The 257,294-nt window shown below is 35.9% G+C and overlaps 2 protein-coding genes across 3 annotated transcripts; one reads left to right on the top strand and one right to left on the bottom strand.

Annotated features, from left to right (window-relative positions):
- Positions 1 to 13,785: 13,785 nt before the first annotated feature.
- On the top strand, positions 13,786 to 121,787 carry ADGRL4 (adhesion G protein-coupled receptor L4). Of its 2 annotated transcripts, XM_082686668.1 has the most exons (16): positions 13,786 to 13,990; positions 15,418 to 15,567; positions 69,338 to 69,490; positions 76,145 to 76,294; positions 76,992 to 77,062; positions 77,869 to 78,048; positions 78,155 to 78,338; positions 79,422 to 79,538; positions 84,588 to 84,793; positions 87,146 to 87,319; positions 88,555 to 88,758; positions 90,835 to 91,055; positions 91,179 to 91,245; positions 118,050 to 118,141; positions 119,467 to 119,635; positions 120,380 to 121,787. In XM_082686668.1, exons 1-16 carry the CDS (start codon positions 13,969 to 13,971, stop codon positions 120,440 to 120,442), a joined length of 2,223 nt encoding a protein of 740 aa, XP_082542794.1. In that variant the 5' UTR covers positions 13,786 to 13,968; the 3' UTR covers positions 120,443 to 121,787. The 2 variants fall into 2 exon arrangements, with proteins under 2 accessions (XP_082542794.1, XP_082542793.1); XM_082686667.1 differs by lacking the exon at positions 118,050 to 118,141 and having other exon boundaries at positions 13,867 to 13,990.
- LOC309842461 (uncharacterized protein) lies at positions 80,507 to 179,158 on the bottom strand. Its single transcript, XM_082686685.1, has 4 exons — positions 178,907 to 179,158; positions 162,892 to 163,037; positions 89,391 to 89,564; positions 80,507 to 83,053 (listed from the first exon to the last, which is right to left on the bottom strand). The coding sequence occupies exons 2-4, from the start codon at positions 162,918 to 162,920 to the stop codon at positions 82,837 to 82,839; spliced, it is 420 nt and encodes a 139-aa protein (XP_082542811.1). The 5' UTR covers positions 162,921 to 163,037; positions 178,907 to 179,158; the 3' UTR covers positions 80,507 to 82,836.
- Positions 179,159 to 257,294: the final 78,136 nt, after the last annotated feature.

Raw genomic sequence — 257,294 nt, 5'->3', positions numbered from 1 at the left:
CCTGTTGCTCTGACAGGAAGAAGCAAAATGCAATACTCAATTATTAGGACATAAGTTAAAAATGATGACTAAGTCAGTATATGGTACACTTTTAAGTTACATATTTATGTATACAGAGTTATGTGGGTGTTTACATGTGTGTGTCTACACGCTGAGTTTGCAACGCTAAACAAATCTCTTAAGGGCTGCTGGCAAATCAATTTCACAACATTGATATGACAGGTGAAACTGTGGGCTATCAGATGGGACCCAGACCCCGCCACTCACCAGCAGATGACACACGACACATTCTATTCTTGCTAAACCTCAGATCTTTATTTCTAAAAAGGTAATAAGCATTTAGTTCATGGAGCCATCTCAAAATGTGCATGAATTTATATCCACTAGAGGCTTTCTGTACAGTGGCTGGCACCTAAAAACAGTTACCACATATTACTTATTATTGTTAATACTATTGTGTATGCAGTTTTGTATCTTTCTGATCTTTACTTGGAATTATACCATTTTAAAATACTGTTTGCAATATCCCTGGTGTTATTTCAGTATTAAAGGCTATTTTTAAAAATAAATACACTGGTCTGCTTTTTTTTTTTTTTTTTTTTTTTTTTTTTAGCATCATGTCACCCACCATGGCATTTAAAATATCTGAAATCTTGGGGCGCCTGGGTGGCTCAGTGGATTAAAGCCTCTGCCTTTGGCTCAGGTCATGATCCCAGGGTCCTGGGATCAAGCCCTGCTTCTGGCTCCTTGCTTGGCAGGGAGTCTGCTTACCTTCTCTCTCTGCCTGCCTCTCTGCCTGCTTGTGATCTGTCTGTCAAATAAATAAGTAAAATCTTTAACAAAAAATAAATGAAATAAAATAAAATAAAATATATGAAATCTGTATCATTGTTTTATTCAGATGAAAATCACTGACTCTATGATTTGACTGATGTGAAAGACAAATCAACTACTAATCTCTAAGCCTAGATAGCTCTGTGCCAGTGAATCTAAACAGGCAAATGGGTTGTGATTTTGCAACTCTTTTTCAAGAACTATTCTTACTCTACCTCAAAGACATTATAGATAAATGAAATATAAACATGACAGTATTGATATTGTTATATAGTTAAGTCTGCCTCAAAATTTCCATTTATTCATGATAAAGTTTATAAAAGGACAAACCAAGAAATTGTTCACTGTATCAAAAACAAAATATATACCTTGCCATCAATAAAAAGTTTGTAGAGCCAAGAAAAAGAAAAAAAAAAAGCCCTCTAAAATCTTATTTTAAATGGTTTTCTTAAAGTTATCAACTAAGGATTATATTATTTGAAGATGAAAGATTTAGAATAAAGTCTTTGGACTTATTTTATAGCCTGTCTCTGCATCATTGTCTTGACTTTATAGAGTCAAAATGGACTTCTTCAGCAACAGGGAACAACCTACACAAAAATATATTCATGAGTTAACATTGACAATATAGACGCTTTGTAAAAACAGTGCTTTTTCAAAAGAGATCAAATATCATTTTGCTTTAGATATTTCAAAATAATTATTTTTTATACCGAAAACACTTTATTATGTTAATGAATATTTGAATAAAAAATATAAATTTACAATTCTACTCCATGACTTACAAAACAGTTATAATTTATTGCATTTGAAATGTATCATATATTTGCTCTCATTTTATTTTATGTTTTATGTTTTTTTAAGAAGAAAGTTACTTATATCAGCACTTGAAATTAACCAAAAAAATACCAAAATACCCATTTTGCTCTGCTATTGCTATCACTAGTTTTATACTACTGTATAACATTGGCCAGTCGCAGCATGGTTTCTTTAATTATTTCCTTCCTGTCAAGTTTTTAAATTGTTTCCAGTATTTGAATGCTACAAAGTGGCTGTAATACCTTCTGCATAAAACTTATCAAAATCTAAGGGTGTTTCTTTCTGGGTTTTTTTGTTTTTTGGGTTTTTTTGTTTTTTTGTTTTTTGTTTTTTTTTGTAAATACATGAAGAATGGGAACTGCTTAGTCAAAAAGTAAGAATACTTTGAAGGCTGTTGATAAACACAAGAAATTGCTCTCCAAATCAATTTAAGTTCTTGTTTTTGTTTTGTTTGTTTGTCTAACTAATTAACAATCGCAGGGAATTTGCAGTACTAGGCCACCTTTGTTCAAAGCATTCTAGGCATTGTTGTTATAACAATATTCCCTTAATAAACTTTCATAATGGGCACCAATGAGTAAACCTAGGCTAGGACTCAAAATTACTTATCTACAGCCTGCACAGACTGGGTTTGTCCTTGAGGGAACTTGCTGCCTACTGTGGGGCACTCTACGTAAAAAAGCAACACAGAGGCAGATGCTGCAAGAATCAAAGTAGAGAAATAAAGTCAAGGAGATGTAGAGATTGAAGAAGTTAAATTCCATTAACAATCAGAAAGCACAGGAAATGGTGGTCCTCATTACAAGTGTGCACTCAGAATGTGGAAAGACCTTTAGATTATTCTTACTTTGTTCCTTATTAGGCCTACATATTGAGTCTCTATTTTTAATAACTGTAAAGTGTACCTCAAATTCGTCTTCATATTCTCCCCCAAATTTATTTTTTGATCAATCTTACAAATTCAACACATTCTTAAGATAATATGAATTGTAAAATAAAAGGTCATGCACAATCAATGTTGATGTATAGCAAAAGACAATGTGCCTGATAAAAACTGCAGAGACTTCTTGTAAAGATCTAAATGTTACCTTTTTTTTTTTTTTTACTTTCGTATGAAAAACCACCAATGCCAGCAAGCTAACATTATCATAATTGCATTTGAGAGGAAAACCAGAACTGACAATTTTACTAATAAATCTATTAGTTCTAAGTATTTCACTTAAGACGTCAACTACTTAGAAATCAAAAGTCTTTATCGATAAGCCACATTTGCTTCACTCAAAGCTGAGGATTGTGTTACAAAAACACTGTGTGATAGCTATAAATTAATAAAAATTCCTATTATCACTTACAACATGCTGGGATTTTTTTTTTCATGTTACTCTGATAAATACCATCTTATTTTTTAATGACCGTCTTCATAATCTATAAATGCCACCATGTCGACGCTCTAGAAATGTTTTCAGCGATCCTTTGATTGAACAAAATCCTTATGGATTTCTTTGAAATCTTGAAGGTTTGTCATTATTTTTAATAGACTAAGTGAAACACTCAAAGTATAAGTCACAGACAGTTAAATCACTTGGATCTGGACTTGCCACACTGATGTACTTTCATGTAGCATTCATATTTTAATCAAGGAGGATCTCTTTCATTTAATTTACAACTTGAGGATCTATTACAATAAATCCAACATGCTCAAAGAATTAGGATTAAGAGAGATATAAGAGTGAAGTTAATATCCCATCATAAATTTTGAGAAAACACTTAATTTGCCCTAACTTTGTTTTAATTTCTGGACTCAATAAGTTAGTGAAGAAAACTAATATGAAAATAAAGATTCTAATTTTGAGTATTTTTGTTGTACTAGGTATGAAAAAAGTTATACTTTCAAATTTGCTTTGTGTCTATAGAGATAAGTATATATACACACACATATATCCTATAGACATGTATGCATATCTATGTATATATCTATACATATCTATTACATATCTATGTATATATACACGTGTTTGTGTGTGTGTGTGTGTGTGTGTGTGTGTGTGTTCATATGTGTATTTAATTCCCTAACCTGTAGTTCAGGGCCCCCTGGCTTACCCTAGTGTTACTTCCTGCCAGTGCCTCTGACTTCCTGTGCTGACATTCTCCGATCATTACTAGCTGGGAGTCAAAAGCAAATTAGGGAGAGGCCCAGTATTATGTTGGTACAAAGAAAACACTTGCAGACTCTCCTGGCAGCCATGCCTTTGTCCTGATATCCCAAAACTGTCCTCATCCCCAGCTCTCTCAAATCCAACATTGATAGTTCTGAAAACATTGTCAGTTGGCATTAGGTTTATGTATGCTTGCTTAAGAGTAAATCCCAAAACAACAATGGTTCAAATAAGAGAGGAGGTTACGTTTCTCACATTAAAGGCTAGGAGCCGCCAATTTGGCCAGTTCTGGGAGGTGGTCTTGGCTCTGCAGTCCTCAGGGATAACTGGTTTATGGCTCCACCATTGCCAGGCTGCAGCTCTTTCTCCCAGCCCAAGATAACTGCTAGTGTTCCGATTTTGACCACTGGTTCTTAAGCAACAATGTAGAAGAAGTGAGGAGTAAAATATAAGTCTATTTAAAGACTTATTTTTTACAATAAAAATAAGTTTCTACAAAAAAAAATCCAAAGCTGTGCTTATACCTCAATAGTCAGAAATCACAAACCTATCCCCGTGAAATAAATAATACATTATGGGGCGCCTGGGTGGCTCAGTGGATTAAGCCGCTGCCTTTAGCTCAGGTCATGATCTCAGGGTCCTGGGATCGAGCCCCACATCGGGCTCTCTGCTCAGCAGGGAGCCTGCTTCCCCCTCTGTCTCTGCCTGCCTCTCTGCCTACTTGTGATCTCTCTCTCTCTGTCAAATAAAATAAATAAAATCTTTAAAAAAATATATAGCCATAAATAATACATTATATGTTAGTTTTACAAAATAATATAAAAAAACAAGCAACTATGGAAAAGTGATGCTTTCCTTTAGTTACGTGTACATAAATACCCGGTTATACAAAACTCAAAAATTTGGAGGAAAAAAAAAGACAATTTAGTATAATTTTTAAAAAAATAGTTAGAACTTAGTCCCAACAGTACCCATAGCAAGATAGCTTAGAAAATGCAAATGTTTATTCTGGTAGGCCAAGTTCACAGCTTCAAGCACGGGGCACCATTAGTAGGAAGGATAGAAGAAAATTACCTGTTAGGGAGGCAACCAGCAATCCCGTCACACCCTCATGACAGTCCACATTCTTGTACCACTACTGACATTTATTTCTTGGGCTTAAATGTTGGATTTATCCCTGCTTAACCAAAAAAACTGAGAGTCTCTGATGTTACCCAGTTTGTACCTAATTTCAGATTATTTGGCTTCCAGGAGTCTGTTACCCCCTTTTTAGGTATTTTCTTAGGTTTATCTATTTAGGGTTATTTATAAGAGGGGAGAACAGAGGGCCAAGTCCCCTTCCCTGGAATCCAAACCCCCAGTGTGTCCTGCAAAGCACCTATCTAGCTAAATCCACAAGCTCATGCTCATCAATAAACAGGAAGGTGTACATCCTCTCCAGGAGAAGGCTTCTGGCCTAGGTCTCTCTGCTGTACATGAAGTACAGACGTACCTTCCCGGGGGTAGGGCCCTGCTTTCCTTTTTGGTGGGATGAGTAGGACAACAATCCTTTCAGTTGTGGAGAAAGAAATTATCGGTTAATTTGGTTGATCTGAAGTCTGAATTTTGATATCAGCTGTTGACAAGAGTTGTCTAGGAAAGTACCTAGGCACCTTGTGGTCCTGTGGGAAGCTAGGTGAGATACTGATGAAGAAAGCAGAGGAGCATCTTCAAGTCCAAGCTAGCTCATTATCCAGGAAACCCAGAATTAACCTGTAGGATGATTTAGGGGTATTTCTGTTTGTCATGCTACAATTTTGAACCTCAGTGTCACAGCGAATAAGACCTATAGTAGGCACTCAACAATTTGTTGGTCAGAGAATCAATGAATGAATAGAGGTTATCTAATGTTACATGTGAAAGCATCATTGAGAAATACATTAATATCTAAATTCTTTGTTATTTTCATTAAATGGGGGGAAAAAGTCACCTTTATGTAGATATTCTAACCTGTCAGTATGTGTTTTCTCTTGAAAGGTCTAAACTTTCTATGATGTAACCAAGGGAAATGCAGAGCTCTACTGGAATAATGCTAAGAGCCTTTATCTTAGGAATAGCCCATCAGAATGGAAGCTTGTTAACTCACTATATTTCTTTCAATTCGATTCCAAACATCTAATTGGAATAGTTTCTTTTAATCATGAAAGAAAAAAAAATATTCTCTATAAAACAATGTCCCTGAGGATTAGAGAGGTAAATAGGCCATTGCAACTGGTTTGAAGGCTCATGGAAGAGAGGAAAGCTTGGCAGGGCCACTGCTGAGTTTCCTGTCCTGGTGTAGAGATCAGGCCAAGTAGACGAAGCAATTCTTTGGCTTTCAAAGATAAAGCAGTCTGACATCCCTTGGGCATATGAATCCACTGGAAGCCAATAAGGGTGGAACTGTAATAAATATGAACCGGAACTCAGTTTCCAGATATAACAGGGCACTTCCAAAATATATGGCACTCTATTGTTCCAATATCTTAGTCCATTATCAGACCCATCGTACAGCCGATTGCTTTTACTGGGTAAAATTTGGAGATGATTCAGAGCTAGAGTGATTTGATATTTTAGTAATAGATTACTGGGTAGAGAGAATATACATTAAAAGTTGTATCTGGACAAGTTATTTTATCATAGTTTGAACCTCTTCAGTGCTATGTAGCACTCAACATGAACCAGGAAACTAGGTTTTAAGGATTCTGGTAAGAGATTATTTTGACCTGATATCTCTCAGTACATATTTTTACAGTGAAAGTATCACACTTTAAATTCAAGGAGAACTCTTTGTTAAGGTCGGACATTTTATGATGACAGAGGTATAAAATTAATCCATTTTGTTGACAGCCTTACAAGTCCTCTAGGAAAAAATAAAACAAAAAGAAAAAGCCATTCTACTGACAAGGATAGTAGGGAAATGGAATAAAATTAGTATATTTAGAGGACAACCTCTAAGACCATAATCATATGGTTCCTCTCTAATGCTATAGTAATGGACCACCGGACACTGTAAACAAGACATTTCACTTAACTATTGTACACATCAACCTTAACAATTTTAGCACTGAATGTATAAACAATGCATATTAATTTCAGCCTTCACAAACCAAAAGAGGCAGTCAAGAGAGGATTCACAATTTTAAAGTGATATGCATTATATAAAGTTTTCAAAAGTACTCTCTTACAGGTACAAATAAAACTTTTTTTATCCCCACAAATATGAGGGTAATGAAGGATATATTAAGAAGATTCATTGCTAATAATAGAATACTGATATTATTAAAGGTAAAATGAAGAATAATTATAAAAAGGAAACCTGGTCAATAGTAGAAAATAATAGAGAATAAAAAACTACTTAGGAAGGTGTTCAATATGTAGCTTTTTTTTTTTTTTAGAGAGAAAGTACCTACATAAAGGAAAATGGTAGCTGCTTACATCAGAACTTTATTTATATCTTCTGATCTAATTAGACAAAATGAGAAAACGCTTTAAAATAAAATCTCAACCTCAAGATAAAAGGGTCGATTACATTGATAATAATTTAACCACAACTTTTATCTTTCACAGCTAAGCAATTTCACACCTAAACAATATTATTATAATTATAGTTTAGAATACTTTTCATTGTAAATATATGTATTTATATTAAGAAAGTCACTTATAAATACCTGAATATCTCCTAATTGAAAAAAAAAAAAACTTCATTTGTCCAGTGTTCTGGGCTCATTAATTATATTTGTTACAAAAATAAAATAATATGAGAATTTTCTCCACATCATTATTCTTTGTGCCTTACTAAACTTTTTTTACATTTCACAAACAAGATTCACTTTCAAAAGATATTATTTTTAATACCTTTTCCCTCTCCAAAAATTAATTCAGAGAAAGAAAGGTTTTTAGCATCACCACCAAAACTGATCATTGTTTTAGATTTTCATCATTTTCTTGTAAGTCATTGAATAAAACAAATGTATCTATATAATGTGATATGACAAAGAAATCTATTTTAAAATATCAATTCAAAAATGTCATTATTAATAGTTAAAGTAGTACTAGTACTTGGTAAAATTAAATTTATAAAATTAACAACCACTTAAGAATTTTGGGGGGACCCTAGCTTGCTCAGTCAGCACAGTTTGGGACTCTTGATCTCAGGGTTGAGTTTGAGTCCCACATTGGATGTAGAAATTACTTAAAAAGATAAAAATATTTAAAATATAAAAAAATTTTGACTCTTAATCTCACAAAACAAACTGAGGGTTGCTGGGGGGAGGGGGCTTGGGAGAAGGGGGTGGGATTATGGACATTGGGGAGGGTATGTGCTTGGGTGAGTGCTGTGAAGTGTGTAAACCTGGTGATTCACAGACCTGTACCCCTGGGGATAAAAATATATGTTTATAAAAAATAAAAAACTAATAAAAAAAATTTTTTTGGAAGAGAAAGTAATGCAATTAGCTTGTGAATTAATTTTAGACACATGAGAACTAAACTCTGTATTTTAGGCCTTGTTTCACAATGTTAATTAATGAGTTATGTATCCATGATACCTTTTTTTCATCATGACTTTTAGGGGAATATATGGTTGTCTTTAACTTTGTCTAATTATTTCTGTTTAACTAACAGTATATTAGCCATTGGCTGAAGATAGTACTGTTTTTATTCATTTATGGCTATAGATAGAAATATGTGAAAACTCATGACATGATAAGCACCTTTAATAAAAAAAATTTTTTAAATGAGATAAATTCAAATGATAAGCTAATGAATTTTACTTAGAGTTTGAAATAGCTCTCTCTTTTTTAAACCCATCCTTTCTCATAGAAGGCTATTAATAAAACAGATTATAATAAGAAAGTTAAATCTTGTCTGAGATTAAAGATGTGTGACAAAGTAGAAAGTAAAGAGTAAGAATAAAAAGATAATTCTCAAAGTGGTGGGAAGTTAATAATGATGTTCCCTGGAGATGTGAACAAGAGACTTGTATCTTCAATAGGCATATTAATAATAATGGATGATCGTGAGTAACAAGCAGCTAAAATATGCTGACAGCACATAATTACAATATTTAATTTTCCTTAAAAAAATCGAGCAGTTGTGGAGAATTGTAAAAAGGTATAATAAACTAGTGATCGAAGAACACAAAGTAAATGAAATGTAATGGGAAGCACGATGTATTACAAACCTAAAGAAAAAATTTAAAGTACTTGCACATCTTGATGGATTCTGTAACTTTCTAGGATATCATTTTGGACAATCCAATGAAGAAGAGCAATCAACTATGAACAAATCAATGTTACAAAATGTTAAAAGCATAGCTAAAAAGTGTAGCAATATTAAATAGAAGATAATTTTAGCATGGTTTCTATTTTTAAAGTGCCACCTTTTAAGAAAAATAGTGTCAGTTTAATATTTTTGTAACATGGAAAAAGTACAAAGAAAAATACATTAATAAAATATTTAGAAGTCAGTTACAGTGAAAACGATTAGTATAATACACATGTTTTCCTTCTTTTTTTTTTTTAATTAATGCCTTGCCTAAAAATATCAGCTCCTAAGTGTTGGTGATAACCCATAAATTTATAAATCTTTAAGAACAGGAATCATAGGAGAGAAAGAATCATAAAAAAGCAGGGATATTTGCAAATGTGAAAAAGAATAAAGGAAGGATTTAGTGAGTTGTCTGAAGGTCACAAAACAATTGAAAGACCAGGCTGGGGAGGAACTCACGTCTCCTCCCTTCCAGTCAACATCAAAAATTACCAGACGCTTTTTGCACCTCTTCCACTTAAAAAATTAGTAGCATAAAGCCAGTCAAGTGCTGCTATTCAGAGCTTTGGAAACTCAATTTAAATCTTTCTTTTAAATAGTAACAAGTTTTATAATGATGGGGTTAAGTTATTAAAATACCTAAGTGGACTTATATTAAAACATTAAAATTAATATTTCATATAAAGTGTTGACAGAAATTAAATAGACTCAGTATGAATTAGAGAGACACAGGTTTCCAGATACCGGACTTTGAAAACTGTACCATCTCTCTACCGATTATTTAAGATCATCAGTTTAACAGTAGACAAAATGCCATACTTCCCTCCTGTTTGAGAACCATTAATTACTCTACATATAACTAAGGGTTTTCTGGCCTTTCTTTAAATATAAATTCAAGATATTTAGATTATATTGCAAAATGTGAAATGTACCTGGAAACCTAAAAGATTTTCAAGATAAACAATTTCTAGCTAATCTCCCAAAATAAAGATTTTCATTTGTGATGAATTTTACTGTGCATTGTTCTAGACATTTAAGAATTTATTCTTTTAATGAGCAAATATTTCTATTACATACTTATCATTCTCACATCACCTTGTGAGGTGTCATGGAAGGAACATTAAAAAGAAGCTAAACTATGTTTCTTACTTTCAAGTTTTAAGATGCCAGGTTAAGAACTCTTAACTGAGAAGTCAGCCTGGTGAAAATCAATCATTACCCATTCCTGGAAGCTCCCTTACAATGGGGGGGCTGATGTCCCATTTTGGTAAAGCTTTTCTTGGTTCAACATTGTATGTTTGCCATTGGATTACTCTTCCCATCCTTACACATAACTAGATTTTCCCTTTTTTATCTTTTTATAGTCCTTTTGCCAAGTATATGTTGTTAATGCTGGGAATAACTAAAAACTAACCTGTGGTGGAAAAATCTGTTCCGTAAATTGTAATCCTATTGAGAATCCTATGGGAACAGAGATAATATGAAAGAATGAGGAACTACCTAAATTAACAAATTAGCAACAAAGTCTCCTTAAGTTGAGAAAGATCAAATGACATTTAATGACAATATCTAGAGTATCATCACAGAGCTGGTCAAGCACTTTGCATCCAATCACACTGTTAACCCATAAGGGAGGGATTAGAAAATGTCACAGAGACCTCATGAGACAGGTCTAGAAGCAGCACACGTTCTTCCAGTCTCTGTGGGCATCATAAATACATCTTTGGAGAAGGTTTTTATTTCAATTGTGCATTAATTGCTATATTTTGAAGTGGTAAGTAGTAAAAAGTTCTGACATGTATATGAATGATCTTAGCAACGGTGATCCAGTGTGACATACATTGTCATTTCCATGTTATAAAGGGGGAGCTGTTCCCCAAAGAGGTTAAAGAAGCTACTGATGATAAAAGTAAGAGCTAAACCCAGGTCTTCATAGTGAATACTTTTCTATGCAAACTTTAATCTGACCAAGAACCTTTCAAGGAAATCCTGTTAAATTTGGCACTTCATGGACAAACCCAAGCTAGAACTAATCATGAACTTGCAGAATGAGGGTTCATACTAATAATGTTTTTTTTTAAGATTTTATTTATTTATTTATAGACAGAGATCACAAGTAGGCAGAGAGGCAGGCAGAGAGAGAGGGGGAAGCAGGCTCCCCGCTGAGCAGAGAGCCTGATATGGGGCTGGATCCCAGGGTCCTGGGATCATGACCTGAGCCGAAGGCAGAGACTTTAACCCACTGAGCCACCCAGGGGCTCCCAAACTAATAATGTATTAAAACTAATTGGGTAGGCAGTGTAAGATGACTTAACTTCCATTATGTTATACTTAGGCCAAAATCAAACTCTAAGTTTATAATTTTATCGATCATCTTCACTTGGATACCACTGAGACATGTCTAACTTTTAAAAAATATAACGATTACTTAAGGTCTGTATTTCCTCGAGATTATTTCTTTAAAATATGCTTTTCTCTCACAATTAAAATATTTGCTTGGATTGAAAATTATAAATGCTTCATTTTCAGTAATGTAAAGACAATGGGTCTAAAATTATTCAATTGTCTTCCTTAAGAAAATAGACTACTTCAAATAAATGGCTAAGTAATTTTTATTTTTACAAAGGACAGTCTTAAACTGGATCATTAAGCGTTTCATGTTCACCCTTATTCTCTCCTATATTTTCTTGTTAGAAATATATGAATAAAATTTTCCTTTTATAAAAATACACAGACAAAAGGAAAGTTTGGAAAATATTTTTTAAATTGAATTTTAACTCACTTTTTTTAATTTCAAAATGATACATAAAGAATGATATTATATGTGTACGTACATGTACATATTATATGTATGTGTATATGTGTGTGTGTATACACACATATTTTTAATTGCCCATCTTCTATTATCTTAAGCATAAAGAACAAGCATGTGTGGCTGATATGTGGTATAACCTATTTTAAGGCAAAGATTTTAAAAGCAGATACTGTGTTTCAATTTATAATTTGTTTTGGAAAATAATGTTTTTTCATTATTTTTACAGTGATGCTGTTTGAACGCTGAGTATGTTCAATGATTCCATATGATGAATATATGCCATGACTTTGGGAAAACTAGCTTCATAAATGGAATCAGGTAATTGGAACACCTCAAATTTTTAAGACTGATTTCAGTACTTTTTTCTCTTCAAAGCACCCCTTATCCTATTGTTCCTATTTTGTGAATGGTTCCAACCTTCCTCTACTCATACAACTTGAAAACCTTTACACTCTCTATTTCAAACATGTCTCTCAACCTGAGCAAGTCAATCAGACATCAATTTGTCTTTAATCCTTTTTGGACTCTGTCTTTTTTTTTTTTTTTTCATCCAAATACCCCTACCTTTATTCAAACATTTGTAGTCTATTTCCTGAACTATTCTGGCTTCCCTGTCTTTGATGTCTCCTTAATATCCTTCATTCCAACTGCTGCCAGAGTTTTTTCACTGAATCACTGTCTAGTTCCAAAAAAAAAAAAGTAATCTTTAAAAGAAAACCAATTAACAACAATAATATCCCAAAGTTATTTTTCATGGCACTTAGGACATTTAAATCACCTTACAGACTCCCTGGACAGCAATACCTGAACAACTGGTGAGTGCTTCTATTTGCAACACTCCTCTGAGCAGGGCACTTCTAAGAGCAATGACTGAGGAGCCAAACAGACTGAGTTTGAATCACTCCAGTCACGTTGACTAGCTGTGTGACTCTGGGCAAGTCACATACTGCATCTGTTCTTCATTTCTTTCTTGGATTGTGGTACCACTCTCAGGAGCTTTTTCTGGGAATTAAGTTAAGCTAACAGGGGTCTAGGAAAATGCAGTGGAGAGCCAAGGAGCTATGTCTATACCAGAGACTGTTACCATTGTGACTTGCGTGCCTGTACCAGATTTGGTTACCGCCCCACTGAGGGCCATGACTTGTTCATCTTTGTGAGTGCGCTCTCCATACAAAAAGATTCTCCATAGATGTTTGTCAAATTATACAAAATGTACATGAAACATAAAAAAAGGTGTGCCCCACTGTTTAAAGGGAAAATCACTTGTCTGGACCGCACAAACATCAGTCATTCCTTTTCTTTAAATCAGTTTTTTTGAGGTTGAATCAACTTTATTTACTCACCATAAAATGCAACAATTTGATGAGTTCTGACAAAGGCACGTACTTTCAAAACTTGGGCTTTTTGGTTTGCTCGTTTTTCACTCAGTCATTTGAAGCACGATGTGAACCTGTAGACAAGATAGAGTGTACCCTTATTCTGCGCTCTGAAACCCTGAGTCCCCACAAGGTGCAGGCCCCCGTACTGCCAAAGGCCATCGCAATGTTTGCAGGTGGGGCTCAGCCTACCTGTGGGCCCTTGGTTCTTTTTGGAAAGGTATTAGTAAATAAAAGAATTCCGTCCCCTGTAATTTAGGCTCTAGGAAGTACCCCTAAGCCTTCGCAATTCTGGATACTCTCTCCAGTGGGACAGTCCGTGGGTCTCTGCCTTGTTTTGGCTACGCAGCCCAAAGTTTGAGGGCAGAGCTGCTGCCTGGGGGCAAAGTGAGACCTCAGAGGGTCAGCCGGAGAGCTGGGGTGGTCCAGAGGCAGGGGGTGAGGTCAAGGCGGCTTGGAGGAACCGGCCAGGGGTTGGAGGTGGGGAGGCGGACGTGACAGGCACAGTGAGGTCCTGACCCGCACGCTGACACAAAAGAGGCCGGAAAGTGTCCGGAGGAAGCGGCGCGTCACGGGGGCCGGAGCCGGGACCCTGGCGCGGCCGCCCAGCTGCGTCCCCGGTACTCGGCCCGCACTGCCAGCCGCACTCCCGCCACCGCCTGCTCCGCGGCCGCCGCCAATGAGACTCCTCCCGCTCCTAGGTGAGTGCTCGGCCCGGGCCGGGGTGCGGAGGGCAGCGGGCCCGCAGGGAGTGGGGCTGCTCCGAGGTGCAACTCGCGCGCCCAGTGCCTGGGGCCGGGTTTCTGAGCATTGACGCGGGACTTCTCAGGATGTTTTTCTCCTTGGCCTTTCAACTCTGGAATCCGATATTCACGGCCCAGGGACTAAGTCACCTTTTTATTCCTGGATACAAAACCCCCCAAATCCCCACAGGCTCAGACTGTGACCTTTCTTTTTTCTCTTTTTTCTTTCTTTCTTTTTTTTTTTTTTTTTTTTTTTCCTGATCTCCCCCCAAGAAATTCGGGAAAGCCAAACCAATCACACCTGGGGGAGGTTTCCTGGCATTTTTGAGGGGACTGCCAGCCCAGACTTTGGGTTCGTTTAAAATACCATTTGGAGGCTGCTGTGCAGAAAGATAAATCACCTCTCTGAAACTGAATTAATTCGGTTGGGATGGTTTACAGGGGACTATGCGAAGCTGGGATTTAGAATGGAAAGTTTAACAATCTCTGGTTACCCGATAAGGACAGTGTATCTCAGATGAGTGTTTTTGCGAACACTTAACTTGCATGATTCCTGGCTGTCCATCCTCAGGCAGGCGTGTCTTGAGAAGACAGGAGCCAACGATATAAAAAAAAAAAAAGGATCGGCGCAGGCTTTTCCTTATCTTTTCCTAACAGCCCCCGGAATACCATTTTCAACTTTGTTTTCAGTAACTCTGAAATAAAGTCTTGTTCTCTTTTGCGTCTCATTTTGTTGGGTGCGTTTGTATGGTGTTGGTTTCCGAAAGATCCATCTTTGACCAATATCCTGAGTTTATCTTAAATTCCCCTAATGGAAAAAAAAAAAAAAAGTATAAACTTTATGATGGGCAAGGGAGAATTTAAAAAGAACATTGGAATACAGAAAAAACAATAAGTACATTTGTCCTACTGGATGTTATGATCTGTTGCTCTTCATCTTAAAATTACACAGATGTGAATTTGCAAAGACCCAAACAATCAATTCATCTTGATTTCTTTACAGAATCATTCCCAGAGGAGGGAAATTGCTTTACAATCATACAGTTTCCTTTCAAAAGAGCTCACCTCGGAAGTGAAGATACCAGTGATCTAGGAACAGTGTTTTCTTTATAGAGCTGCGCTGTTTACTACATTATAGCTTTGTTGAGATTTACTTGATAAACAGAGATTGAAGAAAGTGCTAATCTTTTTGCCTACTTGCTCTTGTGCTGTTGTTTAGGTAAATACTCCCTTGGGAAATTCTTATAATCCATTTATCTAGATGGAAAGAAAGAAGGGTTTTTGTGTTTATTGTAGTCTAACTCAACAATGTGAAGGGGGGACTTTTCTTTTTCATTTTTTCTTTCTTTCTTTTTTTTAAAAACATATTTCTGTGTTTTCCTTAGTGGGTTTTTCCACTTTGCTGAATTCTTCCTACGCTCAAAATTGCACCAAGACACCTTGCCTTCCAAATGCAAAATGTGAAATACGTAATGGAGTTGAAGCCTGTTACTGTAACATGGGATTTTCGGGAAACGGTGTCACAATTTGTGAAGGTAAACAATCTTTATTGTTTTCCTCTTTTGGATTTTTTTGAAGGATGAAATTCCAATGTGATTGGTTCTTCCTTGTCCAGAAATTAAGTGTTTTACATTCAACTGTTTGATTTCATGCTATTGATTAAAAAAAAAAAAAAACTTAATTAACTCAATAATAAGTTTGAACTTCCCACTTGAAAATTTATACTTGATTATTGATTTTTGAGGAGTCTGTGTATATCTTATTTTTGTGTAACCCTTAAAGATTATCCTTGAAGTTAAGCTAGAAAACTAAGTTGCAGAGTGCAGAGTCAATGTTTTTGTGGGCAGGAGAACAGAAAGGTCATGAAGTCCCGGCTATACTGTTAAGTGTTGCCTTCAGGTACCTTTCTTAGTACCTGACTTCCTAAATTTGAGGACAATATTAAGAGATTCAAGGGTTTTGCCTGTATACCCTGCATGATAACCCAAAGAGAGAGAGAGAGAAAGGGAATTTTGAAAATATATTCTTTCCTGAAAAAGTAGATCACATTTGTAGAACTTGAGGCTACAATCCAGAGCAAGAACAGTGGAAAAGGTCCTGGCAGGGTTCAGTTCGGCCCACTGATTTAATAAACAGAACCCTATCTAATAATCCCATTTCAGTGGTTTCTTATCTGTGGTTTCTACCAACACTCTTCCTCTTCCCTCAAGCTTCACTTTGCCCTTATTCTCTCTTTTGTTTTTAGTAGAATTTAGTTTTAACCGAGTCAATGGAAAAACATTCTGTGTAGCAGAGAGAGAAAGAGAGGAGGAAAAACAGAAAGAAAGAGAAAAAACAGTTCCAAGTCATATAAATTAGTTTAAAATATAATTAAATGGCAAGTTCAAATTAGAACTGTGTGATTTTATACTCCTAAATGTATTTAAGATAACACGGACTTTTTCTAATTAGGACAGAATATTGTACATTGTTAATATTGCATGTGTTTGCTTATAGCATAAACAAGTTGTATCTCGTGATTCAATTTGATAGGCTCTTAAAAAAGATTAAATATGCAGTACATAGTAAGACCAGACCTCATCATAATTAGTTTAATGTTTAAAAAATGTAGAGCACAGCTACAGTTGCTTAATGGTGCATTAGATCAGGCGTTTCTGCTTGTACACACAGCCGGGATTTGTAATATACTATTCTACAAGCGCTACAAAATTCTTTCTATAAATAATCTTAGATTTTTATTGTGTATTTAATTGAATGGCATTATGGGAAGTTGATAGTCAAGTGACCTTCAAAATATTGCATCAAACATATTAGTGTGCTTTTCTGCTAATCATTACAAATTGTATCATAACACTTCGAAATGGTGTTGCCTTTTAGTTATTTAGATACTTTTCAACTGTCATGATTACCATCATTAACATTCATAATTTTTCACAATTTGGACCTTCAGCAGCTAACCAGATTATAATCATCTTTTTAATGATTTTTTTTTTTAAACGCATCTCCCATTATCCAGTACACTTGTTTTTTTTCCCTGTTGCCTAAGTCAATAGTTAGCTGAAGGGCAGAAAATACTTTCTGTTGGAAAAAAAAACCAACAACTTCAAGATCTTTTGGGCTGTGATTTCTTCTCACACAGAACACAATTTGTAATGGCCTTTTTTTTTTTTTCAAGTTCTTTTTAACCTAAACCTCTTACTTTAAACATATTATAAATTCACTTGTTTCAATATTCACTATATGAGGTATATAATGTTCCCTTAAAACTGTTCAAACAATGGTTTCCACCTTTTTTTCATCTTTTATTAATTCACTGATAGACTTTTAACATTTTTCTCTGTAAGTATATTTAATATGCTTTTTAGAATTAAAACATGTATTCTCAGCTGCTGACGACTCTGGGTTATATATTGGGTTTGAAGAGTCTTGGCTTTCTTAATCTCTAAAGAGATTTCCCACATTTCCTACCTTTCTCTAAAATTGGTATTAGATCAATAATAACCAACCAGAGTTCTGTTACAGAGGGTGCACACTTCTTGAGGAATAAAAGTTGGTTTCTTTTTGATCTCATTACTGTCATCTTCCCCATTTCCATCAAATTTGGTTCTCCCCAGAGACCTGTCAAATAAACACTATGGTCATAACCAGACCTCACTAAATGTACTCTGTTCCAAGAACTAGTTTTGAACAAGTCATTTAGAATTTGGATAACCTGAGCCCATAGAAACAAGTTTTAATAGTAGTGATTTTATTTCACTTAATTATCTATTTATTAAACAACTATTTATTATTTTCATCATCATCATCACATCAGGATAGCTAATATTTACTGTGCCTTGAGTCTGAGATATTAATTAACACAACTCCTTCACCTATTATTATTATTCTCACTTTATTTATAAAGAAATAGGGTCTTAGAAAGGCCAAGTGAATCACAAATGATGCAACAAATAAGTGGTAGAGCTAAGATTTGAGCCAAAATCTGTTTTCAGGGACTGTACTCTTACTCGTTGTGCTTGAACTAAGGTCTCTGCCTAGCAGATACTGCTATGCCCTTGGATTAGGTAATAAACAAGAAATCAGCCTTGCTTTCAGGATATCTAGGCACAGTTACAGAACTTTACTAACAGCTTGATGCAGTGCCATAAAATGTATAAATACAGGTAAATTTGAGATGTTTAACCAACTGCTGGGAACCTTTCCAACTGGAGGTGATATTTAGGCTGAGAGTTGAAGAATAAATAGGATTGGTTAAGACTGACAAAGTGACAAAGTCAGGCAAAATGAATCACCTGTAACAAAGGTCTAGAAGTTGAACATGGGTGGCATGTCTGAAGGAGCCCCAAGTATTTCATGCTGGATATGTATCAGAGGGTATATCAGCTGAGGGGTCCGAGGAAATTGAGTTAGGATGTCAGGATATGGATGGTATTCTCGTAACAAAGGAGAGCTGTTGGCAAGTATTATGTAGCTGAGTTACATGACAAACTATGTATCTTAGAAAGAGGACACCATTAGGTAGAATAGGAATAAACTAACAAGGGTCAACCTAACCTATTAAAAACAATGGTACTTTGTATAACTCATTATAGTTTATGTCATTTCTACCCAAGATAGCTTAATTTACTTAATAAGCTTTTGAAATAAAAAGTATGGATGCTGTCCTTTTTTTTTTTAATTAATTAATTTATTTGACAGACAGAGATCACAAGCAGGCAGAGAGGGAGGGGGAAGCAGGCTCCCTGCGGAGCAGAGAGCCCATCACAAGGCTCCATCCCAGGACCCTGAGATCATGACCTGAGCCAAAGCAGAGGCTTTAACTCATTGAGCCACCCAGGTGTCCCCGGATGTGTTTATTTACAAACACCATTTTGACTGGTTATAACTAATTCTGTTGAACTCCACGTTATAGCTTGTTGCATGTGAGAGAAGTAGGACAATGAAAGCTTAAGTGAGTTCCCCAGTGTCCCAAGACTAAGGTGACAAAGCTAGGACTCAAACCCTAGGGTTCTCAACCTTCTCTAGAATACCAAAAATGTCATTATATTACTAACCATCTGGCATAATTAGTGTACTACAGGTTTTAAAACCAAATTGGTAAAACAATATCATTTTAACAAGAAGGTATTCATTATTTTCAACAACTTTACTAAGGTATTGACAGCAATTTATTTATATACTCACCTCTACGCTGACAATGTGGATATTTTAAGACAAGACAGAGAAGTGTTTGTGTAGACATTTGGGGGTACAGTTAAAAGCTTCTGAAATTGTTGATGAGATTTTCCTAAAATTTGGGTCATTTTAGTCTTTTAAACATATATTAATGTGGCTATCCCTTAGGCTTCTAATAAGGTTGGTTACTTTCTGGGGCACAGTTATAAATCTAGATAGCAAGACATCCCATCACCCCTGGGTAATTAGGAAAGTTTTAAAAAGGGGAGGGAGGTTAGAAGAGTTGAAAGAATCCTTCTGTACGTTTGAAACATAATATTGCTTGAGTTAAAACTGAACTAGGAGAGGGGAGAAGCAAGATAAGGGGAAGGATCCAGGACATTGTGGGTGTGGAAGAGATAGACTATCATACAAGCTCATTAAGTGGTACTGTGTTTTGGGAAGTTTCATGAAGTCAGCATGGGCAGGAGAAAAAAAGTTGCCCCAGGTGAGGCTAGGAAAGGTCAGGAAGGCAGTAATTGACAGCTTGCATGCATGTATAAAAATCTTTCATAGTTTGGGACATGCCTAATATGAACAACATCACAAGCACTTTATAAGAAATAATGAAGTCTCAGTGCCTGCAACTCAGGGAGACATACTCTACACTTAAAAAAAAAACAAAAATGGCTTTTCATCATTCTGAAATAACCATATGTATGCCTGTAAAATTGGACTGGAAGGATATCATAATGAACTAGAGAACATTGTGACACTGGTAAATGCAGAGAGAACAATGTCACAATAGCTATCTAAGAGTTACAAAGAAGAAATTGTCTGTGGGTTCAGAATATGGGAGAAATGCTAATTAAAATAATCCACTAGCATGGAAAGCTAGCATGACTCTGCCCAGGCTACAAGATAAGCACTGATGACATGTGATTTTTTTTTTTTCCATAACAGTTTGTTTTTAGTAATAGAGAGGATGTTCATCAAGATGGGCACACCAAAAGTCATCAGGACAGACGCAAAGCATACAAAATGTGTGTGTGTGTGTACATGTGTATCATCAGTTAACACAGATATACTATTTAAACTACAAGAAATAACTGCAGTTTTAAATATTTAACAAAATAACAGTGTGGTAATTTCCATAATAAAGATAGGATCAGCAAAATTTAAATGGTATAAGTCCTTTTTTCCTTCTCCTTTTAAAAATAAAATAATAGCTTAAGGGAGTTTTATTTTTCTCTTCCTATATGTTGAAGGAATTTATCATCTTATGGAATGGATATTTTTTAGAAAATTTCACCTAATTATTATGGTAGAGGTTTTGTTTTGTTTTGTTTTGTTTTGTTTTTCTCTATTGTTTAGCTCCTCTTGTCAACAAACGAAAGAGGTCATACTTCTAGTATGAGGAAAAGGATTTCTGGAATTGGCAAAGATACTTTATTTATTTGGAGGAAGTTCATGGAAATCGTGCATCCGGGAATGTAAGCCTTGGGTTAATTCAGACTATTTCTTTGGTTACATTTTCCATTCAGTACAAGAAATCCCAAGGAAATATGTATCTCACTTTAAACAAATCTGGCACATGACTATCTAGAAAAACATCAGAGTTCATACTTTTTCAAGTTTGTATCAGTATTTATTTACCTAAGATTATTTGGAGGACGTAGAAGTGCATTTGTTTTACAAGAAAAAATCTGCTTCCTCAAGAATTTTTATTAACGTATCACATATGAAGGAAGATGAAACTGTAATGTTGTCTACCTTTCTTCCATCGAGCACCTGCCGTTGCTCAAATATTATTTAAATATCGCTTAAAAATCAGGAGCCACTTCCTTCTGAGGATTGCAGTAAGAAAGAGGGAGGGAAGGAAATGAAAGAAGGCACAAATAAAACAAAGTGCTGGTCCCATTTGCTACCTGGGTCATGTGAGTTTTGCTAATCAGCTGCAAGGGTTTTGCTTTTGTTTCGTTTTGTTTTGTTTTAAGGTTTTATTTATTCAGGGACACTTGGGTGGCTCAGTCGGTTGACTGGGTGGCTCCAGTCCCACCACAGACGCCTTGCTTAGCAGGGAGCCTGTTTCTCCCTCTGCCTGCCTCTCCTCCCCCTGCTTATGCTCTCTCTCACTCCCTGTCAAATAGATGAATAAAGCATTTTTAAAAAAATTTATTTATTCACATAGAGAAAGAGAAAGAGAGAGAGAAAGCATGCGTGCAAGCAGGGGTAGAGGAAGAGAGAGAATCTCAAGAAGACTCCCTGCTCAGTGTGCAGAGCCACATGCTAGGGGCTTGATGTCACAATCCTGAGGTGAGGACCAGAGCCCAAACCGAGAGTGTGATGTTCAACCTGCTGAGCCACCCAGCCACGGAGCACCCTGATCAGCTGCAGGGTTTTATATGTAAAGACTTACTGATCTGACTTGATGATGTCATTTCTGCAGACTGTTTCAGAAATCGTTTTGTTTTTTTTTTTTAAATCCTCCAATTTCATGTTTCTCACACAGGATAGTTATAAGAATTAATGAGATAAAGAAAGTAAGAAATAGCTTGAGATCTTAAAAGAGGCTTTAATAGGAACATATGATTTTGGGTTTTCCCAAGTCATCTATGATGGAATATCATGAAAAGTTTTTTTTCAAATAAGATCTCATTTATTCATTTTTTTTCTTTAAAGATTTTATTTATTTACCTGACAGGCAGAGATCACAAGTAGGCAGAGAGGCAGGCAGAGAGGGTGGGGCTGGAAGCAGGCTCCCCGCTGAGCAGAAAGCCTGATGTGGAGCTCGATCTCAGGACCCTGAGATCTTGACCTGAGCCAAGGCAGTGGTGTTAACCCACTGAGCCACCTAGGTGCTCCAAGCCTCATCTATTGTTATTCATTTTTTAAATCAGTAATATCTAGGTTAATTGGATATTTAATTGGATAATTGGATATTTAGAAACAGAGAAGTAATATCAGCATAGATAATTAAAAATAAACACATCGCTTCTGAGTTCGAATTTCAATAATCAAAAAGCGTTGCTCAAAATTCTGTGTTAAGTTAATTCTAAATAAGACTTACCATCTGTTTTGACATTATTAGAGTGCTGTTATTTTTTTTTTCTAAGTGAAGACTACCATTTTTGATTTTGACTTCAGGCTAAAACATCAGTTCATAAAGTGTATATATGTCTGTGTATGTGTGTGTGTGTGTATACGTTTGTTGTGTGTGTATATATATATATATGCCATGTATATAGCATATAATGTGTGCTGACAATAAGGCATCAATAAAAATTGGATATTGTTTTTCTAGAGCTAGTTTCCATTTGTATGCAAAGTGAACATGGCAACTGTACCATCTTAAACTTTCTCTTCAGCCATTTCTTTAGGAGCTGCTAGGAAATTAAAATTAAATGGAAATTGTGCTCTAAATGTGGAATTTTTCATACATTTTAATCCCCTGTTGCTTTTCAAGAAAAATACTGGTAGAAATAAGAACAAAAGATAGTAGAGATAGCACCTTCAATACCATAAATTCAGTTACTGAGTCCCAATTTTTCTACTGTGTTTATTCTAGCTCTGATCCTTCATCAATATTTTAAGATTGCAAACTTTATGTTGCAAAATTGAGGATATTTCCTTTGTTCTGGGATAGCCCCAGTTTGATAGGACATCAGCATACTTTATACTCCTGCTTATTTCAGAAACAAATTATCTAGTCTCCTGATTATCCACCTTGCCATTATTTCTCTTCTTCCTTGTTTAGTCTTCTTTCATACTTAAATAAATAACTTTCATCTTTACAGTTTATTCACAAAACAGAATAATAATATCAATGTTGTCTTTAGTGCCTCTGTGAGCTACACACTATTCTAAGCACTTTACATGAATTTATAAATTTAATCCTCATAACAACTCTCTGAAATAAGAGCTAATATTATCCTCAATTTATAGATTAAATAATTTTCCAGTGAAAACACATTCAAATTATTGTTTTATATAATTCCCAAACAACTCTGTGAAGTAAGTCTGCAAATAAGGAAATTGAGCCTAACTGAGACAAAAATGAATGATTTTGGTTGTAGCCCCCCCCCCCACCTCGAAACTACTTTTTTTCCCCACTACCTTATCAAAGCAATTGATTAAAAAGAAAAATCTATGAAGTACGTATGTTTAAAATAACTTAAATGCAGGGAAGTTAAAACAATTTTTTAAAAAAAGGTTTTATTTATTTATGTGAAAGAGAGAACATGAGAGGGGAGAAGGTCTGAGGGAGAAGCAGACTCCCTACTGAGCAGGGAGCCTGATGTGGGACTTGATCCTGGGACCCTGGGATCATGACCTGAGCTGAAGGCAGTCACTTAACCCACTGAGCCACCCAGGTGCCTGTTAAAATAATTTCCAAGTTTCCCTATCTTAATGAAACTCATCAGATATAACAGATACAACAGTTGAAACTCATCAGATAGAATAGATATAATAATTGAACTCTGTTCATCCACCTCCATAAAGCCCAGCATACTGACAGTCAAAGGGAGTTGGGCATGAGAACTCTGTAAATTAAGAGTGAATGTCTCAAAGCCGAAGCCAGTGCTATAAAACTAGGCAGTCCAGTGTTCACAAGAAGGCTGTCTGTGAGAAAAGGGTGCTTTTCCTTGTGGTGATATCCTATTTTCTTCCCAGAAAGGGAGAGGCAATCTACGTGACTGGTGACTGATTTAGACATTATTTCCCAAAGGTTGTGCTGATTGGGCTCTTTATTCCCCATTGGTGTTTGATCCCAAATAAAGCCAAGAAAAATACTCCAGAGGAAACTGGCATCTGCCTGGAAGGAATGGGTGAGAGTAAAAACTGATGTCAGCTTTCTGCCTACTCCTCATCTATGCTACCTGAAAGAACGCTTGGCAATTGTTCTCTTCCCTCCTTGCCCCTCCCCATACAGGGAATTCTGAGCTCTCCTGCACTAAAGAGGGAGTAATGGCTGGCAGGCAGAACCTCAGCCAAGCTACCTGTAATAATCAACATTGTTCTCTAATTAAAAACATAAGGGTCATGCAAGGATAAGCAGTCATTGGAGAAAAGCCAATAATACAAACACAAAGATGAATAAATAGAACAATTGGCCTGGAAAAATGATACTTTTAGGAAGAAAAAACAAAGAGGTTGAAGGGAAAAGTCTGGTTTATATCTTCAAAGCGATTCTGGAAAAGTTTGCATTCAAACAAAACTGCTAAAATAGGCTTCTATGTACAAAAGAATTATCATACCACAAAACGCTTTCTTCTTCGATGTATTTTAAAACCTCTTTGCTGCTCAATTTCTCATATACCCGTTTCCTCCTCTTGTTCCTCATTTTATAGCAAAAGGCACCAAGACAATAAGCTGGTAAGGTTGTCAGTAATACAAACCAATGTTACAAATCACTAAAATCTCCGTTCCTGGGTTTCCTCTCCCACCACATAGAACAGGGAAGCTTCAAATATCAAAATTATTAACAAATCAGGACTCCTTGGTCAAGATATTCTCCTTCGTCAAGATATTCTGAGCTGATGGGCTCAGCATTCTCACCCTTTTTATAACACAATTTCACCCTTTTGTCATCTTTTCCTTTATCTGTGCCAAGAACTCTCCCAAATTCTTTCCATGCTTTATCTCAAAAGTGAAACAAGGTAACTAATGAGTTTTCCAATCCTAATTGTATGATTTATCTGTGGTTTTCACATCATAATGTCATTAATACAGAGCCCATAACAGTCTCCCCGTGTTGTCTGTTTTCCCAAGTGATTTCCTGAATTCACTGGCTAATACTTTTGATGGTTCCTGCCAGGCACACCAAATGTATTTTTCTCCTCCAATAAAATAAAGTTATCATTTGATCAATATTATTCCCAAATTGAGTGGATAATGTATAGTTGAAGGGCTGAAAAATAATATCCAATGAATTGCAGGACTAAAAAGCTCAGATAAAAAATATAAGAACAGGTCCAGACACAGAGAACCTGATAGCCATTTAATATAAGTCTTACTGAAGAAAGAATCAGACAAGATTTAGCAGAGGAAATAATAAAAGATCTGACAGTTTCCCAGAACTTAAGAAAGACATGAATCTTCAATTAAAAGAGCCCTCTAATTCCCTCTAATTCCCTCCTATCTTCTATATATTTGTGCCTTCACTTCCCAGTTTATGCTCCAGGAACACCCACTGATTGATTCCCTTCTATAAGAGAGGAGTATAGTTTACCTCAGAACCTGTCACTTTGATTTATACATTCAAGTTGTTTATTACCTTTATGCCCTTAAATAATAATGGAATATTCTGACGGAGTTACTATCAGTCTGCTCTGTTCCTGAAGCCTAGGGTGAAAACCTACTCAAATCACAGGGTCAGAATGAGAGAAAGGACTTTTGGGTAGCTGTTGCCATCAGGAGAGTGAATGACTACGGGAAACATTGTTGTCAGTCCTTTGAGACTCATTTCTCTTTTTATTTTTTTAAAAAATTTTATTTATTTATTTGACAGAGAAAGAGCCTAAGTAGGCAGAGAGAGAGAGAGAGAGAGAGAGAGAGAGAGAGAGAGAAGCAGGTTCCCCACTGAGGAGAGATCCTGATGCGGGGTTCAGTCCCAGAACCCTGAGATCATGACCTGAGCCAAAGGCAGCAGCTTAACCCACTGAGCCACCCAGGCACCCTGAGACTCATTTCTACATTCATCTACTTTCATTTAACCTCTGCTTCCTTTAATTCCTTTTCTGAGACTGAGGAAGGGAGGGGGAGTATATTTTAGAAATCCCGTGATATTAATCATCATCTTAAAAATAATCTCCACAGGCGCCTAGATGGCTCAGTGGGTTAAAGCCTCTGTTTTTAGCTCAGGTCATGGTCCCGGGGTCCTGGGATCGAGCCCCACATCAGGCTCTCTGCTCAGCAGGGAGCCTGCTTCCCCACCCCCGCTGCCTGCCTCTCTGCCTACTTGTGACCTCTGTCAAATAAATAAATAAAATCTAAAATAATAATAATAATTTTCAAACCATAATATTATTTTTCCAGTTCCCTTTATTAGATCCATCCCTTATATCTTTATATTCCAGGAGTTAAGACCCAGCCCTATAAATTGGAGCCTTCCTAGTATGCCATGCCCTAGTAACTAGAGCCTCTGATATAAATTCTAATATTGTTGTGCCAAGGTCTCCAAACTTGTATAAATATCCTAGTCCTGTCAGCTGGGATTCTCACAATGAGTCACAAAGTGCATCTGAGACTGTTTCTCTGTGAAATGAGATCCTCAGTGAACTCCCCTGTGTTTCAGGGCTGAGAAGTAAGCCATTAAATATAACCAGCAAGATCACTACTGTATCAGAGTCATTTGAACCATTAAAAACAAACAAGGAGGCTCTAAAATCTTGATTTTTACATTAGCTTTCCTATTGGAGAGGTTTAGTTACCGTTAGATGCTGTTGAGTGTCACCCCTTTGAATAAGATGGTGTACACATCCATTTTATGGGGAAGAGGGTTGTAACCCATGTGCTTTTATGATCACCATTTAACTAACATCTAGAACAAAATGCTACAAATGAAACTTGTCCTTGTGCTGCAATTCCATCCAATGGATGACTGCATATTTATGAATATGTGATGAGTCAGGGATGGTGAGAATAGAAGTGGCGAAGAGGGCCAGTCTTGTCTGTTGGAAACCTGGAGCCAAATATCTTCCTTCTAAGGGTTACCTGTATTTACAGGCATCAAAATGGCTTTGGGTCTGGCTCAGTAAATGGGACAGGATAATCAATAATGCATGCACTCAGGGGAGAAGTTGGACACTTTCCATCTTGGAAATATAAGCTGGGACTCATTGTGTATGAAAGACACAGTCTGTGTTGCTCACTTTGCAGGGTTTTCTCATCTCTATTAAGAATAACTGCTTATTTTTTCATGTTCTCTTTATAATTTCTTTTTATTTTTGTGTTAATATATAATGTTGGGGTAAGTTTGAATGGCATCAACCTGCTTTTCATTAGTCCCTGGGGGAATCCCAATAGTGTTGGCTGCTTGGAGATAGTGACTAGTCCTTATTTTGATTATATCCTTGGAAATTACCAAAATTCCTTGGATCCAATCTATAAAATATTATGGATTGTTTTTCAGTGGCTATTCTGATAGGTTGGTGTGCTATTTTTATTGTTCCTTGCCTGTGCTAAATGTATTAAAACATCACAGATGATATTTCTACTTACCCAAACCAGCACTCAGTTTCAGCTGAATTTTAGACATTGTAACAGGCCATTATAGCAAAATTACCTTAGATGTGATGCCATCACAAATATTTTGCTTTAAATGATGAGACTCCATTATAGCCAGATGGAAAATTTTCATGGATGATCAGTGAGCATCATAAGCTTCTTATACTTTTTCCATGCTATCTTTGTTTTCTTACTTCATGTTGAGTGATCATCTATCACTCAAAGACTGAATATCATTAACTTATTACTGCTCTTTTAAGTATTTTCATGAATTAGGAAGTAGCATGTGTTGAGGCAGGGTCAGTTGCAATATTGGCACTAATCTTTTGTGATGGTCCCTCAGTTTTAGGCACCCCTGGTCTACATCTTTAGAGTCCAAGGAGTTATGTTGACTATGGTATTTCCTCTTGAATCTTGGGTATCAAAAATGCTTTTTCACAAAAATTTTAGGAAGTGTGAAATTATTGGCACTTAAACAATGATGTATTTACTTTTAATCATATTAGTACTTTGATCATTTTCTTTAATTGCAAAGAGTTATTATAATCTATGTGTTATTAAAAACACTTATCTCAAATTTATTAGTCCTTCTAATGAAGTGACCTTTTTAAATACAACTTTATTACCTGAAATTGTATTTATTTTTTAGTTAAATATTTAAGAGGAAGTTTTACCTTTACTGCATAGTGTACAAAGTGAAGAACTATTGTTCATTTTGTTTTTTATCAAGCTCTAAACTTGGTTAAAATAGAATAAATGATCACATGAAATGGGAAGAAATAAAATATTCTTACTTTCTATAGCTTTAAATCATTTCATTAGAATTTTGATACTTCTAAAATATAAAGATTATGAAGAAAATATTTTAACAACAAAAAAATTATTTTAACCCTTCCCAAGAGTTACTCACTTTCTTGCTCTTCTTTTCATTCCATTTAGCACTGCTGAAATCAACTAAAAAGATTACATGTTTAGGAGGCGGTGAGGAAAATGATTTGAACAACTTCTAAATGTATTATCTCAGATAATTTTCTATTTCCTGTGTGCATGAGATGCAATTTCATATCCTGTGTTTTTCAACCATCAAACATCATCTTGGTCTCAAGGATCTGAATTTACAATAGATTTGTATAATTTGTTAGTCAGCTATAGAAGAGGACACCACTGTGGATTGTATATAGCATTTATGTAAATGTCTCAGACATTTGCAATGTTAAAAAACAGAGAACACAGCATATTTATCTGGCATGAAAATTGTTATTTTCTGAGTATGAAGATATTAGGGCAAGGTCATTGAAGTATTTCAGTTGCTTTAACTATTTTGGCCCATCGTTATTGAATATAGATGAAAGGTACTAACACTTAAATTACTGCAGTCTCATGTGTGGTTGTAAAGAAGGTGAGAATGAGGATATTAGAAGAAAAAAAGATTCAGCTTAAGAAACTGGAATATAGAGAAAGAATTTCAACACGCAAATGTAACAGATGATGGTATTTTTACATTCCAGTCAAAGAGTTTTCATTAAAAATGTGATTATTTTGAGTCATTGGTCGTTGATCATTGGTCATTGGTCAGACAAGCTCAATTCCTACAAAGTCCTTTTATGTGGATTAACTGCAATGTGCTCCTGTTTTCTATATCAATATGATTTTCCCCACAATTTTATGTTTAGATAATTTATTTCTATTACCAAGAAGTCCGGGTAGTATACAGTTTCAGAGATTCTCTTTATAATTGTTTAAGAGTTCCCAAATAAATTGCTGGAAGGTAGAAAGTCAGAACTGTTCAAACCTAGTACTTACTTTAAGGAGGAAATTAACACTTTGGTCTTTTATTTGCCATGGAAAGAGATAATGACATTCTCTAGGAAGATTAGAATCTAACCAAACATTGTAGGCTATATATAGCATACAAAGCCTTGTGCCATTTGTGAAAATGCTATCAGGGAGAAAACCCAATGACTGAGTTTCTGTACTGTATTTTTTAGGTACACAGATTTAATTTAGAGATTATGGTTTGAAAATAAAATTTACTGTATGAGTGTTTTTGGCTGATAAGAAATTGATTTTGTGACCTTGCTACACATTAATTGAAATATCTGGCCATGTGTCTTGACTAGATTTAAAAAACCATACATATGTGGAACCATATTATTCCTTCACATTGAACTGGCAAGTTAATCACTTTGTTAGCTGTATAAGGAAGAAACTACTTTTTTCCTAGTGTGGTGGTGTCTGAATAATCTCTCCGTATTGCATAACAAGTGAGTTTTACGTAATTGATATTATATTTAGTTGGTTTACTATATTGAAGGTGGAGCGCTTTGAGTTATGTAAGAGTGACATATTTATAAATTAAATACAGTAATTTATATTTCCTAATATTTTAAAAGCTATATTTATAAAATCAAAAATAAGAAAGCATGTGCATATAAGCCCATTAAAACATAATAAAGGTTGTTATAAATATTATTCACAAACATTAGTAGTTTTTAAGAGATTGAAATAGAATGAAGGTAGTTATGTTGTCAGTGTCTTTTATGTCTTAAATTTCAGTTTACTTAACACATATTGACTCAGGGTGTGCTCACACAGGAAAAATGGATTGCAGACAGGAGTTAAAACAAACTGTGCAATATGGAAAATCTTCCCCAAAGAATAGACAAACATATTACCTGCATGAGATTCTTTAAACTGAACTAAGCTTATCTCTGAGTTCTCTTAGATAAGCTTATCACTTATCTACATAGAATTGTCCAGCCAAGGGGACATCTCTACTTTATTTCTCTTTGATGGGTATAACATAAGAACCAAAATTTGGGTCATGTTTATTCAGTACCTTCACGCTGTTGGCCCTCTGCTAAATGATTTTTAACTTACTATTAACTTACTATTAAAAATGTAATGAAGCTGTGTTTAACATTTAGAACTTGAGCAAAGAAATGTGATGATCTTTGTGAATTTGGGGGAATCAAAGTTAACTTATACAGACAACAGAATCAATTTTGATGAGATTAAACAGAGGAGGAGGTGGTTCTAACACTTGTTTGATAGTTTTATATTTATGGCAATATTTTGATATTTTGAAATTAAAAAATTGTGTATCCCTTGTGTCAGAAAGATTCTTATGCCACATTTCCTGGTGCCATATGGAGGGTAAGTTCTGAAGATAATTCCTGGACCTGTATAAACACAGAAACCTATTGAGAATACTAAAAAAAGCTACAACAAATCTCTGCTGTATATGCAACGCAGGAAGGCAAGCAGATGCTTGATTATAGCGTTATGTTTGTTCAACTAATGTCATGTTTATTGCTGCAGTTTCATAATGGAATACCATGTGGAGAAGAATGGTTTTTTAAATGTGCTTTGGACTTTGAGTTTCAGTTTATTAGTAGACAAATATGTCAGAAAATTTTCAGGAGAGGCATTAATTGTTGTTTTAGAGTCAATGATCTCTTTAAACTTCTCCTTTCAAAAAAATCAGATGGTTGCTTTAAGAATAAATAAATGTAGAGTTAATCTGACTTTAAGCAAGAGTTTAGACTATAACCCATGGTACAATTTCATTATTATGATAAGAAAACTTCAGTCTTGCTAATTATTGGTGATACAGTTAATAAAATATAACAATAATTCATAAACTGTGATCCAAGGACTTACTACTAAAGCCTTAATATTTGTAGATCGATTCCTCTATTAATAGAAAAGAAATTATCATTATAACAAGACTTAAAATTGAGTGGAAGTATGATACATTTAGAGGGTAGAATTTAAAATAAAATTTTGACATATGGTAAGTATTCAAAACTAGGATATCAAGTACAGATAGTAAATATAGAAGAGAAAAGGAATGGCTGTAATTTATTTTGAAGTTGGTTTCAGACGATAAAACATTGTAATGGAGACCTACTTTCAAAAAATGGGCCTCAATTTTTTAGATTCAGACACTATTGATGATTTCAACCAAGATTGCTCAAAAGAAGAATTACAGTTTATTATGGGCAGCAGGGCCATGAAGGAAGGGGAGCCCTCTGAGGAAGCCATCTGTTGTCTTAAATCCTGGTTCTGTCATTTACACACTTTCAGATTTGGACCAGTTTCTACATCTTTGCCACATAAACAGTTTTACCAACGTCAAAATTGTTTTGGAAAATTCTAGAAGGTGATACAAATACAGCACTTAATTATGACCCTGGCCATATAAAGATATCTCCATAAGAGATACCTGTGATTAATACAAAGCTGTCAGTCACTTTCTGCCAAATAGTTTTTGGTAGGTTCGTTGTCTTTCTACTTTCCCAAACCATTCAGGAAACCAAATTAAGATCACCTAGGCAGCTAGGTTCTGTGCTGACATTACACGCGTAATAACAAAACGCTCTTCTCAGACTCCGTGAACAACACATATGTGCACTTCAATACGTCTGGAATAAGGGTATATTACTCCTTACTTGTTAACAGTTTATCAATCCTTATATCTTAGGCTTGCTTTGTCTGAAGAAAAACATTAAACACACACACACACACACACACACACACACACTCCAATAAAAGAAATTATTTTTAAATGGTTAGCTTTGGAACCGTGGTACCTAATAACCAAACTAAAGTATAAAAGAAACATTTAAAAAGTATAAATTCTCAGTAAAGTTTATTTTGTTTACTATGACTATTTATCACCGTTGATTAACAAATATCTTAATACCCATCACATTGTTTACTGCTTGAAAACAGTTGGGTTTACAAAGAAACATGAGAAGCCTATTATCAAATTCTATAAGTCAAAAGATCTAAAGCTATTTCAAAGTATATGAGATAAATAGACACAGAAAAATAGATGATAAATATTTCTATATGTGTAGATGCTTTTAAATATTATTATGTGATTTTTAAAAAGACCTGCAGGATACTTTGTTATAACCTTACTAGAATAGAGAGTATATATATAATATTTATAATGTGTGTGTACATATATAATAACATATATAATTGGATCACCAAATATGTAATAAGATCATTAAATATAATTACAAGATTTATTTTTCATTAAATAAGATCATTCTGAGAAAAATACAAGAGAAAGTAATATTGCAGAGTAGAAGGATTGAATGTTTTGCACAACTGTGTTTCAAAGATAGGAATTTGGTGTCTTATCTTCCAATATAATCTTCAAGTAGATTCTTAAATTTTCAGAGGGAAATCACGAATTCATAGAGGAACCTCACAGGACAGCGCTTACTAGGACTTTCAGTGCCTGGGAGAAGTGATGTGTGTTTCCTGACAGGAACTGGTTGAAAGGAATGATTGGAATTACTCTATCATGATTCTGCTCTTCCATGGTTGTCCAAGCATTCATCAGTGTAATATAGCTATCCTGAATACGGATAGATTTGAATGGAAATATGTCAAGACGTCTTTATTCAGTTCAACAATATTTCTGAAATACAGCTTAACTTACGTCAACCCAAGATGACCAAATATTTGTTCATTGGACTTGAACCATCTGTAATTTCTTGAAAAAAGTTTCCAATAAATGAAAAGTAAGGAGATTAAATACAAATTCAGTTGATTAAGAATGAAAGATATCCTTTTGAAACTATATCTAAACTAATATATATATTTTTTATGTTGAAACAGACTTCTTAGCACTTGACCAATGATGAAAATTCCCATTAGGCCCTCCTAAGTCTTCATTTACTCATCTAATTTTCTTTAAACCTTCATTTCAAAATTAGTGTTCAGGAGCTGATGATCAATATAACTTTAAAAAAAATGTCATGAAATAGAGTGCTTAAATCCTTGATACAATAACATTTGTTTTCCATTTTATAATTTGGCAAGAAAATACTAGGTAATATCATACATTTCTTCACTTTTAATTGTTATTTTTAATTCTATTCATTTTGTAACTTTAAATTTGTCAACATTCCTGAATTACAGACATCAAAAAAAAAATGGTTGCCATTTAAAAAGTTATTTTAAATGATATGATAAATAATACCTAACAATAAATTTAAATCTAAAATTCTATTGGATAATTAGTATACTTTTTTTAACAATAGAGCAGTAAGATTTAATCAAATTGGGTGTTCTTTTGTATAGATCACTATTTGTTAATTTCTGCGTTCATTCACTCAAAATATACAGTTGAGCACTTCTGATTTATTAGACACCTTTTAGTGTTAACTATAAAACAGTGAGCAAGCATACGTGGCCTTTATGAATTCCAGAAGGATAAGAAAACTTTAAAAACAAAATTATACAAATGATTGCTTAATCATTTGACCTGAGTGATCATGGAAACTCCATAAGGAGACAATGTCTAACTAAATGAGGGTTGAGCTAGGAATTAGCTTGATGTAGAATATGCTTGAGGATGGGAATGAGAGTAAGAATGATTATTGCATGCACCTGTGAAAGCTGTAATAAATAAATAATAAAAAGATGCAAATGTCAAGAATAAAAATAAGTTACAAGTTAGTAAAGTGCTGGAATTATAGAAGATGTATCTAAAAAGTTGGTCAGTATCCATATGGAGTAGGGTCCTGATGTCATCCACAGAAAAAGTTGGATTCTAATTTTAGATAGCTGCATTTCTGAAGATCACATTAATTTTGACAAAAGAAATGAATTGGAAGCAGGCAAAGTGTGGATGCAGGCTCATAAGGTAGGGCTATTGTATTGTTGGGGAGACAGAATATTGGCTTAGTTGAGAGAGTATGGACTCTGAAAAACAATCTGAGGGTTTTGAAGGGGCGGGGGGTGGGAGGTCGGGGTACCAGGTGGTGGGTTTTATAGACGACACGGATTGCATGGAGCACTGGGTGTGGTGCAAAAATAATGAATACTGTTATGCTGAAAATAAATAAAAAATAAATTAAAAATAAAAGATTAATGAAATTGAAAGAAAGCAGGAATAATATATGCATTATAGAGATCTACAGGTCTTAATAATGAATTGGATGTTCTCAGTGAAGGAAATCTCTTAAATTTGTAGTATGAACCGATGGGCAGATGTCGATGAGTTTGGTGATAAAAGGAAATTATACAGAGAAGTGATTAGTTCTGTTTTGGACATGGTATGGCTAACATACTATTCATATATCTAAGTGCAGACAATAGTACATATTGGTCTAAAACTTAGAAAAGTCTTAAATAGAAAATTTTTTGAGTCTTTAGCAGAATGTTGATGTTAATGGAAGCTATGGGAACAAATATATTACATATAAAGACAACATAAGAGAAATCATAGAATTAAAGAGAATCTAAGCATAAACCCTAAGAGATTCAAATTTTTAATCAGTTGGGAAATAAAAACTGGCACAGAGTATTTAGAAAAATGGTCTTAAAGGTAGAGAGAGCTTGTATGTTACCCTTAAAGCTAAAGGAATGGGTATTTCAGGAGAGAGGGAGTTCACAATTTTAAATGCTACTGAGAGGCCCAGTCAAAGTTGAAAAATACCCAGTAAGTCTTTTAATATAGAGATCAGTGAAGACATTAGCAAGAACCACTTTGGTGGAATTTTGGTGAGTGAATCCTATCTAGAATGGGGTGAGCAGTGCCTGAGAAGTAAAGACATTCTTTTAGATAGTTTGGCTATGAAGGTAAACAGAAAGGCCAGTATGGAGATTGACCAAATATAAAGGCTATTGGAAAGAATTGAGTAGAAGATGAAAAAGTAGAAAAAGTAGAAGATGAAAGAAAAGACTAGAAGAAAGAGTAGCTTCAATTAAGACGATAATGGTTGAAGGGGCACCTTGGTGGCTCAGTCATTAAGCATCTGCCTTTGCCTCCGGTCATGGTCCCAGGGTCCTGGGGTTGAGCCCCCCATCAGGCTCCCTGCTCAGCGGGAAGCGTGCTTCTCCCTCTCCCTCTCCCCCTGCTTGGGTTCCCTCTCTCACTGTCTCTCTCTCTTTCTGTCAAATAAATAAATAAAATCGTAAAAAAAAAAAAAAAAAAAAAAAAAAGACAAAAATGGCTGGAATCTCAAGCTCAGGGAAGGGACACCCGGGCTAAGTGCAGGGTACAGAGCTGGAGAAGATTCTGCCTTCTTTGTAGGCACAGACAAAGATTTGACATCTAGAGCATCCTAACATACTATTTTGAATTCTTCAGTGGTTGGGACAAAAGAGTGAAAAAATATGTGGTTTGTCTAGGAAAGTGATAGGAGTCTTGCAATATTGAAAAGGACAGCAACAGAGAAATTATCCGTATAAAATAACTAAGCAGTATTTGCCAGTGCCTAGGGTACCAGGCCAGATGATGGTTCCAGGGAGGCCTATGCTCTCCCAGAGATAATTATCATCATTTCTGTCTTAATCAGTCCAAGCTGCTATAACAAATATCAGAGTGGATGGATTATAAACAACAAACATTTGGTCACACAGTTCCAAAGGAACAAGGTCAAGGTGCCCTCAAACTATGTGTCTGATGGGAACACTTCTCTTTGTACCTTCCCAGGGCAGAGAGGGAATAATCTGGGCCCCTTGTCCTCTTAAAAGGGCACTAATCCCATTCATTAGGGCTCCACCCTCACAATGTAATTACCTTTCTAAAGGCCCACCTTCACACTGGGGACTAGAGCTTTAACATATGCATTTTGTGGGGACACAAATATTCAATCCATAGTAATATCCCTAATCAGCACTTCTTACATGTTGCCTTAGAATTGTCTCAGAATAGTGTATTATGCAATAACTACCAAATAACTAGAACTGGCAGGGAATGAATCCCATTTAGATAGATGAGGGTGAATTTTTTTTTTTTTTTGGATCCTGCATTTATGCTATAAATTGGCATTTTGCAGACTGCACATCCAATATATGTACATTTATTAATTATATTCAAACTACTCTACATTATGAAAGACTCCAAAATGGAATTATAAAAAGGAAACGTTATAAATAAATGAAGAAATGCTAATATTTTTCCTGTATATCAATGGATCATTTTGTACACATTTTTGGGTGCATTTCCCCCATGGTAATTTGGAAACAGCTGGTACTGATGAGCTCCCCTTTGACAAGTATACCATGGCATCCTGTCACATATATACTGTGTGGCTGTCTCAAATTATGCATGCAAAATATAATTATTGTGCTTTCCATTTAGATATTGAGATGTGCAGCTTCTTTTAACTAATGTTCTTGATGGCGAAAAAAATTCATCTGAAATTGAAAATTTACTATTAAAAATAGCACTAACAGCTCCTTCCAAAATACCATTTCTAAATGATACCATTGTGCCATAATTTATCTAATTTTGTTCCATGACACATGTATTGAGATTAAAGTTCCTTCAAAGCATCTTATTGCTACAGAACACCTCCCTTATGGTCAAATTCATTTTTAGACTCTTCATCCACTCTCTTTGCCAAGATACATTTTTTTCCACTCTTGATAATCTTTTGAGGTGTTAACTTAGATTGTTTGCAGTCATTTTGAATAGGACACCAGCTGCTTTTAGTTATGATGAGTCAACAACTTGGAAAATATTTGAATTTGAGTAGAAACATAGTTTGCATTTGGATCTCAAATTTATTTTATTAGTTACAAATATTATTTTCTCTCTCATCTTTTGAAATTTTGAGTGAGAGGAAAAACTAACGCATACTGCTTTTTAAAAAATTAACATTTTTGTTTTAGATTTCTTTGCCAAAAACCAAAGTCATTTAGTCATTATTCTGCTGTATAAAAACTTAAATGTGAATCATATTTTTCATATATTACTTAAGCTTTGCCATTCATATCTTCCACAACATAAGAGGATGTTCTTATATGTAATTTTAATCTTTTGTCTTCACTTAGAGGAAATGGAAAATGAGATTATTATATAATAGCTATCAACAAATCTGAAATTACCATCGCAGGAAACATATTGTGTTAGTTGTGCAAAACAACTAAAAAGTGAAAATTAAGATACCATTGTTAAATTTATCAAATAAGGAATAAACTGTACTATTTTATTAATATTTGTTTATAAATATTATTTTAGAGTAAAATTTTTGTTTTTATGTGTGATATATACACATAATAAAAATTCCAAACTATTTGAAAAGTGTGAAGGAGAAAGCAAAACATTACTCAAATCTCTATACCCCGGCTTTTGTGTATTTAATGAACATTATTCTGTGGATATTTTACAGGCACTAGTAAAAGAATATTCTAGGTAAGGGAAATCATTGATAGATAGAGGTGATAGATTATTATAGCAGTAAGATTATTATTTTATTGAAAGGTACCCACTCTCATTTTACTGAAAGCTAAGAGAAGAAAAAGAAACTGAAATCTAACTGAAAGAATTGCTGATTGCAGATGTCTATTTTTAGCCACAAGAGCAATAAACTTTAAGGGAACTGTAAATGTAGGAAAAAATATATATAAATAGAATCAGAGTGCTGAGATAATTTTTTAACCATTCATTTTAATTTCAGGCAATTCTGATTTGCTTGTTGCTATAAAAGATGAATCAGCCATCATAGTAACACTTCCTTCTCACTTCCCTTCCCTTTTTAACTGTTTGTTTGTTTGTTGTTTGTTTTGTGGGGTTTTTTGTTTGTTTGTTTGTTTGGGGTTTTTTTGCTTATTCTATTTTTACTTTGTCAAAGCTCATACTATTGATATCCTGTTCCACCATAATTCCCATGGAAGTTTAGTCTTGATTTTATGTTTAAAAGATTTTAGTGCTTCCCTTGAGTAATTTTCACTATTGATTCCCTATTTCTGGGGATTTAAAAATATCTCTAATTAGCTGAGTTTTATATCGAAGATGCTTTTTCAAGAAAGATTTCTGGCCACAGAATTTCCACTGTTCCTCTACATTTGAAAATGTCTAACAACTCCTTTTATACTTGCAAATTTTGTGTGAACGTACTATTTTTAACTCAAAATGTCTTTTCATTAGAACTTTGTACACCACTTCTGACTGCTGACTGCTATTATGCCAAAGATTCAGGCTAGCCTAGCTTTTACCTCACATAGATGGCATGCCTTTCCTGCCTAGTTGGCTACATTCAAAACTTATTCAGATGGTCCTAGCAGACATTTTCCTTTTCTGTTTCTTTCCTTTCAGTAGTATCCTTAATTTTTAGCTTCTATAAATAACTACACAAGCCAAAGATAATTAGTATCTCTAGGTCCTCTCAAAATACAAGAACTTAAATATTTCTTTTTTTTTTTAAGTTTTTATTTATTTATTTGACAGAGATCATAAGTAGGCAGAGAGGCAGGCAGAGAGAGAGAGGAGGAAGCAAGCTCCCCACCGAGCAGAAAGCCCGATGCAGGGCTCTATCCTAGGACCCTGAGATCATGACCTAAGCCAAAGGCAGAGGCTTAACCCACTGAGCCACCCAGGCGCCCCTAAGAACTTAAATATTTCAACACCAATCACCCACCTCTTGTCTGAATTATTTTTATAGCCCAGTATATTAATTTTGTTCCTCGTATTAGTCATTATTTTGTAGTAAAGGTAGTAATACTAGAAACAACAGGAGCTATGACATGCTTACTTTGTGCCAGGAACTGTTTTAGGGTCTTGGCTTACACTAACTCCTATAATCCTCATAACACCCGTCTTTCAGATGTGAAGACTGATATATTGCCAGGCATCAGCCTGCTAATGACTGAATGGGATTTAAAACAGGGGCAGTCCATAAAACATGGTCTAAAACCACTAGTATATTGTCTATTCGAGTGTACTATATACATAGCAATATTGTCTTAGATTTTTCTGGTTATTTATCCATCTCTCTTTCACCATTCTTTCCTGTCTGCTATTCCTGACTTCTGGGGTCAATATTCTTTGCCCTGAGGTTCACTGTTAGTGGTAAGTTTTACAGTGTATATTTATCTGCAGATTTTTTTTCTTGTTCTCTAATTTATGTAACATTCTGAGTTAGCAGATCATTTTCCCTAAGATCTTTGAAGGTATATGATATATTACTTTATAGCTGTCACTGTTTAAAAAGTCTGTTGTCATCCATCTTTGTAGGTTATCTATCTTTTCTGTATAGCTGTGGATGAGTTAGCTTAGGCTGCCGGAACAAAATACCGTAGACTGGGTGACTTTAACAGAGGAATTTATTTTCTCATAGTTTTGGAGGCTAGAAGTCTGAGTATCAGCCTGGATAAGCTCTGGTGAAAACTGTCTTCCTGACTTAGAGACAGTCACCTTCTTGCTTTATCCTTACATGACAGAAAGGAGAGAGAGAAAGAGAGAGACAACAAGCTCTATGACATCTCTTTTAAGAGGGCATTGATTCCATCAGACCAGAAGGCCACCCTCATGACCTCATCTAACCCTAATAACTCCCAAGAGCCCCATCTCCACATATCACCCGTTAGAGTTAGGACTTCAACATAGAATTTTATGGGATGCAAATATTTAGTCCATAACACCGTAGATAATCTATTTAGATCATCTCTGTAATTTCACTGTGATGTGTCTAGGCTTAATTTTTCTTTCTTTCATTTTTGTTGCTTAGAATTATATTCCCCAAATTGAAATATTCTTGTGTTCAATTCTGTAAAGTTTTTATCTACTAGCTCTTAAAAGGATGACTCTCCCTCATTAATGCTCTTTAGAATTCCAGAGGAATTAATTAATTAGTTAAACTATCTATGGAACATAAAGAAAAAATAGTAAAATGTTCTAGAATCATATTAAGCACATTTAGGAAGATAAAAAATGATTATTTACAAATTTAAGTAATTTCAGTTTGTATTTAAGTTTTGTTCTGTATTAGTTATTATTTAAACTTAATCCATACCACAAGAAATAGATATTTTCATGATTCTTAGAAGCCACTTTTATAAAACCAAGGAAAACCAGGGTATCATATAGACTTATTTGTTTCTGTAAGACCATATTCCTCATCATTCCAGGGGTTTTTGAGAATTACAATTACATAATAAGATTCATATATTTAAAAAGAGTATAAGATCATCAGTGCTACTCCAAATACTATTACAGAAAACAACTAACATTAACCAAGCACCTACTCAATGCAGTAACTTTTAATTCACTCATATTATCCTATCAATCCTACAAGTAGGTGTTCTTGTTGTTATCATTTTTCGTTAAAAAAGTAGTTACAATTTAACTCTTTATACCTGAATCAGCAGAGGGATAAATTCACACAAAATAATTGGAGACATCATGAAGGGAATGAGAATAATACAAGCATGGCTCCATTATAACAAATATGTCTCTATTAGTCACTTCATATTAATTAATCTCTTTTATTTTCAACATCTGTTTTTTTTATACCATCCTCTTTGAAGTTTGCACGATAACGTGACCACTTTTGGAGAAAGGGCTTGTTGAGGGGATGGAAGTGAAAATTAGAAGGCTGTGGTAGAGAGTCTGGTGACTTCCTCAAGAATTGTGAGCTGTCAGGAAGGTTAACTCAATTTTGGGAAATGACTATTCAACCTGAGACAAAAGAAGTAGTTAGGGCTCCGGTAATAGGCGATACTTTTCAGGCTGCTGCTCACAAGATGGAGATTAACCTGCTATTCTCAGGCTTACACAGTGATGGTGCAAGAAGAAATCGGTTTATACACTAACAATAGAAATTTAGGTTACATTTAGGGAGAGATTTTTCGGGTGAAAGGTGTTAAGTACTGGAATGAGTACAGGAGAAGTTGTCATATCTACTTTTACAAATAGTATAGCTTTTTATTTCTCTAGGATGATTTAAACATGAGAGATGAACTCAGTGACCTTTCTGGTTCATGCCTCGCTTTGTAATTCTGTGAAGAAATAAAATATTTCTTCAGAACTGCTCATAAATTTCATTAGGCTGCAGTTAGTATTCTCAATGGTAAACTAGTTACCAAAGATTTGTTCTAAGTTTTCTGACCTTCCTCTATAAATAAAGTTTTAACTCCTCAGTGGCTGTAAAATTTTCTGTTTTAAGAATATTAAGTAAAACTCAATTTTAATTGTAGAAGTCAGCACTGTTTTTCAATGAAACACTCAAATGGACTTGATTTATAGGTCTCTACTGAAAACAATGTTATATTGTAAGAGGCAGTGTTTGGTTTTTTCCTTTTTTCTTTTTTCTTTTTTTCTTTTTTTAGCTAAATATTTATTGTGTCTATTCTTAGCAGGAAAAGTATTAAGTGCTAGAGAGAAACAAAGATTGTCCTTACTCTTCAGAAGAAAGGGCATACAGTAAATAAAAAGGGTTGGAACGCAGGATGAATAACCACAAAGAGAAGAAGCAGCACATCTGAGAAGGGAATGCCTTCCCACTGGTGCATGTGCAGATGAGAAAGCAGGAAGACTGCCGGAAAAGGATGAAATCTGAGTTGTGTCCTAAAATATCAGTCTTCTTTATTAAAGCGAGTTTAAGAAAGAATAATATTTCAGAAGCCATATGTTTAATGGTTCTGAAAAGGATTGCACGAGTTGTTTGAAAATCTTTAGGGCACTTCATAAAAATAAAAAATTAAAAAAAAAAAAAAAGAAAATCTTTAGGGCACTTCATAGATCCGAAATACTGGCCACAAGCTTGGGATAAGAAGGGAGATTAACAGCCAAGGGCTGGTTTGTGAAGTAACTTCAGTACCAGGCATTGGGAGGCGGACTTAAAGAGCAAACTGTAGGATCTGAAGTGAATTTTGAAAACAAGGCTTTTTAAGTTGTGAAAGGAAATGACATGTTTTGGGTCTATATCTGTCATGACTCTGAGCAATGTTTATTATTTTCGAGGGTCAGGTTAACCATTTACAAATTATCAGGAAAGTTTGTTTTTCCTTTCTTGGAAGGCTAGCCCCATTGGAGAGGTAATTATGGAAGGCCTAGAGAAGGTTGTGATGTTTTCTTGATTTAAGTGAGGCACATTTGGGATTTGTTTTCATTAAATATAACTCATAACTAATCCTAAATATTGCTGCAGCTGGTGGTAAATGGTATTAACAGTCTAATAATATTCAAATGTAGAACATTACATTATTCACCAATCTAATATATATGCTATGCTATACTAAACTATACTACGAAGAAAAAAAGATAGGATCTTTGGCATTAGATAAACTTGTATTTTAGTCCTGACTACAAATTTTCCAGTTTGGTAAACATTGAAAAATCAACCTCTTTGACTTTAATTTTCTGACTGGTGAAATAGAACTAATAAAATCCAACCCATAGGAATTTTTGTTAGGATCAATTGAAACAACACATGTAAAGCACTTACAGATTTCAGCACTTGGAAAGTACTTGATAAATGTTAGTCTGGTCTTGTGCATATTTGTAAAACAGTAAGGTTTCTCAGGGAATCCTTCTCAAAGACAAATACATATCATGTATCCTGAAGAGTAAGGTTATGAGAAAAAATGATAATAAAAATAGAAATATCAGGCAACAATGGCCTAAGGAATTACATAAGAGGGAATTGAAACATTGATTATTCAGGCAATTTTCTACTTAGAAGTTGTAGGTTTTCATCTTTTATATTCTTACGGGCAAAGAAGCTGCCTTTTTCACTTTTAGAGTTTCAGTGTAGGCAGTACATTTTTAATGCAAAAATAGTTGTATGGATAAAAAGATCAGTTATGCCAACAGATGGTCTATCTAGATCCTTTGTCGAGAGCAAGAAAATTCACCAAGAGTCCCCAAGTTCCAGAAATCTGGGAGCTGACAATAGGCACAGAGATTAGAATCAGGAATGTGTACTCTTAAACTGGAGGAAAATTGGAATGCCGATGATCTGACACATGACTTAGGGTCCAAGAGCCAAGTAGAAGTCTTTTTATTTTAGATGCCAAAGAAGCTTAACCCCAGACCTTTTTCTACATCCCTAAGGTAAATGAAGAGGTAGAGCAGAAAGTGGGATGGTTGTGGAAATATACATGATTGCAAAATTTGGTGAGGAGAATACTATTAATTTGAGTATTAATTTTAAATTTTTAATTATTTGCTGAATTCTTGTTTATTTAATAAATTTCTTTTCTGGCCTGGTGCCCTAAATTTCTTTGCTAATATTTTCTACCACAAAGACAGAATAATGGGTTAGTCTTTGTGAATTAATCCAGGTAAAGTTCACACCTGCATAAATACTGTATTCATTAGCATAAATGGTCTATAGCTAGGTTCTAGGAGTGCCAGATGAAAAATAGCACTTATTCTCGAAACTACTCACCAATATACACACATACTAGTACGACTATTATTACTACTGCTTCTACACACACATATTTGCACATGGATCTGTTTCTGAGCTCTGTGTTCCATTTCACCGGTCCATTTATCTATCCTTGTATCAGCACATTGGTCATAAGTACTGTAACTTGATATTGTCTTTACTGATAGACTCCTACACCTTATTTTCTTCTCCTTGAGAGTATCTTAGCAGTATTTAGCTGTTTGCATTTTTAATCAGCTTTATTATGGTGTAATTTACATACAACAATATTCATCCATTTTAAATGTATCGGAGGAGTTCCAATAAATTTATAAAGCCATGTAATCAGTGCCACAATCAACACATAGAACATATCCATCACTCCAGGTAATCCACATAATCAATCTTGTCCCTAACCCCAAGCCAGGTCTGAGGCAACCCCCAATCAAATTTCTGTTTTCATAGCCTAGATTTGTCTTAAATAGAGGCAATCATTAAATATAGACTTTTTGGATATGGCTTCTTTTTCTCAGCATAATAATTTTGAGATTCATCCTTGTTGTGAAATATATCAATAGTTTATTCCTTTTTTTCTGAGCAATATTCATAATTAACTAATTTTTTTACTATTGATGGCTATTTGGGTTGTTTATAGTTTGGGGCTAATATGAACATTCAAATGTAAGTCTTAGTGTGGATAACTTCTCCTGAGTAAATATCTAGAAATAGAATTGCTAGTTTATTTGGTAAGTGTATGTTTAACTATATAAGAAACTGACAAAATGTTTCACAAAATGGTTGAACCACTTTACTTTCCCATAGATAATGTATGAAAGATCTAATTGCGCTACAACCTCATCATCATTTGGAATGGGCCATCGTTTTAATTTCAGTTTTACTATTAGATGTTTAATGGTATCTCATTGTGGCTTTAATTTGCATTTGTCAAGTTACTGATGAAGTTGAGCATCTTTTCATATGGCTGCTTTTCATTTCCCGTTTTTGATGTAGTATCTGTTCAAATCTTTTGCCCAATATTATTGAGTCGTTTTCTTACTAGTGAATTTTTAGTGGGTTTTTTTTTTTAAATACATTATGGATCTGTCTTTCATGAGATATATACTTTGCAAAAATTTTCTCCTGGTCTCTGACTTTAAATTTTTAAATTTTGATAAAGTTTACTTTATCAATTGATCTCATGGAATCTGCTTTTTGTGCTATATCTAAAAAAATATTTTTATAACACAAGTCACAGATTCATCCTATGTTTGGTTTTACATTGTGGTTTATGATCCATTTGAGTTAATATTTATACATGGAGTGAAGTATGGATTAAGTATTTTTTTAACAAATGAATATCCAAATATTTTATAACCATTGGCTAAAAAAGACTATTCTTTCCAAATAGATGGTTGTTTCATCCGCCAATAAAGACAACTGCTTCCTTTCCAACATAATGTCTTTTATTTATTTGCCCTGCCTCATTTCACTAGTTAAAATCTCTAGCACAATGACAACAGATAACCTCATTTTGTTATTCATCATAAGGAAAAGCTTTCATCTTTGCCATTCAATATGATTTTAGATGATTTTTTTTGATAAGTATTCTTTATGGGGTTGAGAAAGTTTCCTTCTGTTTCCAATCTGAAGAAAGTTGTTTTATCAGAAATAGATGTTGCATTTTGTCAATTCTTTTTCTACACTGTTAGAGATAATCAGATTTGCTTTCTTTTTTAGTTGACAGTTATTATATTGATTGATTTATATTGATTGATTTTCAGAAGTTAAACATGCTCACACTCCTGAGATAAAACCGAGTTGGTCATGATATACTATACTCTGTATGTATAGTTGCAATTAAATTTGCCACAGTCGTGTTTAGAACTTTTACATCTGTTCACAAGGGATATTGGTCTTAGTTATCTTATAATGTTTTTGTCTGATTTTGATATCAGGATAATAGTGGCCTAATAGAATGAATTGGAAAGGATTTTCTTCTCTTGGATTTTCTGGGAAAGTTTATATAGAATTGGTTTGGAAGCCTTCACCATTGAAACCATTTGGGCCTGGAGGTTTTGTTTGTTTGTTTGTTTGTTTTCTGGAATGGGTTTTAATTAAAAATTTGGCTTCTTCAGTAGTTATAGAGCTGTTCAGATAATTTATTTCTTCTTCAGAGAACATTGATAGTTTGTGCTTTACAAGAATTTTTTCATTTCATCTAACTCAAGGATTGGCAAACTTTTTTATAAAGATCCAGAAGGTAAATATTTTAAGCTGTGCAAGGCAAAATCAGGTTCTTATATACATATTTATGTAATCATTTAGCATGTAACCATTTTAGATTATATAAACCATCCTCAGTTCTTGGGCCATAAAAACAAAACTAAATTAAATTAAAACAAAAACAGACATGCAGGGTATTTTTCACATCAGACATTAAAGATTTTATCTCTGGTTTTTTTCAATATTCCATGTCTATATGTAATTTTTTTTTAACATGTGGAAGAAACTGCTGAAACTTAACCCCATTAAAACATTCTACCTAAAGTCTTATTTTCCATCTGACATGTGGGAGCAGAAACTGCTGCTGTGTGAGCAAGGGATACTGTGTTTTTACCCTCTCAGTTGGTCCTTTCTTCACATGAAGCACTAGTCAATACTTAGCTAAATCCTCAAGGTGAACCTTTGCAGTCATCTATGACTTGGTCTCTCTGTAGCTTTCCTTCCTCCCTCCCTTCCTCCCTCTCTTCCTACCTTTCTTCTTTCTCTCACTCGTTCTTTTTCCCTGTCCTGTGAACCCTAGCTACCCGGGTCTTCTGGGGCTATTAGCTCCATCTGCTCTACTCAGAGAATTCATTAGGCTCCATCTGGGTCATAGGCAAGAAATTCTCTCAAGGCAGTAAGCTTACCTAATTTTTTTTTTTTAACTCATCTCACAGGGATTACTGTCTTTTTATATTTGCTGTCCAATGTCTTGAAAACCGTTGCTTCAAGAAATTTTGTAAAACATGCTTTATAAAAGTTCAATATTTCTCAATAGTGATTAACCCTCTTTGAAGACAATTTGCACAGTTTTTTTGGTTATTTGTAGATATCTGTGTCTTCTTGGTATTTTAACTGATATTTTAATTCTATTGCTTATTTCTTATTATTAAAATGCTTATTGATTTCATTGCTGTATGAAAGGAATGCAATTGATTTTTTTTATTGTTGACTTCGTATCTAATGAGCTTGCTGCATTTATTTATATTTCTGATAATCTATCAAATCCTCTACAATTTTATTTTTCTTTTATTTCTTTTGATTGCCTCACTGGACTTCTAGTACAATAACAAGTAGAGATAGTAAAAGTAGACATTCTTATCTCATTTCTAATCTCAAAGAAAAAAAAATTCTTTTATCATTAAATATTGTGTTTATTGTATTTGCTCTTTTATTTCTAACTTACAAAGATTTTCATCAAGGATAGATGCTAAATTTTATAAAGTCCTTATTCTTTACCTATTTAGATGATGCCATTTTTTTCTTTATACTTCTAGCATAGTAAATTTCATTGATTTTCAGTCGTTAAACAATCTTTATATTGTTGAAATAAATCAAAGTTAACCATCATGTATTACCCATTTTTGTATTTTGTTAGATTAGATTTGCTGATATTTGTTTAGGTATCTTGCATCATTGTTTATGAATGAAGTGGAGTTATAATTTTTCCTTTTCATAGTGTCCTTGTAAGGTTTTTAGATTTTTTGATATTTCTGGCTTCTTATAATTAGACAGAATTCCACCTTTTCTGTTCTTTGAACAAATTTTTGAAATGACATTATTTCTCAGTATCATCCAGATGGTACACCATACAAGTCCTGGTGTTTTGTTTATGTGGAAATATTTAATTACAGATTCAATTTCTTTAATGGTTAATTTTATATTTTTCTTCCATGCTTATTTTTATTTACAACAAGAGAGGTACCACATACACTGGAGAAAAAAATGGTCTTTTCAGCAAATGGTGACAAAATAATTAGAAATCCATCTAGAAAAAATGAAAAAACATGTCTTTAATCTACAGCACATATGACAATTTCTGTTGAATTGTGCATCTTTATATGAAATTAGAATCAGAACAGTTTGTAGAAGATTAGGAGGAGGTTAGGAAATGATTTTTTATACAAGAAAGAATAGTAGTAACTCTTAAAGTAAATATAAATGAAACTAGATTAAAACTTTTTTCATCAAATGATGTCATTAATAAAAAGCCAAACCATATAGTGGGAGAACATAAAAGCAACACATGTAATTGATCAATAACATTTATACAGCATAGATCAAAAAAAATTTCCACAAAATAATAATAAGGCAAAAAGTCCAATTGAAAATGAGCAACAGATTGAGTAAGAAGTTCATGAAAGAAGAAATCCAAATGCCCTGAAAACATAAGGAAAAGTACTCACACTTATTAATAATCTCAGAGATTGAAAGTAAACAATAGTGAATCAATACTGCATACATACCAGGATAGGTAAAATTTTAAAAGGTTGTCAGTAACAAATGTTAATGAAATTTGGGGACAGTGGGATACAGCTAGTATGAATATAGGTTGATAAATATTTCCTATACGAAAAACCACTGACCTGTGCATCTTTATTTTGTTCACTTTTCTATATGTGTGTATAATAAAATAATTTTGGTACCAAAAAAAGTTTTAAAACCTTATATTTCTATAAACGTATTCTTTTTGCACTCAAACAGCACGTTGCTCTGACTCATTATCTACATCTAGGCTTCTCTCACTATCCATCTGGGTGACATAAGGCATATCAGATTTTTTATTTGTAAAATAAGAATGTGATATTAGTGTAGGATTATCTTCTTCCTGCTCTGAAACCTGAATTTATTTGCTCATTGTTTTGTTATTTTAACTATAGGTTTTCACCATCATTGTTTCTGTGTTATGATCGTCATATCATTAATTTATCACGAGATATTTATTCTAAGCAATAATTAACATTTCCTCCAACAGAGTTACAACTCAAAAACCATTTCAGTTCTACTTCTCAGAATTATATCCGGAAACAAATGATGGTCAAGACTGAGGATTGTTTGAAAATTACATAAATTTCCAATTTCAATTTTGTGCTAGAAAAAAGTTAATTAATTTTTTGCTCTGTAATTGTAATAGGATCTGCAAAACAAATGTTATCACCTGCCTCCTGTAGTCTATTTGCTAGTTTGTTAGTGTTTCTTCACAATATGAACCTAGGTGCTAGGCAGAATAATGGCACCCAACGATACCAATGACCTAATTCTCAGAACCCCTGAATATATCATGTTACATGACAAGAAGAAACCAAGTTTGACGGTGGAGTTAAGGTTGCTCATCATGTGACTTTAAAATAGGGCAGTGATCCTAAATTGTCTGGACGGGCCCATAGTAATCTCTCAAGTGTTTTAAAATGTGGAAGAAGTGAAGAAATATGACAAACACGCATCTAGCCATTTCCGGCTTTGACAGTGGAAGTGGTGCATGAGCCAGGGAATACTGGCCACCTCTAGAAGCCAGAAAGGCAAGAAGATGGATTCTCCTCTAGAGCTTTGTGGAGAAAACTCAGTCCCACTGACACATTTACCCCACATTTAGCCACATTTTAGTCCACTGAATCCATTTCAGCCTCTAATCTCTAAAATTGTAAGTTAATAAATTTGTGCTATTTATAACCACCAAGTTTGTGGTATTTGTTATAGCAGCAAAGGAAATTAATACAGTAATACTATTTCCCTGGTACAAAAGTGAAAGCATCATGGATGTATTTCCATTATCATTATTTTTTAATTCCTAAAATTTTGAAGTCATATTTTGAAAAGAGACACCATAACAAAATTTTGAAGCCAAATGGCATAATTGAGTTGCCAATAAATACCTGAAAAAGATAAAGAAAATAGATCACGATATTAAAATTCACCTGTTTCCACCAGAAGACATAACATAGGGTTGTGATTTCCCCCAAATTTTATAAGTAATCATTAAACAATAAATTAAAATCAGAGTAGTTACCCCACAAGTAGAAATCAAGTAGAAGATTTTTTTAAGGAAAGATGAACTGACATATAAAAAAGGTACGTGTGTGTGTGTGTATATATTTGAGAGAATACTATGAAAGGTAAAATCACAGGAAGAGGAGGTCTGTGGTTTTGCATGCTAGCAAGAGGTGCTTGAAAGAGAGGTGTGAGTGTGTGTGCATGTTTGTGTGTGTGTTCAGTATACTGATCAAGCAAAGATAAGAGAGTATATTTTTCTTTAAAAATTATTGCCAATACATTCTCAATAATTCAGTAATGAAATCGAATTAAAACTCATGAATACAAAGATTTTGTCAGTTGCCCTAACCTTAATTGGTTTGTTAAAATTGGTAAAAACTCTTCTTAGAGTTATTGAAAAGGAAAATTATAAAATGTGAACATACGTGAAAAACGAACATGAAACAAAAACCCTTTAGCAGTAATGGATATTTTAGCACAGTTTAAGATCGGAGAAGGATAGCAACCAGGTCAATTTATTATAAAGATTTTAGGTGGCAAAATTCATTGAAAAATGTGTTTATGTGTTTAAGTTAACATTGTATGAATAGACTTCCTTCTTATTTTTTTTTTTTTTTTACTTCCTTCTTATTTCTGTTGACACTGAACTGTTTTCATGTATGCTACATCCCACAGCACTTAGGAGAAATTGATATGTGTTACATTTTATTCAAATTGTATATGTATTGTGCTTGCTCATAAAATATCCCTTATTTGAAGCTTTACGTATAAGCCATATAAATATCCTTTAAAACCATATATGTTTATGAGAAGGATTTTTAAGTAATATTTTTCATTATAAGCAGAACAGATGCTCAGAATCCTTCATTTCCTTATAATGGAGGTAATCTCTTTATCTACAGCTTATGTAAAATGCTTATGTGAATATGAAAAGGAGTTACTGGATATTTACTCTGTTACACAGAGTGGGAAAAAAAAAACAAACTCATTTTAAAAAGATATAAATCGGATGATAAAAGGAGTTCTTGGTTTAACTCTTAAAGTCTGAACCAGAACTAAGAATGTGTTTTTCAAAATGCTTTGAAACTAGCTCAAAGGAAAAAAAAAAAAAGAAGAAGAAGAAGAAACAGAAGACTAAATCTGGAGTAAAGTGGAGAAAACTTGATATTTGAGAGAAAATGCAAACGCTAACAACCTAAGGGTGCCACCTGTCTAGCTTCCTTTAAAACCACAGAAATATGTGCTTTGCAGCGGAATTCAGTGATGTTCAGAGCTGCGAGCCTCACAGCTGGTGGGAGCGGGGTCCACTGGCAAGCTTATTTCTCAACCAGACTTCCCACCCTTTTGGTGCAGAATGGGCAAGACGGCAACAGCAGATGGAGTATCACTGTGGTACAAAAAACATTTGAGGGGAAACATGTGCAGATGTATTTTGGCCATGAAACCACGTGAAAGGTCTTACAATTTGAGAAATTAATTAGAAAACAGAACTGTTTTGTAGAATTTCAGAAAGTTTTTGCAGTAAGCAATTACATTTGTAAAACCAAATAGCCAATGCCTTTCTCCTCGTCTTTCAAATAATACATTTTATTTCCAACATGTTCCCTTTCTAATTTAACAAACTCCTATCAGTGTACTGGTGGTGAATGGATACAGTCCCTAAATAATAAAACTTTGCTATGGGAATGAAACTTTTTTTAGTGCAAATTCCTCATGTTTTGGATTTTATTCTTTCTAACATATCTGTAATTTCCCTTTGTTCTAAATATGCTAGGCTAGAAAACTTACAAGTCAACAAGATTTATAGTAAATATATTAATTCTATTTGTAGGACTAGGTGGTAATTAATAAGTTTTTATTCACTGTCTTAATGAAGACTTGACCATAAATATTAAACCTAAAATTCATACTGATAGAGAAATCAGACTTTTTCATCACGATGATTCAGTATGGTGATAAGTGCATGCTTTACATAACAGAGGTAGGATTCTATAATCTAAGCAGTGGGCTAAAAATAATTCTTTACTTTCCTACATATATATTCAAAAGTTATCATGCTTTATTATTCATATTCATATAACACTTCCAGTATGCCTAGTACTACCTGAAGCTATTTAATGTATTTTTTTTTTGTTTGTGTCTTTATTTTTTAAAACTATATTAGGTTCACAGCAAATTGAGAGGAAGGTATAGAAATGTCCCTACACCCCTAAACCCACACGTAGCTAGCCTCCCCCACTATCAACAATACCCCCACTAGAGTGGTACCTTTGTTACAATTGCTGGACCTATGTGGACACATTATCACCCAAAGTCCACAGTTTACATTAGGGTTCACTCTTGGTGTCCATTCTCCAGATTAGGAAAAATGTGTAATGAACTATATCTACCATTAGAGGACCAGCCAGACCATTTCATTTTTACTCCCTTAGAAGTCCTCTTTGTTCTGCCTATGGCTCTCGCTCTCCCCTCTTTTTTTTTTTTTTTTTTTTTTTTAATTTATTTGACAGAGATCATAAGTAGGCAGAGAGGCAGGCAGAGAGAGAGGGGGAAGCAGGCTCCCTGCTGAGCAGAGAGACCGATGTGGGGCTTGATCCCCGGACCCTGGGATCATGAACCGAGCCGAAGGCAGAGGCTTTAACCCACTGGGCCACCCAGGCGCCCCTCTCTCCCCTCTTTAATGGATTTTTAATTTCCACAATAATCCTACAGTGGACATCCTTTATTCCATTTTGCTGGTGGGAGAATTAAAATTTGGATGTGTCATGTAAAATTCAGACCTTGTTCTACATGACTATTCAGTCTGTGTTTTTCCCAATTTCATTATGGCTCTTTTCAACCAGGATTTCCAAATAACACCTTTTTTTCCCCCCTGTGTTGCCATCACTGTCAAACTGAAATAAACTTTCCTTTCTCATTGGAGATTTATTGTTCTTTTCGCTCTGTATTCATTGGAGGTAATGTAAGTCCTGCCTAATATTTTACAGTGTCAGCTTAACGATCAGATTTAAAACCCAGCTCTGATACTCAGATGCTCTGTTTTGCTGTGTGCTGCCTCATGTTTCTGTTTTCATCCGTAAAATGGGGGCAATATTATTTCAAAGATTTGTTTTAATATTTAAGTGACACAGTACTGCAACTGCCTAGCAAATAATAAATGCTCAATCAGTGTTAGCAATTACTTTCTTATCTTAAGAGAGAGATGTAAATGGGTCCAGCAGTTTTAATACTTATGACCTCTTGTTCTCTGAAGTAGGTTATTTAAAAGAGGATTCTAGTTACACTTGCTCTCGGTTGATTATTTTATTGTTTGCTACATAATTGTTGGGATGTGAGACTAGGAAATAATTTTTCCCCTTAAATTAACATATTATTGTTTGGGTATCTCTGGGAGTGCTATAAAAACTGAAATGTTGGTGTGTTGTTCTATATTATTTATATTTGTGTGTTAGCATGCAGGGTTTTCCTGCTATAAACAAGCAAGTACAAGGAGTAAGGACTCCAAAGGAAATATTCCTTTTCTAGTGCAGCTAAAAGTAAGTCATCAGTTGATTTTTCACTTAAATTTTACTCTTAGAACAAAGTATTATACAGATTATGGTTTTTTGAGTTATATTTAAGAGTGATTATTATAAAGATTTTTAAAAATACAACAGTTTTGGGGCGCCTGGGTGGCTCAGTGGGTTAAGCCGCTGCCTTCGGCTCAGGTCATGATCTCAGGGTCCTGGGATCGAGTCCCACATCGGGCTCTCTGCTCGGCAGGGAGCCTGCTTCCTCCTCTCTCTCTCTGCCTGCCTCTCTGCCTGCTTGTGATCTCTGTCTGTCAAATAAGTAAATAAAATCTTAAAAAAAAAAAAAACAGTTTTAGCTTTTACGTTAAAAAAAAAAAAAAAAGGATCTCCCGAAATATATACTTGGATTTTATGAGAACTCTGGACTAAGTAATCATAAGCTTCAATTATATTTTTATATTATGACTTAGGCGAATTTCTATTTTTAAAGATTTAAATAGCTAGGAATAAAATAGCTTCACAGTTTCACTTATTTAAGTCCATTTGCATTCACTAACTCACTTATTGCTGAAAACATTTCTACAGAAATTTAGAAAATATAATATTAATATCACCACTTTGTAGGTGAGAAAACAGAGACGCAGAACAGTGTGACTTGTCTAAAATGATATAATTGGTTATAAATATATCCAGGACTGGGGCTTATCTTCCCGACTTAAAGTCTTTGTGAAATTTCTTAACATACCAATAAGCAGAATTCTGTTCTGATTACATGTCCTTCTGCTCCCAAAATATCTAGTATGAATCGTTTAGCCAGAACCAAGATGTTCCCATTTTCAGTAAGTCTGCTCAACAAAGTCATTAGGCATAACTAACTGCTATCACAGCCATCTGTAAATGGGTTTTGAAAGAAACAACTTTGATACTGTAGCAGAAAACATCACAGAGGCAGAAAACAGTATTTTATTGGATGAGTTTAACAATATCTCAACTAATAAATTGGCTGTCATCCCTGCCCACTGTAGAGATAAGGGGGATGAGGACATGGAGATGCCCTTTTTGGCTGCCAATTTGCAATTACCCCATGACAGAACACAGTTTTACTATGATTGATGAAACATTTTAGAAAAAAAGGGGGGGGCTTAAATGGAAGAATATTATTAGGTTTTAAAATGACAGTGCTAACAATAGTGCTGGGAAAAAATAAACATGAAAACATTTTAAGTAGATAGCAAGAACGCAACCTAATCAAAACTGCCCAGAATGTCCTTGCTGTTTTCACTTACTTTTGCATCATATATGGAGATATAAACAACTTAATTCTAAGGTTATTGCTGCAACATTTTCTGCTTTGTACTTTGATCAGAAATAGTGTCTGAAAAAAAAAAATGAGATACCTCTAAGACTTCAGTGGCTTGTCATAAAGGGATGTTATTAAACATGAAAAAAATCCAGTAAATGCATACTCTGAGCTAGAAAAAGCACTAGAGTGATAAGGGAATGTACATTATACAGAAATATCAGGATCACTCTGATCTTGAACATTCATTTTCACGTTGGACAAAGTTTTTGAATCAGTCTGCCTTGCTCTTAAGTATTCGTATCTCAAGTTATATAATCAGTTTTACCATCCCATATTGGGTCAGATCACTGGTCCAGAAAATAAGGCATCAGGTCTTTTCCCAGAGTCTGTACTATTAGCTAAATCATCTTCACACTGCTCAGTGTACCTAACCAGTGGTATAAGGCTACAAAACTGATGGAGGAAAGCAATTTCTACCTGACCCTTAAGGCAATTATTTTAGGGTTGGAAGCGTGGTATTTGATTACACCTCGTATCATTTTCAATTTAAAGAGCTATAAATTACTCACACCTTTTTTTTTGAATGGCAACAAGTTTTAAATCAATGGATTCTCCTGAGAATTGAAGAAATGCCCATATGTTTATTATATGCCCCATAAAACAGTGTTTCTTTACATGCTTTAATTATTTCTTAGGGCCATGATTTTATTATGTATAAATTTATTTTTATTTTTATTTTTTTTTACTCAGAAATGCTATAAAATAGTCAAGTGACTGATGATTTGAGACCAGCCAGACATAAATGATGAAATAATAGTTCTGTGACATGCTTTATGACAAAAGCAGACTTACCTTCAAAATATAAACAAACATCATATTTAATCCTGCTAGTATGAAAAACAGGAATACAAGATTTATTTTTCACAGTCCCAAAGTAGATCTCAAATATCCAAATCTAATCAGAGGTTTCTGTCTCACTAAAGACACTTCAAAAGGCAGAGAAAGATCATCTTGGTAGCACTCTGGAAGTGAACATACCCCTAAGTAGACAGTCAGAGGAGTTTGGGATCAGGGAGGAAGAACATGCAGGGGCACAAAGGAGCAAAGTGGGATCAGGGCAAAGGAAATATGGAGTATGAATTGCCTACTGAACAGCATAGTCTCTGTTGCAGTTTGCTCATATGATTTTTGCCCCTTACAAAGCGTATACCAAGTCATAAGCATACCAAGCATACCAAACAAAGCACATACCAACGTGAGAAAAAGGGTATGACATACTCAGATCTGGGTGTAAATGAGAAGACTCAGTGTTATAATGTCCTTATTGGACAAGCGTTTATTGTGCCTCTACTATGGAGCAGATATATACAATGTCTGAAAATACAAATATCAATAATTTACGGTGTTCTTCCTTGATACTCTCACAGTTTAAAATCGAGGACCTATTTGTAGAGAGTTCATCTACTTATAATAATAAAATATGGGAAACTTGTTTTAATAATAATAAAATAGGAAAACAAGTGTTTATGTATACCACGGTTTTGCATATCAAGTTTACTTAAGAAAAGGTAAGCATCTGTGGCCATTTTTTCTCAAGCAGATTGGCACCACAGTTTGTATCAATTAAAATTTGTTATTTGATTAGCTTTATGTAGTACTGTATTTTGTACATTTTGAGATGTGTGTCAGATTTGAAAGTGTATGTCACCAATAAGATGGGAAAATCATTGACATTATATTTCTGAATTTTTTCTCTCAACAAATAAAAACTATGTATGTTACATTTATACAGACACATATATATACCTATATGTACATATATATTTATTAGTCATAAAATAAAACACATATGTAACATTTCACTCTAATTTAGAAGGCTATATGATATGATTTATGGCAAATATCTAAAGAAAAAGATGTCATCCTGACATTGTCAAGATAAAGTTAATGCTTGGATGGAGAAGACAGGGAGAGAAAGGAATCAAAGGTGTCTTCAACATGTGTCTGCACAAGGACTCGTGAAATAATGGTGTGGATAAAAAGAGCTTGAGGGAGGCAAATGGTTGTCATCTTTAAAGAGGAAGGTAATAAATTAAAAGTTTCTATAGTTAATTTAGGGAATTGTTGAAAGAGATAAGTAGGACTATCTAGTAGCTATTGAATTAAAATTCAGAGAGAGATTAAGGATGTAGACCAAAAAAAAAAAAAAAAAAAGGCATGTAGGAGTGTCCCCAGGGGTAACAGTTGAATACAGAGTGAATGTAATCTCTAAGAAGGACAAAGGGCTGCTAACTGAGGCATATTAGGGATGTATTAAATGTTGATTGCAGATAGCCTGAAATCCTGCCCATACTTCACTCTCTGGGCCCTGTACTATAACTGAAGGATTTGAAAAATGAGCGTTAGGCTTTTGCCCCACCAAAAATTAAAATATAACATAGATTTGAACATTAAACAAATGCTATTTTTTCATATTAGTCAGTCTGATATCAAGATGCACTACTGACTGATAGAGATATAAGTTGTGTTTGTTCCCATTTCTTTCTCAGAAATTAAGACAGTCCTATCTCTTGGAATAGATAATAAAATGTGCAAGACTTAGGTGAAATTGATACCACCAATGTAGGCAGCGGGAAGAATATCACTCAGACATGGGACAAGCAAAATCCTAGTTTAACTAAAAAAAAAAAAAAAAAAAATTTAGACAAAACTAATAGTTTTGCTTTTCAATACCATCTGTCACACCTAAATGTAGTAAATACAGAGGAAAAAGTTATAATCCCAAGTTATGGACGGTAGCATATCATCATTACACTATGTACAGTTGGGTGACAGAGGAAATCCCAAATAATATTAGAACAAAATGTCAAAGATGATTAGAGTCAACTTCATGATACAGTAAAGAGAGTACTATGTAGTTGTATGGATAAATGTTTAAACTTTTAGTAAGAGTAGATTGGATATAGGGTTTTTTTTTTTCCAAAACATTTTATTACATTGATCAAGTGTCATTAAGTTTATGGCATCTTAAAATCAAGGAAACAAGAATGCATTGATTGTCAGGCTGCCAGTGTTGTAGGTATATACTTTGATAGTAAATGTGTCATCCCCATCTTCTTGGTTCATTGATTTATTTTCGATTTGCTTTAAACTTTAAGTACATTAATTATTAACAAAATATAGCTGAATTTCATCTGTAATCAAATCTAATAAAATGAGTCTTATAATGGGAAATATAGGTTTCTTTCATTTGGTTTAACAGTTGAATTTGATAAATATTTTTATTCCAGCAAAATTATTTTGTATTAGATATTTTATTTTGTTTATAGTTTCATTTTCTTCCTCTTTATTTTAACTTTGAAATTTACTATTCACCCCTCTTTTCTTTGCTTTTTTGAAAATTCAGGTGTGAATTTTTCAGTCCATTTCCTACGTAGGGGCTAAGGGCAGGACGCCCCAAGATGGGGTCTCTTTAGTGTGAAGATTCTTTTCAGTTAAAAAGCAGTCAAAACCAAGTAGATTCAGGAAAAGCTCTTTATCTCCCCCTTAACTTCTCAAAAAGAATTTAATAAAGGACCTGTTCCAGGAAGAGAGATGTCACCAAAGATAACTATTTTTTACTACAAACTAGGTGTGGTAGACAGGGAAGAATCTAGCAAGGCTTGTTTGATCAAAGTCGTCTATGACCCACTCATTCTGAGTGGCTCAACAAATGTTTATCCAGCATTTGCTCTTGTTGTGATGAGCACTGCGTAGTACAGGAAAGCGATGAACCACTTAATTCTACATCTGAAACCAATTTTACCATATATGCTAACTAACTAGGATTTAAATAAAAACTTGAAATCTAAAAACAAACAACAAAAAATGTACTCTTTTTCATCATCCTGCGAATTGCATTCCTTCCCTTTGAAGTCCCAGACCCTAGCCTCCTTCTCCTTATTTCAGAGTGACATAAATACTTCCTTTTGCCTGACTGTTGTTGATATTTCCATGTCTGGGTGGATTCCCCTACTATTAAATTTTATTTTCTCCTGTTCATCTGCCTCATGTCTGATTCTTAATCCAGCTAGAAGGACCTTGAATGGGGTAGGAAATCCTTGCTCCCTGACACCTATTCCTGGTACTCAGAATCAAATCCATGTTTTTATACTTCACTAAAATTAGGTAACAACACTTCCTTTCTGCAATGTGTTTTGCTTGTGCACTGTACCCTATTTCTCACCTTGACCAACGTGATACCAGCTCTATGAACTCAACTATGTCCCTGCTATTAGCTTTTCCTTTGAGTAAATGTAAGAATCCAAATTATCTCTTGTTTTGAACATTCCTAATCCTACAATCATTCATTTGAATTTGTATTCTGTAGGGTTGATCATATCCACCATTATTACACCTCAGTCTAATCTTCCTCTGTGTTAAGGCCTATTTACTGAATTACTTTATTATTTAATTAAAACATTATCTTGAATGTTTACTTCACACAGAGTACATGGGTGGGTCACCTACTCTCTGAATTTGTGCTTTTCTACAACTGTTTCTCACTATTGAGTGAAGGATTTCTTTAGCTGGCTAGAGAACTATAGGATCAGTTATTTTATCCCAGTGACTTGCACATGCTATCCTACTGCATCTCAGGTATGTTAGTGAGAATCTGATACTATTTTAATCATTTTCCTTTGTTAACTGGCAACTTTTTTTGTCTGAGAGCTTGTAAGGTTTTTCTACCATTGATTTGATTTTCCCCTTGAATATGTATTACTTTAATGATTAGAAACAAAAATCAATAAAACTAGTTTCTCAAAACCTATTTTATAACTATAACTGAAATACCAAAAAGACTCTAAGAGTGTTATTCATCTTTACTATTATAGTTAATAGATACAATGGAATGAAAAAAAAATTAGAATCATTGATTCATAATTTGAAATAAGTGTATGAGGATTTTGATCTTGCCCTCTGCAGCCAATGAGCAAGAGAAGTGGCTTCCAGTGTCTAGAGAAATTAGATGGCTTGTTTTCTTTTTTTCCTACTCTATTTATATTTAGTTTTGCTTGTTTGCTCTAAAATGTATGTTTTAATAGTTCTGACAAAGAGAGAACCAAAAATGATGATAGCATAAAATAAGAACATTTTCTCAAGTGTTACATTTCCTTCAGAAAATAAGTAAATGCAAAAACAGCCTGAGACCATTCTACACCTTGGGTGTGGAGCTGAGGGATATATATATATAAAATATATTAATAATATATATAATAATATATACTTATATATTATGTATATATATATCCATCCTTGGAAAAACCTGATCCATAATCAAAGGCAAATACTTGAAATATCAAGTATTTTCAAAAAACTTTTCAAAAAACTTGAAATAATATTTATAGTTTTGAATAGTTTAAGAAAATTTTTTTCATTGAAGAAATTCTTTAAAATAATGAATACCCAGTGGACTTGATTCTTGTGTAATCCAAATTTCCTTGCCATGATAATTCTAACACTTTGCATTTGATATATCTGATTTTTCTTTACTAAATTGGACTTATTAAATCAATGGTCATAGAAAACATGAGTTTATACTATGTATTTTATAATCAACAATGGAAAAGTGAGAAGGATTTCTTCAATACCGGATTTACTTATTTTTTATCTAATAATTTTTTATTTGTTATCTAATATTACTTACATTTATCTAATATTATCTTCTTAATAATTCTGCAAATGTGATTCTGTGTATGTGGAAGGGTGGGTTATGTGTGTATCATATTCTGGCCTTCACTTAAGGTGCAAGAGAAATTCTCAGAGGGGAAGAAAAATATAACTCTGTCTTTCTTTTCCTTGTCTTAGATAGAGGATGTAATGACATCATTTCAGTGTGGAAGCAATAACTCCAGTTCTTTTCTTGGATGGCTGAACCCATTCTAATTCCACTGTTGTTCTTTCATCTTTCCCTTCTCTTGACCTTTTCTCCCCCTTACCTGTATGTTTACCTTAATATTCCCAAGAAGAGTACAAACCGCAGAAAGTCCATAATTGAGGAGGCTAATAATGATGATTTTTCTAAGTTCATTAGAGTGTTGGGTATGAGAAGAGAATTGTCAGTGCTGCTGGAAATAAATGAGCCCAGCAGGCTGCCTTGGGGAGAAAAATAGAAGGAAAAAAGTAAAGCTTTGGCATTGCTCCCACCTTTGACATAGAGGATCTGTTTCACAAGGAGTCACATAATAGTTATAGTCATTTTAGTGTTCAAATTTACGGAGCAATACTGGCAGTCGTGTCCGGAGGGAGAATGTGTGTAGAAGCAATGTTGCTGTTAAGGTTCTGTGGCTTTCAAGTTGTTATAATCCATTTGAGCCCTGCCAATAATATCTCAAGTGCTTGCAAAAAGAAGATAATATTTTCTCTTTTTAATTATTTTTCCCTAAGTGAGGTCATTAGATTAACAAAAATGGAACACAAATTGTGTTCAGCTTCTGGAATGCCAGTGTCTTAATAAACCATAAAAAAAACTTATAAAATTCTACTTTATCATACACAAAGTCATATAATTGTATGGTTTGTTGCCAAAAACATGTTATTACTTGGGTAGTCTATATTACTCTTGGATTTAGAGAATTAGATGCCCATTAATGGTGCCTTGTTTAGAAGACTACTTTATGACTAAGTACACCTCAGTCTACAATGCAGAGATACAAGGTAGAGCCAGCTAGTCTTAGGATAAAAGCTGTGTACAATAGATTTTTCCCTCTACACTGCATGATTTAGCTCATTTGAGGTTTGCTTTGTCATAAGTAAACTAGGGATAATACCAATCATTGTGTTATTGTAATAATAAATAAAATGAACTGACTAGCAGAATGCCTGAGAAATGTTTTCTCTCTTCTTTCAGATTATTAGGTATAAACTGCACTGATCTCGGTTTTTTGTATAAGCCCACAATAACAAAATGAGTAGCTAGCCACCAACCACAGGAACACGTTGCCCAAAAATAGGTTGAGAGAGGATTCTAGCATTTACACCTGTTTATTATTTACACTTCTGTGTGGCTTTCTGGTAGCTGGACTGAACCTTGTTGGAACTGCCAAGGTTTTTCTTGCCAACACTGGGAACGAAAATAAGCTAAGGGGCTTTCTTGGTCCCTGTTCTCTGTTCTCACATCCTAACCTCTGGATTGTATTACTCAGTTGGTCAGAAGAGCCAAACCCAAGTAAAAACATACAAAGAACAGCTACAACAACAAAAGGAAAACAAGAGTGCAATAATGCCACAGCCATGTTCATTAAAACTACCGAGATGAAAGCAGAAGGTGTCAGGAGACAGGGTCCACCTAGAGATAGGTGTAAAGAAAGACAGCAGGCTTGCTACTTGCACTAGAGCTGAATAAACGCCAGGCTTTTGATTCTGACACCTCCTCTGGAAGAGGAGGGAGCCTTGAGTGTTACCTCGTGATTAAATAATTTATGACTACATGATCGACTGCCCAATTGTTAATACTATCTTAATGTGCTAAAGGCACCTCAGTCTTTCCTTGGTCAAAGCAAACTCCTTCATTAGCCCCAAAGGAAGCTCCTCTTCTGCTTCTCCCTGTCCTGGTAATTGGATCAGTTTATCAGCCAGACTTCTTCCAGTGGGAATCTGGGAGTCATCCCTGCCTTCTCCCTCTCCAGCTAATTTATATCTAATTAATCTCTAGTCCCCACTGATATTTTTAAAATTATCCTATTATCAAAAATCCAAACACACAAAAGCAAATAATATTAATAATAAAAGATCCACATATAGCCATTATCCAACTGATACAATTTTCAATTCATGCCTAATCAAGTTTAACCTAACCACTTTTTTTTTTTTTTCTCTCCCCACATCATTGATTTTTAACCTCTAAATATTTTCAAAATATAGCTTACCCCACTTTCTCCTTGATTCTGCTTTGGTTGGTTCTTCATGTCTTGTAGTGTTCTGCCCTGTCTACTGGGATCTTAGCTAATTTTCATTATCTTTCCAAACCTGTTTTGAAATTCAAATCTAATCAGATTTCTCCACTACATAAATCTGATGATGACCATTATTTTACTCAGTGAATATAGTCCCAAATTCTTGGCAAGTGTTTTCTGAGTTTAGGCCATGCCTACCCACACAGTCTTGTCCTTCACCTTCTACGCTTCTACCCAGTGTTCAACAACATAGCTCTGTTGTAAATTATGCAGCTAGCGCAGGCCTCCAAGCCTGGGATAAGCTCTTTCCTTTGAAAGGATTACTGGAAGCCCCTTTAGTTTGTCTAAATTCTTATACTTCAGTGCTTGGCTCCAGCATCCCCTCCTCTTCTAAACCTTCCCTGTAAATAACCTTCACCCTTCTATCTTGAAAACTTGCCCAGGAAACCATTCTCCTCTCTGAGTTACCACTGCACTGCTAAATAGCCCTTGTGTTTGTTACACACCCTGCCTCCTAAGAATGGAGGCCTTTGTCCATCTTCTCCAGTAGTTATGGATCCTGTTGTGTTACCGGATGAGAATGCTTTTGTTCTCGACTGCTCAACTCAGTGTGTTCGACATGAACCATGAAAAAAATTTTTGCTGAAGGAATGTTAATATTTCTCTTTAACAGTTTTTGATAAATGTTAAAAATTTTTTATCTCCAACTTAATGGTGTAACAGTGAATTTCTCAAGTGATATTCTAATCGAAATATTTAGTTTATAATCCCACAAGGAGGCTTAAACTTAGAGTTACAGAGAGTGGGTAAGGGAACTGGTCAATTGATTTGAACAATGGAAATTAGAGCACAAAAGAAGCAGGCTTCTGTTTTCCTGTATTATATCCATCCAAAGAAACTTTCTCCTTGAAAATTAATTATTATGAAGTTGGACACTGGAAACGTTAAGGCTATTTAAATACTTCAAATTTATATATTACTTCATGAAGATAATTTCTTGCCTATCTCCACTATCTTGGGGGAAATGAGGAGGTTACTTTTAGATAAGTGCTATTTTACAAAAACAAGATTTGACTCAGACCATTAGGGAATTAGTCCTTATTGTATATCCAGTCCAGAAGATTGGGAGAGAGATAACAAAATACTTTTATTTCCCAATTCTTGATAAGAAAGCTAAGAGGTCAAGTGCTCAAAACCACACAGTAGAGAAAGACACAAAAATCATTGTTAATCTCTTTTTTCTGGCTATTAATAATGTTGCCCAATAGTTTTAAAAATGTGTTGGAGTCCAATACTTATTGACATGTTAATTTATTTTTAGAAACATAATCAGTTGATATAAAGGGTCTCATTTTCTTGGACTCTGACCAATGCTTCAGACCTAGTGAGTCCTTTTTCTCAGTATTTTTGCATATCATTTTTCAGCTATAGACCACAAGGGATACAATCTTCCTCGTTCTCTTTATTACCAATAACTGATCTGAGAGCACAATTTCTTCTAAAGTTAATATAAACTTTTCCCAGTATGCTGTAAAAGGAGTCAAATTTTGAGATAAAAATTGAAACTTTTATTTTAATAAGAACTCAATTATATGCTACTGTGTTAACTTGCTTTAGAAAGTGAACTCTGACAGCAGGGCACATATCCTGACTTTTTGATTAATTTTTACTTATTTCCCAATATAGACCATATTCACATTTGGGAACTAGGAGACTCCATAAGTATTTGAGTAACTAAATGATTGAATCAAACCCAGCGTTATGAAATATTTTTCTTTTACTTTATTTAGATGATTGTGTTCAATCTGTGAGCTGCTCTCAGTTAATTTGAATAAACTAGCTTTGTATATGCATACATAAACATATATGCTTGCTCCAAGTATATATGTATATACTGTCATTAGAGTTATAGACTGTATCTCTGTGTACAGAATAAATTAAAAATTAAATAGACATGTTAATAAAGTATCACCTCTTAAAGAAGTATTACATTTTCAGCACAGTTTATATAAAGCCATTCAAAATTTATCTTACTTGGGTGCCTGGGTGGCTCAGTTGGTTAAGCGTCTGCCTTCAGTTCAGGTCATGATCCTGGGGGTCTAGGGATTGAACCCCCATGTCAGTCTCCCTGCTCAGGCGGGAATCTGCCTCTCCTTCTCATCCTCCCCTTACTCCAGCTTGTTTGCTCTCTCTCTTTCTCTCTCTCTCTCTAGAACAAATAAACTCTTAAAAAATAATAAAATAAATTACTGAAATTTTAAAAATTGAGCTGTGAGAAAAGTAATCGTAAGACCATACATTATAGATTCCTTATAAATAATAAGGAATTTATAATAAATAAATATCTTTATTATGATACCTGTGTAAAGATAAGTGATTTAAACCTGTTCCCAAAATTCAGAAGCTCCCTTCCACATAGAGAAGAGATAACATTACACACTAAGGCCAGGTTGCTGTTAAGAATTTTAAGTAGGAACCAGATTTCTAGCAATTTAAATAGCAATAGTAGTATTTTGTAAATAAGGAGATTAGCAGCCTGTATATAGTGTTTACTACATGCTAGGCACCACTCTAAAAATTGTCTGAATGTCAATTTTGTTAATCCTCTTGACAATTATCTGAGGTAGTCACAACATACTTTCCATTTTACAGTAATCTTTCTATCACAGTAACTAGCACATAATAAACACTCAGTAAATGGTAGCTATTACCACAATGAACTCTCTTATAATGTAGTATTTAGGAAAAATGAGATCACTTTGACATTCAGAATGCTCCAGGCTTGAATCAAACTTTGCCACTTATTAGTTGTGTACCTTTGGGCAAGGTAATCCAACTTTTTGTATTTCAGTTTTATTGTAAAATAGGAATCACATCTGCATCATTAGGTTTATATGAGGACTAAAAACAAGTGTCAGATAATGTATCCAAAGTGCTTAGTACAATTCCTGGTTCATTGGGAGTCTTCAGTGAATGTTAGTAATCATGTCCAACAACCATGTCTTAAAATGTGCTCTCATGGATGCCACATGGTGTCCTAGACTACCCTGCAGTCAGGTGGGAGGTGAAAGATATCAATTATGTTAGTTCCTTATCCTTCCATAACATTTTTTAATAGTTCCATAATGCCTAAAATTATGTCCGAATAAAACTATATAAAAATGTAATGCACGAAAACCTCATCCTTCCAGACTCCATGAAATCTCTTCTGTCCTCTTTCCCCACCCGAGTAAAAGGAATGAGGCCATCATTTACTCTGGCAGAGTCTTCTTTCACCACATATGCACTTCTCTGGTCTCTGCTTACTCGTCCCCGCTTGTCAAGGTCTCCAGATTCTGAAGAGCAGAGACAGAACTATAGTTCCTCTTTCATCCTCCATCAGAGGCACAATATCAAAATATCAACACAAATCAAAAGCACACAAAATAAATGATTGGCCAAGGGAAGAGTAACAGCTATTAATGCAATGGATATGTCTAATTTAAATGATGTTTATTAATTAAAGAAATTACAGTAACTTCAAAAATATAATGTTATCTTCCCTTTTGAGTTCCAATTAATTTATGTATGTTTGCTATTAATCAACTAGATTTTATTATATTTGGTAAAATTTTTTGGTATTCACATATATCTGGTTTCATTATTCAAATGCAACTATATTTGTGGAACAATAAATATGGCAGAGAGCTCTGACTGTTCAAAATCTCTTCTTTCTTCTTCCTGGCCTATAACCACCAGCCTCCCTTGTAGTTAAATGTGTCCATTTGAATGAATTCTGGTGAATAGAAGGTGGACCAAAGTGATGGATGACTCTTTTATGCTCCATTCTACCCTAACTCCCTACCTGGATCAATACAGAGAGCCTGGAGACCCAATGGGTGGTGGAGCCATTAGATGGCAAGAGCCTGGGTCCCTGAACCATGTGTCAGGATGCCTGGAACACTAATCTTGGTCTCTGACTATAGCAGTAAATAATCTTTTTTGGTACTGAGCTCTAACATGTTTAAATACATTTAAAGCACTTAGCTTGAAAATCTTACCTGACCTGTCCATAGTCATTTTTGAAAAAAGAGAGGAATTCACCCCTAGTTTCTACCATATGTTAATGTCTACACATATATCCTTAGTGTTTGCAAATGAGTAAGTGGAAATAAAACTTAAGTTAAAAATAGAATTTTTCATGTGTCTGAAGCCATTTGTATGTCTTCATTGCTATCAGACACATGAAAAAATGTTCATCATCACTAGCCCTCAAGGAGATTCAAATTAAAACCACATTGAGATATCACCTTACACCAGTTACAATGGCCAAAATTAACAAAACAGGAAACAACATGTGTTGGAGAGGATGTAGAGAAAGGGGAACCCTCTTCCACTGTTGGTGGGAATGCAAGTTGGTGCAGCCTCTTTAGAGAACAGTGTGGAGATTCCTCAAGAAATTAAAAATAGAACTTCTCTATGACCCTGCAATTGCACTCCTGGGTATTTACCCCAAAGATACAGATGTCATGAAAAGAAGGGCCATCTGTACCCCAATGTTAATAGCAGCAATGGCCACGGTCGCCAAACTATGGAAAGAACCAAGATGCCCTTCAATGGACAAATGGATAAAGAAGATGTGGTCCATATACACTATGGGGTATTATGCCTCCATCAGAAAGGATGAATACCCAACATTTGTAGAAACATGGACGGGACTGGAAGAGATTATGCTGAGTGAAATAAGTCAAGCAGAGCGAGTCAATTATCATATGGTTTCACTTATTTGTGGAGCATAACAAATATCATGGAGGACAAGGGGTGTTAGAGAGGAGAAGGGGGTTGGGGTAAATTGGAAGGGGAGGTGAATCACAAGAGACTATGGACTCTGAAAAACAATCTGAGGGGTTTGAAGTGGTGGGGGGGTAGGAGGTTGGGGTACCAGGTGGTGGATATTATAGAGTGCATGGATTGCATGGAGCACTGGGTGTGGTGAAAAAATAATGAATACTGTTTTTCTGAAAATAAATAAATTAATTTAATTAAAAATAAAATAAAATAAAAAGATGAAAAAAAAATAGAATTTTTCTAAATTCTATGTCTGGGTGCCTGGGTGGTTCAGTTAGTTAAGCTCAGATCATGATCTCAGAATCATGGGATCAAGACCCATTGGCAGGGAGTCTCCTTGTCCCTCTCCTTCTGCCCCTCCCCCCATGAGGGCTCTCTCTGTCTCTCTCAAATTAAAAAAAAAAAAATAGAATGCAAATAAAGTCTCCATTTTCCTTCTGAAATCACTACTTCAATATCTTTCCATTTCCCAAAATAGACCCATAATTCATTTGATAAGATCTTATTATACATTTTGGCATTTTAAAATAATTCTCACAGAAGCAGCAGGAGGCAACAGTTAAGAGAACAGGCTTTGGAACTAAACTACCTGGCTCTGTAACTAGCTGTGTGATATTGGCAAGTTACTTTTTTCTCTCTATTCCTTCTTTTCTTCAGCAGTTAGAGGGGGTAACAATGGTACCTTCTTCCTAGAGCTTATGTAAGGATCCGATGAATTCATATTTATAAAACATTCAGGAAAATCTCCAACTCTTCGTTACCACTGTATGTCTGCAATAGCCTGTGTACAAATAAATATCATACCGTTTGTTCTTAAAGAGAAATTAAACTTGGTTTGTTAAAAACGGGGGATGAAAATTAAAGATATTTTTTGAACTTGATTTTAGAGAGATTCCCCTATGGTTTCTCTCTGTGCTCCCCAATTTGGCTTTCCTCTATCTTCAGAAATGTTTCAGTTACCCTATGCTTGCATCTTTGTTCAACATTCTATCTTCCTTTTCCTGATCTTTCTTCTCTCCAACCAATGCTTCTCTATCCTGCATTGGCCAGTATGGGTCCATTAGTTTCTGAGGGCTGCCTTGACAACTAGCACAAACTTGGAGGCTCAAAACAACACAAATGTTGTTCCAGAACCTCCCTGGTTCTGGAAGATAGAAGTCTGAAATCAAGGTGTTGGAAGGGTCATGTTCCCTCCAAAGGGTCTAGGGAAGAATCCTTTCTTGTCTCTTTCTCGCTCCTAGTGGTTGCCAGCTCTTCTGTTCATGGCGTCCCTTGGCTGGCAGCTGCATCACTTTCAGCACCTCCTCTGTTTTCACGTAGGCTTCCCCTCTGTGTCTTCATGTCAAATTTCCCATACCATATCCACAAGGATACCAGCCACTGGATTAGGGCCCGACTAATTCAGTGTAACGTCATCTTAACTTGATTACATCTGCAAAGGTCCCATTTCTAAGGGACCTCTACTCACAAGACACAGGATTAGGACTTGAACATACCTTTTTGCAAGATGTAATTCAACCCACAAGATTTAATGTCACCTAAAAATATTCTCTCTCTCCTCCAGTCTATTATGATCCCATCTGAAAAGCCCTTGTTTTCTGTTTTATTTACTTGACAGGTAGTATAAATTTCTTTCTGAATTTTTAAAGGGCTTGTGAACCTATATATTTTTTGTTAAATTGTATTACAAGACTAGAAGGTAAGGACCCTGGACCATGATATAAGTTTTTTTTGTATGCTCTTCTATAGGACAATAAAACACACAGAGTATTCAATGAATAAATTCATTAATAAGTGAAGAGGTGTCTACCTAGTGTTGCAAAATTCTTCTAGGGAATAAATAATAAAAATAATGGTACATGATTAGAGCATGTCAATTTGTAATCTCTGATGTTTTAACTTATGGTATGCTTTTGACTAATTCTAGAGAGTATTGTAAATTTACAAAGAAGTATGATGTATTACATTATTATTATTAAATTACACATGAAATTTGGAATATGTTGATATAGGTTCAATAATAATGCTCAGTATTTTCAGAAGTAAGAGATTCTGTTTTGCTTTGCAACTACAAAGGAAGTGTTTAACTGTTTAACAATCGCAGTTCCCAAATACTGGTAGAAAATGTTAGAAATTAAATCTCAATTATATAAAAATAATGTCTTAAATTGATATGTCCACAGATGATAACGAGTGTGGAAATTTGACCCAGCCCTGTGGTGAAAATGCCAACTGCACTAACACAGAGGGAAGTTACTACTGTATGTGCGTCTCTGGTTTCAGATCCAGCAGTAACAAGGACAGGTTCATCACTAATGATGGAACCATCTGCAAAGGTAAGTTTGACCACCTAACTTAAATTTGTACCGATCTCTTACCGCTTATTACCTCCAGAGATGAAATATTATCTGAGCCAAATTCTACCCATCCTTGAGTGTACCCTAGTTGTGCAATACTTTTAGTAACTTCCTCAATTCCTTTCATTCTCTAATGCTGTATAATCAGTTACTATGGAATATTTATCTAAGGATATAAGGAAAATACTTGGGAGGAGAAAATCAAGCAGTTTGAAAGTATGTGATCTAGCATGGTGACAAACAACAGAATAAATATTTACACTTTAATAGGTTGACTCAAAAAAATTACTATTTGCATGGCAAGATATTGATGCTTTTATAGACATGCACTCTGAGATGGGCTCTACATTTTCTTGGAAAATATTCAGAAAGGCATTAGTTATAAAAGAATTATTCCAGTGCTTTTAGAATTATTTATTAAGGTCTGCATTAAATGTAACTACTAATGTTCAGAAAAACTAATGTTTGTAGTTTCTAAATAGGGTCCTATTTAGAAAATCATGTCAGGTTTACTAAAATGTCCTCTGGGATGATAATAATTTCATCCCTAAATTCCTATGTGAAATATCACTCTGAATCCGAAGAGAGTGTCTAGAAGTTTTTAAATATCCTTCTATTGTAATTTGGTCATGCATTTGATATACCAGATCCTATAGATTATAGTCTGAGAAATTAAGATTGTTTAGGAAATTCAAAGAGTTGAACAATTTTCAGAGGCAAATTCCCCGAAACCAAAGATTTAAACTTTGAAAGCAAGTTAAAAATCATCTTCATCATGGTTTATACAAAACTGTCCAATTTACCAACAACTAGCTTAATTAATTATGGCGGATAGTGATCTGCAGAATTAATACATGAACTGAGGCCCTGAGAGTGAAGTCATTGGCCAGGAGAAGAGACTAGACTAGAACTCAAGACTAGAACTCTGCATGAAACGTGGACAAAGGTGATGTGCTGCTTCTACTTTACATGGTTAGATAAAAGAGAGATATCCAAGTTAATTTAGATCACACTGAAGCCTTTGATTAGTTCCCTACTGAGATTCTCATCAGTAAGTGAAGGAGAAGCCTAACAATGTTATTATTAACACATGATAAGTTAGGAGACAGTGTTCAAAGAAACTTTATCGAAGAAATGTCTGTATCAAAGAAATTATCTTGTCTCATGTACCTATGGTTTCATAAAATTTACTCTGCTATATAAACAGAAAAAGAATGTATTCTCATTTGATAGCCAAGGGATGTGCACGCTACTCCAGATTCACATGTTTAGGATAAAGAGAGGTTTAGAACCACAGTCTTGTATCTGGAAAGCCACGGGAGGCAAAAATGGGTGGCCGTCTAAATCTTAGGCATTGATCTGATTCATACAAATGCAGTGGATCACGTTTTTGCATGAGAATAAAGGATTTAAAATATGAGAAAATAGGACAATTTTTGTTGGATAATAATTCTTTCAGTATTTTATTTATTTATTTGATAGAGAGAGAAAGAGAGAGAGAGCATGAGCTGAGGGAGAGGGGCAGAGGGAGAGGGAGAAGCAGACTTCTGTCTGAGTAAGGAGCCCAACATGGGGCTAGATTCCAGGACCCTGAGATCATGACCTGAGCCAAAAGCAGACCTTTAACTGACCGAGCCACCCAGGCACCTTGTGTTGGAGGATAAATTTTATCTTTAGTGTTTTCAGCAAAAAGTTTTACAGTATATAGCTTTACAGTATATTCAGGAAGTAATCTATGAAGCTCTGTCCAGAAAATTTGTAATATCTCACTATTTGTTCTTCTCAAGCCCCTACTCTTGTTGCTAGTCTTCTTGGAATGTTACGTGTATGTGTGTGTGTGTGTTATGCATTTTACCTTTATTAGTTAAGTTCTAATTAGAGAGCTCTCTAAGCTTTACTAGAAATGCTCCAGTTAATGAAGAAACAGAACTTGTAACATCTTAATCATTGAAATTTAATACAATTTTAACGATGCTCTCCACTTCCTCTTGTTTCTGGAAGACATCTGTCTTTTCATCTGAGCATGTTTACTTTTAATATGCCCCAATTCACAAAAGGCTATATTTCTCTGTCTGATTGTGTTCCCTACAAGTAGAGAATTCCTGTATTAGAAAAAAAAAAATCGAATCCCAGACACAGAAAATACACACACCCACAGAGATGATCGAATGCCAACGTTTAATGGAAGTATAACATATTTGTAATTGCAGACTCTGTCTCCCAATACTCCTTTATTATTGAGATATTGTGGAATGGGCTTAAGTTTTGTCTAATTCCCTTTTTAGCTTTTTTAAGTAATCAGTAAACACAAGAACTATATTAAAACCCAGCATCCGATATTGAGTCCTTCAGCTTCTACCTGTTTTCTTTGATGGATTATTCACTGGAAAACTCATTTGCTGAAAAATGGCTATTTCTCACCAATTTTATTGTCCTTAAGGATTAAGCTTTTTTGAGAAGCAGAACAGCCATAGTTTTTTTTTTTTTTTTAACCTCTCTTGTCCTATAGTAATTTTCATTATGCATTATGATAATCTTCAGGGACTTTGAGCAGAGAACTATAATTCTGTTTCCATTTACATTAGTAAATCACCTTGTACTGTATCACGTCTGATTTGAAAGTCTAGCTTATCCTTAAATTTGACATGTCTGGTAATTATATTCATTAAGAACCTCTATAAAAAGACAATGTTTTAAGAACCCCCATTCAGGGCAAGAAATGACCCAAGCAAAATTCTTTACTTTAGTCAATATTCAAATACTGTTGTTCATAGAGAAGGTAATTTTGTTGCAGAAGGTTTTGAGGAAATTTAGCATCCTGAACATTTGCTTTCCCTTGGAATTACAGTAAAACAGAATTTCAGATTCCCTCTTTCCCAAGAGACATGGTTCCAGATTGACATTTCGCAAATGAGAAAACCGACATATCCAATAAAACAGTGAATTCTTCCAAGGCCAGATGAGTACAACCCAAGAACTCCTTCCCATTTACCATGTGCCGAAGAGCAGTGTTTACTGCTTATAATTTTCTATGTCTTATTGACTTGGCTACACTGATCATTTCAGATTTTTTTTTTCTGGCTTTGAATAATATTAACGTCCAATTTTGTCTTTGCAAATTACTCTCAGTAATTGCACAAGTTATCTTTTTTCACAGTCTGTGAGTTAAACATTAGACCATTCAGTTATTGATGAAAATGATAAGAATCAAAACAATCATAGGATCATGTTCTGAAAGAAGATTATGATGAACTACTGCTGGGCCAGCACATTGTAGACATGAAAAACCAGCATAACCTTACTAATGAAAAAGGAGCAAGTGAATATTTTGATGTGCAAAACAAGTAAATGACTGTTATGATGTGCTTACGTTTGGCAAAATCAAGTTATTAATATTAAGCTGAGTGTTAGGTTGGTGGTAGAAAAAGTGGACCAGTTATTAAATAGGTATGTCAATTCCAGCCGCACTGAAATAATTACAGAAGAGCAATTTAACTTTTATTAAAATGTGGTAGGGGTTCTTTTCCTCTTTTACCTCTCCGGGGAGTACTAAGACGTGGCAATCTAATGAGACACTCATTATCAATCTGTTTTCTCCAAACTTACATATTCACAGGGCTCCTGCTATTAAGAAAACACACAATATGAATAGAATAACTGTACCTATTACATCTTGGGCACAACTTCAAAACACCTTCACATCCATTTCCTCTTTGTTATAAAATAGCATTCTTTTGAGATAAAAGGTATTTGTATAGTATTACCTAAAGTCACAAGGCTAATGAGTATTATAACTAGAATTTGAATTAAAATCTTCTACGGGTCTTTTACATGTAAGAAGAAGGATACACAGTGTTTTTATTAGATCCCAGCTAATGAGGCCCTGCAAGAGATTGCTGGAGAAGTGGGTATAGATCTTGCTGCAAAACAGCGGTCATGTTCATTTTGGTAAGCTGGTCGCATCTCATTTGGACATGGCATACTCTTTCAATATTTTATGATTCTCTCTATATTACTAGGTAGCAAGGGGCATAGAGTGATATGCTAACCAAAGTAGAGGCACATAGCCATTGTGGTAGTTAGACACTCCCTTACTAGGTTAGATTCAGTGAACCCTACTACAAGGCACAGAGTGAGAACATCAAATTCAGCAAACCTTACTTCCACATTTGAGTAAAAAGTTATAAAATCAAAAAGTATAAGCCTGAAAAGTCCAAACAATTTGGAAAACATGACTTTGGTGGGATGATTAAGATTTGAAAAGCATTACTTTGGTAGGTTAATTAATATTCTCATATAACATTTGGAGTCAGAATATACAAATTTACATAATCCTCATTTTGAATGCTGGTCTCCCAGGAGACTACCTCCTTATTTTCTTTTTACAGATTACCATTTTGTCACTTGGTGAATTCAGATGTTGAAATACCCTGCTTGGTCCAACACTGACATTCTGGGATAGTAACTGGCTAAGTGACTGGTGGTAGGAAGGCTTGAACTAGAGCAGAAACCCAACAAGCACCACGGGTGTGGAGGACACACAGAGAAGAACTGAAACACAGTTGGTTACGAGCACCAAGACTATATACCCTGTGTCCAAAACACAAGAGAGAGAGAGGATGGGCATTAAGTTTGCCCAGATTTGTATGTTCCTGGGGCTCCTGGGTGGCTTAGCTGTTAAGTGTCTGCCTTTGGCTCAGGTCATGATCCTAGGGTCCTGGGATTGAAACCCACGCTGAGCAGGGAGCCTGCTTCTCCCTCTCCCACTCCTCCTGCTTGCGCTCTCTATCTCTCTGTCAAATAAATAAATAAAAATCTTTTAAAAAGAAAGCTATTTATGTTGCTTAGAGATGGGTTTGGGACAATGTCTGCACCTTCAAATAATTTTAAAATTGAGAGAAATCAACACTCATTTCCTGTTAGCAAATAAGGCATCTAAAAATAGGAAACATGGGCATTCAGAAAATACAAGCTTCATATCCATGAAATAAAATATTCCGTTGATATCATAAACGGAACATTTTATTTCTATTAACATCTTCATTGGGGTGTTATCCCCATTTGGATACAGTATACCACTGGGTATAGTACATGCTATATACTACTTTATTTTCCGTGTGTGTGTGTGTGTGTGTGTGTGTGTGTGTGGAGTGGCAGTCTCTAAACACACATATACAGAAAAGAGAGGAAGAGGATGGATCTCTGAAGAGTACAGATTATGAATATATAGGCTTGGCAGAAGAACAAAGACTTTTCTACCCTTTTTTTCAGCCTATGAATTGTCTTCTTAAATCTAGTACCATTCCCTTTCTAGCTAATGGACATGTCTTCAAGAACTACCAAGAGACTTACTGTCAGCTTCAGGTTTTGGTGGTTTGAATTTTAATGTTACTCTGTGCCTTCATTGCATTTTTGAAGGGAAAAATCAGGATCAACTACTTCTAAGATAACTAGCTAAATGACCTTTTAAGTTGGACTTTGATTACTCCCCCTTTTTTATGGCAAACTGTATTGTGGCACTCTATTGGTTTTTTAAAAAATCAAATTTTATATTTATAATTACAGGTTTAATCATTAATCTGACAGAGTATCTCTAAGATGTCAGAGCCAGGCTGGGAACACAAAAATCTTTGCATTAGCGTAAGGTAATGATCTGGACTCTTCAGTTACTTGGAATCATTCCCTATTGGAACTCTGCCTACTGGCAGAGTATTTATACTATATTTTTAACTTTAAGACATATTTCACTGCAGTATGTAAAATTTTAAATTAAGAATATAAAGTATGTGAGCTTAAAACCCAACATTTTTACTGTGACTTTGATATATGGCTATTGAAAATCTAAGACTTAATTCTGTACAATTTGTTACTTTATCTCTGATGACTGTGTATTCAGAATCATAGTAAAATATAACCTGGACAAAAAGTACTAAGTTGTGGTAAAATTTTAAGGGAGTTGAATCATACATTTTGCTAATTTTTAGGATAACTTACATGCAAAAATGAAGCTTTGGGAAAAAATGAGCTACTTTTTTTTATCATGCAGATTAAACTGAATTTTTACAATCCATTTAGTTTAGTAGTAGAAAACAAAGAATTGTAGATGTATTTTTAAAATTGAGTCTTTAGGGGCACCTGGGTGCTCAGTCGGTTAAGTGTTTGCCTTCAGTTCAGGTCCTGATCTCAGGGTCATGGGATTGAGCCCCGGATTGGGCTTCCTGCTCAATGGGGAGCCTGCTTCTTCCTCTTACTCTCCCTCTGTGTTCTCTCTCTCTCAAATAAATAAAATCTTTTTAAAAAATTGGGTCTTTATTAAATTAAGATAAAATGTTAAATTGTCAATGATGGAAATTATTTTAATGACTTTGTGGATGAATAATTATACTCAGAAAATAATTCAAGAGTTTGGTCCATGAATGACATTTTTAAATTCACTTTCAAAATGGTTTGGCCAAATCGGGGTTTAAAATAACTATATGCAGCTGAGTTTGCTCTGTCATTTTCCAAATCATGGGATTTTCTTTACTTTCTTATAAAATTTAATATGAAATCACTAACCATATATAACTGTATCAGCAAGGTAGCAATTGTGTAAGTACTAAATAAAAAATTTAATTTTCCAAATATTTCCAGATATAGATGAGTGCAGTGAATCAGCTGCCTGTGGAGATCATGCAGTGTGTGAAAACGTGGTTGGTGGGTATAATTGCTCCTGCAAGGAAGGTTATCAGACATCCACAGGGAAATCACAGTTCACGCCTAATGATGGCACGCACTGCCAAGGTAAGTTACATGATTACATTTTATGTAATATTGAAGAGCTATATAAAATATAATGCTGCACAATAGTAAAGTGTACAAAGAACTACATCTTCTAAAAACTGCCAGTATTCTTTTATTATCTATAAAATGAAATAAAAAAAAAGTTGTCGTTTCATTTAATGGAAGAGGTAGACCGAATGTTTTATGCGGTTAACACAGGTAGTTAACATGTAGGGTAACTACAGTCTTCCATTTCCCATAAAATATTGTACATCTTAATGAATAAAAATAATAACAAATGAAAATAAATATGGACAAATAAATGAATAAAAATAAACATTGTATATTTTATTATGAATCATTTTTTAAAATAATGAGAAGCTAATAAATATTAATGAGTAAAACAGAAAATAAAACTCAAGTGTTAAGAATGTGTTTTAAATATTTAAATAAAGGAGTAAAATTATTAGAATCAATATAATCATCTTAGGAAAAAATATTTCATTTATTTATTTGAGAGAGAGTGAGCGCGAGCATGAGTTGGGTGACAGGTAGGAGGAGAACCAGGGAATCCGAGGTGGGGGCTAGATCCATACTGGAGTCATGACCTGAGCAGAAAGGCAGATGCTTAACTGGCTGAGTCACCCAGGTGCCCCAGGAAAAAAAATTTTTAAAAACTTACTAGGTTTTTTATATGATCCATTTTCTTTTTTTACAGAAAATGTGAGTGCGAACTGCCATCTAGATAATGCCTGTATTGCTGCAAATATTGATAGAATGGTAACAAAAGTAAGTAAACTAGTTAGATTAAGAATTTATTGTATTTTGACATTTTAGTTTCCATTAAAATCCTTCCTACATCACATTTTAAATAGAAGAGCAACCAGCTGATCTTCACGTAGAGTCAAAACTATTTACATGTACAGATTTAGGTAGTTTGAGTCACAGAAAGGACCAATTTGAAAATCCCCAAAGTCCTGAGGAAGACCTTGAGATACTTCGTGCATATTATTTTTTCACTCTTTAGTATACTGGAAATTTTGCTTTCAACATATAAAGAAAGTTGATGAACAAAATAGTAAAAACACCCTTTGACCCCAGGCCGGTTCCCACATTCTAAGAAAACATAACAAATGCCAGGAAATTTTGTACTTCAAAGGAAATATTTCAAAGAGTAAATAAAGTAGGACATTCACAAAATTGTGTGATTGAAAGTGTGATTCTCAACACGACAAGCAGTCAGCTAAGAGCAAATTTCCAATCTATCACATTATAAAGAATTTTTCTCTGGTTGATTGAAATCTAAATCAAAATACATTATCATATATTATAACTTTTAAAAGCTCATTTTTAAAAGTTATTAATTCAAACATGCTGTTTCTTTTCTAAAGTAATTTCTCTGCTTTTTATTTGCTAACCTTTTGCAAAAAATTTCAAGTTTCAGTGCTGCATGGTTTAGGTGTAGTCTGATAACTTATTAACATAGAGCACAAGAAAACCAAACTTAGAATAAATTTAACATACAATCTTTATTCTTAAAAAGATCCAATAGAGCTCTAAATCGGTTTCTTTTTTCTGGACTCATTTTTGTACAGTTTAGACACATACAGAAACCTGTGGCTTTACTACAAGAAATCTACAGAAATTCTGTGAAAGATCTTTCACCAATGGATATAATTACATATATAGAAATATTAGCTAAATCATCCCCATTACTGGGTGACATGAATAGCACGAATTCAGCCAAGGACACCCTTTCTAATTCAACTCTTACTGTAAGTATGCTGAGCTTTAACTCAATATAACTGAGCTTTGAATTTCTCCTTACATCTGTGATTCATGGATTCCAACATTTTTAAAAGACATACTTTTTTTTAACAGGAATTTATAAAAACTGTGAATAATTTTGTTCAAAAGGACACATTTATAGTTTGGGACAAGTTATCTATGAATCTCAGAAGAACTCATCTCACAAAATTGATGCATGCTGCTGAACAGGCTACCTTGAGGATATCTCAGAACTTCCAAAAGACCACTCAGTTCAATACTAATTCAAGTGATATAGGTGAGAAGCCAAGGTCAATTTCAAAACACTGGGTTTGCCTAACAGGCCATCCTCAAAAGGGAAACAAAGTATTTAAAATACTGTTAATTAAATTGTTACCTGTTTCATCAATGCAGAAATGAATGGCAATGCACATTATAAGAATAATGTGAATGAAGTGTGAGTAAAAAGGAGTACAAGTAAAATGAAGCAGTATGAGTAAAAACATATTCATACATAAGCAAGGTCTTCTCCCTACCATCTTCACCTTGTCTGATTGCTGAGCTGTCTAGCATTCAAATGCTTAGGGTACATTACTCTCTTGTCATTTTAAGTTAGTCATCTCATGACTTGTTTGGATCTACCTTGGCCAAAGATATTTCTAGATAGATTTTCTGATATGAAGCAATCAACTTAGCAAACTAGAATGTTTCCTGCTTCATACAATCTCATATTTAGAACATTCATAATCTTGAATCAAACTGAAGATGCCTATAAAGTTGCTCTGGGAAACAAAGAACATTTTCTGATAATCATTGCATACATCTATATGATATTGTGTGGGTAACATCTGACTATGCAGCAGTAAGTATGCAAGAATTCACCACTTGCTCAAAATTAAAATAGCAAGCATTATGACTAATATATAGGATCCCTGCATTTCTGAGATGCTCTTGAATAAAAAAGGTGAGCTACCCCAGATAAGGAAATTATCATCCAAGAATTTAATTCAATCATTCCCCATATGGTCAATTTTATTATAGATACCATCCTCTAAGACATGGTGGTCGCTTGTCTTTGATTTAGTAATTATAATTTATAGCTCCCTTGTGTACATATGTATTTTGTCTTTTACTTAATCCAACAAAGATTAAATTAAACCATGAGTGATAAAGTGAAATAAAAAAAGTTAAAACCTGAATCAGATTTTTAAGATACAACGTCTAAGCATGTTCAGAATATGCTCATTCTACTTGCCAAAAAAGGTGAAATACAATAATGATGGATAAAACACAACAATGATGAATAAAATTGTCCTCATTAAACAAATAGACTGATTAAAGTAACTTCAGAGAATTTATGATTTTCATGGTTTTATTTCAGCTCTCAAGACTTTCTTTTTTGATTCATATCACATCAAACATACTCATCCCTATATGAATGTGGATGGAAATTATATAAAGGTGTTTCCAAAGAGGAAAGCTGCATATGATTCCAATGGTAAGACTCCAATAGTCTTATATTCAATATGTCAGTAATTTGCAATAAATACTTATCATGCCTTTGATTGTATCTGATGTACATATAACGTGTGGTTTCCTAGAGAACACATTTGATGTTTATAGACAGGATTTCTGTCTTTGTGCTCGAGATTTTCAGTCTGATATCAATACATGGTGAGAATTTTAGCTGACGATACCTATAGCCTTCTTGTCTTGTACCCAGTTTCTGAAGTTGTCTGATACTGTTGAGATTCTACTGGAATATATAAAGCAGTTGTGATTTTATTCCATCTTTTATAGAAATTATAGGTGCTATAATTTGCATAGGATTCTTTTACTATTCTTTCTTCAGATTACTCATTGGGAGGCTGAATTTATAATTGTGTGAGGAAGACAAACAATGTTCCCGAAGACAGAAAGTCAGTGTTTGGGCCTCAATTTCTTTTCCACTTGCCATTTCATATCCTTTTACTGTAAACTTCTCATCTAAAGGCAGGATTTCTTGGGAAATGGAATGCTAATACTAGCAGGCAACTTGATGATTATCTACCCTAATTTCCTCACGTTATGGATAGTGGAACGAAGGCACAATGAAGTTAATGGATTTTTCTCCATGCACATCAACAAATAAGACAGAGCCAGTACTAGAAGTGAGGAAGTTAACAAAGAAATCAACCTGACCAGCTTTTCCTTGTCACCTAATCAAGGACAAGGAAGCAGCTATTTAGCCATTTATGTGGTCTTTTAATGCAATGCACTTAGGAAAAAAAAATCTCTGCCAACAGAATTGTTATCATTCTCAAATAGGTCAAAATATACTACCTAAGTGAAACATGAATTATAATAGATTTTCAAAGAATATGTGGGCTGTCATAAATGTAAGTGAAAAGTATATATAATAACAGTATGATCTTTAGTATAGAAATCATTTCATAAATGCTATATTGTATTTATTTTTTTAATATTCTGCACATCATTCTCAGAAGAACATCCTTTAAAAAAAATTTTGCACAACATTAATGTGGGATTTTTTCCCTAACCAATTGATATTATCCCCTTCATTCTTTCTTGTCATTTTTTTACAATAATAAGAAACAGATGGCCACTAAACAAAGAAAAAAATAACTAAGCCATACTACCATTGAATCCAAGGCTTTTACCCTATTACATCGTATTCTGATTAATCATGCATACATATAACTATTTAGGAGCAAATCCAAAGACTGTGTTAAACTTTTGAAATTTCTAAGACAATTTGAGTAGTGTTTAGAAGTTGAGAATAAAACCACTGAAAATACTCATTATACTGACAGATGATGGACTTAATTTCTCAAAGAGATCCTGTCTGAACGTATGATAGCCTTGTTATATTTGAAGATCACGCGTGCAAACTCTGACACTTGAAAGTCACCATAATGTCAGCTGTTAAGAAAACATAGAAAATTTGATTTCCTTAAGGTTGTGTCTTTTTTATTCTTTTAAAGATTTTATTTATTTATTTATTTGTCAGACAGAGATCACAAGTGGGGAGAGAGGCAGGCAGAGAGAGAGAGAGAGAGAAGAGGAAGCAGGGTCTCTGCTAAGTAGAGAGCCCTGTGCGAGGCTCGATGCGAGGCTCAATGCAGGGCTCGATGAGGTGCTTGATGCGGGGCTCGATCCCAGGACCTTGAGATCATGACCTAAGCCGAAGGCAGAGGCTATAACAACCCACTGAGCCACCCAGGTCCCCTCTTAAGGTTGTATCTTAAAAATAAGGGCAAGTCTAACAAACTGATAAAATCTGCTTTATGGTGTCTATATGTGATTATTCATTTACAAAAAAAAATCATTAATAAAACATAGGCTTCAAGTTAAAAATGTGTATAGTGTCATTATTAGGAAAATAAGGGAGGTCCATGGAAGAACAGGTGGATTTTTCATCTTTTTTTTATAGACTGAATTTTATTTCCTGTCATTAGCAAATAAATCCCTCATTTATTGAATGAAGATACATATCTGATAAGAGAGTTAAAAGCTAAATCAGGCCAAGAATTAGTGAGAAGCCATGGGAATTAGAAGAGGTTCAAATGATGAGAATGGACAAATACTGAAACAATACTCAGAACCGAACCAAGAAGGGATTTTGTAGTATTCTATGCAGGAAGAATCACATTTTACCCAAAGTCAAAAATTTGATGTTAAATATTTTCCTTGAGAAAAGACAGGAATGATTAGTAGACTTAAGAGATCTATCTTATCTTTTGGGGGTTTCGTTTGATTTTGGACCATCTCCTACTGCAACTTCTGAGAAGGCACCGTGATATGAACTGGTTCATACACTGGACTGAGTCAAGTTGACCTTAAAGGTTTTCAGATCCTGCTTGAGACCCTGGCCTGTCCATGGCAAAGACTGGGCTAGTTCTTATCACAGGGAGTCTTCATAATGTCACTAGCCCAACCATGTTACAATCACTTCATTTCTTTCTTCGATATAAGTTTTCTTAAACTGGCAGTTGAGGAAAATGCTCTTATCTAATATACATAGATTTCAGCAATCTCTTAGAGATGTTTCTCATGATATCTTTTTTAAAGACAATAGAAAATATGAACATGATGCATTTAGGCAATTTCTAGGTCACATAACCACAGCAGTATCAAAAAATATTATTTATTAGTGTGATGTGTGTCGTGTGGAAGGACTCGGATTTGTATCACAGTTCTTTGTTTTGGGTTGGTTTTGTTTGTTTGTTTTTTCTCTTTTTCATTAACCTTGTTTCAACCGTTATTCCCAGGCTTCTTCAGCTTAATTAGCTTCAAAGAACAAATTGTGTCTAAGCAAACACTTGAAAAGAGTTGCAGTGTCCAAGGGGCTTGGGCTCAGAAATATGAGAAATCTGGCTTTTCTCAGAGACATGAACAGAATTTTAAAAAAAAACAGTCCTAATACACAGTAGCAGCTCCCAGTAACTTCTTTGACTTTTATCGTCTTCAGAAGTTGACTCAATTAAATTTGCTTCGTTCTTGGAAGCTTCCTCAAAATCCTCTACAAGATCTGGAACTTTACCCTCCTCCTCCTCTCCAGTAGCAAGTGGTTCTCCTCCATCCACAGATTGTGTGGGCAGAGTTTTAACGGATCTTCTTAAGCTGCTCAGGCTGTCTGCACCAAGATGTTTTAACATACCGGGTAGCATTTCTGTCAGCAGCTTTGTCTCAGCCTGGCCTGGGATGGTGAAAGTGTTCGCTGCCAAGAATGCCTGCACTTGAGGCTTGTTAAAGTGGATCACTGTTCCTTAGTGTGTGAACATACGTCTTCAGTATCACAGATACAGCTTATCCCTAACTCCTTTAAGAACTGAGGTTTTTTTATCATCTCCTGGCGCCATTCTATGGACCACCCTCCTCTTTGGGCGAGCAACGTCCACTTGAGCAGTTTGACAAGTTTCTCTTGGTTCGTGGTGGTTTCTTTCACCTTGCTGCAGCGGAAATGAAACCAGGCCCAGAACTAGAGTTGGCGCTCCGGGATTCTGGGCAGACCTGTTGAGATTAGGTGCAGACTCACAGTGATGCAAGATGGCAGCTAGAGGGCACAGTTCTTTGTCTCTTATGATACAATCAACATTTTATTTATGATTTTGAAGAATTTATGCCTTTCACATTATTTTGGTCTCCCAAATTTGAGGGACCAAATATAAAAGAGTTCTTTATAAGTTGTCAGTAATCTAAAGTAAATATATAATGTTTCTAGTTTAAAACATAACAATAGTCCTATTAATATAGCACCTTAACTTTTACAAAAGACTCATGTATTATTTAATTTGGTTTCCACCTTAGCCCATTAAGTAGCTAGAGTGAGTATTACTATTATCATTTTACAAGTGAAGAAGCTGAAGTTCCAAGCAGTTTATCCATAGCCACACAAGTAGGAACAATGATTGAAACCAGAGTTTTTGATTCCAAGAGTAAATTCTGAATGCGAAGTTGTACATTCTGTGTCCGTAATTCTGTACAACAGAAAGAGAAGCTGTGTGACCTAAGTGGTGACAGGAATTTTAAAAATACAATAGATCTAGATTTTGAGTTGTTCACATACTTAATATCAGTAATAAGGAGCTGCTTCAAAAATCAAGACAATTTGAGATCCATTGATATAGGTGTAATATCTAGGCTAAGGGAAAAATAGTCACATGATAATCTGAACTGATCAGATTGCATTTCTAGTACTGGGTTATATGCTGATTTACTGCATTTGAGGAGTGTCAGGGGCACAGATAAATAGCTGTCTGGCAAGGCAGTAAATTTCCTACCTTGAGACTGCATAACTGTATAACTATATGTCATCAATATTAAATAGGAAACATTTCAGTCGGCATGAAGTGGAACTCAGTGGCATCTAAAAACTTGTTTAATTCTCAACTTCCTTAATACTCCAAGTCAGTGATAATTTTCTTCCAATATATTTCTAATTCCCATCTTTTCCTAGCAAAGTAGTAACTCCAATTTTTTTTTTTTTTTTATAAACTGGTATTCCATTTCTTTTTTTTTTTTTTAAGATTTTATTTATTTATTTGACGAAGAGAGGAGATCACAAGTAGGCAGAGAGAGAGAGAGGGAAGCAGGCTCCCCACGGAGCAGAAAGCCTGATGCGGGACTTGATCCCAGGACCCTGAGATCATGACCTGAGCTGATGGCAGTGGCTTAACCCACTGAGCCACCCAGGTGCCCAGTAACTCCAAATTTTAATCTTTTAAGTGAATACATTTCACACCTTGGTTCTTAGTCATGAGTTGGATATACATTTATCTGGGACTGTTTTTCTCCTAAATATAGGTTGTTCAAAGGGGATGCTACTGTCTATGATTAGTTTCAGAGTCATGAAGGTCAGGGAATATGTCTTAGTATGATTTGATTATATAGACATGCACTTATTATGATCCACATTTTAGGTTCTAGGTATTCATATGACTTCCTTAGAGTAAAAAACTTTGTTCAATTTTTATGTTTATTTTGAAAGCCTAAATATACTTTTGTTTTATAAGAATTTCACTAAATACACTTATTTGATTGATAGGCAATGTTGCAGTTGCATTTTTATATTATAAGAGTATCGGTCCCTTGTTTTCATCATCTGACAACTTCGTATTGGAACCTCAAAGTTCTGATAATTCTGAAGAAGAGGAAAGAGTCATTTCTTCAGTAATTTCAGTCTCAATTAGCTCAAACCCACCCACGCTGTATGAACTTGAAAAAATAACATTTACATTAAGTCACATGAAGGTAAGCTGTTTTTCTAGTAACTATTGGTTATGAGTGTGAACCATTCAGAAAAGTGAACTTTTTTTCATTGTGGCACTTTAATTGTATGTGAATTCTTGAGTTTAAAAATTGAAAGAGTAAAGTAGTTTCAACTAATTTTTCTATAAAATATTTTTGCACTTTCCGTGCTCTGTTATCTTTCTGGTAAATATCAAGGAACTCTGCACATTTGATTTTCTGAAGTTAATCTGTATTTCAATTTTATTTTTCATTACATTGTTCACTTTGGAAGTCTCCATACCTTTTAGTAATGAGTTATAAAAATGTATCAGAGCCAAAGAGATAAATTTCATTTGTGTAATGACAGAGTTGTTTGATCACTAATTGCCATTTAAAATAATATTTGCAGGGACTGAAATGCTGATTAAAATATAATCACAGAGAAGTTTACAGTATTTCATAAAGAAATTAGCTGAGACCTTTTTATTCCTTTACTGTTATTCAAAATCTTTTTCAACCTCATATGTAATTAAAACTCCATCATAATAAACATTAGAAAGTACTAAGTATTTGGTTTTTTTATATACCTAAAAATGAATGTGAAAACTAAAGATCGTAGATCATTTACTGCTCTTTTATGGTTGATGGTTTCTTGGATTTTCAACAGAATTTAAGTCCTAGTACACGATGAAAAAGTACCTCTGATGCTCCATATGAAGAGCCTTGAAGCTGGGCAATTGTATTTGCATGTTTATGGGGAAGAAGAGAACTAAAAGAACAGATACACTGACACACGATACAAATGTGTCACTGTAGAGACATCTAATGTAGAGAGAAGCTAAAGGCATAGAAGATCCAAGAAAACAGTAGCTCAAACCTAAACATTGGTAGGCATTATGTTCAGAAGAGGGTGTGAAATGTTTTAAGAAAGGAAACTTAAATATTTTTAGGTGCCAACTGACCTTCTGACACTAGAACTGTTGTTCTTTCACATGCTCTGATGGGTTTTCTACAGTTTTTGCTAGTGGCAGCTGAAGAGATGCCAAGTCATGACGCCAAGTCACTGACTCCAAGTCAGTGATAATTTTCTTCCAATATATTTCTAATTCCTATCTTTGCCTAGCAAAGTAGTAACTCCAAATTTACATCTTTTAAGTGAATACATTTCACACCTTGGTTCTTAGTCATGAGTTGGATATACATATACCTAAGACTGTTTTTCTCCTAAATATAGGTTGCACTTAGAAAAAATATAACCACCTACTTCACCAGTCTCTGATATAATTACGAAACAAGATACAACACACATTTAGATAAAAATTCTTCAGCAAAATTCATGTGAAAACTTGATTATCCTTAATCTTCCTCTCTGTTCAAATCTTTTTCCCATTCAAATTAACAACCACTATGAAATTTTATCATTTTCTTTTGACAACAGACCTACCTAATTCATGGTTTCCCTCTTTCTGAGAATAAATTCTGGATCCCATTGTTTTCCTAAAAAAAATAGAAGCTAACACCTTCAGTTTCCTGAATTTATTTGCAATTTCACCAGTTCGTATATAGTTCTCCATTACCTCAAAGGAATATTAAAAGTAGTTTTCATAATATTATGCTATGATCACTTAATATATGTGGTAAAGAGAAGTTTATCTATAAAACAACCATCCTGCAGTCTACGCAAGCAGACCCTATCTCTGATCTTGTCTTCAACTGCTCATTATCTCATGCCCAAACTATACTGGTTTCCAGGGTTTCTGGAATATTCCTACCCAGCCTCAGAGCTTTTCTATTTTCCATTCCATACAGAACCTTCTGTTCCCAAGTCTTAGGGTTTACTCTATCTCTCTAACTTCGTTGAGATATTTCCTTTAGTAGCATCTCCTAAGAAAGTCCTCCTCTGACCTGTCTCAACTACTTTCTCCTTCCCCTGGTTTATTTTTCTTTTTTAATAATTTCTCATCTCATGGGAATCTAAAATCAGCGGCTCACATACTTTTTCTGTTTTGTTCAGTATTGTATTTTTAGTACTTGGGTCAATGACTAATATCCAGTGTATTCTCTGTAAACATTTATCAAATAAAGATCGTATGGTAATTAGGTGTCTTGCACTATGCTAAATGATCTCATTTGATAATACATAATTCTCACAACTTTGTGGCACAGGAGTTGATAAAGTATTACATTGTTGCAATAACTTCGGTTCTTCCACAGAACACCAGCGCTCATTTATTAGCATTGATTTTGTGTTGTACGTTTTAGGCATGGTTGTAATTATATTGATATGCAAAATGGTATTTCAAATATGAAAAATGTGATACTATATATATAATTCTTTCTCTTTTTTCCATCAGTAAAATGTCTCTTTTTCAGACCACAGATAAATATAGGAGTGAGTGTGCATTTTGGAGCTACTCGCCTGATACCATGAATGGCAACTGGTCTTTGGAGGGCTGCGAGCTCTTGTCCTCAAATGAGACCCACACCTCATGCCGCTGTAACCACCTGACACATTTTGCAATTCTGATGTCTTCGGGTTCTTCCATTGTAAGATGATTTTCCATTATTCTATATTTATAAACCTGCTTGTTTTCTTTTTATGTGTGTTTATATCAGTCAAGAGAATTAATTTTTTATGTTTCTTTGGGTGCAAATATATTTAACTGATAAAAACTCCAAACTATCTTTTTTTTTTGCTTTCTTACCTGTCTTATTTGACATATTTAGACTGGGTTTTAGGTAATTTTTTGCCTGGGACTTATCTAGTCTATGATAGCTGGTGGGTTGTGCATTAAATACCTATCCACTGACTCTTAATTTTTAATGTTGCTTCTAAAAACCACTTATACATTTTAATGTATCATTCTCTCTAAGGGCCATTGCTTTTGTATTGAAAGTTTATTTTTACCAATTACAAATTAGTTAAAAATATTTGAAACCTGGTCAATAAGTATTAGCCTATTTATAACTATTACAATGTTTTGATAATGTAGAACTGTACAAGGTTCTTAAACACAGATCTCTTCTATAGCAAATAGGTCCATGCTATGTATTTCGCATCAGTAATATCTTTCTTTTACACTATAGAGTTTCTTATTTGATATCACTGTATCATAATCTTTGTTAAATTACAAGTTCATTTCCATGTCTACTGAGAATCTATCAAATATATAAAGTGACCAAATAAATCTGCCTAACCATAATGTCAGTCACAAAGATTTTTTTCCTGAATGTTAAGTAAGCAAAGAAGCCTCTGCTCTCTATATAAGATATAAATATTCATCTGGTTAGAATAAAAACAACTTTTCCCATTTCCAAGTCTCTCAACTTGACTCTTGATATTCTATATATTCAGCATTTCTGATACCTTTGTTTAATGTGTTTTAGATGAATTGCTGCATAGAAATAAGACTTGTTATTACCACTGATAAATCTGTTTTAATTAACCATTTTCACATTATAATAATGAATTGCCTTTCTAATATCAGGAAACTGATGACGATAACATTGTTAAACCATATACTAATATATACTATGCCCAGGAAAAAAAGCACTAATTACAGAACTTTTAAAGTGCTACATGATTTATATCAGATTTCTCTGAATATTGAGCATTTTCAAAGGCACAGAATTTTTCTCATCTAAATGCACATTTGTATTTTTACATTTTATGAACATTTTGATTAATGTTTCACCAAAAAAAGAAGTTCATTATATGTTGTAGTTCCTTTGACAAGTTACTGAGTTATTCTCTTAACAACTTTATTATTATTTTCCCTTAGGGTATTAAAGATTATAATATTCTTACAAGGATCACTCAACTAGGAATAATTATTTCACTGATTTGCCTTTCCATATGCATTTTTACCTTCTGGTTCTTCAGTGAAATTCAAAGCACCAGAACAACAATTCACAAAAATCTCTGCTGTAACCTATTCCTTGCTGAACTAGTTTTTCTTGTTGGGATCAATACAAATACTAATAAGGTATGTAGATCTCTCTTACTCTCTATTTTGTTTTCTAAATTTGTACTTTCCTAAATATATATGTCATAGAATCATGAATTATAATTAAGAGCTTAATGGGCAAACATACCATCTACTTTGTTCCTAAGTCTTTTCCAAGTTTGCTAATGCTACCATATCTAAAACCTGTCTGTCACAGTTCCATGAAGCACAATGTCCCTTGTTATGATGAATCATTGGGACAAATGAAAACTTAGCAACAAACTGAAGAAATCGCCTTTTTTGGGTGGTTTTTTTTGTTTGTTTTTTGTTACTGTTGTTGTTGTTGCTGCTGCTTTTATGCGGGCATTAAACAGAGGCAGATGGGGCAAAGAGAATGAGAAAAAGTTTGTTTTAAGACGGGACTGACTGTAAAAGCAGTGGGTTCACAGGCTGTAAATGTAACGAGTTGGCTCCACCGAGTCACTGCACTTTCCTAACTACCTATTTCTACCCCCGTCACTGATGGAGGACCTTACCAAACAATCCCTATATTGTGTTAGTCTGGGTCCTCCTAAAAGCAGACATTCAAATGGGATTCAACACGCAATAAATTAATCGGGCAGAATGGCTGAGAGATCATGGGAAGAGAGGGACTTGGAGAGCCATCTCACCGAGATGCAGGTCTGACCCCGAGTAAAGGAGAGAAGGAAGAAAAGACAAGTGTAAGTGGAAGCTTTGACACAACAGTACGGTTCTCAGGAAAGCTCGGCATGGTTGCAAGGAGTCCTTTGAGAAGACCTTGAGCCAGAGTCACGTGGCGGAGGACTCCTCTGTGTAGCAGCAGCCTGTGGGAAAGATGAACACAGCAGCTAGAGCTCTAGGTCAGTTGTCCTCCATGCAGATAGAGACTGGAGAAGTGTATCCTTGGGGCCACAAGACATTATATTTTCTCCATATTTCCATCCCTGCTAGAAATCTGTCAAACAATGACACTAATGCCTAGTTACCAAAGGCTTTTTCTGATGTAGATGCCACCAAACATCTGTTTAAATAGTATACCCTAGACTATAAACTTCATATATTTTTTTAATTTTGCAAGGGTATGTCTAACACCTGCCAATTTTATATACCACCCATTATCCTCCAATTTCAGTTTCTTCCCTTGGTTTCATCTCCCTGTAACCCTTATCCCAAAACTATTCCTTAGAGTGCTTATTTTCAGATCTATCACTTATCAAGTTCTTCCCATTTTCAAGTCCTATTCAATCTCAGTTCCTCATTAAAGTAGTTCCCCAATTTTGACCACTAACACTCTCTGGTCCCAACATTATATGATACTCCCCAATATATATTAGTATATAATCTCATTATGCTTGGATTGTACTCATTTTTATTAGTGCAGTAGGTGTGTAAGGGCGTATTAAGTTCTCTTTCCAGCTTTATATACTATTACTTCTATTATTACAGAAGTGGGTAACTGTATTTCTTTCTCTGTTATTTCTTATAAGCCTAAGTCCAACTCTATGTGTGAAATAAGTACTAATAAATAATATTTAACTGAACTCCATCTCAAATTTACCTGATGATCTTATAACTTAAAGCGACTCCATAATGGATATTTTTGTAAACTATGTATCATCATTCATCTCTTTTATAAACTTAACGTTTGCCACAATGATCAAGATACTTATTAGAGTTCATTTACCACAGTTTAAGCAATAATTTTCATTCTTTGAGCATGAACAGAATTAAGGAGAGTAAAGGCATCTCCAAAACAGAAATTAACTTAAATCACAACATATTCACTAAGATATCATGGTGTACCTGTGACCAACCCACAACTTCTCCCATGACATAAATGCATAAAAGCAGAACTCTCTGGACAAGAGCAGTCACTTAGCTCTATCGCGCGACTTCTTCGCAACTGATGCTTCACACTGATGAAACTCAGCTGGAAGTGGTACATCTTAAAAAATGGGCACTTGATGAGAGGATATTTTAACATGATCAGGCATTATAGCAAGTGGCATAATTTAAGGAGAAAGTCAGGATCTTGTGTTATGCTAATGGAAAAGCAAACATTGCTTATGGTTTCTTTCTTTCCTCAATTTCTAGCTCTTCTGTTCAATCATCGCCGGGCTGCTGCATTATTTCTTTTTAGCTGCCTTTGCCTGGATGTGCATTGAAGGCATCCACCTCTATCTCATCGTTGTGGGCGTCATCTACAACAAGGGCTTTCTGCACAAGAATTTCTACATCTTTGGCTATCTCAGCCCCGCTGTGGTTGTTGGCTTTTCAGCCTCATTGGGATATAGATATTATGGCACCACCAAAGTGTAAGTGAAGATGATCTCATAACTATTTGAAATACGATTCTGAATATGCTTCATATATCATTGAAAATGTTGCTCTGTGAAGTACATACAAACATATTTATAGATTTGTTATTTACTTTTCAGATGTTGGCTTAGCACAGAAAACAACTTTATTTGGAGTTTTATAGGACCAGCCTGTCTAATCATTCTTGTACGTATATTTAACATCAGTTGGAATTCCAAAAAGGGATGATTAAAATTCACAACAATCGGGCATTACTCTGAGGGAAACCAATGATTTTGAGCCCTTTACAGTATGTCATTTAAATAATATTTTACACATATTTATTAAGACCGAGGGGGGAAATATATTTATATATACATCTTAAATTCAGAGGTATTACAGTTCACCTGCCCCTCCTGGAGGAGGAGATGTTTCTACGTTAACACGCAGGAAAATCATTTCTCACTTATCAGTAGTGTCTGAGCATACTTCAATACTGAGTTTGCCAAGCAGCTGATAATCTGGCATTTCAGATGTTTACATTATTTAATCTTTTATCAATGATCAGTGATCTTTGAAGATTAGACTGTCATCTTTATCGTTTTATCATCATCATGTACCCTGTCATCATGAAAGTGATTTTAAACTAAATTGCGACGTCAGAGACAAGAACCCACTATTTCTCATGAGCAGACAAGTCATATATTGATAGTTCCATTTCAGTGAGGAAGAGGGCCTTTTAATTCTTATTGGAAGTGGTTTCAAACCTACAAATTTGGCAGGTGTTATATGTTCCTTCCTAAATAAAGACATTTTTAGATGTCTCAAGAGCATTTCTAAGTGCTGTTAAGTTTTCAAAGCCATTCTGAATATAATAGTCTGTCAATGAATCTGGGAGGTCTGACAAGGCTCTAGAATGGAATGAATTGTCAACAGAGGAGTTTTGACAATATTTTGGACAACTTTGTCCCAGATGTTTTGACCATAAACTAGCTATCTTTTTTTGAATTGTTTTTTGTTTTTTTGTTTTTTGCTCACTTTTTTCCCTGGTGTTTTTACAGTTGTAAGGAAGCTGCTAAATGGAGAAAGACTTGAAAGGTAAAGCAGAGAATTTTCACCAAGGCTCAGTTTTTTTTTTTTTTTTAAAGATTTTATTTATTCATTTGACAGACAGAGATCACAAGTATGCAGAGAGGCAGGCAGAGAGAGATGGAGAAGCTGGCTCCCCGCCGAGCAGAGAGCCCGATGCGGGGCTCGATCCCAGGATCCTGGGATCATGACCTGAGCTAAAGGCAGAGGCTTTAACCCACTGAGCCACCCAGGCGCCCCCCAAGGCTCAGTTTTTAATGGTATGGGTGAAATAACGTGCATTCAGAGGCTGTATTTCCTAACCATGATAAAAAAATTGCTTATAATTCTCCCAATGAATCCAGTAATATAAAAAGGAACCATTGGCTAGATTTCAGCTAAAAAAAATTCAGAGTTAGTTTATTATAATTCCAAAATTTTCAAATCACATGAGACTATAGATTGAATGAATGTTGTCCTTTCCACATACTTTCATTTGTTGCCCAGATAGGAGTATTTTGTGTAAACACACTTTCTATATATTCTGATTTTGCTGGGTCTATCTCTATAGATGGATCATCTCTTATATTGTTCTGTACAAGTGAAAGTTCTTTGAATCAGTAATTCTTGTAATTAAGATGAAAAGGAGTGGGCTAGACAATATAGTGAGACAAGAAAAATAAGAGTGTGTTTCTCTTAAGTAAGAAATGAAAAGTGTTCCCTGAAATCGTTTTCCACTTTTGCTTATGTAAGGGAAAAGATAACTTTGGATTATCTTATAGTGAAGTCCACAGACTTTAGATGGGCTTATCTAAAAATGAGTCCAGCTAACTTTCCTAGAAGCTTAAATGAATAACATCACACTATCCTTGTCTGGAATTAATGAACCCATTTATCTTCCATAGTTTCAGTATGATAATCATTACATTTAACCTGAGGGCCAGGCTACTTAAGAAATGGATGGAGCACCTCAGTTATACTCTAAAACTGAATAATGTTTATCATTTTTAGTATCTTTAGAAGCAGAAGAGATTCCTTAATTATTGAATTGAAGTGAATTTGTTTATTCTAGTTATTTCTTGTTTTCTATGCTAATAGTGATCAATTATTATTATTGTCACTGTTACTACTATTTGTTATTGTTGTTATTATTCAGCTATATGTTGTTGTGAATGTTATTATTCAGCTGCATGACAGTGTTAAGTGAGATACATCCTGTTGTCCCAGAATAGTATACATCTTTAGTTCAGAAGTGAAGTAAAAGAAATATTGGGCACCAAACATTTGAAAAAGGGCCACTAAGAGTGGGTTTGACACTTCCATGGTTCTGATAAAGAGACAGTAGGACCAGCTGTAGCGCCATAAGAGGGTTGAGGCTGGAGGCCTCTGGCCAGGGATAGTGGTCTAGAATTAGGAGTCCTAGCGGTACCTGGCTAATTCCATCAGTTATACATCTAACTTTGGCTCAGATCATGATCTCAGGGTCCTGGGATCAAGCCCTGTGTCAAGTTCTCTGCTCAGTGGGGAATATGCTTTTCTATCTCCCTCCGTGTTCTTTCTTTTGCTCTCTCTCAAGTAAATAGAAAACAATCTTAAAAAAAAGAAGAAGAAGAAGAAGAAGAGTCCTTGACCTTTGGAGGAGTGCAGTATTCTTTATGAAAAGCTTTACTTTTTGCTGCCAGTGAAAAAAAAAGGCAGGGCCTCCCTTGTCTTTTGGAAGACAAGTTTTGGACAAGTACTCTGAAAGGTTTGTAGAGAATGGGATCAGAAATATAATAAGAGTAAAATTATCATTCCAATCTTAGATCGAATGCCAGTGTGGCTGATTTTTGTGTCTCATTGATATATAGAGCATAGTATAATGAGCCAGTTTTTGTAAGAGTTTGACATATGTCCCCTGACTTTGGGCCAGATCTGAATATAGAGACTAGATCTATTTGAATTTGGAGTTTCCTGCAAACTGCATGCTTACTGGAGTATTTTTGGACAGCAGGGAAGGAAAGGATTAATAGATAGCATAGCAGACAAAAGTCGTAGGGTTGCATAGAAGTCTGCCAGGTCAAAGCAAAATTATACACAACCAAAAGAACAGGTTGAATAAAGATGAAGTGAAATGGTGGTATGACTGTACTTCTCTGAAGAATAGAAGATAGAAAGGAAATTCTGTAAACACCAAGAAAATCACATATACTGTCTAAGTGGAGGCCATGACATAAGCTAAGATTACCAGCAATAGTAAGAACCAAACTAAACTAAAGTGATGTCATGAAGCTCATCTGGCCCTTCTGGCTTCCAACATCAGAAGAGTTAAATTTATTAATGAAGGGACAGCATTTGAGAAACAACTATGCTGCCCCACACTCATCTACATAGATCTACTGAATTGAAAATCATTATCCTGGAGCACCTGGGTGGTTTAGTCAGCTAAACCAACTCTTGATTTCAGCTCAGGTCAGGGGCTCAGGGTTGAGAGACTGAGCATTGATGTTGGGCTCTGCACCCGACGTGGAGCCTACTTAAGATGCTCCCTCTCCCTCTCTGCCTCTCTCTCTCTCTCAAAAAACAAAACAAAACAAAACAAACAAACAAACAAAAACCATTATCCTATGTTTGGATATATATTTTGGTAGGTAAGGATGCCAAGCCATATAAGTAAGTTTGCCAGGTTAATTGGGTGGAATGGGCATGATGGTCAAACAAAGGAAATATCAGAATTATGCCTACTATAGTACCAGTGAGGATAAAGCCAGACAAAACAAATAACAAAAAACAACATATAATAAAATAGAAGTGATATTGATATGATGTGGGAGAGATCAATTTGAGCATGATAATCATTCTACAAGTCTTCACTGAGATAGAGGAATTTGTTTGTAGATGGGGCAAGAAGTAAATTTGGCTTTACAGCAGATTTTTTTTTTAAGATTTTATTTATTTATTTCACAGACAGAAATCACAAGTAGGCAGAGAGGCAGGCAGGGAGAGAGGAGGAAGCAGGCTCCCCGCTGAGCAGAGAGCCCCATACGGGGCTCGATCCCAGGATCCTGAGATCATGACCTGTACTGAAGGCAGAGGCTTTAACTCACTGAGCCACCCAGGTGCCCCAGATGATGGGGCACCTGTTTTGGACAGTTACTGTTTTGGACAGTGTAAATTCTATATGCAAACATGATCTTTCCTTGCCTTTCTTAACCCACTGAGCCACCCACGTGTCCCTTTATAGCAGATGCTTAATGTGAATTTAGGTGTCTACCAAGGAGCCCCCAAAATTTATTAGATTTCCTTTGAAGGTAAACAAAGGACACAGACAAAATGGTCACTATTGTTCATAAGACAGTGCCAGAAATAAGAGAACTATCATCATCTGTCTGTTGTTAAGAATAGTCAAGAATCTGGGGCACCTGAATGCCTCAGTCGGTTGAACATCTGACTCTTGATGTCAGATGTCGGCTTCAGTTCATGATCTCAGGTCCTGGGATCCAGACCTGTGGGCTGGGCTTATGTTCTGTGGGGAGTCTGCTTCTCTCTTTCTCTATCTCCCTCTTCCCCTCCCTCCACTCATGTGTGTGAGCGCTCTCTCAAATAAATAAATAAATAATCTTAGAAAGAAAGAAAGATCGATCATCGGTCAGGAATCATCATTTCATGAATTTATCACATCCTAGTCTAGTTGCCACCAATTATTGAACAAGATTTTCCTCCATAAACTCATTCATTTCTTCTTCACTTTCAGAATCAAACTATGTTATCCTTTACACATATTCTAGTATTAATAACAGGAATTTTTTAAATTTACAATTTATTAAGCAGCTATTACTCACAACTAATACTCAATCTCCTTAAATCATTCCTATTTTTATTATCTATTCCATCTTATAGTTAACAGAAAATGGAATTTGATTCAAAATGTTAAGTGATTGGTTCAAGGCTCTAGGTCTGCAGATAAATACTGATGCTAGAACTTGAAACTGGAGCTACCTTTCCACTTTGCCTTGCCTCTTTTGCAGTTACCTTATTGACCAATCTTTCTGCGGCCATTCTCTCCAATTTCGTTTTAACCTGTCCGTAAAACTGCCTCAAACTCAGCTCAAACAATGGCAACGATCAATTAAAAAAAAAAAAATTATGTTAAACCATGTTATTTTCCTGACTCTAATATAAACATTCTCTTCTCCATGTCTTAGCACATTTAATCTAACCCTTCAAACAATTAAAAAATGGCTACACGTGTGGGTGTGTGTGTGTGTGTGTGCGTGCACACGTGCATAATTATTTCATTTTGAAGTTGGAAAAATTGAGGCATAAAGTGATTACACAGCTTGATTAACAGCTAGTAAGTATCTGAGCTGAAATTCATATTCATGAAGTTGAATCCATAGCCTGCTTTCTTAATTTCATGGCTGACATTCCCCTTCGCCTATAGGTCAAATTCTATAGGCTGGAATGTCTAGTTTTCAATGATGTAGCTGAACCCAGCCTATTTTCAGCCTTTTTTTCTTTTTTTAAACACTGCATAGCCCCACAAAACAGCTCCTCCAAAAATTTCATCTTTCTTAGAAAATTTGCTATTCTTGAATATTTTCTTGGTCCTTGGTCCTTGTGCACAGTTCTGCCCGAAATCTTATCATTGATTAATATAGTACTTGATGAAAACTTTTCCAGCTTTGTAACTAATCCCTTTTTCCAATGTACTTCCATAGACTTTTTATTCAAACCCTCCGTAGTGCTTTCAACGACCTGTTTTGTTGCACATGGTAATTTTCTGTATGCATTATGCTACCCATCCCCTACATCTAAACATCCAAACAGAACTATGAGTTTCTTCATTTACTGACCATATCTTGCTCAGTAATCAGTGTCATTGTGGTGCACAAACTTCCTGGCCTCCACTGAGTAAATTGCATTTATTCTTTACAGAGCAACATTCACATTGCATTGTCTATGAACTCTAGACTATAAAACTGACTCCTTTTGGTTACCCCAGATTAAAGAAGTATTTAATAAGTCTTTAATAATTATCTCTGTGTTTTAATTAATGTTAATAAAGACCATTGTAATAAATGCGGCAGGAAGAAACACCATGAGATCCTTTTGAAGCAATGTGACTGCTCTGTGTCCTGGGTTTCTAATACATAAAATGAAGATACCAGTGGGAGCCCTACACAACAAGGCTATGGTAAAAGCAAAGCAAAATGTTTTAGGAAAAACATCCATTCTTTAAACTTAAAATGGGAAAATGCACAATCGTTTGGAGGACAATTTTTGGCTCTCTGATCTATGCTTTTTGTATTAAAAAATAACGACTAATTTTAAAACCATAGTTTGCACAGCAAAAAATTGTATGCAAGGGCATGTATGTTTGGCCAATATAGTGTGTTTGTGTGTTTGTGTGTGTGTGTGTGTGTGCATGCGCGCGTGCGCGTGTGTGTGTCTGTGTGTTTAAGCATAGATCCTAATTTTTTAAATATTGGTGAAGATACCGATAACATTTGTTTAACCATAACAAGATATGATCGCAATATGAGTGTTTGTTACTTCTTGGCATTTGTTAAAAGTCTCTACCTCACTCTGCTAGAGAAAGTTTAACCAAAATTAAACAAAGTGTAAAATATCTTAAGAAAAACAATAAAAATGTAGTAGAAGAAAAAGACGGGATAAAGACAAAATGTAAGTGAACGTTCAAATGGTGGTTTTGTTATGCTTAGGCTTCAGTGAAAGATAGGACTGGCTTCATGACTTTCTCTAAACAAATCTGGGAGGACTTGCAGTCCAGAGTAGATGTCTCTTACAGAACAATGGCAATACCTTTCATTCATACATGGAATCCTTGCATTTCTTCCACATAGGAGGATCTAGGTCCTGCAAATGGTATTTGCTTATTTTTATGAATGGAACCCTAGAGCCTGTCTGGTTTGAGATTATAATGTAAAATGTCTTTAAGACAATATGTAAATGAGCAAGAACTGAATGAGATCAGCACTGGCGGCTTTTTCTACCCTTAGGTATGTTGTTTCTAAGGAATATTCACGCTTTTAATCTACTCTGATAAGTGTTAGTGATTTAGGTGTTTGAGCAACAACACTCCCTGCATTGATCAAATGAAAATATTTCCTCAGGTGTTGACTCATTAATATTAAGGAGCTCTGAGAATTCTGAAGTATGAGCCAATGACCCTGTGGATTCTATCTACGAATCACTACACTTAGAACGTTAAGATTGTAACTACACATAAAAAGCCCTAGCCATGCTTTTGAAAGATTGAGCTCCACAAAAAAAGAGGCTTCTAAATCTTTGTAAAGCAAGCTGCAAACTGAAGATAATTTCTATAATTCATTTCTTTCTTCAGTATTTTTCATCTTTAATGCTGAATTCTTTCAACTAAAACTGCACAAGTGATTAGATTCAAGTACACAAATATAAAAAAAGAGTTGGTTAAAATAACTTAACTTTTAAGTCCAAATTGAAGTTTCCCATAGACAAGTTGGTATTGAAGAATAGAATTTGCTTGATTGAGGCAAATACTAATTATGCTATGTCCAAATAAGGCATTTTCTTTTAGAAATGTGAGCTTTCGTTTGAATTTAAATTGCAACCCTTATAATTGAGTGTTTCTATATTACACCTACCCCTCTTCTTTTTCTGTTTGCCCAGAATTCCACTCAGTTCTTTGTAGTAGCTTCCTCTAATTCTTCTTCCTATGTCTGCAATCTCTTAATTCCCTTACACCAAGAAATGCCTATTAAAACCTCCTCAAAAGTGAATTCCTCACATAACCCTTACACAATAGACAATGTCTATGTATATTTATTATTATGTGACCTCTTCTTATTACATTTTTTAATTTCACAAATTGCCCAGCTGGAAAGAAATGCAAATATCACAAGACTACATAAAGTAACAAGTGGATTTTTTATCCCACACTCATAGTTTTCACGACAAACTACTTGTTTTCTTAATATTTGCTCTGCATCCTTCCACACTTTTCATATGTGTGTGCGTGCACACACACACACACACATTTACATAAATTTAACAAAAGAAATTGATTACAAATTCAAAAAATCTGAATCATTTGTAACCTGAAATAAATATATCATATTCATCCTTCTTCATTATAATATACGATTCTACCATTTTTATCATTGCATATTATCCATATTGTGCTCTAATTTATTTGACCACTTCCCTATTGCTGAACATCTAATTGGTTTCTAATATTTCCGTATTATAAATAATACTGCATGCCCAGAGAGTTCTTGTTGCGATGTAGCTACATATAGCCATTATGGAAAATTGTTGAGAAATGCTTCTTGAAAGTAGAAATGCAAGTAGAGACAGATTTTTAAATTTGCAAACTGCCTCGGAAACATTTACTTCAATAAATACTCATACCAACAACATTTAAGAATGTCCCTTTTCTGACATTTTTGCCAACACTAGGTATTATCATCCACTAAAATGTCTAAAGAGCTGAACTGGAATACATAAACCCAGGAGAAGGATTATGATAGGCTAGGGTTCCAAAACAATGGCGCCATTGTCACTTTGGGCCAAATCTCTGTTGGAGGACCCATCGTATGCTCTATAGGGAGCCTAGCAGCATCTCTGGCTTCTACTCACCCCTGCCAATACACCACCACCACCAGCACTGCCTAGACCAGGCAACCAAAGAAGTCTCCAGTACAACCACATATCCCATGTGGGATGATATTCCAGATACTTTCCATTAGAAAACACTTGTCTAGACTTGGACATTAAACAGCTTATATATGAGTGCATTTTGCAGCTTCCTTTAAACAGCAAAAATATAAGAAAAAGAATTAAAATCTTAGTTTGGGCACTGTCCTTTGGATAACCCCATTGAAACTATATTAGAAATGCTAACCATTGTAAATTTTACATGTTGTGGATAACACCATCAACATTTTAATTACATCTTTTAATTTAATGGCACCATATTTGGTAGATGCATCTTTTAGTGACCTCTGCAATTCAAGGCATTTTAAAATTCTGACTGTTTCTTCATATTATATATTAATAAGCATTTCAGTGCCTGTAACATTTTGTTACTTTTTTGTATTATTCCAACCTTCTGGAAACTATAGGTAGCTAGAATTTTAAAAAGAACAAGTTAAAAAAAACTTAACATAAATAATACATTTGTAGTTTCCAGTGTATTCTCATATATGAGAGTTATATTCTTAACTGGAAATACCTTCACAGAAAACCTCCATGGGATTTGTACTAAAAAATTTTTTCATAAAAATTGAATAATTTATAGAAATTAGAGATCCAAAAAATATATATTGAAAAAAATCCCTTGGGTCTCTCAAGCCCAATTAGAAAAAACTGGCCAAAGTGAATTTTATCACTGGTATCTTTTAATAAATATAGCTTTACAGTGAAGGATGTTATGTCATGATATGGTGAAAGTGAGTTGGTAGCACAAGATATCATTAGAATTATTATTCACTTCACATTTGTATAATCTTTTAATCTTTACAAAATCCTCACAAAAAGCTTTGGCAGTACAACAAAATAAAAATACTAGTAGCAGTAAGACATAATGTTTTACTAGATTTTTGGTAGATCTAGTAACTGTAAACTTGACTTACCTATTTATTGATACCTGTGGGGGTTCTGCTACTTATAACTTTTTAAAGAAGTACACCAATTCCTTGAGAAGAACTTGTTACACTAAAGCAAATTATGTACATTCTTATGTAAGCAACAGATAAAACTTTAAGCTTCTACTCACTAAGAATTCGTAAAAATCCTTGAACATGGCTAAAAGCTCAGTACATGTTCTGATTGCTAATACCTCTGATCTTCCTCCAAGAGTAAACAATGTCCTTCCTGAAGCTGGTCTACAGAAAAAGTGAGCCCTTTGAATCAGTCTTTCTTAGCATTTGCAGAGATCTTATTCCACATATGAGAAATATTTAATCTTCCCTTTAAGGATTTATTATATCCCTTGATCGCCTTCAGTATTCTCTGCAAAATACAAATGACTTCTTCTGAGAGAATGGGCTATCTGTGTGGCTCTGACTTGATTTGTTTCTCATAGGAAAATGTTCTCATGTCTAGTTTTAGAGTTTCCCAAGAAAGGAATATTTAAAATTCCTTCTGATGAAAAAAAAAAAAAACAACAAAAAAGCATGGTTCCTGGTAATATCTGATCATAAAGAGAGCCCAGGTTGTTCACTGTTAGGGCATAGCCTTTAGTCATTAGAGTTTATCTCACACTTGTTTGAATAACAGCCACCATTTTGTCTGTATTTTAAATAAGTGAAAACTAAGGCTTAGTAAAGTCTTACTGAAGCAATTTACTCAGGATCACCCGGCTCCTGAGTGGTGGAAGCAAGGTCACGCTTTCCAGAGTCACGTTCGGCAGTTTCACTAGTATATATCCTTTCCTTTTGAATGGAGCATATTTTGTCAGGCCAATGAAGAACATGTCCCCAACTTCCAGATTCCACAAATGGTTTTAGGGTAAATTGTGAAAAAACACAGCAACTACAGACTTTCTAGAAGTTATTTATAAAATTTCAGTTATTTATTTTACTTAGTGAAGTTGTCAAAATAAATTACTTTCCATCTTGTTGAAAATGAGGGAAATCTTGTCCACTATAAATATCTCTCCCCTCATTTTATTTTGTTCTATTTAGATCATGCCAGGAATATCCAACAACTAACCAAAATGCCCTACCTAAAATCATGACTATATCAGACTATAGCTCAGTATGTGGAATACAGAGTCTGGAGGTTTTACTCTTCTATTAATTGATATTCATCAACAAGTAATTCCCAATGCTCTGTTTGACATCTAATTGTTCAAATTCCTGTTTTTCATTTTCTCACATCAAGAAAAAGCTGAAGGGTGAGTTTAATGCTTCACTCATTTTTAATTGTCCTTAATTTCATATTTCTAATTAGAAGATTAATTTTTCTAGAAAAAAAAAAGTCTTTGGGGTTCTTTTAAAAATCTTCATGATTTTATTTTACTAATATTTACCAATATAACTAGTATTAAGTGAAAATAAAAGTACAGGTAGTATGAAAAGAAAAAAAAAACCTCAGAAAAAATAGGAACAATACTTTGAATAGTTCAGAATAGGTCAAAACTTTATCAAGTATTAAAGACAGAGGGGATATAAAAGGAGAGACTTTGCTAACAAAAAGTGTAGCAGGTTGACATGTGTAAACGAACAACTCTAAGACAACACATTAGTATGCTTGAGGCAATATTTTGGAAAAGAAAATCTGAACATCTCTTTACCCCTTATTTATAACTTTCTTGGCTTTATTGCTCTTGGAGTCAAATCTAAAACTTTTAACAAAGCCTACCAGAAAGGTGACCATATTCATTTATCAATCACCAAAATCTGGACCTTTTTAAGAATGAAAGTAGGCAGGGGCGCCTGGGTGGCTCAGTGGGTTCAAGCCTCTGCCTCGGGTCATGGTCTCTGGGTCCTGGGATGAAGCCCTGCATCAGGCTCTCTGCTCAGTGGGGGGCCTGTTTCTTCCACTCTCTCTGCCTGCCTCTCTGCCTGCTTGTGATCTTTGTCAAATAAATAAATAAAATCTTAAAAAAAAAAAAAAAAAGAATGAAAGTAGGCAATAAAAATCACTCAAATTGGTTTCATCTTACTGATGAACCTATAAAACAGCTCTATTCCAAAATCTATTTTCAAAAGTAATTTTTTTTCTACACAACACCGGTAATTTGGATTAGAGCACCCTGTACCTGACAATGCTGCCATTTTGAATCTTTCTGCCGCCACCCCCTGATGATGAAGAAGGTAGCTGTCCTCTGAGTGGAAGGTGATGCTTACATTGTATCTGGATAGGGTCTGGAAAGAGAGGTGGGATGTTGCTGGTCATCTTCCATATTTGAGCCCTGGTGAAGGTCAGAATGGTCACTGCACATGTGACTCACACAGCACCCCAAGAGACATGTCATGGTAGAAGTAGAGCTTACCAGACTTCCCCCGGCTTATCTTACTAAGATCTAAAAACCAAAATCTCAGATAAATGCTAAACTGAAATGAACACTGGGCAATCAACATTAAAAATGCTGTAGGCAGCAAAAAAAGATAAAATGTACACTCTACTTAGGAGGCAGTGCATGTTCTGGCCCCTGCCTGCTGATCAGCCTCATCTCACAGGACCCTCCCACGGGCTTTTGTGTTGTAATCACATTGCTTTACAGCTTCTGAGAGTTTCTATGTACCTTCCCATTGCAGCGCCTCTGCACTAAAACACTCCTTATCACTGCCCTCTGCAAACGCTTCGTCTAGATAATTCCTGTTTGTTTTTCAGTTATCAATTCAAGCAACACTTTCTGAGGAAAGTCCTTCCAGACTCACTGATCTATAATGTCTTTTGTTATTGTTAGATGCCTTCAGAGAAATTCACTTTAAAAAAAAAAACTTTCTTCAATTTGTAATTACACATGTATTGATGTAAGTAACTGATTAATAACTGATTCATATCTGTATCCTCCAGGAGACTATACACTCTTTGAGAGGAAATCTTTATGGATTTTCTCTCACTATATTATCCCTGAAGTTTACCAGGTAATAATTACTCAGGTAATTCTGCCAGGTAAATAAAATAAATGATGCACCAAGCACAGTATTTAGTCAAAAATATTCATTCCTTTCCTCCAAAGAAATTTAAAGAAATCATCACCATCATGGAAATGGGATTGTTTTGAGAAGTCTTCTCAGAAGAGATAATATGTAAAGTGTTCATTATAACACATCACTTTTCCTTCATTTCTTTTCTCCTTAGAAGTGATTGCTGTATGTGTCTGTCTACATCGATCTATCTATTTATGGCATGCTTTCACTCAGAGTTTTAACATTGGCATTTTACATTGAACTGAATAAAATGAGGTCCTGGCCAAATAAAGTGAGAGGTTTTCAAAAGCAATCTGACTGGGAACAAGAACCATTGGTTCTTTCTGTGCCCTGGATTTCTACCATGTGCACAAAGATAATGATGCCAACCCTATATACAGTGCTACTATTTAAAGAAAAAAAAAATGAAATTAAAACAATAAAAGCATCCTTCAAAAGTTAAAAAAGGAAAATTTTTAATAATTGGTGGATAATCTTACGTCTCTTTTAGCTCTACCTTTAAAATCGGCTGTAACTTTTTTAAAATTTTATTTATTTATTTATTTTTGAGAAACAGCTTGCATGCTGAGCAAAGGGAGGGGCAAGGAAGAGGGAGAAGCAGACTCCCCACTGAGCAGGGAGCTCAATGCAGGGCTTCCCTGGGATCCTAAAGGGAGCCCAAGGCAGACACCCAACCAACTGAGCCACTCAGGCGTCCCTGGCAATAACTCTAGATACCTCTTTGAATTTAATTGTGCGAGTTCTGTTTTAAATGCAAAGTAACAGTCAATGGCCTACATGTGTATATATATGTATATACGTATATATGCATATATATAATGTATATTTTTTACAAGCTTCTCTGTCTCTACAGTAAGTATACACAAGGAACATGTTTCCTTGCTTATACCTTAACAAAGCAGATTTCATTGCTGGATTTTCATTGTCACATTAAATGGAACAAGTGTTGTAAATGTTCTTCACGTACACTTTTTCTCATTCACCTTTGTTCCTTTTCAGAATATCTCGCTATGGCTTATGACCATCTATAGTTAAAACCAGCTAAAAACTAAGCTCGTGGAATTCCCTTACACCCATGGAATCACTTTATCCTTCATGTTTATACATTTCTAGTTCTCTTCCCCTTTTAGTTCTATTTTAGAGACAGTAAATTACTCTTTCAAACACTGAAAAAAATTCAGCTATTGAAATATTCCTAATGGAAACATGTTAAAAATATGAAGTGTGAATCACCTTAATGCCTAAGGTGATTATATATTGGGATGGGATTTTTAGCCATAATAAAACAGAGCAATTATTTAGCTATAACTTGAAGGGATGTGGGAAGATATTTTCCTAATGAGGCAGTATTCTGCCTACTTGTGATTAAGACATTTGTTGTGACCTACCTGTGTGTTCAAGACTATGTTCAACAAATATACATTAAAAAAATCCACAGATCTGTAGATTCTGTTAGATGCAAAAATACTGCATATACCCAAGGTACCCACCAATAAAATGCAATTTTCCCTTTATGCAAAATTATTCCTAGAGGATCATTACAATTTGATAATGTATAATACATCCCTCAGTTACAATTGCTATATCTATGGATAATATATTTCTAATAAGATATTGTTCTGTCAAAATCTGCAAGATGTGAGACAAAACAAAAAATACAATTTTTTCTAAAGATTTATTTATTTATTTGACAGACAGAATTCACAAGGTGGCAGAGAGGCAGGCAGAGAGAGAGGATGAAGCAGGCTCCCTGCTGAGCAGAGAGCTCCATGCAGGGCATAATCCCAGGACCCTGGAATCATGACCTGAGCCAAAGGCAGAGGCTTTAACCCACTGAGCCAACCAGGCACCCCCCAAAATACAATTTTTAAATGTCTAATCAAATTAATGACTAAATGCTCTTCTACATAGGCCATTAGGTATAACATCCTTCATCCTTTTATTCATTCAACAAATGTTTATTGGGCATTTTCTATGTATCAGACATTGTTCTAGACCTTGGGGATATGTCGTTGAATAAAATAGAAAAAAGCCCTTACCCTTATGGATCTTGAATTCTTGAACAAGAGTCAGCAATTGCCACAGTCTATTTTTATAAATAATTTTTTACTAAGAAACAGTCACATTCACTTGTTTGTGTATTGTCTAAGGTTTATTTAATGGTATGGCAAGGTTCAGTGGTTGTAATAGAGACCATATGGCCCTCAAAACCTAAGCTATTTACAATCTGTCTCTTTACAGAAAAATGTCCTGACCTCTGTTCTACACTAGAGTGATTTAAGAAAAGATAACTATCCTCTTCCATAAAATATCCTAGAATATCATATTGGATTCATGAAGATTTGTATTTCTTATATTTAAGATATCTGGTAACTTTATCTATGGATTGCCCTTTGAAATACTCCTACTTTCTCTATAAACTTCTTGAAGATATCCAGATTTTTCACCTGGAAATTCCTATTCTACCCTGGAGGCTTTTCAACAAAAAATGAGAAATTGTTTATATGAACAAGAAATGTTTGAGTTATTGTTGAATGATATTACATTATTAATTTATTGTTGAAGTATTTATTTTGCTGACGTTATCTTAAAGGAAAGTCCTGAAAGAAGAAAGAGATCATCTGTTTTCTATTGAGATCTTATTGCCCAAAATAAGGACTGAAAGATCTAAGTTCTGATATAAGGTGCTATTTATAGGTCCAATGAGATTATATCACAAAATCATTCCTATTCAACTGTGAAGTAAATATATTATGTTTACTATTGGGCATGTCAAATATTTAGACAATTTAGAAGAACATATTTCCATATAAACATAATAGCCATTATTGATAATAACTGATGTTTCTTGAGAACTTATATTGAACACTAGTCTAAATACTTTATATTAATTATTTAATACATACAATCCTAGATGATAAACATTAATATTTTATCCGTATTTTACATAGAAGGAAAGCAAAACACTAAGAGTTAAATAAATTGACCAGTCATTAATTATCAGAGCTAAAATTTGAATCCATGAAGTGTGGCTCTGAGTCCATTCACTCTATTTATTTTAAAGAAGCATCTATTGTTTTTCGAAACTGCCAAATTATATAAGGCAATGATCTCTGAATTTTTTGACTAAAGAGCCCATCAGTAAAAAATATGTAACTTAATAAATGTTTACATCTTGAAAAATTATAGACACTGCTGTACTATTACATGAAATATACAACATATATACAATTATTTTATTAAACATTCAGAAAATATAAGTTCAAAATATTAAAAATAGCAATACTTCAATTTAATAATTCTCACTAAAATATTATTAGTTTTTTAAATGAAACATTGATTATGCTTTACGGCAATCCAAAGGTCTGGACCTAAGTTCATCTTAACACTTGGTTTTGATGGTTATCAGAGCTGATACCTCCTCACAAAGAGGCTTTAAATCCATACTTTGGTGAAACTGTGTAATAGATCACATTGAATGCTCTAACACTCATATCTTCTAGAGATCTTCAGTATTGCTTTCTAATTGCGCTTTGCAATAATATTAGTAAGAAGAATGTGTATTTAAATTTATAAATGGAATGCATTTAAATTTGTGCCACATTATTTTTCAAATATTATTTTGGTTAACTTACTTCATCATGAAGAACAAAGCTATTTTCCAATGTACATGACTTTTTAAAACTCTAAGTGGAAAACATTAAAAAGAAACTGCTAAAAATGCATTACTGACTTTAGAGAAATGATGTGTTGAATTGATTATGAATGACTTTAAATATGATTGAAAACTGTGGATCTAAATGCATACTTCAAATAGTCCTCTTAATAATTTGAATTTTTAAATAGCATTTTATCAAATCTGATTAGATCTTCATGTACTTTTTAACTTGGTCGACTTACATGACCTTACAGCGTGGCTAGCAAATAACTTACTCTAGAGGTAGGGAAACGTCAGTTCTGTCATTGTCTCATTTATGTAGCCATTATCAGGTTTAATTTTAACACATGGAAACATTTGGGGTCTTAGTTTTTTACCTAGTTAGCATTACCTTATTAAAACTACATAATGTGACCTGAAAATCCACTTAACAGGCACACATACAGTATGTTGCAGTAAGCCATAAGATAACAAAAGGGTGAGCATCTCTACCTTTAGGAACAAATACTCATCCCACTGAATGGCTTGTTCCTGACATGTGGCTTTGTATGACATTGAAAAAGTGAGAACACCAGTATCATATGTATTTTAAGTAGTAAACCTTTATTTTTCCTTGGAAAAAGGTCAGTGGTAATTCTAATGTGTTCCCCTTGTACCCCAGTAGATGATTTTAAGGCATTCTACTTTACCACTAACACAAACCCATCAACCATATCTGAATTCTAAAGGAAGACAATTCTGTTGTTCACCCACATAGGAAGACTATCACATTCTTAGAACTTTGACCACAGAGAACAGTGAAGATAGCTGTCTCCATTAGGGGATCACTTGCATTACACACCAAATGCTACTGTTTACAAGGCCTTCGCCACTCGGGTCTTGACTAAGTTCAAGGAACACATTGATGCCAAACAGCTAGCCATATTACTATTCATTAATGTTTTACTACTTTTAAAACATTCATAATGTTTTTCTACTTTTAACCATCTTCTACTTTAAACCATTTCTAAAGTGAAGCAACTATTAGCAGATAATATAGTAAATGTCTAAGCAGTTAAGTTCATGGAATTTTCGATGTCAAATTAACTTTTCTTTACTGGCACTTCATCTATCATTTGGTAGTTTTATAATGTGCTTAAGGATGTATCCTGGGGCATCTGGGTGGCTCAGTCAATTAAGCCTCTGCCTTTAGCTCAGGTCATGACCCCAGGGTCCTGGGATCAAGGCCCACGTAGGGCTTCCTGCTCAGTGGGGAGCCTGATTCTTCCTCTCCTTTTCCCACTCGCCCTTCTTGTGCTTTCTCTCACTCTTTCTCTCTGTCAAATAAACAAATATATATATATATTTTTTTTAAAGGGGGACATATCCTCTAGAACCTGTCTACTAGGTATGAATCTTCTCTCTGATACTTCCTAACCATGTCACCTTGGGCACATTATGTAACCTCTCTATGCCTCTGTTGCCATTATTGTGAAATCAGTAATGATGATGATGATAATGATAAGAAGAGGAATTACCCCATAAAGTTGGTGTGAGGATGAAATGAATTAAAAATTAAGAACACTTATCACAATGTCCAACACAAAGAAAATGTTCCATAAGTGTTTTGGTCATTGGCTCCCATCTCAATGTTACAGTAGTTTGTAACTACGTGCAAAATGCTATTTTATCCCAGAACAACCATTCTTCCAGTTCTCTACCCCAGCAGTCAATGCTCGGTGGAAAAGCACTGTTATCTTCTAAAGTATAAACCTGAAAGTATTATACTGAGAATACTGTTAATATTTCAGATGTTCTGAGGATACTGTTGGATGCTGTTGTCTGATCACTTTTAGAAACTGTTTAGGTTATTTATTTATATTTATTATGTTTTCAGATTGTTTCAGCATGTTTCACATTACTCTTTTTTTTTTTTAAGATTTTATTTATTTATCAGAGAGAGAGAGGGAGAGAGAGCGAGCACAGGCAGACAGAATGGCAGGCAGAGGCAGAGGGAGAAGCAGGCTCTCTGCCAAGCAAGGAGCCCAATGTGGGACTCGATCCCAGGATGCTGGGATCATGACCTGAGCCGAAGGCAGCTGCTTAACCAACTGAGCCACCCAGGCTTCCCTCACATTACTCTTAATAATCTTCCTCCTAGCATTAGAGACGGCACTCCTCTCTCTCTCTGCTCTCCTCTCTTCTGCGCCAAGCGTGAATAACCCGAGCTGAGGAGTAGCTCTTAGGTCTGTAGACACTCCCCAGGCTGCTGGACCCTGAGCCTCAGGAATGTGAATGAAATAAGATGAGGCTCATGATGTTTGGAAAAAGATGCTTCCTAGCTGTGTCATGTAGATGTACGTGGGGGCAAACTGACTCTACTCCACGATTCTGACAACAGGTCAACAAATACCATGGTGTCATAATTTTGGAGAGTTTGCACTAAATTTATAGTAATGCAATTTCACATCTAAGCTTTGGAAATTTTAATTCTAGTTATTAGTTTATTAACAAAAGTTTTTTGGATTTTTTTTTTGGGGGGTGGGGGTTTGTTGTTTTTGTTTTTTAAGAGAGGCTGGTTTAATCCATTGCCTTCCAGCATAGCTTCACGATGCACACCAAGGGGTTTCTAAGGGGAAGGAGTCCTGCCTAGCCTGGGTGTATTTGTTACTGGTCTCAAACCTTTGATATGTGCTTTCATGCACTATACACTATTAGGACGTTTTGTCAGTCTCTGCACATACACACATGTCCAGGTTCCACACCAATTGCAGCATCTGAAAATGTACCCCCTCTTCCTTTGAGATCTCTTTTCAAACTGTCATATGTGGAGAGGGTGATGTCCTTGGGGTTTTCTCCTAAGAAGTCAGTGTCCTCAGATTACAAAAAGGCTCAGGTGTGAAAATAATTTGAAAACTATGACGTTTTGGTTACCATACAAAACACAGGATGCCCAAGTAATTTGAATGTCAGATAAACAGCAAATCAGTTTTTAAGTTTGCCCCATATATTGTGTGGGAGATACTTACAGTCAAAAGTTAGTTACTGTCTATCTGAATTTAAATGTAACTGGCAACCTGTATTTTTACTTCTTAATGAAGCAACCATACAAGAAGGGCCTGTAAAGGTGTGCATTATACAGAGGAAAATGTGACAGGTCCTTGAAAGTCCAAACTGTGTTTATGACTTACTGAAGAGCAAGTCCTATACTAGTTATAATTTGTGATTTCTTTAAAAGACACAGAAACAGAATCCACAAATAAGTTTTTAAATGATCAATTACTCACCAAATATCTAGAATGTCAATAATAAATATGAGTTACTAAAAAATTAGTTTTTCTTTTAAACTAGATTTTAAGTTTTTATTTAAAATATAAGAAACACTAATTATAGGGTATTTCATATATATATATATATATATACACAATTTATAGTTTATATTTACATGTCTTTTACTTTGCATTAGTTTTCTGTTGCTATCATAACAAATTATCACAAATTTGGTGGCTTATAACAACAAATCTGTAATTTCACAGTTCTGGCAGTCAGAAGTCTGGGTACAGTGTGGTTTAGCTGTCTCTTCTGCTTCGAATCTCAGTAGGCTAAAATTAAGGCCATTCTGGAGTCTCCAGGGGAGAATTTGTTTCCACACTTATTTAGGTTGTTGGCCAAATTTAGTGCCATGCAATTTATTTCCTTGCTGGCTGTTGGACAGGGGTCAGTCTCAATTTGTAGGGGCCTCCCGTATTTCCTGCCTGACCTGATGACCCCCTTTGTCTTCAGTTCTCTCTGGCCTCCCCTTCTGCCTCTTCCTCTTTAGTACCTCACTGCTGTGGTTCTCTTTCATTTCTAAGGGCTCACATCTCACATTGGGCCCAACAGAATAATCCAAAATAACTTCTTTATCTTCAAGTCCATAACCTTATTCTATCTGCACCATTCCTTTTGCTGTATTCACAGGTTCCACGTTTTACTTGTGCCTGTTTTCTTGGAAGAGGGACTTTTTTTGCTCAGCACATACCCCACTTTTTCTGATACTCTATGGGATTAGCTTGTAAGTAAGACATTTAAGGATGTGATTCCAATTGAGAACAGTAGAAGAAAATCAGAATGAAGACAAAACTCAACTTGATTCCAATGTCAGTAGTAGATATTTTTCTTTAATTAAGAGATGATATCTTTTCACTTTAAAAGCTTCAGCTGAAAACTACTGAGCCATCTCTGCAGGGATCTAGGGATTGAGAATGGGTCACTGTTGGTGGGGGGCAGGGGAGTAATGCCCTCTTGGTAGGCTAGGAGAAATCCACCCTTTGTCCATGGCAGAAGAGGATTAACTAGGCCAGTTAATCTAAAGGTAATGAAACTATTTGAAAGGACATAGTATTTGTGATCATGACGCATTCTTAAATGAACCAGACTCCATTTGATATATGTGAAAAATTAAAGCATGGGTCTAAAAGTGCTGTAAGAGAAATTTTCTCATTCTTTTTGGTGAGATCTGACATCAGCATATAGATGGCTTCATCAATTATTGAGAAAAAGACTAAGAAAAGAAAAATGACTGATTGGGATGATTCATTTTGAAGTCTGAAATTGAAGCCCTTGGGTCGAATGTACCTGTAGGTCTAAATCTTTCAGAATTAGCTCCTGCTCTCTCTCCAGCTTATCTATTTAAATTTCTTGTTTTAAAAAATAAGGCACTTAAAAAATTTTAATGCACTCTGTCAAACATCAGAAAATGTGTGCCAGACTTTGAAGCAACTGCATCTATCAATGAAGGTAAGAAACAGATCTCTGTATAGATAAATATTCCTTAAGATGAACCCAGGGGAAGGATTTTAAATTTAAAATACTAGTTTCTCTCAAGGGTTAAGTTTTCACAACTTGAATGATTTTTTTTTTTCTACACAGCTGTTTTCATTCTCTGGATACTCAAGTGCAACAGTGAATTTCAGAGTTCTCATGTTTGCCACTAACCTTCTTGTCTTGCTTATTCCTAGAAAAGTATTAAGGACTCCTAATCGACAAGCTTAATCTTTTCTTTTTTTTCAAATTGATACAAAAATGATTACAAATGACTTCGTTCATTTGCAAGTCATTAATTAGCCCCTGTGCTTTCATGGCACTAATATTTAGAGATAAATAATAAGGGAACTACAGCTGATAAAATCGGCACACATAGCTAAATATTAATAAGCAAAAGTGTGAATCATTTTAAAGGCACCATTTCCTTAATTAAGGTTCATATTAATGAGGTTTCTTGTATTTGAAAGAAAAGCTCAAGTGTTCAAGTCAGTTATCCCCAAGGTAGTCTTGCCAGTAAACACAATGCTAGTAGTAGCTTTCCAATTATTTAACGTAAAATGCACATATTTCTCTAGCCTCAAAGTCATGACTTCTGGAATAATTGCAAACCATTTATTATCAGAAATACTTTTTAATTCTGTATAATCTTGTTTTGAGCTTCTGTTTTTATCTTATCTTAGACTATTTGTAGTTAGTTCATAAAATATCCCCTCCAGAAAATACTTGTCCATATCATATAAAATGCAGAGTTTCAACTTAATTCCCACCTCTAAGTAAATAAAGTCATGTGCCTTTGGGTGATACTGATTATTCAAGGTTTTTCACTCTATATAAAGAAGGGTTTAAAGTAGCTTATGTATTTATAGATAGAGAGAATACAGGTAGTGTAAAAGCTGCAAATACAAGTGTTTCCGGTTACCCTAAATTTGCTGGATATTATGATGTTGCATTTGGCTCTGAGTTTTATTAAAGAAAAGAACTATTCTGACACTTGTTAAAATGGTAAGGAAGACTTTTTTCAGGACTACTGTGATAGGTGTCAAAACTATTACAATAGGTGAGAGAGATTCAGCTCAACTCTGAATACAATAAAGCCAGCTGGGGATTTACAGACCAGGATCAGTTTGTGTGGTGTGGGGAGGGGAATGAGTGGAAAATTACTAAGAGCGGATGGCAAGGGTTGTGAGAATTCTTGCTAAATTTACTTTAACAGGACTCTTGCTGAGAGGCAGGCCAGTGTGATCAGATATCAAGGGTGGGGGATGAGGAACTTAATTAGATATTGAAAATGACTGGATATCAAGAGTGGTAGGTTTCTCTCTAAGCTGACTTAGCAAGATGCTTGCTAAAACTGAATTCTTCAAGGAAGGGCACTGAAGCCCAAGGTTGAGGCTGACTATAGTTTGGTCAAGGAAAATTTTTTTTCTCCATGTTCCAATGATTCAGGCAAGGAAAGATCATGTTTGCATATAGAATTTGCACTGTCCAAAACAGTAACTGTCCAAAACAGGTGCCCCATCATCTGGGGCACCTGGGTGGCTCAGTGGGTTAAAGCCTCTGCCTTCGACTCAGGTCATGATCCCAGGATCCTGGGATCGAGCCCCGCATCGGGCTCTCTGCTCAGCAGGGAGCCTGCTTCCTCCTCTCTCTCTGCCTACTTGTGTTCTCTGTCTGTCAAATAAATAAATAAAAGTCTTAAAAAAAAAAAAAAAGAATACCATCATCTTCTCTATTGCCATAGAATTGAACTCAGCTCTGATTTTATCATTTGGGTATGTAATAAACATACAGCAGGAGGCAAGTATGTAGATAAGGTGGCATTTAAACAGAGGTGGTGAGGGAATGGCCTTGGGAATATGGAGAGCCCTAGGGCTTGCTGGTGGGCTGGAGGAAGGACAGAGAATCCAATGTGAACATAGTGACGTAACCAAAGGAGAGAGAAGTAGGACTAGAGAGAAGAAGCATAGTGAGAACCAAATCATTTCTGACCCAGAGGTCATCGTGCGATCTTTAGGTTTAACTCTGAGTGCTGTGGGAAGCCATTGGAGGGTTCTGAATAGAGACATTGTCTGACTTACATTTTAAAGGGATCCATCTGACTGCTGTAACGAGTACAGATAGTAGGAGGGCAAAGATGGAAGCAGAGAGACCAATTAGCGGTTTTGTGATAGCTCAGGTGAGGCGCAATGTGGCTTCTCCCGGGATAGGCACTGTGAAGACAGTAAGTGGTAGTCCTCTTCTGAGAATGTTTTAGAGGTGGAGGTGAAGGGTTTCTGATGAATGAGGCTGATCTGCTAGGAGGATGAGATAGCTTTTATTTTTTTTTTTTTTTTGAGGTGGGAAAAATTGAAGCAAAAATAAGTTCTTTAGGGGGAAGAACAGCAGCTGATTTTTTGGATTTTTTGACACGTTCAATTCCTGATGCCTATTAGACTTAGTGAAGCAGTCAGATAGGGTGTAAGGGTAATATTTTGAGCCTTTAGGTCTGATCACCCAAGAAGTGACTGTGCAGAGATAGGTCCAATGACTGATGATATACTGAGTAATCACTTACTTTCTCTGGGTTGCTCTCCTTTGGCTTTACTGGTCATTAGAGGCTGGCTTAGAAATCACATGTGAGGGTGTCATTTCCTGTGTTCTTTTGCTCTTTGCAAACAATCCCTGGGCACTTATTGAATAGTGTTTGACTTGCCGATTGACTGGTCATCTCTTCCATATATATATATATATATATATATATATATATATATATATAGTTATTTTTTCATCCCATTTCCTTAAGTGCCTTAAGGAAAAGGCTCAAGTATGTAAGTTCTTGAATGAAAGAATAAATTAAAATCCTTTGCATTTGAGAGAAAATCCAAGTAATATTCTCATTCCTGTCTATTTCACTCACCTCTTCTCATACTACCTCTCCCTTTGTTGCCCCCACCCTGGCTACTTTTGCTAATTCCTTCAAGATCTGCACTATCCTCAATTCTCTCAAGCCTCGTGGATCCTTTGATCTGCTAATCCATTATAATTTATCGGGTCTTGGTTTAAATACTAAATCCTAAGAGAAGCACCTCCTGGACCCTTCTAACCCACCCTCATTTTGTCTATTCAAATAATCCAAATTTGTGACTTGATAACATTTATCACAGTTTGTAGATTTGTAAGTATTTATGTCAACGTTTACTATATATTTTCTTAATAAGTTTATGAGAACAAAAGATAATGCCTCTTGTGTTCATTAATAGATACCCACTCCTTACTACTATACCAGAGAATTGGACCCTTTATAAAATGTTTAGAATACATATAAGAAGCTTCATATATTTATATTAGTACCAATGAATATGGATAATAAAATCAATATATCTGTGATTTTTTATTACATAGAACCATAACACCTTTTTGATAAAAGTATTTTAATCTGTTTCTCTTATAATGTGGAAAGTATGAGATTATGGAGTAAGTCTCCTACTTGTCCAACAGCACCTGGTTTTTATAAGAATGTAAACATTCTTTCTCCCTATTGTACAGAAAAATGTACTTTCCAGAACTGTATCACCCGTAGGGAATGTTCCATTGCTGCTCTTCGCTATTTTAGCTTATGATGTGGAACAGCATTTCAAATGTTTATGGACTTCTGAGAAGACACAGCAGTATGAACAACTATTTTTCAAACCTGTTTTATTGAAGAGTATAAGAAAATTTAATATTACAGTCAGTCACATGGAAAAATTATGCATCTAGAGAACAATTTTTTTGTTACAGTTATCTCATAATTCTTTGCTGAGATAACAAATTCAATATAAATACTTCATTAAAATTATTTGCAAATGTTCAAACCAATAATTTGACATATATTTTTTATAGTAACCAACTTTAATACTTTTTATTATTTTAAAATATATATATACACCTATTTATAAAATTAAATAAAATTGTTGTTTCCAAATTTATTTAAAGAAGCTGTAGCTATAAAAACCTAGAATATACTATGTATTCTCCTTTCATAAGTAAAAACTCCTTATAAAATTAAATATTAAATTATAATTTCAGTTAGTTACTTGAGCCTAAGATAAGGTGAAACTATCAATTCAATCACTTTTAATATACTTTCTCTCCCCTCTGCAATTGCTGAAGTCTTTCCTTTGTATGGAAGAATTACTGTAATTAGAATTAATTAATCATATCATTCAAGTGATGGACATTTGAAAGCAGGAAGAAGGGAATAGACCCTTATCCCTTTAAGATTTTCTCTCAAGGAATTCTCCATGGAGAAGTGACAACATGAAATTATCTGACCCGTTCTTTCTTTTTTTTTTTTTTTTTTAAAGATTTTATTTATTTATTTGACAGAGAGAAATCACAAGTAGATGGAGAGGCAGGCAGAGAGAGAGAGAGGGAAGCATGCTCTCCGCTGAGCAGAGAGCCCGATGCGGGACTCGATCCCAGGACTCTGAGATCATGACCTGAGCCGAAGGCAGCGGCTTAACCCACTGAGCCACCCAGGCGCCCCTGACCCGTTCTTTCATACTGCTTTTTAAATAGTAATTAGTAAAATTTTTTTAAGGATTTTATTTTATTTATTTGACAGACAGAAATCACAAGTAGGCAGAGAGACAGGCAGAGAGAGAGGAGGAAGCAGGCTCCGCGCCGAGCAGAGAGCCCGATGTGGGGCTTGATCCCAAGACCCTGGGATCATGACCTGAGCCGAAAGCAGAGGCTTTAACCCACTGAGCCACCCAGGTGCACCCAGTAATTAATAAATTTTGAGAAGCTACATAAAACTCCTTAAAATACAGAAGGAAAAAAACAATTTTTTTTTAACTATAAGCTTTTGAAATACTAGTGTAAGAATTAGGTAAAAATTAAATTATTGCACTTTGCTATTATTGCAAAATGGCTTTGGAAAAAATCTATTTGGATTAATAAAATATTCAATAAAAGATCAATCTACAAATTTTTATAATATTTGATATTAATTATTAGTATGCTCAGATTAAATAAATATACATTTAAAATATACTTTTGACTTAATCTTCTGGCACTACAAATATGAGTTTAGGTTTTCCAAAAATATAGGAAAAGAGGAGACTTTTCATAGTGCAGTCACTTTAAAAAAAGTGGAAATTGTATGTACTTTACTTAGCCCATAATAAGAAATATAAATACTAGAATGATAAGTGTTTAATAAAAAGTATATACCGTCAAACAAACATTTATTTCAGTGATTAATATTTTGAAAGTTTCTGAGGTTCAATCTAGGGAAAGGAAATCTGAGCATAAATATTAGGAGACACAGCTAGGTGAACCATACAAAAGAAAGTACACTCAAAACACTTTCTAGGAATAGAAATTGAAGGTGTTTGGTTGGATTTTCTAATTTCTCTGAATATTCTTTTTCCAGTTTAATTTTTTAAAGGTTGACACAATTATCACTAACACTTCTCCTCGAAGCAACATATAATTTAATGAACAAAATTTGATTTTTCAAATGTTCACAAAGTTTTTCAAACCAACATTTAACTTAATAAGTCTATGAATCTGTAATTGGCAGCTGATGATAGTCATCAATCTGTAGACGTGATCGTACATCTGAAGAAGTTTCTGGAACAGGGTGTTTAAAATATCTGGCAAATTGTACTACCATTTGTACTAACAATTTTCAGTGCTATCATAAAGATCAGCCACAGATTTGCTTCCTGAAATCTACCAGAGGGTTTGTACTTAATAATATACATAAAAATCCCACTGTTTTCTAGTTTCTATCTTATTTGAAATCTTTTGTATTTATTTACTTCCTTCATATGTATCTAATTGACTATGAAAACTATCTCTTCTTTGAAATTCATTTATTTCCTCAGGTTAATCTCTTGGCTTTTGGATTTATCATATACAAAGTTTTTCGTCACACTGCAGGGTTGAAACCAGAAGTTAGTTGCTATGAGAACATAAGGTAAAGGTCTCTTTAACTCTATTTCTTAAGTAGTTAAAAGCTTTGGTAACTTAAGGCACAAATAATTCTTGAAAGGACTGTTTTTAAAATTATTTTTATACTTTCTTATGCCATATCTAAAATACTTATTGTTAAATAGCATTTAATATGTTTAATAAGATTATAATCACCACAGATTAAATGGTAAGTAACGCAATCTTTTCCAACATAATCCCCTTTGAAAGAAAAGATGATGGTTGTGATTTAGGGCAAAAATAGACCTTAGTGATTTTCTTTGGAAAACATTCCTCGGAGCTTAGTAACTGTGTTTCTTTCTTGTGACTCCTTGTTTGCATGCTGCCATGATTTTTCCTTCAACCCTCTCTTTAAAACTGATTTATTGAGACCTTGAAAATGGTTTGTTCAGGAAAAACTGAAGTGTACTATAGGGAACATTAGAAACCACTAACGTTTGTGTTGCTTGGAAACACTCCTGTAGTTTCAATAACTTGCACAAGATTTATAGTTCGGATTTAGCAAATGTTTGATCGATTACTTTCTTTTATCCCTCACATTCATAGCTTCATGTAGTGTGATGGTTTTAATAAAGTTGAAAATGACTCATTTTCTGAGGTACACTGCTTAAACATCTTCTGCAGTATGGAATGATTAGATGAAGAATGAGAAAATAATCATTCGTTGCCTCATTTTCAAAGCAGTGTCCTCAGTGAGCAGGACCGAATATTGCTTGACCAAAGTCATAGGCAATAAGTTGAAAATACATGTTTTTTAAAAATTTTTAAGAAAACAGTATTCTGATATGAATTTATTTTGAGGTAACTGTATTGCAACAGTGAAAAAAAAATCTAGTTTTATCTCTTATCCTTTCTTGTCTAAACCTGAAAGGAAAGCAGAAGTTTCCTTTGATGTCGTGTACACATACTGACCCAAGTCCACGTGGTATAATTTCCAAGGTTTCTTAGGGAAAATACCTCCTAACAGATATATGTCTTATCTTCAGGAATTATTGCAACATTTGATTTGAAATCAAAGCACATACACTGCAGTACAACAGATAAAAATATTTTAGGATTAAGGAAATTCCTTGAAAAGTACCATATTTTAATAAATTTGCCTTCATTTTGGATGCACATCCCCACCCCGGGGCAGTAACATACCCAGAAGCCCATCTCCTGAAGCTAGAATAATTTGTCAGTTTCAAAATCCCTTGTGGTCTTTGTAGATTTCTTCATTATACCAACAACTCTTTTCTCACATAATTCGAGTTTAGGAGTGTGTTGAATATATGTGATGTTCTTAACTGAAACATTTCAATTATATTCTAGGTCTTGTGCAAGGGGAGCCCTTGCTCTCCTATTCCTTCTTGGCACCACCTGGATCTTTGGGGTCCTCCATGTTGTGCACGCATCAGTAGTAACAGCTTACCTCTTCACTGTCAGCAATGCCTTCCAAGGGATGTTCATTTTCTTATTCCTGTGTGTCTTATCTAGAAAAGTAAGCAGTTTTATTTTATATTTGTTCATTTGTTTGTTTTTTTAATTTTGGCCAACCCTACAGCATATTCATGTAGCACCAGTTACCAAATTGATAAAAATTCTTATTCTCATGGATTTATGGTGAGTCCTTCTGTAGTCTCAATGCAGTATACTTTAGTATCAAAGTAATCAGATCCCCTCGCTTTTCATATGGAAATAGGCTTTCAAACAAAACTTGTTTTTAGGAATATAAACATAGCATCTATTAATTTGAGCATATTCTGACAGATGATGAGAAAACAATACTTTTGAATCAGCATGGATGGGACTGGAGGAGATTATGCTGAGTGCAATAAATCAAGCAGAGAGTCAATTATCATATGGTTTCACTTACTAGTGGAGCATAAGGAATAACATGGAGGACACTAGGAGAAGGAAAGGAAAAGTGAATTGGGAGAAATCGGAGGGGAAGATGAACCATGAGAGACTGTGGAGTCTGAGAAACAAACTGAGGGTTTTGGAGGGGAGAGGAGTGGGGGATGGGTGAGCCTAGTGGTGGGTATTAAGGAGGGCATGTAGTGCATGGAGCACTGGGTGTGGTGCATGAACAATGAATCTGGGAACACTGAAAAAATTAAATTAAATTTAAAAAAAGAAAATACTTTTGAAAACCAAATATAACAATTAATGTGATTTGAAAATAATTTGATGCGGTTGTTGCAATTAAATTTAACATTTCCTTTTTTTCTTTCTTTTTTTTTAGATCCAAGAAGAATACTATAGATTGTTCAAAAATGTCCCTTGTTGTTTCGGATGCTTAAGATAAAAATAGAGAACTATGGATAATTGCCACACATAAAAAAGCCAGGCTGTGGATGGCCAATGTATAAAAATGACTTGAACCAATTGTCCAGTTATTAATTACTAGATAATCAACTATTTTAAATCAGTTTTTCTGCTTACAGTGTAGGAACTGCAGATAAGATACTGTACTTATGTACCATATACCTAGAGTTTGCTCTTCTCCACGACATAGTTATGTCAAAATAGTATTACAGATATATGAAAAGTAATTGGTTTCTCAGGAGTGATATCACTGCGCCCAAGGAAAGGTTTTCTTTCTAGCACAAGAAATATATGAATGTCCTGAAGGAAACCACTAGCTTGATATTTTTGTGACTCATGTTGCTTTTGAAACTAGTCTCCTATCACCTTGGTAATGAGCTCTGTTACAGAAAGTGGAATATGAGAGAATGAAGGGGCAGAATGTAAAGCAGGAAAAAGGAAATGGCTATTATAACAATGAGTAAACTTGGTTTTTTGTAAACTAAATGAGAACTTATAGGTAAAATAATTCAATGAACACATCTTACCATTGTGTGAATTGTTCTGAACTTAAATTTCTATCAAAACAACTTAGATTTATATTAGTTATATCCATTTTCTTTCCTAATTTTCTAAAGAAGACACAAAAGTTCATAAATGAAATGACAATTATGTTCTGTTTTTTAGGTTAACATTATGAGGTATATGCTGTTTTATACTTATTTCATGGATTATGACTTCATATTCTTAATCAGTTATACATAAATGTTTCAAATTAGAATATTGTTCATGGCTGTAAATGTAAAAATAGTGTATATAAAGCTCAAGATTTCTGGCCTATAATCTTTCAGTTAGTGAAAAATATTGTTATCTCATTAGGCTAGTATATTTGATTTCTTTATTTCTTTTAATTTTAGAAAAGTTATAGCTCACATCACAATATTCCCTTTTAACTTACTATTTTTAAAAGGGCATTGTAAATATGAAAGTATTCAGAAAGTGAATTGCTATTTTTTTTCTGTTCAGAAAAGTACACATTTAAAAATGTTATTTATAACAAAGAAATCACTGAGAACTGTAGAAATGGTCACAGTGGATCTATTTTCTGACAGTTTTCTACTATCTATTAAAGCATATCTGCTTAAATGTATGGCTTCTATCTATCCTCAAATCTTCTCATTAGAATGTAGAAGCAGTTATTTTATTTCAAAAATATGTAATTGTCTGCACGTACCTGTAGAAGTTTGCCAATACACTAAATGTTGTGATTTTAAATTAATTTCTCCAGCTGTTAAAATAAAGTCTGTCAAAACTTGCTCTAACAAATAAAATGTTATCTAAATGAATACAGCTACTGCTCTGCTGAGACGTTTTCTCAAGATGAGCTACCTGACAATATGTCTTACACATCTTTAGAGACTCCATGATAAATTTTCATTATATCTTCTGATCTCTCATACACTAAGCCTATGACCCATTATTATTATTGTCATTATAGAACAGTGTTATAAGAATGTGATATTGAGGGGTGCCTGGGTGGCTCAGTGGGTTAAAGCCTCTGCCTTCGGCTTAGGTCATGGTCACAGGGTCCTGGGATCGAGTTCCACATCAGTCTCTCTGCTCAGCAGGGAGCCTGCTTCCCCCTTTCTCTCTGCCTGCCTCTTTTCCTGCTTGCAATCGCTCTCTGTGTCAAATAAATAAATAAAATCTTTAAAAAAAAGTGTTATTGAAAAACTAATCTGCTTAATCTATATATACAAATGAAGTATGGTAGGCAGAATAACACCTCTCCCTACACTTCCACACCCTACTCTTCAGCATCTGTAACCACTATTGTTAGGTTACATAAAGAGGTTGGTTACATTAGGGGTTGCTAATCAGCTGACCATGACATGTGGAGATTATCCTGGATTATCTGGGCAGATCCAAGGTCATCACAAAGGAATTTACCGATGAAGAGGGGAGGGAGGGAGAAAAGGGAACATATCAGGGTGATACAGCCTGAGACATTTTGACCAGCCTTTTCTGGCTTTGAAGACAGAAGCAGTCCACAAGCCAAGGAATGCTAGCAGCTTCTAGAAGCTGGAAAAGGCCAGGAATTTTTCCTGAGAGCCTCTAAAAGGAAGTCGGCCATGCTGATACTTTTATTTTGGCCCAGGAAGACCTATTTTGAACTTCTAACTTTTGGACTGTCAGATTAATAAATGTATATCATCTAAAGCCACCAAATTTGTTGATAATTTTTCATAAGCTTATTGATAATTTTTTATAATTATAGCTACCATAGAAAATATTATGGAAATATGTAATAACATCTTTAGAGATAAACAACTACTCATCCCATTAGGGCAAACCTTAACTCTGGATATCATTGGCCAGAGCTTATATTCTTTAGCATGCAGTTCACAACCTTCTTGGGAGCCTCCTGGGTATATTCTGAAAATCTCCCCCATGTGTGGAGGACAGGGAGAGGCCAAAGAAAGAGGCAGGCCACTCCAGACAGGGAGGTGGCAGGTTCAAAGCAAGAAAATGTGTCTTATGAGATTTGTCTTGGATGGCCACAAATGAGTAGATCTCCGCACTCACCCACCAAATCTTAAGTCTATATAGAGGCCCTACCTGGATTTAGCCATATGTACCATCCAGATAATCTCAACACCACATTCCTATCTCAAGGCTGTTAATGTTGGGGCACCTTCTGGAAGCAGTGAAGACAAGCAGTACACACATTCCAAGGACTGTGAAGAGGTGAGGAGCCTCCAATTTCTGAGGTTTAGTTTGCGAGTCATCCAGATGTCAAGTCTTCTTGATACCCTCCTCCAGTAATGGATTTCAGATCTTCTCATATCTGCATACCTCCCTCAGTTTTCACCTTTTCCCTGTGAACATGTCTTCCATTCCACTAAACTGTTTCTCTTTCTCAAAACTTACCATGGTTTACCAAACTCCCAATTCCTGGAATTTCCTTCTTGTTACCCTCATTACCCTGACAAACATTTAGCCACCTCTAATGTGTCTTTCTCTATGAAGCCTTCCTGGACTCACACAGGAATTAATCACTTCCATGTCTGTGTCACCATTTTATCTGCACTTAACCTATTTTTAACATTCGTCACTAAGTATTGCAATTATTTAGGCCATTCTCAGGATATTCTTTATACCTAGTTTTATTCATTAATGACAGTTACCTTTTCTCTTTTTTGTTTCTGAATTAATCTTACTGCTTTCTGCTGCCTTCTGATCATGCGACTGATAGGAGAGTCCAGACCTTCTGAACAGCCTGGCTTTTGCTTTAGGTATTCCACACTGGAAACCCATTCAGTGAACTGGATTTCTCAGGGAAAGCCCTCTGTGCTTGTCTCTGTTAGGGAGTTCAGTGGAAGAGATGACCTAGCAATCTCCATCTGGTGAAGTATAGCACACAGAGGAATTAGGCTACCACTGTAGTCTCTGACTGCAACTCAGTTTTTCCAGGAAAGACCTTTGAGGATTTGTAAGGAGCTTAGAAAACCACTAATAAAGTAGTGATTTATTTTCCATGTGGCTGTTATTCCTTATGTACGGCTCACTTCCTTATTTGATCAGGAGACAAATATTAGGATTTTAGGCTCAATCTCCTCCAACCCTAAAACGAATCACAAATTCTGTTATATTAATTTATAAACTCGTTTTTTCTTGATAAATAAATAGGGATGAGAAGAGATTATAGGCTCTCAAGAGATCCAATCAAAGAATTCAATACTTTAAGGTTGGCCTCAAACAATGAGAAGGATGGATACCAAAGAAGTATAAGATAAACTCCCTGTAAAAACTTCCTATTGGGGCGTCTGGGTGGCTCAGTGGGTTAAGCCACTGCCTTCGGCTCAAGTCATGATCTCAGGGTCCTGAGATCGAGTCCTGCATCAGGCTCTCTGCTCAGCAGGGAGCCTGCTTCCCCCCTCTCTCTCTGCCTGCCTCTCTGTCTAGTGATTTCCCTCTTTCAAATAAATAAATAAAATCTTGAAAAAAAATTTTCCTATTAACTGGACATAATAATCCCCTAATTAAAAAAAAAGTGTTGCTTGATTGATTACACTGTGTAAATATATTTACAGGCAGTATGAATATATAAAAATATATTTACACAAAATATAATGATTAGAAAAAGTATTTAAAAATCTATCAGCAAATACTCCACATCTGCATGCTAGGAATAATCAACAACGATACTTACTAATTTGATAACATCATTTCTTCAGTCCCTTTTAATTCAATGCCACTGCCCTAAAACTAGACAATAACTCTGCATTTCTTGATTTTCTACGCACTCAATTTAACTTATCATACCTATCTTCGATGCCTTACACAGTAGGAGTCTTTTCTATATATTAACATCATTCTCTAATTTCTCCAACATAAAATCTTTGAAGAAGACATAAATTATGGATCCAGAAAAAGTACCCATTGTTCAGGTGTTTCCTTTACCTGGAAAGTCTTCTCCCATGCAAATTCTACCCATCATTCAAAACCTCCCTCTACGAAGCTTCTCTGATCAATTTGGTCCTTACTATTTCCCCAACCTACCACAGCTATAGCACAGAGAGAGTATACAAGATAACACAGCACTTAGTAGGAGTCATTGTAAAATTGTCAGGCAGTGTTCAAACTTAAAACTTTTAGGGTTTTGATTACATATATATGAGAAATAAATTAGAAAAGGCATTTAAAGGAGGGAAGAGAAGGTTATTTCCTGAAAGTTGACAGAGATTTCAATTATTACATTACATGATTTCATTTAATCCTCACAGTAACATATGCAATTCTATCCTCATTTATCAGTGTGAAATACACGCAACGTCACACGGCTAGAAAATTGCAAAGTCAGTGTTCAAAGTGAAAGCCCCAGTTCCTTGTGCTCCCCCATGGGAACTCAGGGACTGGCTCACATCTCAGATAGGAAGTTCTACCATTCCATGGCCACAAACTCATATAGTAGGAGGACAGTATTCCTATTTATAATTATGTTCTCTTGGGAACGACATGCTTTTTTAACATGGGATGTTGACAGGTCTTTTCTACATGCATATGCAATATGAAATACATGCATATCACATGATTTAAGGTATAATGTTTGTTTTCTTTTCTCTTTGCTTGGTTGCCATCTCTTGCACATTTATTTCTCTTGTCCTGATTCACATCCTCAGCTAGGCAATTAATTACCTGTTATGTATTCTTCATAGTGTTCTTCCTGTTTATGTTCTCATGTTCAAATCATTAATAGATTACATTATAAACACCTCTCTCCTACCTGTTTTTTTCTCACTTGGAAAGCTGAAAGATATAGCTCACTCGTTCTTTTTAGTGGAGTAGTATTCCATATTGGGGATGGACCATAATTTGCATAGCTGATATGCAATTTAGATTAATGCAGTAATATACACTAGAAGACTTCAGTATCTTTCACTAGGAAAGATACTGTGTGCCATATAGCTCGGTTTTATTGTCAGAAATACCAAATGCTATCTTTTTCCTATGTTCCTATGGTACACATGGGTTCATGCTGAGAAGACAAAACACTATAACTTACCTTTCTTTGATGTAGAGCTTTCTTGTTACTTCTTGAAAGTATCCAGGGAAGCCATACCATGGATTTGAGATCCACAAGTCTTGAGTATTTTAAGTGAAGAGGATTTGAATTATTTACCCGAGACTGAAGGCTGGAGCAAGCATTAAGATCAGTAGGCAAGGGATGCCTGGGTGGCTCAGTCGGTTAAGCCACTGCCTTCAGTTCAGGTCATGACCCCAGGGTCCTGGGATCAAGTCCCGCATTGGGCTCCTTGCTCATTGGGGAGCCTGTTCTCTCTGACTCTGCCTGTCTCTCTGCCTGCTTGAGCTCTCTCTCTCTCTCTGACAAGTATGTAAATAAATAAAATCTTAAAAAAAAAAAAAAAAAAAGATCAGTAGGCAATCTGCAAGTAGAGAACATTTTACTTGGTCTTTCATTCAGATGTTACACATCACAGGCTTGTATGGTAGTTACACTTAACTATAAAATGAGAGGACTCCTTTAGCTGCAATAGATCTCTTCTGACGCCCACAAACCATGATTCTAATTCCGACCCCCCACGTGGAGACATGGTAAATAATAAAATCTATAATGTATATTACATTTTAATGCACTCAAAAATAAGGGAAAAAATAATGGGCCTCTTTCCAAATTGTCCTTAAGAAATGTGGATTCGTTTCCTATTGGGCTGCTATTTGCCATATATCAGAATCTAAGGGCCAGGCTGTTCAACCTGAAAATGATTATTTTCTTTCTTTTCCTTAATGTATCAGAAGTGGATCTAAAAGAACCTCCGTATGCAGGGGGGCTAATTATCCTGGCAGTCAGTTAAGCTTTGGAAGTTTTAGGTGATAAGAACAGAGCCCTAAAAAGGACTCCCCGCTACTGCTGCCTGCTGCGAAGAAAGAAACATGTGCTGCCATCCCTGCAAATATTGTTCAAATTACCCGAAAATTCTTCTGGTTTTCTGTGCATCCTGGCTCCTGGAACGCGGCACTGTTCTCTTGAGGTCATTTACTTTGTCACTTCCGCCTGCTCGGCAATCATGCCAACTACATCTCTCCCTCAATCTTAGGCAGGAGGCTTCTCCGCCAGACCTCATGTGACCTGAGTGGGGAAAGTAATTATTCAAAACAGCCCTGTTGCTTGTTCCTCAAGGGCCATCAAGTTCCTCTGCCAACCACTGAAATGCTCCCTCAATTTGATTCCTTCTCAGATGCTCCTAAAGGAAGGTATCCCTAAACAGCCACCTCTCACATCTTAGGACTTAACCCTCACAGAAGCAGGACAGTGCAGCAGAGACGGGAACCAGACTCCACCGTCTGTCAGCTCAGGTCTCCAGGGCTAGAATTCCACCTCTAGCTCTGGTGAGCCGGGATTGCAGGCAAGCTAGGGCCAGCCCTGGCTTTGAAACAGATAACAGTACCTGCCTTATAATGTTGCTGTGAGTATCACATCACTTAATAAACGGAAGATCATTAACTCTATCGCTCAGCGCACAGCAGGTGACATTGAAGGACTGGCTCTTATTGTTCTAACCTGCGGGAATAACTATTGATTGTGGACCTACTGGGTGCCCACAACAGGTCTAGGTAGGTGGTAACATTCACTGGTAAAACTGAACTGATCAAAATAGACCCAAATTTCTTGTACATAATAAGGATGTCCCTGGTATTGATTTATCAGCAAGTTATTTCTCAAACAGCAAGGAAACAATAAAAATAGAAATCAGTAATGATGAAGTCAAACTGTAGGTTTACCATCTCCTTTTCAACCATCTCCCAGATGACCTTCCAGACTCCCATCCTGCCAGATTCACAACTCCTAACCTCAAATGTCATTGCCACGCATGGTGAAGCTTGGTAGGATGGCAGAGAGAATTTCAAGTGCCTCGCATTGTTGACATGTTCTTGGGGCAGAGGTGAGCTCAGGCCCCACACTGCTCCATACATGGAAAATCTCTGCTCCAGTGGAGCTCATGTCTTACAGTTTGATGAAAACAGCTTTCTTGTGCAAAGGTACATTAATATATTTTTATCTAAATATATATACTACTAGCATTTACAGGAACTTGAAAAATGGGATCTCTTTTTTATAAACAGTGCACAGAAGCAAAGATAATTTAGTATTCTCAGATTTTCATATATCCCTTTCAATGAGAGAGATATTTTTATTGGCATTATTTGGGCACTTCATGTTCTTTGTTCAGGACAATTTTGCAGTCATTTCATTTGCTCCTGCTGAACGTAAAACCATAGAAACCATGCTCCTTAAAACACAGTTTTGATTTCTTTAGAGGCAAAAGCAAATGAGCTATTTTAATACTTGAGAAACAAAATAATATAGAAATCTTCAATAGGAAAGGAAAATATTTTTTAATAAATGTTTGTTATTCGCAGGTAAAATGCATTTGGTTTTACCTATTATTTCTACGATTTCAATGTTCACCATTGTTTCCTAAAAAGAATAAGATGTTTTTGTTATTATATAAGGTGATTTCTAGTTTCTGTATTTAGTAAACCATATTGAAAATTTTTGAGATAAATGAATTAGGAGTTCTATTAGTTAGTAATTTGGGAATTCAGACATTTTGTTTTATCTGTCACGCTCATCTGCATACCTCATTCTGATAAAGAATGCCTTAGAGGTCAGAAAAATAGTTCTTTATTCTTCTATGTGCTAAAGTGTAAGACATGTTTAGCATTGTGTGATTTTTTTTTTTAACCAAGTAGATTTGCATGCAGAGCTTGAATGAGCTGAACACAAAGCCAAACATTTTTCTACTTGTAGAGACAAGTAGAATACGAAGCTCTCTTTTGTTCACCAAATCTCGATTTCCTTGAGACTAGGAGTATGTTTCCTAGCATGCTTCTGTTTTCTTTATAAAATACAAAAAAGAATAAGTGGATTAATATATATAATTTCTGACTTGGGCATGATGTGAATTTTACACACAGAATTGTGTACATCCAAACTTCTTGAAAAATGAATTTAAGGTACTTTACAGAGATGGATAAAATAGAAACTAGATAGTATAAATGCAAAGCACATACTAGAGTCATGTCAAAGGAAAAACAAGGTTACAGTCATAAAATGGAGGTAAAAACTTTAAGTAGGAGTGCTTTATTCATTCATGTTCTGTCCTATTACCCGTTGCCATGTAACAACACCACTCCAAAACGTGCCTTTGAAAAACTGATTTATTCTTATTTCTTACATTTCTGTTGGTTGCTTGAGCTCAGTAAGGTAGCTCCCACCCGGGGTTTCTCATGAAACTACAGTCTGATGCCCACTGGGGGCTGCAGCCATCTGACGGGGCTGCCTGCTAAAATCGTGAAAGGGATCATGGACCAAGCCCCCATTCATGGTCTCTCCAAGTCATTTGGGTTTCACATGACATGGGTTCTGAGGTCCATGAGGGAGCATCCCAAAATAAGCATTCCAAGAGACCCTGGTACACACTGAAAGCCTCCTTACTACCCAACCTCTGAAGTCATACAATCTGCTTCTGCCAAAGTAGTCAATCGCCAAGCCCACCCAGATTTAAGGGGTTGAAGAAATGGATCCCCGTTTTAATGGAGGAGTGACAAGGGCACATTGCACAAGAGTATATGGAAATGGAAAATATCATTGAAGTCATTTGGGGAAAATATAATCTGTCATAAGTTTTATGCTCTTGCTAATATCTGTATATCATAATAATATCCTTATATTAGACAAAGAAATGAATTTCATAGGACCATTTCCTCAAGTGTCCTTGAGTGTAAGCCAATGAAAAATCACACCAAAGAACAATTCAGTAAAAGCAATAAAAACCATAAAAGTTCTAAGTTATATGACCCAGGTAACTATTTTTTGCTCTTATGTCTTAATCCAGGGGTAGATTTAAAAATCTATGTCTATATCAGTATTTCCCATACTATATCCTAGTATTCTGGTTAATTGAAATAGGAACTTCTTTTTTTTTTTAATAGTACCTTCTTGAAAAAATAAAATAATAAAGGCATTCCATAAGAAAAATTTTTGAAAAACCCCACATAGTTACCCATACCAATACTCAATTTCACCACTGACCCCGAATCAGCCCTTTGATTCTTTTAACATAGAAAATGTTTTCAGAACTATTGCTGTCTAAAAAATAAAAATAAAAAACATACACACAAACCAAAATGCTGACGTTAGTCTAACATAGCTTCACCATGCCTTTTTAAACTCCAAATACACCAATTAAGATCTGGGAGACCTCAGAAAGAACAGACCACAGAGTGTGGAAGTGATACACTAGAGTTGTCACAGCCTTCTACTGTCACTCATCCACAATTATCGACTTTGTCACTTGAGCTGTTCAGAAATACTGAGTAGTGCTCTACCTGATAATAAACTTTAAGTACCTACTATATATAAAATAATATGCCTTTGTATTCAATCAATACAGGAATACAATTAGTGTTCTTTTATAAAAACATACAACAACAACATAAGAGGACTCAGGAGCTTCATTAAGAGGTAAACCAAGGGGCGCCTGGGTGGCTGAGTTGGTTAAGCAACTCAGTAGGTTAAGTGACTGCCTTCAGCTCAGGTCATGATGTCTTGGGATTGAGTTGTGCATCAGGCTCCCTGCTGAGCTTCTCCCTATGAGCTTCCCCCTTTCATATTCTCTGTCTCTTATTATCAACCTCCCCCCCCCGTAAATAAATAAATAAACAAACAAACAAATAAATAAATAACGTCTTTAAAATAAATAAATAAAAATTTTTAAAAAGAAGAGACAAACCAAGGGAATATGTTACCACAGAATATAAACAAATGATTGGATGACTAAGTGGCCAGAGTTATACCCCGTAAATGTAGCACAGTGAGAACAGCTTAGTTAAAATTCTCAAGCAAGATGAACTTTTACAAATAAAGTTATCTCAGTATTAAAGTCCAGGTTATAGTATAAAATGTAAGGTTAGTATAAAAATCTATGAATGTCTTTCTTTCACTTACTTGATAACTTTCAAAACAGTTTCAAGTTTAGAACATATTTGCAAATATTTAGTTTTTTAAAAAACTACAATTCTAAAATTTGGGTGAACACATTTATGGTTCATAAAATGGCAGGTAAATTATCTTGTATTACTCTTAATATTATTTTAAGTCTAATCCTCATAAGACTAGTAATAGTGTAATGCTTTCTAAATTAACATGAATGAACTAATGTTGCTTAGTTCTATGTCCTAGGCAGTGGATCCCATTTACAGAATAATATTTCTGATCTGAAATAAGGGAAGACAACTAATGAATACAAGAAAAATTAGAAAGGAAAGTTTATAAATGCAAGCGTTTCAAGAGTTTGATATATTCAGTAAGACCAGACTTAAACTAGGTCATATTTTCTCATTCCAAGACAACCTGAGTCAAAAGGCTAGGACCTAAAACAGATTGTCCACTGAAACTAGATTAGATTTTCTCTAGCCTAGATCTAGTTGAGGAACTTTTTCAAGACAAAATGATTCAAAAATGAAATGTGTGCTACCCTTGAGATTAAAGAACTTTCGGGTCCCCACTTCACTGTGACAGTGTACAAAAGGGAAAAGGAAATAATGAAGTTGTGCTTAATGGAAAATGAATTTATGAATTAGTGAGGAAATGAAAAAAGCTTTAAATGAGAGCAGTTTGCAGGGAATCCTCCCCGAAGCTACACAAAATTGAAAGGCATCTACCGAAACTTAAAACTGCATTCAGTGTTATCTTCTAGTCTGCCCTTTTAATGGATGATTTGTATGCAACACTTCCAAGTGAGATGAGAGTATTACAGACTACTGACTCAGACATAATCACCCTATAGACCCAGCAGGGGCAGCCTGAGATAATAGGGGGAGAATGAAAAATCCTGTGTTCAAAAAGTGTTTTTCTCTGAAACCACCCAAGCAATGCAGTCTCTGAGCACACACACATCATCGTGTGGACTTCACAGTAGCTCCCGCCTCTCATTGTTCAAGGGAAAAGAACCACCCCCCAAAATGAGCCTGCTTTCCCTTAGCATTCTGTCTCTGATAAGTTAAATCTCAAAGTAAGTGGTGATTGCCTTTTGGTGGCACTACAGGGGCCAATAGGCTGGAAATGAAGATACAGCTATTTTGGTTTTAGCTCAATTTGTTTTCAAGAGGTGACATTTCAAAAATATTATAAGCTAATGAAAACCACTGAAGAGAGCTTTATATAGTAACCTAATCACTGAAAAACAGACACACAAAAACATTTTAGAAGTGAAGGATGATAAGCTAACTTTAAGGGATTGTGACCCCAGTTGGAAGAATACATCCATGAAGGAAAGACCATGTGTGGGGCTCCTCTCTTTCCTAGAGTGTTAGCGAGAAACAACAGCCTGTAAAAATGAACGTGTAATAATATAGAAAGACTTCAACAACTAAAATGCCTAACGACAAAAACTGACCATTTTAAACACCTTCCTTATTTAAAAAAGCTGTGTTACAAAATCCTTAAACATATTATAAAAATCTACTTAGGAAAGGAAAAGGTTATAAGTTCTTTAAAAATTTCAAAGTGTGTATTTTTCAGCACTGGTAAATACCATCACTACCATGCATATTTAAATTCTGTTTCATGATATGTAAATTTCATATATATTTTTTATGTGATTTGTAATGAAGAATTAACTTTGCCCAAAGAGAGGTCTGAGCTTTGCCTTCAACTGAAGGCTGATCTCCACGTCTCTGGAATGTCCTGCCTGATAGAAGCTCCTTTGTTGGCTCAGAGACTGGCCACCAGATAGCCCAACAGTGTGATTCATCATGGGAGCTTTGGGGCACACCATATTGGTTCTGAACTCCTGAGGAACTAGAGACCAACAGTCTTAGCTCAGTCTCTGGGAGGGACTCGAGACTAAGGTCAGCTATACAGGAAGTGTAAAGTCAAGCCCCAATAAAAACTCTGGACACCACAAGCTTTGGTGAGCTTCCCTTGCTGGTAATACTCTATATGTATTGTTTCACACAGTAGCCAAGAGGAGGTAATGTTGCCTATAACTCCATGGAGAGAGGACAACCAGGAGTTCCACATTTGAACCCCTCCTGGACTCTGTCTTGATCATCTCTTGCTTTGGCTGATTTTTTTTTTTAAGATTTTGTTTATTTACTTATTTGAGAGAGAGAGCATGTGCAGGAGCAGCAGAGAGGGTCAGGGGGAGAGGGAAACTCACATTCCCCACTGAGCAAGGTTCCCAAGCTGAAAGACAGACGCTCAACCAACGGAGCCACCCGAGCACCTTCATCTGTGTTTTTCTCACTGTAATAAAAACTTGAATTATAAGTATAGTCCCATTCTGAGTCAGTTGTTCCAGCAAATTATCAAACCTGTGAGTGGTCACAGGGACTCCATGAATTTGTAACTATATTGAAAATATTATAGCTGTATTGTATCTATAAACCCTGATTTTCTTGAGAACCCTAATTGATCATTAAGAAAGAGAGAGAGAATTTTTTTATAAGAAATTGGCTCATGAATCTTCATAGTAGCTGGCAAGTCCAAAATTTGCAGGGCAGACTAGCAGTTTGGAAACAGGCAGGAGCTGTTACAGTATTGAGGCAAATTTTTTCCTCTCTGGTAAACCTCAGTGTTTACTCTTAAGGACTTGAACTGATTGGATTAGACTCATCCATATTATAGTGGGTGATTTCCCTTCCTTAAAGTAAATTGATTGCAGATGTCAGTGATATATACAAAATATTCTCATAGCAACATCCACACTAGTGTTTGAGTAAAAAACACTAGCTGACACAGAAGACTAGCAATAAGAGTAGCCAGCTGGTCTGAAGTGAGGGAACTCCAAGGGGCTCCTTGAACTTGCGGTTGGTGTCCTAGAGTAGTCTTGTGGGGACTGTGTCCTCTGTAAATTTGGCTAAATTCCAAAAGTAGACCCATACAAATATAGTCAACTGATTTTTGACAAAGACACAAAGGTAACTCAAAAGAGAAAGAACAGTATTTTCAATAAATGGTACTGGGACACTTGGTATCTGTATCAAAAGAAAAAAACTAGAAGCAGACTTTACATTTTTCACAAAAAAGATCACCAAAAGTAGATCATAGGCTTAAATATAGAATTTTGAACTATAACATTTTTGGAAGAAAATGGTCTCTGTAACCTTAAATTTGGTGATGAGCTATTAGATATAATAAGAAATGCACAACTATGAAAGAAAAAAAATGATAAATTGAACTTTTTAAAAAAATTAAATACTTCTGGGGCGCCTGGGTGGCTCAGTGGGTTAAAGCCTCTGCCTTCGGCCCGGGTCATGATCCTAGGGTCCTGGGATCAAGCCCCACATCAGGCTAACTGCTTAGCCAAGAGCCTGCTTCCTCCTCTCTCTCTGCCTGCGTCTCTGCCTACTTGTGATCTTTGTCAAATTAAAAAACAAAACAAAACAAAACAAAAAACTAAAAACTTCTGCTCTGCAAAGAACTGTTAAAGAAATGAAAAGACAAGCTATACATTGGGAGAAAATATTTGCAAATCACACATCTGACAAAGTTTTTGCCTCCAAAACATACAATGAATGCTAAAACTCAACAATAAAAGCCAAACACAATTTAAAAATGGGCAGAAGATCTGGACACTTCACCAAAGAAGTTATACATATGGCAAATGGGTCTAGGAAAAGATACTCAACATCACTTGGCATTAAATAAATGCCAATTAAAGCAATAATGAGATAGCACTACATGCTGATTTGAATGGCTAACATCCAAAGAGCTGACAATATCCGTCTCTGGCAGGAACGCAGAGCAACAAGAACTCACGTTCATTGCTGGTAGGAACGCAATGTCACTACCCTGGAAGACAGTTTGGCAGTTTCTTATACACTAAACATAGTTTACCATATGATCCAGTGATTGTATGCCTAGATATTTACCCAATTCATTTGAAAATTAATGTCTACATAAACCTGCACATAAATATTATAGAAGCTTTGTTCATAGTTACTAAAAAATGAGAACGACCAACTGTTCTTCAATAGGTGAATGGATAAACAAACTGTGGGCTAGCCATCGGATAGAATGCTGTTTGGTGATTAAAAATAATGTACTATGAAGCTATGCAAAAACATGGATGAACCTTGAATACTCCTTACTAAGTAAAAGAAGACGGACTGAAAAGTCTATATAGTGTATAATTCCATGTAAATGATGTTCTGGAAAAGTCAAAATTTTAAAGAAAATAAACAGATTAGCCATTTCTAGGGAGACATGGCAGGTGGGTCTATGGGGAAGGGAAATGGGGATTTTTTTGGTGCAGTGAAATTGTTATGTATAATGCTATAATGACATTATCGCAGTTGTGAAAATCCATGGAAATTTACAGCACTAAGAGTGAAACTTAATGTATGTATATTTAAAAAAAAAAAAAAACATTTAGAAAGTTGGGGGATTCCATGATGTAATGCAAAATGATGTGACAAGAGACTATAACTCTATTACAAATGTATGATACATCCTCACTGAAATGGGGTAGGAGGAAATGTTGCCAAGTAAAGGAACTTTGGAAGTGATTAGTCTATAAGACTACAGGGGAGAAAAAAGAAATATGCAAAACACTGTATTCTATAAAGTTGTTTTCTGTAGAGTTACAGGTTAACAGTTATTTTTTTAAAAAGATTTTATTTATTTATTTGTCAGAAACAGAGAGAGAGAGCGCACAAGTAGGGGGAGCGGCAGGCAGAGGGAGAAGCAGGCTGCCAGCTGAGCAAGGAGGTGGTTGCGGGGCTCGATCAAAAGACCCTGAGATCATGACCTGAGCTGAAGGCAGACACTTAACTGACTGAGATACCAGGTACCTGTGGGTTAACTATTCTGAAATCATTATATATATATATATGTACCAGAATTGAAAAATTAAATAAAAGTAAGATGGGATGGTGTTACCAAAGTTTCTCAGTTTTGGAGTGAAAAGTCACAGTTAAGCAAGAAAAGGAGGATAGAATGATATATATGGGAATGCATTAGAAGGGTTGGAAACATCAGTGAACTGACTAGCTTAATACAGGTACAGAATTACATACAGAAGTGTATGTGTGTGTGTGTGTGTGTTCATTGTGTATGTATGTATACATGGCTTGATAGACACACATCTATTTCATTGCTTTACCATCTAAGAGGGCTTAAAACAGTGATAGTCCAATAACAACGTACGTATCTTATAGTCAGATCTTGGCTTCAAATTCCATTCTCCAATAAAAAGAACCAAAGTTCCTTGAAGAAATTGCTGTTCCAGGAATGGGGCAGGAAATATACAAAATGAGCCTGGAGTATCTTGTAGTGCCAGAAAGTAGGGAAGTTCTCAAAAAAAAAAAAAAAAATTAATGATGGGAATATATCATCAAAGGGGACAACTTGGCCAATGGAAAGAGCTCCCCTTGACCAAAGCTGAAATACAACTGATCTTTGATGAGAGAGTAAGGGCAACACACTGGAGAAAAGTCAGTCTCTTCAAAAATGGTCCTGGGGGCGCCTGGGTGGCTCAGTGGATTAAGCCGCTGCCTTCGGCTCAGGTCATGATCTCGGTGTCCTGGGATCGAGCCCCGCATCGGGCTCTTTGCTCAGCGGGAGCCTGCTTCTCTCTCTCTCTCTGCCTGACTCTCTGCCTACTTGTGATTTCTCTCTCTGTCAAATAAATAAATAAGATCTTTAAAAAAAAAAAAAAATGGTCCTGGAGGGGTGCTTGGGTGGCTCAGTCAGTTAACCATCTGACTTCACTCAAGTTTTGATCTCAGGGACCTGGGATAAAGCCCTGCATTGAGCTTCTCACTCAGCAGGGAGTCTGCTTGTCCCTCTGCCCCATGCCCCATTCATATTCTATCACTTTTTCTCAAATAAGTAAATAAAATTTTTATTTAAAAAATGGTTCTGAACAACTGTACACCATATGCAAAAAAAAAAAAAAAAAAAGAGTTTTCTCTCTTCACAAAAATTAAACCAAAATGGAACATAGGCCTAAATGTAAAGTGCTAAACTATAAAAACTCCTAGAGGATAAAATAGGAGAAAATCTAGGGGGCCCTGACACTGGCCATGAATTTTTAGACTGAATACCAAAGGCATGGTCCATGAAAGAAACAATTGATAATTGGACTTCATTAAAATTTTAAAATTCTGTTCTGTGAAGGACACTGTCCAGAAAATAAAAAGATAAGCCACAGACTCAGAGAAATTATTTGTAAAAGACATACCTGATAAAGGACAGTTATCCAAAGTATTCAAAGTCACACAACTCAACAATAAAGAAATGAACAACCTGATATAAAAATGGGCAAAAGGCCTAAACAGACACCTCACCAAAAAGATTACGCATATGGCAAACAAGCATATGGGAAAAGCTCAACAGCATATGTCATTAAGGAAATGCAAATTAAAATAGGATATAACTATTAGAATGGCCAAAATCCTGAACATTTACAAACACCGAATACTGGCAAGGACATGCAGCAAAAGCAACTCTCATTCATTGCTGTGAGAATGCAAAATACTAGAACCACTTCATAGTTTGGCAGTTTCTTGCAAAACTAAACATACTCTTATCATACAATCTAGCTATCACACTCCCTGGCATTCGCTCAAAGGAGCTGAAAGCTTCAATCCACCAAAAAGTGGCACACAGCTGTTTATAGTAGCTATATTCATAACTACCAAACAACCAAGATGTCCTTCAGTAGGTGAATGGATAAATAAAGTGTGATGCCATACAAACAATGAAGTATTATTCAGCACTAGAGAGAAGTGAGCTATCAATCTGTGAAAACACACAAAGAAAATTTAAGTGCATATTACTGAGAAAGAAAAGATAATCTGATGAGGCTACATACCATTCGATTCTAACTATAGAACAGTCTGGCAAAAGCAAGTAAAGAGATCAGTGGTTGAGACTGGGATTAGCAAGAGGGAGGGATGAATAAATAGGTCAGTGGAACTATTCTATACAATATTATAATGGTGCGTGCATGTTCTAATATAGTTATCAAAATAATAGAATGTACACCAAAAGTGAACACTAATGTAAAGTATGGACTTTGGGTAATAACCGTATGTCAATTTAGGTTCATTGATTGTAACACATATATCACTCTCGTATGTCATGTTGATGGGGGAGGAGCTGTGCATATGTATGGGAGCTTTCTGAACCTACCATTCAGTTTTGTTATGAACCTGAAATTTCTCTTAAAAAATTAAGTTTATTAAATAAAATACCAAATTATAGCCCAAAGTATAAGATGAATACCCATGCATTCATCTAGATCTTTAAAAAAAAGTTTACATATATGAATGGAGAAGAGTAAACAAATCTTCCATGTAACAGAGTTCAAACAGGTTCATATATTATGACCCCTGAAGGAGTTAAACCTTAACTCCATACATATTAAGAGTACGCTATGGAAAAAGGGACAAAAAGAATAACTTTACAGTGGAGAAACCTGAGGAATAAACCCCAGTCAGGTGATCTATGTTAACACCTGCAACACCTACAATGAGAAGTCATTTTGCTAGTCTGTAATCTCAATACAATAAGAATGGTAATTAATGTTTGTGATCTTCTTCTCCAAAGCCCATAATCCCAGGCTAAGAGAAAAACATAAACACATACCAATTGTAGGACAATCTACAAAATTCCTGAGCAGTAATTCTCAAAACTGTCAAAGTCATCAAAAACATCAAAAATCTGAGAAATTGGGACACCTGGGTGGCTCAGTTGGTTAAGCAGCTGCCTTCAGCTCAGGTCATGATCCCAGCATCCTGGGATCGAGTCCCACATCAGGCTCCTTGCTCAGCGGGGAGCCTGCTTCTCCCTCTGCCTCTGCCTGCCATTCTGTCTGCCTGTGCTCGCTCTCTCCCTCTCTCTCTCTGATAAATAAATAAAATCTTTAAAAAAAAAAAATCTGAGAAATTATCACAGTCAACAGAACCTAAAAAGACAAAAGTAGATGGTATCCTCAATGGAACTCTGGAACAGAAAAAGGACAGTAGAGGAGAAGTAAGGAAATCTGAATAAATTTTGGACTTCACATAGTAATGATGTATCAATATTTATTCACTGAACAGGACAAATACACTGGGTTTGAGGTATTTAGGAACACTGTACTATCTGCACCAAATCTAGAATTTTCATTCTAAAATAGAAAAGATGATTTTTTTTTAACTGAAGGAATGTTTCCTTTAATTTCACCTTGAAATGTAATTCAAATCCAATGCCAGAGTTGAAAAAAAATTGCAGGTGGAAAAGATATGTTTTACATTTTTTATTTATAAACTGTAACTGTACCCACCATCCAATCTCTGTTTGCTTTCAGATACACAGCATTACTTGGTAATGATGAAATTCTGCTCCATCACTCAAATAACATATGGAAACGGTAGATAACCTCAATGTTTGACCTGAAATATAACTGACCACATTAACACCTAGCCAACAGGAGATGTAATTGCCATAGCTGACTAATCTCTTCAAGGTTTTGACCCTGACAACAGGAACCAAATTAAATTCCTTGAGTAGAGCAAGCGTGGCCTGTGGCTCTGGGAGACCTGGAATCAAAAGATGATGGACATTCTCTAGGCTCAAAAGAAGGGTGAAGACCCAAGCTGGTAGAATGAATAATCCAAAGAAGGCAGCAAGGGGGTAGAACAACTTCTGAGGTAACAGGATTGCAAAAGGATAAAGAAAACTATAGTTGCAGCCTTTGGGATTCCTAATACAAAGTAGAGACTTGATATATAGTGTCTATGGTGTCACCTGCCCTCATAATTGGCAGGCTCTGTCCACGATGCTGAGCATGAGCCAACTAGGACAACAGGTTTTCTATTCCTCAGCTCTCGGAGTCTAAGCTTGAGACATGAACAGGATTCTCTTATTCAAACTATGAAGTATAGCAATTTTGAGAATTGTAAGAATGAAAAGGATGCAACTCATAATAAAGCATTAATATTGGAGAATACCCCTTTGGGCATCTAACCCCTTGGAGAGAAAACCCCACACTAAGAAGACCAATGGATAGAGGAAATTGGTCATGCCACTGTCTCTGACTCTCCTACTAATACTTAATGATATCATTCTGACTTCCTCCAGCCTATCTAAATCTGTTTCTCTGACTGATTTGGTTCCTCATTTCTTACCTTTGGATAACTATATTTTGTTACCTCTGCACTGATTTCTGACTCCTCGTCCTATAAAATGGGTCAAGTCTAACCCAATATCCAGTTGTGGTCCCCAACCTTCAGTTTAAGCTAATTCACCCTTCTTGATAGCACCATGTAGAATCGAGGACAACAACCTATTGTATATTACCTCTCAGAGCTTTTATCTCTATAATGTATTCCTTTGATATATGAAATATTCTAATAGTGTGGAGGCCAAGAAAAACAAGGCTGTACCCACCTCTAGTCTAGCCCTGACATAAGTACAGCCATCTTGGCAAAGCAAAAGCTGGCACCTTGCACCCCTTCTCCGCCCACTCCCCTCCCTTCGGTAGTATGTGTGACATTCCTCAGCCACCCCTGGCTGCCCTAAAAGAAAAACAAATAGTTAACTTGCAGAGATCACAATCCTGCAAGACAGGAGTCTCCCTCGGTTTACAAATGTCCTAGTGATTTACAACAAAGAAGCTATCTTCTCAATAGTCCAATTTCAAGAGACAAATAACTCAGTTCCTTAAGCCCTAATGTCGCCCTCTCCACCATAAAACTGAAGGAGGCTGAGGCAGAAGGAAATGTAAATAAAGTTAAATTTCTTCTAAACCTAAATCTCACTAACAAGGACACTTGATGGAAGAAATGTGAAACTTTATCTCTAAACCTCCAAGATAGTGTCACCAATCATTCCCAAGCATATGACCCATTGATATACATCTAAAGGGTCTCACAAGAAGATTTTTATTACTGGTAATGAATAACCTTTTCCCCAGACAATAGCTAGCCCCTCAAGGTCCTGGAAACCTCGCTTCCAAAAGTCCTTAGAGACTTACGCCATCCCTAATCCCCTTTGTCCTCACCCACGGCTGAGTCCATGCCTACTCTGCCTTAAAAACTCTGACTGTAATCTGGTTGAGGGTCCAAGTCCCTACTCCACTGTGTCGGGTATACTTGGGCCCAAACTTAAGCTTGTCAAACCCTCGTGTGATTGCATGGGTGCGTGGCTCCTTGGTGGTCTCTCGGACATGAAAACTCAAGCATAAAAATAGATTCTTGTGAGTCTTCCTAAAATAGTCTTATCTTAAGAATCTTATCTGTATACCACTTGATAGTATACAAAAACATTTCCTGTCTATTAATTTATCTGATTCTTCCACAAAAATCAATGAAATAGTCCATTAATAGCTTCCCAATATTAAAACTAAGTTCTAAAAATGTTACTTGCTCTAGATCCCCTAGCTAGTGGAGGGATTTCAAAGTTCTAAACCAGAAGTACACTACATCAAGTACAACATAATCTGTTAGTTCGGTTTGAGAACCATGAATGATAAGACTGGTGTGAAAACCTAAGAGCACAGATATGTCAAATGAAAACATCTTTGTTTCCTCTGCAATTTTTGAAAGTTATATATTAACCACTAACACTGAAAATTCCCTCAAAATAAGCTTCTTTCTCAGCTGCCCCTCATTACCCACTGTGGCCATGCTCTGGTATTATTGTGGAGATTAGTCATCTATAGGAAACAAGAAATTACAATTAACCTCGAATTACAATCAGCCGGACCATTATCTTATTTTGCTTCCACCATTTGTACATGTATTCAATGCTCTTCATATTTTTTGCAGACTCTTTTGTCACTGCATGTTGAGATTGTTACTGATGCTTCTCCTACTCTTCACTCTATCTTTTCAAACATGGTTTCAACAATCTCCCTTACCGTATTTGGTGTATAACTTTCAAGTAGAATACATTTTAACACCCTTCTATCAATCCTTATCTAAATATAATCTTCTTAGCAAAGCATTCAAGACCCTAATACATTGTCTTGTTATGAAATTCATCTCTACTCCCGTCCATACATGTCAATCAAGTCAGCATCTCATTGTTCTCCCAAGTAGGTGCTGATCACTAATCACCCTATCCTGGGTTTTATTTTACATTTCTCTCCATTAATTATTATCCTTCACTGAATTAAGATCACAAAATTAAGATCTCACTCTTTTAAAAGAATATATTTGATTGTCTCTAATAAAAAAAAATCTATCTATGAATTCCTCTCTGATAATATTATTTTCAGAAGGTATGTTTCTCATCTGGAGTAACTGGGTTTCATATGTCAGGAGGGAAATACATTCTCTGTTCTCTGCCAAAACCCATGCTAGCACTGAAAGTATGAAATATGCTCTTCTTAGCTATTCCTTCAAAATAATCCAACCAAATTTAGTATAGAAAGCAACTGCTTTTTTTTATTAGACTCACTAATTTGAAGGGTCACAAATTCCACCAGGACACAGTGGTGTAGCTTATCTTCCCTAGTCTCTTGTCTGGAGTCTCAGCTGAGAGGGACACAAATGACCAGGACCTGAAGAGCCTGGGGCTGAAGGATACACTTCCAAGAGTTATTTCAGCCACATGGGTGGTGTTTGGGCTGGAGATCGCTCAAAGGCATGGATTAGCTAGGACTATCTATCAGAACATATACATATGGCCAAACCATGTGGCTTGGGTTTCTCATGGTATGGATTCTGGGTTCCAAGAAGGAACATCCCAAGCACAACATTCCAAGAGACCATGGCAGAAGATGCAAGACTTCTAGCCTGGCTCCAGAAGACTGTCCCATGTGTATTGTGCTATTCTATTGCTCACAGTCCAGACTTTGGTGACAGTTGGAAGGAGTTAGACCCCGTCTCTTGCCTGGGAAGTGGTAAGATCACACTGAAGAAAATAGGTAGGATGTAAGATTTGTTGTAGTGATCTTTGTAAAATACAATCTTACAAAGTACCACGAGGCAAAAAAAATCTTGTTAGGATAGCATTCTATGTCAGGATGCATCCTGCTTCCCTCATTGTTCCCAATCTAGACAGTGTAATCCCCACAATTAGGTCATAATTGTAGATATACACCGAATGGCCAACATCACTTCTTTTTTTTTTTTTGAGAATTCTTCCTTCAACACATGTAATCTTATGGTGCTGTTACATGTGGTGCCCAGCATAGCCTGGCCACTGGAGGTGATTGGGTCTTAGGGAGAAAAGACACAACCAACACTAGACTAATCATAAAACCCAGTGCCTCTGTAATTAGTTCTTAGGAACTTTATGTCATGCAGGACCAATCAGTCTTTCCTGAAGACAAAGGTTAGAGAGAATATTTATTTCCTCTAGAGTTATTAAGCTAGAAACAAATAATTGTGCTCTCTGGTAGCCTCCTTAACTAGTCACATGTGAAAAGCTCATCTGGAGTATAAAAAATTCAAACTGATACACAGCAAGAAGAAGAGTCAAGGAATGAAGAGAAAAGCCTGATAACATCAATAGAGTTTTAGATTTTAACGTGCATGAAACTAGATCTACCCTTGATGTCCAGCCTACACAAGCCAGTAAGTTTCCTTTCATGGTCACAGTGACTGAGATGGATTTCCAGGACCTGTGCTGAAAAAGTCCTGATCTGAGTAAGGTCCATGTGGTTCTGCCACTTGAATACTTGAAAGAAAATCTTTAGTAAGAAAGAACATTCAATCAGAAAGGTTTATATGAGAAGAAACATAGAGAACGACAAGCTCTTATCCAGGTATCCCAGGTACAATTAATAAAGCAGCTTCAAGGACCACAACAGAAGTTATGATGTTAATTAGCTCACTTAGAAACTAGCAAGAAACCTTAGCAATGAAGACCAAAAGAAAAGTTCGAGATTTTTGAATCAGTTGAATCTGGATTACTTTTTGCTTACCCATGTCAATAGTAATCTCACCCCATAGCATTTGGCACTAGAATCCAGTCCTCTATTTCATTCAAGGGATTTTATTTCTAGTTTTGAGATTTAAACAAGATTAAGATTTACCTTTCTGAGGTACAGTGGTGAAGAAGGAAAAAATCCTATTTCTTTAGTAAAAAGAATCACTCATTGATGGAGATTCATACTGAAAATAACTTTCTTGCTGACCAATGAACATGATAGTTTCTGGGTAGTACCACTGATCATCATCCTTGTAGAAGTAATTTGGTCAATTTCCTCTTTAACAATTGCTTATCCTGGCGCACACTGTATACAATGGCTCTTTGGGAGCTTACTATGCGTCTAGAACTGGATAGAGCACTCTGCCACATGCGCACTGTAATAAACAGTCCAAATACCCAAAGAGCCCAGTGCAAAGCCAACACTGACAGTGAGAAGCCAACTGGAGACAAAGTATTAGGTAAAAAACACACACCAAATAAAGAGCATGAATAATGAGGTCTAGATAATAACACGGTACTTAGAATGTCCAAAAAGAATGAGAAAAGGGACACTCAACAAGGGACAAAATTCTTGCAGAAGCTCTGTGAAGGTGGTAGGACCGGATTCTTGCAGAAAGGGTGAGTTGTGGCTGCATGAGTAAGGTGCCAACAGCAGGAACTGACTGAGATACATCACTTTGGTGAGATGAGCGTTATGGGCAAGGGTGCAGAGGTGGGAATGTGGACAGTGTGTGGAAGAACTGAAAGGAAATGGATCCTATGGACTCATAGGATCCAAATGGATCCAAGTAGGGCAGTGAGCACATGCTGGAGAATAGTCAGCAATAAACCTGAAGGTTTAAGGAGAGTCATGCTATCAGGGAAACTGAAATCCAGGGGGAGAAATTTTAAACATTTTTATGGCCATGATAGAGAGTTGGGTTCTTGGAGCTGGAAAGTTACGGGAGCTCCCACCCAAGGCTGCTGCTCAGGAAGCAGAGATGGACAGTGCCTTGCACTGAGCGGACAACAAACTGCATTGGGGTGGGTATCCAGGGTGGTAAGAAATGAAGGATCCGCCAGTATGAACCCTGGTGGTTGTTATTAGGTAAGCCAATCTGCTGACTGAATGAAGGACTGCCCAGGGAAGAGTAAGAGTTCAAAAGGGGGAATTTGTAAATAGAAGCAGGTCATGAAACCTTGTAAGTCATAAGGAAGACTGAGACAGTAGACCGTTTCTTTCAATAACTGGATATGTAACATGGTTTGAGAAAAACTCTGTTCTTCCACTGGAAAAGCCTAAGTACCACACTGACATTATGAAAGTTTTACTTAAGGGCATATTTATCAGGCAGTGTTGCTGAATCTTACAGCTAGGTAAAAGAAAAGCAAAGGGAACCACTAGGAATATATCAAAGCAAGCCAGATTTGGGAGCATGAGGGCTACCCACTGTGATAATGGAAACGAGCGCAGGGAAAAGAGGACCGTGTGATGCAGAGAAAGAAAGTAAGAGAGGTCGGGGCTACTGAGTTGATCAGCATCAGATTTGATTCCCTAACTGAATTCATAGATAACAGATATAAATTCTTTGTAGGGGAAATAAGTAGTATTTACACCCAAAACTTGAACAAAGGAGTTAGAGTCTAAAAGGAAAAAAAAAAAAAAGAGGGAAAGTGTCCTTTTTTCTTTTTTTTCATGTGGATAACAGTTTGGTTGAACCACCAGGTTAACTTGGTTAACTATGTCTATTTGACCCTGAGGACAATGCAGTTGGCTTATCAGTGGTCAAAGGAGGACTATCTCGAAAGCCGAGCATTTTCAAAAATAATTAAGTCACCATGGACAATAAAAAAATCATGAAGCCGATCACCTACAGTAATATTTAGTTCTAAATACAGACAACTACAACATTGGCTTATAAATCTGAAACATAGCTTGGGGGCCTCTGCTGTTCTATTTTCAGTTCCGAATTTTCAGATCTGTGCACCTTGTGGCAAAATGACCGACCGTGCAAATTCCCCTGTGACTCGGCGAAGCCATAAAGCTGCTCATTGCAGCTGGTTTTGTGCTCAGCCATGTTAACCAGGCAGCACTGGAGGAAAGAAAGAACAGACAACAATCATTCTCAAATGTTAGTGTGAGTAAGAGTCATAGGGAGCGATGTTACAAAAACAGATTCCTAAGCTCTATCCCTCGAGATTCTGGTTCCATAGGTCTGGGATGGACCCAGGAATCTGCATTTGCAGAATAGCTCCCAGGGTGATTCCGACACCAACAGTCCATGGACACTACTTCATGAAACTCTGATTTGTGAACATAATGAGCTACAGCATGTCCCCATGGCAGGCAGTATATTCCCCATTACGGCAGGGAGCACCTCGTATTAATGTGATTTGTTTATATTTTGTCTCGCTAGAGTGTGAGCTTCTTGAGGGCACATCTTGGTCAATTAATTTTATGTCCTCAGTGCCTGGAACAGTGAGTTTGATGAAAGATAATCTGAAGTTGATGCCACAAGTGCGAACAGAATGTTTCTCAATGACTAAAAGAGATAAAAGAGCATTACCATTTAATTAGAATTTACTGTTTGCTGGGCTATTCCCAGCTAATATTTACTGTCCTCAGCCATAGCTGGGATCCCAGGCTGATTTCTTGGGAAACTGTTTTTTTCTCCTTCAGTCTCAGTCAATTCTACTAACCTGAATCACCATTTTCTTTTATTAACTCAGCTCTCTATCCAGAAAGAATTTGGGGTTTTGTTTTTCTTTTCTGAGAAGTGGACAACTGACCAAATGTGAACTAACCTTGTTACTTAGGTTCCTGGTCATGGTCATGGGATTTATTTGGAAATAGACACAAGCCCAAAGCAGAGTGGCTCAGTCATTCCAAGGACTTTTTTAAAGTAGACCCAGCAAGTTACAGTTTTTCCTTTTTTAATGATCACTCATTCATTAATTCATTCAGCAAAACCATATCCTTTCTCTTTAAGAACTAACAGTCAGCCTCGAGTCTCTTGACGAACTTCTCGCCCCTGACCTCCTTCACCTCAACTCCTCACTCATCACTTCCTCCTCACTCCACTCAGCCACAGTACTGAAGATGCTCCAATCCAACTCCAGCCTCCGGGCCTTTGCACAGGCTCTATTCGCTGCCAGAAACGCTCTCTACCGGTTCACTCCCTCACCTTCTTTGTGTAGGTCTTTGGTAGAATTAACAACAGCCTTCCTCAGCAGCATTCCCAGTCTCCTGTTTCCTTGCTCTACTTCCTTCCCATTTCATAGGATCTATCATCTTCAAACAAAGAAATTTATTTTTATATTATAATTATTGGTTTTTTCCCCCCAAGTCCCTATCTAATGTGAATTGTGCAAAAGCAAGGATCCTTGATGCATTCCAAATATCTAGAATATTGTTTGGCATGTAGTAAGCATGTAATAGTTCATTTAATTCATCTAACCAATAGTTGAATGTTTCTATGTGTCAGGTGGTTAAGCAAACAGATCATTATTCTCTTCTGGGTGGGGGGATGGGTGAAATAAGTGATGGAAATTAAGGAGGGCACTTGTTGCGATGAGCGCTGGGTATATGGAATTGTTGAATCAATATACTGTACATCTGGAACTAATTTAACACTGTATATTAATTATACTGGAATTTAAAATAATTTACTTAAAAAAAGACTATTCTTATTGAACTTACATGATAGTAGAGAATACAGATAACAACCAACAAATATAATGCCAAAATACTGATAAAATGCTTAGAAGAAAATAGAGCATGGGAAAAAGAAAGGACCAAGGGTATTATTTCAGATAGAGTGGTCAGGTCTCTGAAGTGCTAGCATTTAAACAAAGTCCTGAAGGAAATAAAAACGAAGATGTAAAGACTCAGACTCTGAAGCCAAGTTTTCCGGGCTCAAATCAGGCTATGCTACTGATTTAACAGTGTGACATTGAGTAAAATAACTTTCTATGAATGACTTTCCTTCATCTGTAGAGTAGAGGTAAAATAGTGTGTGTTTCAGAGGTTTGATGCCGAGTACTAAATGAATTAAGTGATACATTAAGTGCATAGAACAGTACCTGAACATAATCAATACTCTATAACTGATCATCACTCTTGTTATCCTGGGGTGGAGAGTTCCAGAAAAAGGCCAGCATTGGGAGCGTGCTCCGTAGTCTCACAGGACGTGAGGAAATTTGGTGCGGCTGCTGAGAGGAGGCAGAAGAGCAGAAGGAACTAAGATCTGAGCACTATCTATGGGCCAAATCATAGCCTGCCCTTGCAAAGGTGGTGGGGGAGAGCCTGAGAAATCCAAAATACCAAGTTCCCCACTGCATGGAGGGAAACATTCTTCCGTAGCAGAGGATAAACTTCACATGCAGACAGAAGGATGAGAGACCAGCAGGAAAAAGCTTTGATGACGCTTGCATTACTGAGAGCCAAGGGAAGAGCTTCATTTCTTTCCCTCAAGAGTCCCTGATTCTCTTCCTATCTGGGAACCTCCTTGAGCCTTTGCGATAAGTCCATCTTTTTCCATGGAGCACGAGGAGAGGGTGGGTTGGGTTCCTACTACTACAACCAAGAAGGTCATGTACAATGTACCTCCCAGCAGCCATATGAGATAGGTACTGGTATTATTGCACTTATTTTAAAAACACACAAAAAAAGGACAAAAAAGTATTTTCCAAGATTATGTACCTACTAAATAAGTTAAGAGAATTGAACTTACCGTGGCCATTGTTTTGTATTTCTCTTAAATATTTATCTGCATTTGGGCTGGGAATATAGACTCTGTGCCAGACTGCCTGGATTCTTAGCTTTTTCAGTTAAAATTCTACTTTGTCACAAATCATTTCCTTATCTACAAAACTCAGCCAATAATAGTGCACTCTTTAGGGGCATCTGGATGGCTCAGTTGTTAAGCATCTGCCTTTGGCTCAGGTCACCATCCCAGGGTCCTGGGATCCAGCCCGGCATTGGGATTCCTGCTCAGCGGGAAGCCTGCTTCTCCCTCTCCCTCTCCCCCTGCTTGTATTTCCTCTCTCACTGTCTCTCTTTGTCAAATGAATTTTTTAAAATCTTTAAAAAAAATAGCGCACGTTTAAAAATATTAACAAATGTAGAGCCCTAGAATAGTCCTCAGCATCCTGTAAACTCTCAATAGAATATTGTCATTGTGTTATTCGTACTGAGCTGCCTGGGCCAGAGCTCCGCATATGTATGTCCTCTTTTGTTGGGTTTTTCTTGCCGTGATTGGCCTGTGAATCGAGGTCACCATTTTCCAGAGACAGCAGCAGCAAGCCCACAGCAGAGCCGGGACTATCCCACGTCTAGCTTTCCTCCTCTAGAGCTCCCACTCCCGATTTGCCATTGACGGTTTCCTCTTTCCTTGCCTTCCTCCTGAAGACAACTTAAAATTGTCCTGAGTTCAGTATTTAGCCCTCTCATTTCACTTTACATTCCCCCTTGGAACAACCTCACCCATCTCCCAGCTATCCAGTTGCTTTAGATAAATCCAAAGTCTGCCATTATCATTGGATCAGTTTCTGATCGCTGCTGTAATAAATTACCACAAACTCAGTGACTTCAAACAACAGAAAGTTATTACCTTGCAGCTCTGGAATCAGAAGTTTAAACCAGTTTGACAGAGCTGCATTCCTTCTGTAGGGTCTGGGGGAGGATTTGCTTCCCCACCTTTTCCCACTAACAGATGCCACCTGTTCTCCTTGGCTTACTACCCCTTTCTCCACCTTGAAAGCTGGCAATCAAGCATCTTCTAGTCTTTCTCTAAGAGCTCTGCTTGCCTCCATCAACCCATAACCTTCTGTCTTCCTCTTATAGAGTCACTTGTGATTACTTTGAGTACGTTCAGAAAATCCAGGGTAATCTCCCATCTCAAGATTTTTATCTTAATCACACGTGAAAAGTCCTTTGATGTATAAGATAGCATATTCAGAGATTCTGAGGATTCAGATATGGACCTCTTACGGGGAAAGGGACATGATTCTCCTACCACACTAGCTTTGACATTTCTCTCAAGCACTGCATAAAACTGCCCAAAGCTCTGCTTCTCAAAGTTCCAGCTCTTCCCCCAAATATTTCAAATATAATAATCTCTCAACACGTACTCAACCCTCTTCAACTAATGTTGTATAACCATTATACAGTTATCCTGACCAGAAAACATGGTGAAAGGGTAACATGGTATGTAAAAATGTTATCATGAGGGGGAAATTCCCTAGACATGATCATATCCTGGCTTGAGTATTCGGCTAAGAAATCATCAGCCCAGCTCTCTTAACAATACCATATCTCAGATCCTCACCAAAATCTAGAGAAAATAATGGTATCTACTTACTAGATTCCTTCTGAGAACAAAATACGATAATTCATGAGTGACACACTTCACATTGTAAATGCTCCATAAATGTTAGCTAGTTCCCTCATCCCCTATCCTAGTCATCACGAGCTTTTACTATAGGAACAAATAAACCTAAAACTTCAGTGGTTTGTAACAACAGAGTGGGGTTTGTTTTGTTTTTCTGTCATTCACAGAACATGCTTCTCATGGGTCAACAGGCTCTCTGCTCCTTACAGCCACTCAAGGACCAGGCTGAAAGCGACCTCTTCTTCTCACACTGCAAATCACAATGATCGAGGAAAAGCGAGAGCTCTGGAGGGTCACTGGTGATTAAAAACTCAGGCAATAATAATGCACTTCACTCCCACGTGTGACTTACTCTTTCTAATCAACCAGGTGACTCCACCCAAACACAAAAAGACAGAAAAGGCATTCAATGTCTAAAAGGAGAAAGAATTGGGATTCTTTAGCTGACAGCATTAATGACAAGTACATCCCCAAATTCAAACTATTTGAGGTGTTGTTAGATTACCCTTGACATTACTTTCCCAGCGAGGCTCGACTTTTCACTGCCACTGACATTTCTATCGCTCTGCCTTAAATGATATTTTCCTTGGACTACTGCAGTAATCTGATTGGTTTCATTACTTCCACTGCACCCTTTAAACTGATGATGTGGTTTCAATCATATCCCTCCCTCCTCCAAAAGCTTTGATAATAAAGCAGTTTAGTATAATAGTTCATAGCCCTGCTCTGGAGTCAGACGGATCTAGATTCAGGCAGATATGCGATTAGCCTGAGAGGTGACTTTGGGAATATTACTTCAACTCTCTAAGCCTCAGCTTGGTTTTGAGGATTAAGTAAGATAATGTTTGTAAATTGCATATTTACTCACTATAAAACTTGGTATTACCATAGTTCAATAAATATCATGCTCATTTCCTCCACCGCCTAAAGAATAAAATACAAAATTCCTAACACGACATTCCAGCCTTTGCAACCTGAGATCAACTCCATTTCCAGTCTTCTTTTCTGTTTTAGGTTCGCCCATGAACTTCGTGCTGCAGCTCCCACATTCTACATTCCACGGATGGCATTAACTCTATGTCTCTTCACAGACTGCCCCACCTCCAGAAATGTACATTCTCTTTATCCTGTGCAAAATTTCCCCACCATCCAAAGCCTATCTCAAACACTGAAGTGCTCGATGAAGGCTTCAGTAGTAACCCAGTCAGAATGAATCCTCCGTCGGCTAAGCACTGCACTCTTGGTTTCGGCTCAGGTCATCCCCTGCATTGGACTCTGTACTGAACATGGAGCCTGCTTAAGATTCTCTCTCCCTCTGCCCCTCCCCTGGCTTGCACTCTCTCTCTCTCAAAAAACAAAATCTTTATTAAAATAAGTGAATCCTTTTCTTCCCTCCTTATCTGCTAGATATCTGTAAGTATCTGCTAGATATCTGCTAGTATCTGTAAGGTACTGCTTACCTCTCCCTCCTTAGATCACAGACCTGCTTTTATTTTTGTCTTCCTACTAGGTTCTAAGGTCCTAATGCACCACATAAGACCGGAGGTGCTACTACGTATCCAGAACTGGGAAAAGAACTGTGGACACATTAATAAAACAGATGTGGGTCCAAACCTCTTGGGCTGTGCCTTTCCCACCGGGGCACCTTGCACACGAATGTTTGCTGAATTGAATTGTTTTCTTTACGCAAGGCAGCCTTCTCAGAGCAAGGAATCATTACATCATTCCTGCTCTCTCCCCTGGATTCTCTCCAGGTTCCAAATATCTGTTGAAATGTCTTTGGTCAGTGCGAAACATGAGGCTCTTACCAAAGCTTTACAAATGAGAAGAGCTGTGAGGATTAACCCGTGTTTTCTCTAGTTTCGCTCCTGTTTATATGTCCCAGAATCAAGCTTTGCTTCACGAACAGCAGGACTATATTGTGGCTGTGTTTTGCTATACATTAAAATATGTGTTGGGGAAGGACCAGATTCTCAGCCTGTACAGCTATAAACATTTTCTCCAAATTGCCTACAATTTGGAGAATTGTGATCCACCCCACAAAGAATATATACAAAAACAAAGCTTTGAAGCAAGGTATTTTTCCAACTTGAAATGGCATAAAATGTAAACTACCTAGCAACACTCCAACACTTCTTTTTTAAATTAGCTAATGAAAGGTGCCAAGAAAACGTGCTCCCCAGTCCCGAGAAAGGCCTTCTCTCTGAAACCATACCTGTTCACCTCGGTGTTCCCGGCAGAAGGCTGGACTGGATCCTTTCATTCCCAAGAGAGAGAACGGCTAGGTGTGGAGGAAGACCTCAGTCTCAGAAGCCTGACAGTCCTGGGTTCGAGCCATGTCTTTGTCATATCATAAGGAATACCTTAGTCGTGTACCGTAATCCCTCCAAGCCTTAATTGCCTCACCGGTAAAATGGAGATAATAATATATATTTCTTTAGGCTGTTGTGAAGATTAGCAAGATAGTATGTATTAGGCGCTTAGCAGGTATGTGACATCCAGAATTACTAGGTTTATGGCCGTGATTAGGTCCTGTTGTTTCCTCTGTGTTAACCCTCCTTCCCAGACCACGAGTCCCGCGGGAACAGTGGCAATTTTTGAGAAAGGGGATTTTTTTTGTTGTTCAGTGCCCCACTGCCTTGCACAGTACTCAGAAAACATTTGTTTAAGAGATAATTTATAAACTCTGGTTGCTTATGAGTCATGCAGGCTTTCTTTGACATCCTTTACTGACCCGCCAGCAAGCCCTTCTGATTTCACTGCCTGTAACTTCTCCTTGAATAATGACCCAAAGCTGGGAAGCTAGTAAGGGCACTCTTATTTGAATTGGTGTTAGAGGATTAAGGATTTAAATATGGTAAATGAGATATGGATTGAGGATCCTGTGCTAAAGAAATATTGTTATATTCAACTTGGAGTAATGACTTCAAATCAAAAATTTCTAGTCATGACCTCAGAACTCCCCTTATACACTTATCTTTTGCTTTGAATTTTTCTCTGCATGCAAGCATGTGCAAGTATTCCTTAGCAACATATCTGCAAAGGAGTAGGATTTTTTTTAATATTTTTTTAAAGGTTTTTTATTTATTTATTTGACAGACAGAGATCACAAGTAGGCAGAGAGGCAGGCAGAGAGAGAGGAGGAAGCAGGCTCCCTGCCGAGCAAAGAGCCTGATGCGGGGTTGGATCCCAGGATCCTGGGATCATGACCTGAGCCAAAAGCAGAGGCTTTAACCCACTGAGCCACCCAGGCACCCCAGGAGGTAGGATTTTTTTTCCCCCTGTGAATATGTATACCCTTTGAGATTGTGAATAGAATAATAGTAAAAGTAACTGTAATATCAGACTAAAATCAAATTTAAAAGGTACAAGGTCTCCATTTTATAGTCCATAAAATTTAAAGGGACAAAACCCAGTTCAGGCACTTTTGTTTCATAATCAATAAAATGCCTCTTTCCCTTATTAGGCAGTGTCCGTGGCAATCAACCATTGTCAACAACCAATTTGCTCTATCAGCGAAGCAAATCATGACCAACTACATGGTGCTGGTGTTGTACTTCTCCTGTCTGTCTTGAGCATAAAATGGAAAAAAAAAAAGAAATTTTTTTTACTTTAGAAATTAAAAACCGACAAGATAAAGGAGAGTGAATTTTCAGGCTCACATAAAAGACTCTTTTTCATCTTTTTCTAAAACCAGAGGGAATTATCTATAGTATACACTGTCTCCAATCATGCATTTTAAAACCCACTCATTAAACACAGAAGGCCAGACAGATATGTGATAGCTATTGCCTTGGCCAATACAGCACGAAGGAGAGGAAATAGTAGACGTAGCCAACCTGGAAGAAGGAAAGGAAATAAAAAGCTATTTACTTCAAAGCCCTAGTTAGTCAGAATCAAGAGGGTTGAGAAAATAGATAAAGAATGGGAATCTTTTCCCCTATCCCTCATATAATTGGCGTAAGACAGTGCTGGCCACATTCATGATACGTGATAAACATGGGCTGATCAAGCTACCCAGTGATAGGAAACTGAAGTCTCCGGCTACTGGAAATGCATTTTCAAGAACAGAAGGGCTTTGAAGTAGGGCCAGAAAGCCTTTGGGACCAGGGGAGGCAGAGAAGGCAGCTGGATGGAGACCACACAGACTCTTCGTGGGCTCCACTTCTGAGTCAGCTAAGCTAGGCAGGGCAGAGCTCAGAAAAGCGGAGCTGGAAAGATAGTCAGCTGAGAAGACGACTGGTGGGCTCCTTGCATGCCTGCATGGAAGGGCTTCTTTCTTGGCCCGAGCATCTTCTAGATCTGTAGGGCAGAAGATCTCCCAGCTGGCAAAAGCCTCTCTTCACTTTCCTGGTGAGGAGCCAAACCAGAACTGTCAATCAGGAAGACGATATTGACTCCTGATTGCCTGGGCCTGGGGTATTCTGAAAAGAACCTACTTCTGCAGGGTCACTGGGGACCAGCTTCAAATTCAGGTGGGGATCCAAAGATCCCAGAAACAACAGGTACCCGAGATGGCACAGCCCAACTGGGGCGGGGGGAGGGGGGTGCAGAAGGAGCTGCAGAGATAAGGTTGGGAGGGAGAAGAAAGCTCTCCTGTTTTTAATGTGCTTGAACTGGCTTTGAAAGGAAGATATTTCTTCTTGGAAGCCAGACCCAGGAGCAACCTCTCTGCTACTATGGGAACAGCTGTGGGAGCTCTTGGGGGATGGCTACATTCCAGAACTCAGGGTTGGCAATCTGAGAAACCTCTCTAGTTTTTGGCTCTGAATGGTTCATCACACTAAAACTGAATGTTTAACTGGAATAAATAACACTTCGAGTTCTGTTGTTTCAGGTGCAACTTATCCCTACTAAGTTTCAAGATATAAGAACAACTACCGTGCTTTTAGTTTCTTCATAACCAAAAGCAATACAAATACAGATTTTAAAATCCTGATGGAGATTTCCATCTCAATGCACTGGGACTTAGGGATTTACACATATAATTCCCATTAACACTAATAGGCGTTAGAGTATGTGTACCAATTCCCGCGTGTCAAAATGGGAACATAACCATATGGATACTAATAAATACATTTTTAATTCTGATTTTATGCAGATTTAACATAATATTTTATACAACACTTAGCAAACTCTTTGGAGACAAAAATTCTCAATTCATTCTCCCCAACAGAGATAAACATATTCATATAAACTTCTACTATTTCTATAAGAATATTGATTTCTTGATTTCTTTTGTACAGATGAAAAGGTCTGACTAAACTGCGGGTAGTAATTTAAATGTATGCAGTGCTAAGATTTTTCAAGTGCAAAATGTTTGTTGTTTGCAAACATACCTTCTTTACATGCAACAACCTCATGACCTAGCAGACATTTTTTTTCCAGGTGACTAAAATGGCAGGTGTGACTCTATCTTTTTACAGTGTTTTAGTGCCACCTGCTGGAGAAATCGTTAAAAGCAAGAGTTTTAAAAATTGGCATGATCCTACATTTTCCAACCCAAGAAACAATTAGCTGAAAAATTCCACTAATATTCACAAAGGAAAAAATAAAAGATTTATTTATTTAGTTAGTTATTTATTTAGGAAAAAATAAAAGATTTTAACAAATTAAGAATAACAAGAAAAAAAGGAGATCTGGTCAAAGAAAAAGCAAGGCTTTTTTTTGTTTTCAAGTAAGGATAAGGACAGAAAGAAAATTGGACAGGATCAACCATAGAAAGAATAAATAGATCTGAGACTAAAAGAAATGTTTTTTTTTCTTTTTTGTTATACTTAGAATTTAGCTTAGTTTTTGATAGACACTTTTTTTTTTTTTTTTTTTTAAGTAAGCTCCATGCCCAACATGGTGCTCCAGCTGCTGACTCTGAGATCAAGAGTCACATGCTCTATCTACTAAGGCAGCCAGGGACCACTGATAGACACATTTTTTTTTTTTTTTAGAAATCTTGAGATTAATAAATCAAAAACAAAAACTTCAGTTTATTGTATATATATATGACGATATAATAAATATTCAGGATGAATTACCTCAAAAATCATGGAAATATAAGTCATCTAAAGTCATACATTTAGAGTTTACTAAAGACAGCTTCAATATAATGACAATAATCAATATAAATGACGAGGGCTTGTATAATTTAAGGAGATTTAAATAATAGGATTTACTTTTTAGAAATGAAGGGTCCTCACAGAAACACAATCAAAACAGCATACATGGTGTTTAAGAGAGAAAATCGAATTTTAAAAATTTAATTGCCTTGAACTCAGTACAGACTAAAATGCAAAAACACAATCCTCAGTAAAAGCAAGTGTTAATTTATCTGAATTCAACAACACATCTTCTAACAAAGTGCATGGAGTCTCTAAAGACATGATTTCTGAAAGGTTGTGCCTTCTCGGTTAAGTGGGACATGATAGCTTGCAAGGCCTCCCAGCCCAGACCCCACACCCACCACCTCCTTGGAGGGCAAAAGAGGAAAACTTGCCTTTTTATTTAGAGATTTCATTTAAAGAAGCCATCTATTAGAAATACAGTTCAACTTCCAACCAAGAGTGCTTATTGAATTTGAGCATGAGGATCTGGGACAGTCGATTTTAAAAATGTAATGGAGGCCACTAAGCCTCATCATGTTAAGCTTAATGATAATTGAGGAAAGATAATTAGAATTTTTTAAAATCTCCCCATTTTAATCCATCACAGGTTTATTAGGATGTTTTTAAAAATAAATTATTTTTATCTTACTTAGACCAGAAAGAGGCATTTAAGAAGAAAGGCATGAAACATGCGTTGTAATTTTTAAAAAGCCAACCACTGTGAAAAGTCAGTCTCTTTGAGCAAATCAACACTTAGAAAATAAAACATGCCTTATTTGAATTAGATCATTGATTTTTTACCCCCATCTCTTCAAGTGCTATCGAATCATTGCATACATATATGCACAGACATATGCACAGAGACTCACCAAAGAATCTTTTATTTTGTCCTCAACTGAAAGCAAATTTTTAACTAGTCCACCTTAACCCCCTTCCAAATTCCAGCCAAATGGCAATTTGTACTTGCATAGGACAATTACAGGCCAAGGGTTTATATATTATATCACATTATACTGAGATCACTTATTTTTTCCACAGTTAAGAAAGCTGTTGGAGAAGAAGAAGTTGTTTCTGTCAATACCACCAAAGAAAACAGTTAAATTGAATATGCTTTTTCTTCTTAAACCAGGATTTCAATCATGTTTATGTCTATTTCACAAGAAAACCCTTATATTATAGAGCTCTTTCCAATTCTCAGGTACTATAATATTATCTTCTTGATGCACCTGCCCAGTTTCTATTAAATACTAATGGTGGCTCCACACATATGTCCTGAAGATACGGTAGCCCTAAGCAAGAATGTGGGCATGTGCTTTTCTTGGTGTGCTTTCGCCGTGCATTAAAATGGATTATGCTTCCATTAAAGTGCCTCATGAAAACAGATTGAACTGTCTGCAAATTATGTGAATAAAGAGCAAGGAGATGAGCTTCAAGCCATCACCAACTCAAAGTGGTTTAAGAGAAGATAAGCACTGTTGGTTAATTCCCAGAGGGTGTATCAACATTCCACATCTCCAGGAATCACGAATCTCTATCATGTGTGAGAGTGCGGTCATGTGTTTTTGCCTAGACTTATGATCCTATGGGTAAAAACGAAGGCACATTAATATAAGAACCTAAACGATCATGTCTGAGTTCCATCTCTGCATCCCTCCTGAGTCTTCTAGTTATAGCATATTTCTCTAGTTCTCCCACAGTCATTTCTGGAAATGGGAGGTCCCTAAGTTGATCCTCACCTTTGTTTCCATGTCAGCTGTAAACAAAATTACAATGGAATACTATATAGAATTAGATGAATGATTGATTTCCACTCTATTTTGCTATATCCCAAAAGCCTTCTATCCCTGGTATCAACTTTACATTTAAAAACAGTTTTCTATAATGTTTAAATATAAATGAAATACAACATACATTATATTTAGCACCTTTTTAGATGTACATGAAACACAATTAAATAAGAGGCTTTTACAACTACAAAAAGACAGAAGATTCATGAAGAAACAACCCACTGCTTTCAGGGCTATAAACACGAGCTATCTGTTGAAGCATCTTTTTTTTAATATGAAAAGAATTACATATGTATTCAAACATAAAGCCTTACAGGTTTTGAAAGTAAGTAGAGAAACTTATTTTAGGTATCATTTGTAATGCAAAATAGTTATAGCTGTCTCTGTATATTGGCCTTAAAACACTATCTTAACCTCAAGAGCATTTTGTGCCTACAATGTTACAAATGGCTATAGTCATACTGCAAACTGACAGAATCTAAAATAGCCTTTTAAAAATTTTATTTATTTATTTTATTAACATATAATGTATTATTTGCTTCAGGGGTACAGGTCTGTGATTCATCACTCTTACACAATTCACAGTCCTCAGCATAGCACACACCCTCCCCAATGTCCATCCAACAGCCACCCCATCCCTCCCAACCCTCCTCCACTCCAGCAGCCCTCAGTATGTTTCTTGAGATTAAGAGTCTCTTATGGTTTGTCTCCCTCCCAGGTCCCATTAAAATAGCCTTTCTTTCGCACAGCATAATAAGTCAATCAGAGAAAGACAATTTTCATATGATCTCTCTGAAATGAGGAATTTGAGAGGCAGAGTGGGGGGTTTGGAGGATAGGGAAGGAAAAAAGTGAAACAAGATGGGATCGGGAGGGAGACGAACCGTAAGAAACTCTTAATCTCACAAAACGAACTGAGGGTTACGGGGGGAAAGGGGGTAGGGAGAGGGTGGTTGGGTTGTGGACATTGGGAGGGTATGTACTATGGTGAGTGCTGTGAAGTGTGTAAACCTGACGATTCACAGACGTGTACCCCTGGGGCAAATAATACATTGTATGTTAATAAAAAGAATTTTTAAAAATAGCCTTTCTTTTAAGAGAAAAAAAACCTTGTCATTTTATGCAACTTTATAAAACAGTTATAAAACACAAAACTTTCCTTTAATTATCCTTTCCTATAATGGTACTTCTTAGTGATACCATATGAAACAATATTATAGAAGTTATTATACAAAAAAAACTATCTGCTAACTATCAAATTGAAATCTGGAAATAACCCAAGAGCTTTTCAACTAATGAATCCATACAATGGCGTACTACTCAGCCATAAATATGAACCATTGTTACACGTGATAAGGCAGAGGATTCTCAAAGACTCAGTGAGAGAAGCTGGTCATAAATGGTTAAATACCCAATGATTCAATTTATAGGACATTCTTAACAGGCAAAATAACAGTGACGGAGAACGGGTTGGTGGTTGCCAGTGGAAAGGGATGGAGGGAGGGTGTGACTATAGAGTCATAATGTGATGGAGTTTTTGGAGATAAAGCAACCATTCTATACCCTGATAATGGTGGAAACCATACATGTCTTAAAATTCATGTAACTGTAAACCAAATCAAAAGTTGATTTTCCTTTACAATTAAACATATACTATGCATTATTATTATTATCATATAAAGAAAACTGGAATTTAAAAAATAGAAACAACTGAATCCATGTATATAATTTTATCAAGACTCTCCCTTCCCTTATTTTATCCTCTTAATTCATTTCTTCAACAAATGTTTACTGAGAGCCTACTATGTCTTATTATGAATATTGATGAACATGGATACATCTCCTTTTGTGGAAATTCACTATTTTTTTTATTTTACTTCCTCATCTCTCACTTCTCTTGAAACCGTCTAATAAAGATACTACCTCCACCATTCCCCTGAGACTGTATTTAAAGAGATCATTAATGACCTACATATGTAAAATCCAGTCCTCAATTCACTGGCATCAGGATCTCTGGGTACAGGTATTACACTCTCTTCACGTAGCTTCTGAGACACCGCCACTCCTGTTTCTTCTCTGATCTCACTGACTATTCTTTATTTTCCTCCTCTGCTGGATCCTTCTCCTCATCCAAACTAATTTTTTCCCTGCCTGAGAGCTCAGTTTTTGAGCCTCTTCTCTATTAATACTCACTTCATAGGTAATTTCATAAAATGACCCCCAACATACTATATCCAGTGCCATTTTCTTCCCAAATCCTCTATCAAATTTCCTACATCTCCATTTTGCTGTTTATCTTTTTTATTAAGATATTATTTATTTATTTAAGAGAGAGAGAGCAGGAGCTCGGGGGTGGGGCAGGGAGGGAAAAGCAGACTCTCCTGCTGACCAGGGATCCCAGCATGGGGCTTGATCCCATGACCCTGGGATCATGACCTGAGGTGTAGGCAGACACTTAACTGCCTGAGCCACCCAGGTGTCCCTCCATTTTGATGTTTAATAGGTATTCCAAAAATAACAACTCTTGACATTTCCACCACTACAAACAATGACAACAACAAAACTAATAATAATAGCCCCTGCCCCTTGTACATTCTTCTCCATCTCAGGAAATGTCAATGCCATCCTATAACTTACTCACACCAAATGTTTTAGTTCATCTTAACTACTCTCTTTCTCTTTGGGAGGACAGGTCTACAATGAGGCTGAAAAGGAGATGTCAGATATACACACAATATAATTATCGCCCACTGAAAATATTTCTAATTAGAGTAAGACAAAGCCATTGATTTAAACAGTGAGTTTATCTAATTGGGTTTATGTGGAAAATGTGTTGGGTGTTATGACATCAGAATAGTATTCCCAGAGAGGAATGATGGCATCATAGGTTGTGTGGCAGTTGAAACCAATAGGGTTTCATTATGCACAGAACTTGGAAGATTTCTAGTTCGTACAACTGGACAAATGTTGGCATCACTGGCAGAGAACATGTGTTGGGCTTATTTTTGTTTGTTTTCTAGGGGAGAGAGATAAAAATCATTTGTTCAGTTTTGGACATATTTGGTTTGAGATGCCTTTCCCACATCCAAAAGTATATCTCAACTAGCAGCTGCATATCCTTGTCAGCAACTTGGGAGATAGGTAAATCTAGAGACATATATTGGAGTCATTTGCATACTGAACAAACATTAATCCATAAGTATTAATGGTATAGGTTGTGCTATATAGTATAAAATTATAGTATAAACTTTGAAGAGATCACGTAAGAGTAAGAGTGACCCTTAGCAACATCAGTGTTTGGTGTGTGGGTAGAGAAGAAGGAACCCCCACAAAGGAGCAGAGAACAGCGATCTGAAAAGAATAAAGTAAAAAGCATATTATGGCGTGGAAACCAAGAAAAAAGAGCTACTTCAAGGTGGGTGAGTCAGAACCACAGTATCTTCATGAACGTTCAAATAAATACTGATAATTGTCTGAAGAATTTAGGAAGATGAGGGTCATTTGCGGTCTTAACATGTACTATTTTGGTGGAAGGATGAGGTCAGAATCCTGACAGGACTAAATTAATGAGTAAACTGGATGGAAGGAAATGAAAACATTTAGGCAACTCTGTTGAGAATTTGGATAATAAATATTGGGGAAGGGATAAGGGAGAAGGCATAAAACTAGAAGCAGATAACGGCTAATGATGTGAAAACAGGAAAATATTTAACAGTCACGCTGATCTGCATTTGGGACTGTTGGGGTCTATTATCAAAGCAGCAAGACTGATACAAATTGAAAGTAAGGTAAAACTTTATTTTTATGCCAGGCATCAGAAACCAGGGCCACCTTCGAAGAGGGAGACCCCATCCCGATCTCACAGGCTGGTTTTATAGGGCATAACCGCAAACCCAAGGTACTTGGCTTCTATTGTTAAGGTGTTTACTCCCGGAATCGATACCTGGAACCGATACCAGGAACTACTGGGGCGTTTATTCCTGGAATGAAGTCCGTGGATGTAAACACCAAATATGCCTACCTAGGCAATGGAGTCGCTCTGGCTAAGCAGGCCCTAATAATTAAACAGGTTTTAATATTAAATCAGCCTTAACAGGGACAATTCATGTGAAAGTGATGGGAAAAAAAAACTAGAAAAGAAATATAAGATAACTAGCAAGGGTGTTGTTGAAAGGATGAATCATGCAATTTAACCTGGTTGATGAGGTATGAAAGGTAGCTGTGAAAATAAAGGCATGAATGGATAGGAAAGCATACGGGATACAGACAGGACTGAGCAGCTGAAAAAAGGATGGTTGAATAAATATGCTTTACTACCCAGTAAAGAGAGTGAGGCTTGAAGGATTGATTCTAGGGGGAAAGAAATTGGAGGTGATGACATGATGTTAGGAATGCCCACTAGAGAGGACTGTTAAAATGGAGGAAAAGAGAATGTCACAGAGTTGAAGAAATCAATGCAGTGAGAAGCCAAGACACTGAAGGGTTCACCGCGTGAGCACTGAAAATGTATATGGGGTGATGACAGTAAACTAGGCAATACAGTCCTCAACACACTGGCTTGTGGGGGGAGGGGGGGATTAGCGTTATTTACAGAAAGGGGAAGAGTCGTGTGCTAGAGGTGATAATGGAGATGAAGAGGGTCACCAAAGCCTCATTCCTGGCCATGAGTTATGTTGGGTGAGGGAAGTAAACAGGGAAGGGCAGAAGTGGTGTGTGCACAAAGGAGGCACTTACCAGTGAAGACAAGAAGATGGAGAAAACATGGAGATGTCCACTGAGGACACAGCGGGGTTTGCTGATTATAGAAGAGCAACTCCAGAGGATGTTGTGAACCATCCGGTAGGTCCGGGAGGGCAGCCCAAGGACAAAGGACGGCAGCACTGTAGAGAACATGGATCATCAGAACATGGATGGGCCTGAGGAAAAGGCCATTGGCTCTTTAGCTGATTAAAACAGGGGTCAGAAGTACTTGAAGTTAACTGCAACAATCTCGTTGAGGACAATGGGCATTTATTTTGCCATTTGCCGTTTTAGGCATTGGGGATTCCCAGTGCCTAAAACACTACAGGTACCATGTGAATCTCCTGATAGAAAACCCTGAGACTGGGGCGCCTGGGTGGCTCAGTGGTTTGGGCTGCTGCCTTCGGCTCGGGTCATGATCTCAGGGTCCTGGGATTGAGCCCCACATCGGGCTCTCTGCTCCGCAGGAAGCCTGCTTCCCTCTTTCTCTCTCTCTCTCTCTGCCTGCCTCTCTGCCTACTTGTGATCTCTGTCTGTCAAATAAATAAATAAAATCTTTTAAAAAAAAAAAAAAAAAAGAAAAAAAAAAGAAAACCCTGAGACTGCCAAACTGCCAACTGTACAAAGAGCGGGGGCTGGAGGGCAACAGAGCCACAAACAGTAGACTTATTTGCTGAGCCTTCTGATTCATAGTTATTTCATGATTTTAAAAAAAAAAAAAAAAAAAAAGAATCTTCAAAGACTAATGAGAGATGTAACCTGCCTAGGCTTCCAGGTTAGAAAAGAAAAATGATAAAGACACTTAAAAGAATGATAAAGTACAAAACAAACATGAGTTCCAGCTTCAACTTGATTTCTCAAGTTAAATATGGAATTGAATTCCCTAGCATATGAGCTTGGTCTTTAGACTTAAAACTTCTGGCTTACCCCTCAAATGTAGCAAAATTCAGCACACAGGCAGACATAGCCATATCTAGTTAAAAAGAAAAAAGGTATTTTTTTTATTCTGAGCCTCTTAATTAGAGGGAAAAGCATATCCTGGGAGGCCCAGCGGATCTCAACTCAGATCCCACGGACCGCGACTGAGTCACGTGCTCTTGGTCTAGCTGCAGAGACCCTTCAAAGCATGTTTCTGGGGACAATTTAGCCTCTCTTGTGGGAACTTGACTACACTGGCAAAGATGAAATGAAGGAGTGAGAGGTGACTCCTCAGCGGCCAAGACCAGCTGCCTTAGGAAGGTTAGGTTGTTTCTTACTGAATTATAAGTGTTGTGTGTGTGTGTGCGTGTGTGTGTGTGTGAGAGAGAGAGAGAGAGAGAGAGAGAATATATCTCTAAATACATTAACATTGTTTTGTAAGCATGTTTTTCCAGTTTGCAAATGTCTCTTAATTTTGTTTGTGGGATCTATTGTTCCTTACAGAAACTGTTAATGTTTTTCTAGGCAACTCTGTCAGCCACTTTCTTTACAGCTTTTGCCTTGATGTCCTGCCTAGAAAAGTTGTCCTCTATCAAAGATTCTAAAATATTCGCTTCTATTTTCTTCAACTGTTGTCGAAATTTTACCTTTTAATATTACATGCATTGCTCTATCTGAAATTGATTTCAGTGAGGTATGGATTTTCATTACACTTTTCCCCCAAAGGCTAACTAGTTTTCTCAGCATCATTTGTTGAATAGCCAATCTGTTATCCATGAATTTGAAATACTACATTAACAAAATGTTAAAAATCCATATAAAACTGAGAGGAGTTCCAAATTCTTTTTTTTTTTTTTCCTTTCACCTACTTAACTAATGTTGTTTTAGTTCTGCATGTTTAAATAGAAATGGAAAGCAGAGAAAAGAGAGACATAAACCTGCCAATTTCAGTCTGAACTACACCTGGAGGATGACAGGCTTGTACTCCTCTTTTAAGACAAACCAAACAACCTCGTGCATAGACAGAGAACTTCATCCTAGAAGGGTAAAAGCCCCAAAATACCCATGCCTGACTTTGTCCGCCCCATTCAACTGTGGGCTCTGAAGATAGTTCACCTCTAAATCCCAACCCCCTTCCGCTGAGCAGCCAGAATATTTTTCATCCATAACAAATAGTTATTGATTTCCTACCGTATGCCATGCACTTTTCTAGAGACAGAAGAAAAATAACAGTTGAGACAAAATTCATGCTTTCACTACACGAGAAAGCAAATAAACAAGATAATTTTGCACAATGATAAATACAGAGAAGACAAGAAAGCAAAGTGGTGAGATTGAAAATGCCGAAGGTCTCTGCTGGGGGTTTCTCAATAAGGGCTGGGGGAACCCTGGCCTGAGTGGGCAGTACCCTGCAAGGATAGCCCGGAGGCTGACCATGGCAGGCAAAGGCAATTTCAAGTTCAAAATTCTGGGACTGGAATGAGCTTTAAATTTGGGACGTGTGAGTCAAAAAAAGGTGGAGTGCCATGAAGGGTGTTGGTGGGGAAAGTAGAAACGAGGCTGCAGAGCAAGGCAGCCAAGTGAACAGGTCAGGTAGGACCCTGGAGGCTATGGTAAGACGACCGGATTTCAGACTCACCAGGTGATAGGTTTTTACATAAGCCTACATGGCTGTCCTAACCTCAAAATCTCCTATATCCAGGAGATCCTTGGGGTGCCTGGCTGGCTCAGTCAATAGAGAATGACACTCTTGATCTTGGGCTCATGAGTTCAAGACCCATGTTGGGCATGGAGCCTACTTAAAAAAAAAAAAAAAGAATATATATATAATATATATATATTATATATATATCTTATATTATATATATAATATATAATATCTTATATTATATATATATCTATATAGATATATATATATCTTTGATGAGCCTTCTGCTTTAACTTCCATTACTGCTACTACCACAGTCCTTACTCCAGCCTTTTCCTGCCTATGGTCTGCCTGGAGCCATCGATAGTGATAATCAGTAGGGAAAGGAATCTGCTATCAAAGCCTTTACAGAAAATGCAAATCTGACTTTGTCAGTCTTGTGTTATGTCTTCTGTGAACTTTTCCTGATGCCACATTTTTTTCCTGGTGTTTTGTTGTACTATGATATTAATAGTAGCATTTAAGATCTATTAAGGTCATTTATTATGCCCTAAGCAGTGTTCGGAGGTTTCATACATGTTAACTCATCGAATCTTCATAACACACCTGTGAAGCTGGAAATGTTTATCATTCCCACTATAGATGAAGAGCCTGAAGCATAGATTTTGCCCACCATCAAACAGCTCCTAAGTAGGAGAGCTGGGATTTGGATACAAAGAGTAGGTCTCCAGAGCCTGAATGCTGAGCCATTAGGCTTTGCAACGTCCCAAAAGCCCTGTTAATGGTGCTGTGCATTTGACCAACGCTGAATTTCTAAGAGAACCAGCAGAGGGGAATTATTTAAGAAATGTGACATCCTAATAGCAGGAGACTACAATGTGCCTATAATGAGGCTTTATACATGTGTTTCTTTATTTAATGCACCCCCCCCCCACACACACACACATGTCTGCCGACATAGTCAGTTTCAAGTACCCCTACCCTGCTACTTCTCAATATCTAGCAATGCCCTAAGCACCCACAAAGGAGAGCCTGGGAAAGAACTCTTAGGGTCACTCCTTACAGCTAGAGGACTGCCTGTTTTTAGCTGTGTAGGGAAACATTCAGCCTGGCCATCAGTCCGGGCAGAGGTTCAGTAGCAATTCTGAATAACAGAAGACGACAGATGCCAGTACCCTTCTCTGATTGGTTTGGTTCACCTGTTGCTGGAACTTATTGGTTTAGGGACTCAGCCAGGCAATCCCATCTGGCACTTGGAAGGTGTGCCATCCGTGTTCACAGAGTCAATGAATGGTGTCCCTGAAACGCTAATAAATTCAGCCTCTCACATTTTATTTTTATCCTTTAAAAAAATCACAATTCTTTGTTCTCTTCCATTTTCTTGGTTGACTCTTATCTAAATACATCTATAGCACACACTATGGGCCTGGCTCTGCTTTACGTACTTAATGATTTGAGACCTTGACATTCACAACAACCCAATGAAAAGGCTTCCTTTCTGTGCTCCCTTTTGCAAGTAAAAGAACTAAGGCATAGAGAGATTAATTTACCTTCTAAATTCACAAACTAGTAAATAATAGAGCCAGATTTCCGATGTGGGAAGCTTATCTCCAGCTTCTCAGCGATCAACCACTTTGGCCTGCCCCAACATGGTTTGTTCTGTCATTCCTCATGCCTCGGTAGCCTTGTGGAAAAAGTGAGACACCATTTATGGTTATGCTTAGATCATAGTGTCTTGAAGCCGCTATACCTTCACTTCAGGTCATTTTCATTTTCCTAGAATTCACTCTCCACATTTGTGTAATCTAGGAATTACAAATTACAAATTCCTAGAGTTGCTTATATTCTGTCCATAAATCAATCCTTGTCAGAGCTCCCCTGTTGCCAATGGCATTGTTCAAGGCTCAACTCCACAACTGATGGGGTCTCACACTCCCCCAAGTGGTTTCAATTGCCCCCAGCCTTAGAGCTGGCTACCCAAATAGAGTGTCATTGTTAACAGTGGAGCCTTTGTCCCCATGGATTCATAGGCCAGAGAAGGATGTGTTCTCCTCACTTCCATTTAATCAGAAATCAACCACAACAAAGCTACTTGGACCTGCAATAGTACCCCCTCCAGTGGCAAAGAACTTTCAGCTCACACACCTGTCCATTCCTCAGAAGACACACCAACTCTGAATGGGCTCCTAAATCTGCTATGTCCCGCCCTGTACCTCACACCAGCCCCCAAGTGGGCCAGTCATTGCTGTCCTCCCCCCGACTAGTCCACATGCTTTCTCTTCATACTGGAGTCCTCTTAGAGCCTTCTTTTATTCTTTACAATATTCTGGCATTGTCTGGATTAACCCTAGTAGATAAGACTTGTTTTTTTTTTTCTTTCTATGCTAAACTTCAGCAGGGCAAAAGAAGTGAGGTTTCTAATAATTTTCTATGCTCTATTCCAGAAGACTTTGGGCTTTCATGAAAATCCCTGGTTCTTTACAGTGGGAAGTGCTTCCCAACTTATGGACAAGTTGTTCAAAGAAGGCTATTGCCTAACATCATCTATGAATAGACCTATAGCCTATGGCCCCATCCATTCACAGAAACTTACTACATTTTGCTTCAAGATTTTCTTGGTCTGCCACTGTGACTTTTGTCCATCCTCACTTTATTCCAACTTTTAAGATCTTAAACAACACGGATATTTTGAGGTCTTATGTTCAAATCTGTAATTCAATGTTCATAAATTACAGACCTTTCCCTCAGCCTCTAAGCTTCCTTTATTTTTTCAAATCTCTAAATTCTTAAATAGTTCTAAATTCACGTTCTTATACTCTGTTCTTATTTAATCTTGGAAACTAACAAAATAAGTAAGTGATGTGCAAACTATCTTTCACAGCAATGTGTATGTGTTTATTTCAACCCAACAATGAGAAAATGTAGATGGAAACATTTTCAGGATGACTTCCTAAAAATACCACCTATAGTTTTAAATATTTATCAGGAAAAGAAAAACTCCCTAATTACAATCTCAATTTGACTATATCCTAAAGCTCATTCAGCTTTTCCAACACTATATTTGCTGAAGAGAAGTTTCTGGGATTCACACGTACCAGAGTGATCCTAATTATAAATTAATTCTCAAATTAGTTCTCTTCCAGCCACAGCCCCTTCTTCAAAACACAGGAAATTTGAAAGAATTTAATTTCTTGTTTGTTCTGGAAAAGAGGATAGAATCCAGCCGAATCCTTCTGAGCAACAAATCCAGAGGAAGGAAGGAAGAAAGGGGAATGGCTCATTTAAAATTGTCCCTTTTCTGGTTTCTTAGAAGAGAAAGTAGTTCTTAATTCTTTACCTAAGCTTCCTTGAGATACGATGGTAGGTTGGCGAGTGTCCCTCCCAGTTCAAGTCCAACTAGAATATGAGAATGGGACCTTATTTGAAACAGTAACTTTGCAGATATAACTAAATTAAAATGAGGTCATGCTACATTAGGGTGAGCCCTACCTCCAATGACTGATGTTTTGAAAGAAGAGGTGAGGGCACCCAGAAAGGCATTGGAGGAAGACTGTGTGAAGACCTGCTGAAACTAGAATTATTCTGCCACAAGTCTAGGAACATCTGAGATCACCAGAAGCTGGAAGACAAGGAATAAGTCTTTCCTAGGGCCTTCAAAGGAAGTAGGGTCCTGCATACCTTGAGTCCAGACTTCTAGACTCCATAAACATGAAAGAATAAATTTCTGTTGTTTTAAGCCACTGAGCTGGTGCTAGGTTGTTACAGCAGCCCTAAGGAACAAGCACATAGGAGAATATTCATTTTCTCATTTCACTCTGTTGCCTTGGGCACTCCAGAATACAAGTTTAAGAAGACCTGGATAAGTCACACTTGTGCCTGGAGTTTTTACCAGTAAGAGGCAAAGACTCTGGTGCCAACTTCCCTGGTAGACTATTTTTGCTCAGATTGCCATAACAAAATACCATAGCCTGGGTGGATTAACAGAAATGTCTTTCTCTTTTTTCTGAAGTCTAAGATAGAAGAGCAGACCAATTAGGTTCTTGGGGAGCGTGTTCTTACTGGCTTGCAGATATCTAACTTCTAGCTACACCTTCACCTAGCAGAGAGTACACAAGTGATCTTTGTTACCTCCCACTTCCTACCTTCTAATAAGGACATCATAAATCTCATCAGGTTAGGGCCTTAACCTACAACTGCCTTTAACCTTAATAACTTCCTAAAGTCCCTCCAAATACAGTCACGCTGTGGATACAATTCAATCCATAGTACCAAGGTTTAGTACATATTTTCAACATTTTTGCCATGTAATCCACTGCATGCTATTTAATTTCTCTGTCTGTTTCATCCTCTGTAAACTGGAATACCAACAACACCTACTTCAGAGGGTTATTGTTAAGAATGATGTGTAGGGGGGTGCCTGGGTGGCTCAGTGGGTTAGGCCGCTGCCTTTGGCTCGGGTCATGATCTCGGGGTCCTGGGATCGAGTCCCACATCGGGCTCTCTGCTCAGTGGGGGGCCTGCTTCCCTTCCTCTCTCTGTGATCTCTTTCCTTCCTCTCTCCTACTGTGATCTCTCTCTGTCAAATAAATAAATAAAATCTTTAAAAAAAAAAAAAAAAGAATGACGTGTAGGAGCATATCTAAATTATTTTCAACAGCTCCTGGTACACACTCAACAAGCCATAAGGATTAACTATAACTGTAGTTACCAGGAAGTACGTAAATCATGATCTTTTATTTTTCATCATCAGTCCAAATGAAAGAAAATGGTTCTTTTCATAATTACAGCATTATAGAAGACCATGATATTCAATGGCAGCCACACTTCCAGATCCTCAGGGTAAAATTTCCTTTGGCATTATTCATAGACTTGTATTATCTCCCAAGTGCCCACATTGACAAATATTTGTAACATTTGTACCGCGGCACAGCTCCTATTGCTATATGTCAATACATGTCCCCTCGGGGGCCATAATGAGATCATTGACCACATGAAAACCAGAAGAAAAATCTGCTGGAGATACTTTCCTGTCTACTTTACACATTTATGTTTGTCTTTTCTTAAGAGGAATACATACAAGATGATGATGTAGTCCTGTTATCTGCAGAATCTTCATTTACATGTCACTCCGTTAAGTGTGGCTTTTCTTTTAAATCACAAGTTTCTTGTAAATTACTTACTTCTCTTGTGTAAGTACAAAGAACAGAATGATGGCTGCCAAAGAATTTCACCAAGTAAAAGATTCCAGTTTCATATCTGTGTTATCTGATGCTTCAGAAAAGTGTAACTGCAATAATGATTTGAACTTTTCATATGATCTGTGGGCAAAAATAAACTTAATTTTTTCAAGTATTAAATAGCTAGCATTCTTGTAGATTTTTCAAGTTAATTCTTTCAAGTATTAAATAGCTAGCATTCTTGTAGATTACTTTTTTTGTTAATCCAGTTAGAAAATTTAACACCGCAGTGTTAAAACAAATACAAATGTTTACAACATTACTGTACCGACATCCATACTAAGTTGAAAATATAGAGATTCTTAAATTGGGTATAGTGCACATATAATTTTCATTTGCATTCAAACAAATAGCAATGTTTTGAAAATAAAAATAAGAGCTATAATTATCAAATTTGCAAACACACACATATGCAAATACATTAATTTACCACAAAACTTTCCTGATTAACTTAATGTTAATTAATCCATATAAAAATATAGATATTTCTACATGAGAGTATGTAACTTAATCCTTTGCTGCCCACATCAATAATATTTTGGAAATGTTTGATTCTTTGAACAACTGCTTTGTCGGTAAAGCTAAGGATCCTAAAATGGTATTGAACATTTTTTAAAAAGTCCTCTAGCTATTGATATATTTTTATCAAAACAAGAAATTAAAAACATGAAGTATTCAGCAAATGGAACCCTTTCCCAATATTTCAGGTCTAAAGATTTTGGCAGCTCGAAATTATTGACAGTTTGCAAACAAGAACACACTGAGAGTATCATCACTTTCAAATTAACCTACAATGCATATTCAAGGCATATTTGAAAAAATATTTAAAAAATAAAATTAATAAAGCCATGGTAGCTCTTTGTACTTAAAAATACCAGTGACATAGTATTAGAGATAGTTACAGCTAAGCCATGACTAAAGTGTGTGAAAATGTATAAGAATAATTATGCAGGTTATGATAATTTTTAAAGAATTTATTTTGGTTTTGAATGTTGCTTTAACAACCACTGATAGGAAGACATTTTTAGTTGTGAAAATATTTCTTGGATGTATTTATTTTACAAGTTGAATTAAAATTTAACATTTAATAATTAAAATTAACATCCAGTTTGTCCATTTATAAGAGCATATTTCAAAATCCTATCCTCTTAATCCATTTTATTGTCTTCTTTTGCTCCTCAAAGTTTTCTGGTGTGGAGGATAAATGTATCTTGAAAGACTGACTTTTACAGGCATACCTCGGTATTGCGGCTTTGGTTTCAGAACACCTCAATAAAGTAAATCAAATTAATTTTTTGGTTTCCCAGTTCACATAAAAATTATGTTTCCATTATACTGTCATCCTGCTGACTGATCAGGGTGGTGGCTGCTGAAGGTTGGGGTGGCTACAGCAATTTCCTAAAACAATACAACAGTGAAGCTTGTTGATTGACTTTTCCTTTCACAGGTGATTCCCCTGTAGCATGCAATGTTACCTGATTGAATGTTACCCACAGTAGAACTTCTTTCAGAATTGGAGTCAATCCTCTAAAACCCTGCTGCTGCTTTACCAACTTGTTTTTTTGTAACATTCTAAGTCCTCTGTTGTCATTTCATCAATCTTCACAATATCTTCAACTGGAGTAGTTTCCATCTCAAGAAATCACTTTCTTTGCTCTTCTAGTTTTCTTGCTATTTTTACCACATCTTCAATTACTTTCTCCATTGAAGTCTTAAACCCCTCAAAATCATCTATGATGGTAGAATCAACTTCTTCCAAGCTCTTGTTAATGTTGATATTTTGACATCATCCCATGAATCATGAATGTTCTTAATGGCATCTAGAATGGTGACTTCTTTCCAGGTTTTCAACTTACTTTGCCCATATCCTTCTGAGGAATCAATATCTATGCCAGCTATGAAATCTATTTCTTAAATAATAAGATTTGAAAGTCAAAATTACTCCATGATTCATAGGCCACAGTTAGTAGGCATGAAAACAACATTCATCTTGTCATGCATCTCCACCAGAGATCTTGAGTGACCAGGCACATTGTCAATGAGCAGTAAGATTTTAAAAATCAATTTTTTTCTTAACCAGTAGGTCTCAACAGTAACAGAGTTTAAATTATTCAGTAAACCATATTGTAAACTGATATGCTGTCATCCAGGCTTTAGTGTTCCATATATAGAGCACAGGCCCAGTAGATTTAGTTTATTTCTTGACTCCCTAGGACTTTTATAATGGTAATGAGCATTTTATAATGGTAATGAGCATTGGTAATGAGCTAAAGTCACTAGTTGTTTTAGGCTCTACCAAGAGAGTCAGCCTGTCCTATGACGTTTTGAAGCCATACATTGACTTCTCTCTAGCTATGAAAGTCCTGGATGGCAATCTCCTTCCAATATGACTGTTTGACCCACCTTGAAAATCCGTTGTTTAGTGTAGCCACCTCTGTTAATAATCTTAGTTAGATCTTCTCGATCACTTGCTGCAGCTTCTACATCAGCACTTGCTGCCTCACCTTGCAATTTTATGTTATGGAAATAGCTTCTTTTCTTAAAAATTTGTAAGCCCACCTCTGCTAGCTTCCAACTTTTCTTCTGTAGCATCCTCACCTCTCTCAGCTTTCATAAAATCTAAGACAGTCAAAGCCTTGCTCTGGATTAAGCTTTGGTTTAAGGGAATGTTGTGGCTGGTTTGATCTTCTATCTGGTTCACTCAAACTTTCTCCAAATCAACAGTAAGATTGTTTCACTCTCTTATCACTTGTGTGTTCACTAAAGTAGCATGTATAAGTTCCTTTAAGAACCTTTTTCTTTGCAGGATCCCTGGGTGGCTCAGTTGGTTAAGCAGCTGCCTTCAGATCAGGTCATGATCCTAGTGTCCTGGGATCTAGTCCCTGCTCAGCAGGGAGCCTGCTTCTCCCTCTGCCTGCCTATGCTCACTCTCTCTAACAAATAAATAAATAAAATCTTTAAAAACAAAAAAAAGAGAGAGAACTTTTTCTTTGCATTTACACTTGACTAACTATTTGGTGCAAGAGGACTAGCTTTCAACCTGTCTCAGCTTTGGGCATGCCTCCTCATTAGGCTTATTTCTAGCCTTTGATTTAAAAGGAGAGACACACAACTCTTCCTTTCACTTAAACATTTAGAGGACCTCATAGAAGCATTAATTGGCCTAACTTCATTCAATATCATTGTGTCTCAGTGAAAAGAGAGGCCTGAGGAGAGTGAGTGAGATGAGAGAACAGTTGGTCAGTGGAACAGTTAGCATACACAAAACATTTATTAAGTTCACCATCTTCCATGGTCCTGGTTTGTAGCTTCCAAAAAAAATCATAAAAGTAAATCAAAGATTACTAATTGCAGATCATTATAACAAATATAGGGGGAAAAAAGTTTTAAATATTTCCAAAATTACAAAAATGTGACCCAAAGCCAGAATGTGAGCAAATGCTGTTTTCTAGAAAAATGTGCCTAGAAAATGTGCCACAAACTTTCAATTCATTAAAAAATTTAAAAAGCAATATATGTGAAACAAAATAAAGCAAAGCATAATAAGTTATGACTATACTCTGATAGTAATAAAAATCATTTAAAGCTAAAAAGTGACATGATGCAGGTTATAAACTATATATACATAGAATAGACATGTTCTTCATATTCTAGGATTCCTTTATCTGCTATAGAATGAGTAACATTATAAGCCATAAATGGAGAGCAATAGACACATATTATAACAATGCCATTAGAAATGATAATGTGGTAACAGTGGAGATTATGAGTATTCAGATTTGAAAACCAGTTCAAAAGTAGAATCAAAAGCATCAGGTTAGATGCTTTGGTTTGGTTATGGGAGAAAAACAATGAGAAACTATGCAAGTGGAGATGCTATTTTCAAAGATTATAAAGGATGATATTTTCTGACAAGAGGTAAAAAACTTGCAAGTACAATTTGGGACAAAGTTGAGATGACTATTAGATATCTTAGGGATACTGGCAAGAAGGTAGTTGAACATATGAGTCAGGTATAGAAGAGAACTGGTCTGGAAATATAACTGAAATCATGAGCTATTTAAGCAGCACTTAAATTCAGAAGATTAGACTATGTCACCCAGGCATAAATCTAGGCAAAGAACAAAGAAGTCAAGAAACTAAATCTCAAGGCCACCTTTTATAGAGAGACCACAAAGTGAAACTGAATAGGAATGTCCAGTGTAACTAGAGGAAAACCAGAGAAGAAGGATACACTGGAAGGCATGTGAACAAAACGTTCCAACAAGACAAATGATTAACTTTATAAAATAGTGATAAGCCAAGTCTGAGGGGAACTGAAAATTGACCATTGGACTTAGTAATGTAGAGGTCATAGTTGACCTTGACGAAAGTCATTATGGTGAAGTGACTAGAGAAGTAAAAGAATATGCTTTTATATACTTAAGCTTAAAGAATGAAGGACAAAAAGAGAGAGAAACAGGGTTATGTAGGTAGTATGCCAAATAATTGTTAAATCTGGGTGATAGGAATAGAAAATTTCATTATCATGTTCTAATTTTGTGTATGTTTGAATTTTTCTGAATAAAAACCTTAAAACAGAATAAAAGTAGAGAACTGGAGAAGCAATTACATACAACTTTTCTTTGTTGCTGTCTTATAAAAGGGAGATGAGAAATGGGGCTGGGGGATGCTAGCTGGAGAGGAAGTAGAGTCCAGAGAGTTTTTTCCCAAGTATGAAAAAGTATAATTTATTTGTACGATGACAGTAATGATCCAGGAAAGAGGCAAAATTTATGGTGCACGAAAGAAAGAGAGGAGACATGCTAGAAAGATAATTGAGCAGATAAAATGGAGGGCGGATTCAATAAAAGTTTGACTTTAGATAAGTGGTTATAGGAGTTACGTGGGGACTGTGGACACAGTTGTTTCCTGGAGGCTGTGATGGAGAAAGTATGTGGCATCTTTATTTCAATCATTTCTCTGTCTTTAGTGAAATAAGTAAGGTCATAAGCTGAGAGTGAAGATGGGTAAGAGAGTATTTTAAATTTAAGAATAAAGCAGGAAATAGTTACCTATGAGAGCAGCAGAGTGAAAGGATTGAGTTCCAGTGAGCCAACCATCATGGTTGTGTGCTTTTTTTCTCCACTGTAGGCAGGAACCCCGGTGTAAATGTTGAGTACAAAGAGTTGAATTCATTTAGAGTATAGATTTTTCAGACTTACAAAAAAACAAAAACAAGACAATGAAAGCCACAGCCAAGGCAAAAAGAGGAGAGAGTAAAGAGATTAAAGATTGAGGGCTGTAGGTCATACAGAATCTAACAGGGATAAGAATCTGGGTTATGAGTGTATTTGTATGTTAACTGAATTAAAATGTAAAATTGTTTTCACTGAGACATATTACAATAATGGAAAGAGCCTGAAAATTGGAAAAATATTGAATTTTTATATTCATGTATATTTATGTACAGTATACTATAAAGATAGTTATATTTTTAACTCCTAAAAACAGTAAAAAAAAAAAAAGAACAAGATGCATAGAAAATTCACAAGAGAGGCTAATAAACATATGAAATGATGTTTTACTTTACTAGTAATTAAGAAAAAAATAGATTAGGGTCACAATGAAATATCATTTCATCATAATCGAGTTGGCAAAAATTTTAAGAGTTGCTTAAAATCAAACATTGGCAAAGTAGTGAAGCATCAGGAATATTTATACATCGCTGCTGGGACTGGGAATTGGTACAATCACTTGGGAGAATGTATAAAATAGCATTGTAAAAAAAAAAGAGGGAAAGAAAGAAAAATCATTTAAATGTTTATAGCAGGAGAATGAATAAATAAATATTGGTATATTCATACCATAGGCGAAAAGAATGAATATAAATAAACCTCACAAACACTATGTTGGATGAAAAAAGAAATGAAGTTACACATTGAAACCAATTATATAAAGATTTAAGTATTCAAGACAACATTATGTATTCCTTAGGGATATATGCACATATAGAAAACTGTAAAGAAATTCATGACAGCGCTAAATAAGAATGTTAGGCTACTTCTAGAGGAGACATTGGCTGCATCCAGTAAAGATCTATAAAGGAAATTTAGCCGTATCAAGCTATTTTCTTGTGCCAGTAGATAAATATGTGGATACTTGATACAATATTCCTTATATCTTTTTGGAGGTCTTCAGTGTTAATAAACTTTAAACCTAGAAATCAGTAATATATTAACTAACAACTTCAGAGCTACTATAATAATGTCTCCCATTTTTCTTTCTCTTTTCTTATCCTCATACACTTTCATCTTTTTCTTATTGCTCCTTCAGTCCAACATACAGTGACTCACTGCCCATTGGGTTTAGCACTGCACTTTAAAAATTGTACTTATTTCTTTGAGTGTGCAGTCTTTTAATAGTGTTCTAAATTTTTTAAAAGTACTACACTGAGAAACATGTATATATGGGTAGGTGATTGTCTTGATCCTAACCATTAAGAAGGGTAAAAATATAGAGCAATTATTCTTTTTTGAATTCATCTATTTCCATGAAATCTCATTAGTTAAAACCAATAGCCCTCTTACTCCCTGAGGCAAGCAAAAACTCTTACCTAATTCATATTATGAAGTTTGACAGACAGACTAATTTTCCAAAAGTTTAAGGTTTTCCATTAAAGTTTCTATTCAGGTGTTTTTTTGTTTTGTTTTTGGATGAGAAAATATGCCACTCCAGCTCACACATATTTGTTGTATGGACCTTAAACTTTTCTTTTCTAATCTCATTTTACATCCTTCCATATTATTAACCAACAATGAGGCACTCTTTCTGTCCCTTCTCTTAGAACCGAGAGGTAATTTTGGGAACTATAATGCACTGTAACACATAGTTTCTATAAATTTCATTTTCTCTACTCTCCCTTTACTTAAATCAGCTGTAGAGATTTTTCTTCTCCTCAGATCAAGTTCATGAATTTGCAGTTTTCATTTTGATTGGCACTAGAAGCAGTTCTAAGTTATAAACAACCTAAAAGAAAATAGATCTCAGATTTTCAGAACTCAGTTTACTGTATATCCATAGAAATTTACATCACATGTACCACACATTTCCTTACTACTTTATATGACTTTGTGGAAATTTAAAATGAAGAGTGATCATATATACCAACTAATAAATATTCCTTTTCTGTCCATTTAGTCAGGGCAAGATATCAATGTAGCATCCCTGTAATGCCTACACATAAGTTTAAATGAATTGGCAAGTGAATACTCAGTGAAAGAAAGTGTTGAAGTTAAAACTGGATCTAATTTAAGCAAAGAAGATAGAAACATTTATTGAAGTCAAGTTTTTTTTACAAAATGATAAAATTAAGCATGAATTCTATGCGTAGTAGTCAGCTACAAAGCAATTTAAAACTTGATGCCATTGTGTTTCTGCACTGTATATCCCTCAGGGGTATCTTTTGAGATTATGACAGTAAATACTAATGACAGGGACATAAAGTTTCAAAATATTTTTAAATTTAAAACCCCCTTAGTAAAATGGAATGAGCAAATGGCTAGGAGTCTACTTTCTAATTTCATATTTACTTCTTTACTTATTCACTTATTCATCAATCATTTAACTACACCAACTATGTGCCAGGAACTTGCTAGGCAGTGGGGTGATCCAGATAAATAAAATATAGTTGTTGCCTAGAAATTGCTGACATTCAAGTTGAATAAATAAGGTTGTAGGACTGCCCAAATCAATCTTTCAATGCCTTCTTTTGTAAGATAAAGAAAATGCAGGTCCTAACCAATCTCACTGATGCAAGGATCAAATGTGCATGTGAAAGTTCTAGCTAAACTGTTAACCACAAATAGGAATACACTGGAAAGGAGACTATGATTTTTTGGATGCCTCTCATGTCCACAACTTCTAAGCAAAACAGCCTCATGTATGTTAAGGAACAAAAGCAATTTAATTCTGTAAGAAGGGTTACCTGCTTTTCATGAGGATCAAGTTCCATTAGTTAAATCCAGATTAAAGACAACCAAGCCAAGCCTTTGGGTTTCCAGTCTAGCATGTAAGAGGCTTGCCACTCTACCCTAATAATATGAAAACAATGATTGACTATAAAATCAACATTTCTTAGATGTATAAGAGAACTGAGATTACAGGGCAAATTGCCATCCATAAAGTTGGAGACATCAATAGGCAAATACTGAAAATCACAACTTACCTCAGCAGAAACCCAGGAGCTGAAACCTCCATGGAAACCAGTGCCAGGGTACAGAAACCTGAATTATAACTGATCAGCTGCTAGTGGCTCAGTAGGGACAAACCTGAGATTAAAACTCCAGAGGAGGGGCGCCTGGGTGGCTCAGTGGGTTAAAGCTTCTCTGCCTTCGGCTCAGGTCGTGATCTCAGGGTCCTGGGATTGAGCCCCACATCCAGCTCTCTGCTTAGCAGGGAGCTTTTTTCTCCTTCTCTGTCTTCCTGACTCTCTACTTACTTGTGATCTCTCTCTGTCCAATAAATATATCAAATCTTAAAAAAAAAAAACTCCAGAGGGACCCAGTTATTGGGCAACCTCCCACTTTTGTGAGCTTTACCTCCTGGAGCTCTACATATCAGAGAGAAATCTCCAGAATATTGTGAAAGGAAGGAAAAGGGAACCATTTTGAAATACCCAACACCCCTCTTTTCTTAACAAGGTCTGCCCACAGGAGAATCTATTTAACCAAACCCTAATCAGCTGGATTTTATCAGAACCAAACTGACTGGGGAGAGAGAGGTGGGCAAGGGAAATACCCAACTCCAGCTAGATCTACTCTTCCACACGGAGAAAGGAAAACAACCCAAAACCAATCTCCTCTGTCCATTCTGTCCCACCTAAGGGGGTGAGGAGGAATGAGAAGCACATGTGATATTCATGGTTCAGAGGTACAGGCTCACTAAAAGACTGAGACCTAATCAGAGCACTGCAGAATGCTTTGTCTCTTCCCCCACCTCACCACCACATTACTAAAGGCCTTTCTATGGCTATTTATGACAGCTGACTGAAAGACCCTCGATCCGCACCCAAGAAGCAGACACCAAGCCTCCACTGGATGCAAGTTGCAAGAGGTTTATTGGTTACACAGGCACCTGCGGACGCATCAGCCTTTGTGGGCTGAGCGTGCTGGGCTAGGTTGGGGAACAGATTATATAGGGCAAGGGTTGGGGTGGCGGGAAGCGGTCTTATAGAAGCAGATGCTTGGTTACAGGAATCTGATTGGTAAATTTAAATCAAGCATTGTCAGGCACTGGGTTTAAGGCAAGGACACAACGGTTTGTTCTGGTGGGCCTTGGCTCAACACTCTGGAAAGTCCCAGGTACACTCTATTCCTCATTTGTCTTTTCTTTTGACAGACCGGGTGATCACAGACAATAGACATCCTGGTATGTGTTGCCATCCGGCTATGGGGACAATCAAGCCTTCAGCAAGGGGAGAGGGGGTGCTGTGGGGACATCAGGTTACTTAAACAAGCCTTTAGCAAGGGGAGAGGGGTCTTTCACTGACATATTCAGCTGTCAAGAAAAAATTACAAGACATATTAAAAGACAAAAACATAGTTTGAAGAGAAAGCATGAAAAGCAGACCCAGATACGACAGGGATGTTGGAATTATCAGACTAGGAATTTTAAACATCTGGATTAATATTCTAAGGGCTCTAATGAATAAACAACATGCAAGAATAGATGGGCAAGGTAAGCAGAGAGACAGATATCCTAAGAACCAAAAAGAAATGTATAAGAGGCCAAAAACAAAATAAGAACAAACAAACAAAAAAATACTTAACAGATATAAGGAATGCTTTTTATTATCTTATTAGCAGATTGGATACAGCTGAGGTAGAATCTCTGCTCTTGAGAATACCCCAAGAGAAACCTCCAAAACTGGAAAGAGAAAAAAAAAAAATACTGAAAAAACAAACAACAAACCAGAATTTCTAACAACTGGCACAACTACCAAAGGTGTAATATATGCAAATTGAGAATACCAGAAGACGACAGAAAAAAACTGTAGAACAGAATACTGTGCACCAGTCACTAATCTCAGGGGAGGAGTCCAACTATATGAAGAATAGCAAAGAACATTGCTATGTCAGCCACCAGCAGCAGAAGTTAAAACACTTATGCCCACTGCATCCTCATATAAGAGTCACGAAGAACACACTTGACTTAGCACTGGAGGGAACAATACTTTGCCTACATAGAAACAAGCCAGGAAATGATCAGATTCAATAGTGGGTGCCTGTCTTCCATGGCCTGCTGATCTCTCCTGTCAGCTGTCAGCTGCTGTAGGGCAATTTGTGTACAAACACCCAACTTGTGCCTCAGTGGAGAGACCTCATCCACTTTCCACAAGGAACAGATATAGCAGTGGGGTTGTCCAGGTGCCGTAATACTCACACACATAAACAGGAAAAAGGAGCATACATTGAACGTGAAACAGGAAAAGATACTATCACAGAAGACAATAAGCCCAGCATGAGCTAGGTGGGCTCTTTATGTCTTGGTAAGGAAGTATCCCAGGCCCAAGGTCCATTCTTCTGCAGCTAAGTGAAGGTTGAAAGATTTTGCACAGTGCTGCCTTTCCCAACAGAAACAGAAGAAATATTTAAAACAATAATGACTGGGGCGCCTGGGTGGCTCAGTGGGTTAAGCCGCTGCCTTCGGCTCAGGTCATGATCTCAGGGTCTTGGGATCGAGTCCCGCATCCGGCAGGGAGCCTGCTTCCTCCTCTCTCTCTCTCTGCCTGCCTCTCTGCCTACTCGTGATCTCTGTCTGTCAAATAAATAAATAAAATCTTAAAAAAAAAAAAACAATAATGACTAAGAACTTCTCTAAATTAACATTAGACATGAAACCACAGATCCAGGAAACTCAAAAAACACCAAACAGCATGAATGCCAGAAACACTACACCTAGACTTACATTTTCCAACAAAAGAACATCAAAAATAAAGATAACATTTTTTGAATGTTAAGAGTATAAAACCTTGCCTATGAAGGAGCAAAGATAAGAATTACCTATTACTTCTCAGAAACCATGCAAACAAGGAAACAAAGAAACAAAAAGAAATTTTGTTTCTAGCGTTCTATACACTGTGAAATTAGCTTTCAAAAATGAAGGAGAACTAAAGGTGTTCTTAAACAAAAAATGAGGGAATTTCTTGTTAGCTCTTCTAAGAAATGTTAAAAGAAGTTCTTTAAAGAAAAGGAAAATTATATAGCTCAGAAACTCAGATCTACATAAAGAAAAGAAGGGCATAACAGAAGGAATAAATGAAGGTAAAATAAAACACTTGTATTTTTCTAATTCTTAACTAATCTAACAAATAGGTGTATTCAAAATAACCACAGCAACGATGTATCCATTGATGGATAATGGATAAAGAAAGCATGGTATATACAGAAAATGGAATATTATCTAGCTTTTAAAAAGGAAAAAATAATGTCAGCTGTAAGTACATGGATGAACCTGGAGGACATTATGCTAAGTGAAATAAACCCGTCACAGAAGGACAAATACTGCATGATTCCACTTAAATGAGGGAATTAAAATAGCTAAACTGAGAAGCAGAGAGCAGAATAATGATTATCAGGGTTTGAAGTAAGGGGGAAATGGGGACTTGCTGTTCAACAGGTATAAGGTTTCAGTTATGCAAAAAGGTAAGTTCTAGAAATGTACTGTATGACATAGTGCCTATAGTTAACAATACTGTATTGTGCACCTAAAAACTGGTAAGGAGATAGATATGTGAAGTGTTCTTACAACAATAAAAAATAGAAAAAAGCTCAGATGAAAAAAATAAAGATATGTAGGTTGCTATAATGGTGAAAAGATAGCCAATGTTATTTTTCATAAGTAAACAGATGAATGGATTCTGATATCTATGTTGATAGAAGTAGAAGTTAGTAGAGTGATTACACTGGAGTGGATAGGAGTCCAAGTATAGATAAGGGATTAAATGAGACGTCTGTGGTGTTCATATATTGTTTATCTTATTCAGGTGGTGGTCAGTGCATGACTTTTGTGAAATGTATCAAACTCTAAAACTAAAGTGTTTTTTTGTTTTGTTTTCCTTTTTTTCTTTTTTTAGAGAGGGAGAAAGAACCTCAACACAGAGACCAATGCAGGGCTGATCTCAGAACCCTGAGATCATGACCTGAGCCAAAATCAAGAGTCATGTTTAACTGACTGAGCCACCTAGGCTAATACACACACACACACACACACACACACACACACACATAGTATATTATGTATTACACTTCAAGAAAAAATGTTTTTAAAAAAGTAATCTTATATAACCTGGTGACTATCACTGCACATACTAAAATAGGCCAGAAGATAGGGACATCTTAAATGCCCTTTCTGAGAATGGACATGGGTATGTATATGCAATTTCCATGCCCCCAGCCAAATACAATAAATATAGCACCTCGACTTCTTGACAGTTCACCCAATTAGCTCTAGTTTGTTAGAATTTTTTTTTATCATAAACGGATGTTGAATTTTGTTTTACATGATGAACTAGATTATAGGATTTTTATCTGTAATCTTTTAACAAGAAAATTACATAGAATGCATAAGATTAAATCAAACAGACTTTTCAGGTCATGATGTTTTATGTACTGCTTCATTCTATTTGACTATTTTTTTAATGATTTCACCTGTTTTCTGAATATTATTTTCCTACTTCTTAATTTTGAATCAAGATTATAGTAGTTTCATAAATTGAGCTAGGGTACATTCCTACTGTTTTTATTTTGTAAATTATTTGTTCAAGATGAAGCAGATTTATTCCATATAAATGATAAGATTTACTTGTAAAACCATCTGTGAGTAACATTTAGTGGTATTATCTTCATGGAGATTGTTAATCAGATTCACTGTATTTAATGCCTGTGGGATTATTCAGTGTTCTATTTCTTTCTGAATTGGTTTGGTAAGTCACTTTCCTAGGAAGTTTTCCCATTCCATATGTTTTCAGATATATTGGCATAGATTTGTTTATAATATTCTGTTACTATCTTTTAAATGTCTACTATATCCTTAGTTCCACTGTCATTTTAATTCTTGACATTATTTGTATTTTCATTCTTGTCAACCTATAAATGGTATGAAGCTTTATAGGTATTTTAACAATCATTGTGTTAGCTTAGCAGTTCTTTTATTTTGTATATTTGTTTTATATTCCATTAATTTCTTTTCATCTCTTTATTAGATTTGTCTTCCGAATGTATTTAGGTCTATTCTCAGTGTTTTTCTAACTAAAGTTGTACACTGAGCTCATTTATTTTCAGTCTTCTTTATTTTCTAATAGAAGTGGCAAAGACTATACATTTTTATTTAATCAATTTGGTTCATCTACCTAGTGTTAATATGCCATATTTTGTTATCATGCAGGAAACATTTTTTATTTAATGTCTCTTTTGATATTTTCATCCAGCCAATAATCATTGAATTATATTTTTAACGTTCTACTATAGAAATAAATTTTATTAAATACCATTTTATAACTGATTTCTTATTTGTTTTGGAGATTTTTAGCATTTCATTTTTTCCAGCTTTATTGATATATAATTGACAAATTAAAAATTGTATATATTGAAGGTATATAACATGAAGGTCTGATACATGTATACAATATGAAGTAATTACCACAATCAAGTTAATTCTCACCTATTTCTAAAGTTATAGAATTGTGGTCAGTAAAGTAGCTGCATGATAGCAATTTATTAAAAATTGTTGAGATTTTTTAATGCGCTAGCATTCATTAAAACAAATTGCATAAATATTTCATGAGTATTTGAAAAGGACTTATATTCTTTGATTGTGTTGGCTTCAGGAAAAGATTTATTATTAAATAAAGTTTGTTAAGCATATTCTTTAAATTCCATTTGGGTTAATCAACTTTTGCTTTATCTATTAGCTACATACAAGTTAGAATTACTACATCTTCTTGGTGAATTATGCCTGTTATCATTATGTGGTGATTGCTTTGGTCTTGAATAACATTTTTGTCTTAAAGTCTATTTTTTCCTCTCTTAATAACGTCTATGCTATTTTTTGGTATTCACCTTAAATGACTTCTTCCCTCCTTTCATATTCAACGTTTTGGCATCTTCATATTTTTGGTTTATTGCTTGTAAAAAAGTTATAAGTATAACTGGACTTGGAAAACTACCCTTGACAATTTCCATCATATAAAGGGAGCATTCAGTTTGCATACAGTTGATTACTGATATATTAAACCTTGTTTATATCATTTTATTCTGAGCTTTCTATTATTCTGCTTTTATATGCATTGTTTTCTTTATTGCCTTTTTTTTTTTTGGAGGAGTTTTCCAAGGGTTTTTGTTATGCCTGAGTTTTCACGTCTGAGAGACCACCAAGGAGCCAAGCACTGATGCAATCACACGAGAGTTTATTCCACAAGCTTAAGCTTGGGCCCAAGTATACCTGACACAGCGGAGTAGGGACTTGGACCCCGAGCTTAGTTAAGGCAGGGGTATTTATGGATTCCTTTTACTAAAGCAGGGTGGGGATTCCTGGAACCAAAGCAGGGTGGGGATTACTAAAACAGGGTGGGGTGCTCTGGAACTAAAGCATGGTGGGGCTTCTTAGAACTAAAGTAAAGTAGTGGAAAGTTCAGCCCTTGGGCGCAGGGGTCTGAGATGACTGCCGGAGCTAAGATGACTGTACTTATGCTAAAGCTAAACCTGAGGTGGGATGGCCTTAATTTTCTCCGCCTCCACATTTCCCCCTGAACAATTTTGACCCTTAAATCTTTAAGGTTGTTGAAGGTGGAAGGTCTCATCTTCTGTAACTTCTTCCTGCTGAGTAGGGACGTAGAGTATGTCCCTACCTACTCGGGTCAACATTGATCAGTTGGGAAATGTATAGAGGAGTTCTCAAAGACAGAGGCAGCTGTGTCCAGGGGTTTAAATAAATCATTAAAGAAGAGAGGGACTGTTTAAAGTGCTAACCTGCGTAAGTCAGAACCCAAGAAATATTTTGTGATAATCTGGAACATCAAGATGGCTGCACTTATGTCAGGGCTAAACTAGAGATGGGTATAGCCTTTTCTTGGCCTCCACATTTTCACTTGTTAATTTTTCATATTGTTCCTTAAATCTACACCTTTGAGTCTTATCATATTATTTCTATTCTTTTATGATTTACATTTACAATTGTATTATGAGTCTCTAAAGAAACTCTAAATATAATTCTCCTTTCAAATAACAAGAACTTTGAAAGTTTTATATGCCCCAATTTATGTGATATTTTATCATTTTTATTTTTATTTTTATCTTTTCTATTTTTTACCCAAATTATACATTATTATCTCATACAATTAGCATGTATATGTTTTACACACATGTTCATTAGTTTATTTTCTCACCATTTTTTCTTACTTTTCAGACATCCTTCTAGGATCATTTTCTTTCTTCCTGAGATGCATACCTCATTTGCGAGTTCTTTTAATAAGGGTCTATTGATAGTAAAGTCCATTTTGTTTAGTTGCAAATTTCTTTTCTTTTACTTCACTTGTAGAAAATAGTTTTGTTGGGTGTAGAAATTCTCTTCCCACTTTGAAGATATCTTCCATTATATTTTTAAAAATATTTTATTTATTTATTTGACAGAGAGAAGTCACAAGCAGGCAGAGAGACAGACAGAGGGGGAAGGGAAGCAGGTTCCCCCCTGAGCAAAGAGCCTGATATGGAGCCCTACCCCAGGAGGCTGAGATCATGAAGAAGAAGATAATTTGTGGCTATAAGAAGATAATTTGTGGCTTTTTAAAAATATTTGCTGGAGTATTTGTTTTTCTTTTGGCATAGTATAGCTATTTTAATACAAAGTATCAAGTATCAAACTATTTCACTTTTTTTCATTTCATAATGACTTGTGTGTCATATAAAATCATGTAAATTTCTAAAAACTTACCAACCATTGTGTTCTAACATTAATTTTTCTCATCATTTTATTCTTTATTTCTGGAACTCTAATCATATCAATGTTGGACCATCTCCATATATCTTACATATCTTTCACCTCTTATCTCCTTTTCTCTCTGCTAGAGATTGAGTAATTTCTTCATTAATATTCTCAGATTTATTTAACCTGCTGTTTCATCTTCTATTCACTTTATTTTCTTTCATTTTCATTTCTCTTTAATTAAAATCAAATCTTTCTGGTGTTTACAATAACTTCTTATACACTACTATTTTTATTCCATCTTTAAAAAAAACCCTTATATGCAATTACTTTGTATTCTAAATCTATTAATTCCAATATATGAAGTCCTTGGATATATTTATCTATTTGTGTTATTTCTGCTGTATCTCCAACATAATACCTTCTTTTCTGAAGTGCTCAGCATTTTTTAATCTGAACTAATGTTTTATAGAATTTAATCTGTTGGAATCTTGAGATTTTCCTGGGACCTCTTTCCTCCTGAGGGAATATGTCATGAGAAGAGCTGCTTGGGAACAGTTTAAGTTAATTTCTTATTTTAATACGCTCAATTGACATGAGTAGTGAAAATTTGAAATCCAGAGTCCCCTGAGAGAAGTACAATGTTTCTAAATTATGAAATAAGACTATCATTTTGATGATTATCATTATTTTTAGATCATATGTTTCATTTTTTTGAGATGATACAGACCAGTGTTTTTTTTTAATGTTCCTTCTGATGTTCAGAAAAATTTTGGTAATCTACTCTTTAGCTAATGTGTATTTTTTTTATATTATCCCAGATTATTGTAGGTGTGTGCTATTCATCTCTTTCTAACTTGGTGGCCTAAGCATGATGTCTAATTACCTACATGCTATATCATTTATGTTTAAGATCTAGGTAACTGACACATATATTTGCTCTTAGGAACATCTCTTAGATTTTGTTTACTTAATGCTCATTGGTTTAGTTTCAGCAAACTATTTCTACTTTGGGATCCTTGGTAATGTTTCTTACTTCATAAGCTAAAAAAGTCACTCATTTAAATACAAATACATGTTAAAATTAACCCAGGATCAAGTTGTATTGAAGAAGAAAGGTGTGTTTTCTTCTTTATTTTTAGAAAATCCAATCAATCAGAAATCTGGAAGCGTAAGTTTCTAAAATGTAATGTGGCTTTTTATCAGATTCTTTGACTTCAAATGCTTTAAGAGAGGACAGTCTGAGGCTGAAAGCCAAGTTTAAGGGTGATCAGGATATAAAACTGAGTATTTTCCCAATACAATGCTACCCGTAACATCAACATTTTTAAAAAAGATTTATTTATTTATTTCAGAGAGAAGTGGGGGGGGGCATGGAGAGGGAGGAGAGAAAGTCTTAAGCAGACTCTGCCCTGAGTGGGGCTCAATCTCACAACCCTAAGATCTCAAAAACCAAGAGTCCCACACTTAACCAACTGCACAACACAGGCGCCCCAATAGCAACATTTTTTATTCTACTTTTTTATCTCAACTCTTCATTTACAATTAAGAGGCATGTGATTTACTAAATTGCTATTCTAATATAATCTGATTTCAAAGGTCATTAGAATAAGTTAATTTTGGCTTTTCAAATGTATTTCTCTGAGGCTCACTAATTAGAAATTGCTTCCAATCTTTAAATGATTAATAGTCATCAAAAATATGATTTAAAGATTTCTGAAAAACTTTTAGACTTACTTTTGAGATAAGCTCATTCAGTTTAACCCCGAGTGTGCAGTATATGTGGCAATGACTGACTGGAGTGCTAAGTTAGGGAATTACATAGGTTTCTTTGCAGTCAATAAAGCCCCTCTTCTAGACTATATATAAGTGGATATAATCTCTCATAGATCCAAAGACAAACTGTCCTGACTTTAATTCAATGTGGATAAAGGCAGAAGTAAATTGCTCTGCTAAATAGAGAGTTGAGGTCATTGAAATCATCACTCCATTGAATGATATTTAAAACAAAACTGTGGACAAAATTCAACAAAAATAAAATAAACAAACTCCATGTTGTATGAGCCAAAGAATACTTGAAAGTGTATGGAATGACCAGTGATTGGCACTTTTATAATTACCAGATCAAAGAATACTTTTACTTCTAAGGACATTTTACTTTTAGATGATTAGGCAATTTTACATCTCCCAGAATAAAATCAACCTCTCTATTTGAGTTAGCACAAAGGGGTTTGATTTAGTACAAAGATCTCGTTGGGTGCTAAATTGCTTACCTCTCTTCTGACCCAGTGTCATCCTTACTATATGGTACAATGACCTACAGATGACAAAAATAGGCATTGTATTCTACACAATCAAATCTAGTAACATATTCAACTCCTCACCTATGTATTGTCCTTATTTCAGGTTGTTATTAAGTTTTACAAAATATTAATTCGAGATAGAAACACAAAACACACCATCCAAAAAGGTAAATCTTTGTGACATACCAAGTCCTTCAAAAAAAAAAAAAAAAGAACAAATTATATATTTCTCATTAAAAATACTTCCATTGAAAAAGTAATGTTTTATTATTCTTTAACAAGAATATAACATAGAGAACTATTGTAGTTAAATTTTAAGAAAGTAACTTTGATTCACTACATCAACAAAATTTTTTAAGATCTTACTTTACAGTCACATGACAAATAATACCAAAATTTGTTATTTTTTTAATTCCTACATAAGTAAGTTCCTTATTATAAAACTACATAAGTAAGTTCCTTATTATAAAACTATAATATTTGATAACTGACTAATCTTATTGATGATCTTATCCAACTCTTTCACACTATAATTAGGAAAACTAAGATCTGGAAGCATTAATATGATTTGGACAATGTAACAAACTTACAAAGTGGCGAAGTCAGAACTAGCATCTCAATCTTCTGGTTTCTCATGTAAAAATTATAATGCAAAATTACTGAGAGAGAAATAAAAACTCCCATATTCCTATAATAGTAAAAAATATTGCACAATATTATAATATTGCAAGAGAAAATTCTGTAGAAAATGAGTATGGTTCATTTTATTCGAGGCTATATTTTGGCCCTTCTGACACGAAAACCTGGCCTTGAGTTAAAATTAGCTTTGCCATGAAGTTGAAGTACAATTATTCAGCAGCGTCCTCTAAAAGAAGCAACTAAGAGAACAGTCTGAGTTGATGAACCTCACGGCAGATTGCAATCAGAAACATTCACTGTAGATAAGACATTTATGTTAAAATACAAATTTCAAGTCAGTTGATTACTGTTACATTTTGGGTTCTGACATGATGATCAGCAATATGCTTTTCCTAAAAATATTTTCTCTAAAGTTAAGTGGGGGGTGCCTGGGTGCCTCAGTCGGTTAAGTGTCTGCCTTTGGCTCAGATCATGATCTCGGGGTCCTGGGAAGAAGCCCTGCATCAAGATCCCTGCTGAGCAGGAAGTCTGCTTCTCCCTCTTTCTCTGCTCCTCCCCCTGCTCATGCTCTCTCTCTCCCTCAAGTAAATATATTAAAAATCTTAAAAAAAAAAAAAAAAAAAAGTTAAATGGGTAAAATACATGCATGGAATTAGCACCACATCTTAAACTGAGTTGGAACTGAGCTTCCTTGCAGTTATGTAATTTTTTTTTTTTTTTTACAATGTCAACTGTCATTTTTAACTACTATTTCTGTTACTGAGTTGTTGGGAGATTTGAAAAAAAAAATATGGAATCTTCAGAGAAAAAGCAAAGTATAGAGATTAAAAATTTTATGTCACCTTTATCCGCATATAATGACACTTGAAATAATAGTCACTTCATGAATAAGTCTTTGACCATGTACGTGCCAATGTCATCATATAGCAAAACAGAAAGTATCGAAAGTGTTCATTTTGTTTAAGCTGTAGTATACTGACACGAAATATACTAATTTTAAGAAACATATCTCAACAACAAAGGCTACTAAAACAGAACATATATTTTGGGATATGACATAAACCATTCCCATTCTAATTATGTATTCGGAAGTTAAAGTAAATGCCAATGTCATCTACCATAGCTGCCTACTTGGTCTGGTGAAAATTTACTGTGGTGGCAAGGAGCAATTTTCCTAATCCTGTTTTGATCCCCAAACAACATATGAAAGTGGTACCATGAAACCATAATTAAGTGTCATGAATACACTAGGAGGAGTACCCAAGAATATCACCAAATTTCAACAGTCATTAATGTAACTCTGTTACCTAAAGAGAATATGTTTGCAAAAAGAACACCAACATGAAAGACATATTCTCAAGTGATAATTAAAAATGCATTTCTAGGGCATTTTGCAATTCAAAACATCCTACATTCATTCTTATACACTTATGCTCTGTTCACTCTTATTTTTACTTCCACCAACACTGCCAAGTACCAGATGCACATTAAAAGTATTAAAATGGGCAATTCGCAAATGTCAGCTTTCCTTACTGCTACGGAGGAGAATCATATTTTCCCTCACAAGTGTTAAAATAATGTCTTCCTCTAAACAATCTGTCCTCGAGATCTTTGTTCTTCTATCAAACATTATTCTTGGTTTTCTAGTGAATTGCCACTGAGGAACATTCTATTAGAGGTGATTAGCTGATGTCACATTTTTGTTTTTGTTTCTGGTTATCACGTATAGAAAACAAGTTAGAAAATATTTGCAAAGGCCTGCTTAATTTCTCAGAGTTTGAGGAAGGCGGGGAGGATGAGTATAGCGCCAAAGATGAAAAAGCCACCTTCTTTGTAGCTGGGAGTTTTATGCTGACACATATCAACAGAAGTCATGTACTGGCTTTTCAAATACTAAAGTAAAATGTTAAAACAAATAAGTCCCTAATTAATCCTAGAGCCATTTACATAATGGTACATATACTACTCAAAGATATTTCTAATCAGCTTCCTGTAATCACCCTGGAGGTTTTGTAAAACTGAAGAAATTAACAAGTCCTTGTTTTCCTGGATACCTAGGAAAGGGGGAATAAAATGTGCGTCTGGTCTTGGAGTCTCCTGTAACCCATCAATATGGTAAGTGTGGTATTCATTGTGGGCAAATCATGGACTGCTGGTATGTTTTAGAGCTATACACTAACCTTGTTAATTCAAAGGAATAAGGCAAGACTGAAGTAGTCCAAAGGAATCCAAAACTGCTCTGCTTTTCTACTCCGCTTCATGTCTTGCTGCCTTATTTCGGGCTGAGGATTAGTAAGAACTAAGTATTTTCAATGCCTAAAATTTGGCACATGTCTCTAGCCTCAAAAAATGAGAATACATTCAATTCCACTAGAACTTACACTGTCAGAGTGCCAAATACAAGGTAGCAGAGGTAGTCTAGGGGCAAATAGTGGAAGTCATTGTAAGCTACAGTATTGTGGAGTCGATGTGTCCCCCCAAAACTCATATGTTGTATCCTAATGTCCAATATAATTCTATTAGCAGGTAGAGCCTTTGGGGGGTAACTAAGTCATGAGGGTGAAGCCATCATGAGTGAGATTAGTGCTCTTATAAATAAGACCCCAGAGAGCTCTCTAACACCTTCTGCCCGCTGAGGACATAGCAAGAAGACTATGAACAAGGAAGTGGGCTCCCACCAGACACCAGTTCTGCTTTATGCTTAATCTGAATTTCCAAGCTTCCACAACTGTAAGAAATAAATTTCTGTTGTTTATAAGCCACCTAGTCTAGGGTATTCTGTGATAGAAGCCCAAACTGGCTAAGACACATGGTAAAGTGTTTCCCTTTGTCTAGCAGTTAGAACATTTTAAGTTGGGGAACAGTACTAGGTTTGTATTTAGAAAAGCTACTCTAGTTTCAGTGTAAGGCAGAGATCTGCAGAAAGCAAGGTTATTGGCAGGGAGAACAGTTAAGCAAATGTAATTATAGGTAAGAGAGATGGTGTTTGGGTAGAAGGTTAATGAATATTGTCAAGTGGTCAAGCAATTCCTGAGTAGCAAGGTGATGGCAGCTACTAGTTTGGCTTGCCACATTTCTATGGATTCAGTCGGTAAAAGACAATGAATCTAAATGGACTTGGACACTTTATTACTCAAACAAAGGAAAGCAAAGGCAGTATCAGCATGCTTTCAGCTCCCTGTGACCCTAATCCCACAGCGTGACACAGGACTTAAGGGACCAAATGACAGCATAATTAGTACCTTGCTCTGCTGTGAATGAGCCATCTCTGGACTGCAGTTAACTGGTGGCTCTATAGCTTACACCTGCACCCTAAGGGGAGGAGTTTGTGGGAAGTCCCATACCTCACCATAATCAGGGAGGTGAATGAGGTGGCCTTGTAGCCACCTCCCATTACATAAGGAGCCTCACACAAAGTAGAGAGGGGGGTGAGATCAGAAAGGATGAATATCCACCATTTGCATCAGCATGGATGGGACTGGAGGAGATTATGCTGAGTGAAGTAAGTCAGACGAGAAAGACAATTATCATATGGTTTCACTTATTCATGAAACATAGGGAACAGCATGGAGGACATTAGGAGAAGGAAAGGAAAAATGAAGGAGGAGAGTCTAAGGGGGAGACGAACCGTGAGGGACTATGGACTCTGGGAATCAAACTGAGAGTTTTGAAAGAAGGAAGGAGCACCTTTGAAAGAAGGAAGAAGCAGCTTCCCGCTGAGCAGGGAACCCAATGTGAGGCTCGATCTCAGGACTCTGAGATCATGACTGAGCCGAAGGCAGACACTTAACAACTGAGCCACCCAGGCGCCCCTCAAACTGAGAGTTTTAAATGGGAGAGGGATGGAGAGATGGGTGATCCCGGTGGTGGGTATAAAGAACACGTATTGCATGGAGCACTGGGTGTAATAAACAAACAATGAATCATGGAACACTACATCAAAAACTAATGATGACAATGGTCATCATTAGTATGATGATTAACATAGCATAATTTAAAAAAACTGTAATAAAAAAAAAGGAGAGGGGTGCCTGCGTGGCTCTGTGGTTTAGGCCTCTGCTTTCAGCTCAGGTTATGATCTCAGGGTCCTGGGATTGAGCCCCACATCGGGCTCTCTGCTCAGCAGGGAGCCTACTCCTCCTCTCTCTCTGCCTGCCTCTCTGCCTACTTGTGATTTCTCTCTGTCAAATAAATAAATAAAATCTTAAAAAGAGAGAGAGAGAGGTGGATGAGAAACACTGTTGTGACAGTTCCTCACAAGACTGCCTTTCTTACTATAGCACAGGAAGGATCATGAGACATTCACTAAGATCTGAGTTGGATTAAAAACAAACAATCCAATTAGAAAATATGCAAAAGGCATGACAGATATTTCATCAAAAAGGACATACAGAGATATGAGAAGATGGCCAACATCATTAGCCACTATAAAAATAGAAGTTAAAGCCACAATGTGTTATGACAACACACCTATCAGAATTTCTAAAAATTTTTAAAAATTGATTATAATGGTATAAAAATTATAAATGTATATGTACCTAGCAATGGTTTTATAATACACACAGCAGAATCTTACAGAATTAAAGAAGTGAAATAAAGTCTTAATTATTGAGGATTTTAATACCTCTGACTCAGTTGATAAGATAGATGATAGAAAGATAGGTAGAATATATATATATATATATATATATATATATATATATATATATGTAAACATACATTTATATATACAGAACACATCTGAACAATTCTTGCCCAAATTTACCTTTTGGCTAGCCCTAATCAGAAACATAAAGAAAAGGCAATGTTGTTGAGCTTAATCAAGAGGACACATTACAAAACCCATATCTACTGAGATGGCTGTTAAAAGCAGCAATTAATCAATCTTGGGGCACAATTTCCTGGAAGAAATATAAAGTTCATATCAGGTCATAACATCTTCGGTGGGAAAGAAAGAAAATGTATTCATTGATTCTCAGCAAAGTTAGTTGAATATTTGCATCTCCCCTCCCCCCAGATGAACCTGTAGCCTCTGTTGGCCCTCCAATTTTGTGAGAATATGATGATCCTGATTCTTCCCAGAGAGTGGTGATACAAGTTTAATAAGTCCGAGTTTCCATTAAGGTAGAACCCAGCCACAATCATTGCAGAATCTTAAGACAAGAGGGTTAGAGAAACAAACCACCAATCCCACTGTTGTCACTGACCTTGAGGCCTTGAGTCACCATTTCCCTCTCTATCTCCCACTCTTTCAGCCAAGCTAGTCTTGGGTGCCTGCCCAGTAGGAAGGCACAGAACTTTAGAGTAACTGAAAGGCCCATAGTTATATTGTCCTTGTTGGGTCACCGTTGAACCATTGCACCTTTGCTGCCATTTGCCCATTTCCCTCGATTATTATGAATATAAACACAAGAATCCTGTGGGACCTAGATACACTTACCCTTCCCCCATTGTGTAGCAACACCCCAACATTTTCATGACCTATTGATTACTTGCACCAGTATTTCGTTTTCCGCCCATATGACTGCTGCCATAAGAACTCAAAGCAGTCAGTCATAGCTTCAGCTTCAAGTTCAGGAAAACCCTCATTGTATCCCTGGAAGAAACCACCGCCACCACCCCCTCCCCCCAACACCCAGGATCTTTAATATGGCAGAATAATAAACACAAATTCTATAACTGGGACATCTGAGGTGACCCCACTGGGAGCCTTGGAATGTAGCCCCTGTGAAAAGGGGGGAGGTGAACTATATGTAGGAGAAACTGTATGTATGTAGCTTACAGAAATAGAAAGTAAGACTTAATCAAAATAACTCTCATGGTCTATTAAATGTGTGTACATTTATTTTTCCTTTTCTTCAACACAAATAACTGGAATTAACCATGCACTGCTCTGAACTGGGTGTCCCAGCTCAGAGAGAGGGGATTTGTGACAGCCTTCACACATATGGCCTCATGTATCAACATAAAGAACAGAGTCTTGTAAATTAAGTAATGTTTATGAATGTTTTCTCTTCCTCCCCATACTCCGCCCCTTACTGGATGTATGATTTGAGCAAGCTAATGAACATTCCTGGCCTCTTATCTTCTATAAAAAGAGCCTAAAATAGTACCTTTCTATAGCCTTCTAATAAAAATAAAAGTTTAGCCATGTGACTGGCACATATTGTTAGTATTTTCACTCAGTCAATAAGGCTGTTGATGCTACAATTAGCCTTGAAAATAATAGACTATCTATTTTACAGAGTCACATGTTTGTGGCAAGATCTTGGGGTTCATCAATATCACTGGCTCAAGAGGCAGCCATTTTTCTTCTAACGTCCTCTGTAACATGTATATTTTTATTATACTAAAACCTGTGCCTCTTTTATGTTAAATATTGTATTTTTTTTAATACAAACTGGAAAAGGGTTAAGATATGTGAATCTAAAAGAAAACAGGTATTTCATTTCTTTCCACTCAGGGTTCTCACTTATGTTGCGGCCCCAAGAGTGGGAAACCTACTGTCCCACAGAACAAACCTTTGACAACTCTGTGTGCTTGAATTAAGTAAAGAAAGTAAATAGAGCATAAATGATCTAAGAATTTTTAGGGTGAGTTTATGTTTGAAAATTCATTTGCCTTTCATAAAAATGGGACAAAAGAGCAGAATTTATATTGATGTCAGAGTTGAAATAACCGACATTTCTTAGGTTCTTAGTAATTTTAAAAGTATGTAATCTTTAAAGGTAAAGTTGACACTTTTGATTTCAAGTTATTTCAACTCTCATTTTGTGGTAGAGTTAATAGTCTTCACAGAATAGTATTTAAGAGTTGGTTTTGAGTTAGAAAGGAAGCTGAGTTTCAGTAAGGCCTCTCCAATTTATTGATTGTTCAATCATTAGTTTTTCAAATCCGTACTTACATTTTCTCATCTAAAATGAGAAATAATTGTATCTTCACATATTTTTTATGACTTTAAATGGATAACACATGAAAGCACTCAGATGTGTGTGGGAGTCTTATGAAATACTCCCTAAATGATAGTTTTAATTTACTAGAGGATGCAAACTCTGAGTTATGGCTACTACAAATTTTAATGTGTATGTATAGAGAATAAAGAAAAGAAGTCATAGTATGGTAATTTATGTCAACATTAATTGCAGTTTCCTGTGAAATATAAATTCAACTTACAAAAGCCAGATCATACATTTATTTTAAGACCAAAGTGGTGTAATGTAATCAAAATTGTGTAAGAGTTGGAGTTGGAAACCTCTGTCCTTGTGTCCTAATTGTGACTCAATACCTGCCATTATGATCTGATGCCTCCTTGCTGAGAGAATTTGCCCAAGTAAATGCTTTTGCACTTCAGTTTCTTCACCTTTCAAGTGGAGACAGTAATCGTGCCTTTCATTTTTTATTGCTTTGCTATTTATTAACTGTGTAACTGAATCATATTTGTTAACTTCTTTATGCCTCAGTCTCAACATCTGTGAATTGGGGATAATAATCACCATGATGCTGGAAAAACTGATGAGCTAAAGCAGGTGAACTCTTGGCGTAGAGCCTGGAAGAAAGCAAGTGTTGATATGTGCTGCTGTGTTTGTTTATTACCTATTACGCCCCCCAGGATTTCTGGGAGAATCAAATTAGTCTGTAGGCTGGAAATCATCTAAACAAATTTTGTTACTATTTTAATGACACCTAGATTTCCATAATCTTTTGCGAGGTTATTAAGCAACCTTAATTTACACAAAACCACTATAGGAATAAAAGTATAATTTTCTTTTTTCTTTTCTTTTTTTTTATTTTTAGTCTCTAAGATACACTAATCATTGCAGAATCAGATCACTGTAATTGGAAATTTATTTAAAAATATAAATATTATAGATATATTTAATATTCAGATAACAATAGAAATAATTTGGCTAAAGCAAAGTGACATCTGCTTTCCCTGCAATTGTTGATCTATATTGACTTTAAAAATATCTACATTGACTCTAAAAATTATTACAGCTAAGTTCCAAAATGGTTACTTGGCTAAATATTTCTTTTTAAAGTGTATTTAGAGTATTTACAGTAAAGTTCACATTAAAATACGGTGGTCTCTTCCACTTCTTTTTTTTTCTTCTCTCAGGCTTGTAAGTAAATTTTAATTTGTTATCATCAGTTTCCTGAGAAGTATATGATGGATAACACATTAGACAGACTATGTTTGGGGATCATTTATAAACATAAAACCTTCAGAATCTTACATGAAAAACTAATAGATCTTTAGGAAATTCTTCATAGTATTAATAATCATGAAATAAGAAGCTATTTTGATTTGCTCCTTAAAATGGAGAATATCAATTAAAGGAAGACAGAATTGACAAAATAGATGTATTATAAAAAAAAATTATACTGTAGTGTGGTGGAAAGTGATTCTTTTAAATCTTATCTAATTGTAATATATTCTACTATAAGGGGTGTTGTTGGAAACAAAAACTGCATTAGAGGAGGTACTATTTTACCTCAATTAATTATTGGAACTCATTATATTAGTATATATGATATATAGTGTTTTCATAATTGAATCTACAATGTAGAGTATTTAGACATTTTAATAGAAGTATGGCTTTCACATTTGCATGTGTTCTTCAGAGAAACAAAAGCACATCCATTATTTAGACCCATTCTTCATATTTCATTAAATGGAATTGAACATGCCTATAATTCTGGAATTGTATTTTATTTTTTAGAACTTAGCTTCCAGAAAGGGATGATTTATAGTTCTAAATAAAAAAGGATTATTTCTGGCAACTGCTACAACAATGCTTAGAAAAACTGAGATGTGAATGAAAAGTAAAATAGAAATCACTGGTCCAGATCGGAAATCCAGTCTCATTAAGTTAAGAAACTATATCCAATTTGAAAGCTGAAATCATCTTCCTTCTACAACTTTTTCAAGTTTTGGAGAAATAATTAAGTCTCATCATGTGTTTTGCTTAATCATGCAGAATGTAACAAAGACTTGTTTTGGGTTTTTTTTTTTTGTTTAGTTTTGGATTTTGTTTTATGTAGTAGCCTAAATTCCATTTCAAACTTTTGCCAGATAATTCTCAGCTCAAGCTAACCTTGGACTGGAGGGATTTCTTCTGCTTCACACTCAGATAATAAAGCATAATTTTGAATGGAGTTCATTCCAAGATCAATTCAATTGTACCAAACCATAGAAATCTTAGATTAGTTATTCAACTTCTTTCATATGCAGAAAGCAAATAAATACCAAAGCAAACATTTCAGTGCTACTCGATATTTAACATAATTGTATAGTTTCCTGGTTTTGCATTTCAAGAATTCATACTACATATATGTTCAACAGAGAATTTATTCCCATTACATGCTAATATTAATGTTCCCCATCCTACATGAGAATATGTCTTCACTCTAAATTCTGTGGACAAGTGTATGAAAATAACCCCCTCAATTTCTTCATCATAAAAGATGACTTGACTTGGATAAATATGGAGGATCACAGATTAATAGTGCTTTATGAAGAGAATATACTTCATAACTCTCTCTGTACTTATATCCATATCCAGATTTATCTCTATGAGGGTAGTTTCCTCAGTAAATCTTTGGAGGTAAGTGTCCAGAGTTTAAGGGTTCAATATTTCTGTAGCAATCATAAGTCCTCCAAATGAAATAGGTCAGACTAAGTTTAGGTCTTTGGAGACTACCTCTCAGGTAAATATTCTCCTTCATTTGGATTGTTTTTACATATTCTCTTCCATCATCACCATAAGATGAATTGAAATTGTTCAATGGGTTCAGAGTGAAACCGCTCAATCAGAACCTCAAAGGCCACTTGAAATCCCCTTCCCATGACTCAGGGTCAAAAGAGTCTAGATTTCCAGCAGTTTAGTAGATATTCACTTGGAGTTCTCAACAAAAATTGTGTCCATACCACTCTATCATAATGCCATCTATGATTTTGTTTTACCATTTTCCAATTGTATGTCTTTTTCTTTTGTGACAATACTCCAGTTACAACTAACTACTAAATATCCCATTTCCTGGTAGCAATACTGGATTTGGTTGATGTCAGTGACAGGTTGAGGAGAGTTGTCAGCGCTGAATCAATGGAACTTTGCAGTATGCAAAATGTAAACATCAATTGTAGCCACAATAAGTGTTGTATATATTTAAGTTCCTCCTCAAAAATTAAATATAAATTAAGTATTTTTCCACCAACCTCTCTATGAAGTTCCATCATCAGCAACTTAGAGTACCAGCACTTTTCTCACAAAGGCATGTTAATAATTACTTCCCCACCTACTTAAATTTGTCTGGAAAACGGTCACATTAAGCTTTTTTTTATTTAAATGTATTCTTAAATCTTTATATGTGTAATTCTGAAACTCTGTAACTATGTAAATTCACACAATATCACTCACATAATTAGTTTTAAAAAAGTAAGTTAGTATAGAATACATTTTTCACTTATATTTGAGGATATCATTCAGGTTTACAGCTTTAAATCATAAAATATGCATATGGTTAGTAAATTTAAAATCTTTAAAATTATCAAATAAAAAGTAAAAGACTTTTTACCTCCCTACCAATCCTAAATACTCTTCTTTTTTCTCCTTTTTAAAGTTTTCATTTAAACTCCATAATTAACATATAGTGCAACATTAATTTCAGGTGTAGAATTTAGTGATTCATCACTTATATACAACACCCAGTACTCACCACATCTCCTTAATGCCCATCACCCATTAAACCCATTCCCCTGCCCAGCTCCCTTCTAGTACCCCTCAGTTTTCTTTATACTTAAGAATCTGTTTCCTTGTCTGCCTCTCTTTTCCCCCATATGTTCATCTGTTTTGTTTCTTAAATTCCAGATATAAGTGAAATCCTATGGTATTTGTCTTTCTCTGTCCCACTTATTTCACTTAGCATAATATCTAGCTTCATCTACGTCATTACAAATGGCAAAGCTTTATGCTTTTTTATGGCCAAGTAATATTCCATGGTAGAAACTATATTGTATATATACACCACATCTTCTTTATCCGTTCATCAGTTGATGGGCTTTTGGGCTCTTTCCATAATATGTCTATTGTTGATAATGCTGCTATAAACATTAGAATGCATGTATGTATCCTTCCAAATCAGTATTTTTGTATCCTTTGTGTAAATACCTAGTAGTGCAGTTGCTGAGACATAGGGTAGTTCTATTTTTAACTTTTTGAGGGACTTCCATACTATGCTCTGGAGTAGCTACCTCAGTTTGCATTTCCACCAACAGGTTAAGGGGGTTCAACTTCTTTCACATCCACACCAACACCTGTTGTTTCCTGTGTTGTTAATTTTAGCTATTATGACAGGTGTGAGGTGATATCTCACTATAGTTTTGATTCAGATTTCCCTGACAGTGAGTGCTATTGAGCATTATTTCATGTGCCTCCCAGTCGTCTGGATATCTCTGGGAAAATGTCTGTTCATGTCTTCTGCCCATTTTTAACTGTATTTTTGGTGTGTTTTTGGGGTGTTGATTTGTTAAGTTCTTTATATATTTTAGATATTAACCCTTTATCAGATGTCATTTGCAAATATATTCTCTTACTCCAAAGGTTGCCTCTTAGTTTTGTTGATTGTTTCCTTCTCTATGCAGAACTTTTTCATCCTGATGAAGTGCTAGTAATTTATTTTTCCTTTGGTTTCCCTTGCCTTGGGAGACATATCTAGTAAAAAGTTGCTATGGCCGACATCAAAGAAATTGCTGCCTGTGTTCTCCACTAGGATTTTGATGGATTCCTGTCTCATATTTAGGTCTTTCATCCATTCTGAGTCTATTTTGTATATGATGTAAGAAAGTGATCCAGTTTCATTCTTCTCCACGTGGCTGTCCAATTTTCGCAACACCATTTATTGAAGAGACTGTTGTTGTTGTTGTTGTTGTTGTTGTTGTTGTTGTTTTCCACTGGATATATTTTCCTGCTTAGTTGACCATACAGTTGAGGTCCATTTCTGGGTTCTCCATTCTATTTCATTGATTTATGTGTCCATTTTTGTGCCAGTACCATACTGTCTTGATGATTACAGCTTTGTAATAGAGCTTGAAGTCTGGAATTGCAATGCCAGTAGCTTTGCTTTTCTTTTTCAACATTCTTCTGGATATTTGGGGTCCTTTCTGGTTCCATACAAATTTTAAAATTATTTATTCCAGCTCTTTGAAAAAAAGTTGATGGTATTTTGATAGGGATTGCATTGAATGTATAGATTGTTCTAAGTAGCCTAAACATTTTAACAACATTGTTCTTCCAGTCCAAGAGCATGGAATATTTTTCCATTTCTTTATGTCTTCCTCAATTTCTTTCATGACAGTTCCATAATTTTCTGAGCACAGATCCTTTGCCTCTTTAGTTAGGTTTATTCCTAGTATCTTATGGGTTTGTTTTGTTTTGTTTTGTTTTGCAATTGTAAATGGGATCAAAGATTTCTCTTTCTGCTGTTTCATTATTGGTGTATGGAAATGCAACATACTTCTGTGAGTTGATTTTTATATCCTGCAACATCCTGAATTCCTCTATCAATTGTAGCAACTTTTTGATGTAGTCTTTTGGCCAGTCACTATTTATTTTACTTTTTCAAAGCATTGCATTCAGAATATATCTAGCATTTCTCCTCTTTTTTCTGTTTTCTAATTTATAATTTTTGTTTTTTCCTTTTACTATTTCTCTTCTTCTGCTTTCCCTAAAATAATTTCAGCTTTCTTTATCTTGGGTTGATACTTAACTCATTTTTAGACAAGTTAGGTATTTAAACCTGTGAAATTTCTCCAAAAATTTCTGTTAGGAGAGATAACAAATGGGAGGAGGCAGAGATAGTTATAGAAAAGGAGACAGAGAGACATATATATTTCAAGATGCTTAATATTTCTCATACACTTTCTCATGTCAACTTGGATGTGTATAAGAGTTTTGGGTCACATTTTCCTTTTCTTACAATTTTTTTACTTTTTCATTGAAGCATAATATACATACTACATAAAGTGTACAAACATTAAGTGTACAGATCAACAAATATTTACTACTTGAATACAACTTTTTACCCACCACCCAGACCAAGACACATATATCAACAGATTGCAATATTCAAAGCTGCTTCTTGCTTCTGCATAAAACTATGAAATGGATGAGGCAGAAATGCACTTGGGAAACCTCATTTACACCCCCCAACTCCTTGTTAATTCCTCCACCCAAATCCCTACCATCATGGTATACTTTTCACTGTTACCAAAGTCTATCTGAATGATATTTCACAATATGTAACCTTTTGTGTCTGGTCTTCCTTCATTTTGTCTGTGAGAAACAACCTGATTGTAGCATGTAGCATTAATTTGATTTTCATCAATGCTGTAGAGTATTCAATTATGTTACTGTAATAGAATTCATTTATCCATTCTACTAATGATAAACATTTGGGTATTGCAAATAATCTGGGTTTTTTAATTACTGTGCTAGAAGAGATGAAAAAGCTGCCCTACTTGTGAATTCATGAGATGATGACTGATTTTTTTTTTCTTTTTAAGTGTGACAGAGACCATTTTTGTGAGACTGAAAACCAAAGAAATTTCTGGCTACACAGAGTCAGAAAAATGTTAAACACTGCTCATCTAGTGTTTTAGTATAAATAAATATCATATGTTAAATAATGTATCTTAAACCGAAACACACATAAAACAAAGTTATATCTTGATCAAAATGTTGACAAAAATGTTGTGACCAGAGGCTGTCAAGAACATAACACAGTAACTCCTCTGCTAACAAAGACTCGGTATTCCCCAGTTCATGTTCACAATGACTTTCCAGAACATAACTACCATGAATCATGAGGATCAACTGCACCTACTGATGTGGGAAACAGAGGCAGAAGAAAAATTATTAAATTTCCTTACCCACTGACAAACCCTTGAAACAGGCAGAGTGGCATTCCTATAGTGACTCTCCCCTTAATTAAGGCTTTGCTTAAGGGCCCTCCAAGATTCGTGTTGACAGTCATTCCCAAGCATATGGCCCACTGATATGCATCTAATGGGTCTCACAACAAAGGCTTTATTACCATTAATGAATAACCTTTTCCCCAGTAATAGCTAGACCCTCAAGGTCATGGAAAACTTGCTTCCAAAATTCCTTAGAGACTTGTGTCATCCCTAATCCCCTTCCCAACTTGCAAGTATATAACGGCCCACTCCTCACAGCCGGGAGGCAGCAGCTGTTTCTGCCCAAGCGTCCTGTCCCTGTGCTTTAATAAACCACTATTTTGCACCAAAGATATCTCAAGAATTCTTTCTTGGTCATCAGCTCTGGACTTCACCCCACCGGACCTCACTTATCTAAAACTTAATCACTACTACATATCAAGTACTCTTGATTCTGAGGATTCAGCAAGGAATAAATTAGACATCTTTTCTTCCAGATGCTTGTGTTTCAGTGGGTGAGATTAGGGGAGAGCAAAAAGCAAATAAGTAGATGATATGTTGAAAGGTGAAAATATTATTAAAAAAAGTCTGGGTAGGGCAATAGTATGAGTGGACTATACTTTTATACAGGCTAGTCAGGGAAATTTTCTCTGATGGAATAACCTTAAAGCAGGAAATAGTACAGAAAAGAATGCCAGGTGGAGGAAGGAACAGAAGCAACGGGTTCAACGTAGAAGTGTACTTTTTTTAATGGGAAAAAGGAAGCAAGCTTGTGTTCACAAGGAGATTCTTGTTAAGTAGAATAGGTAGAAAAATAGGTAAAAGGAAGTAAGGCAACTGCGGGATAGTTTTATAGGGCCTTGAAAATTGAATACCTTCTCTTTGTCTCTCAAATATAATTCTCCAGTCTTCTACATCCTTATCTCTGCCTTTTTATGAACCACATCAATGGGCTTCCTTGCCCTTTGGCTTTTGGTTGGATTTGGCCAATAAAAATATGAAGAGGAAATTAGAGGAGGAAGGAGCATAAAGGTAAGGTTTTTAATCTTCCAGCTGTCTCTGTGCTTAGTTGTCTCAGGCTGGCTTTTCCCCTAAACGGAAGCCACAGCTCCTGCCAGGTAGTCCTCTGTCCCTGAATTCTCATAATAGCTTCCTTCTGTTAGCCCTTCAGACCTAGGGATGGTAATGACCTCTACCATCACTGATCCCACTGTCCTGCACTGTGTCCACAAGACCTGGAGGTTCCTCTTTTACCTTGCCCATATCTTTTAAACAGGCCCTTGATTATCCCCCAAAATGATAAATTTGAATATGCCATTTGTTTCCTGTTGTGACTGTATTGTACAAGGGAAGGATTTGGTGTTAATATGGGTGGATGCCCTGGAGTCTCTGGAGAGTTTTGAGTATTTAAATAGTACCACTTTAGCAGCTGTGTGGAGAATAGATGATACTGGTAGCAGAGAGATCATCTCAGAAGGTATTTTAACAATCCACGTAAAATGATAGAAGTAGATATGTCAGGAAGTGGCTGAATACTATATACATTTTGAACAAATCTGTTAGGATATTTTAATGAATTGAGTTCAGAATACAAAAGAAAAGAAGAACCACCACTCTCTCCTCAAAAAACTAGAGCTTTTAGTCCAAACAACTAGATTGGTCATGCCTTTCACAATAAGGAGCCGTTGATTTTAGAAAGAAATTAAAAATTTGTGTTTTGAAAATATTTAATTTACAATGTCAACTAGACAGCCTGGTAGAGAAATATAAATCTGGAATTCAAAGAAGTAAAATAAAAGAATCATCAGTACAGAGATAACACTTCCTATAAGAGAGTGAGTAAGACCACTAACATTGTGTGTATAGAGAGAGGAGGAAAGAGAACTGTCTTGGGGCAATAATGTCCAGAAGATAGGAATAGGGGTGCCTGGGTGGCTCAGTCCTTTAATCATCCGCCTTCAGCTCAGATCATGATCTCAGGGTTCTGGAATCGAGACACATTGAGCTCCTCGGTCAGTGGAAAGTCTGATTCTCCCTCTGTTGCCCCCCTCACTTGTGCTCTCTCTCTCACTCTCTGAAATAAATAAATAAAATCTACAAAAAAAAAAAAAAAAAAAAAAAAGGAAACAAAGTGGGGAAAAAATAAAAAATAAATTGAATTTTGAATTTCAAAACCATAGGAAAGGCCTTCAAGAGAGAGGAAATGACTAATTTTGACAAATGCTATTTACAAGGCAAGTTGGAATTGACCAATAGATTGGGTGACAAACAAGTCATTATTGACCTTGACAAGAACATTCTAATTAAAATACCTACTTACAAAGTGGAAGAAGTAAAAACATAGATATTAAATGTAGATAACTCCTTCAAATTCTCATGGAGGTCAAAAAGGTCAAAGGAAAACAGAAAACGGGGAACTTGGATAGTAGCTGAAGGAAGATACGTACTTGGTGTTGAAAGAATATGACATTTTTCTTATGCATTTCTCTAGGCTCATTTTGAAATAAATAGGAAGGCTTTCAACTGAAAGTAAAGAGGGGAAAGAGGGTTAAAGCTTTGCAGACAGAGAAAAATGTTTGTAAGAGCTATCTAAGAGATCAGCAAACTTTTGTTACAAAGAGCCACTTAGGGGCACCTGGATGGCTCCATCATTAAGCATCTGCCTTCAGATCAGATCATGATCCCAGGGTCCTGGGATTGAGCACTGCATCAGGCTCCCTACTCAGTGGGAAGCCTGCTTCTCCCTCTCCCACTCCTCCTGCTTGTATTCCCTCCCTCCCCCTACTGTCAAATAAATAAATAAAATCTTAAAAAAAAAAAAAAAGAGCCAGATAATAACTATTGTAGACTTTGTGAATGATTCAGTCTCCATGACAGCTACTCAACTCAACGTCCACCACAGACAACCCATAACCACATAAGCATGGCTGTATTTCCATAAAATTTTATTTTCAAAGTTAGGTAGCCTTGGACTTGGCTCACAGGAAATTGTTTGCGGATCCCTGATCCAGGAGAGTAAAACCCTGATGACCAGAGAAAGGCAGCTGAGATTGCAGGAAGCTCTAAAGACTGACTTGAGGTTATAGCCATAAATACAAAGTGGGACCAGTCAGGATGGAGTAGTTTTTCTCTAGCTGTGGTGTAGGTGCTTGGGTGCAGATATTTTAACTATGCTAAAGACAATGCTGAACAAGATGTGAATCTTTTATACTCAGTTTCTGTGGGCTGCTCTAGTCATTTACCCTGCCCTCTACCTATTATCTTGTACTTTCTTGTGCACACTTGGACATCATTCTCCATTGAGCAGCCTACGTGATTTTTTTTCTTTTTTTTTTTAAGATTTTATTTACTCATTCAACACAGAGAGATCACAAGTAGGCAGAGAGTCAGGCAGAGAGAGAGGAGGAAGCAGGCTCCCTGTAGTGCAGAGAGCCCGATGTGGGGCTCGATCCCAGGACCTTGAGATCATGATCTGAGCCGAAGGCAGAGGCTTAACCCACTGAGCCACCCAGGCGCCCCTAAGTGATTTTCTTAATTCCTCCATTAGACAAGCAGTTCCCTGCTTTCCACCCTTCAGTGTCTTCCACTGAATTGTGTGTCGCATTGGAGCCATGACTGGGTAGCCTGGGCCTGTAGGGCCAGGCCCCCTGCTCCCTCTCCAGTATCATCTCCCAGTTCTTTGCTCTCCTCTTGTTATACTCTCCACACATACTTCTGTCTCTGTTTCTCAAATGTCTCAAAGTTTATTCTGTCCTCAGGCTTGAAGTACCCTTTCTCTGAACCATCCCTGAATTCCCACTCTTTTCTCAAGCTCTGTTTTAAATGCCTCTCCTTCTTAGAAGCATTCCCTCAGCCTTGTGAATACTCCCCATTCCACCAGGCCTCCCTCCCCACCTTCTGCAAACACACCATCCTACCCACACAACAACCTATTTCTGTCCTAGGACTCTACCCGTCACTGGATTCAATGTAATCTGTAATGAAGAATTTATAGCTGATACCATGTGCTTAAGGTCTATATGGCCCACCAGATTATGCATCCCATAAGGGCAGGATATCTGTATGGTCTGGTCCATCAACACACACCCTAACTTATCCCCTGGTATAGTAGATTCATAATCAGTAGGGTTAATGAATGCATTAAGGGATTCTCTCAGATTTCATGCACATTGGGGTTGAGAGGTGAGAAAGGACCTCCCTTGCTGCTTTCCAACTATGACTCCTTGTAATTATTCTGCTCAGGCTGTCATAATAAAATATCACACACCGGGTGGTTTAAGCAACAGAAATTCATTTTCTCACAGTTCTGGAAGGTGGAGGTCCAAGCTTGAAGTGCCAGTGGGTTCGCTCCTAGCGAGGAATCTCCCCTCAGTATGTAGATGGTATCTTTTTGCTGTGTCCTCACATGACCTTTCCTCTACACGCACTCACAGAGAGCAAGCAAGCCCTGGTATGTCTTCCTTTTCTTGTAGGAAAATTAGACCTTATTTAATCTTATATCCTTAAAAACTCTATCTCCAATTATAGTCACAGCAAAAGTTAGGGCTGCAAGATATGAATTTATGGGGGACACGATTCAATCCAAACCCTCCTCTACTCCTAGAGAGGGCAGGTTCTCCCTCATTTGTTCCCACAGTGCCCTGCGCTTCTATTACACACTGCATCTTGCCATCTGATTCCATGTCTCTCTTTCCAGCTCAACACTTAACCTCAGAAGAGCAGTAATTGTATCTGTTTTGCTCGGCACTCTATCCTAGTTACTTTGCACACTACCCGGCACATAGGAAGCCCCAAAATCTTTGGGATAAATAAGTGAGTTTTATCTTACAAAAAGTCCTAATATTTTCTGCTCCAATTAATCACATACTTCTTGTGGAAAAAGTAATCCTTAAAAGATTTTTACTTACTTTCTACAGGAATAGATAATTTGAAAATAGAAGAAAAACATTCAATTTAAAAATGAAAATGAAAATAAGAAAAAGAGGTTATAGTTTATGAGATAGACACCAAATAAAATGTGTAAGACTTGTTTTGCTATCTCTTTAAACAAAACAATAAAACAGATTATTTGGGGACAACTTGAAAAATATAAACACAGACCGGATATTGGAGTATATAAATAATTTTCAGTTTTCTTAGTTCATGAAAATGGCACCATGATTATTTTTCAAATCCTTATTTATTACAGATAAGGTACTGAAGTATTTATACTTAAAATGTTATGAGACCTGTTATCTAGGATTTGTTTAAAATACTCCAGGAAGGAAAACAAAGTGGAGAAGAAGAGAGATAAAATGAGATAGTAAAATGATATTTGTTGAAGACCGGTGATAGTACTTGGGGATTCATCATACTATTCTATTTTTTATATTTAAAATTTCCATAATAAATTTTTTAAAAAAACACAGATGAAATGGAAAGAAGGGCTATGTACAAAGTTATTGACTTTTAAAAATTTTTTCCATTCAAAATCAAAACTATGACCCTTTCAGGGGATTAATCCAGTTATCATGATGAAGTATAATGGCAACTGGCCAAAAAATAACTTTGTTCTTTCATTTAAACTCACCAAGTCTCTGGCAACACAGCTTGTCATACCTGTCAATTTTCAGTATCCTGGGGGCCCAAATGGAAGAATTTACATCTCATATCAAAAATAAAATCGTGTTCTGAATATATAGAAAGGCAACTTGGAAATTTTTGAAAATACCATCAAGAGCAAATGCATACAGTTTGAAAAATTATAGTGCTTTATATCGATTGTCGAAATTGCATGAAAGGCAGTAAAATCACCCCATTCATTCTTGAAGCGCAATCTGTCTTGAAATCTGTTGTAAAATAGAGGCTGTGTGGAATTTACCCTTTTTGGTTTTCAAATGACTAAGGTAATTGCGGTAGTACTATTAAGATAGCAAGACATCCCCTTGTGACATCATATTGAGCTATTTTATATCATCATTATTGATATTTTGTAGCTATGATATAGAAATGCTCAGAAATGCACTGCCCATGGGGCTCTCTCTCATTGCACTATAAGCAAAATTATTTTAAAAATAAATTAATAACCTAATGATGGAATAAAGGGAAAATAAGTTTTATGGAGTACTTACTTTTTAATATTAAATATGCAAGGTGGTATTCATGCTTTCATTTAGCCTACAAATAACTTATTTACATTATAATCTATCAAGTAGAAATCAGGCTATGGCTAAATTGAGAACCAGAGTGTTTTTAGCAAATTTCCCCAGGTTGCACAGTTAATAGAAGAGCTCTGATTAAAGCCTAGATGTATGGGGTTTTAAACCCGTTTGCTTAACCGCTAGTGCACATTGTGTTACTACATTTATAGAACATCCATTGAGCACGAGAGAAGTGATACATACTCAGATGAAGGTTTTAGTTTGAGGTTTTAAAAAAATAGAAATTTGATCTAGAAATACTGGTTGCTTATGCAGGCAGAAAGTCTTAGTTTTGGGGGACTGCTGGAACAAAAAGGCTGGTGGCTTTAACAATAAACAAGTATTTCTCCCAGTTCTGGAGGCTGGGAAATCCAGGAACAAAGCACCAGTACATTTGGTGTGTGGTGACGGTCTGCTTTCTGGTTTGCAGATGGCTGCTTCCCTGCTGTGCTGTCACATAGAAGACAGGGCAAGAGCGCTCTGAGGTCTTTTTATAAAGACACTAATCCCATACATGAGGGCTCCACACTCATGGCCTACTCACCTCCCAAAGGCCCCACTTCCTAATACTGTCACACTGGACATTAAAATTTCAACATGCATAGTACAGGGGAGGGGGCCCAAACACTCAGTCTATCCTATAGGGTCGGGTCTCTTCATAACTCAGGGTCTGGCTCCCCCTTGGAAGGCTCACAAAACCATTTTTGTCAGAGCCACCTGTGTTAATGAGACTCAAGGACCCACTACATGACCACGGTGTCAGTATCAATTGGTCCTAGATTAGGAATTAACTACAAGATTTCTGACCACAATATCACCCAATGCCAGTTAACATTGCTGTAAATAGTATGAGCAGGGAATCAGAACACAAGCCAACAGCAGTTGTTTCGGCATGTCTCCTCACACATTTAAGTTGTGGTTTCCAGATGCCCCTTCCCAGCACCACTGAGGCTACGCTCCATTGCAAGAGATATGGTCAAAGAGAGTGAGGACCACTTCAGTCTTCAATATGGAGAAGATACCCTCTCAGCAACCAGTCTAGGATCTGTACTGTACTGGTCACAAGTTCCTTTTAAGAGAACCCAGTAACTTGGGGTACCTAGGTGGCTCAGTCATTAAGGTTTGCCTTCGGCTCAGGTGATGACCCCAAGGTCCTGGGATCAAGCCCCACATAGAACCCTGCATCAGGCTCCCTGCTCTGAGGGCAGTCTGATTCTCCCTCTCCCACTTCCCCTGCTGTGTTCCCTCTCTCCCTGTCTTTCTCTCTGTTAAGTAAATAAAATCTTAAAAAAAAAAAAAAAAAAGAGAGAACCTTGTACCTTTAACGAGAGTATCTATTTTGCCACAACCACTGAATGACTTCCAAAGTTGTGTTTATACTGAACTACATCTTTTCAGAGTAATCAAAACACTGTCTAGTCTTTGTTACAATTTTGTAATGAAAGGAATAGTTTTTAAAATTTTGGATACCATGCAAATGAAGATATATATGTAAGAATGTACATATGTTAAGTATGTTAAATACATCTCTTTAGGAAAATGTTTGCCCTGCTGTAATGCAAACCATGGACCTTGGCTGATAATGTGTCAATATAGGTTTGTCAACTGTAACAAATGTAGCATATGGTGCAAGATGGTAAATAGTGGGGAGATTGTGGGTATGAGGAAACAGGAAGTATGTGGAACTCTGTTCTTTCCACTCAATCTTGCAGTGATCAAAAATAGTTTGTTAATTTAAAATCTTCGTTCTTGATCCCAGGGTCTTGGGCTCCCTCTTAGTGGAGAGCCTTATTTTCCTTCTCCCTCTGCCTGCTGCTCTGCCTACTTGTGTTCTCTCTCTCTCTCTCTCTATCTCTCTGTCAATAAATAAATTAAATCTTAAAGGGATGCCTGGGTAGCTCAGTGGGGAGCCTGCTTCCCCCTCTCCTTCTGCCTGCCTCTCTGCCTACTTGTGATCTCTTTCTCTATCAAATAAATAAATAATTTTTTTAAAAAAAAAGCTTCCTTAACAGATTTTATCCTTAAAACATAAATATTCAATTGCTTAATTGATTTAATTTGATTTAATTAACTATTTATATAAAGATATGATCGATAAATTAAAATATTCATCTTCTGAAAAGTTAAAGATAAAATTCATTTTTGTTAAAGTAAACTAACATATATGTGAATAAACATCTTCATAGTAAAAAGATTATTTCATTATCTTTTATTGGTGATTTTTTGTTTCAGAGATAAAAACAAATTTATTGTTCTTTGCAGCACAAAGAAACCACTAAAGGAAATCTTTTCACACTATTTTCAGCTTTCCTGTTACTTCCAAAGATTCTATCCATATGAATCTGTGTAATTCAAAGCAAACCAATTATTTCAGTCTTTTCATATGCTTATATTTTAGAATCAGATCAGTGAACTGAACTGGTTATTGGGTAAATTCAAAAAGAGATCAAAGTTTATAATAAATTTTCCAATGAAGAAAATTTCCAGCAGGGTAGACCAAAGGCTAGATTGAATGTAATTCTATGAAAAAATAAAATAAAATACAACTACAGTCAATTTAAATAATAATGCCTCTATTAAACTATAATGCATTAGAATGTAGTTCTATTTCAGGCTCTTTGTGGATTACTTAGAGGGAATAAAATCTTATTTCAGTTACTTTGTGGTTTTCAGGAATATGAGCATTATTGAGACTTTTTGAACATGGAAATTTTAAATGGGTATACCTAATAGTAGCCATTCCCCAATTTCCAAATTTGCTATTTTTATAGCCATTAGTTAATTTATTTATTTTTTTTTTTTGAACCAATAGCTTGAAAGTCTGTTTGCCATAACCCCTCACCTCAGTGGAAATTACTGAGCTGGGGGAAGAAGGGCAGAGGTCATGTCAGGGAAGGGAATAGAAACGAAATACTTGATGAATTTCTTCCCAAGCCATGCTTTCTTCTCATTTCTATGGTAGATGAAAGCAAGAATTGTCTTTTTTGTGTCCAAACAGAATTAAATTGCAAATAGGTTACATCTCTTGTGATTTTCAGAGCAATACTGGAAACTATAAAGAATATATAAGTAAGTGTCAAGATTCCTGTTGCTGGAATCAAACTCCAAAATCTATCAGTAAGACCTAAAAAAAAAGAATCCTGGAAGATCTGATGTATATGATGTTTCAGTTATCTGTTAAAATTTAAAAATACAGGGGTGCCTGGGTGGCTCAGGAGGTTAAAGCCTCTGCCTTCAGCTCGGGTCATGATCCCAGAGTCCTGGGATGGAGCCCCACATCAGGCTCTCCACTCAGCGGGGAGCCTGCTTCCTCTTCTCTGCCTGCCTTTCTGCCTACTTGTGATCTCTGTCAAATAAATAAATAAAATCTTTTTTAAAAAAAAATTAAAAATACATGTTTTGTAACTTTATATTTCTTCTAAGCCGAATAATCATTTGATTTCCAGAATCAGTGTTATCTCTGAGAGGCACAATTTTTAAATTTTTCAAGAAATATTTAATTCCACAGGTAAAACACTTTTATCTTTAAAGATACGTGTGTATACATCGAACAACTGAACATTATGATTATTATTCTTTATCCTTTTAAAGTGCCATTCTGGGGAATGAGCACATGGACTTCCTAAATTATTTTCCTTATCAACACAGCTAGCCCTGACTTGTTCTTCAACATCACAGTAATTTAACAACTGAGCTGGCAGCAAGAGATTGGCCAGAGCTACAATGAAAGTGAGACCCAAAGACTTTTTAGTGAGAGCTAAAATGTTGTTTTTGGGTCTCATACTGATTTTGCAGCAGCCATTCATAGAATCCCAACAGGATTACTGTGACCAATACAGCAATTTTCTATTTTTATTCACTATCAGAACCTTCTACAAACTAAATGGGACTTTCCAATAAAAAGCCAACAATGTAATCTTTCACTAATGGCTCATCCAACAACTATGTGTGTTAATCAGAATGTGGCAAAGTTCTTCTTTATCTTAAGTGATCATTATTGTTGTAACAAGTCTAAAACAAGCATAGAGTAATTGTGGAGGAGGCAAATCCAAGATCTTCTGTGGTCAAGACTTACTCCTTTTCCACATATCCAGTGTAATCTTGTTTGTTTGGTTTTTCCAATTGATGTATATAACATTAAGTCCACAAAGCAGGTATTTCGTAATATTGGTATGTTGTCCACAATGCATTGTTGAAAGAGACCCTGAAAACCAAGCTAAGTGTAAAGGCATCTGCTGTGATCATGTCTTGGCACACTGAATTGCTTCTAAGTAGAAAAACTACTCAGAATCTCTTAAAACACAGTGAGTTCAAATAAACAGTCTAGAAAGCAATGCTGATTCCAGAATAAATAGCTACCTACAAGTGTATGAATGTATTCTGTCCCCAAATATGTTTGGTGAATCCTTAGACATGTTTTCCCACAGCTTTCAGTTTGAAGATTACGTAGGCCTTATAAAAAGGCTGAGTCATTGGACTTTATATGTTACATTAGCTTTCTATTACTGCATAACCAATTACAGATACCAAAAGTCCGTGTTACACGACTTTGCTTTTATGAAAGACTTACATTAGTACCTGTTTGGGCTAACCAAAAGAAATCCAAAAAGGATTTCTGCTTTTATGGAAAAAGAAAAATCAGAAAATTAAAAGGAGCATTCAGAGTTTGTTTTGCAGTGGGCTATTGCAGGATCAAGGCTCCTGGAGTGACAAGAGAGGCCTTGCCAAGCTCCTCCCCTAGGAACCACACTCAACAACTCAGCATCAAGACTTCATAGCTTTGAACTGGTCTGGGAACATTTGTGCTTTATCTCAACTGATTTTGGGAATTCATTAGGAAAATCTGTCCTAAGGTATCAGAAAAACCTGCATGCTAAAGGTGTCAGAGAGGTTATTTTTTACGTCTGGAAATGCTCAACAATGTTTCCATTACTTCTTTGCTTGATGTCATTTCAGTGTACCAGAGTTCTTACAAAAATGCTCTATTTTAAGATAACTGTAAAACCCAGATGACAAAATTAAGTAACTTAAAACAGAAGACATTTATAGCCAATTCTCATTATTTGTAGTAGGTGTGTTCTAAAAAAATGCTGTAAAAATGGAATAATTGAACACTGAGCCATTGCTTCTAGGGAGAAGAGGAGCTTAGGCTCCTCCGAGCTTCTGGTCACAAACTTCAACAACCAATCAATACATAACTTTGTTTTATGTGTGTTATTGCTTAAAAGCACCTTATTCCTGATATATATGGTTGATTCGTTAAACTAAACTCATGGCCAACAGCACTATAACTCATGCCAGAACAAAGCTTATCTAAAACTTGTATTTTCTCCATAATGGATATCATAGTCTTCTCATGTGCAAAAACACTAGAAAGCCCTTCAACATCAGGCTCGGGGCCATTTTAAACAGTGAAGTCACCACCAAAAAGCACAAAAATGCAGAAAATAGAGCACCAAATAGACCATGAGAAAGACGCTTGTTTATAATATGAGAGCTGCTGCAGGATGGCCGAGCTCAGCTGGGGACAAGGACATGGACATTGGGTCACTCAAATTTTTCACAGCTGTTTGCATGTCTTTAAATGACTATAAACATATCATGAGTATTGATTTTGGGGTGACAAATGTAGTTTAGCAAGTAGGCAAATCTGCAAATACAGAATCTGTGAATAATGATAGATTATATTTTTGCAGTCTCTGAAAGACAGGAATCTGGGAGCAGCTTAGCTAATTCATATTCATTCCACAGAATTGAGTTTATGATACTTCCCCTTAGAAGACTTTCTTAATTAAGACTAAGTTAAGTCACTCCCTTTTATGTTCTTTTTGCCTATTTTTATCACATTGCTTATAAAAGTAAACCATAATGTCATAGTAACTTGTCTTTCTCAATACTCAGTTGTAAGCTCCTTTTGGGCTGAAACTATGTCTTATTCATCATTATGTTTCCGGTATCTTACACAAGAGTTGCCCTAAGGGGCAATAATTCCTAAATGGCTCAATAAATTAATTAATTTCCTTTTACCTAATAGTGAAAGTAATGTCAACATGAACATACCAAAATACCTCTCAATTGCAAAGAAATAGTGTATATTTAAATTTTAGTTATTAATGAAATTAATACTATGCTTCAAGTATTAGCTCTGAAGACTAATTTACATCAGGAAATTTAAAAATATAGTACAAGTATTAATGGATTGAGATAGCTGGAAAAGAGGAAAGCTGGTAATATAGCAAAAGATCATTGTTAATTCAAAATTAGTCAAATGTGGGGCTGCTAAAAAATTTACTCAAGTTACTGTCAAATTCTGGATGGCTTCTACCCTCGTTGAAAGCTAACAAGTTAGCCTGGTATATTTCATGGAGATAGAACACAAATTAACAACAGCAGGAATGAAAGGGAAGAAGTAATTAGAAATACTAAAATTATTAAAATGATTATAAGAGAATGTTTTTAGCAACTTTATGCCAATAAATTTGATAACTCAGATGAAATGGACAATTTCATCTTACACAAAAAGAAACAAAAATGCAAGAGACCCATACCTATTAAGGAAATTAATATCAAATTTTTCCCACGAAGAACTGTAGACTCAGCTTCACTGTTGAATTCTACCACGCATTTAAGAAAGAAATAATGCACATCATACACAAAATTTCAGAAATTAGTAAAAGAGAGAACATTTTCTAATCCATTTTATAAAATCAGAATAAGCTTATGGTTAAATTATTACAAGAAAAAATACAGGTCAATATCGTTATTAAACACAGATGACAAAATCTATAACAAATTATTAATGAATCCAATCCATCCATACATTAAAAGGATAATATGTTAGGGCCAAATACAATTTATCTAAGAAATTTAGGTTAATGTATCATTCAAAAATCAATGTAACCAATCTATTATCAGAATAAAGGAGGAAAGGAGGCCACATGTCTTTCTCAAGAGAAGTAAAAATCTTTGGCAAAATTCTACACCCATTCATTATTTAAAAAAAAAAAAAAACTACTCAAAATAAGAATAGAAGAAAACTTCCTTAATCCAAGAAAGGGCATTTATGAAAAGCTTAATACTAACATCACATTTAATAATAAAATATTAAGTGCTTTTCCTCAAAGATAGAAAAGAGGCTGAGATATTGGTGTGGTGAGAAGTCTCACCACTTCTGTTCAGCACTGTGCTGAATGTCCTAGCCAGTGCAATAAAGGAAAAATGTTTAATAATAAATAAAAGACATAAAAACTAGAATTAAGTAAGACTGTCATTATTTGAAAATTTCATGATTGTGTACATGTGAAACTATAAAGTCCACAAAAAATGACTAGAATAGAGCAATTGATCAAGCTCACAGGATTCAAAATAAATATATAAAAATGATTTGTATTCCTATATACTGGCAAAAACAATACCATTAAAGTAATGTAAAAAGTATTACAATGAAATCAAGTGAAAGGTATATATAACCTGTATACTGAAAAATAGAAAACATTGTTTAAAGAAATTAATGATGACCTTAAAGTATAAATTTACCAGTTTATGAATTGGAAGATTCAATATTTTAGAGATCTTCATTCTCTCTAAACTTCCCTACAGATTCAACAGGATTTCTAGTAGAAATTGGTTAGAAGATACTAAAATTTGTATGGAAATGTAAAGAATCTAGAAAATTTTCCTGAAAAAAAAAAATGAAAGAGTTGAAGGAATTGTACAAACTGATTTCAAACCTTACAATAACTGGGATAGTGTCATTATCAGTGTAAGATCCATGTGTAGAACAAAGTCCAAACACAGACTCAATTGCTGAATAAATTGGCCAGTTGCTGAATAAATTGGGAAATTAAAGGGGTTTTTCTTTCTTACAAATGTTGATGAAAATACCCATGTGAAATATGATCATTTGTGATTGGGAAATATAAATTAAAATGAAAAACATAGATACCTGTTCTCATCTACTAGAATAGCAAATAAACAGGATATACTAAAAACAGCACAGAACGTGGAAGAGTTGAAACTCTCACTTGGTGCTGTTGAGAGTGTAAAATGGAAAACACTTTAGAGAACTGTTTGCTAGTTTATTAAAATTAAGCATACATCTACTCTACAGCCCAGCAATCCCATTCTTTGATATTAACATAAAATAAAATATATAGCTGCAAGAAGGTTTATATAAGAATATCACAGTTTTGCTCATAATAGCCAAAACCAGGAAACAATCTGCAAGCCTGACTATAGAAGAATGGACAAACTGAGATAGTTTCAGAAATGGAATACTACTCAGCAATGTAAAAGAATGAGCTACCAATACACACAACTTTCCCAAAACTTTTTTGTTAAAATAAAAAGCGCAGACACCGAAGAATGCATTCAGCATAATACCGTTTATACACAGTATGAAGATTAACAAAACCAGTTGATGATAATAAAATTCATTAAATCATTGCCTAGAGGATAGTTGAAATCAACTAGAAAGGGACAGGAGGAAATTTTCTGAGGTAATGAAAATGTTTCAGATACTGTTTTGTGCTGTGATTGTACCAGTGTATGAAATAGTCAAACATGTGAAATTGAATATTTAACATTTGTGCATTTTATTGCATGCCAGTTATGAATCAATCTTAAAAACATTGAATTCACTTTATCCAGGAACCTGATTTTAACTCTACTGTTTTCTTTTGTGTTAAATGGGAGCACAAATAGTTGCATCAGCCAAAAACCTAGGAATTTTCTTTGGACCTATCCTCTACAGACTGTTTCCTGTCATCAAATCTTCTTGGATCTCTCTTATAAATACTTCTCAAATCCATCTACAACTTTCAATCAGACTGCCAGCATCTTTCCCCAAATTATCATCACAATGCATTTTGACTAACTGGTCTCTATGCCTCCACTGTTGCCTTGTAATATATATACTTGATACAATTTATATGGGGCAATATCTCATAAGTACAAATGTATTGAAACACTTAAGATTTCCACATTGATCTTATAAAAAATAACAAATACTTCATACTGTACCTATTTCCTACAAAGTCGTACGTAGCTAGAGATTGTTTGTTTCTAATACTCCTATGAAGAACAAGCAATAACCTAGTCTCACAGACGTATAACAAAAAACAATACTAACAATTTATGGACTCTGAAAATTTTGTCAGGAATTGTACTAGGTGGTTATATACATAATCTCTAATTTCATCAACCTCCAATGAAGAAATAGAAGTTTAGATAAGTCAGTAACTTCCAGAAGATTAAGTTTATGTGTAGTGAACCTGGAATTTAAATTCAGGTTTGTCTGGCTCCAAAGTCTGTCTGCTGAATTTCAATGATATTACTGGGAATTGTGCTCATAGATCTTTGGCTGCATATAGCTGTGATTTCAATGGCTGAGTATGATAATTACAGGAGTTGTAATAGCTGCATCGATACCAACTATTTTTCTGATAATTCTTAGCGATCAGCTCCAAATAAATAACATTTGCATGGGAACTGCACAATAATGGGGTCTCCATGTGTACCAATTTATGTGTTCTCTTTTGTAAATCATCATAACAATAGAAGTAATACAGGAAATTTGCCAAAAAGCAGCTGAGTCTACATAATTTATTAGAAGACCACAATGGTGTATTTTCTAAATTTAAGAAAGTATAAAACTCATTCTAATGGTCAATTTCTGGGAAAACAATGGGATTGGAAGTCCTTGAAATATTTGCAAAATCCTAAATGAGAATGTAGCCTTTTGGATCATTGGCAGACATACTTATGTGATTGTTCAATTCCATATACTCTGCAGCAGCATTTAACCTCCGCTACAAGAGAAATAGAAAATAGACCACGGAAACAACAGAAATATATTTGGAAATACATTTGGAAAGATATGGCTGAGGATAAAGCAATCACCACTGAACACTAAAAGTGTAAAGGATTTTTCTATTTTTTCTTGAGTTTTTAATTTTTATTCCAATATAATTAACATACACTGTTGTATTAGTTTCAGGTGTAAAACATAGTGATTCAACAATTCTGTACATTACTCAGTGCTCATCATGGTAAGTGTACTCCTAACCCCTTTTTAACCTCTTTAACCCATTCCCACCTACCACCTACCTCTGGTAGCCATCAGCTTGTTCTCTATAGTTAAGTCTGTTTCTTGGTTTGTCTCCCTCTTTTTTTATCCCCCTTTGTTCATTTTTCTTTTTTCTTAAATTCCACATATAAGTGAAATCATACAGTATTTGTTGTTCTCTGGCTGACATATTTCACTTTGTATTATATTCTCTAGCCAATCCATGTCATTGCAAATGGCAAAACTTCATTCTTTTTATGGCTGAGTAATAGTCCATCCCATCTTCATAGATATATATATATGATATACATATATGTGATATATATTATATATATGTCATATATATCATATCATATATGTGATATATCATATATATGACATATATATATAATATCACATCTCCTTTATCCATTTATCTATCAATAGACACTTGTTAAGCCGCTGCCTTCGGCTCAGGTCATGATCTCAGAGTCCTGGGATCGAGTCCCGCATCGGGCTCTCTGCTCAGCGGAGAGCCTGCTTCCCTCTCTCTCTCTCTGCCTGCCTCTCCATCTACTTGTGATTTCTCTCTGTCAAATAAATAAATAAATAAAATCTTTTAAAAAAGGGGGGGGTGCCTGGGTGGCTCAGTGGGTTAATAGACACTTGTGTGCTTCTGTAATTTGGCTATTAAAGTAATGCTGCAACAAACTTAAGGATGCATATACTCTTTCAAATTAGTGTTTTTGTATTCTCTGGGTAAATACTCCTAGTGCAATTGCTGCATCATAGGGTATTTCTTTTAAATTTTTTAAGGAACCTCCATACTGTTTTCCACAGTGACTGCACCAATTTCCATTCCCACCAACAGTGCACAAGAGTTCATTTTTCTCCACATCCTTGCCAACATTTGCTTTTTGTGTTTTGTATTTTAGTCATTCTCACAGGTGTGAGGTGATAGCTCATTGTGGTTATGATTTTTATTTCTCTGATGAGATCTGTATATCTTTGGAGAAATTTCAATTTTTTTGTGTTTTGGAAGTTAAGTCATATAAATTCTTTATAAATTTTGGATGCTAACCCCTTACCAGATAGGTCATTTGCAAATATCCTTTAATAGGTTGTCTTTTGGTTTTGTTGATTGTTTCCTTCATTGTTCAGAAGATTTACATAGATAGATAGATAGATACACACGTATGTATTATACATATATATAGATATATGTATGTATGTGTATGTGTGTGTGTGTGTGTGTGTGTATATATATATATATATATATATATTCCCAAAAGATTAGTTTTGTTTTTACTTCCCTTGTCTCAGGAGATATATCAAGAAAAATATTGGTATGGTAGATGTAAGAGGAATTACTGCCTGTGCTGTCTTCTAGGATGGATTTTTATGGTTTTGCATCTAACATTTAGGTTTTTAATTCATTTTGAGTTTCTTTTGCATATGATATAAGACAATAGTACTTTCCCAACACCATATGTTGAAAAGACTTTTTCCCATTGCACATTCTTGCCTCTTTTGTTGAAGATTAATTGACCATATAATCATAGGTTTGCTTCTGGGATTTCTATCTTGTTGCATTGATCTATGTGTCCATTTTTGTGCCAGTACCATACTGTTTTGATCACTACAGCTTTGTAGTATAGCCTGAAATCTGTAACTGTAATATGTCCCAATTTGTTTGTCTTTTTCAAGATTATTTTGGCTATTCAGGGTTTTTTGTGGTTCCATACAAATTTTAAGAGTATTTGTTCTAGTTCTGTGAAAAATGCTATTGGTAATTTGTTAGGGATTGCATTAGATCTGTAGAATACTGAAAATGTACAGAAATTTTAGAAGTATTTGCTTTTCCAATTCATGAGGATGGAATCTTTCTATTTGTGCCTTCTCAAGTTTTTTTCATCAGTGCTTTATAGTTTTCAAAGTAAGGTCTTTCACCTCCTTAATGAAGGTTATTCCTCAGTATTTTATCATTTTTACTATAGTAGTAAAGGTATTGCTTTCTTAATTTCTCTTTCTTTTGCTTCATTATTAGTGTATAGAAAGGCAATGGATTTCTGTACATTGGTTTTTTTTATCCCATGACCTTACTGAATTCATTCATCAGTTCTAATAGTTTCTTGGTGGAGTTTTTTGAGTTTTCTATGTCATCTGCAAATAGTGAAAGTTTTGCTTCTAAATAACATTTCTATTTTTTTTTAGAATGTGCCAAAAGTAAGAAATTTTATTTATAATAATATTCAAACACATCTCAGTAATTCAGGGGTGGGGGCTCACTTCTTTTTCTCATTTATGCTTTAATATAAATCCTGTACAAAGTGACAGTGTAAGAAGGAAGAAGGTTGATATGCATTGACTTAGGTTGAGTTGTTGCATTTCATGTCATAGCCAAGAGAAAAAAATAAAGCAGAAGACACTGAGGTGTACAGGATACTGTCAAGAAAGTGATGACTTAGAGGGGTCATGTACAAACCTTGGAGAGAAATTTAAAATGTAATGTATGGGGTGCCTGGGTGGCTCAGTTGGTTAAGTGGCTACCTTCAGCTCAGGTCATGATTCTGGGGTCCTGGGATCAAGCCCCACAACAGGCTCCCTGCTTGGCAGGGAGCTTGCTTCTCTCTCACCCTCTGCCTACAGCTCCCCCAACTTGTGCTCTCACTCTCTCTCTCTCTCTCTGTCTCTGTCAAATAAATAAATAAATTTTTTTAAAAAGTGTAATGTATGTAAAAATATATCAGTTGATACAATCTCACTTTGGCAGACATATAGCCTATAATAACCATGCATTTCTCCAGGTCCTGAATAGTAGATATTTTGGAGGATACAATCACAATGAATCAACAGGTATCAACCACCACTTAGCTCCTAACTAAATTCTTATTTTTATGTAAAATAAGCTGCACTATTAGAGTTTCATTGTGATTATCAGTAAAAGTACTCTTCAACGGGCTTTGTGACAGAAATGGAGAAATATAAACTTTTTTTTCCAGAAATCTGTAATGTAAGTAAATATTATACTTTTGCTCCAATCTAAGGGTCTATTTTAGACTAAAAAAAAAAAAGATCAGAATTCACCAATTACATTGCAGTATGGAAATATATTTCGTTAACAGAATGTAAATATGTCTTATATTTGCACTAAAGATGTTCTGATGAAGCTAGAGTCAGCTTCCTCTATAAGGTGGAAGTGTGCTAGTATAAGCAAATATCATTCAGATTGAATAACTCATTCTCCAATTTGTAACAAAAGGCTCATACACAGAGTCAAAAGTTTTAATCAGAGTTGAACTATATGGTCAGTTATGAACCGAATGTTTATATCCCCCTAAATTCATATGTTGAAGTCCTAACCCCCAATGTGGCTATATTTAGAGACAGGGCTTCTAAAGAAATAATTTAAGTTAAATGAGTGCATAAAGGTAAATCCCTGATTCCATAGAATTTGTGTCCTTATACCAAGAGACACCAGAATTCACTCACACTCTCTTTCTCTTCCTCCCTTTGTCTTTCTGTCTCTGTCTTTCCCCCAACCTTCCTTGCACACCAAGGAAAGACCATATGAGAATATAGCAAGAGGAAGCTGTCCTCAAGCCAGTACACCTTCACCAGACATCAAATTTGCTGGCACCCGGATCTTGGACATCCCAGTCTCCAGAGGTGAGAAAATAAATTTCTATTCTTTTAACCAACCAGTATGTATTTTATGATAGCAACCCTAACTGACTAATACATGGTTGCTTCTATTTCAAGGTGCCATAGCATTACATATGAAAAGAAACATACATATCTTTTCTCTAAGAAAAGCCACAAGAAATTGCTTAGTGATGTTAAGTCTTTGAAAAGTATGTATGTATTGTTTATACTTAGTCAAGGTAATTATGAATATAAGAGCTTCCTTAAAAGAATTTCAAATAATTGCAATTGAGCATGAAAGCATCACCTCAAAATAAATGCCTGCATATGTAATCTTCCTGAATTTAATAGACAGAATGCATCATTTCACTATATCAACATGTTTTCCATTGGTAAATATTTTCTCTTCATCATGCATAACTACTTGGTACTAATGAAGTCTAAGGGACTGGCATGAAAGCCTAAACATATCTACATCTAAGTAAAGCTATTGGTAAAAACCAGTTTATTTTTTCAAGGAAGGCACCACCTTCTGGCAACAACCAGAAGTATTGATAATTCATTATCGTTATATACGAATCTGAGATGTACCCTGTAATTATGAAATAGTTGTCCATAAGAACCTCAGCAAACTACACAAAGTATATTTCACTTGAATAACAAGAATTTTTTTTAATTAAAGTACCTCTAGGACACTTAAAGTAGAGGTATGTTTGAAATGAACTGAGTTGATTTGAATTAAGTTCAATATCTTTATTTCTTCCCATAAAAATGTAGTGACAGCAAGTTATTTACCAAATATGATAATTATGCAGTACTTGTCACCTAATAAATACTCCCCAAAACCAAACATTTATGTTTTTTAAGTATTTTTTCATTTTAACATAATACATTTTCAAAACCAGGAAGTTGAAGTTGGTAAACTACTATTAACTTAGGTACAGATCACATTTGGACTTGATCAGTTTTTATAACAAGCACAGATTTTTATATAGCTTTATTAAAGTATAACTGATACACAAAAACCTGCACATATTTAATGCATGCACAGTGATGAGTTTGGACATAGATCTGCACCTGTGATACCGTCACAAAAATATGGAACGCGTCACGAGTGTGCATGTCATCCTTCTGTAGGGGTCATGCTGATCTTCTCTTTAGCATTCCAATGTTAGTGTATGTGCTGCGGAAGCAAGCATGATAAACCAAATATTTAGTTTTTATCCCGAAAACTAAGGCATGCTCACCTTAAGAAGCACAATGGAAATTAGAAGGACAGTGATCAGTTACAAGTAATCTAATTTGCCATCATTTCCTTCCATTCTTACCTGCTTCTGTAATATGACTCACCCAATATGAGACTGGACTTTAAAAACCTGCATGTCTGGGGCATCTGGGTGGCTCAGACCCTCAGGCAGAGGGTCAGATTCCTGGCTTTGGCTCAGGTCGTGATATCAGGGTGGTGGGACCCAGCCCTGTGCATCAGGCTTTGCGCTTAGCGGGGAGTCTGCTTGAGATTCTCTCTCTCCCCCACTCTTCCTCCCCACTCTTGTACTCTCTCACTCTCTCTCTCTCAAAATAAATAAATAAATAAATAAATAAATCTTTATAAAAACCTACATGTATATCAAAAAGAAATGAAAAAACTACAAGTTCATATGAGATAAAGGAATGTTGAAATAAACTTGCAAATGACTTAAAACTGGCTTTTTTCTTTTTTTAAAAAGATTTTATTTACTTATTTGACAGACAGATATTACAAGTAGGCAAGAGCGGCAGGCAGGGAGAGAGAGAAGGAAGCAGGCTCTCTGCGGAGCCAAGAGCCCGACGTGGGGCTCAATCCCAGGACCTGGGATCATGACCTGAGCCGAAGGCAGAGGCTTTAACACACTGAGCCACCCAGGCACCCCAAAACTGGCTTTTTTCACAGTAGTGCTTGAGGTGTGGGGAGTGAGAAAAATCAACTAGGTCTCCACCTGACATAATTTATTGACACGTATATTGACAAGGATTATTTCTTATTGCTAAAAGCTACCCATTACTTGCAAAGGGTTTTTTTTTTTTTTTAACTTTCTTAAAGTTTTGTTTTATGAAATCTAAGAACACATTTCATTCAGGAACTGTTACAACAAGGAAAAGAGACCTCAATATAGAACTGAGTTCAGTTCCAAATAAGCACGGACAGGAGAAATTTATAGCCAAGTGATAAGGTCAGTGGTAGAGGTCAGTGGATAGAAAGGTCCTAAGAGGAAACATCAAGGATTAGGAAAGAGCCTGGTAAATCAATTGGATAGGATTCTTGCTGAGGTCAGGCCAGAGTGACCAGACACTAAGGAGTGGGAAGAAGGAATCTGACCAGATATCAACGGTGATTGCGTATCAAGATAAGGAATTCCTGCTCTGGGGGGCAATGCAGGCCCCCCAGGACAGACACTGAAGATGGGGACCTGGAGAGGAATTAGAGGTGCTGAGTGGAACTAGGTTCCACAAAGAAGCCTCCAATACTCCTCTTTCAGTTGGATCCAACGAAATATAATTAGGTGAAGACAAAGGGGTTTGTGTGTGTAGGATTTTCTCCAAATGGCACCCCTATATCCTTATTAAATGAATAAATTTCAAATAAAAAATTCACAGGGTTGACAAATAGAAGAGGGGTCTAAATGCATACCAGATAGCCAAGGAATTCTTTGCATAAAACTCCAGCAATCGGGTCACTCACTCGAACATATATAAGCCTGCATCTGCCACACAATCCCCCTAGAGAATAGGTTTTAAGTTACAGGATGCAGTACTGGCAACTTCTATGTCTACTGACAAACCTAATGGAACTAGCTATTATTCTAATTCAAAGTGCAGTTATGACATGAAAAGCTATAGCTCATTGCCCAATTCCACCAAAACAAAAAAGGAGGAAATTCAAAGAAGAATGCCCAAACCTAGAATAAGCAAAGTTTCTGAAGTTACATGTCATTTTATTCTCCTTCATTTTTAATGTTTTAGCAGGTATTACTGAATACATCAAACTACCTCCCTGTAATTCAGTCTCTGATAAAACACTTTACCATCTGGCCAACTTCTTTCCAACACTTTCATCGGTTTTCCCAAACTGATAGCAAAAGAGGGTCATTTGTTTCATCTCTTGATCTCCTTTTTCACATCACATTGAGTGATTCCCATTTAATACATCTCATGAGCTGATACTACAGAATGTGAAGGAATGCAAATGATCTGGCTGGTACAATTGGAATAAAATTTATAATTGCTGTGAAATGAACAAGGGGCCTCTAATTATACACATTAATAGGACAAAGATGCACAGTGTTCTGCTTATGATGGTTTAATGACATTAGTTTTATGGCTGGGATTTCTAGTATTTCTCCCATTATGCTGTATGTCATATTAGGCAATTAGTAAATTGGTTTAAACCACACAGGGTGGTTTTAAAATCCAACCCATACTTGTGCTGATATGTTTCCTCTTCTTTACATTCTCTTATGACAGGCATTACATGTAATACCCTTGACTACCACTCAGTAAATAAAACGGGCATCACCTTTCCATCAGAGCACTACTAATAGCTTCATACTGAAGTATTTCTCCTCAGATGGACCTGGATTTAACATGTGGATTTAATCTTTTGTTGTCATCTATCCTTTAACATAAACAGAGATGCCCATTTAACAAAGTCCAGGAAAGCTAATGGAAATGCATCCTATCTGATGTGACAGAGGGCACATAAGGGCAATAATATCCAAAAAATAGGAAAGAAAAGTAAAGCAGAAAAATTACTTTTCATACTTCAAGTGAGAGAAATGCAATTCCATTGCTCTACTGAAAAGCAATATCCACAATATGACTGAAAAGCAGCATCTACAAATATTTTCACAATTGCATATGCAAATATTTTGACAAAACTTTTTCTTTAATGTATCTGATAAATATCCCAAATGGAAGAGAAAATGGAAAGGAAGTAGTGATTTTTTTCTCTCTCTTTTTAGATACTTTGATTCATGGCGTAAGTTCTCTTTATGATTTTTTTTTTTTGTATAAAATTGTTTCATCTGCATAACCTAGAGATTTTATGACCCCTGGAAGCATTTTCTCCAGGTGCAGTTCCTAATATGATTTCAGCATTTTAGATTTTTCTTCTTTTATAATTTCAAGCATTTGGAGAACCAGAGGGAAATCTTGACAGTCAAAAAGGTCATTAGGAGTTGGCAGTACAATTTTATAGTTCAGTGATGTAAACCATTACTCTTTTCAAGCGTTCAAAAGATCATGCCAACCTCCATTGGACTGCCATTGGAAAGGATCTTCTGTTACATTTCCGTAAATTGGACACCACAAGCAGAGTTTACATGATTGTATCTTGTAAGTGCAGAATTTAAAGCCACTGAATCCTTGTGATCACTTTATCATGGTTGAAGGCTGAGATTCCACCAATACCTTGTAAAAGTACAGGGCTAAGCACTGTGATGGACACAATGAATAAGGAGAGTACATTTAATTTGGAAGACTGCATATGAAAAGAGAGCTAACAATGCAGTGTGGAGGGAAGAGGAAGACGAAATGGGTTGGTACTCTAGGACTAGCAGTGTGGTATTGGCCAAACATTCATCACTGATGACCTGATTTTGCCAGGTTTTAAGTGACTTCACCAGGGAAAAACACAAAGGCTATTATTAAGATAAACTGGTACCATATAAAATGGTGTGTATGGGGTGCCTGGGTGGCTCAGTGGGTTAAAGCCACTGCCTTCCACTCAGGTCATGATCCCAGAGTCCTGGGATTGAGCCCGCATCCGGTTCTCTGCTCTGCAGGGAGCCTGCTTCCTCCTTTCTCTCTTTCTCTCTGTCTGCCTCTCTGCCTACTTGTGATTTGTCTGTCAAATAGATAAATAAAATCTTAAAAATAAAATAAAATAAAATGGTGTGTAATCTGGAGATGCATCTTTGGTTTTGTTTGTTTTTAATACAAAAAAAAGAAAGAAAGAAAGAGAGAAAGGAAGGAAGGAAGGAAGGAAGGAAGGAAGGAAGGAAGGAAGGAAGGAAGGAAGGAAGGGAGAAGAAAGAAAGAAAGAAAGAAAGAAAGAAAGAAAGAAAGAAAGAAAGAAAGAAAGAAAGAAAGAAAGAAAGAAAGAAAAACAGGTGAATTGAGAGGAACTGGGGATTAGTCCTGGTCTGTTTAAGTGACTGAAGAAAAGAAAATGAAGCCAGAAGTAGACATAGATCTGTTTGTAAGAGGATGGGGAGTTAGTAAAGAAAGGTCATGTTGGGGGCTCAGCCTCCTCTTTCTGAAACAGAAGTCAGGATTGTCTCTAAATTTACAGAAGTGCAAGGTAAGACGCATGACGTACAGATGGAAAGCCCGGGCTAGTTGCTGAAACAAATCAGAGAGCAGCTGTTCAAGTGTGACTGCCTCTGATTTTAAAATCTAACAGGTGTAGGAAAGCAGAAGGAAATTTTTCATGATTTTTGATTTGCCAGGGGATTTCAGGGGATGATGTAGAAAGTCAAGGAGGCAAAGGACCTGACGCTGTTAGCTAAAGGACACTTGAAGTGAATGGGGTGTTGAGAAACGGAAGGAATACTTAAGTAAGTCCAGAACTAGAAGGAAAATTTGCATGTCAAGAGACAGAATGCCCAACAAGATCGAAGAGCAAGAGTGTGGGGGGAATGCTGGGAAGGTGTCTGAAAGAAATGATGCTGTAATTGGCAAGAAAGATAATGAAGTTTAAGCCTCCTAATCCATTTCAGGTGAAGGTAACGTTCAGGAAAGGGCTGTGGAGATCAGTCCCTGGAGAGAAATAGAAGGGAGAGACATGGGTACAGAGGAAATAAGAAGTCATGACAATTGAGATATTCGGGATGATTGATATGGTGAAATCACATAGGGTAATCGAAAGAGAAGGGATGGGGATGGTTCAAACATAGGAGTCATTTTACCTCAATAAATGCCTGAAATGTGAATGGAAATTTGCATTTTTATACTTATGTAAATGTATGTAACTTTACATAAATGTAAATGATAGAAAGGATACAGACTGTGTAACAAATGGTTCAACTCTCATATTGAAAAGTTTTGTGTGAGTTTGAAAGTCTTAGAGAATGACAATACTCCTCCCAGTCTTGAAAAATGTGAGAAGCCCCAGGGAATGAGCCTTTCCACTGAACAGACCTACAAAGGAAATGACGTTCTCAGGAAATAACCAGATTATTCTGATTGTTCTCGGAAATAATCATGCTTCTATGATAAAACACAGATAATATAGATAAACTTCTATAAATTGTAATATGACCAAATGTACTGTTTATAATTCTGAAAATGTTTGTAGTCAGAGACAACAAAAAATTATAGAACCTGGTATACTACTTGTTAGCTTGGGAGTTCAAATAAGTATTGAATCATGCTGAATCATACTGACAAAACATTAATCACATTAACTTCATGACATTAATACTTGCCTCTTTTTATTCCCCCCTTTGCCTAATTGAGACTTTGTTACATGAAGTAAATTAATTTTTGACATAATATGTTTCTTTGCATTATGGCCTTTGTCAAACAGTTTTGCCTCTATTGTCCATCATGTTTTTACATCTGGATTTGGGATATACATTAGTATGATAAAATGGTTTCCCTGTCATTTTCCCATGAGCTATTTCTCATTTGGTTAAATACCTCTTCAGGGGGCTGAGACTCCATTGATTTCAAAGTGAGACCAGCATGCTGATGAGATTTTTAGATCATATCGAATAATGAAAAATTGGACTCTTCATTGGTCTTCCCCAAGAGGAATTCAGCAGAGTCACGGAAACACCAGTGAAAAATACAGAAACCAAGGGACAGCAGGTAGAAGAATTAGTCATGGTTGCTCCGGAGTATAAAATTTTACTTCCAATACACTGTCAAAAATACTGAATGATTTAATATAACATGTTAGGCTAGCTTTTACCAAAAAAATGGGTTTCTGAGATTTTCTTTCTTTCATGCCCCTGTGTTTTCTTGCCTTTTTTTTTTTTTTTTTTTAACCTGGTTCCAGTTTCCTTACATACTTGCTGGGGATAGGATTTTTAGAGCACTTTGCCAAGACTTACTCACATGAGTCCTATTGACCTTGATCAAGGCCACAAGGCAAAATCTCCAGTCCTTAACTTTGAAAATAAACTTGATATTTCCAGTCACATTTTCATCTGGTTTTGTTATTCCACATATGAGAGTTATTTCTCTGAGAGGTTTGATTTACTTCAATTAATTATTATTCAAAAATATACCCTGTGAAACAATTGCAACCAAATACCAAACGAATGAAAACAGATGGTAGTGTAATCTTGAGAAAGAATTTTGTCCCCCGGGGAGGGCAGCAGGAGGATATACTATAGACAGAATTTTCTTACATTGCCCTGAGAAAGTTAACATTAAAAGTGACTGAAATAAGGTTTGCTGGTATCTCTCTCAGTTTTAAACATGATTGTATTTCTAAGGTAAAACATTTATAAAAATTATCCAGAACTTCCACAGCTAAAGTCAATTACTTTGTTTTGTGGTCTCACAATTACAACATTGGGTCCATGCCAGACCAAAGAAAAAAAGTGCACGCAATGGATTTAGAAAATATGACATCAGAATGATAAAAACACATTGAGAACTGAACAAAATTTCAAGAACTCATTAAAAATTTCCCTCAGTTATTAGGACATTTTTTACTTTTGTTGTTCCAGCTCTATCTTTGTAGATTTTATCTATTCAAGACCAAAACAGTTCATTAATTTCATCAGCTCCTTTAAAGAGTGTATCTAGAGGGGGCGCCTGGTGGCTCAGTCGATTAAGCATCCGACTTGAACTCAGCTCAGGTCTTGATCTCAGGGTCGTGACTGCAAACCGTGTTGGGTTCCACAGGGGACATGGAGCTACTTTAAATAAATAAATAAATACATAAATACATAAAATTGCATTTGGCTAAATTTTTTTAAAAAATCTTCTAGAAAGTGAAAAGCATTCTAAATATCTGAGGACAATACCTTTCACCATGTCAGGAGGGGGTCCTTTGGTCTCATTATCAACCATTAAAAAGGTGCTGAAGTGAGTCTGCTCTGGAAAAGCAGGCCTCCAGGGCACAAGATGAAGACATAAAGGCAGGTTCACCAGATATTAATCAGTCAAAAATACCTCTGTCTGAGAAGCCTAGTCCAAGATCCCCATGAGGCAATGTACTTAACACCTCCCAAACTCTCTTTTCAGCACAGATCACCCACTACACTTATGGTGCCAGATGGAATCTTGAAAAAGTGCTGCAATGCAATCAGGCATCAAAGTTAAAATGAATTTTACAAACAGCATTAACGCTAACTACATTTCCAAACTACTTTTGGCATATTTCTTGGGTCTCCTCCATTCATTTTGCCAGCAGTCGTTGATTTAAAAGGTTATGTGAATGTGTATATTTTTTCCTAATGTAACATTTACAGAGAAAGCACTTATGTAAATAAACCTTTGGAAAATGAGGCTGTTATGATTAAAGCACAAATGTGGGCATATGCCATGGAAAATACTGTTCTTTTTCTCTAATACTATGTTAAGGAAAGTCATCTAAATAAATTTCAAGTAAACATTTTATACATACAATCGCTATTGAAGACACTCAATTTTCCACAATATTATAAATTTTAAAAAAGTGTGAGTGCTTTTAGACTGGAAATAATCAATCACACTTTTCCTGGTACAAAGATCAGAGAGAGCACATATGTTCTCATATCTTTATAATACATTATTTTATGTTAAAACACCGGAGCCAACTCTGCCTGTCTATTTTTAAAATTCCACAAGTATTGACATATGTCACCTGTGTTGCAGCTCCATTTGGCCAACTCTCTGCACTCACCAGGGAAGAATTGATCTTCAGCTTTCATTAGATGATACAAGTAGACCCTTGGCATAAAAAAAAAAAAAATTATTTTTAAAAATAAGAGAATTTGCTGCCTGGGGGTGACACCACTACTGTTCTCCAGTGATTTGAATTATTGAATGGGCTAAATAAAAGCTGTTTCTATTCTCTTTTTGCCCAGACTAACCACCTGAAATGCAAGTTGACTTTTAAAAAATTCTTTTATCCCCTCAGCTTGGTAGGATTTATCCTTGAATGTTCTGTTCTGCACACTCTGTGTGGAATGCTGCCACGTATTTATCTAGCAATCTCTAAAAAAATAGAGAGCTTTAAAGAAAATAAAGACTACAAAGCCCATAATATTTGCCAAACTATTAACCATGATGTGCAATTGTGAGAATCCTCAGCAGAGAACTTCACAAAAAGCTGAAACTTTTCATTCCTATAAAGTCTTCTCTGATCAATGGCTCCGAGGTTGTTCTCGCCAGGTCTGCATACCAGCAGACCGTATGAATGACAAACAGGGCGATGAATGTAGCAATTTTAATGTGATTAAATTCTGCCAGTGCTTGCTAAGCACCTATTATGTGTGGAAATAGAGTTTGGTGTCACTGGGGACTTTACCACCCATTTCTTCACCAGTCATTTCAACACCAGTCTTTCAGCTCTCTAGCAACAATCCTAAGTTGTTCTTGTCTTCCACCTCCCTAGTCACCAGCTAACTTAGTTCAAACACCTGGTTTTGCTGTGTTTTCCCTTACTGCCATAGCACAGACTCCACTGCTATTGTAATTATTTGTTGAAATTACTCTAAAAGATTTTCCGTGAGGACAATAACTCTTATTCCACGCTCTGCAGAGACTAGCATTACATACATACACACATTAATTCATTCATTCAGTTGAATAAATAAATGAGTGAATTAAGATACAGTCAAGAATCTTATAATCTCACAATGCAGGCAAGTGCAAAGATTACAAAAATATAAGGTAAAACTTCATAAATAGTTCAAAAGAGTTAAAGTGCGATAGAGTCATTTGGAATGGTAGGAAAGGTAGATTTTGTATGGTCAATCAGAAAGGGTGACTTTGGAGGACAACCTTAAAAGATGAGTAGGAATTCAATAAAAAGAAAAGTTTTATTGGTGGAAGGAAGCATTGTAAGGAGGAACAAGAAGAACAGAAGTTCAGAAGCAGAAGAGCAAGCAAGAAGGAAGCTTAACATCGTGATTACATCTGCACACTCTGGGGCCAGTCAGCTGAGGTTCACCTGCTGAGAGTGCCAACCTCTAGTTCAGTGACCTTGGACAAGTCACCGACCATCTTTGTGGCTTGCCCTTTCTTTTTCTTTCCTTTTTTTCTTTTTTGCAGGTTATAAAGTGAAGGTAATGGTAGTAACTACCTTGTAGAATTGTTGTCGGATGAAACGATTCCATGCTAGTAAAATACTTGACACATGATGAGCATTCAGAAAATTGGCTAATAGTAGTTTGAACTAATTACAAAGAGTCTCATCAAACTATGATGGAATCTATTTGCAGGAAAACAATGGACTAAAACTCTGGAAAAGGGTATGTTTATACTATGGAGAGTATAGAATTCCAGATGTGGAATTTGCACTTTGCAACACAGTAGAGAGACCCATGGTTCTACACTGTCTCACTTTAATGCACTTAAATGTACACCTGATTTTTTGCTCACAACCCTGTCATTTTTAAATAAATAGAAAAGCTCTGAAGATATGGCCTATGCTGTGAACTACTCAGCACAGTACACAGAATTTATTAAATGTCAAATAAATCCCTGGTAATCTATTCATGGACCAAAAAGCTATCTTTAGACCTCCAGCTTAGAGAGCTAAAGAGCTTATAAAAAAAATTTTTCCACCCCTTATTCAGAGGTATGAACAAAAAACACTCAGACTCTCGGACTTTTTTTACATTGGGAATTCACCAACGAGATGGCTAGAATCAAAATGTGTTTTCTGTTCAATAATGTTCTTTACAGACAAGTTTATTCTCAGCCAAAGTGGTGTATATTAGAGACATAATAAGCTTCTATATTAATATATAAGGAATATTATTAAACTGTAAATGGTTTTGCATAATCCATGATACCTATAAACCCTATTCTAACAGGTGATTTGTCCTAAATATTTTAGTATTTCACATATTAATTCATTGAAAGCAGAGAAAAATCATTGTAAAATATGAAAGAAACCCACAAAATATAAAAAAGAAATTAAATAAATAAAAATGTATATATATATATATACATTTTTAAAATAAGAATGAGCAATCCAATTCATGATAATTTTTAAAAAAACATGAGTTTAAAAAGCGAAGCATTTGCCGTTTATTGGCAAAAGTGCTCTTTAATTAGTAGCAATGTTAATACCAAAGGGCTTAAGAATATTCTGCTACTCAAATTATGGAAGCTTCATCATCAACAAATATAACTAATTATTGAGACTGGACTGATACTCAACTTCCTGAGCAGTCTTCTATTTCTAATTAAAGGCACATTTGTAAAAGATAATATTAAAATAAAGATTTGTATTCATAAATAAATATTTGGCAACTTGGCACTTTATTTTAAATATTTTGGTGGTGGGGGACGGGGTTAGCGCACCTGGGTGGCTTAGTCGTTAAAGCATCTACCTTTGGCTCAGGTCACGATCCCAGGGTCCTTGGCTCCCTGCTCTGTGGGGAGTCTGCTTCTCCCTCTCCCATTCCCCCTGCTTGTATTCCCTCTCTCGCTGTGTCTCTCCCTATCAAATAAATAAATAAAATCTTTTTTTAAAAAAAGAATTAACATAAGTTTACCTTAAAATGGGAAACAATATTGATGATTATTGCCTACTGTGTTTGTCTAACCTTTTGTTTTGCTTTGATTTTCATGAGAGTTAAACTCAAGGTGGGGAGGCACATTGGGAGGCAGATGGCTTTTACCAAGTCATAGTAAAAAATCTGCTTGATCACTAACACTTATAAGAGCGTCCTTTCTCTCTGCTCAAATTATAATATTACCTGCAATAATTGACTATATGAGATAATTTGCATACTCAGCCCATGGCCATTTAAAAAGCCACTTCAGTCATTATGTGACTTCTCTATTTGGTTTAACACAAATTCCCAAAATGGCTTTCAAGTTATTTGGAATTTTTCTTCTCAACATAATTTCAAGTTTATTTATGGAAATGGGAATTATTCCTTGATTCTGCTTGATTCAGAAACAAACTTTATCATTTATAAATCCTTTAAATAATCCAAGGATTTCTCATCAGATTATAAGATGAGCAGTTAAGGGGATCAGGTCTTATCTGGTAACTATAGGGACTAGCTGAATATATCAATTATTTCATTCACTTTCTAACGAAACTATTCTCTGGCCTTGGACCCCCCCAAGTCAATTTTTAAGTAATTGTGTTTGAGAGTTTTGTCCTCTCCCTTTACTTGCATCCATCTCTAACACATCTGTGAATGCCCAAGCATCTTGAGCTAGTTGCTCTAAGTGAACTTACCCCCAGACTACTGAAAGAAATCTTCATCCCTAGTCATTGTCAGGAGACCATCTAGCAACTCCTTATTCTCTCCCCTGTTCTTATCATCCCACATATTTCCATTTCACATGTAAAAGATATACCATATCTTACAAACTGAATCCATATACCAAGAACTGTCTAAAATTCTATTTAAAAGTGTAGAAAGGCTATACACAAGCTCCCCTAATTGACTTGCATTGCTTTCTTATTTTTGACTAGCTAGAGCAGATGTTAACCACTTGAAGCGATTACATAATAGGTTTAGTCAGATGGGCTGGGTGCTACTTGAAAATTACACACTGTGTTTATGAAAACTTGTTTTTGTTTTTAATCCCCCTAGGGAGAAGGTTGCCAGATTTAGCAAATAAAACTGCAAGCCACCCAGCTAAATTTGAATAAATGGAAAAAATGAAAAAATAAAATTTGAATAAGCTGCAAATATTGGTTTGTGTATGTCCCAAATAGTACCTGTCTTGCATTTTTCTAGTAAACCTGTGCAGGGAGTTCATCAAGTTGTCAAATAGATACATCTCTGGAATTTTCAAACCAGTGCCGTTGTATAAAGTAAATGCTCAACTCCATAATACGGTGAAGAAAAAAAAAAGTAATCCACTTAAACAACAGTTACAAAGTTATTAGTTTAAATTTTCTTCTAAGTATTCATGTTTAATCATTCTATTTATTTAACAACTTCTGTGGTCTAGAGAAATCTAGAAGTGATAACAGCATAAAGAGTCTTACAGCTTGAAAAGATCTCTGAACTTAGAGTGAATTAGTAAAATCACTATTAATAAGACTCAGTTAACTTGATAATCTCAAGTTAACTTTTAGATAATCTAAAAGCAGGCAGGATGATAACAGGAGCCCATATGGCTAGGGCAGACATCTGGAAACTAGGACATACACAGGAATTTGGGGGAAAAAATGTATAAACAATAAAATAATAGACACTTTACACAGTGATTCTGATTTAACATTCATAAAGATTCATCAGATTCTTTTTGGAATTGGTTTGCAACACCTTAGCTCCATAGACTAATAATTCTTGTGCTGTTTATCTATAAACATAAGTTAATCATCCCTTATGAATTACAAAAGCAAAAGAGACACAATACATACTGAGTGTTGATTTCATTAGCTTAGGCAAATATCTGCTACCTTAAAATATCCAAATGGCCTAACACAAATCTTTGCATTGTGTCAATATGTAGGAAATCCACACATTGTATTAGTAAGTAAGTTATTAAAGGTATGTAGTGATTAAGTAAAGATATTACTAGCATGGTGTTAGTAAGTAAGACTGAAGTATTAAAATATTCTTCACAACTTCAGTGAGTACAAATTCTGTAGAGTGCATTTGAAATCTGAGAAATAAAAATACTGGTATTACTTATAAACTAGACAAGAACAGTTTTAACAAGGAAAATCATTACTTTATCTCATTTATGAATGTAGATGCAAAAATTTAAACAATAGATTTACAAACTGAATCCAGAACAGCACAAAAAATACATATGACCAAGTCTGACGTATCTTAGGAACACAAATACACTTTTACATTGCAAATCTATTGAACTACATAAGCATATTTAAAAGGAAAAGCATAAAACCATCTAGGAGATGTGGAAATTTTATAGAATTCTGCATCTCTTCACATAGAGAGCCAATAAAAAACTAAACTAGAAGGGAGCTTCTTAGCATGATAAAAGACACATACCAAAAATCTACCATAAATAACCTCTTGTGGCAAAATATGAAATGTATTCCCTCCAAAATCAGGAATAAGCCAAGAATGCCCATATTGCTAACTTTTATTCCAGTTTTATTAAGGATTTTTTCCAGTACAGTAAGAAAGGCAAAATAAATTAAAAACATAACTATTTAAAAAATACATAAAGAAAACATTATTTATATATGATATAATTGACCACATAAAATACCTAGAATTGGCTATAGACAAATTACTAGAATTAATAGGAATTTAGTAGGGTTTTTCCCATGTTTGGAAGACACTATACAAAAATAAATGGTATCTCACATAAGTGACAAACTGGAAAAAAGTTTTAAGATATTTATTTATTTATTTATTTATTTATTTATTTGAGAGAGAACATAAGCAGGGGGAGCGGCAGGCAGAGGGAGAGGAAGAAGCAGGCTCCCCACTGAACAGGGACCCCCTCCCCCCCCTGCGGCCCCGAAGCAGGACTCCATCCCAAGTCCCTGAGATCATGACCTGAGAAGAGGGCAGACACTTAACCAACTGAGCCACCCAGGCATCCCTGACAAAATGCTTCAAGCAGAGAAAGCAAAATTCAGAAGTGGCACGAGGAGTCTTTTTACAGTAACACCAAAAGTAGAGGATGTACTGATATGATTGTAGGAAATTGAACATTATTGTGAGTCATTATAAAAGACCTAAATAAATAGAAAGATATCCCAAGAGTCAATATTTTAAAAGCCAGTATTTTAACATACTCTCCTTAATTTTCCCCAGCTCCATTTTTATCACCATAGTCCAATCCACCACCATCTTCCACATTTCTCTGATCCTCTCCTAACTGGCCTCCTTAGTTTGAACCTACTGCTACCTCTGGCCTCACACCACGTGTAAATCATGTGCTCAAAATCCTTTAGCAGACTCACACTTCACCATGTAATTGCTAAAATCTTTAAAGTAGCCTATAAGATGCAAGACAGACTGGCCCCAAAATTACCTTTCGACCTCATCTCATACCACTCTCTCTTCACTCACTTTGCTCTTGAGGTAATGACCTTGTAACTATCCCTCAAACATACCAGGATCCTTCCTGCCGGGCCAGGTTGCTCCCTGTACAGTCCTAAGGCCTCACTACTACAAGTCCTTGCTCAAATTCTCTCTCACAGAAATCAACCCTGCTTAAAATGTCAACTGGCCCTCTACTTCCAGATTCTCCACCTCCCTTTCTTTTTTTCCATGGCACTTGGGACCTCCTTATATACTACATAATTCACTTATTATGTTCATTTTCAGTCTCTGCCCAATTAGAACTTCATCTTCATGAGGACAGGTATTTTTTTTTTCCTCTTTTGCTTATTACTGGATCCACAGCACACTCGACAGTACCTGCCACATAGTAGGCACTCAATAAAAATGTGTTAAATACTGTGATGAACGAAATGTAGACTACAATGAGATAGGGATGGTTAATAAAGTCATTTGTAATTCTTACACATACCCACTAGAGTGCCAAAAAGTTAAGAAATATGGCAATCTGGGAGGATGTAGATTCTATGCTGCTGGTGGGAATGCACATTTGGATTTATTCTCAGAAAACCTGTTGACATTATCTTGAAAATTTTAACAAGCATTCTCAGCCCTGCAAACTAGTATTTCTACCCTTACATACAAATCTTAGAAAAATCCTTACATATGTGTACAAGAAGAAAGATACAAATACATGAATAACAGCAGGACTAATAATAACAAAATGCTGGAAGCCATACAAAGGTCCTTTGACAAAGGAATAACAAAAGTAAACGGTGTTATATTTACTGACTACAGAAAGTAGTTAAGGTAAATGAGACCAACATTTATAAAAATATGGATGTGCCTTAAAATACATTGAATGGAATTATCCTATAAGACTGCATAAAATATAAAACCATTTTAATAAATCTCAACACAAGAAAAATTTGATCAGATATTGCCTCTGGTTTATTTATATATGCCAAAATAACTATCTTTATAGTTAGTTTCCTATACTACTGTAGAAACTACTAATATAAATCCAGTTTTCTCTGGTGGATACAGGATGAGATAGTAAACTACATATAGATAGTAGCAAGTCATGGTCACCTTTTAGTTCTTAGGTTGGGTAATGGGTTCAGAAATATTTATTATATTTTTCTGCCAACATATATACATGTATTTGAATAAATCAAACATAGCTTATATATAAAAATTATACATATATAAATGTTTGTAATCTGTGTATATAATGTAAATACATGTGATATAAAGTAAGTACATTATAAATACTGTTATATTTGAATTTAGAACATAAGCAGAAAAGAAATTATAACATTTTCACAGCACTCTTCTCTATGCTTTCAAAATGAATTTGGCTGTTAGTGATGTAAAACAATTATAAGTTCAGCTTATATTTCAAAATTCTCAGAGACTCTTTGGCACCCAACTTTACGGTCATTGATTAACCTCAAATTGGTTTGGAATACATTCTACTCAAAGTTTTGATCTTTCAAACTTCTGAAACCAGTCTCCCCATTCATCTTTGAGATCCAATTTTCTATGTCCATGTTTCACATCACTATTGTTCTTAGCGGAAATAAGATTCCTGATTTCTGGTAACAGAGGAAAAGGGATCAAGGAAAATGTGGCCTGAAGCAGTGTTTTTCCACACTAGCCAGCCATACCACATTCTTACAAGTCATTCAACTGTGTTCATTTTCAACCAAAACCCTCATCTTATTCCAGCAAGGGATAGGCTGTTCTCTAAACGAGTGTCATATTTTTTGGTCCTTGCCAATTGCCTTGATGGAGCTAAGAATGGGACCACAGAGATAAGTGGCCATGAAGGTTTTGTGAGAGACATTCTTTTCTGCAGAGCAGACAAAATGCTTGTAGTGAAGGTTAAAAAAAAAAAAAAAAAAAAAGTAAAGCATTTCCTTTGCATTATGTATCTTGATGTATTCCTAATGTATTCCTTTTTAAAATATCCCTTTGCTGAAGTAGAGGCAAAGACAGAATGAGCAACAGTTGCTGTTCTATGTACAAGGACCCATTTTTAAAAGTTTTAAAATTGCAGCAGAGCAATTTAAAAGAGCAAGTGGCATGGTTACTTTTTTAAAATATGTAATCGCTATAGCTACATTTATCAGGCTCAAAACATGCAAATCGCACAATGAATGAATTTGGATATGGCAAGTTTCTTTCAAGACTGGCTAATACAAAGATATTAAATCCATCTAGCTATGTATTAAATGCAGATTTCTCAATACAGAGCCAACATTTCTTTTGAAACTATTCACTAGCGTTGCATTTAACATCAAGACATATTTAAGAGGTTGAAAAGATTCCATTCAACAACATTTGTTGAATCAACAATAGTTTTATTAATTATTAATCAGACACATTTTTCTTTGCTTTAAATCCTCTCCTTGACTTTCTTTCTGTAAGTACCCGAGAAATTTCCAAGTAAGTGTGTATTTGCCTTGCCTATTGAAGTCAAGTTACTTTGTGTGTTTGAATTACAAGTTGAAAGAGGCTGTGGTTTTGTTAACTTAATTTTTGTACTTAAATGCAACATTATTGAAATTATTCTATGCTTGTGGTCTGATTGCTTACTTGAGTCCTACTCACTTCTTCCTGTGAAGTTATTATCATCTTAAGATGAAAAAATAGGTATGCCCTATTAGTCAAATCAATATTTCTATTCAAGTAAAAGCTCTAAAATTTTTTAAAAATCACATAAAAATAAACCATCTTCAGCAATTTGGCTTCTAAAAGAGTTTGTCTTTTTATACTTACGCAAGACTGACTTCTTGCTAAGCCTTCACTCCAAGGCATTTTATAATGAAGGTTCCCAGTGTTCGACCTTGTTATTTTGCAGAATTAATTTGATCCACTGTTATCCAAAATGAACTGCCCTGTGTCTCTTATTACTGTGCAGTCCCTAACTAAGCCTGAGTATTTGTTCTTTGGACTTTTTAAAATGGCTCTTCCATTCATTCTCAGGATATGCCACTCATCATACATTCAATGGCAGGAGGAATGTCTTTTTATGGCCTTTTTAATGCTCTGAAAATCACTTTTAAAGGAGGGGTTATTGAAGGAATTATTGTCCTTCTGGCTTAAAGTTTATGGTTTTTCAACACTTAGCATAAAATGAGTACCTTCACAACCAGATTTTTTAAAGGTAAATAGAATGTTTAGTCTGAAATCTTCAAAGAAAATGAATGCCATGTTTGTTCTGAAAGCTTACAGGGAAGATGAGGAATAGCATGAAGACAAAAGCAAAATGGGAAAACCAATGCAGTAAGAAAAGAAAACCTCAAAGATGAATAGTAATAAAGAAAAGTGTTTGTCATTACTTTCAGAATATATGAATTTCTTTTTTAACCAAAATATTAAGTCCTGTGAAGTATTCCAAAAAAGATTGGAATCTAAAATTGATTCTCACTCTTATATTCAAAGATTAGCATTTCATGAGCTTCTGCCCCCTCTTGGGGAATCTTTCCTTACTAACATTAGTTATCAAGACACTTGGCATTTTTTTCACAGCATGCATGAGTCACAACACAGACACCTTTATCCTGAAAAGAAGTGGATGTTGAACTTTGAATAAAATATGCTTCTTTCATCTCAGTCTCAAATTTGTAAGTGTGTATCTTTTCCCTCTTACTCTATTTTCTAATGCAAACCAGGTTGAAAAAATATGTACCAAGGATTTACCTTGGGAAGCATCTGTCCATGAGTAGAAAAGGATTGGGGGAAAGACACCATTTGATGTGCTTGAGATTTTTCCAGGGCCCCAAGACATTGCCATTAGGCTACATTTCTAAGACATGCTAGGTTCCAGGATTTCACAAAGTATACTTGCCTGATGGTGATATAATTAAATTTCTAAAATAAAATGATTTCATTTCCCTAGGACATGTGCCAATCAGAAAGCTTATTTCTAAAAGAGAATATGGACATATCTTAGTCAATAAGAATCTTCTGCATTTTGACTATTTATCAGCTACTGGAACCGTCACAAGTCTTACATATCTGTTGTTTTGTTCCTACCCAGGGAACAGTTTAGACTGTTAGATGGAAAGAATGGGTATTTCTATCTCACTTTATAGATTAGGAAACTGAAATAAGAAGTCATTGGTTATGTCACACTGACAATCATTGGCAGAATCATAGTAAGATCTGGAGTCTCCCGATTTTTCACCAATTTATTTTACTTATTCATTCACCCAGTATTATTGATTGAGTACGTGTTATACACCAGATACTACATTGGGTATAGGAATACCACTATGCTGCCTTTCATCCTCCATGTAAATATATCAATGTGTAATATAAAAATATTACATACAGGGATGCCTGGGTGGCTCAGTTGGTTGGACAACTGCCTTCGGCTCAGGTCATGATCTTGGAGTCCTAGGATGGAGTCCCCCATCAGGCTCCCAGCTCCATGGGGAGTCTGCTTCTCCCTCTGACCTTCTCCTCACTCATGCTCTCTCTCACTGTCTCTCTCTCAAATAAATAAATAAAATCTTAAAAAACAAATTACATACATAAGTTAAAATTATTACTTGAAGTCAAAACATTTTTTAAAGATTTATTTATTTGAGAGAAAGAGAGCAGGTGGGGTGGGAAGGGAAGAGGAAGAGAGAGTCTTAAGCAGGCTCTGTGCTGAGCACAGAGACAGATGCAAGGCTTGATCTCACCACTCAGGGGCCAGGGCCCTGAGACCATGACCTGAGCCAAAACCAAGAGTCAGATGCTTAACCAACTGTGCCAGCCAGAGACCCTCGAAGTCAAAATATTTTAAATGAAACTGAAACTACCAATATTATCAACACATTTTCATCATTATGCATTATTATTGACTAAGCCAATTTAATCTTAATTACACTAGACTATGAGCTCTTATTTCTTGCAAGATGTCTAGCAAATAGTAGACACAAAATGCATTTCCAGAGAATAGAATAGTAGCTTTTCTTTATTCACTGATATTTGTTCATTGTACTCCATATCAACAGCTCCACACAGAGCTGACACTTAGCACAATTAGAAAAGAGAGAGCAGCTGTCACTGACCTCATCCTTCCATCTCCCACATCCTAATCAGCCCCTCCACGTTCTCTGTTTCCTCGGGCCTTCACATTGAGTCCCATGCTTACAAGAGCCTTTTCCTAGGCTTAATCTTAAATGATATAGCATTTATAGTACAGAAATATTTATACTGCATTTTATTGCGTGCCTCTTAAAAAGTTCTAAGGTCAATGCAATAAATTCCTAAATCTGGTAAAATTCAAATAGAAGTTGAGAATAAACGTCTGAGATAAAACACCTCCCCCCATTCAATTCAGATCACAATTTACAAGACACTGTCTCTTGATTAAACTGATTCTGGTCCTTTGATGAACATTTGTACAAGTAAATCATTTGGAAATCAATGCTGTACTAACTCCATAATTAAATACTCAAAAAAAATTTTTTAAAAATAGGAAAGACTCCTTTTAAAGAAAAAAATCCTTTTAAATAATACACTCTCACCCGGAAGTTCTCATCAGATTGTTCCATATTTTTTTTTTTAAGATTTTATTTATTTATTTGACAGAGATCACAAGTAGGCAGAGAGGCAGGCAGAACGAGAGGGGAAAGCAGACTCCCTGCTGAGCAGAGAGCCCAATGCAGAGCTCGATCCCAGGACCCTGAGATCATGACATGAGCCGAAGGCAGAGGCTTAACCCACTGAGCCACCCAGGCACCCCTGTTCCATATTTTTAAAAATTCTTGAAAGTAAGGACCTAACAGAACTGTTTTAAATAGAAACCTATCACTTCAGTATATGTTAAGGATGTTTGAGACAGATAAGTCTGAAGAACAAAGACTGAGGTTTCCTCTCCATTGTGTAGAGATGTTACCAGAAAATGGCTGGTCAATAATGGACCACATAGTGTTCAGCCCAGTTTAGCACGTCACTAATGCCGTGCAGCTGGTTCTGGCTTGTGTTGTCAGTGGATGTAATGTGTAAAAGTTGCCAGCCAAACCGAGAAAGTAGTGAGTGAGCAGAACAAGATGGAAGGAGCTTGAGTCCCTAAATGTGGAAAGCTGCCTGCCAATCAAGAACACCCAGTTTGAACTTTATGTGAGAAAGAAAATAAACTTTTATTTTATTAAACCATTGAGATTACAAGGTAATTCATAACAACGGGTAGCATTATCTTAAGTAATGAACGTTCCTATGTAAAACAAAGCTGAGAAAGATATCTATTTGTTAACTACGTGTCTTAGTCTGTTTGGCTCACTGGAACAGAATACCACAGGCTGGATGGTTTATAAACAACAGAAATGCATTTCCCTTAGTTTTGGAGGCTGGATAAGGGCCCGCTTCCTGGCTCATAAACGGCCATCTTTTTGCTGTATCCTCACATAACAGAAGAGGAGGGGGTCTCTCTGGGATCTCTTTATTTTAAGGACATTAATCCCATTTATGAGGGCTCTGTCCTCATTACCTAATCAGCTACCTCCTAATGCCATCACAGTGGATGGCATTTCAACATTATGAAATTAGGATTTCAACATATGAATTCTGGGAAGACACAAACATTCCATCTATGGCACTGGGGAATCATAGTATATAAGATAGAATCTGTGTATGAAATATTTTTGTCTGTGTTGTCCTCTGTAATATCAGTACTTTTTATTCTAATTTTTGAACATTAACATAACAGAAAATGTTACAGAAAAAAACACATAAATGGAATTACTTAGGAATCAAAGACGCAGCAATCTGAAAAGTACCTCCGGGATATCAAAACTTAGTGCCGTAAGTTTTAAGAGAATCCACAGTTAGCTTGTATTTTCCTAGTTTCCTTGGGCTCCATGGAATCAAATCCCAAGATAAATGGTGCTTTCAGGGTTCCTGAGAAAGTTTCAAACACATTAACCATCCTCAAAAATGAAGATAAGCCATGTTTTCATTGGACCTCTTGCTTTGTACCTCCAAAGTCAGCTATGCTTAAAATCTATCATCTCTACAGAACATTGCACAAGATAGCATCAGCTTTAGTTACTAAGAATGTACTGGCCACAATGCACAATTAAAACTCAACTAGTATATATGATATACGCCAAAAGATATTTGACATAAAGTTTTTTCAAATGAATTCAAGGTAAAAGAAATTTATATTACCTTCTCATTCATTTGGCTGTAGACACTGTTTAGGAAATAATTAAAATGGATTACTGAATCTCCGGAAGTGAATCTGTTTCTTAGTTAACAGGAAAATGCTTTGCACCAAACAATGATGCAAATCTCTGGAGAAATTCTGTAATTTTATAAACTATGATAACAAAGCCATGGTTGTTTACCACTCTCTCCCCATGCTATGTACATTCTTGTTTGATTACTCCAGTTCATAAACAAAAGAATTAAAGAACAGAGAGATAGGTCAGCCTTCTCAGCCCTTGTAAACAACTCTTTGATAAAGGAAGGGCAAACTCCTAGAGGTAAGAAAATAACTCTGTCTAATGGAACCACAGAATTTCTTTTACATTTTTTCAAATGCCTCCTTTCCTGTTCTTAAAGCTACCTTATCAAAGGACCCTGAAAAGGGGAGCTGTCTCTTTAGGCAATTTGTTTGGAGCATTTATAATATTTAGTGTACCCATAGAAGAAAAAGCCTTGTTAAGACATTATCCTGAAAAAGAAGCAAGTTAACCGCCCTTTGCCTCCTGTGAACATCAGAAATAGGATTTAGAATTCAATCTATTACACTGACTCAAAGGATTTTTTTTTTAGTTTGGTACCAAAAAAAGAACAAAAAGATTCATTAAAAATTACTGAATTCAAAATAAGAATTAAAAAGCACATATAGCTCAGTAAAGTGTCAGGATATAAAATCAATGCACAGAAATCAGTTGCATTTCTCTACACCAACAGCAAGACAGAAGAAAGAGAAATTAAGGAGTCAATCCCATTTACAATTGCACCCAAAACCATAAGATACCTAGGAATAAACCTAACCAAAGAGACACAGAATCTATACTCAGAAAACTATAAAGTACTCATGAAAGAAATTGAGGAAGACACAAAGAAATGGAAAAATGTTCCATGTTCCTGGATTGGAAGAATAAATATTGTGAAAATGTCTATGCTACCTAAAGCAATCTACACATTTAATGCAATTCCTATCAAAGTACCATTCATCTTTTTCAAAGAAATGGAACAAATAATTCTAAAATTTATATGGAACCAGAAAAGACCTCGAATAGCCAAAGGAATATTGAAAAAGAAAGCCAACGTTGGCATCACAATTCCGGACTTCAAGCTCTATTACAAAGCTGTCATCATCAAGACAGCATGGTACTGGCACAAAAACAGACACATAGATCAATGGAACAGAATAGAGAGCCCAGAAATAGACCCTCAACTCTATGGTCAACTAATCTTCGACAAAGCAGGAAAGAATGTCCAATGGAAAAAAGACAGCCTCTTCAATAAATGGTCCTGGGAAAACTGGACAGCCACATGCAGAAAAATGAAATTGGACCATTTCCTTACACCACACACAAAAATAGACTCAAAATGGATGAAGGACCTCAATGTGAGAAAGGAATCCATTAAAATCCTTGAGGAGAACACAGGCAGCAATCTCTTCGACCTCAGCTTCAGCAACATCTTCCTAGGAACAACTCAAAAGGCAAGGGAAGCAAGGGAAAAAATGAACTATTGGGATTTCATCAAGATCAAAAGCATTTGCACAGCAAAGGAAACAGTTAACAAAATCAAAAGACAACTGACAGAATGGGAGAAGATATTTGCAAACGACATATCAGATAAAGGACTAGTGTCCAGAATCTATAAAGAACTTAGCAAACTCAACACCCAAAGAACAAATAATCCAATCAAGAAATGGGCGGAGGACATGAACAGACATTTCTGCAAAGAAGACATCCAGATGGCCAACAGACACATGAAAAAGTGCTCCATATCACTCGGCATCAGGGAAATACAAATCAAAACCACAATGAGATATCACCTCATACCAGTCAGAATGGCTAAAATCAACAAGTCAGGAAATGATGCTGGCGAGGATGTGGAGAAAGGGGAACCCTCCTACACTGTTGGTGGGAATGCAAGCTGGTGCAGCCACTCTGGAAAACAGCATGGAGGTTCCTCAAAATGTTGAAAATAGAACTGCCCTATGACCCAGCAATTGCACTATTGGGCATTTACCCTAAAGATACAAACATAGTGATCCAAAGGGGCATGTGTACCTGAATGTTTATAGCAGCAATGTCCACAATAGCCAAACTATGGAAAGAACCTAGATGTCCATCAACAGATGAATGGATAAAGAAGAGGTGGTATATATACACAATGGAATACTATGCAGCCATCAAAAGAAATGAAATCTTGCCATTTGCGACAACATGGATGAAACTAGAGCATATCATGCTTAGCGAAATAAGTCAAGCAGAGAAAGACAACTATCATATGATCTCCCTGATATGAGGAAGTGGTGATGCAACATGGGGGCTTAAGTGGATAGGAGAAGAATAAATGAAACAGGATGGGATTGGGAGGGAGACAAACCATAAGTGACTCTTAATCTCACAAAACAAACTGAGGGTTGCTGGGGGGAGGGGGTTTGGGAGAAGGGGGTGGGATTATGGACATTGGGGAGGGTATGTGCTTTGGTGAGTGCTGTGAAGTGTGTAAACCTGGTGATTCACAGACCTGTACCCCTGGGGATAAAAATATATGTTTATAAAAAATTAAAAATTAAAAAAAAAACATATAGCTCTCTCTTAAGATTTACGTAAATATTTTTGTGATTTCAATAAGTACCAAATAACGTTCTTTGGGAATTAATTTTCAAACATGGGATATAGTGAAAAGTCCAGTCTAAATCTTTAATCTTGGGGAGATGAGGACAGAGAGTTGTTTTAATTATGCATCGGATATTTGTCCAGTGTTGAACCCTTCTACTTTGGGAAATTTGTTTTCTTCCACAATTGCTTTGTTTGCTTTCCTCTACAATTGCTTTAATTCCAAGCTATAGAGAATTCTTTTCCTCTGTCCTTGATAGCTTAAGGAGTGCTGATGCACTCTGTGATCTGAACATTCATCGATGTGATTAGACGTGTTCATCGGCATGACCCATCCTAACAATGTGACATCTTAATTGTTCCTTCCTTTTTTCTAGACCTCCAATGGTAGCATGCCCTAGACCTCTCCTCTCTACCTTCTCTATCTCTATGGTGACCACATCCAGTCGCATGGAGTTACATGCCATCAACGGGTGGATGAATCTTACATTTACTTCACCAGATCCAACTCCCTGCCCCCCAGGACTCCAGACGCAAATAGTCAATACTTTTTTGTAATCTCCATTTGCATGTCAGAAAAGCTACTCAAATTTAGCATGTTTGAAAGAACACTTGATGACTCTGTAAGGGCCTATTTAACCAGAGCGATTCCATCTTGGATTAAACAGTCATTTTGTTGTTTATGCAGTAAAACTTAAACTGACCTTGCCCTCCTCCCCCAGGGGAAACCAGTCGCAGGTAACAAAGCCCAAATACAAGGGAAGGTCAGGCCAGGTGGAGATATCCAATCAGTGGGGGCGCATACTGTCTCCCTAGCTACCAAGGAGTGTGGGTCCCGCCTTTGGGGTGCCAATTCTGACCAAGGTGATAGGCTAGTTCAAATATCTACTAGGGTAAATTGTAATTCAATTGGCCACCCGTGTGTGACCCCGGTGTGACTGTGCAGCTTTCTCTGTGTGTTACAATCTCATTGGCCACCTGTGCATGGCCAGGCCCAACCACATGGCCTTTGCCCTTAAAAGCTAGTCCTTAAGGCAGAGAGGGGTCGCCCTCTCTGTAAGAAGTAGCCCCGACCAGTCTGTTTGACGCTCGATATGATTCTCGATGCTTGGCGCGAAATAAAGCTTTGCTTGACCTTTGCTTTGTATCAGTCTCACTCCTTTAATCACAGACCCATTACTGGGGGACCCAACAGCCTCCAGGAAGGGAGAAAAGAGACCCACCCATATTCTTTCTTATCTGAATTAATGAAATAATGATTTTCTCTTTCTCTCTTCACACCTTATGAGACTTTCTGACTCCACTCTAAAACATTTCCTAAATCTGAACTATTTCTTATTGCTTTCATGAATACCATCATCATTGGAGCCACATAATTTCTTCTAGGGTATTAAAAGATCCTCTTCACATTCTCCTTGATAATACTCTGCTCAACACATTCTAGCCTTGCTTGCTTCTGCTGTTCCTCAAGCACACAAAGCTAGCTCCTTCCCCACACCTCTACATTTCAGTCCCCTATGCTTGGAATGCTCTTATCACAGATTTTAATACAACTCACTCCTTCATCTTCTTATCCACAGGTGTCCAAATGGCACCTCTTCCAAAGGATTGTCTTTGACCACATCTCCAAACCAGTTGTCACCCTTTATCCCCTTATTCTGCTTTTCAGGTGGCATTTGCCTCTACTTGAAGTTATATTCTTTATTATTTACATCTCTGACTGGAATAAGATGCTTTGTCTTTCATCACATAATCTACAGTATCAGAACAGTCTAGGGCATACAGAAGACAATCAATAATATTTGTTAAATGAATGAATGATAGTCTTCTTTGATAAGATTTCAGGCACTTCACATGGCTACAGTGGAAATTGCCCCTGACCCACCTGCTCTGATGCTACCTGTTTGCCTTGGGAATTTGGGGGTTTGTGTGCATGTGTGTGTGTGTGTGTGTGTTTGTGCACGTGCACACCCTGAGATAGCTTTGTTCTAAAGAGCTCTGGCCCTGGGAGTTCAGACCAAGAACTGCCAAGACATGATCATGATTGATTCTAATACTAGAGAAGAGAGACTTCTCTCCCCTCTCTAACAACCTAAGTCTCCAGAACTATTGACCCAACAGAGGTTTTTCAGACTCACTGTCCTGGGTATAGAAATTGAAATATATATCTAAATGCAAGACCACCAGTGATGCCATGGACTTGGAAAGAGATTAGCGTAGCAATTAAGTGATTAAACTTATCTTTTGTATCAAATTCAATTCCACCCCATGTTCTCAAATCCTACACCAACTTGCTATATTCAAGGAACTGTGTTAAATAACACCACAGGAGCAATCTTAAATTATTGCTTCCAGGTAGAATGAAAGCATAAAATTGAAGATAAAATTTAATAAGATTTCTTACAATTTTTGTTCATTTTAAATAGGAGGTTTTCTTCTTCTGAGCCACGGCTTCAAGTCAAAAACATTACATTTCAACTCAATGACACTGGCAGCTATTCTCTGTCCATGTGCTGGGATAATGGCAGCCACAGGCAGGGAGACTCTGCTAGACTAATTCTCCTCTTCCTCACTTGGGTAAAGAACTTAGCACCCTTGATTCAACTTTGTTCTATGGTTGAAAGGCTAAATTGGCTATTTGAAAGAAAAGAAATGTGTGTATTTGCCCCTAACATAAGATTGAATTTTTGGCATAATTTACAAACCTAATCCTGTTCACTCTGGCTTTATAGGATTCAGGCAAAGAAAGTGATCTCCAGCAAGCATGCGTGGCCATAATGACGGCCACCGTATTAGCCACCCTGGCAGTGACATCCAAATCTGTGGGAACTTTTTTACACATGAGATTATTCCTTTCTAATTTTTTAATAACTTTAATGAAACAGGAATAACCTTGAAGAAATACATTTTCTGGAGTAAACAATGGAAAGGAGCTATTAACATAACACAGCAGGAAATATATTGACCACAGTTAAAAATTTATTCTCTCAGAATACAAGACACAGAGTTTACTCACTGGTGCTAGTATCTCTTTGCAAAACTAAAGAGAGAGAAAAAAGCCTCAGAAAGCAAGAAAGACATATTTTGATTGTTGATGTATAATCTGCAAAGCCAGCAGACTGAAAATGCACAGAAGTATTTAACTGGGACTATAGAGTATATATTATTTTCCATAATATGGCTCCTAAATATCCTTGTCCTTTTTAGATGTTTCAGACTGTGTAAAGGGAGTAAAATATTCAATTACTTTTTAATGTCTCAAAATCATTCTCAGCAAAATGAAATCAATGCAATTGCCAAGAGCCTTCTTTATAGGATCAGCTATATTAATTCAAGATATGTCTCCCTCCCTCAGGTAACTTTAGTTTGAACAATGTTTATGAAGTTTAAACCTTGGTGGACACTGAATCCCACGCTTTCAAGAATGAATCAGAAATGGATCGTTTTGACAATAGGCGGCAGAGGTGTGTCAGTTCTGCCGAAGATAGTGAATAGAGTGCTAGAAGGTTATGAATTCAACCTACTGAGCGGTATCTACAACTTTGTATCCTCAAATCCTGTCTGTAGGGTGTTACAGACCCGTAGGAGGCCAATTAGGGTGGACCAGATACCGTAAAGTCTAAGACATACACCTGGAAACAGCAGAACAGAGCTGTGCTCAACCTTTCATAAAACTCACTATGAACGGATTTCACAACGATAAATTATGGCCAAAATAGTGTTCAACGCCAGGCTCAAGTCAAGCAGGCACTGGATGGTAGCCCTCCAGGGCCTCAAGACTTTTTCAGAAGAACTCCTTGTCCTGTAAGTGTTCTCAGCGCCTCTTAAGAATTGCACATGCTTCGGTTTACCCCAACTACGCCACCCTGTGGATCTGAATGAACTCTTGGGCTCTATATTCATTGGAAAAATAAAGAAGTCCTTTCGATGGCTCAGTGTAAATGCCAGTTTTGCCTCAGTTCTTCAATTTTTATATGTACTATCACTTTGAGGAGAAATCAGCTGTTAGGGCTCAGGAAGAAATTGAAATAAGCACATTTTCTATTTATCAGTTGTACAGAAGGCCTTTCCGTGCAGTGAGATTAGCAGTTGGGATGACCTTCATGGGACAGGGAGGACTTCTTTGTATGCATTCTTTCAGAGGACTCTTGTAGAACCGTCTTAATGCTCAATCCAGCATTTTCACCTAAAGGCAAACATTACACTTTCTGATAATCACCTAATTTGTAAACTCACCTGGTGAAAGAGAAAAAATAATAGTAGTCCTAACTGCTGTATAATATTAAGCCAAAAAGTTTCTGGCACTATTTGCAGGTTTTGACTTAAAGGTTTCATGCAAGGTGAACGTTGCACTGGGACACAACTGGGAAAAAATAGTTGTGGTTCTTTTCATTCTTTCTGCCTAAACAGAAAATTGCTTTTCTGAGTCTACACTATTGTAACAGCAGCCTAAATGCTGCGTACTGCTCTGACTTCAGACGTAATGCCTCATAATGAAATGGTTTGGGGCAGAGGGGAGCAGGTCAGATACCAGATTGGGATGAGTAAAATAAACAAACAATAATACCCAAGTCCATCCCTAAATAATTAGTTGCTATTTTTTTAGAAACCAAAAAAAAAAAAAAAAAAAAAATTGGATCTAGAGAACAAGCAGATGCTTTATTACATGTCCTTAGGAGGGCATACTAATCATTTTAACGTGTTAGAGATAACTACAAATGTTAGTTGTAAACTGGAAAACTGGAAAATTCTAATGGTTTTGAAGACACTCTATAAAATATTTGCCATAAGTAGATATTTGAAATATTGCCTGTACTTTCTGAATCTCAAAGTGATCAAAACTACCATTATATCTAGAGATGGATACATTGATAACTTTGCATCTTTATTACAACTGCTTTTGCATGATTAACTTCTGCCTTAAACTATACATTTCTGATAGGGAGGGTATTTTTTAAAGTGAGACTAATCTGAGACCAAAAGAGGAATAAAAGGGATTAGTGATGTTCATCTTTCCCCCCAAAATAGAAAACTGAGTGTCTACATAAAAATTAACTCAACAACAGCTTTCCTCAAGTTGTTGGCATGGTGAAGTTGAAAGACAATGATACCACTCTCTCATTTTCAGGCTGAGTATTTTTAGGTAATTTACTAAACTTCCTTAATTCTCACCTTCATCAGCTATAACATAGACATATTAACATATCTTTTTTAGGGACATTGGGAGGATTTAGTGAGATGAAGGTATGTAAGAAGGTGATTAATATACTTTGTGGCATATAATAGGTGCTCAATAAATGTTAGTTCTCCTTTAAACATATATGTAAGCTCTATGGGTTTAGTTTTGTTTTACAGCAAGAGAAAATGAGCTGGTGAAATAACATGGCTAATGCAAAATCAGGGATCTATTTATAGGCAGGGCTGGTCCTCGAATCTGATCTCCTGACTTGTCAGTTAACACATACAATGGGTACCAGGAAGGCCAGCTATCACAGGAATGATCTTTGGAGTCAGACCTAAACTCTAACGAAATGCATGGGTTTAGCAAGTCATTTAATCTCTCTGAGACTCAGTTTCATCATTTAGAAAAAGAGAAAAAATAGCTGCCTCACAGAAATCAATTGGAAAATGTGAGTAAATTAGCAGTATCTAACAGGTATTTAAAACTCAACAAAGGGTAGCGATTATTATTAAATATTTACTGTGTGAGGCAGCAACCTCTTCGACCTCAGCTGCAGCAACATCTTCCTAGGAACATCGCCAAAGGCAAGGGAAGCAAGGGCAAAAATGAACTATTGGGATTTTATCAAGATCAAAAGCTTTTGCACAGCAAAGGAAACAGTTAACAAAACCAAAAAACAACTGACAGAATGGGAGAAGATATTTGCAAATGACATATCAGATAAAGGGCTAGTGTCCAAAATCTATAAAGAACTTAGAAAACTCAACACCCAAAGAACAAATAATCCAATCAAGAAATGGGCAGAAGACATGAACACACATTTCTGCAAAGAAGACATGCAAATGGCCAACAGACACATGAAAAAGTGCTCCATATCACTCGGCATCAGGGAAATACAAATCAAAACCACAATGAGATACCACCTCATACCAGTCAGAATGGCTAAAATTAACAAGTCAGGAAATGACAGATGCTGGCGAGGATGCAGAAAAAGGGGAATCCTCCTACACTGTTGGTGGGAATGCAAGCTGGTGCAGCCACTCTGGAAAACAGCTGGAGGTTCCTCAAAATGTTGAAAATAGAACTACCCTATGACCCAACAATTGCACTACTGGGAATTTACCCTAAAGATACAAACGTAGTGATCCAAAGGGGCAAGTGCACCCTTTATATTGTTTATAGCAGCAATGTCCACAATAGCCAAACTATGGAAAGAACCTAGATGTCCATCAACAGATGAATGTATAAAGAAGAGGTGGTATATATACACAATGGAATACTACGCAGCCATCAAAAGAAATGAAATCTTGCCATTTGCGATGACATGGATGGAACTAGAGGGCATCATGCTTAGTGAAATAAGTCAATCGGAGAAAGACAACTATCATATGATCTCCCTGATATGAGGAAGTGTAGATGCAACATGGGGGGTTAAGGGGGTACGAGAAGAATAAATGAAAAAAGATGGGATTGGGAGGGAGACAAACCATAAGTGACTCTTAATCTCACAAAACAAACTGAGGGTTGCTGGGGAGAGGGGGAGTCGGGAGAGGGGGGTGGGGTTATGGACATTTGGGGAGGGTGTGTGCTATGGTGAGTGCTGTGACGTGTGTAAGCCTGGCGATTCACAGACCTGTACCCCTGGGGATAAAAATAGATGTTTATTAAAAAAAATAAAAAATATATTTACTGTGTGTTAGATACCATGGAAAGTACCATGAGATGCCCCAAAATTCCTTACCCTGGAAGAGCTTTTTGAAGAAATAACAGAAGGGAAAATAATTATTGATACAAAGCAGTGTTTAAGTGACAAATAAGTGATACAGATAAGAAGCTAATGAGTTAAAATGATGGTGAAACAGACCATTTTATGTTGAGGCAGCCAGAAAAAAGCCTCACTGAGAAAAAGGAGAATTGAAGTCAAGCTCAAGAGAAGCAGATACATTCATCTTTTTTTTTTCCCCCCAGATTCAGTCATCTTAACAAAATTTTAGTTCTCGTTTTTTCCTTTTCCTAGAAGAAAGTTGACAAAGGACTTTCAATTTCAGAATTGTGAAAGAGAAGCCATATTCTCTCTGGGGAGTTGTTAGAGAATACAGCTTTCTGGATGAAGGCCGTTGCACAAATATTTTATCTTGAATATTGAAAAGATAGCCATAGCGTAAATTTCCTGTGTGTGCATGTGTGTGTGCACACGTGTTTGTTCACAAGTTTTCAGGAGTTGATTCACTTCAATTCCAAAAACATGCAGTGTTTTCTAGGCCAACGGAATGTACATCTTAATAGTTCCCTTCTCGGTAGCACAACAGATAAAGAGTCTCATCGAGTTATTTCTCAACAGCGACTCCACGGACAATTGACACATCCATTAAAAACACTGGTAGTGTGTCTGGTTTGGTTACTGCTTTGATGTGCTTTCTAACGGTGCTGCTTGCCTTTGGCAATAATTGTAATTCAATTTATGCATCTACAAAATCATCCAATCCTACTGCCTATTCCATGTCACAAAATAACTTTTCTCTTTAGAGTTAATCAGCCTTGCATTGTATATCTTCTATTACCTAGATTTCGCTGCATCTCCCAACCACTTTCAAGTGGAACAAGTTAATATTCAAAAAAAGTAAACACATTAGAAATAAAGAGACCATTTTGGAGCTGATGGCCAGGGATGCCACTTATAAAAGCAGTGACTTGACTCTATTATAAAAATTGGTGTGTGTGTGTGTGTGTGTGTTGCGCTGGATAGAGAGGATGTTTTAAATATTTAATTATATAAAGACGGCTCTATGGTAACATTTTAAAATAATTTTATGCATGATTTTATTTCATTTTTACATAAACTTTGAAATGCAGTTGAAAATTTTTCTCCAGGCATGTGTTGTATATACATAAGCGCTTTGTCAGTTTGTCTTAATATTGAGAAGCATAAATATGAAATAACTTTTTTCTCTAATCACTGCTTTCAGTTATGTTCTGTATATTTTGCCTGTACTTTGATGTTATCTTGGGCCAATTCCATCACTTTCAGCATTTAAAATCTCAAACTCTATTAGGGTTTCATATGCCGCCCGCCATTTCCCAGAGTCTAGCCTTGAGCTGGGACCCTGACTCCTTCTTTGAGTAATCTCTTCTTAGTTCCTCCCTTTAATACCAACTCCTCCAGGGTTGGGGAGGAAAAAGGAAAATGAAAAGAACAAATGTCCCTTTCCTTACCTGGGCTGTCTTGACATTTCTTCATGGGTTTTGCTCCTTCAGTCAATCTAACTCACTGTTTATCAATATCCATGATGTGTCTGAATTCCAAAGTTGATCCTCCTATGGCACGAAGCGTTGAAACCCAAAATGTGATCTGTGCACTGGCAGGATGGGATCACCTGAAAAATCATTAGAGCCTCAGCCCTGACACCTGCTAAATCCAAATCTGAATTTTAACAAGATCCTCAGGTGATTTGTATGTACATTAACGCTTAAACTGCTGTGGTTAAAAGCAGTTTTTAAAAAAATTTCCTTCTGTCACAGTCTGATATACTTTTACCGTATAATAAAAACAAGTCGGTAGAAAAATAGTTTTTGAAAAAAGGCATGCAAAGCACAAGCCAAAGTTTTGTTATTTGATTCAACGGACGGACCGTGATGGAGGACCCATCCTCCCACCAGAAACAATACATGAAACTGTAATTTTTAAACATTAGACAACAGACAACACAGGAC

This window comes from Mustela nivalis (genome assembly GCF_964662115.1).
Source record: "Mustela nivalis genome assembly, chromosome: 10".
In the NCBI taxonomy this organism is placed as follows: Eukaryota; Metazoa; Chordata; class Mammalia; order Carnivora; family Mustelidae; genus Mustela; species Mustela nivalis.
The sequence above is the reverse complement of the archived record's forward strand: the minus strand, read 5'-3'. Positions and strand labels throughout refer to the sequence as shown.

Excerpts from the sequence above, each read along its gene's own strand:
- ADGRL4 (XM_082686668.1), top strand. The coding sequence starts at position 13,969 with ATGAGACTCCTCCCGCTCCTAG. Across the intron at positions 77,063-77,868 it reads TTGATAGAATGGTAACAAAA|TTTAGACACATACAGAAACC; the intron begins GTAAGTAAACTA and ends ATTTTTGTACAG. Across the intron at positions 91,056-91,178 it reads TATTATGGCACCACCAAAGT|ATGTTGGCTTAGCACAGAAA; the intron begins GTAAGTGAAGAT and ends TTTACTTTTCAG.
- LOC309842461 (XM_082686685.1), bottom strand. The coding sequence starts at position 162,920 with ATGTTTTCTCCATCTTCTTGTCTTCACTG. Across the intron at positions 89,565-162,891 it reads CCATCTTCTTGTCTTCACTG|GCTGCTGCTACACAGAGGAG; the intron begins GTAAGTGCCTCC and ends TCTTTCCCACAG. Across the intron at positions 83,054-89,390 it reads GGGGTCAGACCTGCATCTCG|GTCTGCCCAGAATCCCGGAG; the intron begins GTGAGATGGCTC and ends TAATCTCAACAG.